The following is a 288,358-nucleotide window of genomic DNA, read 5'->3' on the forward strand; positions in this document are numbered from 1 at the left end:
AACTAGTTATTTTTAATTGTAGGAACATCTTTAGAATTAAAGTGCAATAACAAAAAAGTTAATAAAATAAAAAGCTTTTTTAAACTAAGAAACATTTATGGAATTATTTAATGATTTTACATGTGAGTTATGCACTTTTGAAGGTGGTCAGCAGCTTGTAAATACAATCACTATAGTAAGGTTGTAATTGATGTATTGCTGGTAACATACATTATTTTATTAAACTATATATCTAGTTTAAATGAGCATATAATTAGATGAGTGCCATGTCATACTTTTGACACGTTTATTGTCTTCTAGCGTCCCTGACCTGGGTACCTGATGTCAGACCTTTATTCTCTCTCTTTCTCTCTCTCTGCAATGACTAATGAGCTGCGCATTTTCGAGGACGTTCTGAAGTTGTGTTTGACTTGACGCGAAGCTGCTAGACTGCGATGGATAATGCGCATTGTATTAAAAACGCGTCGTGCAAATGAGCATTAAACCCCGGTCTGCAATTTCGTACTCGAGAGCATGAATCCTACCTTTCATAGGAATGAAACACTCGCTTCGCGTCAGTGGAAAGTGGTCGCTTAAATATGACCAGGGGTTTCTTTCATAAGATTTGAACTGAGGCGGGTCTGCATTAGTGCGCGCCTGTCTCGTCCGTCTCCATGGTTCTTTTTGCGCGTTCCCCCGCCCATCAATCATCCGTTGCGCGTCTTTATCACCTTGCTTTAAAAAAAAAAAACTCTGTAACGGATATGATTTAAAATGTAGCGAAGTACAATACTTCAAACAAAACATACTTAAGTAAAAGTACAGATTTTAAAAACTACACAAAAAACTACTCATTTACAGTAACGTGAGTAAATGTAATTTGTTTCTTTCCACCTCTGCTAATATTTGATCACGTTGATGGTGCAGGCTTGAAAGAAGTGCTGCTGTTTGCCATCTTTGATCTTTCTGTTTTGATATAGCGCGTCTTGTACAAGGCTGAATGCTCTCACTAGAGTGTTGCCCACAGCGCCGCCACTGGCCGGGGGGGGGGCTGAATCGATTCATAGTATTTGATGAATCGATATTGAATTGAGAAACAAATAATTGCAATGCATTGATGAATCGATATTTTTACCCAGCCCTACTGAGAAGGTGAACAAGGTGTCTCCATTGCCATACTTCCTGCATCCCTGTAATGCCGTCTTTGGCAATATTTCAGATAGCGATATACTTCCTGGCTCCTGCGTCACCCTGTCTTTGTTGTTAAGCCTCACCATTGGTTGAATTTGATATATACATATGCACTTATCCTTGGAGGCGTCCCCAAAGTTTCATCGCAGTGACGAAGTGTGAGTTGCCTGGAAAGGGAACTGTTACAATGTATCTTTAAAGGTAACACAATGTAACCTTGCTCTCACTTGAAATGTGTCCCCACATTTAGTCCTTCAATTTGAGGGTATTGCACCTGGAAAGTCCTTAACTCTTTCACCGCCAGCGTTTTTTAAAAAAGTTGCCAGCCAGCGCCAGCGTTTTTCATGATTTTCACAAAAGTTTAATGCCTTCCAGAAAATGTTCTTCTTCAAATATATAAACATACAATATACCAAATGAAAGAACAGACCCTCTGCTTTCAAAAAAAACAAAAAAAAAACGTTTCATCCTACCTTCAGTAGATCTTTTGTAATCAGCTTTTGAAAATGGGTAGGTTTCTGCAAAAACACCACATTTTGAGCAAAAACGGAGCAGACACGGACATGCAGCAGCTTGCCATAGGGCAATACTTCCGGTTTTAAAAAGTTGCCTGGTGGATAATAGCGGTATTGCGGAAAGACGGAAATACTCGTCATTGGCGGGGAAATGTTTTCTTTTGATTGACGAGATATCTCGTCAATGGCGGGGAAAGAGTTAAAAAGGTCCTTGTATTTGAAGTTAACTACGGTGTGTGGGAACCATGTAGTTGGCTAACGATGCTTTTGGGAAAAGCATTCCAGGTAACTTACTTTTTTAAGTTGAACTTTTTTTACTTTGTTTCATTTATTTCTTAATTTATTTCATTTTATGTATTTCTGGGCTATGGTTAGACATCTATTCAATTTCCATGGAAAATTTTGCCTTTTATCTGGGCTGTGCTTGGACGTCTACATCTTTCAAATGCAAAATTGCTTGCTGGGTTCTGGCGTACACCAGACAGGTCAAACAGTTGGCATCTATTGTCTTGTCCAGATGTAAAAATGTTGTTATGGTTATCCACAAAACCATATCATCATCACTAATTATCACACGTTCATTAGGATTCAATACAGAAATTATCATTTAGGAAATTCACAGTTTATCTAAATGCAATCATTATGTGCAAAAATAACAAAAGCTCAAAATTGCCAGTTTTTATATATCAGTTCTCTGAATAAGAATTAATTGTGCCAAATACCCAAAATGCTTATTAACTACAGAAGTGTCAAACACCCCTTTAAAAAGAATTTCAGATGCAGACATCTTTAGAGACATCAAACTAGCAAATGTGCTGGAATAACTTTAAGCCCCAGTGTAAGTACTTTTCAGATAGAGCCGTACAAAGACTTTTGGAATCTATTAAGCTCTTATCAACTTTCTATGCATTTTTTACAGTCACAAAAAAGTTTGTGTTACAACCATGGTCAGTTTAATGATATTTTAAAACCCAGCGCATACACGCAGTTTAGTAACTCCTTGCTACAGTATATGGCAGCTCAGTGTGTTGTTTTAAAAAGATTACCCGTGTGAGGCTTTCACAATTGCAGTGCAACATTGGTATCTGGCTGGTGGGGTGCTGGTGACAGGGAGCGCACAATGCCTGTGATTAAGGATCAGCTGATTAGGCCCTAGCTGTGTAATCTTGAAGAAAGTCTATGAAATCACTTGCTTTACAGCTGTGAAGTGATTTCCCTCACAATGGGCTACCTGCCACTAATCAGCTCTCTGCCACCGGAAAGCACCAAATGTTTTTGGCCTTTTAACTCGGGATAATGATGGCATGATGATTCTTCTCTCTCCTCTCTCTATCTTTCTCTCCTCTTAAATGTGTACTTTATGCACAGCCTAAAATGAAAACATCATCATGAGTAAAAAAAGAAGAAAAAAAACAATGTTAAAATGTAAGGTGCAGGTGGATTTTTATTATTATTATTATTAATTTTAGTTTATTAAAATAGGAACATAGGCTGGTAGGTAAAGAAGGACCCCAGTAGACTACTGGGTAATTGGGCAGCTGGATAAACAGGTGATTGCTGTCAAATGGTTCTGGTTGACCAATCAGATGGCCTGTCTGCCTGGTTTGAAAACCTGAGGGCCCCTGGGAATAACTAAAGGTGTAAGCTTGAAAAAGACTTTTGGATACACTGTTATATCAGGCAAAAAGTCATATTTTAGTACATATAGGATATATAGAAAATTCTTTCCACTTTGTTTGACATAAAATGCCAGAAACACAGGATATACTTTATAGTTTAGATTTTTTTTCAAAACCTAGTAACAAATATATTCATATACTGGTAATAATAAACTACAATGGCATGGTTTTCTATCACATTCTTCATCAAGATTAAATGTATTTGTAACTACCATTATATTGTACAGTCTAATACACTACCTACCAATACAGAAAACATGAGGATGTGTTTTGTAACTCTTATATTTAACAAAAATACACAAATATCCAGTTATATGCAAATCTGCCTTGATAAGCACATCATTTTTGACAGTGCATGGCTCATTGTGCATTTAGACAAAAAAATTTGCTGCTGTCGTTATGTTGTCATGATGTGAGATTTATCTTCCACTAATCCATAACACAGTGTGGCATATGACTGACATATTTAAAGCATCACGATGAAAAACACTACTTTAGATTTTTAGAAATGTGGAAAGTAAATACTTTACAGTAGCAAGTATGTTTCACACGAGAGGAGCAGGTTTCGGTTGAAGCCGCTGACAGCTAAAAGGACAAAGCCTTCTCAAAACGCATAGAAGAATTTCTGAATAAACAAAGAAAAAAAGAGGCTTTCGAAGATACTTCAGGTGGTGACAGCATCTTGCCATGGTCTGTCCAGAAGTGAAAAACAGGAAAGGAAAAATGTCAGGACTACTTCACTTTAGTGAAAAAGAAAGGTATCGGTTACACAGAGAATGCTTCTGAGCCACTACGATCATCCAGGCAATGCTTGACCTTCACAGCTGAGAACTTTTCATGTTATGGGGATTAAGAACCTTGTTTGGCTCCTCTGAACTTTACATTCATGATTTCTTCAGCCAGTCCTTCTAGATGTCTCTAGGAGCATTGACTGTATAACACTTTGCAGCCCTCAACTATTTTTAAAGAAAGTTTGGAAACAAGTGTGGGCCCCCAGAATCATTGGAGCATTCAACTTCTAGCTTTCCAGCATTCAACTTTCAATGTCCAGCATTCACTCAGTAGTGGGTTTTGTTGCTTTACCACGGTATCAAGGTGAAAATCAAGATGTTTTTCACACCCTTTCAATGCAACCATCTTCAACCTGCAGTCCACAATGACAAATACTCATATATGAAAGAAACTGGACATAACTTAAAAACTACTTGCTTAGCTTATAAAATGTTTAGCGTACAACATTTATAGTACCCTTTGCTTTTAATTCCCATGTTTGATGTGCATGAATTATAGATTATTAATGCTGAATGTATAGAAATGTAAGGGTAAATATAGTAATAATGATAAAGGCTGCAAAAAATCATCATCAAAACAACACCCAAAAATTAATTAATTTCTTTGTTCTGATGAACACAAAGGAAAATATGAAGAGTTTGGTTCCAAAATGCAATAAATCCATTTTGACTAAATTGGGTAAACATGTGTTTTCTATACCATGAAAGTGACAAGAAAGAATCCATAATTTGATTTTCAAAAATTGAATATAAAATCTTATGTTTTTCATAAGATCAATGTCATAAGGTCAATGTGTTAGCATGACAGAAGCTTGATGCTGTCGTGTGTGAACAAGCAACAGCCGGCATTTTTCCTTCGCCCGAGTGCCTCTCACATAAATGATTTGAATTTGATGGCTTACGTTTCTTCCCCACCACATAAAACCACCACATCCATGCCATCAAAATTACTATTTTGTTTTTGTTTGTTTGTTGATCACAAAGTAGATGAGGAAAACTAGGATTCAAAGTGGCGACATTATTGTTTGCAATGCATTGAATGGCGCGCTTTGATTGGTTAAGCAGATTTATTGCATTCTGCAGAGAAGGTGGACTGGCTCTAGTCGTGGTTTGGGGAAAAAATGAGAAAAGATGACAGAATAACATGGCAGGTATTGGATTTTGTGTAAAATGAAGAACTGACTTTTTAATACTGACCTGATACAATACTGATTTTGGCGGTAACTCGTTTTTTTATGCCATTTATCGCGTTTTGGAACCAAACTCTATATATTTTAAGGAATGTTTGTAACCAAAATGATCAAAGGTCGATTCACTTCCATAGTATTATTTTTTCCTACAATGGAAGTCAATGGATCGGTTTGGTTACAAACATTCCTCAAAATATCTTCCTTTGTGTTCTTCAGAACAAAGAATATTATACAGGTTTGTAACAACAAGATAGTAAATGATGACATAATTTTCTTTTTTGGGTAAACTATCCGTATAAGCTATACATATTAGTTTCATTTCAGTGTATTCGGTATAATCTTTACTGAAAATCTAGACCGTTAAATTTTACCAACCTGGTTTAGTTTAGAGGACAGAACTGTTAAGAAGCAGTAATCGTAATACACGTTTCGTATTACTTTTAAACAAAAGTATGTTCTCTGTTTAAAGGTCACATTCTTTCTGATCCCATTTTTAAACCCTAGTTGTAGTGTAATGTTGCTATAATAGCATAAATAATACCTGTAAAATGATAAAGCTCAAAGTTCACTGCCAGGCGATATATTTTCTTTAACAGAATTCCCCTTTCAAAGCCTACAGCGAACGGTCGGTTTGGACTACATCCCTCTACTTCCTGCTTTAATGACATCACTAGAACAGTTTTTTGATTAAACTCCGCCCACAGGAATACGTCAGTCACCAGCCAAGCTAACGGCAAGCTATGCTGCTATCGAACCACAACACACTAAACACTACTAAACACTTTTACTCATGATGACTAACTACACAATCTGAACTCGTTACGTATTTTTGAAGGAGGGACTTCATAGAATAAGGAAGACATCAGCCCGTTTTGAGGACCCTGAAAACAGCAGTATACAGATAAGTAAATTGTGCGAAAAATACTGTGTTTTTTTACATGTGAAACATGATCACGTGTTATATTGCGCACTGTAAACACAATCACAGCTTAAAAAACACAGAAAGAACAGGACCTTTAAAGGACATACTGTAAATAGAAACACGCATCACTGCTTACCGTGCTACCACCTCTTCGTGTTTTTAAACCGATCTCACTCAAGACTCCTGTGTAACATCTCCACTCCTATGACTCTGGTCCAAGAGAGAAAGTGTGACATCAGCCATGTTAGAACCAGAGTTGAAATCCATCACTTTGGACATGCCTCATTGGCTCTCACCTCGTCCGGGACAAACTCCCAGACAAACAGGGCCAAGTAAAAATTACAGGGGAGTTCAGAACTATGGCAGTCACCCGAGGCAGCCATGTAGGATAACTAACGACAGCCAGGCCGACTCTCACTTTGTTTTGCCTTTGAACAGCTAAGCTCTTCTCTATTCTTAGCCTGAGGCCGTTTGGAGGCAAGCAAGTGGAGTCTGGGTCTTTGCCCTTGCCATTGTTAGGAAAGAAACACAGGATTTCTGATGACAGTCTTTTTGTAAACAAATGGTCACAGATCTGACAAAATAGCCTGTCACACAACGCAAGTGTAAACAAATATAATGAGAGTTAGTTGTGATATCAAAGCGTAAAAAGTTTGAAAACAAGAAATGTGTGTCTTTGTAGAATTTTAAATGTATGCATGTTAGGTGCAGCATTCCCTTGGGTGTACATGTTGTGTTGGTTTGTGAGTCTTACTGAGACAGTACAAGAGCTTAGCGATGCTATATAAATCATCCTCAGGCAATTCTTGTGCTAATCGGTTTGCAAGTGCAGTAAGAGGGATTCTAGCATAGATGTGCCAACTGTAAAACACAACAGATCGAGGATGTATTCTCTGGGCAGCACATTTTGTTATTTATGAGCATTGAATCAATATTTATTGGACATAAAGGAGCAATATTCCCATTCTGAATGTCTAAACATCAAAGGAACAGCATAAAAAAAATCATACATACACAAACTGTAGACGGAACAGATTATCACATTCTTATTTAAGGTGAAATTACATATTGCATTACGGTTGCTGCCTTTGTTGATGTTTACAAAATGGAGGGTTATTATTCTAGTAGCACATTTTAAATTCACAGCAGGTTTCCCACAGAATGTAGATTTTAAATATTGCATCGCACCTTATGGAGTAGAAGCAGAAAAGATGCATTGCCGGAACTCTGAATGAAAAAAGCCCAATTCTTTCTCAATCAGGTCCATTGCATTTTATTTATTTATTTATTTTCTACCAATCCAGCTTAATTACTGTATTCGTTTGATAATTGCTCCCATCTGTTTCATTTCTTTTCCAAGATGGACATCCTTTGTATGAAATGGTCTTCCGCAAACAAATAATGAAGTCCAGAGTTAATGGAATGATATTGTCTTTGTCTCTTCCTGGCATTGCCCAAATGTCACCAACCCTCAGGGAGACAGATGCGCAATTCATCCATTAGCGAAATACCCCCCCCCCCCCTTTCATCTCTGTTAGCACAACAGTGTGAAAAAATGGCATATAAGCATATTAATGTGCGGTTCTTTTATTGTGGTATTGATCAGGGATTACTGAAAGCAGCCACTCACATCTACGCTGTGGCTTCCTCTCTATTTTATCTCATTACACGCTGTGTCATAAATCAGTTTTGGCTGTCAAAACTTCTACATCTTGTTTTTAGATCTACCTCGGGTGATACGATCTCAAGTGGACAGCAGGAAAACAAGTGCATATTCACTCTTTGATGTGCCTGATATCAATATGAAGCATTCGTTATTTTTAATCCTTTAACCTAGCATTCCGCAATTTGTTTTATATTTATACTAGGGCTGTCAATAGATTAAAAAAATTAATCTAGATTAATCGCATGATTTCATGAGTTAACTGCGATTAATCGCAAATTAATCGCACATTTTTATCCATTCTAAATTTACCCTAATTTAACACTTTTCAGGTTTTTAATATTCTAATCATATATACATATATAGATGCTTTATGCAAATGTATGTTAACAACAGCCTGTTTACATTTTAACAGAATCACCAGCCATTGTTTTGTATATGAATTTTCCTTTCAGAATATTTTTCTTTCTCCATTTTTGTTTGCTGCTGCATCATTTGTGACATGTGCTGGCAAATTGAGTCGGAATTAGCAAATTAAAAAAAAAAAAAAAAAGTTGTTCATATTTTGACATTCTCTATTAAAACATAGAACAATGCATGATTTGTTGAAATATAACAAAATATGACAGAACTACACCTGTTTGAAGTTGAAAGAGTCAAATTACCACAAACATTTCCACATCCATACATTATATTACCACATCAATACCTTAAAATCACTGGTAAAACTAATAGATTTAGCACACACAAAGCAAAAACATCATCAATGTACGTATGTTCAACTTTTTTTCCTTTTGTTTGATTGACATTGAGACAGACTGCTTAAAATCTAAGTGATCTAATATAATGTTATACATCAGATATTTTTACCCAACAGTTAACCAAACATTTACTTAAAACATAACAGATTATAGAACCTACCTGCGTGAATTCTTATCAAAACAGATATTTGTAAAACTGTAATTTTGTGTAGATGTCTATATATCCGGGTCGCGCACTCGCGCGTCTGTGTGCACGCGCTTCAGATATCAGTCAGTCAGCGTGAGGGGATCGCTTTTGAGTCTTGTCGCTCTTTATAACTCTTTAACATTAATCAGGTACCGAACTTTATCTCTCTTAATGACTATTTTAACATCAAGCAAGTCCTGCAGTCTATTTTATAAGTCATGCATAAAAGCGAAACCAAAATGAATTGAGACGCATTTTTGTATTAGATTAAGCATTAGGAGGACGGGAACGTTACACCTCTCAGACGTATAAATAAAGATCATATCAGATGTCCAACGAGCATTTAGAGCATTGGATTTGGTAGACGATTTGCTTAATGTTCTTATTTCTATGAAAACCTTTTACTCATTTAGAGAGAGTCACATTTGTCTGCGTCTCTGTTCATTCAACTATGGGCTGGACCAAGGGTCAAACAGAAATTGCGCGTTGCGTTAATCTCCGTTAATAAAATTAGTGGCGTTAAAATGAATTTGCGTTAACGCGTTATTAACGCGTTAATTTTGACAGCCCTAATTTATACACATTAATGCGCAAAAGTGATGTAATGGGTAGATGGGGTTTGTACAGTTTTTGCTTTCTATGACCCATTAGATTAGATTAAAACATAAAAATATAAGGTGTGATATGAGATTTTTTTGGGCGGGCCTAAAATTATGACTCAATTATGCCCCGGAGCCACCAATCATGCCCACCCAACACAATCGTGAGCATCTAATCCAGTGGCGGCCGGTAACTTCTTTTTTTGAGGGTGCTCCATGCGAAGTTCGTCACAAACATGTATGTAGCTCGTCGTGTGTGATTCCTTTTTTCAAAATATGTGTTCTGCGCATCGAGTGATCCTATGTGCATCTCTTCACTGTAAAAAAAATCAGTAGAAATTGCAGATGGGTTGCCGGTAACTTACCGTAGATTTAAATGTATGTTATTTACGGGCAAAATTTTGTTCAAAGTTATGAACTTTAAACATTTACAAGTCTTTGTCTTTACAGAATAAAACTAGAAAAACAGCATCAAGCAAAACATTCTGGGAAACAAAATCTGAAGCAAAAAACAGACAAAGTTTGATGATGATTTCTGGTTCCCAGAATGCTTTGCATGAGGCTTTTATTGTATTGTTTTATTCTGTAAAGATAAAGACTTGTTAATATTTAAAATGTATTCAACTTTGAACAAACTCTTGCCAGTAAATAACATCAATTTAAATCTATGGTAATTTACCGGCAACCCAGCTGCAATAACATTGTAATTTTTTTTTACAGTGAATCAGAGTTTACTGTTAAGGGAGGGTCTTGCGTTTATTTTGTGAATGCGAGCGTCTCTTTTATCAAAAACGGTTTTGAAGCATGTGCAGCAGGCACTTATTTTGAAAAAAAAAACAAGATGCACATGGTTTACATGACGCAACAAACACATATATTGAAAACACAAGCAACACACGACACTCCGAACACTTATTTTGAATTAGCGTCCCTCGGATAAGCAGTCACGAGCCGCCACTGATCTGTTCACGTTGTAGTGGTATTTGAAAGTTCAGAGAGATGTTTGCTTTTTCCGCAAGTTAGCATGGTTTTAACACCGACAGCGTTTGAGATAACACAGTCTCACCCCATGTCGTCAATATTTGACGACACTTGACCATTCGTAAATATGTGACGCGGAGGGTATACCTTTCGTGTCATTTTTTTGACGAACTGGGGACTTCAATACTATTACATCCGTTGCATTCTCTTCTCCTATTTTCTTACCATTTTCGCGTCGGTTTAGGGTTAGATTACGCAAAATTAAACATTGTACGCGAAATTAAACAGTTGTCACCTGGCGTTGGGGTTAGAAACAGTTGTCACCTGGCGTTGGGGTTAGAGTTAGGTTTGGGTAGGGATGTCATTATGTAAATCTAACCCTAAACCGACGCGAAAATGGCGGACGTAATAGTATTGAAGTCCCCAGTTCGTCAAAAAATGACGCGAAAGGTATACCCTCCGCGTCACATATTGACGAATGGTCAAGTGTCGTCAAATATTGACGACATGGGGTGAGACTGGGTTGTTTGAGAGCAGGAAAAATCCCTGCCTATTTTCCAGGATTTGGACAAATATTTTATTTACTTGGGTTTTTTCATCATTCAAATTTGGCTATTAGATTTTTTTCTGTGGTGTGACAAACTGAGAACACATTTAATATCAGACTTAACTTTAAGATATTAATTGGACAAAATTGGCAAAAAAGGCAAACCACAGCACAGTAGGGAATCTGGTTTTCACTCGAGTATTCAAAAAATGCATAGAGAAATGAAAAGCTCAAAGGTAATAAGCAAATATTGACGGCAATTTCATCTGTTATTAATATTTGTTGATCCTCCTTTGTGGTAATATTTTGTAGTCATTATCCTGGGTTATGTCTTTATAAATTTTGCCAATGCTATCTCATGGCAATCCAAGTGTATTTTATGAGGTGGCTAATTCATGTTAATTCGTACGAGCACATGCATACTTTATCTTGATTTGCTTTTGTCCCAATGATGTTATGGTTAGGAGTGGGGTTGGGGTTTCGTTATTGTTATTGTTTTTTTTTATAATTGTATGTTTTTATATGAATTAATACCTAAGAATTCTCACGAGATCAGGCTCATTTTGCACATATGTTTTTTTTGCCAAGCATCTTTCAATTATTCTCAAAGTTGAGCATTGATTTATACTCTAAACACACAATGCAACATGCATACACTATTTTTAATGCATATTTAATAACATATTTAGATTAAGAGCAAATGTGTCAATTATTTAAAGATGGACATCACTTTAGGCCACTGCTGTATATAGCTATACATTTTAGAGAACCGTGCATGCAGTAATAATGTCATATGTATGTATTCAAAATCAACCCTCCTCCATCCATCACAAGTGGTTACAGTGGAACATTAATACTACTGCCAGGTGTAAACATTGATCTGTCTGTCCAACCACTTGTGATCTTCCATAATTATGGATGTTAATGCCATAACAAGATTTTCCAAAATCCTGACCAATTTAATTAAAACAGCTGGTTCCCAGACTTGTGGTTTGAGCAGAACATACAACACAATTTTTCACAACAATAACGCAGGGAAGATAAATTGGGCTTTACTGAAACATTTTTCTTAAATTCGTATCTCCTGATGACATGTTTGTGTGTGTATGCTTGCTCTCATGCTCACATATGTGTCTCCAAAGAAATCCAGTAATGGGGCAATCATCTAGAAGCCAACCCTCATGCCAATTATCTGTCAGATTATGAAAAGTATGGTTTGCGGTTTTAATCTTACGGAATGCCATTCAGCAATTTCCCTGTGCACAACAAGGGGAAGATAAATTAATCAAAGAGATAGAAAATCAATTTGGCTCCCCAACTGTCATTTCGGATCACCTCGTAAAGCTCTTTTCTCCCAACACACAGTGATGCTGATGCAAAGGGTAAAGCCCCTGCAACTCTAACCCCACCCCTCGGAGATGCTTAATGCTGGGATTGCAGCCTAACAGCCTTTGTGTGAATAGGACCGGAGGAGTCAGTTAAGGTTTGGGAGGATAAAGCTTCTGTGGCTTCCAACTTGCATTTCATGCATGACCCACAGCACTCTGAAAATAACCACATTACATCGCAGAGCTGGCACTGTGGTGCACTGCCAAAATGAATTGAAACTGGGGAGGAAAGACACAGAGAGAACGAAAGACCTCAACAAATGAGAGCAAAGCTAAAAGCTAGAAAAGTATCTGGTTTTCTTGAGTAAAACACTCAAAAGAAAACATCTAGGTACCAACAAAACATCACTTTAAGGCTGCATTCAACATGTTTTGAATGATCAAACTTGAATTTACTCACACTGTTTTAGTTCAAAAGTGTAGGATTTTGTTACACCTTTTTGTGCTCTATGGAGCAAAATATATATTTTAAGAAATATCTGAGCCACAGTACAGTACATAAATATAACAAAAGCTTCATAAAAGTAGTATATTTTAGCTCTTCCATTTAAAACCTGCCGCCCCAGACCCCTCGAGCTGGATTGACATTAGCAGTGTCAATATGCCATTGTGTTTTCTCAAACTTAAAGTTTGTATGTAACTTTTAATGTGATATATATTTGAGGGTAAGTGAACTACAAATTCATTGCCAACTTGGGATCTAATATTTAATTCATGGTAATTGTGGAGTTGCTGTTTAGTGACTGACATACAGTATATCGATGAAGCTCATTATTTGTGTTTCGTCAAATTAAGGTGAGAGCCAGTTTATAAAAAACTTTGGATGAGATGCTCAGCAGACAACTTCTGAAGACTTTTAATCATATTGCTACTTAAGGTAGCAACCACAGCTTCTGCTTCATTTGTGCTCACTCAAGTTTTGCTCTTGACAGTCAATAAGTACAAAAAATACCCTGCTATGAAATAAAAGGAAATGAGGAGGCATTTTAGTGACGCACACCATGCTTAGATGACGCCAATAGAAGAAGCCATGCAGAGTTTCCATCACAATTTTTGCACTGCACATACACAAGTGTACTAAATATAAAAATGTGGTGTTTGCAGTATGACTTTTTATCAGTCCCTTTAGATAACTAGTTGGCGATGTTCGCAACACCTCCAGACCTATAAGCATCCTATGTGCTTGAAAGATGCGTTAAAATCTAAAGTAAAACACAATTTTCTGAGGTCGTTTCAGCTACTGCGCATGCCCAAAGGTTGGCAAGAATCACACATGACTGTATAAAGTCTCTATGAACTAGAGAATCATCAGTCTTTATTAATTGATGATGATTGATTAATTTTACTTAAAGGCACGACTTCAATCGCCAAGTTGGCTATATTGAACATTTCAATGTCCCCTATTCATAGTAATAGGAGCCTGGAAATTACAACCCGACCCGGCAGGTGGCTTTTAAAGCCCGGACCCGATGTAACCCGACACATCAACATGAATTATCTGCCCGAACCCGGCCCTCTGCCCACCGCCGCCCGTTGAGAACTCTAATAGGATTGCTTATTATTCAATATATTTGCTTTTTACACTGACAAATGTAATATTGTAATATGTTACCCTACCCTTAAACTCAACACAAACAGAAACATATACTGAATACTAGTGTTGTAGTTCTCGAGACCGGTCTCAAGACCACTTTTTTAAGGTCTTGGTCTCGTCTTGGACTTCTCGGTCTCAGACAAAGAGGACTCTGAATTTTATTTCAAGACCAGTCAAGACCACAATTAATGCCACATTTATTTTTTATCATTAATTGTATGCAGTTTATTCAGGTTTGGTATATGATGTTGGCATTGTTTAAGCATTGTTTAAGTCTCTCCCAATGACAATATTTCTAATTTTATAACTAAAAACACCTGCATTGTGTTAAATGGATGGCAAGCCATGGAAAGACAGTTCAGAATAAATTGTTAAGTTGATTTCACCTCTTTAGTGTTTTTTTTTTCACTTTTATTTGCTTATAGAAAAAGATAAATTCCCACATATCTGCAATGCCTTTGATTATTTTATCAACTTCTCTGATGGCATACACACACACGCACGCGCACACACTCACACACACAGACAAGAAGTACACTTTTATCATAAGTGTTTTAATGCAGTGACTTGTAATGGTCTTAGTCTTGACTTGGTCTCGGCCAATACACTGTTTAGGTCAGTCCAAATGATGTGTCGATCCGAGTACAGTTCGTTTGGGTCAGTGTGAACACAAGAGTCGCACTCTGGTGGACACTAAACGACCAGGTGGTCTCGAAGCGGCTGTCGCCAAATTCTGGTGCGTCCCATCTGTGTTGTGAACACTGCTCGACCTCGTGCCGAACCAAATACAGGAAGTTCTCCACATGTTTGAGTCATTAGGCTTCCTTTTTGACGTGAGCCGATTGTTAAATTGTGGGTAAACAACAAATAAAGCAATCTTTGTCTGTTGTAGATATTCGCTGTCTTCTGGTGGTGTAAGCTAATGATTTCATAAATGCATAGCTGTCCTCCACACACAAAAATAGTGACACTTTCATTATTTTTAGCAAACGACTCCGTGAGACGGGCTTTAACGGAGTAGTTGTGCAATTTTACATTAAACAAAGAAACTTTGCAAAGACGTGCATCGTTTATTTCCATATCTTGCTAGCTTCACTCTTTCTGTCAGGCTGGTTGTCGTGGAAACGTGGGGTGTGGTCATGGGGCTAAGCGCTGTCAGAGACCAATGATAGCACTGACCGTTGTCACATGGTGTACGATGCGGCGTTTCGAGTATGGTAAAAACAACATATGTGAACAGGAACCGCGCTAACTGAAAAATGATACAATGTAATTTGTTATGCACCAACATGTGTAAAAACACCCTAAAAGTCACATACAGCTCCTTTAAATTAAAAAAAAGCTTGCAGTCTGTGTTTATTCACCTCTCACTGACCATAAACCACATCTATTGTTTGGTTCATGGACCTTCCCAACGATAGATATGTATACTGTTGTGTTTGTGCAGTCTGAGTACCCTTGAATTTTACAGCAGGTTAAGGTGTTTGTGGAATGGTGCAGAAAAATTAACCACACATACGCACAGGGTTTAAGAAAACATAATCGTACTTATCTGTCTTCTTCTGCATACAACAACAACAACAGAGCTTCTATGCAATCCCAGAATGCATAGCGATCAGCTCAGCAAAAAAGAGATACAAGAATGCAGAAAACGAAACATTCAAAATAAACTTATTTCTAAAAAAACGGAAAGTATTGATAAAGTTTTGCTAATATTTACCCTGATATTTATGAATAGCAACATTGTAATATTTAATGAAAGCAGAGCTGCTTCCTATGTAGCCTTCCAGATTTGTCAGTTTCGAGTTCCCATGCTGGTTAAGATTCTGTCTTAGAAGACTGCTTACTAGGTTTTGGAATAGAGCACAAATACACAAACACACACATGCCAATGTCCATCAGGGGCTGGGAAAGAACGGATGCACATCCAGCACAGATTTGGCTTTCTTGGACAACCATATGGTAAGGGAGAAGTGTACTAAAATAAACAAACCAACAAAAAACCATCCATGCCTGTCCAAGGAGAAAGCACCACCAGATACAGTAGACAATAAACAAATGCTCTTGCAAATTTGTCACCTATTAGAGAGAATTTCAAAACCTCCAAATTTTCTTGCCGACGCAAGCCAGTAGGCATTGAATGAGAGATAATTATCTAATTAACTGGTGCTAAAATGTCAGTTTATTTGAACAGCATAACAAATAACTTACAGGTTGGCTGGAGACATCAATAGGTCAATGATAACTTATTGCTAAAAAATCTTTAAAAATTGATGTAATGCATATTTTTGAGCCAGTAACAATGTGTTTCATTTCAGTAAATTTAAATGATTTTTCAACATTATTTTTGATATCCCCATTAAAAAATATCTGGTGGTATAACCAATCATTGTGTATTTGCCAGATAAGTTTTAGTGCGCTCCCGTGTCATGCTGATTGTATAATCCTGAAAGTGTTAAATAACTTTACTATAAAACTAACATTTGAGAACTATAAATTTAAGAACAATAATTTGTAAAAAGTATAATGAAAATTAAAGACAGACTTAATTTGCACAAAAATACCTAAATTATTAGCTTATAAAATATTATGTTGACATTTTTTTTATATCTTAGGGGCATTTATAGCAGTTTCACTCTTAGACATTCTGGTTGCACCACCTGAAAGTGAAAATAAAGTGCCTAACGGGTGTTTATTAAAAAATAAAAGTCCTATTGTGTAGGTTTAGCATCCATTTAATCATTTTAATACATATATTAATTTACACTCTATGTTATTTCTGCATCCTATTAAAGTACATTATGATGTGCAAATAGTATCTTCTATCAAATATAGATAGCATCTAGCTACTATTTATACTTATTGCAAAGATATTTTCTCATATTATAAATAGCATGCAGAACTATTGCCACTCCGTGTAAATATGCTTACACATACTGCTGGATTAATCATTACAGGAACATGAAAATGATTTTGGTCATCTTACATTTGGTGATGGTCTAATAGATTTGTTATACTATACAGTCCAGCTAAATACTTGTTTTTAGGCTGCTCTTATGTCTTATAGAGAATTTGCTCATTTGACCCTTGTATCAAACACTTTATACACTACCGTTCAAAAGTTTTAGAACACTTACTCATTCTTTAGTTATATTTTGGCAAATAATAGTAAGGTCAGAGGCTTTATAAGCAGTGCTAAGTGAATTACCATCTATTCTAAGCTCTTATTGAACACTTTTTCCTTAATGTTCACTGTGAATCATATTTTTTGGGGACGTTCTTAAATCTGGATATATTAGGGTAAAGAGCAAAAGTCAGAAAAAAAGCTGAAAAATGAAACGTGCTGTTAAGACCAGATTTTATGATGCAAAGAAAATTCTTTAGATGCTAAATCGTGTTACTGGCTACATACTAAAGAGCCTCTCAAGGACAGCAGGTTTGAGGCTGAGGATTAGCATTTTGTTGCTATCATTATTTTTCCAGCACAGTCATAGTCACAAATATACATACTGTAAGCACTGAAAGCACGGAAAATGAAAGAGTAAAAAACAAGGTCAATTAAGGCATAGACAAGTTCTTTGCCTTTTATGCACTTATCTTTAACCAGTAAACACAGTACACATATTCTAACTAATCCATAACTGTACATACACACATGCTTGTTTTGGTATCTGGCTATCCATTGACTTAATTTTTATAGATATTTGCTATCCTCGGGGGCGTTTCTAGGTTTAAAAACATCAGAAGCTGAGCTCAAAACAACAAGGGCTACGGGTTGGCAAAAGCATTTTATATATTACTTTATACAACAGTTCTTTCTGGTTCTCGAATCTGATTGGCTAAGAGCTATACGATATTGTACTGATAACGGCACTGTAACCGCTTCACCTTTCGTATTATTCCGCCACCTAGTGAATGGAGGTCCTAAGCAGGCTCATCTCTGAATGAAAAAACCCAGACGCGCTGTGTGAATCACTCTCCGTGTGTGTGTGTCTCATTAGTTTACTAGCTCATAAATCAGTCTGTGAATCCCCAATTGGAAGTTATTATTCCGTCAAAGATCAGCGCTATTGGATGTTACGTTACAGTTAATGGGAGAAATGTCTTGTCACATCGTGTGGACGATTAACACTTGGAAAGAGGAATATAAACACTCGTTTTTTTCTGGAGCTATATCTTTTATCAGAACGCGAAAACACCGTGGAACTGCAGGTAAGCCCCGCAGCTTTTAAATGTGGACATTGATCATTTACTTTATCGTCACGTGACTATTAAAACATATTATGAGATATCGCCACTGGTATATTTATAAGCAGCATGCAAAAACATCTCTCTAACACTTATAAAAAACCGTTTTGTATAGTACTGACAAGAACAAAGTTTAATAATAATAATCGAGTGCTCGTATCGCGTTAAGAATACATGAGAAAGCAATAGTAACGTTTCACAAGTATAGTTTTATTAACTTTTACCTCGCGCCAAAACAATAACAACACAAAAGACACTAAATATGAATAAAAAAAGAAGTACAAGTTTGATCATGACACCAAATACTGCTGATTTGATCTCATTTTGACGATCATAAACAAACAAGGCCAACATGAGAGCCAGGGAATCCCTTTCAGAAATGTAGCCCAGAGAGGGCGGTGGTCAGCGGGGCGAGTGAACACTGATGTCCGCTCATGCTTTGGTTCTCATTTGTACCGAATCTCACTAAGCAAACGTTCAAACAGGCGCTATCTTTACTAATTGACTGCAGATTTAAATATAATACAGATACATTCTCGACTGAACTAATCTTAAAACTACACTTTGTGACCAAGAAACGGTAATATAAAGTAACGGCTTTTCCGTCCATTGAGTTGTTATGAGCTTCAAAGCAGCCGAAAGTTTTAGCTGTCATTCTGGCCGCCCTCAAATCCGTGGCGGAAGAAGTAGTTCTCAAACAAAGAGGCTTTTAAAATAACTCCGTTGTTGTTTTCTAGTTTTAGTTTTTCAAACGTGTGCCGTCGAACTGTTGTATAAAAGCAATATCGCTCTCGGAGTCGTGTGATATAGCTCTATATCATCACGGCTGTGATTGCCTCCGGCACTCGGCCTGCGGCCTCGTGATCACAGCCGTGATGATATAGAGCTATATCACACTCCTACTCGAGCGATATTGCTTAAGTAAAAAAATTAACTGTAATTATGCAGCTGGTTGCCGGTAACTTACTGTAGAAGACAAAGACTGAAAATGTTTCATGTTCATTTAACTAGGGTGACCATACGTGCCATTCTTCCTGGATGCTTCCTAGCCAGGGTTTCGGGTGCGTCTTCCGGAAGTCGTATTTGTCACTGCATATGTCATAAAAAATATTATTATTATTACAGAAAAGCGACAATTACATTTTAAGGTAAGAATGAAAATATGATTGCATGTCTTTTATTTTTAACAGAATGGCGTATGCGGTCAACAAATACGACTTCCGGAAGACGCACTGAAATCCAGTCCAGGACGCGTCTGGGAAGAATGGCACATATGGTCACCCTAATTTAATTTTGAACAAACTGTTGCCAGTAAATAACATAAATGTAAAATCTACAGTAAGTTACTGGCAACCAGCTGCAGTAATACTGTAATTTCTACAGAAATGTTTTACAGTGATATATATAAGGATATATGAAATGTTTCGTTGCAAAACGAGATAAATCCATTTTTTAACATTTTTGTCAAAACATGTTTTTTATTATTATGTTATCATGTTATTATTTTGTTTTATGGTGCTACTTAGCTGTATTTTTTAAGTTATGAAGGTTAAATCAAAACAAACCAACTGCAGTTGCATTGAAATTAATTGGAATGCACAACCAAAAAACGAGATTTCTGAACAATTAAAAAAATGGTGGTTATCTCGTTTTGCAACGAAACTCTTCATATACAGTATAAGGATAACCGATTGCATTATCTGTTTAGTTAATTTTTTACCAATACTGTCTGGTTGATTTTGTCTTAAAAATGTTAAATAGCATTTGATTTTTTATTGGTGCTATACAAAACAAAACAAAGCTCTTAAGATTAAAAGTGATTACTTTTCAAAAACAGCCTGTTTTAGTGAAGGCTAATATGAGAGGCGTATTTTTGTGAAGACTAAGGGTAAACAAATGAATCGATTTTCTTCACATCAATTATTTCAAGAGAACAGCCGGTGAGCATCTTTGATCTTTTTATATCAAAAAGATGAGTTAGTCGCACTCACAAACACATGCGATTTCTCACCATAGTAAAACCACAAGAAGATAGCTTAGGGCTATTGTCTAAACAAACTTTTTTTTACTTCACACACAATTTTCCTTTACAAAAACCAAAGAGAAGTGTATCTGTCCTGTTTGACTAGGCAAGTTTAGATCAAACACATATCTGATATTCTTTACTTGTTATTCATTTACTATACAGTAGTACGATTACATATTGGCATACAACATTACAATTCCACCTGCACTTTTTCACAGTGGTCTACACCAGTACACATGTGTTTAAAGATAAAAAAAAGCTAATTTAGGTCCTCTTGACCTGCCAAGTTTCCGTCAGCACGAATAGATTTAAATCATTTCTATGCACACATTGCCCCGCGTATGCGGTAAATCTAAGATGACTCCACTCATTTGGATCATTTAGGGTCGAAGTGAATTTTTATTGGCAGGTAGCCTTTGATGCAGGGTCTTTAATCAGATGCCATTTAGCTATTTGCTACAACGGCTCATGGGGGAGAGAAACACAGCACAACACACTGCATCTTCATTAGGCAGAGGGACAGTGTAATCTTACACATTTAGAATGGCATTCAAGCTTCTACGGGAGGGCGTGTAGCTCCATCACATTTTAAAATGGAAATCATTTGAGGTTGTAAATGCAATGAACTACCTTACCTTTGAATCCAGGATTAAAGTTGTTTTGTTTACAGGCTCATTGCTCATAGATTGAGTAAGTTCAGGGAGAAGTGAGGGAGGTGAGACTGTTCAATATTACATCTCACTGGACGTCAGCATTATTGAAGTCCAATTAATCAAATATAACCTTATGTCTAATATCATAATTAGAACAAAAATCAGTACTCTGAATTTTTTTAAGTAATGCAATAAGCATCTTACATAAACAATGTTTCCAAACAGTTACATAAAGTAGGAAAATTTAATACAGCTTATTTTTTAAACTGCAGACTGCTCTATTGTGTGCATTTTTGCGGCACACTTGACTGTATTTTTGGTTTGATGGAGGTCACCTTGTATAAAGAAGAGAACAATAGTCTCATGTCGTAGGCAACTCCCAACGTGCCCATTGTTATCTGTTTGGAGAGGCTCTCACTGAGGTTGATGAATACGATCTGAATGCTATGGTGTGAAAGATGAGAGAGAGCGTGTTTGAGGATGAGAGAGAGAGAAATAGAGAACTGATGATGCAAGTATAAGGCAAGATGCTAAATACCTTGGGCGAAATATAAAGCAAGACACATGCAAGTTTGCTTGAAGTGGATTTGAAGCATTGTGAAAGATTGAGAGGGTTAGCTCAGACATTAACATGCACCTTAACAGGTAGTGACGAAGTGGAAACGTCTCTAGTCACACTGCGCTAATCCAGACTGTCCCGAAAAAAGGCGTTGCATCATTACTGCACAGAAGGGAACTCTCTTTGTTTTTCACTGGGATGATTGCGGTTTCATTTCGGAAAGGAAAACGTACGAAAGTCGGCATCTGACGCATTATAAGTTCTAGGCACGTATATGCGGGAGTCCATGAAAACCTCACTTGAGCACCAAAATGTCTGGACATAAAATGCAGAGCAGAATCTCTCTCTTGATATCTATCATTACAGATATATGGACTCATTACAGTGGCCTGTGTTTTACCATCCTACTTTTCCTAACAGATACAGACCAAAAACCTTAAACATATCATTTTGTCTTCCATACCCTTCATGTCCACAGACGGCTCCTTTTACTGGAAATGCCATCAGAGAAAGGGCTTTAATAATGAAGCAAGGGACAGCTACATCAGTATAAACAAAACAACAGCCCCCAGGGCTCACCCCAGCCCAGCGACAGGGAAAATGGATGTGGACCTTTTGGAATGGAATAGAGATGGCCTCCTCTCTGGGTTATTATTCAACCCTAATCTCCCATCAGGACTGGCTGTGTGAAGTGAACAAATGGGCTGACTATGGAGACGTCGGTGGCATTAGAAAGGGTAATTGGCGAGGCAGGTTTGCCCGGTAATGCTAACCAGGAGCGACTGGTTTGTATGTCCACGTACTCTTGCACTTTATGTAGAGAAGCATATGATTAAGCAAAACTGAATCGCCGTTATTGTCATTGTATAGCTTTATATACAATGGATTTTGGAGTGTGGCTCATGACTGGTATTAAAAAAAAAACTATAACAATAGACATTAGTAAGACTATATAAATAAAGTATACATACAAAACCGCTGCGTTACGGCTCCGCACTCCGCCGTCCCCCAATACCCACCAGTTCCATATTTGTTGCAGAGCGGCTGCGTGCCGAAGTGACGAGGACCCATGAGGTCTTGCAAATTCACGTGATGATCGCGCGATATCTAGTTCTGTCTCCGCCCATTATGACATTAAATTATGACGTTTTGCTGGACCAGCCCAGATCACAACACGAGATCTCGCGAATTCAGATATGTTCACGCGATATAGTCATGGCTCCGCCCTGCGGAGCTGTCCGGCATCTGTCCAAAATAGGAGCTCTGCGTATTTGTTCCGGAGGGCTGCGGATGGCCGGAGCTGTGACGGATTCGGAACGCAGTCAGTGGAAATACACACATTGACTTGAATGGAAACCGATTGACTGGATTGACGGATCCGCAGCCGTTCTGCAGTCGGTGGAAATCCGGGGTTACACTTAGCAAAAACAGCAACAGAAGTACATATTAAAATGCAGTACTGTAAGCGACTGAAATACAAAAAGGTTACAAAATGCATTAAACTAAAAACATCAGAAACAGTAAGGCATATAAGATTTGTAAGGCATATAAGATTTGTTTCTTTTCAAGGCACAAAAATCGAAATCAACTGAAATGAGACCACGATTTGGTAGCACACACTGAGCAAATACTTATTAACTTTTGTAAACATAGATATTAAATGTGTTTTAGCTTTTCATGGGTGTAATTTGCTGCACTGACAGGATACAGATGACAGAATCAGGGAAATACATTAGTGTGGAGCCATACTACTGCAATGACTAAAACCCCAGTAATTAACTCTTTCCTTCATGCATGGGGTAAACAGGAATGAGGAGGAACCCAAGCAGAGATGAGGGGATTTTATTTTAATGATTTGATCCACTGATCCTTTAAATTTCTGTCCCTGAAGGGGGATGAGACAGGCACACACATACAATTCCCTCTTAATTTATTGTCATATTGTCACTCTCGTGGTAAACTGGCGATAAAATGCACAAACATGACCTGTTTTCCTTTTGGCCATTTCAATTTGGCACATCAGTAGCCTACATACAAATAAGCAGGTGGAAGAGCTCTGCATATTTTCAGTTTAATGAGTTTTGCAGTGTAATTATTTAAAAGTTATTTAACAAGTATATATATATTAATCATTTACTAAGTTTAAATTATTTAAAAAATCATATAAATATCGCATACTTTCTGTTATATGCTACTGCATTTAATTAAGTACTTCGGCCATAGTGAGTGTAGCTACTTGCTGACATCCGCCATTCACAGGCTGTCATGTGACCTGTATGTTCGTTTACCTAATATAATTCAAGAAAATGTAATGAATCACATCGTACAGTACCTATGTCACTTGACCATCCATCCATGTAATAGAAAACATCTGAAGAAAACATCTCTCAGGATGATTTTTGCGTAGTAGGCACATTCGGATGGATTAAGATTTGTAAGATGATACAAGGTCTCATCGCTGGTTACAAGGACCAACCACACACGTTTGTGATTAGCTTACTTCAAAGATACTTTATACAAGTTTCAATGTACTTTTGATAATAATGCGTTCCAGTCAATCACACATCGCGCCATTAAAGAGCGCCAATGTGGTATTTATTGTTTAAAATTCGTAATAAAACTGACAGAAGATACTCTCATACCCGTGACAAATCGGATGTCAGACTTGAGTGCCCGGATAGAAGAAAGGCATCTTGCAACATTTTTTTTAAACCTCAAACCTTTAGCTTGAACTTCAGAGAAATTTAATATAATACAATGCTTTTTAGGATCTTTCTGGATCTTGATAATTACTCTCTTTATCGTGTGGAGCAAGACAGCTTGCCAACTGAAGCTAAGCAGGGCTGAGCCTGGTCAGTATTTGGATGGGAGACCACCTGGTAAAACCAGGTTGCTGCTGGTAGTGGTGTTAGTGAGACCAGCAGGGGATGCTCACCATGTGGTCTGTGTGGGTCCTAACACCCCAGTGTAGTGATGGGGACACTATACTGTCAAAAAAGCACCGTCCTTAGGATGAGACTTTAAACTGAGGTCCTGACTCTCTGTGGTCATTAAAAATCCCAGGATGTCCTTCAAAAAGAGTAGGGGTGTGCCCCGGCATCCTCGCCAAACTTGCCCATTGGCCTACTAATCATCCCTCATACTAATTGGCTATATCACTCTATCTCCTCTCCACTAATAAGCTGGTGTGTGGTGGGCGTTCTGGCACAATATGGCTGCCGTCGCATTATCCAGGTGGATGCTGCATATTGGTGGTGGTTGAGGAGATTCCCCCGTTCATATGTAAAGCGCTTTGAGTACTGAGAAAAGCGCTATAGAAATGTAAGGAATTATTATTAGTATTATTAATCCACAACAGGTTTTGGGGCAGCATAAGAGCGAGTGCATCATGATAAAATTGGATTCTCTTATTATATTTTGTTGTGTAGTGCAGGTGTGCCATCAGCCCATAAAATTAACCAAACGTGTAACCCTGATTTTCTGGTGTATTAATTACCATTTCTAACTTCTAAATCCATAGTTTCTCTAAAAAATATTATTACAATATTGCTACTGTGTCAAAACCATGGTTTATTGTGGTATAGGATATAGGAACCATGTTTTTTATTTCATTTGTAAAACCGTAGTTCATAAATCAGGGGTGGGCATTCCTGGTCCTGGAGGGCCACTGTCCTGCAAAGTTTAGCTCCGACTAGGGATGTACCAAAAGGAAAATTATTGGCCGAAGCTGAATAAAATGAAAGCCGAAGGCCGAATATCAAACAACTTGTTTATTATAAGCTCTGGGACTTACACCTGACTCCTCCCTTTCTTCATTTGTTTGGACTTTGTTGTTTGTTCCCTCCCTCCCACCTCTTCTGTGTTTTAGTTACGGGATGCACCTTGGGGGGGGGGGTACTGTGAGGACCGTCAATGGCCGTTTCTCAATGTCAATGATACTTCCTTGGCAGGACTAGTCCTTGCAAGTCACTTCCTTCAGAGACTAGGCGAGGCTCCTCTTAAGCATTCGGAGAACACGTTAAATGGAACAGGCTAGCAAGTGCACCACATTGCGTCATTGCGTCAATGAACGGTGTGCTTTCGGTGCTGTGCGCATAGGATTGTGGGTGATTTCAGATACACATATGCATCCTTTCCTGTATATGGGATATTTCTCGAAAGAAGGACTCAGTCCTTGGCTGAAATTCCGAGGATCCTCGACATTGGAACAGTCCTTCGACGGACACCGATGACATAGCATCCTCGAAATTCTGGCTTCCAATGATCCTTCCTTGACATTGAGAAATGGCTATTGTCTTGTGTTTAGTTTTCATCGTGTATAGTGTTTTCACCTGTGTGTAATCATCACCCCATTACCTTGATTGTCTCCGCCTGTAGCCCTGTGTATTTATTCCCCTAATGAGTTGCAGGCTTGGTCCGGTATTGTCTATTGTGAGCACGTTCATGTATGTTCCTGAGTTTCATTAAAGTTATATGTCCTTTTGTAATTTGTCTTCAGTGTCTTCATCCCGTGCGTGACACATACGCTGCATGGTGTTCAGGATTTCTTGATTTTAAATGATAAATGAAACTTATAGTGCTTTATGTTTTTGCGTCTTTCTTGAACACTCTAAAAATGGCTGGGTTATTTTTGACTCATAATGGGTAAATATTTGACAGAACACATGCTGGGTTAAAAAAAACGCAATGTTGGGTTATGGTTATGCAACCATGGGGTATAATAACCCAGCAGTTGGGTTAAAACAACCCAGCATTGGGTCGATTTTAACCCAGCAGTGTGTTCTGTCCAATATTTACCTATAAATAACCCAACCATTTTTACAGTTTATTTGATTGCGTCATCAAAGACCTCATTATTTTGTAAAATTTATTCTGCCTTTTCACTTGTTCGGCCAAACACCGAAAATTAGTTTTTCGGTTGCCGAACATTTGATGCATCCCTAGCTCCAACCCTAATCAAACACACCTGAATGCCATTTCCAAGTTACTGTATCCTGCAGTTTATGTTTGTTTTATGTTGTGACATCAGTGCATATGCTCTATTCCTCACTGGCCTGTTATTTTAGTTGTGTGAGACTGTGCCCTCATCTTATGTCTTGTCAATTTTCAAATATTTGCTCCTGTGTATGTGTTCAAATAGTCAAAATAATAATAATAATAATAATAATAATAATAATAATTAGGGATGCACGATAAGAGAAAATTTGACCGATACCGATAACCGATAATTAAGTCATCTTAATAGCCGATACCGATACAGATACCGATAACCAGTAAGTGCAATTTTTTACATTATAATGTTCGAAATAACTTTCAGATTGTGCTCCTACGAGAATAAAAAATTCCAAGATGAAAGCACTGATGAAACTGATATTTTAGTGTTCTGGCACAACTATAACAGCAAACATTAGTACTCCTTGACTCTTCCACTTTTTATTTTTTGTGCAATACACCACAATACTTAGTAACAGAAAGGGTTTAACAGTACTATGGCTTATCTGCAATTAAATTACTTTAAGTTGAAGTTTTTGTATAACAAACAAGAAATTAATATATCCCACCTTTAGTGCATGAGGATGAGGTAGGTATATATGTCTTTAAACATAAAATAAAATTCATTAACATTTGTCAACCTTAAATACATCTTAAAAACAAAAGTGCACTGATAAAACTGATATTTTTGCAGCACTGGCCTTAACAGCAAACATCAGGCCTTACTTATCAAATGTTATTGTGTGTAAGGCACCACAATACTGTGTGACAGAAAGGGTTTAACAGAACCTGTCATGGAACTCTGGTCTGCAATTAACAACTTATTAGTCATTAACATAAGTATTTCACACATAACAAACAAGAAATGCATCTATTCTACCTTTAGTGCATGAGGGTGAGGTAGGTATCCTTTTTAAACTAAAAAATAAATACAATTCATTAACATTTGTCAACCTTAAATACATCTTAAAAACAAAAGTGCACTAATAAAACTGATATTTTAGCAGCTCTGGCCTTAACAGCAAACATCAGGCCTGACTTATCAAATGTTATTGTGTGTAAGGCACCACAATACTGTGTGACAGAAAGGGTTTAACAAAACCTGTCATGGAACTCTGGTCTGCAATTAACAACTCATTAGTCATTAACATAAGTATTTCACGCATAACAAACAAGAAATGCATCTATTCTACCGCATGAGGGTGACATGTTTTTCAAATATAAAAAATAAAAATAATTAAATAAATAAAATGCATTGACATATGTCAACCTTGTAAAAAACAGAAGTGCATGCTTAACAAAAATGAAGTGCATCGGGCATAGAAATGATATAGTTTAACATAAAAAATATAAACAATAATAATTTGATTTCCAATTTGCACTACTCAACCTGTCTCAACCTTTTTTCACTTCTCTGTTTAATGTCCATCATCTTTTCTATTTGTTACATTAGGCATTAGTGGCAGATTTTTTTTGATAAACAAAAGCATCTCTGCCTTCTCACATCCAATTCGGTTTCTTTTTTCATCCATAACATTTGCAGCAGCAGAAAATAAGCGTTCACTGTCAATGCTGGTGCAAGGGGCTGACAGGTATTTCCTTGCAAGTGAAGCAAGGTCTGGGAACTGGGATTTGTTGCGTTTCCAGTATTCCAAAGGGCTCTCTGATCTAGGAATTGGGGGCTCCGAGAGGTACATGTTTATCTAAAGTAGACAATGAACAAAGAAAAAATTAGGCTGTTACATTTTGGTCTATTTTTAGAGACAAATAAACCTAACTTAGATAAACAATTTAATTACCTGCCCCTCTGTTCGGCTTTGGGTCATCTCTTTCGTGACATCATAGTTTTCTTGAAGGATTTCTTCATACATTGCCAGCAAGGAAACATTGCCACCATCTGTCTTGGTCTTTTTAACTTTTGGTTCATCCACATTCTCTGATGCACAGCTCATCATGGTCTGCAATTTTTCTGTTACTTCTCTTTTCATTGGTTGGTCAAAATAGCAGTCCTTATACCTGGGGTCCAAGATTGTAGCAAGATAAAACAGGGGCTCTCCATAGATATGACTGAATCGCTGTTCTATGGCTTGCAGTAGAGTGGTCTTTGAAGTTTTAACTCCATGATCTGTTGCAACAGTCTTGTTTAACAGACGTTTTAATGCTACAATGGAGGGGATCACATCAGCTACTGTGGCTGTAGATGAGCTGATGTCTCTTGTCAGCTGTTCACATGGGTCAAGAATGGTCATCATGTTTTCAATTAATGTCCATTGTTGTATGCTCAAAAAAGCAGGTAATTGAAAATCTACCGCATATGCTGCAAGGGCTCGCCTCTGATCCAACAAACTTCTCAGCATATAGAACGTGCTGTTCCATCTCGTGGGCACGTCTTGTTGAAGCCTCATCTCTTTCATGCCCAGTTGTTTTTGCAAGTCTTGCAGACGGGAGGTGGCAACTTGTGAATGTTTGAAGTGACCTACCATCTTTCTGCAGATCGAAATACAGTCTGTTATGCTTCTCTGGCTCAGCACAGCCTCGTTTACCGCGAGCTGTAAGGTGTGTGCCATACACCCCAAGCTTGCAAGCTCACAGTCCTGCATGGCCTTGATGATATTGCGTGCATTATCCCGAAGGACAACATGCACTCTGTCTTTTGTTATACTCCACCGTTCTAACATTGCTTCAAAAGCTTCGCATATCATTGCCCCGGTATGCGATCCGGAGCACTCCTGTGCGTGCAGCAGAACTTTCTGCATGTTAAAATGTTCATCAAACCACTGAGCCGTTAAACTAAGCATACTCACCGGACTAACATCAGATGTCCAGATGTCCGTGGTGAAACTTATGTGTAGTCCATTTTTGTCGATCAAATTATGAATGTGTGTGGCGACTGACTCATACAAAGCAGGGAGGGAAACATCAGAGAAGAAGCGGCGGCTTGGAAGGGTGTAACGTGGCTCCAAATGCTGTACTAATCCGCGAAAACCCAGATCCTCTACTACGGAGAAAGGTTGGTCGTCGAGGACTATAAACTCGATCACTTTATCGTTTATAGCTTTTGCCTTTTCGCTGTCTCTGGAAAACTTTTTAGCATTTTCAAATGCTCGCTGAATGGGTACAATGACGCTCGGTGTTTTAGCCTTCGCGCTCTTAACTTTAGCTGCAGCTGCCGCGGCTTCGTATTCTTTCAGTACATCTTCGCCGCGATGACGACCTCTCAAGTGCGATATAAGATTGGATGTGTTGAAAGAGGACGAATTTTTTCCTCCTCTCGGAACCCTTGCTGAACATTTTTTGCAAATAGCAAAAGCATTGTCCTCCACTGCCACCGAGAAAAACTTCCAGACCGGCGAAGACATGTTTGTTTACAGATGATGACGTGGTAAGCGCGACAGTTGAGCGCGTAATGAGCGCATAATGAGCGCGACAGTTTGAGGTGTAGTCAGTTCCGGAAAGAGGATAAAGCAGACAGATTTATTGATTTACCAGCAATCGTACTGTATCGGATGTAGTTATCGGATTTCAGTTGTTTATCGGATCGATAAAAATGACGTCAGTCCCGCCCATATCGGCCGATAATTTATCTGTCCGATAAATATCGTGCATCCCTAATAATAATAATAATATGTAGAGAGAAAAAGAGAAACTTTTTTTTGCATAAAATTGGAAAAGATGTAAGCTGCAGTACTGTTTTAATGTTACTGCCCTTCTATATTTAGAACATACCAACAAATTGTGCTTATGTAGATGTCTGCTTTGTCCACTAATCTTCAAACACGGTGGGAATTTGTTGTTTTTAGAGAATACAGTTAATCCGTTTGTGGCCATTTAAAAAAAAACGTGTTATTTTTCACACTATTTGCTTATCTGTTTTTACTGTCCTAAAAACGGGCTGATGTCTTCCTGCTTAGCTTGCCGTTAGCTTAGCTGGCGACTGACGTATTCCTGTGTGCGGAGTTTAGTCAAAAAACTGTTCTACTGACGTCCTTAAAGCAGGAAGTAGAGGACTGTAGTCCAAAACGGTGGTATTTATGCTATTATTAATGTTATTATAGCAACATTACACACTAAGTAGGGTTTAAAAAATAGGATCAGGAAAAACGTGACCTTTAAAAGAGAAAAAGAGAGAAATAAATCCTGTTTCTACATATAATATTCAGTCGATTGAACATAAGTGACGAAGAAGCAGAAAAGGGCAAATATATATATTTTTACCACAGGTAAATGCAGCCTCCTAAATCCATTTATTAACAGTATGGACAAGTCTTACATTTTACACAGAAGAAACTGCTGAATGGGTCAGCCAAAAATTAAACGTTTGCTGTTACGCCAACACATCCAGTGCAGCCAGAGTCAAGCAACAAATTGTTCAGTTCCGCCTTCTTGTACTCTATATCTGAGGTCTATTATGAGCATGGTGCTCATTGATTTGACCTTCAGCTTATCCTGTTTGTCAATTTTACACTCTATACTTTACCGAGACCTTCTCCCAACAATAGTAAATAATTTACAGTTGCTCAGGTGTGCGTTCCAGCTCACAAACATTTATCACAGTTGCACTACAGTATAAAACATTTAACTGGGACCAATGGATTGCATTTATGGATTGAAATACATGAAACCGTGCAGAGATATTTACATTTCAGCAGTGGTGTCCAGAACAAATAAAATGGGGTTAAAGATATTTAAAAGTTATGAAGCATTCCATGTGCATGGAAAAACTTTCAAAGGTCATACACTGGAAAAAAAATTCCTGTTGGTGGATTTACATCCCTATCTGTGGCTTATGTTGAACAGACATGCACCAGCTAAAGACAGAGCTAGCAGTTTTATACTTCACGGTTGATTTGACATGACATTAATTATTTTCTTCAGTCAGCTTTTCCAGGCTGTGTTTTCAGTCTCGCTTACAGTAATTCTTGCCTTAAAGGGACGCTGTTCTCATGATACCCGTGTCATCAGCTTCTGTTGTGCGTGTCGTGAAATTTTTTGACAGGTGCGATACATGTATTGTTTCAATGGTGGGTACGTATGATGCCTGTAATAGCCTACATAATAGGTAAATGGTTCATAAATCATACAACACTGATCATGGCATCAGTATCTGAGCATATGTTTGCGAATCTTGTGCATCCAAGCGGGACTCTGCATCCCTGATGCCCCCCGAGCATTTTGACAAACCTCAACCATTGACTTTGATGTGCCATGACTGTACCTGCACTAACAGTGGTGAGAGCATTGGTTACAGCAGAGAATCCCGACGCACAATCATTATCGATTATAAGTCAGATCATATCACCGCAGACAGCCCGAGTCTGATAGCACATCAAACGAAAACACCGGATTGATTTCTCTTCCACGTTCTTTTCCTAATTATCTCAGTGCTTATCCATCTCCCCTTAAAAAAAGAGTTGCGCCTCTGTGCTTAACCCCATTCAGAGCTCTCTTTTTTTCTCTTGTAAATCCGAAATGTCCCAGATTCACCATGTTGCCATGAGATTGAATTGTATAATTGGGCTGTTGATTACATGTTTTAATTCGGATTAAAATCTTGTGGGTTTGCGTGCCTGATTAGCGAGAGGTTAATGACTGCATTAATGCTAATAGCTCACAAATACTACAGGAAGCATTTAATATATGTTTATTGACTTTGGTTAACAATATAATCAACAAAGGATTAGTTGATTTGTACTTATTCACTTTTTATTATTCGAATCACTGTAACACACGTACTTTAAATGCACACTGCATGTCTTATCTCTCTATTTATCTGCTTGATCTATTTATTTGCTCTGTATTCATTTCTTATTGTTTGAGCTACTGTTCATTATACTGGTAGGATGATATGAGAAGGCAAGACTAATGGATGGGTAGTAAATGGGGGGGGGGGTTCGCTCTCAATATACATAGCCTAATTCCCAATTACCCAATGTAACAGGAGCCATTAGATTCTTGACAAGTATACCAAACTTTCTTTATTAAAGAGTTGAGGCCTCTAACTGGGATAGGTGTCTTGAGCCTTTGTGTTTCGTCTTGACAGACTGACGTGACGCTTCTTTAATTGCTTGTACCTCAGCAGGTCAAGGGGTAATCTACTCTCCTCTTCATACAGCCGTCCCAGAGAAGAGATATCTGAATTCATTTAGCAAATTAAGCTTGGAGAGTTGAGTGAAATCATTAACTTCCAGAGAACGATGAGAGTCCTCATCCTCTGAAACAAACCAGATGGGACAAAGCCACCAGAACCCCCTCATCAATTTCTCTCTGTTCCTTTATCTCTTGCATATACTCTCTCCCTCACACACACACATTTGTATTAATTCAAAATATAGGCTACTCTCAGAGGCGTCATGCCCATTCAAACTAAGGGGGCACGTGCCCCCTTGGTTTTTTTGAGCCAATGGATTTTGCATCCAACCTCAAAATCAAATAAATCAAAATCCATTAATCTGTTATTTGACTTTTAATCTAATTAATATGCTCACTATTATACATTCTGTGCTGCATCCTTGTCACTTTTCGGAGATTTTCGCCGTTTTGATAGTGTTTTGATCATGTTACATTACTTTTATTCTGGCGGCAGCTGGTGCTGCAGTCAACGCAGTCGCAGACGTCATCAGCGTCTGGGCGCGCTCACGAGCTCTCTCCTGTTGCTGGTTTGCTGCTGCATTTGGCTATCTGAGGAATTAAAACGTGTTAGAAACGCTCACAACATTTCCAAACCCCAGTACGGTAATGTGCAGTTAACCTCCTTTGTGTAGAAAATGTATGGTTTTAAATGTGACCGTCTCAACGTTATATATTAGTAGAGATTCATCTTCTTGGCACAACGCCAAAGTTCGCCAGAGTTCACGCGGGCGCGGAATCTCACATGCTCACATATGAGGTAAAATTTAATGCAAAAATTTAATCCGTTCCTCTAATAATTTTATCTAAACATATTTTTTAAAATCATTATTGAACATTAAAATCAATCACGTGGCTATAGCTTATGTCATTTTCGTTGTTTACTTTATGGATTTAAAATTACATTAATTTTATATGATAATGCAGTTGTTGTGCAAAATGCATTAATGACACAATTAAACAAGCCATTAAGACTTAAATAAATAAAACATGCCGTTTCAGATGTAAATATGATGCAAATGTGCCATTATTCCGATTGAATAGTATTTGATATGAAAGTTAGTCATTACTTTTATTTTGGAGGTTTTTGCATGAAAGCAGGGGTTTTCAGATTGTTAGATATGTAAGTGCCATGGAAAAGACTGAAAACTCTATAATATTTCGTTTGATGTCTGTGTATGCACAAATTTCTGTGAGCTGTTGACACTGTGCCCCCTTAAAAAAAATTGGTGCATGACGCCCCTGGCTACTCTGTGTAATCTATTGCTATCTCATGGCAATTCATACGTATTTTACAAGGTGGCTATTTCATTTTAATTCGTAGGACCACTGTGATGTTGGGGTTAGTGGTAGGGTTTTGTTTTTGTTTTTTATGATAATAGTATGTAAAATATGTAAAAATTCTCGTAAGATCAGGTTGTGTAATCTTATATTTCTCCACACATGGGCAGAGTATGTGGCATTTTATGTAAGCGGTGGGGTTGGAATTGTTGATAGTGTAATCTGGACGACACAAATTAATTGTCAAAGTCGTCAGCTAGCCAGGCAGACCCCGGCAAGTTAGGTCTTGAAGTCTGAAGGATGATTTAAATATTCTGGTGGATTTGCCATCTACCAGAGATGTCACATCTGATTTGACAGTCCCTAATGGCTGGAGACAGTGAGGATTCATGTAAAGTTTAAATGAAGGTTAAAAATTGAAATCTTCTTTGATGTATGCCTCTCTGAACTGGCTCAGATTTAACTTTGATGTTGACTTATATTTTGCTTAGAAATTTTAGGGCTGTGACCACCACACCACAATGCCATCGCGGTGGTGAAGTGCGACCCGCGGCGGTGTGCACGTCACAAACTATGAAAATATATAAAGGACAATCTCGCCCAGCGTGATGTCTTCAAGTTTGTGTGAACGCAAATGGCCAACAGACTCAGAGTTGCGCTGTTTGTAAGGGGAGACAACTGATAACTGTTTCCATCACCATGATTTCATGGGGATTTTGAGGTATCGGATCAAAAACGAGTAATGGAAACGCCAAATTTTTTATAAAAATCCCTTAATTCGCAAAAAAGTTTTCTGCTCACTTGAGTTGGTTTTTATCTTATGCGAATAATAGGAACTAGAAAAGTATTTGCCGCATAAATTCTGATGTAGGTAACATTAACTCTTTCCCCGCCAACGTTTTTTAAAAAGAGTTGCCAGCATTTTTCATGATTTTCAGAAAAGTTTAATGCCTTTCAAATGAAAGAACAGACCCTTTGTTTCCCAAAAGAAACCCTGTTTCATCATACGTTCATTAGTTCTCTTTTTATTACCTCTCAAATATGGGTATGTTTCTTTAAAATCACCAAACCTGAGATAATTCCATTTTTGTGAAGGACTTTTGATAGAGATCAGATTCATAGCGATCCTCAAAACTTACACGGACATACAGCTGTTCGCCCTAGGGCGATACTTCCGGGTTTTATAAGTTGCGGAATAGCGGTACTGTGGAAAGCTGGAAATGCTCATTATTGGAAGGAAAGCGTTTTCTCTCAATTGACGAGTTAAACCCATGCGACTGACCATCTAGCTGTTTCCGCTGTTGTTGTCTTTACCATATATGGGGCTCGACGTCGCAATGCCCTTGCTGCATTTCTTCTTCTGACCATCATTCGCTTAAACCAGTGGTTTTCAAACTGGGTGCCGGGGCCCCCAGGGGGGCCGTGAGATGGTGCCAGGAGGGCCCCAGTTTTATGACATTTTATAAAATACAATAATTTATCATGAATTCTGTGTAATTAAGCCTAAAAAAAGATAAGGCTACTAACCAAAAGCACTACTTTTTTGTATAATTTAATGGTTTTTTTGTATTAAAATTTTGAGTATTAGAACAGTTTTTTGTCACAAATTTTCTTTGGGGGGCCGTGAAGGAATGCACCGTACAAAAGGGGGGCCGCACGCTGAAAAAGTTTGGGAACCACTGTCTTAAACAACTTGATGGAAATGCACCTACACTCTTAGAAAGTAGAGCTGCGTGATTTTGTATAAAATGAGAATCACGATTCTTTTGCTTAAAATAAAGATCACGATTCTCAAGAACTTTGTTAATTTTAAAGATGTACAACCCCTGAACATTAGTTTAATATTAGTTTTTACAGGTGCAAAGATTTATGCTTCTGAAAGTTTCAGATAAGTGTAGATAATCTTTAAATTCAGTTCATGTTAATTGTAGAGTGATATGTATTCATTTTATTTAAAGAAAAAAATTAAAATATACATACGAATGCGTTTTGGTGCAAATTGCAGCCACATGGATTGACATTACTTTATTGTAATGAGCTATGACGCGGTGATCGGCGGCAATAAACCGGAAGGCGGAAACCTCCACTTAAGAGGATTCCAGAGAATGCATTCGAGCGTCAAAGTGTTTTTTGATGCTCTCGCTGGCGGTGTGAACGTCCATCGGGTAAATAAATCTACATGCACGCATAATCTTCAAGCCCACTAGAACACAATAAATGTGACGTCAAGACGTCATTGTGGCCGGTGTGATTGTGTGTTGTCAAGAAAACTGATGAGACTGTGTCTTTCCTCCTTGAAAATATAATAACCTGAATCATTGAAATGCTGGATTAAGATCGTTTGGGGGGTTGAATCAAGATAATGATCTTTTAACGATTAATCATGCAGCTCTATTAAAATAGATGTATAAATTTTTTACATATCTTTTTGTATTAAGCTTTTAACACATTATGTTTCATTTTGTGTTAATTTGTGTTAAAATAAAACACAAAATGTGTTGTTTCAATAATAACACAGAGATGGGTGGATTCTGTGACAATGCATTTAATGTTGTTTTTAACACATCCGGGGCCCGTTTCAGAAAGGTGGTTAAGTGCCAACTCTGAGTTTGTTAACCCTGAAATAAGGGAAACTCTGAGTTTTCCGTTTCAAAAAGGGAGGTAGGTTAAACCTGAGACAGCGGGGTAAGTCAAGCCTGTTTCAGAAGGAGAGGTAACTTATACTCAGAGTCTGTTTCCGGAGTAACATACTCTCTGAACCTAACCTGGTCGGGAGCAGGTTTTATCCTGTAAACTCTGAGTTTCTTGTGGTCTCCTCCCCATTTTTAAAGGAGTAGCGGTGTTTAATCTTGTTAGTTGCTTTAGTACATTCATTCATTGTGCACATTTTTATCATGTACAATGTAAAAAAAAATTTAGCTGCCTTTAAGTTATAATTAAATTGCCAGTGCAAACCATTTTAACTTACTACTTTATATATTTATATATTACACTAAACTTTCAACAAAAAAAAAATTAAAACAGTAAATTGAAATGACTTGTAAAGCTATGATATACTTGGGTGCATAGATCATCTTAGTGACTAAAATGTCATGTACTTTTATAGAGAATCTTGTAGATGATGATGTTGCATTATTTGTAGAAATTAAATTTAACTTATGTCCCGAGAGGATTTTGAGACCCCGAGTGTTTTTTGTCATATCCGCTTACATTTATGTGAGCGCAATTATTATTTTTTGCAGTCATTTAAGATATATAAATATCATTATATGACTAATATCAGTCTTTGTGGTGCTCTTACATTTATACAGTTGCCTTGACATTTCTTACGTATCTACTCATCATTAACGCTGGTCTAGTGGGTAGTGCTGTGTGTAGTAGTTGGGCCAGACGTACCATCGGCGATCGGAGTTCGAATCCCGGCTGGGTGATTTTTTGTTTTATTCATGACAAACATTTGTAAAGTTCGTAGCCTTATATGACAAAGTATTATGCTTAATTTCATTTTTAGCTGAGCTGCTGTCATCTTTTTGTCCATGGGATTGCATCTGCATGTAAATTAATATAATAATGTCCAGTCCTCAGTTTATTTACTTCGGATATTTTAAATTAAATGTACGCATTTACTAGAGTAGCAATTTACAAAAACAACTCTTTTCTTTAAAATATATGCTCGTAGTTGCTGTACACTTGCAGTAACACTTTCAGTTTTAGTAGTAAAAATGATTAAGACCTCTTTGTCATTTGCTGTTGCCATGGTAACTAAATCGTACTATCTGAGCTCCATTGATGATGGCTTTTCATTGTGGTTATGCACGCGCTTAACTCAGAGTTAACCTACGATAAGTCGATTGAACTATCTCAGATCAGCGATTCTGTAACCGAAAACTCGGAGTTTACTATCTCAGAGTAAATCAACTCAGAGTTCAAGTTTAAACTCGGAGTTGGTTGAACCTCCTTATTGAAACGGGCCCCCGTTCTAAGAGTGTAGTTCGCATTTCTTTGTTTTTCTTTTTTGTAAATTTTGGAAAGATTCAGATTTAGATAGAAACCCAGCTAGCGATGACCCGCTGGCTTGGGGGCAGAACAATAATACAAAATATTCTCTCTTGATCACTCAAGGTTGCAAAAAAGTATCAATCTGCGCTACCAGTCTCAGAATGCGTTTTTTAGTGCGACTAGAAACATTATAACCCCAATAAGGTTCCTCACTTGAAATGTGTGTTTCACCGAAATGGACAAGCACATATGCTCACAGGTAAATATAGACAAACAATATTTTTCTTAGGTCTTACTTTCTATTTTGTCTGGGTTGAAATTATTTGTTTGCTCATATTTAGTCTTTTCTTCCTATTTCACACTGTAGTACATAAAGTAAAGTGACACACGGAGCCTACATGAATTACATCAGTGAACCTAGCCTACTGGAAAAAGAGTAAATTAACTGTTAAAAACACACATGTGAGCCTAAAAAAGGGAGAGTTGGAGAAAAGAGAACCTAATCTACTTTGGAAGTCATGTCTGGCCTGTACTCACAGTGAATTTCCTGGTGTAAATGGAAGCTAATGGGGGAAAGGTCTGTGTAATTCTCTGTCCATTAGCCACTCTGCCTAGCCTAATTGCTTAGCCGAGCCTGAACAATTTTGTTAGACATTGCTAGGGTAATTATTGCTGCTTTGGCTAAAAATAACAAACCTCACACCAAACTAGAATGCATGGCCGCTTTCTATTCTGATTTTTTCCCCTTTGTATTTTCTGCAAGCCATGTTGTTGCGATAGATGTTAAGCTGCAAGCATTAGCGAGCAAAGAAGTTACTTTGAAATTAAATGAAGGGCTTAAGTAATATCATTTTAAATATTAAATGGGAGCTTGATCATTATTTAAGTTCTCTTTATACACATTATAAAAGATCCCTCCTGAAAAATCCAGCCAAGACCAGGATAAGCTGGTAGCTGGTTTTAGTTGGTTTAAGATGGCAGTTGCTGGTCCTCCCAGCCTGGCAAAGCTGGTTAAGCTGGTGGGGCAGCTGGTCTTCCAGCCTGACCAGCTAAGTCCAGCGCAGTGGCGGCTGCTGACTTCTTTTTTTGAAGCTCACGATGCGAAGTTCATCACAACATGTATGTAGCTTGTCATGTGTGTGGTTCGTCATTTCAAAATATGTGTTCTGCGCTTTGAGAGACCGTGTGTGCATCACGTGTCATGCCAAAATAAGTGCCTGCTGCCTTGAACTTGAACTTGAAAGGAGACGCACGCGTGTGCCAGATATTCGCACAATCTCATGCGTAATCAGAGTATACTGTAAAGTGAGTGTGTTGCGTGTATTTAGGGAACGCGAGCGTCTCTTTTATCATAAACGGTTTTGACGCGTCTCCAGCAGGCACTTATTTTGACAAAACACGTGATGCACACAGGATCTCTCCACACCCATGACACATATTTTGGAAAAGGGAACCACACACGTGACAATCTGAACATTTATTATGAATTAGCGCATCCTCGGAAGTGCAGTCACGAGCCGCCACTGGTCCAGCGAGACCTGCTTAGAAAGGGACCAAAACACAGCTAGACCAGCTTAAAAAGTGACCAAAACACAGCTAGACTAGCTTTCTACACCAGCAATACTAGCTAAAACCAAGCCGAGAGACGAGCTAAAACCAGCTCAACAGCTTATGCTGGATTTTTCAGTAGGGATATTACACTTGACAACTTAACAACAATTCCACTTGCATTTCTCCATATCCTTTTGTCTAAAATACTGATCTCACGAATTTCCATGGGATAGTCACGGAATTCTTTGCTCATTTTTCCGTGGCATTCTCACGGATTGGTTACTCAACTGTTTTGTCCTATTTTCTTTACATTGTCGCTTCGGTTTAGGTTTACATTTACATGAAATGACATCCTTACCCAAACCCAACTCTAATCCCAACGACAGGCGACAATTGTTTAAAGTTTAGAAAATATATAAGAATAAATTTTAGAAAAAATAGTATAAACCAATAGTTAAAGTGACATACTAACGCAAACATCAAATCTTACCCTAAACCGAAGCGCAAATGGTTTGAAATAGGAAAAAGCAGTTGAGTAACCAATCCGGGAGAATGGCATGGAAAAAGACAGTCCGTGGCAGGGCCACAGAAAAATGTGGAGATCCGTGAGAATGCCACGGAAAAATTAGCAAAAAAATCTGTGACTATCCCACGGAACTTTGTGAGATCATGTTGAAAATACTTCACCATAAAGTGACAAATTCAAACAGGGCATTTCACTCGAGCAGTGTGGCTTTGGGCAAAACATGATCCTTAAATTCACTGCCCACCATAATTAATCCTTGTCATAAATTATACTGTGCATTTAATTATGTGGTTTGTGCCTAAGTATGTCTGAGTCAGTCCTATTTCCTGGTCTAGCCTCTCTTGAAATCTCCCGTTCATATATTCCCATTCTCACTTTCTGCTGGCCTGGCACTTGTGTTTATGTTGTGCAGTGATTGGTGATTTATATTTTGACAGCACACATCTGCGTATTTTGCTGATGCATCATTTTAGGGTGTATGTGTGTGCCAGTCACTATTGACTTTTTAAAACCTTGGTCCTTGCTGGAATTTATGAGCCGGAGATGTTGGTAGGTGTCTAGCATTTTCCCCCATCATCCATTGAAACACGTTTTTTTCCCATCTCTTGCATTTGATGGAATCTGCACAGCGGGAGAAATATTCCTGCCATTGTACGGCATAGATTTTGCAACATTGTCATGTGACGCATGTCTTGAGCTGAAACGCGATGGGATAATGTATCCTATGTCTCGAGAGAGGATGACAAATACAGATATGACCTCCAGCAGATGGAAGTCTTAATTTGCAGCAGCAAGTTTATTAAGACAAATGGACACAGGCACTCACAGCAGACGGGCAAGCCTGGAAGTACAAACAAACAATACATCAAATGGATGTGTTCATTCGTACAACGTGAGTGTATATTTTTTCAGCCTGGACCCATGCACACAACAGATTCTCTAAATAAAACAAGTATGGACATTTCTGGCCCGAGAGAGCAAAGCAGATGAAATAGTCTGTGTTTAGTAAGCTTGCCCAATATAAAATGACAGAGACTGATTAGTATCCTTTAAATTGGGCTTTAGTCACTGTTTCATGAGATATTTACTGTGGTTTTATAAAAGTGTGTTTCTCTGAACGTGTACTTGACAAGATCTAAAATTAGTTTTATTTATTTTTCTCTCTGTTCCCATTTTACTGGAAAAAGAGGTAGGGAGATGGAGTGTGTTTGGTGTACATAACAATAATGACAAGGCTAATGCAAAATGCTGTTAGTGTCTGGTTCATTTGTTGTAAGTAGCAAGGAGTGTAATGTAGTCCATTAACATTTGGTTACCTCAGTCATACTAATTGCAATGTTCCTTCATTCAATTTTGGAGATCAAAGATTGTTTGCCATCTTGCAATAATAGCTGGGTCACATTTCTTACAAAATACTAGCTGTGAGAGTTTGATAAACAGAATGCTATTTTAATTCATCACACTGTGTACTAAGCAAGCAGTATTTTTGTTTTGTTTTCCAAAATTGCATTTAAGGACATGTTTTCTTACAATCTAAAAAATGTTGTGTTGTTTTTAACCCAGGGCTGGGTAACTATTGGACAGAACACATTTCTGGGTTAAAAATGACCCAAATAATGGGTTGTTTTTACCCAACTGCTGGGTTATTGTTAATCAACCATGTTAAAACAACCCAGTAGTTAAACCCTGGGTTAAAAACAACCCAATATTTTTTAGAGTGTACATTTCGTTTATTTTTTTCTTACATTACTGGTAGAATATATATATATATATATACATCCCAGGTGTACAAAATATCGGAGCGGACGTTCTGTCGAGGCAGACGTTGAGCCCGGGGGAATGGAGACTCCACCCGGACGTGGTGGAGCAGATTTGGCTCAGGTTCGGCCAAGCGAAAGCCGACCTGTTTGCAACTCAGGAGAACTCACATTGTCCTCTCTGGTTTTCTCTCATTCATCCAGCCCCGCTCGGCCTGGATGCCATGGTACAGGACTGGCCCGAGGGCCTCCTGTATGCCTTTCCCCCAATCGCTCTGCTCCCGGGAGTTCTGGAGAGGGTCCGCCAACAGAAGGCCCAGCTGTTGCTTGTAGCCCCGTGTTGGCCGGCCCGAGTATGGTTTTCGAACTTGGTCTCTCTTCTAGACGGCTCCCCATTTCAGGTGCCGATCAGGAGGGATCTGTTGTCTCAGGCGAGGGGCACTGTGTTTCACCCCTGCCCAGAGCGAATGAGTTTGTGGGTCTGGCCTCTGAGGGGGACAGACTCATAGAAGCAGGCCTCTCAGCTGATGTTGTGCAGACTATTTTGCATTCCAGAGCTCCCTCCACCAGGAAATTATACGCATTTAAGTGGAAACTCTTTGTTACATGGTGCAGAAAGCACTTATATGATCCAGTTAACTGCCCAGTAGGTTCAGTTCTGGAATTCTTACAGGAACGGTTCGCAACAGGGCTGTCTCCTTCTACCATTAAGGTTTATGTGGCAGCTATATCTGCTTTCCACGCCTTAGTGGATGGTCACTCATTAGATAAAGACCAACTTGTTATGCATTTCCTGCATGCCACTTGGAGGCTGAGGCCAGCGAGTCATTCTAGGATCCCTGCATGGGATCTGTCTGTGGTGCTGGAGGGTTTATCTGGGGCACCTTTTGAGCCGTTGGATACAGTGTCTGAGAAATTCCTTACACTAAAAACTATTTTTCTCCTAGCTATTACCTCCCTTAAGAGGGTAGGAGATTTAGAGGCTCTCTCAGTTTCGCCAACCTGTCTCGAGTTCGCTCCAGGCATGGTAAAGGCTTTTCTATACCCTAGGTCGGGTTATGTTCCGAAAGTTTTGAGCAACATACCACGCCCCATAGTCTTGCAGGCGTTCTGCCCTCCACCATTTAAGGACGCGAGCCAAAGAAAGCTTAACTTACTCTGTCCAGTACGAGCGCTGGACATGTATGTGCTCAGAACAGCGGAGTTCAGGAAAGCAGAGCAGTTATTTTTGTGCTTTGGTTCGGGCCGGAAAGGTTTCCCGGCCGCAAAGCAAACTTTGAGTAAATGGATAGTCGAGGCTATCTCTTTTGCTTATGAAGCCTCTGGACGGCCCTCTCCTTTAACCGTCAGAGCGCATTCAACTAGAGGTATGGCAGCATCTAAAGCCCTGTGGGCAGGTGCCTCTGTTCAGGATGTCTGTGATGCGGCAGGCTGGTCCTCACCGCTCACTTTTGTACAGTTCTATGAGTTGGATCTTACTCCTACTCCTGGATCTTTGGTGCTTAGGTCTTAGTTGTGCTTTTTACACACAGACAGGCACTCGTAGTCTGGCGGATTGGGTATAGCGTTCCCAAAGCGTCTCTATGGCGACGCAGCGCGAGTTCCCTCGAAAGGGAACGTCTCGGGTTACGTATGTAACCCTTGTTCCCTGAGAAGGGAACGAGACCCTGCGTCTCCTTTGCCATACTTCCTGCGTACCTGTAAGCCGTCTTCGGCAATATTTCGGATAGTGGGGGCGTGGTTGTACGTCGCCTTTTATGCTTTCCGGCTCCTGCGTCACCCCGCCGGTGACGTCACGCCCCACCATTGGTTGGATTTGACATACACATTCAGACGCACTCACACCTGAAGGCGTTCCCAAAGCGTCTCTATGGCGACGCAGCGTCTCGTTCCCTTCTCAGGGAACAAGGGTTACATACGTAACCCGAGACGTTTTTTTCTAAGATTACTTGCAGAATACTTTTTTTTAGATTTAAGCATTGGCCAAACAAATTTGTACAAACTTTCTGCTTGAAAACAAGAACATCTAATTGCCAGTATAGGTACAAAATGTATTCAGTTTAAAGTAAATATGAAATATATTTAGTTATCATGATTATTATATAATTAACTTAAAATTGCATATAAAGACTTGTTTTCAAGTCTTACATTAGTTAAAGGATAATTCCGGTATTTAACACTTTGAGTCTCATTTCTGGTTTGTTTTGGATGAACTACAGTGATGGACACTGAAATTTTGACAATGGGCCATGTCTTGACTTTTTGACTCGTTTAAAAGCACCTCTTGACTGCTTCAGAATGGAAGTCAGGGGCCATGAACAAACATGTCATTAAAACATCACTTAGCGTTCATTTTTAAAACTGTACTACTCACCGAGTGGTTCATGGTGTTCGTTGATGATTAAAAACAAATATATTGGCGCAATGTATGAATTCAATCCGTGTTATTTGCTATAGTGGAACTATTTGTTTAGATACCTCACAACCGCGTATATACTTCCGCTCTATATTTGAGTCTGACGCGTTAGCACACTCCCGACCACTTGATGGCGACAACTACTTTGCCGTACAAGGACGCTGAATGGATCTCGGTGTCTAGCGTATAGACAGTCACAATCAAGCTCAACTTCAAACCTAAGGCTGGTCACTGAGCCATCAAATATGGGAACATTTCGGAGAAACCGAGTGAAAAAATTACAACCACATGTAAACAGACCCCTTTTCCGTTTCCGGCGGCGGAGTGATATATCAGCGAGCAATGAGTATTCCAAGAGAAGTTAATGGAATTTTACAAAATGCCAAATAAAACATGATAGAAACTGTATTTCGCTACTTGTTTTTAATCATCAACAAACACCACGAAAATGAACGTTAAGTGTTGTTTTAATGACATGTTTGTGCATGGCCCTTGACTTCCATTCTGAAGCAGTCAAGAGACGCTTCTAAATGAGTCAAAAAGTCAAGACACGATCCATTGTCAAAATTTCAGTGTCCATCACTGTAGTTCCCTTTCAGTCGGTCACTACGACGTCACGTCGTGACCGACGAATTGGGAACCGCTTCGCGGGTGACCTATCTGCTTCGAGAAACCTTTAAAACGCCAATGAACTTGGCATGCAGATAATTGCATCTGCCGGCGCCGCCCCGCCGCATAGGTATTTAATGAGCGGCAGGTGCAGTTATCAAATCAGCTTTTTAGCTTCGAAAGCTGGCAGACTAAACTGCTCACGAGAAGCTGCTTATCTCTCTATCTGGAATAGATCTCTGCGTGCTAGTTGGTTGGGCGAAGGCACCACAGCGGGGCTTGCATAGTGTTTCCACCATCTTTTGATCTTCGTGATCACTTTCACTCTCTTTAGTTGAGTGTGTGCGTTCTCCTCCCTGTGTGCTTCATCAACTACACATCTGAAAGAGTGATTTCCCTAAAAGAGCTGCAGTTGAACTTGCGTCTTTTTAAAGACAGCCGTTCACTGCTCACGGGCGTTAAGCGTCTTTTTAAAGATGTCTTTCCGTCCGTGTTCGACTCCTGGATGCGGCAAATATATGGGTCCTCGTGATGGACACGATCGTTGTCTCTCGTGTCTGGGTCTCCAGCACGCTGAGGCGGCTTTCGTGGGAGGGACATGCTCCGCTTGCGAGAGTTTGACTCTTGCGGATCTGCGGGGTCGTGTGGCGTTTCTCCGGGAACGCCGCCCTCCGTTGCTGATCACCCCTAAGAAGGCGGCTGTGAAGCTACGGAGAGACGACCTCCGCCTTACGGTGCTGAATCGGCAAGCTGGTTCGTCCAGCGGCTCTCAGCCACCGGATCCGCAACCATCCGAGGTTCCGATGGAGACGGAGAGCGCGCGTTCTGCGTCGCTTTCTACCTCTGTCGGACCTCCCGAGGATTCGTTATCTGTCGTAACATCGGAGGGGGGGGCCGTCATTTTCGGACGTTGATCCGGATCCTCTCCCTCCTTCGGGAAGGGTTGCGGTTCCTGATCTCGACCCGGAGATGACGGCTATGCTCGCTCGGGCTGCGGAGACGGTCGGGTTGGAGTGGAGAGCTCCTCCCCCTCCCGTACCGTCCCGCCTAGATGATTGGTACTTTGGGGCTGCACGGACTTCACAGTCTTCCCCACCGGTGCCTTTCTTTCCCGAGGTGCATGATGAGCTGACTCGGACGTGGAAAACCCCGTTTTCCTCCCGGAACCGTCCGTATCAGCCGTCACCCCTCACCTCCCTCGATGGCGGGGCTGCTAAAGGGTATGCCGGTATCCCGACAGTGGAGCGTTCGGTAGCGATGCAGTTGTGTCCTGCCGGCGTTTCCTACTGGAAGGACCGTCCTACCCTTCCCTCACAAGCCTGCAGACATTCGTCAGCCCTGACAGAGTCTGCGTACCGGGCTTGTGGGGAGGCAGCTTCAGCCATACATGCCATGGCTTTGTTGCAGGTTCATCAGGCTAAGGCTCTGAAGGACCTGCACGAGGGTGGTCACGATTCGGCGGTCTTTAAAGATCTGCGTGCGGCTACGGATCTGGCGCTACGTGCGACCAAGACCACCGCGCAAGCCGTCGGACGTGCTATGTCCACTTTGGTGGTCCAGGAGCGCCACCTCTGGCTGTGCCTGGCGGACATGAGAGATGCCGATAAAACCCGGCTCTTGAATGCTCCGGTCTCCCAGACCGGCCTGTTCGGCGAGGCAGTAGAGGACTTTGCACAGCAGGTCTCAGCCACCCAGAAGCAGACTGAGGCTCTTGCCAACATCATGCCACGTCGGAAGAAACCAACACCTGCCCCGTCGACGTCGGCACCTCAGTCTGCCCCTCGCCGAGGGCGTCCTGCAGCGGCGGCCGCCTCCGTTCCTCATCGGGGCCGTCCTAGGAAGCGAGGAACCGGCCGTCAGCAGCCCGCCCCGCCCGCTCAGCCCGCTAAGCCTGGTGGAAAGCATAAATCTAAGCGGCCCTGAGATGGGCGACCTGGAGGTGGAGGGGATCGCTCTTCGGGAGATGGTGAACGCACCACTCCCCCCCCCCGGAGGAGGACCGGGTGGGGAATCTTTGGTTTTCTTTAATTTCCGTTCCGCCGGCTTTTCAGCCGGCACCCACAAAACCACAAAAAGAGCGAATTCCTCTTCCTCCTCCAGGTCATCAGAGGCAGTCGGGTGTGACGGATGGGCTCATAACCCTACGTTCTCCCCCTCCTCTCTCGCCAACGGATGTGTTAAGCGCACCGAGATATCTTCATCAGAGTCTTCCCCGCGCAGCCATCCATCAGCGGAGTCAGGTGAGTGCTCATTCTCACAATACACATGTCAACGCAGCCCAAGAGAGCGCGTCATCGAGCACCGCCGTTCCGCTCGCCGCGGGTACTACGATTGTGCCGTTAATTCCCCTCGCCCGGTATCTGGAAGCTTGGCAGCAACTTCCCAGTCCGTCGCGCTGGCTTTTACGCACGATCCGTCTTGGCTATGCGATACAATTCGCCCGGCGACCTCCCAAATTTACAGGCATCCGTTTCACTATAGTGAAACCCGCCGATGCGCACGTACTACGTGCGGAGATTGCTGTCTTATTGGCGAAAGACGCGATTCAGCCGGTTCCTCCAGCCGAGATGAGGTCAGGGTTTTACAGCCCTTACTTTATTGTACCCAAGAAAAGCGGCGGGTTGCGACCGATCCTGGATCTGCGCGTTCTGAATCGAGCACTTCACAAGATGCCGTTCAAAATGCTTACGCAGAAAACCATATTTCAATGCATTCGCCCACAGGATTGGTTTGCAGCCATCGACCTGAAGGACGCGTACTTTCATGTCTCAATCCTTCCCCGGCACAGGCCGTTTCTCCGCTTTGCGTTCGAGGGAAAAGCATATCAGTACAAAGTCTTACCGTTCGGGCTCTCTCTCTCTCCCCGCGTCTTCACAAAAGTGGCAGAGGGTGCTTTAAAACCTCTCAGAGAGAGCGGTGTTCGCATCTTGGCATATCTCGACGATTGGCTCATTATAGCACAGTCGTGTCAAATGCTTTGCACTCATCTAGATCGGGTGCTCAAACACCTCGCCCGTCTCGGTCTTCAGGTCAACCGAGAGAAGAGCAAACTGTGCCCGACACAGAAGATCTCTTTTCTCGGCATGGAATTGGATTCGGTCAATCTTACAGCACGCCTCACGGAGGCGCGCGTTCAGTCGATTCTGGCTTGCTTGAATACGTTTTCGGGCAAGACTGCGGTCCCTCTGAAACAATTTCAGAAATTACTGGGGCATATGGCTGCAGCCGCGGCTGTAACGCCGCTCGGTTTGCTGCATATGAGACCGCTTCAGCATTGGCTTCACGACCGAGTCCCGAGGAGAGCGTGGCTAACCGGATTTCACCGTGTCACGATCACACCGAAATGCCGTCTCACTTTCACCCCGTGGTCAGACCCAGCGTTTCTCAGGGCGGGGGTGCCACTGAGACAGGTCTCCAGACATGCAATAGTATGCACAGATGCCTCCAACACGGGGTGGGGAGCCACGTATGGCGAGCTTGCAGCTTCAGGAGTATGGACATCACCCCAGCTGCATTGGCACATAAATTGCCGAGAACTGTGGGCTGTATATCTTGCGCTCGTCCGCTTCAGCAGCGAGTTGAGAGGCAAAGATGTATTAGTTCGCACAGACAACATTGCGACTGTTGCGTATATCAATCGCCAAGGCGGAGTGCGCTCTCGTCACATGTCGCATCTCGCCCGCCATCTCCTCTTTTGGAGTCAGAAGAATCTGAGGTCTCTTCGTGCCATTCACATCCCGGGGTCGCTCAACGCAGCGGCAGACGCGCTTTCCCGAGCAGCGCGCCCCGGCGAATGGCGACTCCACCCTCAATCGGTCCAGCTGATTTGGAGACGTTTCGGCAGAGCGCAGATAGATCTGTTTGCATCTCCAGAAACAACCCACTGTCGCCTATTTTATTCACTGAACGAGGGATCACTCGGCGTGGATGCATTGGCGCACAGCTGGCCGAGAGGTCTTCGCAAATACGCATTTCCCCCAGTGCGCCTCATTGCACAGACATTGTGCAAAGTCAGGGAGGACGAGGAGAAAATTCTTTTAGTTGCTCCATATTGGGCCACCAGGAGTTGGTTTCCAGAGCTCACTCTCCTCGCGACAGCCCCTCCCTGGAGGATTCCCCTGAGGAGGGACCTTCTGTCTCAAGAAGGGGGCACATTATGGCCCGTCCCGATCTGTGGAACCTCCATGTGTGGTCTCTGGACGGGGCGCGGAGGTTGTAGGTGATTTACCCCCGGCGGTATCTAACACCATCGCTGCAGCGCGAGCGCCGTCTACGAGACAGGCGTATACGCTGAAATGGAACCTGTTTGTTGTTTGGTGTACTTCTCAACGAGAGGACCCCCGAGAATGCCCGATCAGTATTGTGCTTTCATATCTCCAGCACCGCTTGGAGAAGAGGCTGTCACCGTCTACTATTAAAGTAGATATCGCGGCAATATCCGCGCATCACGCACCCATAGACGGTAGATCTGTGGGTCAGCACGATCTGGTCATTAGGTTTTTAAGAGGTGCACGGAGGCTCAATCCTTCGCGTCCTCCCTCTATTCCTCCTTGGGACCTGTCCATGGTGCTGAACGCTCTCAGGGACTGCCCGTTCGAGCCTCTGCAGACGGTGAGTGTCAAGTTTCTCACTATGAAAACTTTGATGCTCCTCGCACTGGCTTCTATTAAGAGGATAGGGGATCTTCATGCATTTTCGGTCAACGATTCGTGCCTTCAGTTCGGGCCGGCTGAATCCAGCGTTACACTGAGACCCCGGCCGGGCTACGTGCCTAAAGTTCCCACCACTCCCTTTAGGGATCAAGTGGTGAACTTACAAGCTCTGCCTTTGGAAGAGGCAGACCCAGCTATGGCTTTGTTATGTCCTGTACGTGCACTACGTGTGTATGTGAATCGCACTCAAAGCTTTCGGACCTCAGAGCAGCTCTTTGTCTGTTACGGTGGTCAGCAGAAAGGGAGAGCTGTCACTAAACAGAGGATGTCTCACTGGATTGTAGACACAATCGCCCTGGCTTATGAGAAACAGGGCATTCCCTCCCCTTTTGGGTTGAGAGCCCATTCAACCAGAAGCGTGGCTTCATCTTGGGCTTTGGCTCGTGGTTCCTCGCTTTCAGATATTTGTAGAGCTGCTGGCTGAGCGACACCTAATACGTTCACTAGATTCTACAGTGTTCGTGTTGAGCCGGTATCCTCTCGAGTTCTCTCGTCAGATCAGTGAGAACATCGAGGAACGGCTCCTGTGTCGGTTTGGAGCCTTTCTTTTTGGCTGCGCAGAAACCGCACCATTATGGAAGGCCATTAAGGCAAAAACGTTACAAAAGATGTTTTTTGTCTTTTTCCACCGCTTGGCGGTCGATGTTGCGGAGCATCGGCTGCCAGCCTCTCACTGGATGTATTCTTGACTATCTGGGTGAGGCTAGCGCCCACATTGCGCCCCCTAGTGGTTTCTTTGTGAGTATTTCCGTGGAAAGTTTATGATTTACCACGTTTCCCTTAGCGGAGTTCGTTCCGCGCCTCTCTAGTGTTGCTAAGAGAGTGTATTTTTTATAGACCTCGTGTCTTTTTATCCATCACCTTAGTGGTAGACCCCTAGAGGGTTTTTCTTCCGCAGCGATCTTAGTCCCGCCTGACGAGTTCGCTTCCCAGTTCGCCTAGTCACTATCGTGGGTTAAGGAACAAGTAGTGACCGGCCTCTGCTTCAACCCCATTTCCGTTCCCTTAAAGAGGAGAGTTGGAGGGTTTATGCAGGCACTGGAAGGGTCAGCTTCAGTGGCGCTTTGGTAGGGATTCCCAATTCGTCGGTCACGACGTGACGTCGTAGTGACCGACTGAAAGGGAACGTCTCGGTTACATATGTAACCCTCGTTCCCTGAAGGAAGGGAACGGAGACGTCACGTCCCGTCGCCACAGTTTGCTGTTCCACTGCTGATATCGGCCGGACCCTTTCCTTCTGTCCAGCTTTCTCAGCAAAAAATAGCTGATTTGATAACTGCACCTGCCGCTCATTAAATACCTATGCGGCGGGGCGGCGCCGGCAGATGCAATTATCTGCATGCCAAGTTCATTGGCGTTTTAAAGGTTTCTCGAAGCAGATAGGTCACCCGCGAAGCGGTTCCCAATTCGTCGGTCACGACGTGACGTCTCCGTTCCCTTCCTTCAGGGAACGAGGGTTACATATGTAACCGAGACGTTCATCCAAAACAAACCAGAAATGAGACTCAAAGTGTTAAATACCGGAATTATCCTTTAATTATTTTCTTACATTACTGCAGGAATATTTTGTTTAGATTTAAGCATTAGCCAAACACATTTGTTTAAGCTTTCAACTTAAAACAAGAAGATCTAATTGCCAGTGTGGTAAACAAAATTCAGCTTAAAGTATTCATATAGTAAACATTTTTTTATCAGGATTATTCTATTATTCTTATGGAAAATGATACAAAATACTTATTAAGAAATTATTTTTTGTAGTGTGACATACAGTGTTGTTTATAAGTAGAAATGCAAAAATATAAAGTCTATAAAGAAACAGTGAGTGAAGACATCTGAGGCCTGTATAGTTTACGTCATTCAAACTAGAACACATGATTTGGTTTGTGAACAATCTCAGAACTAAATATAGCTTGGGGAACTCCTCTCTCATGTCATCAGTTGGAAGGCTTTGTGATGGAGGGTCTGGCTGTCATGTTGACTTAGCTTAGTTTGGTGGGCGACTCTCCCTCCCTTCTCTCTTTCCCTATCTCACTTAGTCACGTACCCATTGATCTTGTGAAAATGACAAAATGGGGGAATAATATGAGTCGACTGGCGACATGCTACTTTGTCCCCACTCTCATACGGCTTGCATCTTCAACATCACTGCCAACAGCTGTGGGCCACTGGGCATAACAGGCAGGTGTGTTTGTGTGTGTCTGTATTTTTACAAAGGCAGTCACTTGAATGTGTGTTTGTTGAAAATGGATAAACTACTGTAAGCTTAACATTTTCAATTAAACAGGGTTTTTTTCTGGCTGAAAATGATGTGGAGGTGGTGCCATCCTGATCCTCACATGCATGTGTATCGTGAATCAACAACACACTTTAGAAGCAACATATTTTTAGTGTTTTAATAATTAAAGGATTAAAGAAAATGACAATATTTTTATTTTATAAAATATTAAATTAATTAAACACAACATACTGTAGCAGCTAATGCATTCGTTTCCAGTAACAAACTGCAAAGTATGTTTTAAAATAATATTTTCTCTCTCTTTTTAATTGTTTTAGTTTTTCTATAACCAAATTGAATTAAACTAGTAGCTGGCTTGTATTATTGTTTTAATATGAATGTATTTCCTCTTGTAGATAATGAACTAAATATTAACTTGCAACTTGTCAAAAATGTGTCAATAATTTGCATTATTTGGGCTAAGTTCTATAAATAAGTCTTATTAAATGCAGAGAAAAGCTCGTTCACATCCTTCACTCACTGATCTCTGATTGATTCACTGAGCTCTGATTGATTCACTGAGCTCCGATTAATTTACTTGATGACTAAGGGCCAGATTTACAAACATCTACCACCAGCGCAAATCCATAATTTTGACCTTAAAGGCGGAGTGCACAATATCTGGAAAACGCTTATAGCCAATCAGCAGTAAGGGGTGTGTCTACTAACTGACATCGTTGCCTGGGTTGCGTATGTGTGGGGTGGGTCTATTAACAGAAAGTCTAGATAATTTTAGGTGTGTTTGTTTAGGTGGTTTCAAATGTCAACATTGGCTTACAGAGATCATGCATTTAAATAACAACTATTAGGATTTACTAAAGTTGATAATTATCGCTGAAAAGGTGTGGTCTAGTTATTTTGTGACTGACCGTATTGCATTTTTAGGAGTATCTTTTGAGACGCAAAATTTATAAGAGAATTTACTGGTATTTAATGCTGAATAAAAGCGTGTTCTAAGCAACTTTGCACATGAAATGGCTGCAATTGTTGCTGATAGGAGGAGGCATAGCAGAGATCAGAGAGCGCATGGTAGAAGGGAGAGGATTTTTCTCACAGATCTATTTTTGTTTTAATGCCAGAGTAACATATTATTCAAAAATAGTGTTTGCCAAGACACATTATTTTTAATTTGCTGGAGGAAATTAAAAAGGAGTCACTAAAAGAAGTCACAAAAGACCAGGGGCCCTATCTTGCACCCAGCACAATTGACTTTGTCAGTGACGCATGTATCATTTCGTATTTTGCACCGGCGCACAGCGGGTTTTTCCCTCCACAGACGCACATCGGCAAACTAGGGAATGAACTTGCGCTGCCTGGGCGGTTCAGCGCAAAAAAGGAGGCGTGTTCCGGCGCAAATTATCTCTTATGCTATTTTGCAGTTTCAAAAAACAATTGCGCTACTAACAAAAAAAAACTAGTCTAAAGTCAGTGGGACGTTGCGCGTAGTTCATTATGCTATTTTAAGGGCGCATGCTTGACCATATAGCGTGCACAACGCGCATTGCTTATCTAATCTACACAGATGCAACAGTTATTTTTGCAAATCATAAATTGTTACAATAAAAAATATTAACACATGAGATAAGGGAAACCATTGTGGTGAGCATTGGTGATAGTTTTTATTTATTGTGTGGCTGCGTTAAAAATTCTCATGCAAATAACGATTAAAATATTTTCATAAGTTTGTTGTGTGGCTGTATTCCGTTTATTTTATGTCAATCAGAATTAAACTGTTTTCATAAGAAATCTTAATGTATATGAACTTGATTTGTAAGTGTACTTTGGGGTTGGACCTTTCTTGCGTTTCCGATTTCAAAGCCCCCAAACCCTTTCAGCTGTGAGGGTGGACGCAGCGATGTCCTCTGCTGGCGTCAGGTCCTGTGTAGAGACAGATCCACCTCCCGTTACACGGCGTGCCCGATTTATGCTGGCAAGCTTGGGATTCCCCCGTCTCCTGATATCATTGTAGCGGATGCCAGCTGATGAGACAATTGTGGCTATTTCCTCTCACGCCTGTTTAAACGACGCTGATTTGTGCGGGTTTCTCCCAAGTCCCATCCCCATACAAAACAACATCTCTGTCTTTGACTGCTCTTACAAGAACGTCTGTCTCCTCGGCTGTGAACCACTGGCGTGCGCCTGGTAAATGCGTCATTATAATAGCAACCCGCCATGGAACTTGCACCCTTGCGTTTAAAGGGAATGTTGGATAGCGTTCTGATTGGTTTATTTGACGTTACGCCCAAACCACACCTATGAATAATGAACCTACTTCAGACCAACCCCTTATTAATTTGCGCCTCGCGCAAGAGTCATTTCTCCCGCCGGGAAAATAGCAACAGCGCCCAAGATCCGCCCACAAAGTCACTTGCGCTTTGTGCTTCGCACTTGCATTTCAGATCGTTAAAATTGGGCCCCAGGTCTTTCAAAACCCTGTTCTTTTCAGTGTACTATGGCTTTGTGAGCTGGGATTTTACATCTTGAATTTTCAGAAGCGGTGTCCGTGGTGCTGAACTCAAGGGCATCAGGCATAAGATCACTTGCACCTGAGGACCATCAGCTTTTCTTATTTGCAACCGCGCACTTATTTGCGCTGCTCTTAGTATATTGCGTTGGTCATGTGTTATTTAATTTGCACGCTTTTAGTAAATTACCCGCAGATATTTCATTTTTGGAATTTGCCCCGTTTAGTAAATCTGGCCCTAAATTGTTTCAACCATTCATTAAAACGAATTGTTTTAAAATAATCATCAATGTTCAAGTCATTACTCATCACATTGTGTGTTGTATGAGAGAGTGAACGCAATTACAATGTGTAACCCTGCTATTTCACCACCTCACTGTGCTGCAGAAACAGCGCCACCATAGTGCCGTAATGCCACAACTACAGTTACAAATGGCAATCCAAAGACGGAATATAACAACTGATTATGTTTTTATGAAGACCAATTACAAAGACACCTGTGAAAATGCAAAAACAAACCCTGTTAAGAAATGGGTACAAAATGTTAAGAAACTATGGAAAGTTCAATGAAATAATTGTGTGGCAGAAATGGGTTGAAGGAAGCACACACAACAGAATTATGAAGAAAATGGAGAATGCATTTCCCAAAGGAGTAAGTCACACTCCTGGGAAGAGTCTGTTTTTGTTAAATTAAAATGATGAAGGGCATGCTTTATGCGTGACGGTCAAAACTCGATGCATGTTAGTTTGACTTTGACTGAAGTGTCTTGATTAAAGAGACAGTCATTGCATAACATTTGCAATAATATCGTCATCCTATTATTAGCGGTGAAACCGTTAATATTGTTCTAGTCACTCACCACATTGTTTCTGCTACAAACAGCAATGATGCCTTAAATCATGCTGCTTGCAAATAAGAGGTGTTATTACTTTCCCAAGGAAACTCATATGATAAAACAGAAAAAATAGACTATAGACTTGCATCTAGGGAGGGACAAGAGCCATATCTAGAGACCAGAATATTATAGAGATGTGGACTCCTTTGATTTGGCCAGCAAACAACTTAGCTTTCAACCAAAACACTCGTACAAAAGCATGGCAACAAACTAGCATCCGTATACCAACATAGCAACCACATAGCAAATAGAGTAAGAAATGGCTTATCTAATTTCTACACTCACCTAAAGGATTATTAGGAACACCATACTAATACTGTGTTTGACCCCCTTTTGCCTTCAGAACTGCCTTAATTCTACGTGGCATTGATTCAACAAGGTGCTGAAAGCATTCTTTAGAAATGTTGGCCCATATTGATAGGATAGCATCTTGAAGTTGATGGAGATTTGTGGGTTGCACATCCAGGGCACAAAGCTTCCGTTCCACCACATCCCAAAGATGCTCTATTGGGTTGAGGTCTGGTCACTGTGAGGGCCATTTTAGTACAGTGAACCCATTCATGTTCAAGAAATCAATTTGAAATGATTCGAGCTTTGTGACATGGTGCATTATCCTGCTGGAAGTAGCCATCAGAGGATGTGTACATGGTGGTCATAAAGAGATGGACATGGTCCGAAACAATGCTCAGGTAGGCCGTGGCATTTAAATGATGCCCAATTGGCACTAAGGGGCCTAAAGCCTGCACAGTGGTAACAAGGCATTATGGATCCATGTTTTTATTCTGTTTACGCCACATTCTGACTCTACCATCTGAATGTCTCAACAAAATGGAGACTCATCAGACCAGGCAACATTTTTCCAGTCTTCAACTGTCCAATTTTGGTGAGCTCATGCAAATTGTAGCCTCTTTTTACCATTTGTAGTGGAGATGAGTGGTACCCGGTGGGGACTTCTGCTGTTGTAGCCCATCCGCCTCAAGGTTGTGCGTGTTGTGGCTTCACAAATGCTTTGCTGCATACCTCGGTTGTAACGAGTGGTTATTTCAGTCAAAGTTGCTCTTCTATCAGCTTGAATCAGTCGGCCCATTCTCCTCTGTCCTCTACTATCAACAAGGTATTTTCGCCCACATGACTGCCGCATACTGGATATTTTTCCCTTTTCACACCATTCTTTGTAAACCCTAGACATGGTTGTGTGTGAAAATCCCAGTAACTGAGCAGATTGTGAAATACTCAGACCAGCCCGTCTGGCACCAACAACCATGCCATGCTAAAAATTGCTTAAATCACCTTTCTTTCCCATTCTGACATTCAGTTTGGAGTTCAGAAGATTGTCTTGACCAGGACCACACCCCTAAATGCATTGAAGCAACTGCCATGTGATTTGTTGATTAGATAATTGCATTAATGAGAAATTAAAAAGGTGTTCCTAATAATCCTTTAGGTGAGTGTATATCTAATACAAGACATTAAATGCCTGCATCATGCAAAATGTTGCTAGTAAATGTTTTCATGCCTGCCTCTTCTCAATGGGTTTCGCTAACCTATTTTCATTTACATTGTCATAATTTATTCATATGTCAAACCCATCATCATATATTTAACCCATGTCAAAAAAGTGCAAGTTATAAAAAAAAAAAATCAAGTACAATTACAATATTCAGACCCTCGATGCGAAATGCTGACGTTGTCTGTAAAATACAGTAAATTCTGAGGAAACGGAGAGTTATTCCATCTGAGACATGATGGCATTTGTTTTGTTGCTGCGTCTCCATTATTAAAGCAGAATGTCACTGCAGATGTGATGTATATTCAGCCGTGGAGCCGGAGGTGCAGTAGTGTGTCTTGCTTTGGCTGGTTGCATGCCCTGTCAGATCTGGCTCCACTTTCATATCAGACGTCTCAGCTGCAGCTCTAGAGACGAAGCTTTGCGCTGAGGCTACGTGAGGGGGAAGAGTCCTCAGGGCGAGAGGTCTGGAGTGTTTAGATCACTGTGCGTTTGTTCACTGCCTCTGTCTGGTTTCCTTTTATGATAGCAAACAGCACAGCACAGTGGACGTGTGTGCAAATGTTAGTACTGATCAGTTCCCTAAGGTATGTGGACGCATGGACGTACACGCACACACACACACATGCATACGCGTGCACACACACACACACACACACACAAACTGTTTTCATACTGTACTTTAGTTAATCAGCACCTCTTTGTAAAGCCGTCCTTCAGCGAAATGTTATATGGCACCTGTCACAACATCTTGATGTATGACAAATGACCAACTCTTACAGTACTGTACCTAAAGTGTTTTTTATGCTTTACTAAATCCAGGGATTTGTGACACAAGCAAAATATTTCTCATCATTTATATTTGTCTAGATTCATGATATGTTGTTTCCATCTTGTCATATTTGAGGGATGTATCAAATCTGTTTTATGCTTGTGCACATGATTGCATGTTGCTTATTCATTTGTAATTCATATTATTTTACTACTATTGTCCACGCACATGGAAATCTCTGTAGTTCTGTGTAATCTCTTAGGGATACAGAGAGCTTTTGACTTTTTGCAAGTGATCTCAGGAAAGCAAAAACCCTGTGGTCTAAAGATGTCCCCATCCTGCAGTTATCTCCATTTGAAGAAATCACAGATGCTGTTCTAAGTTTAGCTTTATCTATGTGAGACTTTATTGAGACTGAAGCCCAGCCCTTGTGTTTGTGCATTGGTGGGAGACATAGCTTGCACATTTTTGGCAAAAATATGCATCGCATACTTTGATTGGGTTATTTCTCTGTTGTTGCTTGAGGCTCAGCGATCCATCAGAAAGAACCAGGTTTCATCCCCAATATAGAGAAAATAATTTGAGGCACAGTTATACACTGAGAAGTGAACATTTTTAAATTATTTAGAGCTGATTCACGCAGAACTGAAATTACTGTAATGAAAAACGTGTTTTAGCAATACACAGATCTTCATGTCTATACCTCTAATGTAAAGAACTTAACACTAGAGTTAAACTGTGGAAGCATAGTCGCTTTTAGTCGCTTTGGCGAAATTCGGCGATATGAATCAAAATATGTCATTTATGTGAATCGTGTAGATCAGAAGTTTTTTTTGGGGGGGTCAGTCGGTCAGTCAGTCAGAAATTGTAAGATCAGACTAAAGTGAGACCATCTGCATCTTAATCATCCTTGCGTCTTTTGTCCAATCAGCATTCAAAAGCAAGATAAGGTCATCCTCTTACATGGACAACGTTTTGCGGCACCATCTCGGTTGCTCAAAAAAATAAAAATATTTTTATTCTGTATAAATATGAATCACAACAACATACATACATATAGAGTCTAGCATGCCGCTGCGCAATAATGCTGTATTTAGTATACCATGATGCCTTACAATTTGAGTATTTGCGCTAAAACTGTGCAGATTTGACTTGCATGAGCTTTACAAAGAAATTAACGATTGAGCATAATTGAAATAATTGAACCCGCCAAACTGGCTAGTGATTTGATAACGTTACCCGCCACAGCTGATTTTTACCCGAATTCGGCAGGTTGGCGGGTGTTAATTTCAAACCCTGCTTATACTGTATTTGTTAGAGGCAAATATTGCTGTCACTGGCATCCTGTTTTGATCTCTCACCATCACATACAGAGAAACAAATAAAACAAAGTTATACAATCTGCATCTTTAGTTAAATAAGCTTCTTGGAGATGTTTTGCTCACTAATCTATTTAAAATAATGTAATGCAAACCTGCATTGTTGTATTATTTAGGGATGCACCGAATCCAGTATTCGGATTCGGCCGAATATTGGGCTTTTTGACGGGGTTCGGGTTCGGCCGAATCTTAGATTTTTTTTCCACCGAACCGAATCCTAGGCTTGCGCTTCGCTGGTCGACATCACGCGGCCGTTAATTACACACATCGGATGCTGACGGAGATAAAAAAAAAATTCGGTGAGCCTTAGGGGCGGTTCACATTTCGTGGACGCACCTGGAAAAAAACTAGTGCATCACACCGCTGTTGACTGCTTTCATTATGCATAGGCTTATGGTAATTGTCAAAATAGTTTTTCCCACTTGTAATCCTGGCATAATGTTGCCTATCCTTTTTTTTAACAATAAAATGAAAAATACACTGCTGTGGTCGTTGTTTACTTCATTAATGTGTTTTACTGTGTTAATGGAATAAGGTTGCGAGTAGGATTCGGTATTCGGCCGAACCCAAAAAATCTGGATTCGGTGCATCCCTAGTATTATTATACACAGGCAGCGCGTTTTAACAGTAGGAAAAATAGGCAATTTTAAGCCTTTTGTGCTATTTTTATCTTCCAGGGTCAAAATTTTTCTTTCTGTTCAGCAGAACAAAGAAATTTATACAGGTTTGTAACAACTTTAGGGTGAGTAAATGATGACAGGATTTTCATTTTTAAGTGAACTACCACTTTAAATATAAAATAACTAAAATAAATAAAAATATGCGATTGAAAATAAGGATCATGTATAGTCTCACACATATATAGTATGGAGGGATTGTAGTGCACATTTGTTGTAAAACTACTCTGAAAAATATGTATTAAAATAATTATTAAAGCGTTACATAAAATATGTCGAAAAAGGTAAAGTGTTTTTTTACTTGTTTAGGTGAGATAGTTATAATAATTTGAAGGTCTTTTTTAAAGTTTTACCCCTCCCATTCATAATCTCCCTATATTAGTCACTTAAAATGGACAATTCTGGCCAGATAAACGATAGACTAATTCACTGTTGTAAACCACTTGAAAGTTTTAGTGCACTGTGTCTTTAGGGCTTGTGAAGTTGCATCATGGGCGGCTATGGATTAAATTTGGATGTTTCTTGTGTCATCCCTTATATTTTATTCCATTACCAAGTTTAAGCTAGACAAAATGCCTCACAGTGGGCAACCAGCCAGATCTTTGAGGTTTGGAAACTGAAAGATTTACCACAATGACATTTTCTTTCCCATAACATCATAACATAGAATCCAGGAAAATGGAATTAGTCATATGATCCAACTATTGTGATTCGATTTCATTGATGGAGAGTGTGAGGAGCACAAAGTTAATGATTTTTTGTGTGTGTCAGATTAATAACTAGCACAGATTATGGTAACATAGTAATTAATGAGATTTTTCAGTTAACATTCTTGCATTCATTGAATTAATTCTCTCAACTGCCCTTATTATATTAAATCTGGATTAGAAATGGAAAGATTATTATTTTTTTGCTGCAAATTGGTTTTCACACCACTATTTCTTTTTTTTAGACGTATTCGCAAACCTTAAAATGTTTGAATCATCAAAAACATCAAAGTGCTTTTCCTGTAATGCATTTAACTATACGAATTTTCCACATTCATTGGATGCATAGTGACACCCTTACACCCACTAAATGGAGAGTTAGGGGGTGAAATTTATTTCTACCTGACGGGACAACAATTTTATGTGGCCTATTGTGTGCGAAGGGCTGTGAAAGAGACCATTTGCATGCAAATGCAAAGGGGAAATGATTTCTCTGAATCACCAGGAACACCACTCTTCACTGCATCTTCTGCATAGGCCTATTCTGAAATGGGATGATGCTAGTTTATGCTTTATGCTAAAGCATCATATCGTGGGGAAAATTTCAATGCTCGGTTAGGTCTAGGCACACCTATTTCTTTCACAGATACTCTCATGTAAAAAAGTAATGTGGCCTAGTGGATATAGATCAAGACTGACTGAAAGGTTGCCTAAAAAGAGAAGCGGTCGCAGCTGTTTCAACCCCAGGTTACTGCACCTGAATCATGCCTGGAATATGTTCACATGCAGGGCAACTGCATATGCGAACACGTACCTTATTCAAATGGTGTGCCCAAAAGCTATCTGCCCACTTAATGGATTAAATGTGTAGAACTTAAACCGTTTGAAAATCTACAGTAATGATACAATATGAATAAATAGTTTGTTGAATGAAAAGTGTTGTTATAATATGTTTATTACTACTGTTGTATTATATTGTTTTGTACAATTGTATAGCAGTTAGGGTTGTATCGGTAGTGCCACCAATACCACAAAATATTTTGACATCAGCAAGTACTTGAACCCATACCGATCCGATACCACTTTCTTAAACTAGACCTAGCTTTGCTAAACTAATTTCTTCTTCGCTGCACAGAATGTAAACACAGTTTACCACAAGCAACCACTGTTTAGAAGAAATAAAAACGTGCCAGCTGCTGTTTGGCAGTATTTTAGACTAGTAAAACGACAACATGTCTCATATGCCATGCTGCAATTTCAAGGGGTGGCACAAGTATAAGCAACTTATTAAAGCATTTGTAGATGTGTCACCCCGAAGAACACAATGGTTACATAAAGGCTAGGGCAGTGAAGAATGAGCTCTGCTCTATTACTCATATCTCTTATTTCACTATATTGTGGCTGCACTTTATAATTCAATTTAATCAATTCATACAGGGATAGTAGTATATACTGTAGCTGTATATACAGACACACACCCAGGTATCAGATCAGTACACGGTATCAGCCAAAACCCTAAGCCCAGGTTTCGGAATCGCTATCAGGGAGAGAAAAAGTGTATAGGAACATTTCTAAGGGGCGGGACACACAAAAGCTTTTTAACGCCTGGAGAATGCCGAATGCCAGCTGTTTTTTTCAGCTGAGCGCTTTGGTAGCTGTGATACTTGAGCTATGAACTAGGTGGTTGTTGTGATGGTTGTCCCGCCCCTCCTCCACTGTGATTGGACGGATGTTTGACAACTGACATTGACAAGCGGAGCTTTTCACCCAAAGTTGAATCTCTTTCAACTAGGAATGCACCGAATCCAGATTTTTTGGGTTTGGCCGAATACCGAATGCACTGTTTAAGATTTGGCCGAAACCGAATACCGAATCCTACTCGCATCCTTATTCCATTACAGGGCTCGCAAAATTTCTAAATCAAATTTTGCCAATACAAAACGAATAGGGCCTCTAACCACAATGCTTAATCTGCTATTCTTGTTGTTGTTTTGATGCTGTTGTTTTTTTAACAAACAAAAAAACTGGATTTCCATGTAAACCAACTGTTCCTGCTCATCCCCACACCAGATATACTCACCATTTCAAAGTGGTTCAGTGGGTCACAAAACTCACAGTTTGGATCATCCAGTTACAGATTGGACCATTTTTTCGATCAGAAAAACAGGGGCTACTGTCGCTTTAAGAGCGATTCTGCACAGAGTCACTCTCTTCACTGAGAGTGGCTTTTTGACGGGGTTCGGCCGAATCTTAGATTTTTTTCCACCGAACCAAACCCTAAGCTTGCGCTACGCTGCCGTTGATTACACACATCAGGTGCTGACGTCGAGATAAGCATTTTTTTCCCGGTGAGCCTTAGGGGCATTTCACATTTCGTGGACGCACCTGGTTAAACTAGCACTTTTAATGGGTGACGTCATGCATTGCCGACCTGAATTGTGGATCCTTCGGCGCCATGTCAATGCCGTTGCTCGCAGCAGAAGTTGAAGATTTCTCAACTTTTTAAGCGGCAAAGTGTGCGTCAGCCAATCAAATTGCCTTATGCAAATAACCTAGCCAGAGCCAGCCAATTACGTTTATGGAAGACCGGAGCATATGCTGCGGCCACTTTGATTGGCTGTTGGCCATGCTTCAAACAAGCCCTTCGTCAAGCGTTAACGCTTTCGCCCCGTGTGAATGTAGCGTTAGCCGAGCGCCGGCTTTCAGTGCGGATAAAATCCGCCAGCTGCTGGCTGTTTTGAAAAACAATTGAAAACATGCGCTGGCCGCGGCCGTAAACGCTTTTGTGTGCACACCCCCTAATAGCAGTAAATCATTCATTTACCAACATACTAGCAGCCTGCAGTTGCAGATTTGCTAAATGTATTTTACGTATTTTTGCTGTGGACAATTTTATACTCAAACCTTTTTGAAAGTCTCATTCGGTTAAAAACACAGAAACAATGCATAAAAGATTTGACAAGTTGGAATTTCATTTTGTTAGCATGTGATATAATGAGTGGCAATGTTGAAACAGGAATTTGATTTGAAATGGTTTGCTGTGTGTTCACATCATTGGCAGTGGCAGATCCTAATATAGACCAGCAATATTCTGGCCAACGCACCTCTAGTTTGCAGTTTACAAAATCAAATGAAATTCCCCCGCTTGCTACTCATACATATTACTATACTTAACATGCACACACACACATGCACATACAAATATATACATTTGTTTCTGATTTTATTGGTCTCGTTGTAACACAACATCTTTTTTTTACAAATGTACATCACAGTTTTTATTATTTTAATTTACAAGCCTCAAACCAATGCAGATTATATCCCGACACAATGCAGGATTGTCCTTGCTTAAAATTCAATTCCTTTCTAAAACCCTGCTTCAGGGTTCCTTATCATAATCCAAATCCTTCACTAGAAGGTCACAGTGTTTGACAGGTCTCTGTTGAAACGCCAGGGCAATTTTTAATTACGTCCCAATTACATGCCTTGTGAGCAAAATGGTCTCATCAAAGATTTCCTGTAACTGTGGTTTTAGCCAATTAGAACAAGACTGCGGCGGATTATTTGATGGACAGTTTTTAATTTGATACGTAAAAGGGTAAAAGTAATCCCACCCCATTTCCATACACACACTCACATCTTTGAAAACTGCGTAGGGAGCAAATTAGTTTGTAATTACCAAATATTCCACATTCTTTGTCGCATTAATTCATTCTAATAGCAAAAATATTACATCCTAATCCACTGCAAATTCCTACCTGTCACAGCAGTATGATTTAAACGTGTGAGAGATGACAGCAAGAGGCAGGCGCTTTGTCACTGTGATTATGTAGACCTGCATAAAGCACAGCACAAGTCGACACATGCCGACTGTTAAAATAAGCACAATAACGTGAAATGCTTGGATTGTTGTTGTTTTAAATTAGCATATGCATGAAAAGGTTTATGTGTGGCACTAGTGTGAGTGCAGGCCATATATGGAAACCAAAAAAATATTTCCCTTAAGTTAAGTCACATATCCAAACTTTAAGTACTTCAAGAGAACAGACCCTTTAAAGCACAAATGAAACGAAGAACACAGTGAGCATATTGTACTGTAGAAAAAAATACAGACACTCAAGCCTAAGAGCAAATCTCCCTGGTACGAGAAGAAATGAGCATTATGCTTTTTACACTTATTAAACTATATTAAAGCATTAACAATGTAAATGTGAAATATACAAATAATTGAAAGTAATCTAAAACAATAACCACAGGAGGCTGTGCACTACTATGGCAATTCTTATTTTTAAACATAACTCATGACATTGATGTAGGATGTGTGATCACGTGTGCATTTATAAGCATTTGTCAGAATTTCAATCAATATTATTAATGAAAATTCATTTATATAAAGAATATGACAGACTAATGGGCGTAGGAAAGAAACAATGTGAGTGGGTCTGATCTCACAGAAAGTCGTGTTATATTCACGCAAAATTTAATACATTTGTGTCCATGACACGAAATTCAGCTTTTTTACGTGCCTTGACCACAAATTCCTTTTTCAAGACACTTGCACAAATTTCTATAAAGTGTTTCTCGTTTACGTGGCACGACTTTCTTTTTCGTTTTATTTTATGTATTGTTTTTTCATAGTTTTTTTCCCTATTTTCTTACCATTGTCGCTTGGGGTTGGGGTTAGATTCACTTTCTGTTACATTTTTAGACATCCTAACCCAAACCCCAACTCTTAACCCAACTCCAGATAAGAACAGTTTTAAAAGCAGAAGAAAAACATGTAGAAACCAATACATAAAAGTATGTCCTAACCCAAACCCCTAATTTAACCCAAACCCCAAATTAAACCCTAACCCCAAGCGACAATGATTTAAAAATGGGGGGGGAGGCTGGAAGTCTAGGCTGTAGCTAAAATGTGAAACAGAGTTTAATTTATTAGGGCATTCCTCTATTGGAAATGGTTTGAATAAAAAAAGTAGAGAAAAGTGAGTGGGTCCAATATCATCTTAAAAAGTGGGTGGGTCTTGTCCCACCCATATATAATGCCTTCGACGCCCATTGAGAAACTAGATTATGGATTGAATATAATATTTCACAATTCATTACTTTATATAAATTATAATATGTAATGCAGGTTTAAAGAAAATAATGAATGTAACATTTAAACAATTTGTATCTTTGCTGTGTGGAAGCAACCTCAAATGAACAATGCTCACCCCTTTGCCCTTTTGCAATGAGCCAGACACACAATGACCCTTAGATAAGATATATACACACAAATAATGATTGGCTTCATAAACCAGTTATTAAAGTAAACCTTCAGGTCCTTCACTTTTTCGGGAAGAACCATTAATCAAAAATAATGAGAAAACGTGGTTGTAAAGGTTATTATTTTTGCTTTTGTACAGAAAACATTCCTAAAAACGACCACACAATGTTCTTACACGTGGTCTTTTATTAAGTACTAGAAGGCTTGTGTTGTGGTATTGATTTTCTGCTGTTACATCATTGGGATATTAAATAACAAATGTTACATTTGTGAATGTAGCAACATGGCAATCACAACAACAAGGAGCGCCTCCTAACAAATCTACATCGACACTTAAGTCTGTTGGTTTCAAATAAATTACAAGGCGGTTTGGTTTTATTGTGCATCCTATTTAAACTTTATTGACACCCACTAATGATACAGCAAAAGCTATACTTACAGTAGACTGTCTTTTGGTCTGTCCATCATTTTGGCCTTTTTTAACACAATGGCTGTTTTTGTAGCTCAGTTGATAGTGAAATGTGTTAGCAGCTTAAAGGTTATTGGTTCAATTTCAAGGAAACACACATACTGATAAACATTTACCTTCAATGCACTGCAAGTTGCTTTGGAGACAAGTGTCTGCAAGTGTGTAAGGGCGCACTCACATTATCCAAACCAAACCAAACCAAACCATGCCCCAGCGCGATTGTCACCCCTCCCTACTCCCCCAGGTGCACGCACTCACACTGTACTTTTTATCGATCCGAGTCCGGGCGAGCTTTCGTCATTAAGATGCAATTGTTTTGAAAAAGGCAGGAAGTAAAACGCTCTCTTAACAGTGGAACCCACTGGAATGATAAGTATGTGTTTTTATTCGGAGTTGTTTTGGTGCGCAATTACAGATAGCCCTCTCACATGTCATCATATTGCTTAGTTGATCAGTCACGTGTGCAGTTGGACATTCACGTAACCCCGCTGCTCACATCAAAAGATTTTTACGGAGGCAGATAAGGGTGAGTGGTCACGCAACTGATGTCTTCACCTTTTGAATCGCGCTCAGGCGCGATTGCGCTCACACCACAGCTTTCCGCGCCTGAGCACAAGTGAACCGTGTTCCGGGCGCGGAACATAGCGATCACACTAGTCAAACGAACCAGGCTTTGGGGGTCAAACGCGCCCGAGCGCAGATTGGTTTGGATGGTGTGAGTGCGCCCTAAATGAAGAGCTCAGATGCAAAACTCTCTAGTACTGGGTGCTAATGCGACAACGATAATTTTCACAATATAATCATTATGCTCTCATTTTGTCCACGCAACGACAGCTCAAACAGGCCACAAAATACTGTGCGTCTATCATGCAGTCAGACTTAAAATCAGCAAATAGGGAAAACAGTACAACTCATGACTTACATTGTATCCAGCTAGTCAACTCTGTTTGCCATAAGAAGTGGTGGACCACCAGACAGCAAACATTTGACTCCGTTGGACGATCTGGTCCAAGCTTTTTAATCCATTATTTATTCTTCAACTAAACACCTTCTAAAGGGTGATTTTGTAGGGATAAAATCAGATTTTGCTTCATCTCAAGATATTTCACTTGCTTCCACTGATCAGTACTGTAGCTATCAATTAAACGACAATCTGCAATGCGGTTTTGAGACTCTGAAAACAATCCAATCAGATGAGGTCAAAAATAAAAAAACAACAACATTAGTTCGCTTACAACATAAAGGGGAGGGTTTGGGGCGCACAGTCATGCGCCCCAAGGCGGATCTGAAACCAGCCAATTAGATTCAAGTCACATGCTTTTACCACATTTACTGACCTACATAGACAATAATGTGGGCCCCAGACACACAAACATTAAGTTTTTTTTACTAAATGATAACATGACTAACAGTGAAACAGTACAGCTGATTTTTTTTTTTTTTTTGCACTATGTATTTAACTTTTTTGTAACATGGTAAAGAAGCTTTTCTCTCTGGCCAACTTTAAGGGGGCCCACATGGTCAGTCGCTTACTTCTGCAACAAAATCAGGCCTAACAATTTTAAACCAATATAAAAGAAATGTTATAAGGTGCAGTAGCAAGCCACTGGAGAACTGGGCTGTTGGGCCAAGACAGGGTTTCTCACAAGTTTTTTTTTCCACAAGTGGAGTCTTTGTTTTTAACTCATTTATTGACTGACTTTTTATGACTTGCATTTATAAACAAATTTATGTATAATATACGCAGAATGAAAGTTTCAGTAATGCCTCAGGCAGATCTGTCGCCAGAGAACTTGTATCAAACAGCGGTAAAGTCTCATCAATAGAGTGAACAGGTGATGTCTTATCACAGCCGGAGAGCCAGCCATGTGGATTAGACTCCAAAAATGACTGCTGCTGTATTTTAACAAATGCTTTCATACAATAAGCCTTCCCTTGTGTGATCACTCTTTCAGGTTTCAGATCAGTTTGAGGGACAGAGAGACAGAAAAGACACTTGCATAATGCCCACACACGCAAACTAACTTTAAGCACACGTGTGCATACGCTTATAAAGTATTCTGATTGCGTCTGCCTCGCACATCAGTCACGCACCACTGCTAATCCTTTACGCTCACCCTAAAAAAGAAAGAGCGAGTGGGAGAAACGGTGAAAAACCCAGAGTTAAAGAGATGTGAGAAGGGGATTTGCATTCAGAAGGGCAATCCGTCAGTTCAAGGGTTGAATACTCATGGAGCCCTGCTATTACCGATGGGTGCATTCGCACATTAAACCATCAGCCTGCTCCACTGTTATGTTAAGCTGCAGATGTGAGCGGTCATTGGAGCCCATTAAAAGTGCAGAGATCATTTAAAGCTTCTGTCTCAGCAAGCTCATAAAGTTGAAGAGTGCCTGTTTGCCCGGTCCAAGTTTAGGTGGACTTCACACAAACAGTGTACATTGGCTCAGCCTTCTGATCAATTAGGAAAGAGCTGAGAAAGCTGAATTGTTTTACTTTAATTTATTACAGGATCAAGAGGTTTTTGACAATTCTAAACCTCATTGACCTAACCTGTCCATGTTGGCAAATTCAACAATCATTTGATACATTAGCAGCACACAAAGCACGTCAGCTTTGCCAAACAGTATCGCAGCAATAATGATTGTTATTGGTTGAATCCAAAGGTTGAATCAATGTTGCTGTTTTGAAAGAAAAAAATTTGCTTAGTTTCCTCTGCATATAAATCAGGAATTAATAGTATCTGACTATTTGATGTAACGCAATAATTCATTATATATAGAGGCGGTTTCCAGGACAGGGCTTAGATTAATCCAGAACTAGGCCTTAGATATATTAGAAAATTTAAGTAGTTTTTACAAAAAATCTTACAAAAAACAATACTGATGTGCATCTTGAGACATTACAATGGCAATTATATGTTTTAAAGAGCACCTATTTCATTGCTAAAAACAACGTTTTTTGTGTATTTGGTATAATACAATGTGTTTGTGTGGTTTGTGATAAAAACACATTATTTTCCACGTACCATAAATTTTTGTACCTGAAACGCACGGATTTGTGTCCCTGATTGGCGAGCTAATCTGCACTGTTGTGATTGGCCTGAATACCTCTGACATTAGTAGGAAACGTGACGCTTCTTACCATGTTTGAAAGATTCGGTTGCTAACTGGAGTTAACTTAAAGGTTGTGAGTCAAAGTGGGAGGAATCATGATAATGTCGGTCTTGTCTACATCACCAATCCCAGGAAGTAAACTGTTCCCTGCAATCCGTGTGTTTGTTGTAGTACAAGAAAAGAAATTTACGTTGGAAATGATAACTCACGTCATCGTTTACATTGGAGTTTGTACCTATTGCACATCGTTAACATGTGCTAATACACACCTACACACCAAAGGAAATCTAAAAACGCGAATCGGACAATAGGTGCTCTTTAAGATATATCAGTGTATTTTTAATGAATGCATTTTAGTCTGGGACTACCATAAGCCCTGTCAGGGAAACCGCCCTATACTGTATTAACATCATAAATAAAATACTCCCATAATGACACTTTTATTTACTACTTGCGAATGTAACAATGCAGAATTCTTTTGTGTGTGTGTGTGTGTGTGTGTGTGTGACCTGGTAATTATCACGTTGTGGGGACCAATTGTGCCCACAAAGATAGGAATACCAGTATTTTTGTGACCTTGTGGGGACATTTTGATGTCCCCATGAGGAAACATGCTTATAAATCAAACAAATTGATGTTTCTTGAAAATTTGAAGTAGCAGAAGGGTTTTGTGATGGTTGGGGTTAGGGAATGGGGTAGGTAAGGGGAATAGAATATACAGTTTGTGCAGTATAAAATGCATTACGTCTATGGAATGTCCCCACAAAACATGGAAACCTGTGTGTGTGTGTGTGTGTGTGTGTGTGTGTGTGTGTGTGTTATCATTTGTCAGCAGTATCACTGTATCCCACACTGCAAAAAAATGACTTTCTTACTTAGTATTTTTGTCTTGTTTTCAGTAGAAATATCTAAAAATTCTTAAATTAAGATGCTAGAAAATAAGTCTAGTTTTTAAAGAAAAAATAGACAATTTAAGTGAATTTGTGCTTAAAACAAGCAAAAATATCTGCCAATGGGGTGAGATAAAAATCTTGAAATAAGTTTTCATTTTTCTTAAACACTTAATTCAAGAAAAAAAATTCTCACCCTACTGGCAGATATATTTGCTTGTTTTAAGCACAAATTTACTTAAATTGTATATGTTTTGTCTAAAAACTAAACTTATTTTCTTAGGTCATTTTGCTCATCAAGAAAATACTTTTTGATTTAAGAATTTTTAGATATTTGTTCCGAAAACAAGACAAAAATACTAAGTAAGAAAGTCATTTTTTGAAGTGCACATACTTTTTTTTAAAGTAAGGTTTCTGTCCACGGAGCATTTGAGTTTATAGGAGAGATATGATTAAGTTTCTCATTAAAAGAATAGTACTAGGTAGTATCATTACATTATTCTGTCTATTCCAAGTCTCTGAAATCCAAGTATATAGTGCGGCAAACTACCATTTTCTTCATTTAGATCACTGTTACCGCATTGGCAGTGGTGAAAACGCTGACCGTGGTTTCTCCAGAGTCCATCAAAGAAATGGAAAGAACATGACAGAGTGAAGTTTTAGTGTTCTTGATAGACAGACCAATCCAAAATGAGCAAAGTGTGGCTAACAGCACTTCACGGCCTCACATCTGATACACATCTAGCCCATCTGACGTTCCATTATGCTGGTTGTGTTCATTCACTTTCCTGCTGATTTTTCAGATGTGGGCTGTCAGTTTGCTCAAGTTAAAATAAACTGAGCAAGGGCTTTATCGAGGTGAAATTTGAGTGAACGAGGTGAAGAAAACACAACTACAACAGTTTGCTTTTAGTCTTCACTATGACAACAATTATATGAGCAAGAAGCCAAAAAGGAAAATGATGCCATGATATGGCACAAGTATGGACAGGTACTAGAAAATAAAGACACTAATAAGTGTCCTTGAAGTGAGAAGGTGACTTCTTAGGTTTAGGTGGTAAAAGGCAGGGCGGTTGTCATCAGACATCCGTCGTGTCCCTGCTGTCAAGGCCTGACAGGGGAGTATGTTTGCTTGAAGGCGACCCTGACCTCCTTCCACTACAACATGATAGGATGAACAGAACAGGATACGGCTCAATGTCAGTTTACACACTCCTTGTGTCACGTCTGTCGGGACCAGCCGTACAGCGAGTTATTTCAAATCAGAAAACAGTGTAATGCTCTTTTAGAAGTCGTTTTCTAATCCTACCCCTCCCATCTCAGTCTCTCTCTCTTAAAACTGTCACAAAATCACTCGTCGTTTCGAGTTCTATGGTAAATTATTGCATATGATGAGGTGTAATTGCAGGAGTAGTCATAATTTCATGTGAGGTGTGAAGGACGTAACAAATAAGTGTCAGGGGCCTTTTTTGAATCGCTCTGTTGGCTTATGCTAGCGCTGCTGCGACATCAAATCTCTGTTTCCATTTTATTTGAGGTGATGTGATTTTAACGATGGCCATTTAGTTACATTTGTACAGAATATATTTAAAATGTACACCTGAGGTTCCTTCGCACATTTAATACAGTCTAAATAGGTATTAATTAACTGTTACTTGGTGTCTCATTACACTAAGTGATCATAGCCCTTAATGTAGCAAGTTCTATTAACATCATTTTAGCAAAAAAAAAACATGCGAAAGAAAAACTCCACAGGCAAAGGCGTACAGAATTATTAATTTTTTAATCTGTTCTTAACTGTTGAATTAAATGGCATGTTAAATAAACATTTCAGTCATAAATTAGAGATAATGTTAATATAATTATTATAATTATTATTAGTAGTAGCAGTAACATTTAATACTAACAACAACAATAATTTACAGTTTTTTTCTATTATGAAGAATTGTTATTTACTATTATTTGTTTGGTAACCTTTCAAAAAATACAAAAAGGATGTATTTGTTAAGAATTAATTAATGCATTAGCTAACATGAACTAACAATGAACAATACTTCTACAGCATTTTTTAATCTTTGTTTATGTTGATTCTGTCATTAACTAATACATTTATAAAATGAAATGTTGAAAGTGTTAACATTAATTAATGCACCATGAACTCTGAAGTCACATTAACTAACATTAACAAGAATAATTCATGCTGGAAAACTATACTGATCATTGTTCGTTCATGTTAGTTAATGCATTTACTAATGTATACTAATACAAACTTATTGTAAAGTGTTACTATTAGTTTTTAGGTATTTATTGTTATTTGGGTAACACTTTACAATAAGGTTCATTAGTTAACATAAGTATACTACATTAGTTAACATGAACTAATAAGGAACTGCACTTATACAACATTTATTAATCTTTGTTAATGTTAATTTCATCAATTACTAATACTTTATAAAAATCTTGTTAACGTAGTTAAAACACTCTGAACTAACATGAACAAACAATTAAAAGCTTTATTTCTATTAACTAGCATTAACATAGATTAATACTATAGCAAATGCATTGCTCATGGTTTGTTCATGTTAGTTAATGCATGTTGCTATACTATAATGTTAACTAATGAACCTTATTGTAAAGTGTTACCATTATTTGTATTATTACCATCAGTGTTGTGTCATTGTATAGGCTACAAAAACTATGTGCTAACAGTAGCAAAAAAACGTTTAGTAGAGTACATTCCTTATTATTCACGACCAGTGATGGGAGTAACGTGTTACAAAGTAACGTGTTACTGTAATTCCACTACTTTTAGCAGTAATGAGCATGTAACAAAGTATTTTTTTAAATCAAGTAACGCAATTACAATTACTGAAATTTAAATGAGTTTGTTACTCGTGTTACTCTATTTTGTAAAAATAACACTTGCAGAGAAGATATTTCTGATCTAACGTCGCAGGACCGTGGTAGGCAGTGCAATGAATCATTAAACTTCATCATGGCTGACAGTGCAAATAAAATGAACATGACAAATCTAAATGGGACAATATATCTTTGTTTAAATTGTGCGCAAGTCATAATCCATCCGTTTTGTAAAGTATCTTTGCCAAGCAGTTTCAGTATGACATCAACTTGCATTTGTAATCCACAAAAGCAATAAATCTGAGACATGTTAATATATTCTTAGATGTGTACATCGGCCTCCATGGAAGAGAACGATCCGCAATTGTTGTTTCCAGTAAAATATTCACACTACGCTGTACAACTGTTTAAACGTGTTAAAACTCCATAGTATGAGAGTACGCATTTAGTTTCAGTTTTGGTTTCACTCGCTCCGTATCCAACAAAACAACCCACTCGCTCTGTGTCCGTCCGACAAAACAATCCACGTACTCCGTTTTCTGATTTAATATCTTCTTTTAATATTGTGTATCATTTAAATCAAACATAAAAAATATACAAACAATATATGACCAAAGTGTGCACTACCCGCCGCAAGCTTCACAAGCTGTGTCCCAATTCAAGGGCTGCGACCTGCTAAGCATGCAACCTTAAAAGGTGAGCACTCTGTCTTTCAAGGTGGAAGCCTCAGAAGTCCGCAAAGAGAACTGAAATGAGACGATCTAACCTTCGGAGGACCCATAATTTGCGTCAGCTGCTGCACGCGCACACCGCGCCTGTCAGCAGGACACAACGGAGACATTTCTGGCTTATTAAAATAATTATGGAATCAGAAAAATATATAATTCATTTTAGAAAATATGACACGTTGACACAATTGTCTCCAAATTCTTAAAGAGATAGTACACAATTTTAACACATTATATATTTTCATTGTAAACATACAGAATATTTGTCTAAATGGTCTAAATGATATACATAAATAAACTTAGCTTACATATTAAAATAATTTCTAACAAAAATATTAAAAAGCTGAATCTAAAGCAAAATAGGCTCCTACAGAATGTAAAATAGCCCATCCAAATCATTTTATTGTTTGACTGTTCAGTACTGTTCATATTTACATTTAAAAAGCAGACATAAAAGTTACTTAAAAGTTACTTTCCCTAGTAACTAATTAATTTTGATATACAGTAATTGGTAGAGTAATTCAATTACTTTTAAAAGAAGTAACTAGTAGTAACTTTTCAGTAACGTGCCCAACACTGTTCACGACTCTTCAGTTGCTCTCCGTCATTTTGAAAAGTTCAAAGGTTATGTCATCTCGGCTCTTCGTGCATCAAAATATTCTACGAATTACCCAGTGGAAAATACCACATGAGGGGGTGTTCATGTGCATTTTCCACGTCGGCTTTTGGTATTTACCATAATTACCATAGCACGTGAAAGCAGCATTAATCGGCTGATGATGCTTGCTATGCTTCTACATCCAAAAGCCAGAGGGCGCTCTCATGCAGAAACTCAATATGCGCTGCAGACGAAGAACCGTTACACACACAGCTCCAGGAAATGTTCTTCAAACATTTTCAGGTATTTTTATGATAATAAGAATATGTATAATGTTGCTTTTTCAAATGCATGTTATAAATGACTCAAACTAACAGTTATTTCAGATCGATAAGGACTAACTGATCAAAAGCCATAGTACATGAAATAGCTGTGCATAACATCAACTAATTCAGAATAGTTATCGGCCAGGTATTATTAGTGTATATCGGCATTTAGCATTCACACATATACATATGCACCTTAAATGTAAAACAGATAAAAAATCTGCCAAATGCATAAAATGTAAAATATATAGCATGAACATTGTCATGCATAATAGTCTCCCAAGTGTAACCATGATCATCATAATTTTTAATCATTTTTGTGCCGACATATTTCATTTTAGAAGTAAGGGTTTCGATAATTCCACACAATTACCATTGGCTTGCAGGTGTAGTATATGCCTAATATCTCTTTCTCTCTTTTGATGGTGTGTGTGCAGCCTGACATTCTGTTGGCACCTCAGATTAATCAGATTTTGAGTAATTGTAGCTCCTGTCATGAATGGAATGAAGGTGCTTCTCCGGCTCACACTCATGCAGTCAGTCTTTTCAAGTAATCCACAGAGTGTCCAAAAGAAGGTAATGAAAGTCTACCGCCGTCAGTGTCAGGAGAATTAATACCCTGATCACTACAGTTATTCATATTCCGGACCTATTTTTGCTATGTTGTTTTCAGTAGTTAAAGACATAAAAAATAAATAAAAGGAAGGAAAATACTGCAAATATAAGAGGGAGTGCACATAAGAACCATCAGGTCTATTCAGACACCATAATTCAAGAGTAAGTGAAAATAGCAGCAGATGAAGGAAACATAATTTCTCTCATTATGTGCCCCCCTCTCTTTCTGTTAAAGTGAATCAGAGCTAGATTAGGATGGGTCTGCTTTTTCGACATTGATAATTGTGTGCCGTCATTTGCCGGAGAAGAGTACATTACCTAAATGTCTCACAGTCCTTTATGCCTGTCTGTTTCAGTTGGTACATTTTGAGGGACGATTTACTTCATAAAATCCATTAGCTTCCCCCTCTTTTCTGCTAAACATAGGTCTAACACCGCAGACTAAAGAACAGAGCTGTCTCTTTGCTCGTGTACTTAAAAGAATGAACGTCAAGAGAGGTTTGAAGAGCGAAAGGTGGCCAGCGTCGTCAGCTATAGAGGAAGCCAAATAAAGGTTAATGTACCACAAGCATGGCACAGCAACATTTGGGATCTCAGAGTGAATTGGCCACACCTACAGGGTTTTGAATTGGAGTTAAAGTAACAAGCTTGAATTTAATGAACTGCAATGCAAAGAAATTAAACAGTCACACAACAGATGAATTTCTCTAGACCAGCATGCAAAATCAACTTTAATGATTGGTGATTTACTTTCAACAGTTTTAGCCCTTAATGTCCACGTGTTTACAGAAGTATCACTCCTTTAGAGTCTTAAAAACAGTTGCGGTCTGACAAACTACTTCAGTATTTACCTACTGTACATGTGTGTCTTACAGCAGATCCATCACCTTTCATCCACTACGCTGTACTATATAGCTTTGGCAAGGTCAGACATTTGAAGAGCAGTGGAGAATTTCTTCACGGTCGACCTTGACAGGCAGCATGTAATGCGAATATAATTACACTGTGAGTGCAGAAATAATGGACCCCATAAATTCACTAAACAACAAATACCCTGACATCACCTTTGCTGATGACACGTTTTTTTTTTGACAGGACACAGTAATACAGTGTTCTCAAGAGACTGGCAGGAAACAGTCAATTTGCCTGAACTAAATGTCAAAGCAGTCAGGCATGCCAACGGGAAAATAAAGTGCTAAAGTTACACTTACAAAAAACAGGAACCTTAAAAACAACATGCATCCTGGTGTTAATAAACAAGCCGAGTCTTTTCATCTTTGTCTAATTGGGAATTGGTGAGCTATCACTGCAGGGTATTGATGAGGATAAGGCAGTGACCCAGAATCCTTACTGTTTGTCTACTATATGGAGGCGGTATAGTGTCAGCATTAATGAGTGTATAGCATGATTAAAAATGACAAACTGAAAATGTACATGCGGTTTTGCGGTTATGATGTAAATAATAGATAACACATATGAACACATATAATGCTTTTAACATCATAACTGTAAATGCACACGAATTGTTAAAAAGTTTAGAGAAATTGTATTGTTATTATAAGCAGTCCTTCCAGAAAAACGCGTAGTTTTTTTGTGATAGTTGCGGACAAAAATACTTGATCTTGCGGCTCGTTTTCTTAAAGCGTTGGAATATGTGGGATATTTATGCAATTTTCTGCGATCTAATTGCGGGAACTTGCAAAAACTTTTTGCAGCTTTTGCAGCTTTTCATTGATGTTCACGTCACATAATCACGTCACTTCATAACGTTCCCATGGCAACAGGGAACATGGCTGTGCTTGTTCGAAGTAAATGCAATATTTTTCAACTTTCTGGTATGAAAATGCAGGGATTATGAAATTGTGCAAGCCCCGCATATTTTGCGCACGAAAATCTGATATTTATGCTGCGAAAGTGCGGCGTATTTGAAAAAATGCGGCCCCGCATAAATATGCGGACTTCGGCTGATTATGTGTTGAATCATGCAATCGCATAATCACAATACATTTTTCTGAAGGGCTGCAAGGTATAGACAGTGTTAAAAAATAGAGACCCAAATCTAAAGCATTGATTTATTATTGAACCCTACAGTTCCCAGTAAGACAATACCAAAAAACTTAATTTATTTAAACGGGTTAAAATCTATCCAAAACCAAATTGGCGATAACCTGCCATTATACTTATTAAAATTCTGAAACATCTGTTTCTATTGCTCATGAAAAGAGGCATTTTATTGGACTTGAAATAATAGTACATGCATGTGTCATAGTTTTTTTTTTTTTACAGTTTACTGCAGGTTATTGTGGAATATTGATCAGAGTGTAGCTATAATAGTACAGTGTGATTTATTTTACACAAAGGAAGAAACAAATATTGTGAAAAGAGCTGAATCGTGATATTGCTTTTGAAATTGCTTTACTGTGTCTTCCTCCTCCTTGTTGTACACTGCTGTCAAACTATATTTCACCACACTCACTGAGGACTGGACTAGCAGGACATTATTGGGATAATTGCATGTCCACCCAAGGGATGCAAATGGTGCCGTTATGTGATCAGTGTAACTTTTTGACAGGGAGAACGAGTGAGGTGGCGCAGCGGAGGGCAGATGAGAAGCTTGAGTTGGTTATTAGGTGTAATTATTCGGTCAAATAATGCTGACAGGCCTCTGTCCAGTGAGCTGGGAGGAATTATGTATATGTGAGTGCTCAGACTTCTCCGCAAAGTTTTAAACATGAAGATTAGTCATGGCCAGATGGATCATACACTATAGGCAGGTACCATCAATGTTACCATCATTTTAGTGCTTTATTTTCTTCCAGGTTGAACTCTGTGTGACCCGATGGCTGCTTTCTGACCCAAACCTGTCCAATGGTTGCCCTTTGCCTCCAAGCCTCAGAAAGTCTGACCTCGAATGACAAGTCCAACCATGACATCTGATTTTTCTTGATTAGCTTTAATCTAAAATCCTGTCTCTGACCCTGTCCTTTTGTACAGAGCTTCCTCTTGAGCTTGGCTGATGTGGAACGTCCATCTACAGCGGCTAGGATTTTAATCCCAGGGTAAATTGAAGTCGAGTGCCCACTGGGTACATCAGAACAGAGAGCTTTGGCCCCGGGGATGCAGGCTTTAATTTGAGTGAGGCGATGTTGGTGGCCTCTAAATGAGCCCAGACAATAAGGAGGGTTTAATGAGGGAGGCTAAGAGTGGAAGAGAAGCTTAAAGTGGAGAGAATGTGCTCATAAGCCCAAGGGCATGTCTGCACACACAGAGATTCAGAGGTCGGGCGCAGCATCAATGATTGTGGTGCTTGTAGAAGGGCTACATTGGTTTAGTCTGAGTGCTTGGCTAGGATGGCTGATTTGGCAAAAACAACAAAAGAGACAAAGTATATGTTTATTGGTTTGTGTACCTCAAGGAGTCAAAGTTTGGCAGTTTTTTCTTTCTTTCTTTGTTAAAGGCCAGTTAAAAGTAGGCATGAGTTCTCACAAAATACTACCCTTTTGTACAAAAATCTAACAATTAAAAAAGGTTAAAGTCAGTTAAACACAATGCCCAATGGGCAACCTTCCAATCTCTCTGATGAAGCCAAAATGGAACTGACTTAAACTGCAATTGATCGACTGGCCGCTTGAGGTTGGGAGTCAATTCCCATAGCCCTCCATGTTAAAATGCCTTATTAGTCCTGTTCATTGATTTTAGTCGTTTTTTTGACATTTGGATATGAAGTGTTTCAATACTAAAATATATGGTGTAAAAACGTCTGAGTGCTGCCCTCTTCAGGTTAAACGGTGGCTACTGCAGTTGAATTTTCCTATTGGATGTTGGGTCCAAAAAATAACTCGTGACGTAAGCAGGTTCAATCTCACCACGCCCTTGTTACGATCTAACCACACACTTGGTACGAGCTTAGTTCGTCTCCTCTATCTCCGTTGGGATCTGCCCACTTTTCTTGCATTTTTCAAATATTGCCAGTGGGTGGAGTCAGGCTCTGGCCAGGGGTTTAGTTACGCTTTAACAATAGAAAATAATATGTTAACAGCCTAGTAAAAAAAGTGTTTTGGTCTATATAGCTAATTTTACCCTTCAGTGAATTGAAGGGTAAAAACTCATCCGTTTAAATTATACTAAGCCTTAAAGTTCTGCATAATTAAGGGTGTGGCCACTTGAGTGATGGGTGAACTGCTACTGCTGTCACTAGAATCGAGCTAAGTGGGTGTGGTTTCAGCAACCAGCCACCTTAGCTTCACCCATGCCCAGACTCTTTATCCATTTTCGGTTATGCGTGAGGGATGTGCGGTTGCGCGGCCAAGATGGCGATAGCAGGCAGCGCCTACTTTAAGCTTCAAAAATCAGTGAAGCACCTGTGTAGAACCATATAGGGGCCATATAGCACAACTATAGCACCACATATGGTTCTACAAAGCACTATATGGTTCTACACAGGTGCTTTACTGGTGCTTCACCGGTGCTATATGGCACTAAAAACGGTTCTTCTATGATTACGAGCAAAGAACCACTTTTGGTGCTATATAGCACCGTTTGTTTTTAGAGTGTAGGTCAATGACAATGCCATGCTAATTTGTAACTATTTAACGAAGTTACGATTTCATTTGTTCACTTTAGTATGATTTGCTTTTGCCTCATTGATATTAGGTTTAAGGTTTAGGCCCCTAATCTTGCTTTCTTCTAATATCATACATTTTTGTAATTTCCCATAAAATTCAAGTTCAATTCAATTTTCAATTCAATTTTATTTATATAGCGCTTTCACAATTGGTAATTGTTTCAAAGCTGCTTTACATCAAAAGAAGCAGGGGAAAACACAGAAAAATCAACAGACAACATAAGTAGCAAAATACAGCGACTATGAATAAACTTTTCAAGCGAGCATGTTAATGATGTAACCTGTAGAAGAGGGTGCTAAGTTAAGCCAATGTTGGCTGACTCCCCGGGGTTAAAAACCCCCTAGGACAGTGGTTCTCAAACTTTTTCAGCGTGCTGCCCCCCTTGTGTATGGCGCATTTCTTTGTGGCTCCCCCCAAAGAAAATTAATGACAAATGATTGAGAACCACTGCCCTAGGAGAAAAAACTCCCGCATTTTGTAACCATGGGAAAAAGTCCTAGGAGGAAAAAACCCTTGCAAGTAAAATTGTATTGTAAGAATACATTTATTCCTTATTGGGGTTATGACAAAAATCAAAATTGGCGATTATTCACCTTGAATTGCGATTATTGATGTTGATTTGAATAGATTTTTACATAGAAGTTTTGAAATGTTTTATAACACTGTATGGTAAATTCTTAACATCCAAAACTAAATAATACAATGTAAATAACAAACTTTTATGGGAGTTATGTTGTTAAAAATAATCCAAAACAAATGTGCGCTTGTCCCTGGCATACAAAGCATATACCTTGCCACTTCTAGACTGCTACCGTCTCTAATTCAGACATTAAAACCTTTGTCACAATCAATAATACGCAAACAACTTTTAAGAATTGATAGAGATTATATTTGACAGTTATTGTTCATCAGCAAAAATTTTATCTGAAACTGATCCCAAAGAAATTGTACATTTGTGTCTTTATCATTATACTGTAGTTGTATATTGGTTCGAACTCTGCTATTCTCTTAAATTTCTAAAGATTTATTTTATATGTCATTGCATCAAGGAAATTACAAATGCTATATAAATGGCAAGATAATTGTCCTTGCTGTGTGTGTCTTTGGCATGTAAGACGATTATGAAGAATTAAAAGAGCTCCATTTCACAGTGAATAAAGCTAAGCGTTTAGTTTGCGCTAAAGGGCATGGTAAATTAAAAATTTCTCTGGTCTACGGAGACACGATACCTGTCAAAAACATTCCACATCTAGACACAGGATTCTCATTCCCCCAACTTCATCCTTTAGGTCTTTTTTCCAGCCATTTCTCATCATCTCCAGCTCTGTAACACTGTACCTGAGATGGTCTGTCACTGTCATTCCAGTTCTCATCTCAGTCTGTTCTCTGTTTTCTCTCGTCCTCCTCAGATAATGTCTTAAGCTGCAGACATTGGTGGGATCTTCAGACAGATCTTGAGAGACTTCTCCCTGTGATATATCTTCTTTTTAAGACCTTCACACTCCTCAGAGGTACGTGCACATGTTTGTATAGCTGTCGTGAATGTGTGGCTGTGCATGAGAGGTGTGTTCTTACCCACAGTAAGTTTCTATGATGGGCTTGGGGCCAGAAACAAAGGCAGTAGTAATACAAAAACACGAAAACTTTAAAGGTGCATTCGATCACATTTTTGGTTTATGTTGCTCTGGCTGTTATTTGAGGTATCCTGAAATTTTATAGGCTTTCATTTCTTGTGTTTGGTGCTGGTTTTTATCCGCACATGGTGAGTGTTTATTTTAGACCTTGCATGCATAATTTAGAGAAAAGATGTTGGAGTCGATATAGTACAGGTGTGTTTCATGGTTTATGCCATCATTAAAACGCAATGCAGTGGAGTATTACAACAGACCTTACTTGCTAGTTTCCTTGCTCTTGTTCTTTATCTTTCTTCTGCCCACCCATAAACAGTTGAAACATGTGTATATTTGTCTTTAATAATATATAGGTACAGTGCAGAGTTTCTTCACTTCATATTTCACTAAAAAGATTCATTATGCAAAAGGGTGTGTTGGATGTTGTGGTCTGTAAATAAACTGAAGAGCATTTTGAAACATAAACATTGATGGAGTCTTGTCATTTTGGCAGGCACATTTTATCTGAAGAGACTTGCAGTGCAATAATTGTATGAACAAATTCCCTTGAGTAACATTGAAATGTCTTTCTAGAGACGATACTTACAGAGCAAGTGGGTAATATACAGTACTAGTAGTTCTTAAGACAATCAGAGATCGACAGGTCTGAACCTATCCCAGATCCAACTAACATACACTTTTTTAGGTTGTACAGTTTTTGATAACATTATTTATTATAATTATTATATTTAATCTATATATAGGCTTTCGGGAGTCTAATGTGTTGTTAAGATAAAAATTCAAACACAAACTTATGGATAATTCATGATTTATGTTGCCTTGCAAAACGTGTGCGTGAATTTAGTCAGCCATTTTGTTTTTTTTCCCATGTATTATGTACATAAAAACCTTATATGCCATAGCCATTAGTCCCTTTCACACATACAGTCTTTACTGGTAATTTACTGGTAAATTGCGGTTAACATGTCATGTGTGAACAGAACCTTTCCGGTAAATCAGTGCTCCCAATTTACCAGTAAGGCAGGTTGTAAGATTACCAGTAATTTACCGGTAAGCGCTATGTGCGAACGAAAAATATAAGATTACCGGCATTTAGAACGGACGACGTCAGACCGCGCTGACAGATCGGGCCAATCAGAGAGTTTTTTATACAGGTGACGCGTTTACCCCCAAAGTGTTTACGGACGTTTCCACACACATGCTGCTTAAAAGTCGAGCATACCTGAAGTTAACATCCACATTTCTTCACCAAAGTTGTTTAAAACAGCTAACCGTCTATTTGCCATATTGCCGACGTCCTTATCACAACTTCTGTGAAGCCTAATGTGCAAACGCAGGTTGACGCCGCCTCACGCAATTTGTTTGCTCACGAGCAACTTCGCGACCGTTTGCCACAGATGTGAAAACAACAAAATACGGACCGTGGATATTAAGTCATAACCCGCCGTTGTTTACAAATACGACACGGAGCTCGCCGGCCGCGGGGCACAGGTAACTTCTGCTTTCTCTCCGAGTTTACCGGTATTTTGATACTGATGTGTGAATGATGTCTTACTGGTAAAAAGACGGAACGTCATTGCATGTGTGAACAGCACATTTTTATATTTATTGATAAATTCATTCTGGTAAATTCATGGTAATTTAACAGAATTACTGTGTGAAAGAGGCTATTGTTCCTACTACAAAATGTACTGTATAATACTGTATAAAAATTATACTTTTGTGACTGCTATAAAACCTGAGAAACTGAAATACTCTGCTTCTTTTAATGACCACAGAGACATCAAATATGGAGGTGAAGGAGCTGAAGCATGAAGGTACTTCAAGTGTTTTGAACCGTTATTAGGGAGGTCATTTCAGTTGTTTCATGGTGAATTGCTCTACAAAATATTTTTGGTTCACAAATGAGTATGTCTCTATGATGACACAATTTCAGCTGGTGTTAATAATAGCCCTAAAACATAACATGTAATTTAATAACATGTAATGTAATAAGTAAGCATGTTTAGTAGTTTAATAACTGTTGTAGCCAGTGTCTCATCATGCCCAAGATATCTTAATGAACCCAGACCTTTCTTGTAAGCCTTAGGGACGGTGTTGAAATATAATTTATTCACTTTAGTGATTTAGTATTTAGTGGTTAACTATTCTTCATATTTACTTGCATTCTTTGAAACCTTTTAAGTTCAGATATAAGAAACTGAGTTTTTTCTCTTGTCCATCAGGTACTTCATATTAAAAGTATTGGTGGCATTACTTTTGTGTCAAAAGAAGATAAGGTGCAATAAACAAGCCCTGCGTAATTAGCGTTAGCCTGTTAATCTGACCTAGTTTGATGATGTGGCCAAAATGAAGATGGAGATAGAGACTTTAACGCTTTGAGCTTATTTAGGAAACCATTTCCCTTGAGACTTTCTACCTTCTGTTTTGATGTTTTGATCATCTTCACATGCAGCAATAAGAAAAGTGTTCTTACTTACCCAAGGACACTTTGTACTTTAATTAAATCCATCAGGCCATATTTGGAGCATGATTATTTTAATCATATTATAATCATATTTATGTAGTCTGGTAAAATGCTGGTTTGTCAAGCAATAAAAAAATTATGTTCATTAGTTCGTATATGACGTCCATTGTGTTAGCATTATTATAATCTTTATATTGGAATAATTGATGACGGGCCTTTGAATTATAAGAAAATAATGCACACGCAATGTGGTAATGCACCGCAGATGTGCATTATTATTTCGCTTATACCATGGTTACCACGAACATTGCTCTGGTTCCTATTTTTAAGGCATTTGACAGGTTTACAGAAAAGTAATCATCACCCATATGACATTTCTCAGCCAATCAAAACACAGCATTCAACAGCCCCGTGGTATAAAGATTAAAGAGTCCTAAATTTCAATAGCAACTGTTACTGTTGCCAACGACACTGATTATTGTAAGCAATTTAACACAACTATTCAGAAATATGAAATTTAAAAAAGGTTGAAGTAATGGGGTTACCAAATGTTCCAACTCCTGGGTGATCATGTATGTAATTTGAGTTCAAAATGAGCCAAATCAACATCCTTCCTTTTACATGTACTGTATATCTGTTCGAACACAGGGATTGTTAAAACTGATACTACATTGAGTTGTGTCAATACTGCATGTGTTGCACAGAAGTTACTTACATGAGTTTCAAGGCAGTGGAAAATGTCGCACTTATTGAGCAGTATTCTTTAATCAGGCTGATATTACCTTTTAAACAATGAAGCCTTTAAAGTCTCATGTGTTTCAATTCTCAGGTGGACTCATTACGGTGTCTGTCATTCATTAGTAACCAGTTTGAATCCCTTCACACCGAGCAGGGAAGTAAGGAGACATTGGGGTTGTCACTGTACTTAGTCAGCCAGCATTCCTATATTGTAGCCAACACAATGTCATGGCAATCCATAAGTATTTTACAAGGTGGCTAATTTGTATGACCACATTTGTACGTAAGGGTTAGGGGTGTGGTTAAATTTTTTTATAATAATTGTAAATATTTGTACAATTCACTTAGTACAAATTCATACGAATTATTCAACTAGTAGATAATCCGGCAGATTTTAGCACAAACCTATGGCAGTTTGTAACAATTTTATAAGGTGGCTAATTCGTATTAATTTGTACGACTACATTCGTACATTTTTATGATTTGCTTGTGTCTCATTTGTACATTTAAGTACGTTCTTGTATTGCCCCAGTGATGGAAGATTTAAGATTTATGATACTTTCACAAACTATAAGTAACTTTGCAACGTTGTGTCAGTTGTCAGTCATTAGAGTCTCTGCTTTATATAGAGTATGGTTCCAAAACGCAATAAATCCATTTAGACTAATTTGGGTAAAAAATATGTTTTCAATACCAAGAATGTGACAATATGAAAACCACTATTTACTGTTACAAACTTTCACATAGCATCTTTAGGTTATAATAACATTAAAAATTCAAATCCATGATTTGATTTTTAAAGATTTATTATAAAAACGGATTAGTTTTTATTATATTATTATTTGTTTTTTATTAAGTTATTTTTTTTTTCAAAATGCTATAATCTATTGAATCAATATATAAATGTGCATTCGTCTTTGCCATGTTATATTCACTTAGTTGACTAGTGGTATACACTTGATTAATGTCATTAAAGTTTTTTTTATTAAATTTATTAAATATTTATTTAATAAAAGATTTTTTATTTGTTTCTAAAAGATTTTTTTTTATCAAAACACTTACTTTGTCATATTAACAACACTGTCATTGGTGCTGACATCCTTGGGACGATGTCGCTAAACGTTTTGGTCCTGCTCGATTTTCGTTGACTTCTTGTAAAATAATGGAAAGTATTTCATAAGATACCCTGGGGTTAGTGTGTTAGCATGACAGAAGTTTGATGCTGTCGGGAGAACAAGCAACAGCCAGCATTTTTCCTTCATCCGAGGGCATCTCACGTAAATTATTCGATTTTAATGGCCTATTTTTTTCTCCGCCTCAGAAAACCACCACAGGTTTATTAATGCCATCAAAATTACTATTTTGTTTTTGTTTGTTGATGACAAAGTACAAAGTAGATGAGGAAAACTAGGATGTATTCAAAGCACCACCATTATTGTATACAATGCGTGGAATGTTGCGCTGCGATTGGATAAGTGGATTTATTGCATTCTGCAGAGAAGCTGGACTGGCGTTTGTCGCAGTTTAGAAAAAAAGGAGAAAGATGACAAAATAACACAGCGGATATTGGATTTCACGTAAAATGAAGAATTGACTTTTTAAATCATTATTGAACATTAAAATAAATCACGTGGCTATAGCTTATGTCATTTTCGTTGTTTATATACTTTATGGATTTAAAATTACATTAATTTTATATGATAATGCAGTTGTTGTGCAAAATGTGTACTAAGTAACTTTAAAACTATGTGTATGTCAACTTATTTTACTAAACCTGACTCCATTCCTAACCCTACACCTTACAATCTAGTAATACTCTAATGAGAATTAGGTGACGTGGTTGAAAATGAACGAGATTTAGTTTATGTGTAGTTGCGGAGTTAGCAGAATATCTAAATTGGACTATCAAAATAAAGCGCAACCCTTAGTACGATTCACATCATATAAATTCATACATATTAGCCACCTCATTGAATAGTTATGATTTCCAGTGAGATGAGGCTGAATATTTATAACCACAAAGAATATATCAGGACACTGTTTTCTTTTTTGCCATACATGATTTCTACTATTAATGTAGAAACAGAAAGCTGCTTTATCTCAAAGTTGAGTAAATGCCTTTTAGGAATGATTTATACAAATGTTTGCTGTTGTCATATTGGACTGTGCTATCTTTTAAGTCCCTAAATCGAAAATGGCACCCATCATCACATTTAGCCAAACGCCTTTTTTATTTCATCTATCATCTAGGTTTGGTTTAAAACAGTCGCCTTTCAAAGTCATTCTTCTTCGAGACGCTATCTGCTTTCAGAAGAGCTTGTGTGCTGCTGTTTGTTTGTTTGTTTGCTAATTAAAGACTTTCTTGACACCTGTGCTAACTTTGCCCTCCCAAGAGTTCTTAAATGCACAGAACTGTGCACGCAATCACACAGCGTCACTCATCAAGATAAACAGGAAAGAATGCACACGTACGCGCTCTCACACACACGCGGTCCCTTGTGTGCAATTACTTCCCAGTTATTTACCTCTCTCCGCGCGCTTGCTGTTTGATGGGCTGCAGGTAAACAACCGCGTTCACATCATACAAGACGGATACGATGCCCCTGCCAATGAGATGGCACACGATGCGTGACCCCGTCTGCTTCGCAAATCTTTCGACCACCCTCACACTTCGCCAGGCATCTCTGCACCCAAGTGCTTTTCCCATCCCTTAGCTCCAAGCAACCTTATTATGAGTATCAGAGAGCTGTATCTGCTGTTACTGCTTGCGTGTGTTATTTGTTATTGCTGGCTGATAGAGGGTGAAATGCCTATCACACCACCCTCCCACCGTCAAATGCAGATGGTAGTGTAGCTGATATTGGGAATAAGGGGGCTTTGTGTCTGAAGTCATCCCAGTGGTGGCCCTCACGGCGTCTGTTGGTGCAGCAAACTGAGTGATTGCTCGAACTAAAACATATGGATGTATACCTAGCAAGGGATGTAATGGCTTACTGTTGCAGTGGGAGTTTAAATACAAGATAAGAGTGTGATTCTACATCTGCTCAAATAGAAAAGGTCCTATCACCTTGCTAAAGACACAGGAATTAACCAGTTTAAATTTCCATTATGCTTTAGACTAGTTTGGCTCTGGATGGTGGACCAGCATTGTGATGCTCTTTACCAGTGAAACTTGAAGACTGAAGTTTGGTGAACACTTAGTTTTGTCGGTTTTTAAGAAGCCTGACAGAGACACCTGCATACTAGTATTCCATGTTGGATACCAGTCTATAAAACTCATTCTTTTAACCCTTACAAATGAATCATGGTCTTGTTATAGTTAAAGTGCAGTAACAGTCTGTATTGATGGTGTACACTCTAAAAAATGCTGGGTTATTTTAATTCAGCATTGCGTTAAAAAGGGACAAGGCCAGCCATTGGGTTAAAGGAGACATTTCACAAGACTTTTTAAGATGTAAAATATAAATCTTTGGTGTCCCCAGAGTATGTATGTAAAGTTTTATCTCAAAATACCATAAAGATAATTTATCTAAATTGCCACTTTGTAGGTGTGAGCAAATATGTGCAGTTTGTCCTTTTAAATGCAAATAAGCTGATGAAATGCAAACACTGATCGCCATAATGGTGGTTTGTTGAAATTGAAACTGTCAATGTGCTGTCAATTATTTTCTCTCTCTGTCTCTGCACTAAATAGCAGTGCAGTGGTTGGATAGTGCAGATTAAGGGGCGGTATTATCCCCTTCTGACATCACAAGGGGAGCCAAATCTCAATTACCTATTTTTTCGCCTGCTAGCAGACAATTGTTTAGAAAATCTAAGTTACTAGGTTGTTCTTTTACACATTTTCTAGTTTGATAGAAACACTGGGGAACCATATATAGCACTTACACATGGAAAAAGTCTGATTTTCATGATATGTTAAATTACCACAGAACCATGGTTACCTTTCTATAGGTATCTCATACTGCAAAAAAATATTTATTTTTCAAATATAATTTTAAATATATTTCAAAATATAAAAAATGGTCAAAAATATATGTGTACAAAAATATTTTTTCACCGATATCTTTTTTTGGCCTTTTTTTGTGCATTTTGATTTTTTAGCATTTATTTCTATGTGGCATTGAAAGAAAAATATTATAAAAATATAGAAAAAAATATATGTTCAACTGCAAAAATAAATCATATATTTTATACACCCTTTACAAACTGTAGTATTTTTTTTTTTGCCTTATAGGTTGTAAAATTTGAAATGTATTTGTTGCCCCTGAAAAACTTTTGAAATATGTTAATATATGATGGGTAAAACTAAATATATTTTAAAATTCAAAAATATATTTAATTAGGCTTTAATTTTTACTAAATGTATTTGATATTTAAAACATTTTTTGGCCAAAGGAGTGACCACCATAAAATGTATGGTCCATACACCAGATCAGCATAGGAATGATGTAAGCCAGCAAAAAGAGAAGAGAATGGGGTGGCAGCAGTATGATTTGATTGAAGAAGGTGAAATGAGACTGGTTAAGAATAAATGAGTTTGAGAGATGGAGTTTGGCTCGATATGATGTGCAGAGATGTCAGCAGTTGAGGTCACATGGTGTGGTTTGAATAGAGACAGTGATGCACGGTAACCATTCAGCATGTCCAGTCCGGCTAATCGACCCTAGATGGGCTTCACACACCCATTTGGGCTCACAACAACCCTCTAATTGTCTTTGCTGATTTTGTTCTGATAGAATTACTTTCGTCCGTGAAGGTCATTATTCTCTGACTCAAACTCTCTGCTTTTCCTCTTCCCTCTTTCTTCCTTATCAGGCTAATAGGCATATCATTTGAGAGCTTTCTCCTTCTTTTTCATTAAGACCATGTGTGGGTGAGAAGATCAAGTTAATGGGGGATGTTATTTCTTACGGATTAAGTAAAATGAAGCATCTTTAGAAAACCTAGGCACATTAAAACAGAAGTTTATTTATTTGAAAAGTTAAATGAGAGTCCTATAAGTTGACACTCATTGCTAATAGGATATCTCCCTTACAAAAAAGTCCTGTTGTGGTGCTACAGTACCATGGTACTGTGATTGGATCAAATGGCAAGTTGTGGAAGGAAATATAACATGTTTCTGACATGACAGCCAGACTTTGAGTATACTCAGAAAGATTTTAGGCCTGTATGAGTCTGACTCTTGAAGAAAAGGTCTATGCATAAAAAAATATGATTTTCTTTTAATAGGAAATATATGATTTATATAGCTCAGATGCAAAAGCCGCAAAATACCACCTACATCAAAAATTAGATAGTGATATTAACTGAATCCTCTCGGCACATACTATCTGTTCATTATACTTCCGCCTCAAACCTACGTAATCCTGGCCTCAGGCCATTCAGAAATACTGCACTTTAAATTTTGCTGGGTTATTTTTAACCCAACGCTGGACAGAACACATGTTGTATGGGTGCATCCCTATTATACACATCCATTCATAATTTTGAATATACAGTGGCAAGAAAAAGTATGTAAACCTTTTTGGAATTTCAAGGTTTTCTGAATAAATTCAAGTCAAGGGTATTGACATACATAATGCGTCTAAAATCCTCCAGTGACCATGTTTCCCTCCATCATTTCCCCCTGAAAGGAGAGATATCTGCATTTTGGTTCTGCAAAAAAGTCCTCCGATGATGCAAAAATCTGACTTCACATACTTTTCCCACAAACACTATGATTTTTTTTCTCAGTAAAGACATGAAAGATCAGATTTTTTGTGTTATTATTTTTAGACACATTATGTTTGTCAATACCATTGACTTAGGGGAAGATCAGATCACATTTTAGGACAAATTTATTCAGAAAACTATGAAATTCAGGGTTTCTACAGATACAAAGCTGAATGCTAAATCGGTGAAGTATCCCTTTAACTAGGTTGTCCAAAAAATAATAATTCGCTGCACAAAAGGCTGTCAAGTGCATCTCGGAGAATAGCGTGTACGCCCATCACATCGCGAGCGGGGTCGTGACAAAGACGTGGTCCGGACCGTCACTGTCTGGAGGATAACTAGCCAGTTGATAAAACATCTCGGAGAATAGTGCAGACGCGCTTCACACCGCGAGCGTGCATGCGCACCACACGGCCAAAATGAGATAAGACGTGGTCTGTCATGTCTGGAGGATAACAAGTTGATAAAACTCGTGTCCGTGAGAACTGTAAGTGGACTTATGTTTTGTGGTTATTTAACCCAGCCTGTTATTGTATTAGTCTATCTATAGTTTTTGCAAAAAAGTAAGTTAGCTGGTGATTTTGTTGTTTGAGCAACCTGCTAGTATTCCACGTGCCAGTTGATTAGATATAATTGTTGAGCGCTCTTGCTCACTTTATTTATGTGCATTATTTACTTACTACAGTAGTTACACTCCTTTAATATAATGTAATTAATAGTGGGAAATAATCAGTTTTTACAATTTTTCCGCTATATATCATCGTTCGCCAGACGTTCTACAACATCTGCTTTAGTTTGTGTTTATTAACCCTTTAGTTTCAATTCATCAAGCAGCTATTCCCGTTGCAACATGATCTCACAAAGTTCCGTGGGATAGTGGGATAGATATTTTTCGGTGGCATTCTCACGGATCTCACGGATTGGTTACTCAACTGCTTTTTCCTATTTTCAAACTATTGTCGCTTCGGTTTAGGGTTAGATTTGGTGTTTGCGTTAGTATGTCACTGTAAGTATTGGTTTATACTATTTTTTCTGATGTATTCTTCAATATTTTCTAAACTTTAATCAATTGTCGCCTGGCGTTGGGGTTAGAGTTGGGTTTGGGTAGGGATGTCATTTTATATAAATCTAAACCAAAGCGACAATGGTAAAGAAATGGGACAAAGCAGTTGAGTAACCAATCCGTGAGAATGCCAGGGAAAAGAAAGTCCGTGGCAGGGCCACGGAAATATGCGGAGAGATCAGGTTGTCCCGTTAGAGGTAAAAACATTTAATTCATTAATAATCTAGTAAGGTTCACATACTTTTTCTTGCCACTGTATTAGTAAAACATTGAAACAAATTTATAATGGATATTGTATTTTAATAATTCATTGTGCATTATTCCACATTTCATGTGGAACACAAAACATTGTGAAATGTTTGATATACAAAAACCATTTAACTGCACACTGCAACCAATTTTTAAATGTTTTTAAATCTAGTAAAACTTTATAGCTCTTTACAACTTACAGTAAAGTATGCCTATTTTTATTTGTACTTTTAATTTCTACAAAATAAAAGTTCAAGAGAAACCTCTGAGACTAAGTTGATGCTTTCCAACAAAACTATGAACTAAGCTATGGTATGAAAGTGCAGCCTCGTAGCAATAAAAGTTTTTTTTACACAGATCAGAGAGACAATAATGTTTGGTTTAAGGAAACTCTAGGGGAGAGGAGGGAAAGTTTAGTTTAATGATTATAGTCTAACTTTGGAGTTGAAAACACATCATTGTAGAAGGACTTGTTAGAGATCACTGCATGTATGGTACAATATATTGACTGAGGCCTCGCCAAAACACCCTGCTGGTAGGACTTTGTTCTTTTCTGCTTTGCTTAGTTATTTTTTCTCCCAGATGCACCTAACCCAAGGCTTTAACAGGCATAAATAGTTGATGACAAAAGAACAACAATAGTTACTTAAGGTCTTCATACAATATTCAGTATACACATAGCACACTGCATAGTCTTGAGAGAGGCAGAGGAATATTGTCAGCTTATCCACAACTAACTGCCAAGGGAAAGCGTACAGTAATGAACTCTTTTCTCTGGTAGGGAGGGGACGGTTAGCTTTAGCAAGTAGTTCTTATCTGCTCTCAATCTCCAAGAATTTAATTGGAACCTCAGAGAGATCAAACTTTATTAATATGAACTTAATGTCAGGATGAAGTGAGCTAACACATCAACAACCATTTTCCTGTAACAGAACAATCAACTCCACTTATAACACTGCGAGATTGGAATTGATGCCACCTTAACTCCTACTGTACGTCCAGTGGGCTGAGAGAGCATTATGCATGTGCACCGAATGATAAAAAGCAGAAATGTTTAATAGATTACAGATATATCAGCTAGTATTGAAGAGGCATTGTGAAAATGTCAGTATACACAAAGCCAGGCTCACATTTCAGCCACAGTTTAATTTCTTCTTCCAACCTCTCCCGCCGTCCCTGTCTCCCAAACCATCCCGAAACCCAATTACTCAAACAACATTACAAGTAAGCAGTGCATGAATACCAAATGCAGTATAATTGATCACTTAATTTATGAAAGGACCAGTGATTTTTTTTAATGCCTGTTATTTATTGCGCAAATGTTTACCCAATTCGGTTGATATATGAGGCTTCCGTTGAGGGTCAAACTCGATACACATTTTTGAAACGGCACACAGTTTAAGCCCAGGAAATACTAAAGCGCAGGCTGAGAAATATTTTTATTTTTTTAAATGGCAATATAACAAAATTCTAACTTTATATCTTATTTATTCATATTGCTTTAAAGAAATAGCAGAGGAGTTGTATCAGTTAGACATGGCTGCAATGGATTTTTCTTCTGTGGTTATGACATTAAAGATGTAGCAGTGATATGCTTCTTGTTACTATCCAGTGAACAAGATGTTAAAGTGAAATGACAGAGCGACTCTACGGGGAGTTTGCCATCATTGCATTCTGATGTAAACCTCGGGGAGTGCCTGGGAAATGCAAATAAAATACATTTGTATCCGAGCAATCTTGAGAGGACATTTCAGTGAGGAGGGTGAATATGTAATGGAACCATCTACCAGGGGTCGGTTGCATAAATTGTCTTGACTCACCGGTTAAGTTTATGCAACCAGCCCCAGATGTCTTCCACTGAGGCACGTGGGTGTTTAGCTGCTGGCCGGCAGACTCGACCTCTCTTGACCTTGGACTACTGCCTATTTCAAAGCTATGCCAGCTTTAATTTGCAGCGTTGTGCTCCTCTTATTCCTACCCATAATCCTTTTGCAGAGCAGGGCCCAGCCAAAAGAATCGGTCCGACGGCTTCACTTATATCACCGGACCAGCATGTGATCTCCTCTGACATTCCATCATTCGTAGCAGAAAATGACTCTAGGATATTTTTCTTTCACCCCCATTAGCATGATTTGAGTCTGATCGAAAGCATGCCAGAGATGAGGGCGGTGGTATCTTGGTCCCACCACAGGCTTATTTATATATGTAACACTTAAAGAAAAAACAAGCTAAATGGACCTGGCAAACAAATAGGAAGATGTAAATAATATACTGTACATTTTGTCAGAGTGACTATCAATAGTCTGTTCTGTATTTATATATTTGATTTGATTTTGTTTGTTGTACATTCAATAAAAGGGTTGAGGAGGTGCTGATACTATGGGTGATGAAATATTTTTGTAAATTTTAATACAACGATACTTTTTGTGCACATATTTTTTAAGTTATGTGTTTTGTAGTGGTCTTAGAATCCCTGTAGTTAAATAAATTGTAATCGCAAATAAACCTATACTATATCTATATATAACTATACTTTTTCAAAAGGGTATGACCCCAGTGACTGCTGGGTTAAATATTTTGACAATTGTTTTCTGACATTGTGCTTAAAGGGATAGTTCACCCAAAAATGAAAATAATGTAATTAATGACTCACCTTCATGTCGTTCCAAACTCGCAAGACCTCCGTTCATCCTCAGAACACAGTTTATGATGTTTTAGATTTAGTACGAGAGCTTGTTGACCCTTCATTGAAGATCTATGTACGGTGTGCTGTCCATGTCCAGGAGGGTACTGGAAGCATCATCGGGGTGGTCCATGTGACATCAGTGGGTCGGTTGGAATGTGTTGGGGCATCGAAAATACATTTTGGTCCAAAAATAACAAAAATTACGACTTTGTTCAGCATTGTCTTCTCTTCCGCGTCTGTTTTGAAGTGCATGCGCAAGATTAAAGTCACGTGACTGCAGTGAAGCGGATGACGTGTTATCCTCAGACATGTTTGCAAAGTTTTTTTTCAAACTTACAGCGTGCGTCTCCCCTGTAAACGAAGCCTGGGCGCACAGAAAAAAAAACAGCTGGGGCGCACCAAATAACACGTAAGCCGCGTCGTACGTCATCTGCGTCATTGCAGTCACGTGACTTTAGTCTCGCGCATGCACTTCACAACAGATGCAGAAGAGAAGACAATGCTGAATAAAGTCATAATTTTTGTTATTTTGGACCAAAATGTATTTTCGATGTTTGAACACATTCTAACTGACCCACCGATGTCACATGGACTACTTTGATGATGTTTTTATTACCTTTCTGATCATGTACAGTAAACTGTACGTAGATTTTCAATGAACAAGCTCTCGTACTAAATCTAAAACATCTTAAACTGTGTTCTGAAGATGAACGGAGGTCTTACGAGTTTGGAACGACATGAAGGTGAGTCATTTATGACATTATTTTCATTTTTGGGTGAACTATCTCTTTAACAGATCACTTCTGTGACAGTCTAAGTGCTCTGATATTCTGAAATCCCCACTGTTAGTGCCATTCTAAGTATATTCCCTGTATGTGTCATTTTCATTTAGGGCTTATTTGAGGTCAAGCCTCTGTTGAAGACTGATCATCTTGTTACGTGCCCTCTAAATGTCACAGTTAGACCTCAGTAAGTAACTGAGGTCTCTTCCTCAGCCCAATGCATTATTTTCTTCCTCAGCTGACAACTTTAGTAGCCAGACATTACCATTTAATCACAGCATCTTTAGGGGTTTTAGAAGGTTTAAGATCAGGCCCAAATCTAATGCTCTTCAATGTTGCTTTGCTCAGCTCTTCTCAGAAACTTTAAGGGAAAATAAGCATGCAGCACTTTTCTTTAGGATCAATGGTTAGTTATAGATGGATATGAGCATTAATTGAAATTATGTCTGTAGGTGGCTTGATGTCTTTGGGAGATGCAGCAGAGATAGTTATTAAATTAATATATAAAATATTCACAGCTGCAAATGTGAAATGGCTAACAAAGATAGCCAGATTTATATGGACATTAAAAGCTTTTAAGATTCTGAGTATATGGTATGGGTAAAATAGACTTAATTTACTAATATTAAAAAGTAGAGGTTGTAAGAAGAAAGCCAGTGAACTTTTTGCAATGTGCAGCACTGTTAATTGAGAATCTAGGATTGGACAATCTTGTACCTTATTAACTCTTTCGCCGCCATTGACGAGATATCTCGTCAATTAAGAGAAAACGCTTCCCCGCCAATGACGAGATTTTCCGTCTTTTCGCAATACTGCTATTATCCACCAGGTGGCGCACTTCCGCAACTTATACAACCCGGAAGTAGCGCCTCATGTGAAAGAGAAAGAACTCTTTGTATGTTTTAAAGATCGCTCTGCGATCTATCAAAAGTCCTTCACAAAAATGGAATTATCTATATAAAATTGGGTGATTTGAAGAAACCTACCCATGTTTGAGAGGTGATTGCAAGAGAACCAATGAAGGTAGGATGAAACTTTTTTTTTTTTTTTTTAAACAGAGGGTCTGTTCTTTCATCTGATATATTGTTTGTTTATATATTTAAAGAAGAACATTTTCTGGAAGGCATTAAACTTTTGTGAAAATCATGAAAAATGCTGGCGCTGGCTGGCAACTTTTTTTAAAAACACTGGCGGGGAAAGAGTTAAACAAATCATATTTATTTGTGGCAGTAAAAATATTTTCTTATTTTATTACTGCAGGTTTAACCTTATTTGATGAAAGAATACATTTATTATGTACAATTGGTTTGCTAGAGCGTTTAGTCACTTATGTTTACAGTACATGTAATCATTAACAGAAGCTTTTATACAAAGCGGCTTACAAATGAGGAATAGCACAAACAATTCATCATAAAGGAGCCAAAAATGTTAGCAGGACCTGATAACAAGAGTTAAACATGGAGAGCGGGGCACAAAGAGGGTTTGTTGTAACACCTGCTAGAAATATTAGTTGAACACAAATAATTCAATAAAATTCTGTCTGTATACTAAATGTGGATATTGTTGATTCATTCAGCCATGATCCTTCGTCTAACCATCCTTGTATTATGCATCAATGCATATAAATAGATTTTTGACATGGCTGCACAATTAAGACAAAAATAATTGAAGAAGTTATTTCACCTGATATTGTATTAACAGTTATCATTTTGATTAGTTTTTACATTGTTTTCATTTCATTATAGTTGTATACCTGAGGCTTAATTGTAACACTGTGTTGCAACTAACCTCGCTGTGTAAAATGTTTTCAATCAGTTATTAGTTACTAGGAGTTGCTGATATGTTTTAGGTAACAAGACAGTGATTCAAATAATATAAGGTTGGATTTGGTGACTTGCACACCAATTTCAGAAAAAAACAAAAAACAAAAACAAAGAAATTTACTTCCATGCCTCCAAAACACTTTTTGTTCAATATCTTGAACAAAACACATCAAAACTTTTCACAAATTAACAGGATATCATCTTCTAACAGTAAGAGAAACAGACCAAAAGCACAGATTGCTGGGCCCTTTATAAAATTGTAAGGTTGCCATGTTACGAACCCTGTGTTAGTTTGTGCCTTGCTCACCCCTACCACAAAACCTGAGATTTATATTGCATCCTATTAAAAGATAGTCTGACTGTGCGTTCACACATCACCACGACGAGTAGGGGCACGGCGGGTCTTGGACGGTGTGAGCATCGAGGAGTTGAAATCAACTAAATTTTATGGTAATGAGCTAAGACGCGGTTCGGCGGCATCCAATCGAAAGGCGCAAAAACGTTTGGAGGCAACCACTCGAAATGCGAAAAAGGATTCCAAAAGAATGTATTCGAGCATCAGAGCATCCACTACTCTTTTCTAAGCATTGTTGGCAGGGCAGCCAGAGTTTTTCGATGCTTTCGCCGGTGGCGGTGTGAACGTATAGTTAGATATTTTGAAAAGACATGCTTGCTGAAATTGTGGTATAGACCACCATCTGATGCAGCATCATCTGTGCCATGAACAGGCCTGGTGATTTGAATTTAGTTCTCATCTGCCACAGGGTTGCCATGATTTACAGCAGGGTGGTCTCTACGGAGCATCTGCTTTCGAATCCAGATACAGTAGATTGTTTGGTTTTGTTTGTTCTCTGAAAGCAGAGAGCTGAAAATGGAAAAGTCTCTTTAGAAAGTTTCTGACAGGAATGACAGAGAAAGACATAATCTACAGTTTATAGTATAATAAAAAATATACAATAAAAATAAATGTTCATGAAAATTATGCAGATAATAGAAAAGCAGCAGTCAGAGAGAATGTTGCATACAAAACGCAATAAATCTATTTTGATTAAAGTCTTCAAATGGTTCTACACAGGTTTTGCAAGGTAATGGTTGGCACGAAAAATGGTTCCCATGTGATTATGAGCCAGTTAACCACTTTTAGTGCTAGTTAGCACTATTTGTTTTGAAAGTGTAAGTGACCTTTGTCTTATGTCAGGTTTTAAACATTGCAGGGGCATGCATAAAAGATGTGCAATTACACCATTGATTTTAGATGGTGAATAAATTAGAAATTAAGCACTGCCACATTGCTTCAAAGTTCTAGGATATGGCTGATTTGACAGTAACTTTCTGTCTCTCTTGTGAAAGATGTTTGCCAGTGTGTGTGTATATATATATATATATATATATATATTTTTTTTTTTTTTAACAGCCTGCATAACACTAAATCAACCTGGAATCAAAATGCTACTTTTCTCACCTACTGTACAGACCATGGGCTCTACAAGCTCCCTGGGGAAACTTGCGTGAAAGTTAGCAATTATTGTATCACCCAGTTTTGTGTTAGACAGGTCTTACAATAACTTAATCAAAAGGTGTTCAGACATCTAACCTCCCCTGAACATTTTCCATAAATATTCCCATTAACATACTTTACTGAAGTGGCACTTAAGGACCCTAATTAGTTTCAAATTAACACCAGCATGCCCATCTAAATATAATGGGTAGGGGAGGAGGAGAAATTAGATATCAGTTACACCAGCAGCAGGTTTAAGACTCAGTATCTTATTACTGTAATTTTAGTCAATTTTATATTGCAAATTGCAATTGGATTCAATAAGTATTGCACCACAAAACCAGTGTTATGAAATATGAAGCCTTTTGTAAGAAAAACACAGACATTGATCTGGAATATTAATTATTTAAAACAAAATCTGAATTATAAAATAGCTCTGCTCATCTTGAAAGTGAGCATTAGTGCAATAACATAAAATTTTTATTTAAATACGTTTTTTTATGATCTCCATTTCAAGTTTTCTGTATTTCAGATTCTATGCTAGTAGCTTGACTTTAACGAACTAAAAATGAAACAAAACATAATAGCTGTGTGAAAGTTATATAAATTTTACATTACACCACAAACTGCATACTGTAGCTGTATACATAAAGTTAATGAGATAACGCCTCTGCATACTGTATGGATGAGCCAAAAATAAACGTTTGACACAAAGAACCAGCGAACTGTCAATTAAGTTTCCTTTTATTCCGAATATTATCTGCTTGAGCATCTACAAAATATCTCACACATCCCGCTGAGACAGACATCAATTTTGTTGGAGGAGTTCTCATAGAGTAGTTTCTTGCATGAATAAAAGTGCCATTAAATTAAATACTAGGACTGAACCAGAGAGACACATTATAGGATAGATAATGCCACATCACTGTTGATAAACTACAACCATTACTACAACTGACATTTCCTCTAGTCAATTGATCAAACTTTTAGCTGTAAGATTCAAAATAGTGAGCTCGCCTTTTGGCCTTCATTTAAGCACACTCGTGCATCCCTTCAGTTAGTAAAGTAAATGATGTGAACACCATGTGTTGTTTTGTTATGCATTAACATTAATCTATGTTGCGGTATCACACTGTGAAATCTTCCACAACTGGAATGATCAATTGGACAACACTAGAATGTTAAGTGAAATGCAGTACACACCATGATATGAACCCTCTCAGCGGGCTTTCAGGCAAAGTTAAGTGATGTTTTGATCTGTGTTACAGTACACACAAAATAAAGATGAGAACTCCTTGACATCTGGCTTATAAAGCCTTGTGTCTAGAGGCAATGTACAGTATGATTTTGCATGTTTATGTGATAATTGTTTACTGCTAATAACACTAAATCAATGAGAGCAAGCATATATGGATAATGAATGTAAATTGTAAAACATGAGAAGAATCACTGCACTCGTGTTACGCTTTACATACTGACAGATGTTCAAAGCAATATTATGCAAAATGTTTTGCATTTATATAATGAAGTTTCTAAATGTCAATAAAGATGAGAAGATTCTGTTTATTTATTTGTATATTTTGTAATTTTAATAATACATAAATGTGCTTGTGTTAATATCAAGGTGACAAATATTTTTTTTAAAGGAATAGTCAATTTTCTTAAAAAAAAAAATCCAGATAATTTAATCACCATCATGTCATCCAAAATGTTGATGTCTTTCTTTGTTCAGTCGAGAAGAAATTATGGTTTTTTTTTTGGAAAACATTGCAGGATTTTTCTCATTTTAATTGACTTTAATAGAGCCCAACACTTAATATTTAACTCAACACTTAATAGTTTTTTTTAATGGAGTTTCAAAGGACTATAAACGATCCCAAACTAGGCATAAGGGTCTTATCTAGCGAAACGATAGTCATTTTTGACAAGAAAAATAAAAAATATGCACTTTTAAACCACAACTTCTCGTCTAGGTCCGATCGTGATGCGCCAGCGTGACCCCAATCTCTACGTCATGACGTCAAGAGGTCACAGAGGACGAACGCGATCTTACGCCCCAGTGTTAAGAAAGAGGATCGTTCCAACATTGTTGTATGTGGAATGGTACTAATTAATGTCTTTGTGTTAGTTTATTGTTTACAATGGTCTGCAAATGTGCGTTTTATAAATGTAACACGTGACCTCTCTACGTCACTATGCATTTACGTTACGTTCACGCGGCGTATCACAGGACTGGAGATAGATGAGAAGTTGTGGTTTAAAAGTGCATATTTTTTATTTTTCTTGTCAAAAATGACAATCGTTTTTCTATTAAGACCCTTATGCCTCGTTTGGGATCGTTTATAGTACTTTGAAACTTTGTTAAAAAAAAATTAAGTGTTGAGTTAACTATTAAATGTTGGGCTCTATTAAAGTACATTAAAATTAGAAAAATCCTGCAATGTTTTCCTCAAAAAACATAATTTCGTCTCGACTGAACAAAGAAAGACATCAACATTTTGGATGACATGGTGGTGAGTAAGTTATCTGAATTTTACTTTAAAGAAAATGGACTATTCCTTTAAATAAACACAAACACAAAATATTTCTACATTTCATTATTGCAAACTAGCTCAAATTGTATAAACAGATTTATTGTATTATATGTTAAGCACTAAAGTTTTCAAAAGAAAACTTCAATAACAACTTCAAAGCATCAGCCATGAAGCTACTGTATGCATGCAGCACTTACAACTAAGCAACGATTAGCATTACAACATTGTTTAGAGTCGCTGCCTTTTCCCAACGCGCAGCCGAGAGTCGTTCCAATCCCAAACAACCAGCGTAAGCAAATCCCATCTATCACACGCAACACTGTTTACAAACTATCAGATCACCATATCAGCAGGTATATACACACAACGTTCATTCAAGCTTTGTAAGCAAATGCATTCTGGGAGACAGAAGTCATTAATTCGCTTCTGCCAAAGCTCTTTGCGGCTTTTATAAGCCCAACCTTGGTGAGATGAGAATGTTAAATGAAAAAAAAAAACTTGTCCCTTTGCTGTAGATCAGCGATGGGAGATAATTAGTCTCCATAGCTGGGCTGTTGTGACTGGCTACACATGTTCCAGCTGTCACAGGTGTATTCCGGGAGACGGAGGCACTGACAGCCATGACGGGACCATCTGGGCCTGTTCTCATCACGGGAGGATGCCTTGCCAATGACAGTCTCCATTCTGCATGAGAAAGAGCGATTGTGTAAGCGCTTGTGTGTGTGTATCCATATTGATTGACTCTACGTACGTCCCATAGGACACTATGTCAAGGGATTCCAGACTGACTCAGACTTTGGTAAAGTAGTCTTTGTGGATCATACACTGATCTCTGTGGGCCAGCAGTTGTGCAGGCTGCCGTGTGTGTATGAGAGCATATCAGCGTGTAAATATGCCAATATGTCCAGTCAAAGTGCAGTACTGTGTGGGCGTTAATGTGCGTGTGTTGTGTATTTGTGTGTCTTACTGTGTGCTGCTAGTCTCTTTCAATGAGGATGTTACGTTTTCAAATTATGGTTGTCCTAGTAACAACTATAAACAAATGTGTAACCATTCTCTCATTAAGGGACGGGACACGCCAAAAGCTTTTTTACACAGCTGTAAAAGCATGGAGGACACCGAATGCCAGCTGTTTTCTTCAGTCGAGCGCTTTGGTAGCTGTGATACTTTAGCTGGGAGCCGGTTGTTTGTTGTTATCGTTGCTGCCCGATGAAACTCACGTATGTCCAAAACGGTTACTTTTCAGGAAGTGAAAAAACACTGTATTTCAAAAGCAGTTGAATGTAACGTTGTCATGCTTGGTACGGCATCTTTACATGTAACAATACTCTTGCCAGTTTAATGATATAATGCACATTTGACCAAAATTGAGTTTAAATGGACATACGTGCATATATTACAGTAACGGTGGTCGATACGCGTTCTTCCGATAATTAATTATAATTGCCAAGTCGTGTTTCATATTGACAGATGAATACGCTCAGTTTATTAAATAGCCTACGTCTTAGTTTATTAAATACGCTTAGTTTATTTAATACTAATTATACATGTATTATATGTCTCTTGCAAACTATAAAGGGACAATGAATCAATACACTGAAATGGTAATGCTAAACAGATCCTTTGTTTGCACAGTCCTACTGTAATTTTGTCACTCCTAGAAGTACGTCTGGCGTCGGGGGAAACGTTTACCTCGATGAAGGAAAGTCATTGTCTCACCAGGCTATGTTTATTCAGTTATCCAGTGCTGAGCTTCGATGAAACTTCACGAGACTGGCGAGATGCTTCCACAGGGCGGGAGATACACGGCATGATTGACAGCTTTGACACCAAATGGATATACGTGAAAATCAGATGACATGATTTCACAACTTTTCATTGGCCATTTAGATATGTGAAGCATACTGTATACGGAAATAAACCTGGACATTCAATCCGTCTAAAAATCTTAAAATTGGCAAAATGGACATACGTGGTTTTCATCAGACCGTGACGTTATACTTGTCCTGCCCCTCCTCCACTGTGATTGGACGGGCATCTGAGAACTGACATTGACGAGCGGAGCTTTTTACCTAAGGTTGCATCTCTTTCAACTTAAACGCTAGCTGCTGGCTTATTTAAAAAACGCAGAGCTTCCATTGAAAACAATTGAAAACATACGCCGACTACGGGTATTAAAGCTTTATTGTGCACGCCCCCTAAATGATGAAAGACGAATGATGTGAACTCCACTGCTTCATTCTCATTGGTTGTTGCTTCTAAACGTCGCTCGTCATTTGCATAAAGTTAACCTGTTCTAAACTTTAGACACGCCCACTTCTGTTGCCAACGGTCACTTGTTTAGCTGGAAATCGCCCAGCTTCCATTAAATTTAATGAGATTGTGTCGCTCTGCCGTTGCTAGTCGCTTCCGGTGTGTCATTCAGCTGTGGGTTAACAAATCAGAGCCTTTAGAATATTTATTTTTGTGTATTTTACAAGGATGATTTGATCCTTTATACAGTTATGAAAACCAACATACTAAATTCATACTCTAACTATTGTAAATGTTTAATTCTGTTTATACTTTGCGTGTGTATTCTCTCACAAAAATATTCGCCATTGAATTGCACTTTGCTATCAAGACATGGGTATAGATTTAGGTATGTATGGTACATTGAGGTATGTTTGGTAGATTTGGGTATCCATGGTCCATTCAGAATAAAGATAATATACCTTAAGAGTTGAAGTCTGGGATGCAAACAGCACAAGATGTGCCTCGCCGAGAAGTGTAAATGCATCTGGTTGTCCATGTACATAAACTTTATTCCTCCCAAATGTATCTGTTTCAGCAATATAAATAACCGGAGCCCTGCAATTCAGGCACAGTTTTTCATACACTATGCTTTCAGTTACACTAATCCTCAAAACAAATTTGAGAAAACCGAATATATCTAGACAGCTCTAAACTTCATTAAGGTACATTTTAAATCGTTTTACCCTATAAAAGAACTGTACAACGTTTTAATTGAAATAATCAAACTCCAATGTCTTATTGTCTGGACGTTTTTATTCAGGGTACAAACCATAGCATCTATATAAATACACCTGTGTAGGCGAAAACATCTGTTTAGTTTAGATTGTGAAAAGTCCCTTCCAATGTTAAAGCTAAATCTACGCCTTTGGATTGTAGCATATATCAAGCAATGCGCAATACGAGGTGATAGGTCATTTATTTCCTAGCATTGCCTTTGTAAAATTGATGAGTATTGAACAGTAAGATAATTTGCACAGCATCGAGACAATACTGAGCAGGCAGTACAACATGCTGTACATAAACCGCTAGTGATTTCCATCTCTAAGTACTTTTGTAAATCAAAGTGGACAGTGTGATTTGCGTTTGAATTAAACTCAAGGAGTTTCTGTTTCCCTCTTCACATGCTAAATAGCTAGTAGCTCCCACAGGTTATAATTCCGACCCTCATCCGTCTCTCTCTCCATCTGTATTTTCCTCTCTCATTCTTGCTGCATCACCTTTCTCCCTAAGTAGATGTTAGGTGTTAGGAGACTGCTAATCAAAGACCTTCACTAAGATTTCACACAGTTCGCTCATTTCAGGAATAAACATTGCTGGACCTCCAATTTGCTTACTGCCTTTTTTAGCCACGGAGAGCCTTTTGAGAGAAGAGTCATTTTTCAACACGAATGCACTATGATTTGCATCCGTTTCTGTATTTTATTATCCATGCTTTGTTTTGAGAATTAAACCTGTGTCCACTTTGCTTTCAGTATTTGGTGGTAATAAGGCACACAATGTCAGTCAAGTAAATGTGTGTGTGTGTGTGTGTGTGTGTGCGTATATATATATATATATATATATATATATATATATATGCGTATATATATATATATATATATATATATATATATATATATATATAAAGAGTTTGGTTTCAAAATGCAATAAATCCATTTTGACTAATTTTGGTAAAAATGTAAAGAAAGTGAAAAGATGAAAACCACTATTTTCTATTACAATCTTTCACGTAGCATCTTTAGGTTATAATGATTCAAATCCATAATTTGATTTTCAAAAATTTATGATAAAAACTGATTATTTTTTCAGCAAAATGCAATAAATCCAAGTTTTTTTTTTCAAAATGCTATAAATCTATTGAATCAATATATAAATGTGCATTCATCTTTGCCATGTTATATTCATTCAGTTGACTAGCGGTATACACTGATAAAAAAACATTAATGCCATTAAATTAAAACACTTTTTTTTCATATTAAGAACACTGTCATCTGTCGCTGAACTTTTTCGGCAGCAATCAGCTGTAAAATGTTTTGGTTCTGTTCGATTTTTGTTGACTTCACATAAAATTATGAAAATTTTTCATAAGATCCCCTGGGGTCGATTTGTTAGCATGACAGAAGCTTGAGAGAACAAGCAACAGCCGGCATTTTTCCTTTGCCCGAGTGCCTTTCACGTAAATGATTAGATTTTGATGGCTTACGTTTCTTCTCTGCCACAGAAAACCACAACAGGTTTATCAATGCCATCAAAATTACTATTTTGTTTTTGTTTGTTTGTTGATCACGAAGTACAAAGTAGATGAGGAAAACTAGGATTCTGTGTGTATATTCAAAGTGCCGGCCTTATTGTTTACAATGCGTGGAATGGTGCGCTGTGATTGGTTAAGCAGATTTATTGCATTCTGCAGAGAAGGAGGAATGGCGTTAATTGTGTTTGGGAAAAAAGGGAGAAAAGATGACAGAATAACATGGCGGATATCGTATTTTGCGTAAAATGAAGAATATACTTTTTAAAACTGACCTGATACAATTCTTATTTTGGCTGTAACTATTTTTTATGGCGTTTATCACGTTTTGGAACCAAACTCTTCATATATAGTAAAAGGTAGGCATCACTTAGAGATGTCAGAACCCTTTGGTATCCATTAGGGATGATATTGGCTCTCAAAAGTGGTGAAATCTAGTTTTGCATAGCCCGACCTTGAGTTCAGCAAAAGGTTTGGTGATTTTTGCAGCTCAAGCTGTCCAAGAAAAGCCCACTTAGACGGGAATAAATGTCTAATCAATCAGAATCTGCACCCACAACTGTGTCCCCTTATTAAAGTTTTGTTAAGTTTTCCGTGTGCTAGATTTTCTTTTTTAGTTTTGTGTGCAATATGCTTGAGGCTTTTAGCGTTCTACAATGCCAGTTGCCAAAACAATGCCTAGTTTGAAATCTGCAATAATGCAGAAATGGTTGTTTCAGTGGAAGAGCAAATTATTGCCTTTTAATAAAGATTTTAATTTTGTTTGTTGGTTCGGAATGAATTGCTCAGATTAATTATTTGCAATAAGACCCCAAAAATGCCTTAAGAAACACAATTAATTTTGAATTCCTGTTTACTAAGAACTGGACAGTCGTTACATTACGTTTCCAGCATTTTCTTTACTCGTAAATAGTCTGCATCTTAGGCTATGTTTACTCAACAACAATGTACAGTAGTAAAAAACTGAAAGTATTTTATTGTGTTTTTGAAAAAATGTACATACACACGACAACGCTGCTAAAAAGATCCATGTTTACACGGATCCGCAGTGAAGACCAAGAATGCTGCATTTGACGTGCCAGTACAGTAGTTGGTGATGTTACTTTGTAAAGAAACACTTAAAGCTAGCGCACATACGCATTTTTCTACAGAATAATAAATACAAACAATTAAGATGGCAAAAGCATTTAAAAGTTTTGTTTGACATTAAGTTTTTATTACCCTGGACTGGTCACTTCTTCAATTTTGTTGAAAAAGCATTAACTCTTTCCCCGTCAGCATTTTTAAAAATGTTTTTATGATTTTCACAAAAGATTAATGCCTTCCAGAAAATGTTCTTCTTTGAATATATAAACATACAATATATCAAATCAATGAACAGATCATCTGCTTAAAAAAAAACATCCCACTGAAAAAAATGATTCATTCAATTTACTCATTTTTTTTAAGGTAAGTGGTTTCACTCAATTTATTTAAGTTACATTTAAACAAACAAATAAATAAATAAAAAAATAGAAATACAAAACAAACCAAAAAACTTTTGTTTAAATGTAGCGTAAATAAAATGATTAAATTGAATGAATTTTTTTTAGTGTTGTCAGGATCCCGGATGTTATTAAGTGTATTTAGTCTTGTTTCTGGTGCCGGGATCCTGACACCCCCGTATGCGTGTTCTGTGTTTGTGTGGAGAGTCACGTGACCTTTGTGTTATGTTTGGCACGTGCTCTCCTGTCTTTAGTCTTAGGTTCTGTTTACACGTACATGGTTATTTTTAAAAACTGAGAGATTTACCTTCGTTTATGCCCCTCGTTTACACGCAAACGGAGAACTCGCCTCTGAAACCGATTGTTTCTAAAAACTCCGGCCAGAGTGGAGATCTTGAAAATCTTCGGTTGCACGGTTGCATGTAAAGTGAGACAAACGGATGTTTAAGCAGGCAACGTCACAGAGTATGCGCCAGAGCTCGCACCTACGTCAAAAGTGCGACCCATGTTTACATGTGACTGCTACTCTGAACGCTTTCAAGATCACATTTATGTTCGTGCAAACTCGTTTCGTGTGTTTGTATTTGCAAATACAGCTGCTCCATTATGTCGAGGAGCAGAGACGAGTGCTCGGAGATCAGCAATTTTACGCGTGTTTGACTTCATGCGGCGCTGCAAGAACCGACAGACGGATGATGTCAAAGTACCGCGAGAGCGATTCGAAATTAGACATCTACGTGTGATTCCTCAACTCGCTCTCGCGGTACGTTGACGTCATCAATCACCTACTGCAACAACTCCTCCCTCCAACATGAAGAACCAGTTCACGTCACCACCAGCGCGGCCGGTGATTGGCTTACGTGGGCTTGAGCGTCTCTTGACGGCAAATATGCACGGGTACGTGTAAATAAACACTTTTTTGAAAACTGACATGTGTGCACGATATTATTTTTGAAACCGGAGAGGTTGAAATGTCCGTTTATGAAAATAGCCGTCCACGTGTAAACATAGCCATAACCTTACCCTCCTGTTTCCTTATTATGTATGATTAGTTTCCTCACCTGTTATTGTCCCCTTATTAGTTCCCCTATTTATATGCCATTGTGTGTCTTGTCTTTGTCGGATCATTGTATTTGTGTGACCACCTGGTGGATAATTGAGGAAATTTGGATTGCCGTAAAAACTCATCATTGGCTTGGAAGCATTTTCTCCATCAATGGCGGGGAAAGAGTTAATAAACTAAGCAGCACAAGCACAGTCCAGATTGTTGATCTTATACTTGCGTATGCCTATAGACTGAACTAACATGCGTAACTAACAAGCTTTTACTGATTTGCGATTACGTAGTTTACACAGAGACAAAGGCGTTGTTTTAAAAAACTTGCACTTTGAAACCCATCACGCAAAGTTGGCATTTTCAAGACCCCAAACTATATAAAATTTTTACTGTTTATGGGGGAAATCATTGTTGTGTAAACGCCCTTTAGATTCATTTGTAAATTTGGGCCACCATAAGTACAATATGTAAATTAGGGGTGTGACGAGAAACTTGCTCCACGAGACATGAGATTGGGTATATGATAACGAAATTCACACTTTTTAAGAAATCCTCAATAAAAAAATTATGAATGAAAACTTGGAGACATCATGGAGACTTTATACAAGTTCGCAAACAAACTTTATTGGAAGCCCAAACAAAAAAAGTGCACGTTGTTAAAGACAGAATAACTGTAAAAGGTTTTGCCACAACCTCAACTTTATGCTGATATCACGAGAAAGCTTTTTACCTCAATGAGAAATCTTGTGAAGAGATCTCGTCGCCCCCCAAATGTAAATATAGGGAAGGAGCACCTTTCCACAGTCGACTTCTCAGCTTGTTGGTCTGTGACTCAGCGGATTTAGCTTGCTTTTAATCACATACGTCCCCAGAGCCGCTGTCTCAGAGAAGCAGCTCTCATTTAAAGACATAACACTTAAAATAGTGCAACAGCAGGAAGCTCATTTAAGCAGTCACTGTGAGGAAGTGCAGAAAAGCCTTCACATATCTACTGTGCTGCAAAAACACTTTCAAAAAACAATTTTTTTTTGTTCTTTTTTGTTGTTTGTGTGTATAATGAGTACATTTCGGAGTTTCAGAAATATGCGCTGGTTAGAAATGTATGGGAAAGTTACTGTTTGTAATTTAAACTCATTAAACAAATGTTATTATCTATCTAACAGCTTAACGCACAGGTTACGGTATTGTTGGATATTGTTCTTATTAAGAATAAATTCTGGTGTTTTACCAGCCTGATCTCACAAGAATTCGTACATATTTTACGAGTTTGCTTGCTTATGTGTATGAATTCATACAAAGTTAATCGTGCAAAAATGTACGATTATCATTAAAAAAAAATAAAAAATCAACGTCACAAGGGTCAAGGCAAATCGTACAAAATCTATGCATTTGGTCATATGAATTCATACGAATTAGCCACCTCGTAAACTATGTACGAATTGCCATGAGATAGCGTTGGTTTTCTACTGTTTGCTCAGAGTACAACATTTGGTAAATACATCCAGGCAGCTGAGTTTAGACTTAGTTTGATCTTTTGTACCTTGATGGTGAGATTAAATATGAATAACCCCCTCTATTTATATATTTGTATTCAAGTGTGTGTGTGTGTGTGTGTGTGTGTGTGTGTGTGTGTTACAGTGGTTCCCCCTGCAGTGCACCCTCAGGAGAGATGCTTATTAAAGCAAGCTGTCAGTCAGCTTTTCAGGGTGCAGGAGGACCTGATTGAGCCATCCATTATTTACTCAGCCACTCCAGTGGACAAACAATCAATTATTTCAATGGGAATTATCCATAAGCCCCTTTGAATGCAAAATATCCGAATGTATGCGCCAGGGAGAGGGAAAATGAAAATAGACCCTTTTCGGTGAAATGAGGGTGGTTTCGGCCAAAGCCCCTCCACACACTCGGGCACGTACAAACACACTCATTTTCTTTCTTTCAGCAATAAACAACAGCACATTGAGCGTATGGTAATGGCTGACACGCTGAGACATGGCTTGGGGTGCTTCATTATTCATATTTCGGGGCGATGAATAATCAGTTTCTGACTGATGAATGGTTTGAATAAATCATGAGATTGTGATTAGTTGGAATGGGACTGGGGGTGGGCACAGTGATGGGGACACCGCGGGTGGCAGGGGTCACCTGTCTGTCACCCAGGTACACCCATTCACATCCACTACATATGAAAGTGTACAGTATTTGGATTTGTGTGTGTGTTTGTTTGAGTGTGCTTCACGGGCGCTCACATGAAAGCTTTCGAAAATGCTTTTATCTCAGCTTAAGCCAATCTGTATTGTTTTTGCTCACCATTTAAAAAGCTGTCTGAATTTATACTCCACACTAGCTGAATTAATGGGCCATTATTGCAATAATTGAATGCTTTCTGTTTTCGTTGATATAGTGAGGCTTTGTGGAGATGGTCAGCTTTTTAGACTATTCCCTTATAAGCATCCTAGATTATTTAAAGCAAGAGACTTCATCTTGAACTTAAATGAAGCGCACTATAACTAATTATTGTGTTCATTTCTTCTCCTTTGGCCTGTTTATTTCTAACATCGTGTCACTGTTGAAGGGAAATCTCATGCATCTTTTAATCTTCAACACCACCTGACAGCGTTGTGGACCGCTTTCATTTTACCGTGCAGAGCTGATTCACTCTTCACAGATTCCTGAGGGACATTTAGCGCCATATGGACCTGATTTTCAGAATTGTATTTGACGTACATGAACGATTACGCTTGCTGCCACTGCTTTGTGCCTGGAATGTGGGTCTTAATTGGTGCGCATTCATGTGTGTATACGCATTTGCATGTGTTTACTTTTATGGGTTTCGGTTGATCAGTGTCCTACTGGTCAAATGAAAACAGAGAGTCTGTATTTGGCTCCGAATCAGAGACAACAGCTTTAGTTCAATGATCTGATTCATGGGTGAGGTGGGGCCGACTGGATAGAAAAAGGTTTGATCTAATCTCATTTGCTTAGCTTTCCAGCTCAGGCTCTCTGTTGGCAAATACCATGAAAAACTACACAAGCTTTCAGTCCCGGTTATGGAGCCCTGGCACAAGAAATATGCAAATAGAGATTTTAGATTATGTAAATATGCAAGCATGCAAATGAAGACTGAAAATGTAATCCCTATTCGGGTACACATGTCTGAAAATGTAAAAGACTGCAAATATCGATAGAGTTTAACACTTTTTTTATGTGTGTTGTTTTTTATGCATCAAGGACTTTTTTTCTTGTAATGGCACATATTTTGAGCAGTGAGCGTAACACTTTTCCCTTCATTTGTTTAGAAAATCATTCAAAAATTTTAATGATACAAAAGCTGTAGCATGTAATTTCTGCACCACTAACGGCATTAAAAGCTAATGCAATTAACTGTTTACAAGCACTTTTAATGTCCTCCACTGTTAATACAAGATGGTTTTCCCACCTACTGCTCACGTCATCGTTTGAATTCAAGCAAACTTTATGCTGATATCACGGGAAAGCTTTTTACCTCAATGAGAAATCTTGTGAAGTTTTAATATCGCGGCACGAGATCTCGTCGCACCCCACATGTAAATATTGGAAGGAGCACCTTTCCACAGTCGACTTCTAAGCTTGTTGGTCTGTGACTCAGGGGATTTGACAAAATCCTCTGTCTGTGACAAACAGAGAATTTTTTTTTAGAGTTAGATTGATTTTCAACATGGTTTGTCTGTAATAATAATTTTCAGAAAGTGTTTTAATATAAAAAAATTACACATTCTTAAAACATGAGCAGAAATGTTTGTTATTTTTTAAAAATCTTTCTTAAATTTATTTATTAATTGGGTAACACATCTGGTTGTATTTGTTAACATTAACAGTAGCTGACATTAACTTACAATGCATTGTATGAACTATATTTACTAATACATTTTTAAAATCATATGTTGTAATTGTTAACATTAGTTAACGCACAATAAACTATTATGAACAATTGTTCTGGCATTAACTAACATTGTCAAAGATTAATAAATGCAAATAAACTATACTCATTATTAGTTCATATTCGTTTATGCATACAAAAACAACAATACTTGTTTGTAATGTTACCATATCTTTAGCGGTTGCTTTTATCCAAAGCAACAAATGAGGAGGCATTCAAGATTTTGTCGCCTTCTAATTTCTATTATAAATTATATAAATTGCTCTTTTTAACTTAAAGGGGACATATGAAGAAAATCTGACTTTTTCATGTTTAAGTGCTAAAATTGGGTCCCCAGTGCTTCTATCAACATGGAAATGTGAAAAAGATCAACCCCCCATTAACTTAGTTTTGGTAAACCATTCTCCACAAGCATGTGAAAAATGGGTCATTGAAATTTGGCTCCCCCTGTGATGTCAATACGTCCCTTAATCTGTTCTATCCAACCACAGCACTGCAATTAAGTGCAGAAATCAGTCCATTTGCATTCAAAAGGACACACCCAAAATGGCACATTTTTGCTCAAACCTACAAAGAGGCAATTTTCACATGCTTTAATAAATTATCTAAATGGTATTTTGAGCTAGAACTTATATGTTCCCTGTCTTGTGAAATGTCCCCTTTAACAATAGGGCCAGTCAGCCCATTAGCTTTAAAAAAAGTACAGAAATGTTTATATACATTAACAGACATCATACTGGCATATTGGTTTTCCTATTGAGAATAATACATACAGCTCTTTACTTCAATCAGGTAACAATCAGGCTTTGACGAGTCTTGGCCTCACTCACATGCCTTAAGGGCCCTTCATTCAGTTTGAACCACATTGTTTGACAATAGCAGAAAATAGCCTGTAGCAAGGTTTGTAGTACTGAAGACATACACAATGCATTTTTGCATGAAAAATATATGATTTGAAAATGATTTTCCTAGAAACTATTGATATTGATAGTTCTAGTTGGATGAATCTGGTTGAAGGTAACATACAAAGACATGAATCTATACTTCACATTATTTGCCAAAACTTTTTTATTAGTTTTAAAGAAATGTAGCAAGGTTTGTAGTACCAAATACATACATAATGCATTTTTGCATAAAAATATATGATTTGAAAATGATTTTCCTAGAAACTATTGATATTGATAGTTCTAGTTGGATGAATCTGGTTGAAGGTAACATACAAAAGACAAGAATGTCTATACTTCACATTATTTGCCGAAGCTTTTTTATTCGTTTAAAAAAAATGATACTTCATTGCATATTAAAGGAGACATTTAACAGATGTGTTTTAGCAGATTTAATATCTCATCTCATCAAAGCCCAAGGCAGGTTGGCAATACATATACACCCTCTGGTTATGTAAAGGGGGGAAATTATAATTGAATTTCCTTCAGTTTAATGCTTTCCTTCTCCTTGAGGGTAAAATAAATTGAAATAATCTTGCACAAAAAAATGATTAGCAGTGAGAACCCTTGAGACACGATAATCAAATTAAAGTTCCCCTGCCACTAACCTCATCTTATGGATGACAATGTATTCACATCAGTAACGTTAGCTGTATTAACCGCAACTGGGAAAAAAACACATTATTGATGTTGAGGAATGATTTGACATCTACATCCCAAAGGGTCATAGGTACGTTATTGTGTACGTTTTGGACATTAAAATAATTTACCTGTATGGTTGCGTTTAGAGATTCTTTCATTTAAACAATTTGCAGTGATGCAAACCAGATTTCAGCTAAGGTCATTTTTCATTCTTTCTTACATGAATTCATCTTACATAATGTAAAAAAACACATATATATACATAGTGTGTGTGCGTGCATGTGTGTGTGTGCAGGTTTATTCACTGAATAGGGTAATGTCATTGTTTGAAATCATATTGAAATCAATGATTGAAATTGAACTTTAAAGGGGACGTACCATAAAAATCTAACTTTTCCAAGTGCTATAATTGGGTCCCCAGTGCTTCTATCAGCCTAGAAAACGTGAAAAAGAACAACCTAGTAACTTTGTTTTGGTAAACCATTCTCTGCATACACATAAAAAATAGATCATTGAAATTTGGCTTCCCTTAAAATAATATCGCCTCTTAATCTGCAATATCCAACCACAGCACTGGCATTTAGTGCAGCGAGAGAAAGAGAGAAATATATTTGACAGCACAATTGAGTTTCAGTTTCAACAAACCACCATTATGGCGATCAGTGTTTGCATCAGCTCATTTGCATTTAAAAGACACAGACAAATGGCACATTTTTGCTCACACAAAGATTTATAAAATGTCCCATTTAAAGCTCCTAATCTGATAATTAGATAATGACACTTTAACATTGATTTCGCAGAGGGGTCACATACTGCATAATCTAAAAAGAACATGCAACATAATTCATTGATTTATTAATTTTTCTTTATCCTTCCAGATGCATTGATTGTACTTGACTGATGTGACAGCTTTTGTCCTACACTTGCTTATTTAATAGCATGTCATCAGCAGGAAAACATGAGCTCAGTCTCATTATTTTGTATGTCGTGACATTGATGGAGTCACGTATGATGGATAGAGCACTCAAGGACAGTAAATATTGTGTAGATGTTTAATACGAGGTCACAGTCAGGTGACGTGACTGAAATGTGGAGTTGACCTAATTGTGATGTCACTATGCCAAATTTCTTATATTGTGGCATATTGATTGGTTGGCTGATAAAATACACTGTGTCACTGCATGAAGATGGAAACATCATTTAAATGTCAACAACTCACATAAAACAAAGTGTAACCATTCATTTGATATACTGACCCCATAGGAACCCTTAGCTGTTTCATGTATTGGGTTATTAAATTATTTTTAGGCCAATGCAGCATTGTTTTAATATATATATATATATATATATATATATATATATATATATATATATATATATATATATATATATATATATATATATAAACTTTATTATTACAGTAATCAGATTTTGGTAAAAATAATGATTTTTTGTGCTGATAAAATAGACATATCAGTGCTATTGTTTTTACTTTTACGTTCAGCACAAAAACATATTTTATAGCTGACTCATGTTTCAAACTGAATCATCTTGCTTAATATTCTGCCTTTTTGGCAACCAACCATTTTTTTAAATGCATCAGACTTCATTCCAATCCGCAAGCGCAGGCTAAATTAGAATTTAACTACCTCCCCTTCTTTTTTAGGCTGTAAGGCATTATGCTAATTGGTCCAGTGGTTGTGACAGATGTGCTATGTTTTAATTAAAACTCTTAATTCACCGATCTGCAAGGTCTGTACCCCAAAGCACTCTGCGTTCACAGACACTCTTCTTAAGGTGCTTGTGATATAGACCTACATTATAAAGAGTCAGGAAACACACAGCACTATTTACTAGTTCTGCTGCCCTCGCTCTGTTTAATAGGCTCAGGTAATTTTTCTTGACAGTTCCGTCGCATAAATACCAGTCACGGGCGATTGTGGTTTGGTATCCATCTATCAAAGTTAGTCAAGGTGTGACACCCGGCAAATATTGGTGTAATGAATCTCCACTCCATTAATCTGGAAAGAGCATGCCACAGTGGAGTGCGAAGTAGCTGGGGATGTTGGTGGGCAGCATGCTAGGCAGATATATGTCGTGATTGTCACCTGTATGAATCATGCACATGGTTGATTAGAGCCGAGCGTGAGGCGCAGTGTGATGAGGAATCAGCGAGGGGAAAACTGCAGGTGGCTGACCTTTTTCCACCATCTCCATCTGTCTTCATTTCTCCACAAATGTTCTTCTTTCCTGCTACTAAATCCCAAATCTTTTACTCTTTTGAACAAACAAGCACCCTGTTGGGCTTAAAACGTGGCTGGGCACGAAGTTATCCGTGCTCGGCACTATACATACAGCTATGAGCTTTTTCGTAATATCTGAATTCTTAAAAAAATATTCAATATTATAGGCAAGCAAGGCAAGTTTATTTGTATAGCACATTTCATACACAGAGGTCATTCAAAGTGCTTTACATAGAAATGAGAAAACAATATATAAAAGAGAAAAAAAGAAAATGTAAAAATAATAGATAGACAATAAAATCACAATAAAAACAAAGATACATGAGAATTTAAAATAACAATTAAAAAAAATAAATGTGTAAAAATGCTTAAAATGTTAAAAATAATAAAACAGATGTAAAAGTGACTTGAGTTAAAAGAGCAGTCACTTTTATAATATTATGTTGTTAAGTGTTAAAAATAAAATATTTTGTTAAATCTTGAGTTGATGGCCATTCACACAGGACACGTTAATGCACACGTCTATGCTAGATCAACATCTTTGACTATTGAAGCATTTACATTTTACATTTGATAGATTCTGTTTTGCTGCGTTCACACCAGCTGCGGTAGAGGCGTCAAGCGCGAGTGATTTCAATGTTAAGTCAACGTGAAGATGCGTGCGTCTGGGGTCTCGCTGCGCGAATTAGGCATTTAGCGTGGCGCGAGTTGAGCGTCTGATGTGATGCGCGCAAATGGTGCTTTTTGTGCATTTTGCATTTGACGCGAATTTGCGTCTGACACCCGAGTTGAAAAATTAGCAGATTTTTGCGCCATGTTAACCAATCAGGAGCCTGCTTGCTACTGTGGCCACAGCCCCGCCCGGAGTCACTCATTCAACATGGAAGAACGCTTGATATTGTCCACACTGTAAAACATTTCAAGCAGGTTAAACATAGAAACAAAAGTTAATCTGCTGCCTTTCAAATGTGAGGTAAATATACTTGAAGATATGCTTTGTTTCAACTCACAAGTAGTATACTTTTAACTTTTTGGAAACTTACAAACATGAGTTTAATATTTAAAACTTTCCATGATTGAATTAAATAGAAAGAGTAAGTACACATAACTTAATAAGGGGCCAGTCACACCAAAAGCGTTTATGGCAGTTGCAGGCGCATTTTTTGTATGATATTCTATGGGCAGGGCGCGTTTGCGCGCTGTTTATGCGCGCCGAGCGCCTTGCGGTTTTCTGCCGCCTGCCGCGCACGCGTTTTTGAAGGAGCGCTGAGAGCGGAGAAGCGCCGGACGTCATTCGCGTCTTCCATTGTCCAATCGAATGAGGGGAGAGGCGGGCCTTACGTTGTGGTGAGGGAAGTTTACAGTTGCTTTGAAGAACCGGACTCCACTCGCTCACTCTCTCCTGCGTGTTTGTGCACCTCTCACCCTCAAACAAGGTCAGAGCAAGCGTCCTCTTTTTAAAGTTTCTGCTAATATGACAGTTAACAGCAAAAGAGCGCTCACGCTTCAATATTTGATTGACAAGACAGCTGACTCGGTGGTTGCTTAGCAATATGAAAAGCCGCGGCGCACTGCTCTTTTTTAAAAAAAGGCAGTGCGTCGCGCCTTGCGTTTGCAAGCGTTTAAAGCGCTTTTGGTGTGACTGCGCCCTTACAGTGCAGGAGCAGTCACCCAGAGCTATACGACACACGTTTTTATTTCTATAGAAACAGGAATAAAAAGTACCTCGCTTGGAAGAGTGTCCGTGAGGACATTGGACAAGCTGGCAAGTTGTAAATACACATTTCACTTTTGAGTCACGTGACGTTTATCGACCCGTTGCATTCCCGCAGTACTATTTTTCCCCTATAGTAATGTGACCAAATACAAAACAGTAACTCTCTTAATGAATGCACGATCAACATCAGCCATCTTGCAAACAGACAACCGTATAGCACTTGCCCCTCCCACAAGAAGCGGATTTCGCCTCTGAGGCACGACAAATGCTTGCTTCGTTCTAGATGCGTGAATGCATTCAAAATGTTCAAGCGGCAAACTACACGCGATTTTGACTCCTGAAATGCGGCTGCTGTGAACCCATGGTTATACATACAGTGCATATGGACGGCAGTGGCTCAGTGGTTCATGTTGGTGGTTGGTGGCTCAATCCCCGGCTCCACCAGACCAAGTGTCGAGGTGTCCTTAAGCAAGACACCTAACCCCAGCTTCTCCCGACGTGTTTGATGTTGCCTTGCATTGCTGACACCATCGTCGGTGTATGAATGGGTGAATGTGAGGCAACTTGTAAAGTGCTTTGGATGGTCATAGGTCTGTTAAAAGCGCTATATAAATGCAGTCCATTTACCATTACCATATTGTTTAATCCATGTCTGTGGCTGGACTCAAACCCAAAATTTTGCATTGTTAACATAATGCTCTAACAACTGACCTACGGCAACACTAACAGGAGAAGCATCTCTATTTTTCTTTGTGTCATCTACCATGAGTTTTAGAATGGATTGAGTCTAGCTGCTTGTGAATGTGCTGCTTTCTCTCTTTTTTACAGTACTTTATCTTCCTTGGCTCTTTGAGGCTGTTGTAATATAATACAAATGATTATTATTATTTGGCTAGAATGGGTAAGATCAGTGGGCAATGGTCCGAAATGTCAGGAAATAGACTTTATGCTAACCACTTGGAAAAACAGTGGGAAATAATATATTTCGGATCAGCAACCCAAGTCCAGATAGCTTGATATCTTGTTTAATGGACTCTTTCTCCAGCCAAAAACAAATGGGCATGCTTATGTGTTCAAAAGAAGAGGCATTAGATATTCCGGCTTGTGAATTTCTCCTTAAAATAGTGCACAATTTGCAAAAGTCGTTTCCTCACTGGGGTTTTAATAGCTCAATAGTGCACCGAGTTACAAGAAAAATAGCTCCATTAGCTCGGCCAGTGTATTAAACTGAGTGTGTATTTGCTTGCTACAGTGGTGCAGGGCGCTTTGACATATTGTTCGACAGACTTAAGAAAACAGCAATAATGCACTGCTGTTTGTTTGCTTTTTAATAAGTACATGCCGACTTTAGGGGAACACAATAAAGCAGACATGGATTATGTGACGGAGATAATTCAAGCTACCCCTCGCTAGCGTATTAACTCCATATGTCTTATCGTGCTGCTCCCTCTGCTTCCTGTTCTCTCTCCTCCCCCTGAGGCTCATGTCTCAAACGTGATCATTCCCATCACTTCCTCTCTTCACAGGCTCATTCTGCAAGTGAAATAAGATGATGAGTCTTTTATGTGCTTGTATCTGTTTGTGAATGTTTTGCTTGTCTAATACGCCCTATTTCATGATGTGTTCCTGAAGAGGCTTTAGTATACCTACATCATCCCTCGTACCATGAAAAGCTGTTGGATGTGGAACCAAACGCCATTTTAATGGGATAATTTCTAAAACATTACAAACATTTTCATTCCCCCCCCCTGCATTTCTTAAGGTTAAATTGGATTTTAATTTGGTTATTGTTTAAGCAAAATATACCAACTAAGAATTGAACGACATGCAGGAAATTTCCCATGCCAAAGGCAATAAACACTTAAATGTGCGTCACTGAGCGCAGAATACTGGGCAAAATTAAATGTTTTTTTAATTTTATTATGGTAATAAAAGCATTCACAGTAGTTCCACCAGAAACACTTGGCTTAGTACTAAGATAGTGACATCATTTATTCATTAATTCCTCATCCAATCTAATAAAGCTTCTATTTTAAAGTCTTCCTGTAGTCAATCATTTTATCAGTTAAAACTCATCTTTGAACATCATAATAGCATATATAAAAGTTTTACCTGTCAGTCATTTCATCATGCTTTAAAACAACTTGAATCTAACTGTACATTGCCTCATTTAGAAAACGTGGATCTATGAATATGCAAATTAGTCCCCACATCTACACAATAACACAGCTCGGACCATAGATATGAATATGCACAATTTTCAAATTAACCCCCCATCTCCACTCTTTCGCACCACCTCAGACCATAGATATACATGTAAATAGATGCAGCATTCGGCAGTTTCAGACATATAACGCTAAAATGGGTTTCACACAATGCATAAGTGAACTGCACATTTGCAGCACTAATATATTAATCTTTTGAGCAGCACATGCATCACAGAAGCAGAGGGTAAGCAGCTGAAGTCTATGCGTCATCCAAACATAATATCTACAGTTTGACTCGACTACTCATGGCTTCCCAAATTTCACAATCCATGGTAGCCCTTCGGGCAGGCACTCTTCCGTTTTTGGAAGCCCAAAATGAATGCAAGTAGCCCAAATAAAAAAATATATTTTTAATGTAGTATATTGAGACATTTATCAAAACACAGATAACACATATAAAATAAACAAATTACAATCATCAATAAAAATATCTGCTTCTAACTGAACTAAGATTTTGACGTTGAGGGCATAGCACATGGTTCCTCTATTCATTTTCAGAACGGGCCAAATTTTGCTACTACAAAGTCTATAGGGCCAATGACCACAATATTTGCTATTCTTGTTGTTGTTTTGTTGCTGTTGTTTTTTAACAAACAAAAAAGCCAACTGTTCCTGCTCATCTCCACACTGGATATACTCACCATTTAATGGTGGTTTAATGGGTCACTCACAGTTTGGATCCTATAATGTTTTTTCAGTTACAGATAGGATATTTTTTTCCTACAGTATCAGAAAAATAGGGGCTACTGTCGCTTTAAGAGCTTTAAGAGAAATTTTGCGCAATTGTCAATGACAAATCAGTACTGCCCTTGTACAGAGTTTGTGATATGTAAAGTGAAAGTAAATGCGAGTGCACATTTAAAGGTGATTTAAATACTGATGCCTGAATTATATACACCTGTGAGAGACTGCAAAAGCATTTCAATACTATACGTTTCATGACCCGGCAAACTATGAAAACCGTGTGACTTGTAGTCCGGAAAATCCGGTACATGTTTGTGAAGTTGAAAACCAAGGCGATTTTAAACCACTTGAATGAGACTGTCTTCGATTTTATTAAGAAAATACTCATCAATGGTGTTGAATGATGTATTTAAACATGGCTTGTCTTAAAGCATATAAAAATACACCACATAGACATATAAACAACAATAAAAATTTGATGTTCACAACAGTGGGATTTTAAAGATCCTCTATTCACTGCCTTTGCTGTGATGTTGTTTGCATTTATCCTTTGCTACTCTACCAAGAGAAGTTTGGACTGCTGTCCAGCTCAGCAGGGTACTCATTGCCCCTGCTGTCTTCCTTAGCAGAAACTGAGAGTTTAAGCAAAAACTAGTCAGCAGCCAATCAGACGGGCCTATACCAAGCTGCAGTATCACTTAATAAAACTCAAGTTTACAAGTCTTTCTGGTAGAACTTTCATGATGATTTAAATATTTGTAAATAGTTTAAAATGTCTGTGCACTTATTCCTGCGTATGGTTCTGACGCATACAGTATGCTCACAGATTAAAGCACTCTTCTGGAACAGGTATTGGATCTAACCTTAACCCATTGGACAGAGAGAAATGCTGCATGGCAAGCCAGATTACTGTCAGAAGGGCAAGCAAAACAGCACTTTTCTTTCAGTGCTAAAGACGGGCTAAATAGCAACAAGGGCAAAAATGTAAGAAAATCTGTCGTCCGCTTATAGGCCTCAGCCCATCGGCCCTAAACAGACAGCCGTGGTTAAGCCATTTTCCAGCTCTAATCTCTTAATAAGATTATAAAAAAGTGGAAATATGTTTACGCATTAGCGCTCATAATTACATGTCTTGTCATATTCAAGAAACTGATAAATATGCCCTGAGTCTACAATCTTACATATTAACTTGAGTTTGTGCTAAATGCGCATAATGAATTGTCTGGCGTGTTAAATTGAAAAGAGAAAAAATACAGAGACATTTCTGTATTTTCCTGTCCGCATTGCGGATACTCTAAAGTGATACAGTATATGGAAGATTTTGTTAGGTGGAGTTTATTTTGTTAGCAGACCTCATAGTCTGATAGTCAAATGTCCGTCAACATTGTTCTTGGTAAACTCTTTTACAAAGCAAGAAGCAGATGCAGAGAAATGTGCAAGGAGGTAGGAGATTAACAAAATTTGAGTTTATTGAATTATCTTACACTGAAAAAATGATTAATTGAATTTAATCAATTTTTTTAAGGAAAGTGGTTGCAATCAATTTATTTAAGCTACATTTAAACAAAAAAGATTAGTAAAGTAAAACAAAATATAAAACTTTTGTTTAAATGTAGCTTAAATAAATTGATTGCAACCACTTACCTTAAAAAAATTGATTAAATTCAATGAATCATTTTTTTCAGTGTACTGTGTAGTTTTTAATGTGCAAATCAAATGAAATGGTCCCACTGTTATGTCTAATGGTATTGAAGGACTTAACCTTTTACCTTGTCAAGATGAATGAACAGTCAGCTATACCTTGCACAAATGAATGATGCTTAAACAGCAGTTTCTTGTGAACATTGTGAAATTATAAAACAATAGCAAAAAACAGCATGTCAGTCCTAAAACAAATATGCAAATAAAAAATGATTATCCTGTAAACAATATTGTAAGGTTCCTGCATCAATGTAAATTTCCTTATAATATCTTTTTCCTAATCCACTTTTTTATCCTTAACCCAAATTGTAAATATTTTTATGTTTATTCAATTTAATTTAAATTTTAAATATTTTACAGTTAAAGTTGCAAGTAGGTAAATAGTGCATGTGCTCTTGTCTTGAAAGCAGTTTACAGGTGTCACGCAAACTGCAACATTGTATGACTCTCCAACAAATTAGCAATGGTAAGTGGATAAAAAGTAAAAAAAAAAAATCCACAACCAGGCACTCACAAAGTTATGAAGATAAAAAAACTTTATTTTAAGACAGGGCTAAGTAAAAACACCAACGCGTTTCAGCTTAAACAGGCAACTACCTTTTGATACGGTAGTAAAGCCAATAGTATCTCCTGGCTTTCACTATTGCGTTGGAAGCTCATCTTTCAAACATACTGTAGTTAGGAGCATAACATTTCTGTTTACATGATTATAAGGTATTCGGCCAATCACAACGCACTGTATAGCTGGCCAATCGGATCACACCACGCTTTCTTAGAACGATGAGTTTTGTACAAATCTACTCGTTACAGAAGGGCGGGACTTAGAGGAGCTACAATCAGGGTTTAAATTGGGCTGGGGCTGTCTGGGACTAACCCCCGGCACATAGGCTGACGGTCTCGCTCTGCTCCGGGCCAGTGTACCCCCTGCGCTGGTGCGTGTGCATTGACGCGAAGCGGAAAATACATGAAACGCGAGTTCAACGATTTGCGCAAGTAGATTACATACAAGAGAGAAACAAAGTATTAAAGTATGTATAGCCATGTTACTCATCTCATTATAATATGTTAACTAGATAACACTGGATATATTGTATTGTTTATTTAAATAATGTATTTTGATTATACAAATCAATTACAACCTAAGTATATTGTTAGCTTTATAGCTGCTGACCAGCATAGGGAATCTCTATGGCTAATTTATAAGATATGTTGGTGATACAGTACTGTACCTGTTCTTGTTTATGGAGTCTTTTTTGAGTATTTGTGCATATTGACACGTGCAACAAATGCATATAGGGTGTCAGACTCATAGATTTGCATCATTTAAAGTTCAGACCCTCTTTTTAAAATGTTTGGGGTCAACCTCTGAAGGTCAGAGGTCCAGAAGGTCATTGAAACACACCAGTGGCTTTGCTGTCATCAGGATTAAACATGTGACCCCTTGAAGTACTCCTCGCCACAGAGCCCCCCATATAACAAATCCCAATTTAACCTCTGGCTACAATAATGTACGATATGTGGAAAATAACTATTGTATTACACAAATATGCACAAAGTAATGTGCTTTTTAGCCATGAAATATGGGCCCTTTAAAAAAGCTTTTATTGACGTGTGGAACACAAAAAACATAAGTCAGCATTGCTATTACTTTTATATGCAAATAGGTTAGGCCATCAGAGAATTCTTACATTAAAGTCTTAAAGGGATATTAGCAAAAGAAACCACAATAATTTGACATTTTTTGTAATGAAGCATCTTAAAACAGTTTTCAAGATTTGTTCACCATCATGCTGTCCCTTATTGCCTTCTGTGTTTTAAGGAACATAAAGAAAGATATATGAAAAAGTTACTGTTTTATTCTGCTCTTTTAAAATCGACAGTGAATAGGGACGTGTGCTATTGAGCTTCAGAAGTTATAAAAACGCTTCATAAAAGTGGTCCTCATAATGTGTGTGCTACTGTTTATTTAGGTTTTATTACTGTGAAGTCTTATGAAGCCATCACTGAAAATGGTCCCCTCTATTGTTGCTCCCAAAACACAATTGTACATTTGTGTACTCAAACTTGGCAAGACAATAAGTATGACATGTGAGAACCAGATATCACAGATTGAGAGCTATACTGACAGAAAGTAACTAAACCTTTTAGATACAATTTAGCAATTCTGGCATTATGGATGTGACAAATAAGGACACAAGTTTTTGGTACAATATACTTTGCAGGAATTCTGTAAATTAAAAGCCACAAACCGAAAGCAATAATACCCAACAAATGGAGGAGGGACGACTCTTCAAAGAACATTTAATATTTATTAGAATTTTTTATACACATTAATGAGTAAGAAACAGCTTTAAGAAACATTTTTTCGTTATGGATGACACAATTATATAACTTGCCCTTACTTAACTATGGATAAAATGTTTTAAAAACTTTAATAGAGACTTTGCATAGGTATTAAAACCACTAAATATTGACATCTGAAATATCATTATGGTTAAAAACTTTACTTTTCATTGCAAGGTTGACATTTGCATGCAATTGCCCAGTGTCATTTAATTAGTTATAATTCTTTTAAACACACATTTTGATTTAGCACACACATATACACACATACACTCTTCTATGGATTTCTCACTTGTGTTTCATTATTTATTGCTGTTCAGGGAGATAGGTGGGTGGGTGTCTGTTGGGAAAGAGGGGATTTGGTGCGATCATAAAACATGTCAGGATAAATACGTAAATACATTCACATTGCAAATGAGGGAGTCTGTGCTAATGTTTACTCTGCCACAGTGATTTATGACAAAGACATTCAGAGACTATCATTAGTTTAATATGAGTAAAAAGCCCTGCCTTGTGCGCTCATATTTTGACCATCGCAACCTTCCTGTAAATAAAGCAAAGTAGCGATGTCACTTCACTGCAGATAACATCATTCAGTATGCAGAAGGGGGCAACTATTTCTCTCAACTATATAGGAGTACTGTCTTCTCCTGCATGGATTTTAAGATATGAAAATGTATGTGTCAATGAATGTAGACACACAAACTGCTTGCCAGGCATTTTATTTTATTATTCCTATGTAAGGCAGCAGTGTTATAATCTGATCTCATGTGTGTCATCTGACACATACAACATTATCAGCGTCAGAAACCATTTGAAGCATAGGTCTTTAACTTAGGTTTAACAGGGGAAAACGTGAGATGATTAGAAATGTCTGTTACTTTGTTTTACTGCTGGCAGTTTAGAAAAATATAATCTCTGTCTCTGAGCACAATGCAATTCTGGACATATTGCCCATATGCTATCAACAATATATCAGCATGGATCATGATCCTGTCCAACGTGATCTCATGAGAATACTTGTGTATTTGTATGTAAAGTGTGGTTGTACAACAAGTTTTCATACACACTGAAATGTATTGTATGTTTAGAGCCTTGAACAACATTTGTTCTTGCACGTTGGAAGCAGTTGCTGCCATTAGATCAAAGAGAATCAAGGAAAAAACGCAAGCACCATGGTATAAACATCATACCACAGTTTTTAAAAATGGAGCGTAATTGGAGTAGCACAATATTAGAGGTATGGCGCGCTGCATGGAAAGAGATATATAAATATATAATATAAGTATAATATAATATTTCATATTAATTGTATTATTATTATTATTATTATTATTCCTGTTTATCCTCTATAGAATCAGCTATGTCTGCCTCTCTCTCAAGGGGCTTTTTTTCTACCTAGGACTTTTTTCCCACAGAGTTTTTTCTCCTTGGAGTTTTTGGTTTAACTTAGAACTCTCTTCTATACATTACATTATTACTATATTTTTTCTGTTTTCTCCTGCTTTTTAATATAAAGGTTTTTTACTTACTTAAGACAGTTTATTTATTTACCTAATAAAATATTCATAATATTAAACAAGACTACACTTAAAAATGAATAACATTTCTGTAATTTAACAATTTTGCAATATTTAGTTTAACAATTTTGCAATTTAACAATTTTGCAATTATTATAAGTGTAGTGCCTGTGCTTATAAACAATAACAATAGCTCAGTTTCTTCACACTTCCATACACATGAGTCACATTGTCTCTTTCTGTGACTTGTGAACAAAAAAATGTGTAACTAAGCTAAAAAAAAAAGTAATTTTAAGTGTAATATAAATAAATAAAAATAAATTATAGACTTGGATTAATTGTAATTTAGAAATATTATTTACTTAAAATTTTAAAGTTGGTTCATTTAAATGTTTTTTATGTAATCGTTTTTTCAAAAATTTTGAGTATTGTGAACTTGTTTTATTTACAGTGCACAGGTTTTACAGTGCGCAGTATCCTTTTAAAAGTTAATTTTTGTATATTAGTAAAGGTACATACTAATCTCAAAGATACATATCTGTACACAAATGGTGCATATTAGGACCTTTTTAAAAGGTACCATCCCAGTGACATCTGTTGTACCTTTATTTCTGTACTACTTTATATAACAAAGCCAAAATTGTATTTAAAAGATGAGAAAGTAGAAAATATAAGCCCACCAAACATGAGAACTCCCTTGATACTATTTTAATAGCATTTCAGGTTAAAACCTCAAGAAGTGCATCAGTGTACATACTGTACATTTGGAAATAAATACTTTAGTTGATAGGGAACCTAAGGTGTTTATTATTTCCAGACTAAAAGAGATCTAGCAACATTGTCAAAATCCAGAGATGTCTAATTATTCATGTAGTTTTACAGCAGAACGGTGAAATGGGGCCACCGGGGGATTTTTAAATGTGTGCAGCACAGGTACTTTTTCAAGATCAAGTGTGTTAAAAGTCTCAAGGGATGGAAGTACTGTAGGCTGTGAACAAGAAAAACTTTTACCCTCTTCTGGAAGCCTCTTTTCATATAGGTTTTTGTCGTTTGTCTTTATCTTGGCTATATTAAAATGACCACGTATGACATAAAATATTAAGAAGTGAAGGGGGAATGGGAAATATGCATATTTCATAGGAACTGACCATTAATTCATTGTATTCTTTTTACAAATGCAAATAGTGCATAAAGTTAAGACTTAAGTGGAGATTTTCATTTATTGCTTCTTGGCCTTGCTGACCTGGACCAACAGAAGAAAATTAATCTTTAAAAATGATCTGAACTTCGGAGCGAAATTTTATGTAAATAGTTAGTCATACCAAAATAGTAAAACGTTTTTAAAAAAGACCACAGCACAAAGTTCTACAACAGAATGTGTTTAAGTTATACTTATTTCTCTTTGCAAACATTGATTAACATTTTTTAATGTAAAAACATACTTGCTTTAGAAAATGTTGATTTTAAACCACAAACGGATTATAGTCTTTTTTTGTGCACACACACAAAATATAATCACTATCTCTCATGCATACACTGGCACATTTTAAAAAGGGCAGAAAGAAGATGAATTCCCTCATTAAGAGTGTTTTTAATGCATGGAGAAATAATTTATTCATGAAAATTAACAAATGATTCATTCCACTCCAAAGTTCTTCCAGTCACTGAGAACAGAGATATCTTGTTATTATTCTAGCTTGACTTCTCCCCTTAACACTTATTGAGGTGATGTTATTCACACTTGACTGATTGAAGGTATTTTGATCACCTTTGAGAAGCATCGTATTAGGTCGTTCTAATGACTGCTTTGTGGGCGATGCTATTTTTAACTGTGCAATAACTACACTTTGAATACTTCAAGCTAGTTTCCTTTAACTCAAGAGATGATATATTGTATTATACTGAATAAAATCTCTGCATCTTCAGTTTGATTTTCAATGAACTGCTGAGGACTTTTAACCTTCATAAGCCCCTATTTTCTTATATACGTTAGAGTTCCTTGGGGTAAAAATGACCCCAGAAATTAAAAGAGTGATTACAAGAAATATATACATTTTTAATTGTATTTAATTTTATTGATACAAATAATATATATTTTTTTTACTTCCCATCTATTCATTAGTGCTGTGTTTTGGGAGATATGAAGTACTTTTATACCTGTTTACCACTCAATTCCACATCATTAGCTTGCCTGTAAAATATCAAATTTTTATAAAAAATGTACATAAATTTTTATCTAAATTTGATTTAAACTGTTTAAGATATTGATCTAGATGTTATGTGTTGAATTCGACCATTTGGTGTTTAGAAAAAAAACATAAAAGAACTACAGTTTAAAAAAAATTGACCAGCAGATGCCCATCGAGACCCATTCATTTTACTGGATTTGGCCAACTGCTCAGCATCACTACTTTAGTGATACATTTTGTGAATTTATGTATATAAACATTAGAAAGGACATTAAAAATAAATATTATTTCAAATAGTAGTTTTTTTTTGTAGTTTTTGATGCATTTTGAAATTTCTATTCTTACAAAATGCCACAGAAACGCGCATGCGTGTTTGTGACTTTGTCTTTTTGTGTGTGTCTGTGTCTTTATGTGTGTATATGTTTTACTGTGTCTTTGTGTGTGTTTCTGTGTTTGTGTGTGTGTATGTGAGCATTTTACATCTTTGTTTTGCATCTGTTGCTGTCTTTTTGCCAAATTCTATAAAAAATGCTCTCCGTGGCAGTCATACATTTGTGTGTTTGTGTGTGTCTGTTTGTGTATGTGTGTGATTGAGCATGTCTTTTCTATATTGCATTTGTGCTCTAGTACCAGGCTTACCTTTCTGGGTTAAAATTTTCCAATTTATTCTGGATGCATTGATTTTTCTTTTATTTATTTATTTATTTTTTTGATGAATATTTTTTTTGCATTTCCCATTCATTTCAATTGGGGTCATTTTTTACCCCCAAAGGGCCTTTTTTTGGTATTTTTTTTACACCTCTTTAGAACGATCAAATCAAGCCCAGTTTTTTATATGAATCTTGACAGATAATCTGGAAAAGTCGCAAAAATCTTATTCCATTGATATGAAGGGAACCATGTTTTTAAACTAAAGAAAAGTTGCTTGGGGTAGGATTGACCCCAAGGGACTTATTAGGGTTAAATTGGTAAAATTGTTAATTTATTTATTGGTCCCTTTAACTGTTTCTAAGTTATTTTAAGCTTTTTTGTAAAACAAACAATTGAAATTTAAAAACGTTGCTGTTCATTTCACCACAATACATCAAATACTGTAAATATCACTTATCAAATGGACGAAGGGCTGGAATGACAAATTTTATATATATATATATATATATATATATATATAGTATTTTTTGTTTGTTTTCTGGGGTTGCAGAAAACAGTCCGACAGCTTAGTGTCTTGGTGTAAAAAAGGCAGTTTTTCGGTCATGGACATTTAGTTTTGAGAAACCAGAGAGGCTTAATGCAACATAATTCAAAGGCACCGGGAATGATGGGGAAGTCAGACCTGCTCTTTCCTGCCTCTGACTACAGTAATCTTCATAGCGTCTTGAAAAAAAATCCTGGCTGTTTTTTTTTTCTTTTTCACTTGCAGGTTAGGAAGGATGTCACCCATGTCTTGGCTCAGGAGAATAAAACTGGAAAGACACATATTGATGCAACCCCTGCTTGTTTCGTTGCTCACACACACACACACTTTTTCACTCTTTCACCCTCCAGTTCTGTATGTGAAAATGTGTGTAACAAGGTGTGAAGGAAAGTGAGATTGACAGAGAGGAATAGAGAGAGGAAGCAAGTGATGATAATGAGCATTGGAATCACACAATGAACAGAAGACGAGTGCACAGGCTGAAGGATGAGTCTGGAATAAAGAGTGGACCGCTCTTTAGTAGCCTTGGTCAAGTTGGTGGAGCTGGAGTGGATACCGGTCGATAGTGTCGGATGCGGTATGGGAAAGACATTCAGAAACGTTTCTCTCTCACACATGAATTCGTGCCCTGTATCCTTGCCATGCTCTAATAAAAACACCTGAGACCCGAACCCATGCCAGTGTTAGTGTTGAGTATGAGAAACCCAGTGAAGCAGCCATCTGTGCAGTATGTAGTTCACTTTGTTGAAAACCCGTTATTGGGCTGTCATATTTTAGATAAATCGGTCTTGTACCGAAGCAACGTAATGGATGGATAATATATCCATAGGGAACATATGCACTGGTATTATGGTGGAATAAATGTGGAAAAAGTTTGTGCTCAAAGGAAAAACATATATTAGCTATGCACACATTTATATACACCAGGCAATGTTTCTCTCAGTGGCCCATAACCTCTCACAACCTGGGGCTCTGTTGCTGCCGTTGCTCATTTGTCAGGCGGATCAGGTTATGATATTGCTGAGCTCATGAGGTTTGCAAATGAATCTTGCAAATCACATTCCGGCCCTGATTCAGCACTAGCCGGAGACTTGGGCTGATTCCTGACCCTGTTTGCCTGAGGCGGCCATGATGGTTTTGTCTGCTTGTTTGCTGTGAATCTGCTTTGACAGCCTGTTCAAGGATTCTGCATCTTTAAGACGGTTAAACTTTTGTTGAATGGAGCTGTATGAATGAAGTTATAAACCGCCATCTCTGCCTACTTTATTTTTTGGCTGTTTAAGCAAACCGGTGACATTGAATGAAACTGCAGTAATTCACAGTATGCATTAGCAACAGTACAGAATGGGAGCTCATTACCGATATGGGTTTGTTGAATAATTCCTTAAGCAGTATACTGTATGGGGTCTAGGAAAAATGTAAAATTAGACTGTTAGGAAATGCTACAATAAAGAGACAGATGATGTGTCCAGGTAAGGAGCATGGACTACGGTTCAGTTGGGACGTCTATGTCTGTTAATTAGCGCTCACCATATGGAAAGCAGCGTAACGCACTTGGGAAGGTCTCCGTTGAGAGGAGACTGTATTTATTACATTATATATTTGCAGACTCAGTGGTATTGCCAACTCCCAAATGACAGCAAACCACATGGGATAACAGTAGGAATTCCACCCGACCCGTGCAAAGCAAGAATGTACTCCAACACCAACTCATATACTTTAAACATTTTTGGAATGAGCGTTCCCATCATCACTTCCTGATTTCATCAGAGTAATGCTCTCCAGAGTGGCAGGTGGGTATCGGAGTTGCATATCACTTTTGGAGAACGTTCTCCTAGGATAAGAGTTTATTCAAGCTGCTTTGCATGCAACCATCTGTTAAAGTTCTTATATTTCCTTCATTCCTAGTCTGGAGAGACAGGAATGCACACCCTGGCCTCCTTATTTACAGAACCCTCGATAGCAACAGCTGCTTATTTACTTCTGTCCTCATTCGACTAGAGGCCAAGAAAACACACAACATCTCCCAAGAATACCTATCGCTTCTTAAAATCACTGTCTTGGCATCCCTGAGGCTGTACTGCAGTTGCTTCGTCTGTTTTCTTCATGTTTTGTTGTCCTACTCTCAGCACTGTCTTTAAAAGAGTCCAATTCAACACTTTTAAAGCATGACTTTATTTTGATGGTCCTTTTGACATTCTGTTGACTATAAGGAACATTGCACCTACACTGTCAAAAATAAAAGTACAAAGCTGTTACTGGGGCAGTACCCTTTAAAAAAGGTCCTAATATGTACCATTTAGGTACAAATATGTATCTTTGAACTGCCAATATGTACCTTTGAAGTACTAATATGCACTCTTTAAGTATAAAGGTGTTTCTTTTTGAAAGGGTACTGTCCCAGTGACAAATGTTGTACCTTTATTTCTGAGAGTGTACATGTAAACTAACTCTAATTAGTGTATTAACAGATTTCATTGTGTATATATGTTTTTTGTAGACATTTTGACTTACAGCGCATTACAAGGTATAAATTTCTTTTATTAGTATGTGATTTCTCGGGGGGTTACCCCTTGACATTGTGCACTGTTAACACAGTGCTGAACACTCTCAGAAAAAAGGTACAAGAAGGTACAAGAAAGTACAAAATATGTCACTGGGGCGGTATCTTTAAAGTACAGACATTGGTACATTAAAAGGTATATACTGGTTCCTCAAAGTTACATATCTGTTCCAAAATGTCATACCGTCCCAGTGAAAACTTTTGAACCATTTTGTCTGAAATTGTACTGCATTTTATTGTGATAATGCACCAATACACATTCTATGTACTATAAATAAACTACAAAAAATAAATTGATACAAAAAAGTTGCTGAGCCGATGGTGTAGTGAACAAGTCTCCGACGCAGTGGCGGTTCTACACGGAGGCCAAGGGTGGCCCGTGCCTCTGTAGACATGTCCCTGGCCACCCCTGTGGCCACCCCGTGCTGACCAAATAAAAAAGTATACATTTATTTAGATTTTACACGCGAGCGCCAAAAGCGGAACTAATGTGACGCAACGTCTACACGGGCAAATTAGAGCTGCGCACCCAATCACTGTAGCCGGCTGCGGGTGATGTTCGGCGAATTTGTTCCCAATCTCCCGATGTTGTGAATGTGTATGCAGGTTTGGGCACTGGTAAGGACTCTAGCTGACTTGACATTGGGACACTTTTCAATTTTTCTCCTGTGACGTGGCTGCTTAAGCGCAGTGATCATTCACAGCTGTTACTCATCAACAACCGGTAAAACCAACATCTCCCTAACTTTTTTATGTTTACACATTGTAAAAAGCGCTGTAATTATGCTCTTACATATACATGCATACAATTGGAGGAATTTAATTAAATGTTACATATAAAATTTTTTACAATTTAAAATAAATATTATTTTAAATACTGATTAGATTGTGGTCCCTAACTGTCTAGCAATGTGTGTTTATGTAAACTAAAACAAACGTTTGTCATTATAAAAGTTTGCATTTCATAAAGTTTATTGAGTAGGCTCGCATGATTATCGGTTGGGGGGGCTTTAGAAAAGAGCCCAGCTCCCCTTTTGCACATGCACTCACTCTTGTATTAAATAAAAATGTATATGATTGTAAAGTAAAATAAAGTTTACGGGGCAGTTTCCCGGAAAGAGATTAAACTAGTCCTAGACTAAAATAAATGTAAGAGCTGTCCAAACTGAAAACAACTTGCAATGCCATATCTTAAAATACACCAGTGCCTTTTGTTTTGCTTCAAAATGCACACAAGTAATGTATTTAGTAAGGCATGTTTGTTAAAACTACTTATATTTCCTAATTAAACTATAAGGCCTAGTCCTGTCTTAAACTAATTCCTGTAACCACCCCTATTATCTTTAAATATAATTTCTTGCCATTTTTTGTGTGCCCCTCTGGTAAAACACTGGCCCCTCCTTGGCCCCCCTAGTGAAATTTGTCTAGAACCGCCACTGCTCCGACGTATTTTGCAGACGCACTTCCAGTGACCCAAGTTTGAATCCCGGCTTCAGGTCCTTTACCGATCCCAAACCCCTCTTTCTCCCCTGTACTTTCCTGTCGTCTCCTTAATTATAGTGCTTATAATAAAAAAATCACAAAAAGCAACCCTTAACAATCAACCAATACTAAACTAATACTCCAATTTAAGTTTGTTGACACGTTCTGTAGGTGCAGTGTTACTTATAATCATAGATGTCATGGGACCATCTAAATGAATGTAATTATATCAGACCTGGCACATTTTCTGCACCTTTTTAAAAATTAATTTGTACAGGGTTTTTTTCAAGTGTTTTTATTTTCAAATAATTTGAATTTGATGTCATCCATTAACTTTTAGTTGCTCACCCCAGAATACCATCCTAGTAATCCCACTCTGGATAAATCATTGGAGCCTTGGAGCAAAATAAAAATTATTTGCATGATAGGATCTTTAGTTAAATTTTTGTATTTATCACAATAGTCGTTTCGGTTGTTTGATAGGCAAATTTGTAGTGTTAGAGGCGACATCTCTTATTACAAGAGATAATGGCTGGACTAATCAATGTACTCACCACAGTGGGTTGATAAGATTTGATTAACGGACAAGTACTGATTACAAAAATGAAAGAGGAACAACAGGGCCGGAAGACCAGATGATACGACGTCATGCTGAAGTTTAAGCTTGTGGCGTGACATAAAGTGGCCCGTGGTTTCTTGCAGCATCTGAAAAAGCGGCACATACAGTAATCACTGATGGCCATTTTGTCAGAACACGTCGCCTGACTGTCAGCATGTAATTATTATTTTGCATAATTGCCTGAGCAGCCAGGTTCTCCTCTCTTTCTCTAGGGTTTAATTGCCTTAATTGACAGACGAAGAGAGGTTTGAGACGCTCTAGCATGCATTACAAAGAATAACAGTGCGTTGGCTGTGAACCCTATTTCTGACCTCATCAGCTCTGTGCTACACACGGTCCACACCCCTCTTAATTACCAAGCAACCAGCTGGAAAAAAGAGGAGGAGAAGGATGAGGAGGAAGGAGAAAGGAAGGTAAAGGAGAGCATCTTCAGTAGAGAGCCCTTAGTCCCCAGGGTCTTTCAACACCATATGTTTTCACTTAGTCAATCATGTAGACACATCTCCCAATCTGCTTGAGGAGACCTGAGTCTGCCTCGCTTCGTCGCTTGATTCTGTTTTTCGACCTCCTTGTAAACAAGGTCTTGTTCACCCGAATGTCTGAACATGCAGTGATTTAGGTACATGTGGGCTCCCCACTACACTCTCTAATGGCATTTTTCCATTGCATAGTGCCCCACAGGTAAGGTTGTGTCAGCTCACTGTACTTTGACTCGGGTAGCTTTTCAATTGAGTTTAGTACCACTTTAGAGCGGGAGGGATTATAGGTGTGTCGATATTTTTGCGCTGCCTCCTGCTGTGACATGATACAAAAATTTTAATGCAGTGTTTCCCATACATTCATTTATTTGTCAGTCCGCCCCGAAATCAAAATTGACCACCACAAATAGATTGCACATCATGTTTAACACTACCCCTTAGGGCTGTGACAATGCATCGTGTTCCCCATTAAAAATAGCTACCTGAAATTGATTCTGAATCGCAAGGATCCGATTCAAGCTTGTGCATGTACAACGGCTTTGTGATCAGAAGGAAGTTCTTATAAATCAAAAATCACTATGAGTTTGAGTCGTTTATAACGTGCATTTAAAAAACCAACACTCGTCAAACACAGTCATTGAAAATATTATTTATTATCATGAAAATACCTGAAACAATCTGAAGAACAGCGATATAAATTGAAGGTATGCAACAATGCCACTTTTCCACGTGACCACACCGGAGCTCGCCCTGTTAAGTGGCAAAACATTCAACAAAATGGCCGGTTTTCATAGCAGCTACTGCGAAAAATGCCAGTAAAACTGACTATTATCAGCTTAAATTGAATTTAGTTGGCCTTAACAGTGACCCTAACAAATTTTCCAAACAACCAGTAGTCTGTGGACATTGGCATATGGCCAGACATTGCTTTTCCTGACATATATGTTTGTCTTGCCTAACACTATTAAACCACCCCACCTTTGTAGAACACAAGGCTCATCATAATAATAGATGTGTTTTTATTTTATGAAGGCTCACTGACAAAACTTTGCAATTACCAAAAAGAAAAAGAGTATTCATTTGTGTATTTTTATAGGATTTTTTATCCCAAAATCGTACATACCTGACATATGGCTACTCCTGCTGATTTACTTCTCCTTTGAGTGTTTTTTGCAGTCTGGAAAAAGACCGCTTCAAAATTTTGTGAAATCTGTTAGCACAGTCGATCACACAATTACTTTTCCCATTTTAGACGCGTTTTTCACGCTATGCTAATGCTGTTGCTCAGACTTTTTGCCACTCAGTGGGCATAACCGCAGTCACTTTCGCCAAAGGTGACATCATGTGCATACCCTCTACATGCCTCTAGACATTTCCTGGAATAGCTTTGTAACGGTACTTCTTCTGTGGCATGAATGGCATTTCTGCACGAGAGCGCTCTCTAGCTTTTGGATGTGGCGGCATTTCACCTTAATTCATTAAAATTCATTCATTGAGAAAACGCGCATTTGCACAATTAATCGTCACAGCCCTACTACCTCTGTCTCACATGACATGAGGTGCCACCAAAAACTGCGAGTACCTGATTCTCAGCCTGTGGATGTTTTTCACCACTAAAAATGAGTTTGAGAACTCACAACAAAGCACAGATGACAACAGGTTTGCTTGAGAAAGCACAAAGGTAAATCTAATCTTGCATGGCAATGCCGCTGGTAGTGACGATTCTTTCAGACCATTCAGTGATCTCAGTGTTTTCACATCATGTTTTTAGTATAAGCTCAGCTCACTTGGAACCCCAACCAGGTGGTACTAAAAAAAGTATTGGGTACTACGTACTATACTCAGTGGAAAACCCCCCAAACGTGAGCTGACCTGACACGACCCTTGTGGTACTACCCTTATGCAACAAAAATATATTTCTTAATATATTACATGACAATATATTTCATGTGTCTCCATATATTGTGAAATTTACATAGTAATATATATCATGATATATTATATAAGAATATATTTAATATATGTAAGTGATATATTGCAATATATTATACAATACTGCAATTATTGCCGTTTTCATATATTGAGTAAATACATCTCATTATACTATTTAATATATCCCATGATATATTGGAAATATATGTAGTAATATGTTGATACATATATTCTAAATGTATGTAATATATTGATACACATATTCTAAATGTATGCAATATATTGATACATATATTCTAAATGTATGTATTATATTGCAGTATATATTGGTAATATATGGAGTAATATGTTGATACATATATTCTAAATGTATGTAATATATTGCAGTATATATTGCCAATATATGGAGTAATATGTTGATACATATATTCTTAATGTATGTAATATATTGATACATATATTCTTAATGTATGTAATATATTGATACATATATTCTAAATTTATGTAATATATTACAGAATATATTGGCAATATATGAAGTAATATGTTGATAAATATATTCTAAATGTATGTAATATATTGCAGTATATATTGGCAATATATGGAGTAATATGTTGATACATATATTCTAAATGTATGTAATATATTGCAGTATATATTGGTAATATATGGAGTAATATGTTGATACATATATTCTAAATGCATGTAATATATTGCAGTATATATTGGCAATATATGGAGTAATATGTTGATACATATATTCTAAATGCATGTAATATATTGCAGTATATATTGGTAATATATGGAGTAATATGTTGATACATATATTCTAAATGCATGTAATATATTGCAGTATATATTGCCAATATATGGAGTAATATGTTGATACATATATTCTAAATGCATGTAATATATTGCAGTATATATTGGCAATATATGGAGTAATATGTTGATACATATATTCTAAATGTATGTAATATATTGCAGTATATATTGGCAATATATGGAGTAATATGTTGATACATATATTCTAAATGTATGTAATATATTGCAGAATATATTGGCAATATATGGAGTAATATGTTGATAAATATATTCTAAATGTATGTAATATATTGCAGTATATATTGGCAATATATGGAGTAATATGTTGATACATATATGCTAAATGTATGCAATATATTGCAGTATATTGTAAAATACATGAGTAATATGTTTATATATATATTCTAAATATATGTAATTTATTGGAGTATATTGATAAATATAAATAATTGTTGCTTTTAATATATGGTACGTGAATATAATATATGTGTTTATATATATATCTCTCAAAATATATGCAATATTATATTCATAAATATCCGCCATATTGTATTCCGATTGATATGCAAAAATGTATTAACAATATATGTACAGATATAGTGGCACATGTATGTTTACTATATGGTAGAATGTATTTTAAGTAACATGTAAAATTATATAGAAATATATACATAAAAATATGTACACACATTTATACCACATATTAACACAGACTAATGGATAATCTATCAAAAGCCACCTTTATTTTCTTTTAATCAGGCACACATACTAAAACCAATTTGAGGTAGAAAGCCAAACAGGCCTATTACAACCACAAGAGGTTTTGCACATGGTCAGACAATGTGATTTGCTTTACATTACATAAATGTCTTGCATTACATTTACATAAATTACATGTTAAAAGAGTGACATTAAACAGAAAATATACAAAATATAAATTAAAGCAATTTAAATGACCAATGTCTATTTATTTCAAACTTCAGCAGTGCCGTTATACAGTTAAAAATACAATATCAACAAAATGCACAGACAAAAATAGATAAATAAATAATAAACAAACTTTCAAGGAGCTTTGGCAACATGGAAAACCAAAGAAATAAATTGACAAAAGAACAGGCCTTTATCCTGATTAGGAGTCCATCTTAGCTCTTCACTGATTTAAATGACTTATATACCCATGCTTTTGCACTTCACCTGGTGTCTTAGCTCGCATATTCTACTGTTGATGGATTTTCTAACATCAGCTTCGGCCGTGGAAACTGGTTTAAAACAGCATCTGTGGAACAAAACAACAATGATTACTCTCTCGCTTCTCACTCCTTCCCCTCTGGTTCACAAAAATCTCTCCTGGAAGAGATGCAATCAAAACTGGAAAGCACCACCTCTGAAAACTATAAACCTTGTAAAGCTTGAAGTTTTTCCTGGGTTGAGAGCATGCCAACGATCAGTCTCCTTCTCGAGTTTTACTGGTGGTTAGCAAACAACTTTTAGGTGCAGTACTGCCACCTACTGATTAGGAGTATGAGTTAGGACTATAGGTCAGGACCTATCAGCCTCCTTGTTGCTAGTGTCTCTTACGTGTCCTGTCCTCTCCTTGCGCCTGAATCTCAGCTTCCTACTCAAGCATTATGCTCCATCGCCTTTGGCACGCATTCTGGTTGAAGCAGTCGGTGCTGAGTAGAGTACTGACAAACGTAGAAAATGAAAGGAAGGTCTCTGCAGTTTCAATAAAACTGTTATTTGTGTAATGCACATTTTTGTCTTTAGGCTATATCCCATGCACATGCATGCTAAGGTGCAGTTGTTTATTTGGAAAGTATAAATTGTTAAATCATACATACATACATACATACATACATACATACATACATACATACATAGCACATGCATATATTCATGGGCATTGCTAGATATAAAGCTCTACTGGGGCACAGGCCCCCCATTTTTTGCTGACTTTTTTTGAAAGCCTGCTGTGTGCAAGAAGTGTGCAACACTTCTATACAATGTCCTTTGCTTAACCCACTATTCTACAGTTCAACAATTACTGCAAAATTTACATCTTCATTATACCTAACATTTTTACACAATTCTTGAAACTATGCCTCATATTCTCAAAACAGTAAAGACAATTCCATAAAGTCTCACACAATACTCCAAACATCATATTTTCAGATCAAAATGAAGCTCTACACTCAAAACCATTCACTCTTACTCAAATACCAAACTTTTCCCTCAGACAACACACACAAGCTTTCAAAAACACACACACTACAACATAGTATTACACACTGGTGCAATCAATTCAAAACAATATATCCCAAACTGGTAAGTTGCTTGTGGTTCTCCCCCTCAAAAACCTTTTCACATGACCAAAAGACACAATCAATGTATGCATTTGCTAATAAAATGTTTTATTCATTAATGTGCTATACACAGCACAACTGTAATTTTTTTATTATTTCACCTCAACATCCCGTCTTAGTTCTGGGTCAGGCCAGAAAAATCTCATCCACATCACAGACTATATTGGACCTAGCCAAACATCAAGGGTAAAATCCTCTTGCCTGATCCACCCCTTGCATTCATCTACTGATATGTCAATCTGTATGGAAGGCATACATGCATTTCTTTATTCCAGTAGCATAGTCCAACAGTGTATGCACACTAAAGTTACTGTACAGAACAGTCTTACTGTAAGTACATCTATCTGTTTTCTTCCCTGAAGGCTCTGAAGATGGAGGCAACAGTGAAGCGACTCAAATTAGGCTTTACTCGTTTCTCCGCCTCCCTCATAGTCATGGACCAGGACTTGGTCAACTAAAGTGGCTTGAATTTCATCTGAGACTGCTTGTCACCTTGCCCTTCATCTCCCTCCTCCTCTTTCACCACGTCCTCCTCCTCTTCCTCCTCCTTCTCCATGTCCTCTTCCTCCTTCACCATGTCCTCCTCCTTTCCCTCCTCCTATTCCTGTCCCTCCTCCTCCTCGACCTATTTCTTCATCATGTCCCTCCCTCCTCCTTTACCATGTTCTCTTCCTCCTCCTTCACCACGTCCTCCTTCTTTCCCTACTCTTCTGCCTCCTCCTCGGCCTATTTCTTCATCATGTCCTCTCCCTCCTCCTTCACCATGTCCTCCTTCTTTCCCTCCTCTTCTGCCTCCTCCTCTTCGACCTATTTCTTCATCATGTCCTCTCCCTCCTCCTTCACCATGTCCTCTTTCTCCTCCTTCACCACGTCCTTTCCATCCTCCTCTTTCTCCTCCTCAACCTATTCCTTCATTTCTCTGTGGATCTATTGTTCCAAAGCTCAGTGAACAGATTCAGGCCCTTTATCTATCTATTGAAGGATCTGATTGATGTGTGTTCAATTTTGACTTTTTAGTGTTTTCACCTTGGTAATTGTTTGCTAATTGAGCCTAAGCTGTGCTGACTTGAGTGAACAGTATTGAATGCTAGTGCTTTCCATATGACCAGATGGTGTAAGCACTGAGAAATGTAAGGATTTGTGTGTAGAGTTTTGAAGTAACAGTTCACCAAAACTGACTCATGTGTTAACCCAGGTTATTTAATATTCCATAGTGTATTTAAAGTGCTTTATTTTCACACACAAATTTTGTACTTAATATACTAAAAATTCATCCTTAGTACTTCTTAAGATGTTCTTAAGATCATCTAAGTGTACTTCACTGTGCTATTTTGAGACACTAATGAACTAAATATGAACTAAAATGTGCTAAAATGTATTTAAAAACTTTATTTAGGTACCACTTGTAGTACACTTGAACCCATCTCTGTATAAAAGTTGTGTTCAAGTTTAATACAAGTGTTAACTAAATACATTTTTTAATACAGAGATAGTATGTTAAAAGTGCATTTTAGTTCATATTCATGATGCCTCAAAATAGCACAGTGAATAATCTAAGAACATCTTACAGCTGTCTCAGCAACAATGCAATTCTACAGACAAGTCTGTAGAATTGCATTGTTGCTGAGACAGATGTAAGATGTTCTTAAGATTATTAGTTATTAGATTTTCGTTAGATAATAATATTCAAAGATTTTAACACTAATTAACATTAATTCTGCATATAAAAAACTGCATTTTTAAACTAAAACACAGCAAAAAAAAGTGACACCTGAAAATGTGTTCTACAACTAATCAAGACAAGAGGTTTTCCTGAAATTTTTCCTCTAATGTTTCAGACCTGACCGGGTGAGGATGTAGTTTGTCTTACCTCCTTTAAACTCATCATCTCTCTTGTCTGCTTCGCTTTCTCTGCTTTGCACAAAAGATGTTCATCTAAAGAAGCCAATAATGATCGAGTCAAAATAAGATTAACATTATTATTTAGAAACTTTCTTTAGTCTGGTCATGTTTTCATAAGCTAAGTCACTCGCGTGGCGTCACCTTTTGAATGCGGTTGTGCGCAGATGAACGCAAAGATGTGCGTGGTCATGGATTCGTTTGTGCACAAGTCAATGCGACTGCTTCGTCGCTTTTACAAGGGTAAATTGGGTAATTACATTGCATATAGATCCGTTTTTGCCGCGATTATCTTTGTATAGGAATACACTAGTTAACTGCTCAAATTTAAACTTGAGATTTACACCGGGACACAAAAGATTTACACTGGGGCATGTCCCCCAGTAAAAGGGATCTAGCGACGCCCCTGCATATATTGCAGTATATTAAATCATATAAAGACAAACTATTACATGGAAAAACATAGTGCCCTTTTTGGTCTTGGTTACAATATATTTTGTATCAATATATACATGTATGGTCTATTCATATACTGCAATATAATGGAAAATATACATATTAAATCCTATATATGGGAATATACTGCCTAATATATTACATGATATTTTCTATGCATATATTACAATATATTGGGAAATATAAATATTAAATCCAATATATGGGAATATATTGCCTAATATATTACATGATATTTTCCAATATACTGCAGTATATTTTTGTTGCATAAGGGTATGCAATGGAAATGCGCTATAAGGTACCAATGTGTACCTTTGAGGTACCAATATGCACCTTTTAGGTACAAATATATACTTTTTGAAAGGTACTGCCCCAGTGACAGCTTCTGTACCTTCTTGTACCTTTCTTTCTGACCAGTACTTTGTGTGATGTTTAGATTGATAAGGTACGAGCTCTCGTATGTCTCAATCCTAAATATGGTGTTGGTGCTTTAAGGTGGTTCTGGGTAGATAAATTATTCAGTGCTATTTAAGATGCAGTTAAATGACCCCTAAGGCAATGATTAAAGCAAAGGAAATATATGAGAGGGTGAGGAAAAGAAAATCCATACTGCAGTGCTTACATGTGTTTGGCCAATATGCAAGTAAGAAATATTCGTAAGATTTGCTATACACACATTTTAATGGTTATGTACAGTCAATTTATTGTTCAAACAAGTTTCAACTTTAAGATGAGAGCGTTCAACTTTAGCTGTACGTTCAGATTAAACATAATTGGCATACAAATGTTTGATTTGATGTAGATGGATGAGGCTGGCTAAGCTCAGCGTAGTCAGTAAGTGCTTTGTAGAATGGGAGAAGAAATCATGCTAAACAGTTTTTAATAATTAACCATGAAGGCTCCACCTCTTGGAGCCAGTCTGATACATTGTCTGTAGTTTTTTTTTTTTTTTTTTGGTAAATGCCTTTTTTACCCTTATTTTTGCAAGTGGTGGTGTTTTGCTCTATTCCTGTACTCCGTGGACACACTGGCACTTAATTACAGCCTCCTTGCAATTAGGTGGAGTGCATTTGTTTACCCCGAGACTGCCAAAGCTGCTCTTGACTGATGCTTTACTGGTGACTGGGAACATAGGGGCACCTTGAGGAATTGTACAGAGAGAGCAACGGTATGTACTGTAGAGAAAATACTGAATACAACCAGAATATGACCAGAAAATCTATAAGAGATCTGTTGATGAACGCTGTTAGAGGCATCTGCCCAAGGTTAGGATTATCCTATTGAAGTGGTGCTTGTAAATGCCACGGTTTCGGAAATGTTCTTCCGCAGAGTGGAATAACTATCTCGGGTCTATGATGACTAATGATCATGATCCTTTGGAGCATTGCAACAATACAATAATCATTGTTTCTCTGAGCCATCTCTAAATCAAAACATGTTCACTTTAGAAATCCACTCAAGGCACTATTATCATGACTGATTTTAAGCTCTTATCCCCAATCAGATATACAGGACGCTGTCTGCACAAGGGACTTTGTGGGATTGCATTGACAGAAGGTTCTCCAGAGGCCTAATTAATTGGTGTGTAAATCTTTTCGCCCTTTTGTGCATATTATTTAATCAATGGACAGAAAATGTTTAATGACTTTAAAGGGTAAACAAGGCATTTCAAGAAATGTGGGATTGTTTGATATACAGTGTCATATACAGTACAGCATAACATCATGATTCAAAGCAAATAACATTAAATACATCATCAAATGCACTTAATATGTCTGGAAGAAAATCGTTTAAAAATAGTTTTTGCAAGGCTTAGGTAAAAAAATAGGTATAACTATTCTGCTTTTGTCTACTGAATTGATAATTCACCTGTTGACCTGTCAATTCTGTGCATGTGCAAAGTCCCTCTCCCAGAGGATTCCGATTGACGATTGGCTCGTTTTACTGGGAGGCAGGACTAATGTGGCCATTCTGATCGTTGTGATCTCCCCCATTCATATCAATACCAGTAACACATCTTAGTAAATGAGCAAATAAAATATTTCAGATCAATATTTAATGTTCCTTACCTTACTTATGAGGTAAATAGCCATTTAATAATGGGTAATGTATAGGCATAATGTATTTATGCAATAACAACTGCCTGCCTTACATAATATAGAGTAGATGCGTTAATGTATCACATGAAAGTGTGGTTATTTTCCTTAGTAATAACCTTTTCTATTTTTGTATCCTATTTGTAGCTTAAAGAATCAAATAAGAATTAATCTAAATCGGCAATTAAAGAGCACCTATTGTCCGATTCACGTTTTTACATTTCCTTTGGTGTGTAAGTGTTTATTAGCACATGTTAATGATATGCAAAAGGTACAAACCTCAAAGTAAACGATGACGCGAGTTATCTTCTGTAATGTAAATCTCTTTTCTTGGACTACAACAAACACAAGGATTGTAGGCAACAATTTACTTCCTAGGATTGGTGATGTAGAGAAGAACGACATTATCATAATTCCTCCCGCTTGGACTCACAGCCTGTAAGTTAACTCCTGTTAACATTGCATTGTGAGTAAATCTTTCAAACATGGTAAGGGACACAGAGCTTTTCAAATCCGTGCGTTTCAGGAAGAGATGGAAATCTGGAGCTACAAATGTAGGGTAAGTGGAAAATAATGTGTTTTTTAACCATAAACCACGTGAACACATTGTATTATACCAAATACACAAACTATCATTGTTTTTAAGCAATGAAATAGGTGCTCTTTAAATATCTTTGCACATGTCTACAATTATAAAGGAGACTAAATTTATTTATAAAGAGACTAAATTTATTATAAACTTATTTTCTAATACATTTATGTCAATTATCTGCCAGAAATGTAATAAACATCTAATACTATATAATAATAGCTTGAGTTAACATGGAAATTTTGGTGTTATTATTTCAGTAACGCTTTAAATGTCACTGCCTTAAACACAAAATAAAGCTCTGCTCTATTTGAATGAAAGATAATAGACATCAGGCAAGGAAAACAACAATGGAAAGTCTCAATCAATGACTGCTGTGTATAGTAAAGGATAGTTAGGAAGCTAATGAGTGTATACCAGGATGCTGCTCAAAGGTCAACTTTGATCATATGAATAGAAACAATCTCAGCATCGTCGGGCTTCAGTTCCTCAGGTGGTCTAATTGCAAGCCATGTCCCCAAGAAAATGACCCTAGGATTTGGGATCTGAGCTCCCATCTCTGGATGTGTCATTTTGCTAATCTTAATCTTTTAGGTTGAATTTTTGCCTGACAAAATAATCAAATGTGACCAACCTTTATTTGCCGAATACATTAAAATCACAGATTAATGGTGATAAATGGGCCTGATGTTAAAAAAAAGTTTTATGTTTAATTTTACCTAAAATACATAGTGAAAAAAGGTTTTAGTACACAAAACAAAGCCATGAACTTTAAAAAAAAAAACATTAGTTAACTTGGGAGACTTTGCTCAATAATGAAGCATACAATAACAGTAAATCTGCTCATGTATGCAGTTTTATGATATTTTGAGGATGAAAAATAAAGAACAAATGTGTTCATTAATAAATATTTAATTTAACCTTTTCAAAGAATGCATTTTTGAATGTAAGTGTGCTTTGTCTTCTTTAATTGGGAAATTATTTTGTTGTTTTATAGTCTACACACTATACTATACACACAGATTTTTTTATTTTATACTACTTTAATCTCTTTCCTGTCTGCCTAGACAATCAGAAGTCCCGTTGGCTCTACCTCTAGTCCCTCTGGCTAGTAAAAGGCACTGCCAAACTCCATTACTTCCTTTATCCATAACCATTTCAATGTGATGGTCCTACTCATCTTATCGCTGTATGTGGTACCAAACCCCATACTGTTTAATACCTCAATCCATCTTTCTGATTATTGTAATACCGATGTGCCATTACAGTATATCTTTGAGTCAGCCCAATGTTAAAGCACTTGTAAAAGGCCTCCGCAGTTGTAAACTGTGCTGTTTGAATTTATTTAATGTTGGGAATATCAAAAATTCTCCACAGAATCATTTTAGTCTATGAGCAGTCCTTGATTTGAGCCGTGTGTCACTTTTAGTTTAAGGAACAGGCAGGCAAAGGGCATGAAACACTGCAGATAGGTGTCCAGGCACAGTTCCTTTTGAGTGGCACGATGGGATTTTATCACAGAGAAGCAGCCCGCTACACCTTTTCTTCGCCCACGGCGAGCACAGCCAAAGTGGGCCCAGTGTCACATTTTAATAAGGAACCATTTCTCACACTATCAAAATCTCAAGGCCCAAAGGCAATCTTACATATGATTTTGAGGATTTAAGTGCATATTCACATCCACCTTGACCTTACAAAGGCCATCCAAAGATTCTTTTAACCATTTCATTGCATGCTATATGCTACAATATGCAGTGCACTGTCTGTTTTGTTCAGATGATTGGATTAAGAATTTCTTGAATGTGTTCTCTTGTTTCCTGAAAGACTTATAAAGAAGTATAGACAGAGTTAGACAGAGTTCAACTATAATATCTATCAATGTTATTTTACAATACAGTTTTTAAGGACTTTTTAATCTAAACAACATAGCGAAAGCAATAATACACTAGCTGTGTTTTGTGCTCAATTAGGTCCAGTACACATTGCATATTAATATGGTTCTCACTTCACCTTTTATTGCTTAATCCTGTTTTGTACACATACAGTTCAGTAATTTACGGGACTGACAACAGCATTGTACAACCGCATTAACTCCCGCAAAATGCAGGTAGTGACAACCGCATTTACAGAAACTCTGCATAGTGTGTACCTAACTGAACTATCAACTAGTAGTTAATAAAGTGTTTAAACATACATCATGGACATGACAGGTCTCTCTTCTAAAATAAATGCCTAGAAAGGGAAAAAGTCTTCCGTATGCACGGTGCAGAAAATGACGGATGCACGAGCGTTTGCTTACTTGTGTTGCCAGATCTTGCACAAAAAATCCAATAATAAACCAAAATAAATCCAAATGCTTTACTTCAAAGATCAATATATTGGGACTGGCATCTTTAGACCTTAATAACACCAAAAACGTGATCGCTTCATGAGCCAAATGCCATAAACGGTTAACACTGCAAGACATTCACTCCCGCATTTAAATGAGATTGTCACTCCCGAAAGTTTGCAGTGTGTACGAGGCCTTATAGTAATCAAATATCATTTGGATGCTGTTTTACGATAATTATCATCTTCTGTAACAAATGTTATGTTGAATGTTATAAACAGTGGCAAAGCAGTCCTAGAACAAAATACTTAAAGACATTCAATGTAAAGGAGAATTACAACTTTAAGCAAATGTTATGTATGTGTGGCCATGTGTGTTTGAATGAGTAACTCCTTCTTGTTGGTGAATCTCTTAAAGTGAATGAATGGTTGATACTGTGGTGTTTCGTAAGCAGATTGCTTATCAGAATGGTCCACGGAAAAGTGCTGGAGCCCAAATTTCCCATTTAGAATTATCATATTTATTACTCTACCCCAGCTAAAGAAACATTCGATTGAAACTTACTGGTTAGATGAGAGTGTCATAGCCTTTCCCTGCACTGAATCAGAAACTAAATGAATTACCTGTTTCTCAATAGTATAGCAATTGATTTTTCTGAGTATATTCATTTCTGATATAGCTGATAAAATAGATGCTTAAATTTTTTTATGATTGATTGATTGATTGATTGATTTTACTCTTGTTGATACAGCATAGGCATGTGTTGGTGTCTTGGTGGAAAACATTTTGTACAAACCTGAAGTATAAAAGGAAACTAACATCCAAACAAACAAGCTGTGGGCTATAACCAACACAGCAATTGGAGAGGAAACGTTCCCCACCAAAAGTAATGAATTTTTAATGGCTTAGACATTTACATTTTGTCATTTCCAATCTTTAATATTTAGTTACATTCTTGGAATGTAGTCACTTAGCAAACACATTTACCTAAAGTGAATTACTGTTCACTTATTACAAGGACAGTCTCTCTAGAAACTGTGGTTAAGTGCCCGGCTCAAAGTCTCAGTGGTGATACAGAAGCTTATGTCTTGCTCCTTTAAAAGGTACCCTGACTTGTATGGCTTAATGGATTAACACTGAGATTGTCTATATAAATCTGAGAAAAAACTGGAGTAACTGTCAGATGTTTTATACAGTTTGAAAAAATGTTTTACTCTACAGTGTATTTTAATATATTTTTCTCCGAAATACATGATGTCAAATGGTTACAGTCCAAACCCATTCTCATAACGCTACAGTCCCCGCAGCAATGTCCAACAAATCATCACATGCCTAAAGTCTAGTGTGTCCTCGGCTTTTCACAATAAACTCAATTCTCTGGTTTGGCTACATTATATTGCATAAATGCATAAGAGACTTATAAGTTACGTGCCTATGAATAAATTAATAATTTAAGCTGTGTCCACCAAAGCGTTTGAAGCAAGCTGAAGTAATACCTGGTAATATACTAAAAAAAAGACCAGCACGATTGTTCTTGGCAGCGCTTTGGACATGCACAACATGTTACTACGTTCTTATTTTGAACAATATTACTGAATATAAAAATGCAATACCAAGTAATATTAACTTCATTGTTGAGTTGTAAAAGTATGATTGTGGTCAATTAAGTGTTTTTCCCACCCCTCCTCTACTCTGATTGGACGGCTGTGTAAAAAAGGACAGTGACGAGCTCTGTAGTTGTGTCCAAAACCACTCCCTATCCACTACATAGTGCACTATATTGAGTGTCGGCCATTTAGTAGTGGTGTCCGAAACCTGAGTGAACAACTTCATTTCTTACATTCGTTCATTACTTTTTACCCACAATGGGAGGGCCTTCGGACGCAGCTTGTGTTTTTCCCAAAGTTAAAGAGTAAAACTTTAATAAAGACGGCAGCACAAAATAACTTGTCATTATGATACATAGTTCATCAAAATGTCTAATTAGTTTGTTTAAAAGAATACAGAACGTTTTTATGTCTTAGGCACCATTTACAAAGGGTGGGAAGCAGGTGTAAATTTCTTTCATACCAACTAACATTTTGAAAATACGAATATTTTCATGAATCTTTACGCCAGAACGACTTTACAAAGATTTACACAAAAATGCATTCTGCTTGTGTTTCATAAATGAGACCCAGTCTTTTTTTAACAATAGTACAGTTTTTGCCTTTACTGTATTCTAATTCTCAGTGAAGAATAATATTAGCACATCACCATACTACAGGTCTGTTCATCTGATAAATATTTAGGGCTCTGTACTATCGAGTGGTCAAGCAGAAAACTGAAACTTCCAGATAATTCAATAGTAAATAATTTCTTCCTCTAGAATAGCAGTAGGTAATTGAATTTAAAAATGGGCTTTGACACCCGAAACTCTTCCTAAATAACTCATGATACCTCTGCTCAGATACCATCTATCTATCACACACAAACCATTTCCAAAGCAACTTTTCCTCCCCTGGTTGCAACAAACACATTTTGGCCTTTTTCAAAGCAGTTTGTGCAGCGCATGAAATATTTAGCACTTCATCATTGTTTTTTTTTTTTTTTCGTTTTTTTTGTCCCAATTTTGATTGGTCCTGCGGGTTTGTCAGCATTATGTGTATGCATAATTCATCAAAGCCACCAGGTGTTGATGGCAGGTGCCTTAAATGTATATTTAGTTGCATAAGCAGGATTTTTCCATATATAGCAGCAGTGTGTTTGCGTATGCGACGATTGGGGATAGGAGAGGGTGTGTCTGAGCGTACGTGCTCATTTGCGAGATGGTGAGTGAGAGCCACAGAAGAGCCGCCGCTACATTAAGACTGGCCTCATTCATCACCGACCTCTCTGCATTCAAAGCGTATGGCTCAGCTTAAATGCCAGCTAAGCAGAACAGGGCCCAGAACAATGAGAGAAAAGCAAATTAAAAACATTTATTTATAGTTACTATCCCAGGCTAAGTCATGCTGACTGAGTAATGAAGACGCTTCCTGCATCTCCTCTCTGCTGCATTGCTATTTGTCTCTGCTCTTTACTCTAATACGCAGTTTGGGAGGCAACAGCTGTTAATCTTAACCAGCTTTTCTACAGCGCTGTCTCTGTATCTCACTAACCAGCCTGCGTTTGTGTTTCATCTTTACTGCCACGTCAGAGAAACTTTCTTCAAAGCATTTATTATACACAGACATGATGACTTTTTACATAGTAAATTTCAGTTACTGGTCGTGACTACTAAAATAGCCAACGCAGGTACGTTGGAGGAGATGGAGAGTTATTTGCGGGCACATTGTTTACCGTTTGTTAGTACCCTCTAGTGTATATTGATACATAAGAAGTAGTTTGGATCAGCCTATTGCTTCCAAATCGGGTACTAAAGGTGTTTAAGTAAGGGACAATATATTGGCAGCAGGTTGTTATCACAGAAATACGTCCCTTGACAGTGTAATCAGACTTATATCATGCTGAGGGGGCTTATTTCGCAATAACAATCGTCAGACTGTACACTATCCCACTTATTACACAGCTATTTACGTCATAAGTAAGGTAAGGAACACTTAAGGATTAGTCAATTTTCCTAAAAAAATGCAGATAATTTACTCTTTGTTCAGTCGAGAAGAAATTATGTTTTTTTAGGAAAACATTCCAGGATTTCTCATTTTAATGGACTTTAATGGACCCCAACACTTAACAGTTTTAATGCAGTTTAAAATTGCAGTTTCAAAGGACTCTAAACGATTTCAAATAAGGCATAAGGGTCTTATCTAGCGAAACGATTGTCATTTTCGGCTGTGTGACGAGCCAGCGCGACCTCGCGTAATTGCGTAATGATGTCGAAAGGTCATGTGTTACATATATGAAACGCACATTTGCGGACCATTTTAAACAATAAACTGACACAAAGACATTAATTAGTATCATTCCACATACAACACTGTTGGAACGGTCCTCTTTCTCCACACTTGTAAATACTGGTGCATAGTTTCACATACGTCATCCGTGACCTCTTGACGTGATGACGTATTACGTGAGGTCACGCTGGCTTGTGACTGGAGGAAAACGAGAAGATGTGGTTTAAAAGTGGATATTTTGTATTTTTCTTGCCAAAAATGACAATCATTTAGCTAGATAAGACCCTTATGCCTCGTTTGAGATCATTTAGAGTCCTTTGAAACTGCAATTCCAAACTGCATCAAAACCGCAAAGTGTTGGGGTCCATTAAAGTCCACTAAAATGAGAAAAATCCTGGAATGTTTTCTTCAAAAACATAATTTCTTCTCGACTGAACAAAGAAAGACATCAACAGTCTGGACGACATGGTGGCAAGCAAACCATCTGGATTTTTAAAAAAATGGACTAATCCTTTAAATATTGATTTGAAATATTTAATATGCTTATTTTTAAGTAATGCATACCTTCCGCAAGGAAAACCTGTTTACTTTCGGTTTTAAAATAAGACAATTTTATTGGTTTGCTAATTTGTAAATATAATGTCATATACACGATGTTATTAACAGACATATTTATATATATTTTTTTGTGTAATATTAAACTGTGCCCGTCAAACTGGTTTGCAGCATTCGGGTTATCATGTTGTTCGTTTTTAGCGATTGTTATCTGTGAATAACAAACCTGCAAATGTTGCGATTGGCCATTCAGAATCAAGCATTCAATGAGCCTTCTAATAATATAAATTATTGCCTTACTGTGCTCTTTTTCTATCCCAACTGGCTGACAACAGTCTGCTTCATGATATTCTCTCTAAATTTTAGTGCTGATAAGGGCATTTTGCGCTCAGACGCCGGACAGATGAGCACAGGGCGCTTCGCTCTGAAGAGCAATGTACGCCGAGGTGTCATTTGGAAGATGTCGAGTCTGCAAATGTCAAGGGTCAAAATGTGTTGTGACAGCACGGTTTGAAGACATCTGGCCCAATTAAGAGAAGGTCGGGCTCATCAGTACACCTGCACAGGGTTTCTAAAACAGAGCTGTGGGAACATCGCACTTCTCTAAGGTAAAGGAAGATGATCTAATGAGAACGTATTGGAAATTATTTAAAACTCTATTTAAAGTTGCTATAATTTGTCTTTAGTTTTGTACATGTCGTCAGTGATGTTGAAAAATGGCTTCCTTTAAAGCAAGATACCAGATACCAGAGTTTGCATTATGCCACTCAAATCAAACTTAAACCCATTATAGTTTGTGCTATGTTTTTAGAAAATTAAACTTTAAATCTCAGCCAGATAAAAAACCTATTTACTTTAAAGTCACATTTTTCCTGATCCTATAAACCCTAGTTAGTGTGTAATGTTGCTGTAATAGCATAAATAATGTAAAATGATAAAGCTCACTGCCAGGCGATTTTTTTTTTTTACAAAATTCGCCTTTCAAAGTCTACAGCGAACGGCCGGTTTGGATTACAGCCCTCTACTTCCTGCTTTAATGACGTCACTAGAACAGATTTTTGACTAAACCCCACCCACAGGAATACGTCAGTCGCCAGCTAAGCTAACGGCAAGCTAAGCTGCTATCGAATCACAACACACTAAACAAGCTACACAATCAGAACTTGTAAATTGTGTGAAAAATATGTTTTTTTTTACACGTGAAACATGAACACATGTTATATTGTGCACTGTAAACACAATCAAAGCTCCAAAAACACAGAAAGAACGAGACCTTTTGAGGCACAATGTGTGATTTTTGCTGCTAGAGGTCACTAAACAACAAAAATTGCTGTGATTCTATTAGATAAGATTCAGAAATTATGTTCATGGATAATCCATAAAAATAAAGTTTAATAACTATTACATGTAAGCCCCACAGTATGGCTTAATAGAAGCTACAACAGAACGACATGCTAGACGTTATTACTTCCACATTCTCCATACTTCCACATGCCGTACTGCACATATTGATTGGCATCAAATTATCGAAAAGTACTGCTTTCGATTTGCTCTCTTGATAATATGATGTCATTGACTGATCGCTTTGCGCATAAAGTCAAACACACCTTATGGCAGCAAAAAAAGGTGTGGATGCTTTGAAAATGGGACTCTTCTGAGTTCAAAACATTTTGAAAATATTTTGAAAAACCACTAGCAAATGTGAAAAAATAACACTGTGCTAGTAGTTTTGTGATAGGGGAGAACTGGGGCAAAAGTAAAGCAGGACGAAAGTAACAAAGCGATTTTATCTGAGCCCTTATAACATTTGCATCCCAAACTTTGACAGCATCTTAGGCACACAACCCCTGACATAGCTTACAAATATTGCATTATTTACCCACCGTTTTCCGTGTGTAGATCCAGAAAGGTGTTTTCAACCATAATAAGTAAATTCTTAAAGCGGTAATTTTGTTCTTATAGCGCATTGTGTTTCTGGTTTCATGTGTTAAGGTACTGATCAATCTACAGGTTATTTAGTGCTCCAACACATCCTGAAGTTTGATCTCTCTGAGTTTTTCAAAATAAAAGTAAATCAGGTTTAAATGTAAAGAGATCCTGTCAGGTCGAAAGTAACACTTTTGTCTCACTGCTAATACTGTTGTATATGTTGAAAATTTATATTATTCTAATTTGATTTAATTTCATTTTCATCGTGTTCAAACAATTTAAGTTTGTACTGTTTGTTGCTTTTGAAACATTTTATAAAACTGAAATTTAAAAATATGTTTGCAGTTACATATTAACGATGTCATAAGGTGTGTTCCACTTCATGCGGCGGCTGACTTGAAGCAGTGCATTCCGGTTAGTATTTTTTTCCGATTTCAGCTGGCGCTGCAGGCACGTGACTGTGTCATATGGTTTTTAAGTACCGCGAGAGCTGCCCGGAGTTGTGATGACGTAACAGCTTTACGTGATTGGTCGCCTCATTGATGACAACGATCACGTGTGTTTCAAGTTTAATCCAACCTTTAGTTCCACTAATAAACATTATGAATTCATGTTTTAAAACAGGAAAAACACTTTAATATGATTAAATATGTTATATTGTGTTGTGTAATAAAATAAAAATGAAAATAACAAACTCTATTGGTATTTTAATAATATAGGCTTGTTTCCCGTTATTTTCGGGTATACAGTATAAGCAGCAATTAAAATATTCAATACAAAATGTTTCTGGTTGCAACTTTTTATTAAAAGGTTTGTTTTTATTAAATTCAGCATCTAATTCACTTCATTTGCGATTAAAAACAAGGAAACACGCGCACACGTCACTACGGCAAGCAGCAGGTGTCCGGCTTGACGGCTCCGTCTTCAGTTCCTCCCTTGACTGCAAGCGGCAAACCTCGCCGATCGGTTTGCGCAGCGCCGGATGATCTCGAACACACCTTTTGTCATGTATAGACGGTTTCATCTGACGCACGTGATACACGTCTGGATCCGAACTTTACTTCTGGATTGTTTTTTTTAATGGTCTGACTAGTTGCTAAACTGATCTCTTGAACAAATGCCTCGTCGAAAATAACTGATGTTTTGGTTTCCTATATAATCTATGTGTTGTTTCTTTTGCTTGTTATATAAATAAACTACGTTTAAAGAACTTTGTTGTTATTTATTCTTAGCTGCGTTTACCGAAAGTTAAGTGCGGACAGCGATAGCCGCTTGTTTATTTTGTTACTGCTGAAACGGTCTATATTTAGTTAAAACAAGTGTAACACAAAAAAATCTATCTTGTTTTGTTGTGTTACTTTCGTCCCTGCCGGTGGGGTCAAAAGTAACAATTTACTACTTATGTTTAAAGTAAAATTATACGGAAGTCATTTTACATTTTTACAAAATTCCACCTGGTATTGATAGACCACACTTGTGAGTTATTGACCACAGGAAAAATATATCTCTGTCTTATCTTTTAAAATTAAGTGTTTCTGAAAAATTGTACTTTCACCCCTGCTCTCCCCTACTTTAACCCCTTCAGACCCTGTGTACACTGAAATGGACATCACATGTTTTGTGGTTAAAACCAATAAAAATGCTGATCAAAATACGGCACACTGATTAAACACCTAAAAAATCAGGTGTGAAAGGTTAATTCAAAAATCTTACATATTGTGCCTTTAATTCATGTTTCAGTTTTATTGTGAACAATGCACAGGGCATCATTTCAAATATTTTCTTTTGAAATGGTCTCTGATGCTCCTGAACTGCACAGGCGATTAGATAATGTTACCCAATAGTGCCAATCTTAATCATCCAATCAAATGCCAACCAGTAGACTGGAACTTTTTTATAAATCATGTATTTCTTTTCAGATAATTCAGTCTGAGCTGAAATCAACAAACACATCGAAGCACATGGCTGTTCATGTTGCTGTGGCAGTAGGCACAGCTGGAATAGCAGACTACATGCGGATTGTGAGTTCAGCACCATGGTGAGCACCATCAGAGAGACTGTCTAAAGTTCAACACATGCTCTCTTATTGTGTAGCGTCTCTCTCTCGGTTGCACCCAACTGCACAGGCACATGTAAAAACCGTAGTTTTGTTTTCACCTGCTTTCAGAGCACACGAGTGTGCGGCAACCTTCCTCGCAGTGCCTGTGTTGTTCCTCTGAAGCGTGATGAATTATTTAGAGCCGCGCTCTCAATGCCTCCCATTAACGGCAGTGTCCCGCAGCTCTGCTCTGTTCTGTCTTGCCGGAGCCGGGCGACGAGCACTGAACGCTGTGGCATGCTGAGAACAGCGCCGCTGCCGTCATAGTGCTCGCGCACAGAGCGAAATGCATCGACGGGTCACGCAATCTCTTGCTTTGTATTTTAATTAGTCTGACTGGAACAAAAGCAAGCGAGAGAGACAGAAATAAAATAGTGACCTTTTGAATCTCATTTGAGTCATCTGGCTGTGGAATTATAAATGATCATTGGTTATGATGCAAGAGACTTTTGCTGTTTTTATCAGGCGAGGCAATAATATAAATTAAGGCTTTTTGCTTCTTGTTAAAAGCGTCAGTTTTTTCTGTGCGATGAGTTGACACAAGCGCAACCCGTACATGCTGCCTGTCTCTATAAATGACAGCCAGAGAGTGGATTTGTTCCTTTTAAAGAGATTCTGTATCCCCATCAAAGCTGTACAACTGAGGAATGGGTTGCTATAGCTCAATGGTTTGACATTTCATTGTCCTTGCTTTGGATGGAGGAGAAAGAGCCTCTCTCAAAGGCTTGCCCCCCTAATGGGGGCCACTCCTGGAACTATCATGACTGATATCTAACCGTTCCATTTGTGGGAAGGTTTTAGGGGTGTGAATTTGCCCCAATGTATTTATTATTGTAAAGGAAATTTGTTTGCGATGTGGTGCAGATGTCACACAAATAGGATCATATCAATGGGGCATATTTGTATCTTATGTGCATGTATTCATCTATTGCTTGCATGCACAGTGTTACAGTCATTATTCTGTAATTGTATGCTTTAATTGGCATTACAGCGTAATGAGTGAAAAATAACAAAGGCAGATGTTAAAAGACCATTCGCAGTGACATTTATTAAAAGAGCAAAAATCTTTCTAAAAATGTTAATTTGATGTTACAAGCTGATTTGTCTGGCGCCGACAGGGTCTAATTTAGATCACTACACATTTGTTGAGAGTCACTAACCTTGTTTTCCATCTCTAAGCCCTGCTTTGTCTTACTTTTTAATATCTGTCAGGAATTTAGTCATTTAGACATTGATATGATGAAATGTGATTGTCTAAGGTTAAAAGCAGAAATGCTCTTTTGGTTGCATTTGGCAGCGAGGTTCTTAATCTGGCTTAGTGTTGTTGTTTTCGTTCTTGCTCTGGATTTCTTGCATTGGGTTAAACAGGAGGCCACTTAATTCTTCTGACATAAAGAGGAGGCTTTTATGTACCCGTGCCTCCATGTGCTCCTTGGGTGCCTGATTATTCTGAGAGGAAGAAAATGAGGGCTCAAGTTGTCGTCTGCATGAACGAACAGATCCCACCTTTAATTCCATGGCACGGTGATATTTGCATGAAACGTTGACCAATTATTTTTTTCACATGGCACAAAGTGGGGGGAGAATGTCAGAATTTACAGCCCGGTAAGAGGTTAGCTTGTTTACACAGCTGTCATTTAAGGTTACTGTTTGAAGGTGAAAACCGTGATTGGTATATGTACTGATTTTAGGTTAAATGTCATTGACGAGGTTCAGTGGTTGTTAAATGGCCTTTAATTTACCAGCAATGATTTTCAACAGTATTACGCTATCAGAAATGTATGTGCTTATGGGTCAAGTACTGTATGAGGAATAATTCCTTTGACATTTACAAAAACTTGGATCTGGAAATACTTCTCTTCCTCATTTAACATATATCCACAATTAAGATGATCTGGTTATACAATAACACTGTCATTTTCCAAGATCTGCACAAAGTCATCTTTTTCCACGAGGTTCATAAAAGACACATCTTTTAGATCTAATTAAGGTCATGGGATGGTAATTTTCTCATTCCATTTCTGTATATCCTCTGTATGCAAAAGTTTGCACACCCCTTACAATTTCAATGATTTTCTCTTTTTTTAAATATTCGGGTGTTTGGATCAGCAATTTCATTTTGATCTATCAAATAACTGAAGGACACAGTAATGTTTCAGTAGTGAAATGAGGTTTATTGGATTAACAGAAAATGTGAAATATGCATCGAAACGAAATTGAACAGGTGCATAAATTTGGGCACCATTGTCATTTTGTTGATTTGAATACCAGTTACTACTTAGCACTGATTAATAGACCCCCTTGCGGTTCACGTCACAGGCGGTTCCCACTGCGCATGTCGGGGTCAGAAAAGTAATTACAGCAGATTGGTTTGCGTATTATTCGGTATCGTCAAAAATGCCTACTTACGTCGTGGGCTTTGAAAATCGCACCAGGTCTGCCGTTAAGTTTTCGCGATTCATGCAGAATCTCAAAAACGAAAAAATACAACATCTGCGGCCGCAAGCAATTAACGTGCAGACTGGAACAATGCAAAGATCAAAGAGGCTTGTGTTTGTAGTGCTCACTTCATTTCAGGTAAGTCATAATTTTCAGCCCTGTTAGATTAAATTATAAAGCCTGGATGGTATGAACAGTTTGACCTCATGCTGCGCGCGCACTCGATAGTCATTCAAAGTTTACCCTGCTGAAAAAAACAGCATACCAGCAAGACCAGCATATGTTATGTTTTGGTGCTGGTTTGCTATAGTGAACACCAGCACCAGCATTACCACCAGCTAAACCAGCAACAAACCAGCATTAGCACCAGCTAAACCAGCACCAAACCAGCATTAGCACCAGCATCCCATGCTGGTCATACCAGCAAGACCAGCATATGTTGTGTTTTGGTGCTGGTTCTCTTTGGCCCTGTCCCAAATGGCACACTCCGGACTTGGGTCCTCCTCAGAGTTCACACTTTGATGACATCATAGAGTGCAGATTTTAGGGACCCTTGATGCAAGTCCACGTGGGTCGTATTTTGGGACAGACTCGAGCGTCATGCCGGAAATTGGAAGAGAAGTTGCCAGTCAGTGTGAACTCCTCCCTTCCGTCGTCCGATTGGTCTGATTGCTCTTTCACAAGGACTTCTGGGTTGGTAATGTGCACGAAGCCTGCTGAAGTGCGAGCTTCACCAGAGACCGCATCGAGTGGCAAAGGGGGCCCTGATGAGCAGACTTCAAAGTGTAAAAATGATAGATGGGACACCCTACGGACTCTTAGACTAAGCGAGCAAGCCCACAAGACCGAAAGTCCACATAAAGTGCGCCATTAGGGCCATAGACTTTTCTCTGGAGAGTGGCAACATGGTGGCCTCAAAACAACTCTCAAATGACTTAAAAAACAAAGATTGTTCAACATTATGGTTTGGAGGAAGGCTACAAAAATTGCTAATCCAAACACCCAAATGTTTGTAAATGAAAGTCATGGAAATGTCAGGGGTGCCCAAACTTTTCCATACTATGTTTCTTAGATGTGTTTATTTTTTAAATATTTTTAGTAAATAACTTGAATTTGCTCTGTGTTCTCATGCTAACTCTTTACTAAATATTCTCTAAGATTCATATTAGATATAACATCTGTTGTCAAAATATAAAAGTTATTTTGAAGAGTTGCAGCAAACCAATGTCACCCATTCAGTGGAACGGCTAATACACTTTCACTCCACGTATTACTGAAAATTAAGGTGAATTACATGTCAGAACCAGAGTGTTCAGGATTTGCGTTTTAGGCTAGATGTGGCTGTCCACTCGGTTTTATAATGGCTAGAAATATGCTGCTGTCTCAACCATCAGTGTCTGGGCACAATGTGTCTTTCTTGACTAAATTACACAAAATTACACAACATAATATATCAGCCATTTAGAGAGTAGAGACATGAGGCATGACAAAAAAGTCTTGAATGGCAATGGCTCTCTTAGTTATTAGCGTCATTATTTAATGTGGTCTCTGCACAGTGTATTAAGGGGGCGTGTACACCACATCATTGATGCTGGCTTATGTATTTTTAACTGTTTTCAATGGAAACACCACACTTTTCAAAAACGCCAGCAGCTGGCATATCACAACAACCAATCGGCATATCGTTCAAAGACTGATAAACAAAACTGAAGTATCATAGCAAAAAAATGCTGGCAAGCTCCCACAGTCGGCATCTGGCTGGCGTTTTCAGATGCGTTTGAACGCTTTGGTGTACACCAAAATGAATAAATCTACAGAAGTATTTATGTTTCACATACCAAAAACTCACTAGTTAATTTATAAGACATAACCTGTGACATTCCCTGTGCACTTTTTATGGAAAGGGACAATTATTGTTCTGTATTCAGAGCACCTGCACTGCATTTGCAAGTAACTGTACAGTGCTTGCAAGTGCAGTTTGCAAGACATATGTGTTGCCATACGGGTTATGCACAATTAGCATTTTCAATTAAATAGAGCCATTTACTAATATGCTGAAGAGTGTTCTCTATCATTAATCATGTTTTGCCCAGTTTCCTAAAGGACGCGATTCTCCATTATTACAATATGAAAGATTTCTAATTGTGCTTCAGCAATTACCTCTAGGCCTTTCTCCTGAGGCCTTAGCACTGGAAATGACTGGCCTCTAATATTGACCCAAATGCATTTAATCAACTGGCTGAGGTTGCTTAGAAGGGTAATCACACTTGCAATTAAAAATGTATTACCATCCCTGGCATTAGCTCTTTAAAAGCTAAAAACAAGGAGTTGTTGGCTAGCTTGATTAGCACCGTGAGCTGACTGAGTCGGGCTTCGGACGCCCGCCTGCCAGCCTTTCACTGTTCACATTGTACTCCACTCCTGTTGAACATGCAAATGTTCAAATCAGCCAATCAAACAATGCATTACATTATGCTCCATTCATTTGGCAGGCACTCTCACCCGGGGTAACTGAAAGTGCTAGTAGGTACGTAGCGCATTTCAATGAGGGAGATTTGAATTGAAAACGATTCCCTGAGCGTAATTTCTGCCATCTTTTACTCTCAGACGCAAAATTATGAGCAGCTAATTTTGACATCCCTTTGGAGGAATTTGACTCATGTATCAAGAAAAGTAATGTTTTTTTTACCTTGGTGAGAGGGATAAAGTAGTTCATTTAGGCTGTAGCCTGCAGGCTTTTGTGTTTTATATACAGTATGTTGAACTACGGTTAGTCAGTTGTGCTAGAAATGGTCCACAGCTGTATATATACAGTTCTAGGTCATTTGAGTAACACAGTCCCCATCATATACAGTATGTATTTTAAAAATTATCACCTTACTGAAATTAATTAAACATGCTTGTTTAGGCACATATGCCAATGTTATATATGTCCCTTTGTACTTTCTATTACATGACAACTTGCAGTTTATAATATCCATAACCAAAAAACATCATTTTGGTGGGAAACAACAGTATACATATGAGTGAAGTGCTTGCTACCGTATATATTTTATAAATTCGGTGATGCTTTAGTATTTGTTGGATTATTCAGTTTGAAAATGTTCAATCCTGTTAGATACTATTGCAGAAATGGTATTATCAAAAGTAAGTTTATACCCTCATGTTAGCAAACTGTCATCAATCAAAGTCCCTTTAGGGAAGTCGCAACACTAGGCGGCCATCTTTAAGACTCCACCAGGCAGTTATTTCAGTCAGGACTAAAGTCCTGTCTACTTGAATGGGAAAAAGACAAATATTTCTAAAATAGTGTGCTAAAATCACAATTAAACCACTTATTTTTTTACCAAAAATGAAACCTGACATCAAAAATGAAATCTGACATCAACTGTGCCATATTCTTTGTTTCTTTCATGCCCACAGGTTGGCAATTGCCTCACTAGACTCTGTATTCATGAATATCAGCTGACGTCACTCACATCTCAAACTTGTCTTCCGCCATTTTGAGTACCTGAAGTGGTCGCTATGCCTTCAATATGTTTTGAGCATCAAAATCGCTATTTTCACAACACTAAAAAGGCTTGACACAACATGATACTTTGCTCGAAGTATCACCTGGGTCCCTACACATGAACTCGAGCATTGAGAATATTGTTTGTGTACACAGAGTTTACTAAAAAGAAAGGTTTTGAACAACTAGCTTTGGTTGTATTGGTGTCTGCTCGCCACCACTTTGCCAGTCAAGAGGTATTGATCTCCAAATGCGACGTAAGGAGAAAGGAGAGTAAAGATGGATAGCTCCTAAAGCATAGTTCCATATAAATGCACGGATAATTCGTTGTTTTGTCGCAAGTGACAAACAATATTGACCTTCTAGAGGTAAAAGGATGCCTCGTATAAGATTCATTCACTCGCATTCGGAGATCGATTCTTTGTGTTTGGCAAAGATGGCGAGCGGACACCTCTTCATGTGTAGAGATCCAGGTGATACTTCGAGCAAAGTTTCATGTTGTGTCGCGCCTTCTTAATGTTGTAAAAATAGTGGTACATCAGTAGCAGCGGACACCAGCTACACATCAGGAATCGACTAGGGATCACAACCTTACAATGATTTTTTTTGACAAGGTGCAAAATGTTGTCTTTCGTAGCCATTAATTGTATCCGTACGAATAATAGACAGTAAAAGATAAGAAATCCGTCAATTGTAGCAAGCTAGCTAATGCTTGTCAGTAGCCTACTGGTACTCTGTACTTGAAAATGGCGGAAAAAGAGCAGATGACATAAAAGGTCACATGACTGATATTCATGAAAAGAGCCACTCCCCCAGAGAATCGCCAGTATTTATTAATTGATGATTGGTTCATTTAACTGGAAGGCGGGACTTCTGTCATCAGAGCAGCCATATTGAGTGTTGCATTGTCCCCCTATTGCAGTGTTCAAACTTGTTCAGACTGATCTCACGGAAAGTCGTGTTATAGTCACAAAAAATGTATTAATTTATTTGTGTCCGTGGCACGAAATTCAGCTTTTTCTCTTGCCATGAGCACAAATGTCTTTGTCGTGTCACTCACAAAAATTTCTTTAAATAGTTTTTCATGTCTGTTGGACGACTTTCTTTTTCGGTTGATTTTATGTACTGTTTTTTTTTTCCTATTTTCTTACCATTGTTGCTTGGGGTTGGGGTTAGAATCACTTTCTGTTACATGTTTAGACATCCTAACCCAAACCCCAACTCTAACCCCACACTCTTACCGTGGGTTCACACCAGCCGCATTTAAGGCGCAAAATCACGTCTACCGCTTCTAGTTTGCTGCTTGAATATTTTGAGTTTACTCGCTTCATTCGCGCTTGAAATTTTAGTCATCTAGAAATTCACGCGAAAATTCCCATCATGGGAGGGCCTTCCATAGGCTTCTGCGACTCCGCTCACTTCCTGTAATCGCGTCACTACTAGAGCAAGCTCCTGATTGGTTAATAGGGAGCGTTTTTCCACCAAAGTTCAAATTTTTCAACTTACATGTTTGCCTCGGCAACGCTCAATTTGCGCCATTCGCGCAAACTAGATGTGCGAATGAGGCGGAATCGCGTCAATTCGAGTGAAACGACAAAGACATTCATGCTCAAGGAATGAAGAAAAGCTGAATTTCGTGCTATGGACACGAATAAATTAATCAAAATGTTTGTGACTATAACATGACTTTCTGTGAGATCATGTTGGTCTTGTTACAGCCAATAATTTCAAATCCACTGACTGAGTAATGAATGCCTTAACATCTCTTTAGATTTTGATAATAATAAACACTGCAATTAATAAAGTTAAGAGCACATCTCTGGTCCTATCATCTACTCTCATTAATTACACAACCGGCCATTTCATTTTTAAATGTTAAAGTGCTTAACAGATTTTACATAACAAAAATGACCCTGCGACATTTCATAATTCTCTCACATGCTCCCGCACCCAACATGTTGCTTAGATTAATTTAATATTGTAGATATGTAATCCAGCACACGTGTACATGTACACTACGCCTTAGAAATGTGACACCAATTACAGCTCTAGAGGTTTTGAAGCTAAATTTAGCTGGTAGGTAATAATTATAGAATATATGATAAATGCCACAATGCAAATCGTTATTATAAATTACATATGTGCAAGGTGAAATAATCTTCATGCTTCAGGGGCGCCCATTGTTTTATAATCATCACACAGTTGGTACATGTGTTTGTGCATAGTTTAAAAAGTGATGCTTTCCTCATCTACCACATTTTATTTCTGTTCACAACACTGAGACGTGTGAAGGCATTAATTGGCTCATTAATGTGTTCACTTTTTTCACAAATTAGCTGTTAATGTTCTTTTTAGAAGCTTTTCAGACTTCTATCTGAATCTATATTCGGGCTGATCTAAGAGAAGCAGCGAGACGAAAGCAGATCAGAGTTTGTTTTCATCGCATGAACACGTGCAGAGTTCTGAACACTCATGTGTTTGTACCATGTCAGATCTGTATCCAGCTAACACCCAGATCCCCCCGTTCCCCCTGCAACCCCTAACTGTGATTGGCAGTTGAGTTCGTCGTGCCGCTATGAAGCAGAAAATATGGGCCGCATTGTGCCAGGAGCAGACGGCCATCTCCTAATCAGTTGTGATAGTCTCGTAATTAATGGGATTTGTTAATTGGGTCTCTCGTCCTCAGGGGTGTCAGCCGTAAATATTCATGGAAGGATCCTGTTAACCTCCTCTTGCAATCAGCCAACCTTCTCAACACTTCAAACATCATTGTATTATTTTCGACTATTTTTTCCACTGTTGCGCTGCTGTCCTCCTCACCATAACAACAAATCTATCAGTGGGCTTCTAATATAAACCTAGCTGGCAGTCACCGCCTTCTACATGTTTAGCATGCCACAATGCCAGTAAATCCCACAATGCTTTTCACCCAGGGGCGAACACCAGCCAACTACTTCCATTTACGCCTTAATGCTGAGGTATCATAATTGCATTCCTGGTTTTAAATGTGCCCGTGAGGTTCCAATCAGGTTACATCGGCCCCCTTAATGCACCACGGAAGGCCAAAAATCCGATGCTTACATTTGGAACGGGTCGTAAACAGTCCATTAAAACTGGGCCAGCGAAAACCATTTTAACGTGATTCTAAAAGCTCCAACCATTTACTTGTTTTTGATCCTCGCGGTTTGTTATTCTTTTGATCAATTTTTGATCTGAGTGAAATATCACGCCATGCTCTCATTCCTAAAGTAGAGAGACAAAATAGTTGTAGCAAAAAACACAAGGAAATTGACTTTTTGCAAAGACTTGCTATACCCGACATCAGACAAAGCACTCCCACTGCACTAAAAATGTAAACATCCACTAAATTCAACGGCTATAAAAATGTACATTTTTTTACATAGATCTGTTAATCAAACCTCAGTACTGATGAAAACTACCAAATCTTCACAAAAATTCAATGATTTTAACTCTTTAATTGCCAAGTTTATAAGTGGTGTTACTGATTTGGGGGAAAATTACAGATTTTCAATATAAAAAGTGATTGTAAACTGGATTTTTTTAAACTTTTTTCACAGTCTTTGGCTTTTATTATGGAGTTATACTCCATATAACTCAATGTACAAGCCAGAAATGAATCTGTTTTTGCACAGGCCTATTAAAGGGTTAATAGTGTCACATGGTGATCAACAGTTAAAATGACAAATTTTAGCAAAAGGAAAAAAAAACAACATTCAAAAATGCATAATAAAAAGGTGTCATAGCTCTGCAATCAAAAAATGTGGTTATAATGGAAGTCAATGGGGCAAAAACAGCCACTAACAGGGCAAAAACAGCCACTAACAATAAATGAGGGAGAAAAAATAAAAACTGATGCTACACAAAAGCTAAAAATGCTTCAAATCCAATGTTTTTACCAATCTTTGACATGTCCAAGACTGTGAAAAAGGTAAATAAAAATCCAGTTTACAATCACTTTTTATATTGAAAATCTGTGATTTTCTGTGTGTTTTTCCCCCTCAAATCAGTGACACCACTCATAAACTTGCCAATTTAAGAGTTAAAATCATGGAATTGTTGTGAAGATTTGGTAGTTTTCATCAGTACTGAGGTTGATTAACAGATTGTTGGAAAAAAATGGAAAAAATATTAATCTGATACATTTTTATTGCCGTTGAATTTAGTGGATGTTTTCATCCACTAACAACACGTAAGCGTAGTAAATTTGCCCACGGTATATATCGTTGAGTTTTTGAAAAATTCCAAAGCATTTTCATAAAATAAATGTAAATATAAGATTTGTCACCAAAATTATTCAATTTGCTAAAACAGAGAGAAAGTTGTGGCCAAATAGAGAGTAAAAAAACCTCTAGTGGATGAAAACATCCCCAACAACACATAAGGGTTAAATGCTCTTTAAATAAAGCAGAACTAGTAAAAGCATACTTGTTTTATACTTCACGTACTTCAATCATATTTCTAATACACTAAAATATACTACTTTTTTACCTGGGTAATTTCTGGAAAAACTATGTGTTAAATTTAACAAGTTAAACTAGTGTGTTAATTTCAGACAAAGGCACACAGAAGTTCAACAACATGCATTTAAAGTATAAATTCAGGATGTAAAATGAAGTAAACAAAATAAAGATTAAAGCTATAACCTACAGGTCATAAAACTAAAAGTGCTGCATCACCTGACTGAGAATCACAACACTGAGGAGCAAAAAGCTGTAAAGCTTGGTAGCTCTCTGTTTACTATAGCCATCATTAAAAAGCAAAATCAGTATGAATATATAATTCAGAAAGTCATCCTATCTGGGGTTACTATAATAGTAGCCTATAATATTCTTGTTGTAACGACATACAATAACGTGTGGCTAGCGCCACTGGTTTCTGTCAGGTGTAGGGAATGGGTAAAACTGTGATCATGACCATTACAATCAAATAGATTTGTTAAGATGAATTCCTGCAGTGTGGCTTATGAGGTAAAACTCTGGATGAGTCTTCTTGTGTAAAGTCTTTGTTGCATAGTGACAACTGAGATCCCACACTGTGACATTGCTTTTAATTGGAATCGTGTTCATACAGTATGATAAGAAGCAAAAACCGCGAAGGACAATTTACAATCGCATAATGTGCAGAAGGCATGGTTTGACTGTCAGACAAAATGGCGAATAGCAACGCACATAACATCTGTGTTATGATTGGTCGAGTCGCCTGTCAATCAAACTCCAGGCAAAGGGTCAATTAATTGTCCTGATACTTTAAAGGTGAACTTAACTGTAATAGGTGATAAAAAGAGAACTAATGAAGGTTGAATGACATAGTGTATGTTTTTATATTTTAACATTTTTGTGAAAATTATGAAAAATGCTGGCTGGCAACCTTTTTAAAAAAACGCTGGGGGGGGGGGTGTTAAATGAGATGTTTTTGCAGAGGTACTGTGTAGTCCAAATTTTGATCCTCATTTAAACTTCTATTCTGAGTTACCTAGAATGTCAGTGTAACAAAAACAGATGCAGAAAATTTCACTCCAGAGACAAATCAACAGTCACTCATGTCAGTGGGGGCAGGACACGGGACTGTTTGATGTCTCATTGCTCCTTCGTGACACAACCTGGCCTGGTGGCAAGCACTAGAGATACAGTCCTTGCCCTCTGGGGCCCTCAAGGACAAAGGAGCGGTGGCCTTGAGCGCACAGGCCAGATTTAGACCAGGGGTAACCTGGTGGAGAAGGACACTGATGGGGCTAGGACAGCCAGGGGTAACCCAGCAAATTCTTTCAGAGCAGAGTAGTGAAGGGTAAACTAATGTTAGGAGCCATTTTTAGCATAGGTTAGTGAAGGACGTGGTACAAACCAGTATTAGAAGTGGCTTTAAAACAGAATGGGGAAGGTTGTGCTGTCTAGAGGAGCACAGTTAAGGGCAACTGTAGGTTAAACCATGAATACGGGGGGATGCAGTTCTGCAATATATTAGTTTCAAACATACGATGATGATGATGACAGCCAACCATTCGTTTTAGCAGCACTGTAGCTTTAATTTTCAAACGGGTATCATTTAAATATGCTTAATATTTAATATTTTAATTTTGTCCTTAATGGTTTTGTTATGTGGTAACCATTTTGAACAGCAATTTGGCTCATATTTTAGTAATTTTGGATCATTTCAGTTAAATAATAAAGCATGACATCATTTGATATTGATTATTCAGAACTTACAAAATTAAGATAAAGTGTCTCTACAAACACAGTTAGACATCTGTGAAGCCTAATATTAGGTAAATATTTTATTAATGTATCAGTTCCTACAGAAATTAGATCTATATACATTGTAATGTCTGCATGTAGCCCATAAAGGTGCATGGATAGAAAATGTGTATCTGACCTAAGCCTCCTCATATGAGAATAACTGTGCCTGCAAGAGGTCTTTACTGTGTATTAGATATTGAAAGTTGTAAAAATAAGAATAAAAGTATAAAAGCTAATAAAGAAAGAATAAATAGGATAAAAGAAATAAAAATAATATAGTCAGCTCATGTAGATTGCAGTCCGTTGATTTACTGAGCTGTTTTCTTGGCTGTTATATTAATTTATTTTTTGGGAAGCAATACCCTACAGCTAGAAAAAATATTAGCTCTTTATTTTATGAAATACTTACATGGGTGACTACTGTAAAACTAGATTTGGCTTGTTCAGAAGCACCACAGAGGCACAAAACAAAATATCCATAAGGGTAGATGACTGTTTGCAGTGATATGTTTGTGTCACTGAACTGAGATAGGTTATTGACATCTGGACAATAAGCATCTGTCTGGATTTGGGATAGAAATGGAGTACTTTTCTTACTGAGAATAGTAGAAGTAGGTAACTGTGTCATGCAATGCCATAATTGGTACTGTCAAAATTGTCACCAGTTTTGTTAAAAAGTCTACAACACTAATCATACTACACTGTCAGAAATGGTACAATTATGTACCCTAGCTGTCACCAGGGCTGTACCCTTTCAAAAATTACAGCTTTGCACCTAGTAAGAGTTCATATTAGTACATCTGAGATACCAAAGGGAGCTTAATAACACCTGAAAGGTACATATTAGTATATCAAAGACACACATTGGTACCAAATGTATACATATCCTACCCAGTCTCCTGAGGATGCGTATAAATAGCACGAAGTGTAAAACTGGTGCAATACATACGCCAAATTCCACTTTGGCGTGCATATGATACGCAAGTCCTTCCCATTCATTTAAACGGGGCATCTTTTTTTGTCATTTTATTTATTGGTTTCTCAATTTTTTTCTGTTTTTAAACCATTTTCGCTTACATATCTGTAAGCTTTGTGACATGGAACATCATCCTGCTGGAAGTAGCCATCAGAGGATGGGTACATGGTCAGAAACAATGCTCAGGTAGGCCGTGGTATTTAAACGATGCCCATTTGGCACTAAGGGGCCTAAATGTGCCAAAAAAAAAAAAAACATCCCCCACACCATTGCATGTAAGTGTATCCATGTACCTGCCTGTTTATTTACAGTAGCTGTTTTGAGTTTTACATTGATAATGTGAGAGAGAAACTTGATAAGAGAGCTGTCCACAAAAGCCGGTTTTACTAAAAAAATGCCTTTTTATCTTAATCAGACATTATTCCCGATCTAAGTCAGGTGACATGCATCATTTTTGTCAAATCAACATATATTTTTATGTTACTTTAAATTAACAAATTTAGTTTATAAATGATATAAATTATAACTTATGTCAACTTACTATTTTAGGTTTTGACTTATAATATGTTGCATTTTTTTTACAGCGGATAGATGATTGAATATGAAAATGGATGTACCTTGTTGCAGGATGTTTTTGTATGTTATTTATTAATGAGTTTATGAAAATGGAGGTGGATCTTTGCTTTAAACACAGTCATGGGAATTCATCTTCCGACTGGAAAAAAGTGAATTATTTAGAAAACCAGGCAAGTAATAAAACTGAGTTCTGCTGAATACATAGCTGCTTGGAGTAAAAATCAAATATTTAAAACTAGTACTTTTTAAGCATGTTCCTCGTGCATTATTGTATACTTTTCTTTGTTACAACTACCCATCTGTCACAAATGGAAGAGACACTACGTGACACTAGTAATCCTACAAGACTACATTCAGCTCTATGATTTAGAAGGAAAACCAACCATTAAAATTTCCAACTTATTTTAAGAAAAGTCAGTTCAATAAACTACAAACCAACAAACGTATTAAACAGATGCATTGGTATTCAGTTAGTAGAAAGTGCCAGATACAACAGCTAGACTGCTAATGAAGTATGGCCATCAGGGATGAATCACACTGGCACCTTTAATGCTTTGATTGCCTGCTGGACAGGAACTTGTAATGGTGGACACTGCATGTGTGATAATGGTGGCCAGATTTGTTTGTCCTGTGTTGGGATCAACATACGCACCAGCATATGCAGCATATGGAACAGAGGGAGTCAGAAAACACCACTGGCAGAAAAACCTGTTGGACAATCGCTTTAGGAAAGACATAGCCAAAAACACCACATGTCTGTCTCTCCTGAGAAAAAACGTGTGTGTGTGTGCATGCGCGTGTATGTGTGTTCTCTGGGAGATAGTATAGGAAAAGATCTTTTGACGAGTCGGTTGTTTTGAAAGTCCTGTCCTTGATTATTCTGCAAAAGGTTTGACAGATGTGCAGTTATGCTGAGTATACTGAATGTGTTGTTGTCATGGCTTTTTTAAAATGCAAAATCAACAATTGAGAATGCTCTAGCATCATTTGAATGATCAAGGGATGCTGAGTTGAGAAAGACATTTTTCGGCTATGTATGCAGAACCCAAGCAAAATTCTACTGCGGTTCCTCAATGCCATCAAAACCCATTGAACGTCACCTTTCTGAAACAGCCTTATGTAATAAAAACATTTTATTTCTTCTTAATGCTGGACTGCTGTCGTCTCATGGCATGGTTCAGCCATTGGATCAATCGTTCACACTACAGTACATCTGAAAACAGACTAGTGACGATAGATTGGAGAGTGGGTGGTCTACAATATTTAAGTAATATTTATGATTTTCATTTTTTTTTTATTTTGTCCCCATCTAGGGAGTTGGCGCTTTACACCGACTTTTTGATCTGCCAGTATATAGCGGTGGCTCTACACTGCTCCCCATGATAGCCGTGTTTCCAGGTGTGCCTGACTCCAGGATCGGGCTAATTAAAGCTGGACTATTACAGACCAGGTGCACAAGATCAATGCAACTCAGAAGCCCTCGTGACAGTCTCTCTCTTTACCTTGCTATTAACTTTCCAATTCACATCATGGAGCTTAACTCAGACACACACACACACACACACATACACCTGCAGCCACTGTCAACATATGCAGTGAGCCACAGAAACACACAAGCTTCCAATTAGTCCTCTCTTGGATGGGAAGAGTGGAATGTGGAAAGATGACAGGGTTGGCCTCTACCCCTCTCGTAATTTGAACAGATTCAACTAAAATGGCTTGTTAAGGAAGGGTACGGCTGCTCTTTTAAAGGTCTCTGTTTTTGCAATACTTCATTCTAGCTGTCAGAGGGATTTTTCTATTTAGTGCCTGGCTAACATTGTCATAACTTCTGGTATCTCGTAGTAGGTTATTGATATCATTTTTTTTTCTTTATTGTGCATCTCATTATCGAAATTTGGTTTCTCATTGAGGGACACATTGGCAATAGAGCACAACTTGAATCAGTTTCCTGGGCAGGGTTTAGGTTAAGCCAGGACTAGGCCTTCATTATATTAGGACATTTAAGTAGTTTTTAAAAAACAAACCTTACAAAAACATCACTGGTGTGCATCTTGAGACAAAACAATGGCACTTAAATATGTTAGAATATGTCGATACACGGTGTTATAAAATTATAGCAAATTAGACTTATGAAGTGTCATTAAATATTTTGATAAAAAATGTAAATGCAAAGTAAGAGTATCAAAATAAGAAGCATTCAGTTACAAACATCTCTTCATGTACTATTTTGCACATGATTTCAAATGACATCATACAAACCATTTTTTTCCACATTTAGGGGAAAAAATTAATTACCACAATGTGTCCATGACTGGATCTGGGTTCTTTGACATGGAAATATTTATAATTTAAAAATCTAAAAAATAAAAAGGTTCAGTGCATGTTATACTATAAACATTTACAGTAAAGAAACATGTGGTATTTGGTGATCATTGGTAAATGTAGAGACAATAATAAGGAATATAAATGTGTTCAAGACCAATTTTCTCATCCTCCGCAACAATTTTTAATTTTTGTTTAAGCCCTCAAAGACCTAACAAAAAAAAAATTGGAAGGGACTTACTTGACTGTGACAGTCAAGATGGCTACCAGGTAAGTTCTTATTTTTTCCCCTCCACATAAAAGTAGAAATTTTGTTTGTCATAGTACCTAGGCAACTTTTTAGTTCTCATTACCGAAACACGTGTTTGTAAATGCATATATTTAATGTAATATCACGTTGCGGTAATGATAATTTTTGATAATGATAATCTAAATAATGTAAATAATTCTATATGAAATATTTTTTAATTCCTTTAAAAAATAATGGTTATAGTAAGTTCAGACCTTAATCTTACATGGGCAAAAAAATGGCTTCGATAGCTTTTTAAACATTCTGATGCTAGACACCTTCTAAATCTGGATTTTGTGAGAATTAAGTCTGGGACTAGGATAAACCCTGTCTGGGAAACTGCCCCTTTGTGTTTGTTTCCCCAACCATTGAAATCAGTGTATAACACAATTCTGAATATATTATAATTTTTGTAATCTAATATAATTAAGCTGATTATTTGATAAAAAAAACATCACAGCTATCATCCACATCACATGTTCCTGTGCTACACAAAGAAACACTGCAGCTGTACCTTGCGTCTCGAAAATAAAGACATGGACCCTTCTCTAAGATCCTCCTGCCAGTTGATGGCAGGAACAAAAAGATGCGTTTTACTGTGATGTGGCAACATGAGTGGCTTGACACAATGCGGTCTGCGTCACAGGCAGAGCTGGGTTGCCAGATCCTGCGTCTATGAGCGTGCATGACAGTGAGCAGCAGAATGACATGTTCTTCCGCTGGTTTCGAATCGACAGGAATAATTTCCACACTGACCTGCCTGTCGCGCACCGACGCCAGCCGGTCCCTGCATGTTTTATTTATGAGTGTCTTATGAATAGATATCCAGTGCGCTCTGTGACACTCGTAAATTGGCCAGGGGTGCTTGCAACAGCCTGCCCTCGCAGCTCCAGACAGGGAAGCTATGAGCGATGCTATTGGAATGAAGTTGCTAGGGTAGATGTTAGTGAGCCTGGAAGTATCTCTTTACTGTTACACACAAGGCAAAGCTGAAAAGAAGTATAATTGAAAGATGTCAACAGGAACCAAAACATACAAAAATGAATGACAGAAAAATGTATGAATATAAACTAATAATAGTACTTTTTTGAAATGTATCTCTTGGTGGTTTGGTTCCTGTTTACATCTGGATTTTCCACAGACTGAATTTCCATTCCACTGAAGACCAATTTAGGGTTGTTTGTTCAGTCATGCTTATGAATCATTCATGGTCTTGTCAATAAATTATACAAGTAAATGATTCATTTTAGCACTAAACACGAGCAAACACTGTTCTTTGCCGTCTAATGTCATGCTGTGAACCTGATCCTTGTGCATGGGTAAAAAGATTGATTTTTTTTATTTTACAGAAGCAAAGTCTTAATGCTCCCATGACCAAAAATCTTATTAGTCTTTTTTGTATGCTAAATAACTTTTTTTTGTTTGCCCTAAAGCCCTTTCAAATTAAGCTCACCTGACAATGTCTGCTGTGAAATAAAAACCTTTTTTTAAGTAAGGTTATAATAGTGCGTTAGAACACATCACAACTCCGTTTTTGCTAAAAGGGTGATGAGGAACAAACTTCTTGGGCCACCGAAGTTGATAAGCAACTCTTTTTAATATTAAAGTGTATGTGGAAAGTACTATTAATCTTTTTATTAAAAGTCAAGCAGATGGCTCTTTATAATTTCTTTGCTTTTTATATAAACGCTGAATTATTTTTGCATTTTAAATACTAATTTTGAATAACATGACCTTACCCAATGAGAAGTGTAAACCGTTTAGTGATTAAATAAATTATAAAATAAACTTTTTATTCCACATTTCTCAACCACTGTTTTATTCTCTCCTAATCGCAAAGTCATCTCTTCATGTTGGAGGCTCTTGAGACCTTCGTCCTTTTGAAGAACAATACAAAAGTTGTTTCAGAAGTTGCCTTCAAGAGCAACTTGTGTGGCGTAGTTAATTATTTTACATCACTTCAATGAAATTTAGTTAAACCAAAAGGCTCTTTGCAGTTTGGAAAGACTTAAATCTCAGCCAGAGACTTTCTGTAATGAATCCTCCTCCTTCAAACGCAAAAAATGTTTTGGCATTTCGGCAAATCGTTAGCAGATCCCTCGTAGGCAAGGACAGCAAAGTACAAGGTGCATGCTGGGAAGTGTGGTGCTATGCGGCTCATCACCGCTAGCAGATTGTTAAGTGTCAGCCACCTGGTGAGCTCAGTCAAGGAGATGGCATCAAAGGCATATGTAGCGCCAGCGTGAGACACACAACACCCATGCCCTGTCAGCAAAAGCCACGCCATGTTAACATCTGGCAAGAAAATTACAAACGAAACAAACAATCATTTATTCTCAGTGCCGCAGTAAAGCAGATGCCATTCGTATTATGTATGATGAGTTTCTGTGAACAAGTGGAAATTACACAAGCCAATTCATCTTTAGTGGCTCGTAAAGAAAACGAATCCAGTTGATTTTCTTTTAGCGATTCACATAAAGAGAGAAAACAAAAGAAATATATTTTCTTCATGGCGTGGAAAGCCAGCCGTAATGTTCCTGATGCTAATCTCAGGAGTATAAACTGCTGTTAAAAGAAGACAACATGAAGAATGAAATGACTTTATGGTGCACTCATGCACAGATATGAGAAACCGCGTGGAGGTTTTTTAAATTGGCAGGAAGGCCAAATTATCATGTTTGGTCAAGCCTGATCTTAGTGTTTGACAGCGAAAGGAAATGAAAGTATGCATTTTCTAATTAGACGGCAACATGGGATCTTCAGCGCAGAAAGCGAAAGACTTCTGTCCACCCACGTGTGCTTGCTTACATTATAACAGGAAAACAATACTTGTCTGTACATTAAGACACCAGCTTAATCAGCTGCTTCATGCCAAGCTCATTTGACTAGAGGACAAATGTGGGCCGTGTGAAAGCGGCTTTCTTTCCAAGAGAGGTGCTTAACGCTAATTCCTTCATTTATTTCGTGTTGGAGGGAGGCTCCGGTAAGCATGGCCTCCACCTGAAGCCACGAGCCAGGAACTAATAAGACATTAAACATTTTGATCTATTGCCTGTGTTCAGAAGAGAAGCTCATTAGGGGAAGTGTGGCCTAAGCATGTCAGGCCTTTGGCACTTTGAGTCTGAATAACCAATGAGGTCCGGACCATTCTTTGAAACTTGTCAAATCGCACATTATTTCTTCCCTTAATGGATTTAAATATTTATTATTCACCTATGTTACTTGGCTAATAGATAGAAAATTTCACTATGTTAACTATAACGGTAATGTGTTAGGCAATTAAAAATATCATTTTTAGGTTAAAGAGGTGCGTTGTTAAACGCATATAAATGCTTTTAATTACACAATAAATTCATATACAAGGTTGAATGGAAATGTGAAGTGGGTTTTGCTTTTGTAAATTAAAAAATGCAAAAGTAAATAAAGCATGCAATTATTCCCATTTCGGAGAAGGGGGTGAGATGATACAAAGGAGACACAAGAGTAAAGATTAAAGGCTTATTAGTGTATCTGTGTATCCTCAGGGTAATGAGGATTATACTGATAACACACATGATCTCTGAGCAAACATCAGCCTTCTGTTTGTGCCTTAATGAGAATGATTGAGAGCTATATTTATGATTTTTTTATTCACATTTTCAGTTCAAGGTAAGCTATGTCAAGGAAGTCTTTTTTTAAAATAACATGTATTTTTTCTGTGCTTTGCTACTTTACATGTGGTAAAATAACACTTTCGGCTTTTTGACGCCCGATGGTTACTGTTGCCTTCACTTTCACTGCCAAACACCAACTTGTGGTACCACTTTCAGTGTTTTGCTTCTTTTCCCTCCACATTCCTTTTCTCTTTGGTCAAGATTTTTGCCGATCAGAATTTTTGCACCCAATACCGATTACCAATTTGTTGTCTTCATGATCGGCCAATACCAATGCAGATATGGATTCTTCAAGCTCATATGCAAGCTCTTTGATGACTGTAACCCTACAGTCACATTAGCTACAAAAGTGAACGACACCGAGCAACACGCACTCGCTTGATGGGCGTTTTTAGGCTAGTTTCTAAAAGCGGTATCAAAAGTCACTTTAGAGGTATTGTTAAGTTACAAGAACGGTGTTTTTGGATTTAAAAGTATTTATTTCTCGATAAAAGTAACCAATAAAATGATAAACTTATCAGATATATACATAAATACGCATTTTCCGCCATCTTGAATTATTTTCTCAGACTCGACCACAGACCTACGTCACGCTGCTCCTTCACTCCGATTGGCAGTCGCTCTGTCGCATCACGCATCATTTGCATAAAATAGCCTTCTTGTCTATTTTGGCCCCGCCTTGCTCAGCGCAGCGGCGAGCTCGGCGCTTGTCGCTGGCAAACGGCCACTCCCATTGAAAATGAATGGTAGGCTGTCGCTCCGTCTCTGTCGCTTGTAGCTAATGTGACTGGGGGGTGACTGTTAACATTTTTTTTCTAGATAAAGTAATAGCACAGATGTTGCCTTTGTTATATTACTTGCAGTAATTAGGAATATTATTGTTTTATTAGATAATCAAATAAATATGCCCAACAAATATTTCTTATGCAAAGGGAAATTTAATATTCCTTTTAAAAAGGTTTGTCTGTTAAAAGTAATGAAAATAAAACACTTTACTGTATGAATTAAATATACACGCATTCGCATTAAAGTACAACAGTTATTCAGTGAAAAGCAGAGAGTGATTTTATTGAGAGATGAATAAGGTTAATGTAGCATTGATGACAGGCGTGCGTCGGGTGTACGTGAACAAGAGCAGCTGCGAGTAAAATGAAAGTTTAAACTGTCAAAACTTTCCTCATGAGTTTGCAATTGTCTGCTATAGATATTTGTTGTATAAGCTGTTTGATGGGGATGGGAAGACACGTTGCGATGTTAGGACCGGAGTGCGTCCTCAAAGAAAATACACATATCTCTGTAAACGCAAAAAGAGAAATCCAAATCTGCATGTCGCACACAAGCAATGGGTTATAAAAATGCTCACACAGCGTAAAAAGGTAAACAGAAAGATCGATTCATTAGATCGGCAAATCGAGTCATTTAATGCCGTTATCGGCCGATGCCGATCCTGCGGCCGATCGATCGAAGCAACCCTACTCTTTGGTTGCAAAATTTTGTCCTTGGATGCCTCTTGTGCGTCTATTTCATTTCTATGCCTTTTAGACAAGATTCATTATCACATTTTCAAAGCATTGCTTTAAATGCTTGACATAGTCAAAGTCAACCAGGCCAGACACGGCGAGTGAAAGTGAAACCAGGAGGAGCTGGAGGCGTGTGGATGAACAGACGGGCTATAATTGTTTTCTGTGGGATTTAGCGTTAGCTGCTGCTGATCCTTCTTGCTGGTTTCCCAGCTCTGCGTTCATTATTCCAACATCTTTCGATGCTGGCACTTGATGTGAGCGTGGCACCACCTCCCTCTTGATTCCTCTAATATATCCCACCTACTTCATTTCTATGTCCATTTTAGCCATTCTCACCCATCCATCCATCCATCCATCCATCTCTCTCTCTCTCTCTCTCTCTCTCTCTCTCTCTCTCTCGGGGAATGAATGAATTGTTGTTACTTGCAGCATCATTTATTTGCACGTGTTTGCTTTATTTTGGCATTTCATTTTGGCATTTGATTTATACAATTTTAGAAAGATACTAGTAAGGTAGTGTTTAGACCAAAAAGTGATTACATTTAAAATCAGTTTAGTGTACTACACTTCATTTCACTTTGCTGTGCAGCACAATTTTAGCATATACTGTAGTTAATCTGAATTTAAATGCATTGGTTTTAGTGCACCTATCTTCTCTTCTTCTGTTATTCCTTAACGGACAAATGGATTTAGTCCGGCAAGGTCGTAAGATGATCAGCATCTCCCTACAGCTTCCACCCCATTAAACATTTCACATAAAAGCTGAGGTTCGATTAACTCCCATCTCACCTCAGAATCACCTGCTTGCCCACAAGTGGGCTCGGTTCTGATGGTGAATTAAAATCCCCTCACTTACTCTGAGTTCTACCCAAACACCCATCTGATTCTGTATGAGGGGTTTCTAATTGTCAGCTAACGCTAAAGATACTCAACCCTTTCCCCCCGTGTGCTGACTCCACCTCTATAGCAGATGTGGTGCGTAATTGGGTTAAGACTGAATCAGATTATCAATTTCTAGGCTAAGTTGAAATGTACAGATTGCAGGCAGAAAGATGGGTGACAGGTTGAGGGCTCGGCCATGGCTCCAGATTGATGGAATGGCTGATTTGGACTGATGGAGGGCCCATTTATACAGCTGTAATTGCTCTTGCGATATTGACACTCCTCCAACACATCCGTAACCTTCCCTCTCATCTGCTCTCTGGTCTGGTAACCTTCAATGGCAGATTGTTTGTGGCATTAATAACACTGAGCTAACCTGGATGCGTGAAAAAGATTAAGTCGAGAAAAAAAGTGAAATTGATCTATTTCAAATCATTTTGATATTTCCAGGCTGTTTAAATGGCACTTTTTTCCAATGAAAAGGTAAACTGTTCTACTCTCTGAGCATTCAGTGGCATACAATAATTTATGTTATAATGAAGGGACTAAACAAATCTATTTAAATAAGTTACCGTCTGTCAGGGGCTCTGTCTTCACTCTGAAGCCATTTCACTGTATATGCACTCTTAAAGGGATAGTTTACCCTAAAATAAAAATTCTGTTACCCGTTCTCATTTAATTTCACATATGTAATTTTTGTTTATCTTCAGATTTTTTTTAATCCAAGAGCGTTTTGACCCCACATGGACAACAACGGCACAACCACTTTTTAAGGCCCAGAATGGTTGTCGTTTAAGTAGTCCATGTGACAACAGTGACAACCGCCTCAAGTTTGTGCGTGTTGTGGCTTCACAAATGCTTTGCCTCATACCTTGTTATAACTAGTGGTTATTTCAGTCAAAGTTGCTCTTCTATCAGCTTGAATCAGTCGGCCCATTATCCTCTAACCTAACTATCAACAAGGCATTTTCGCCCACAGGACTGCCGCATACTGGATGTTTTTCCCTTTTCACACCATTCTTTGTAAACCCTAGACATGGTTGTGAATAAAAATCCAGTTACTAGGAATTTTTGTGAAAAACTCAGACCGGCCCGTCTGCCACCAACAACCATGCTACACTCAAAATTGCTTAAATTAGCTTTCTTTCCCATTCTGACATTCAGTTTGGAGTTCAGGAGATTGTCTTGACCAGGACCACACCCCTAAATGCATTAAAGCAACTGCCATGTGATTGGTTGATGAGATAATTGCATTAATGAGAAATTGAACAGGTGTTCCTATCCTTTAGGTAAGTGTATATTGCATGTAATCAATACAAAAGTGCTCCTTTATATCAAATTCATGGAACACACATACTGAAAAAGTGAACCTGTAAGTAATGCACTGTAAGTAATTTTGGATCAAAAGTGCCTGCCAAATACGTAAAATATGTGAAATGCAATTATATGTGGTACATTTATCTTGAAATGCATTTTTTTTCATTTATGTTCTGTTTCCACCATTCGAGTTTGTTATTTAGTATTTACAGTATTGTTGTGTTGGAAAACCAAACTCCAGCCTTTGGACCCGACAGCTCTCATAACAATGTACTTCAATTACACTTAATAATGAGCAATCTGTGCTGGTTTGTAGAATTACTCCATCGTTAAATAACAAAAGTGATCTCAAGAGCGCCATTTGCTATATTTGGGGAAAACCTGCTTTAGTGCAGCATTCACAGAACATGAAGGCAAAACATACTTTGTCAGCAAAAGCCAAGATTTATTTGATTTCTAAATGCATTTTGTGCCAAACATTTCTCATCACTGTCTCAACGTGTTTTTTGAATATATGACCTTAACAATAACTCCCATGCATCTTCTGTAATATAAAAGACATTATAAAACATTGTTGTGATACAAATTAGCTTTTTAACTTGAGGGCAATTGGTTTCTAATTAGAAAAACAATGCAAGCATTTTCAGTAAGCAGTCTGCACTTTTTAGCCTGTATGAGAAATGCTTTCTACTTTTTATATTCACGGGTATGCTGACATTAGATTGGAAAACTTAAAGAGCAACTATTACGTTGTAAAAAACAACTTTATTTTGTGTATTTGGTGTAATACAATGTGTTTGCGTGGTTTATGGTTCAAAAACACATTATTTTCCACATACGGTACATTATTGTTGCTCCTCCCTGCTGAAAAAAACATCATCAAACCAGCAAGGACCAGCATCGGAATTATGCTGGTCTATCCGGGTTTAGCTGGTGGTCACCAGCATACCAGCACCAAAACACAACATTTTCTGGTCTTGCTGGTATGACCAGCATGGGATGCTGGTGCTAATGCTGGTTTGTTGCTGGTTTAGATGGTGCTAATGCTGGTTTGGTACTGGTTTAGCTGGTGCTAATGCTCTGTCATTAGCCAAAAATGTGACACGCTTACCATGTTTGGAAGATTAGCTCACAATGCAATACTGACATGAGTTAATATCATCTTCACTACCTTATCTAATTGAGATGAATCTGATCCAGAAAATACAGATGTCTAAGCTGAATGATCAACTTTAGCAGTGTGGCTTGAGCAGGACTTAACAGATTGGTAAAGTAAGGATTACTAAAACATTAAAACCATGTCTGCATTTGTGATTGTAGAAACGACAAACAACAAACGCTACTTTAGTCAGTAGTATTTTTTTTTTAAATATGAAAACATAGACTACTTACAGGCTGTATGTCAGAAGCGGGCAGATTTATAAAAATAACCGTTGTGTCCACGTCAATAGGCAGAGGAAGTAAACTGTTGTCTACAATCTGTGTGTTCATTGTAGTCCAAGAAAAGAGATTTATTGGTGTCATTGTTTACTGTGGGATTTGTACCTTGTATGGTTAACATGTACTAATAAATACTTACATGCAAAAGGAATTTGGTAAAATCATTAAAAATTTACTTTAATATTTAAAATAACACACACACACACACACACTTATACTTATTATTCATCGTGTTTTTAACGTGAGTACAGAGATGAGAGTACTGTATGTTTGAGATAGTAGCCTACTGATTTTCTTTTAATTGTTGTCAGTAAAATAACTTTCTAACCTTGATGGAAAAAACTACATTTAGGCTCTCACTATATGCTTTATGTACAGAAATGCATTTTTTCTTTGCAAAGAACAGCTGGAGAAGAGAGAGGAGAAAACAGAAAGAGAGGAAGGGAATTCTCTGTTCCATTTCCAAACTAACCAGTCTAGTTTATCCATTTGGTATTCAGATTCCATGCTGGCTGAACTCTGATGTGATATCACAGTGAGGTGAGCAGGAGATAGGATCTTAAATTAGACCTGCAGAGGAAACGATATGAGCCAACATTAGAAGGCAATCTAAAATAACAAGAATTATTTTTTGTAACCCGTTTATATAACTGATTTTCTCGTACCTTTTATTAAACAGGTGAAACGGTGTGAACGAGTCTCTTTTTTCTTTCCTCTCCTTATCATTTTTCCCGACTTGCTGCCAGTTTTCATTGTTTTTCATTATTCCTCTCCATTATTTCCTAATTTCCGTTCTGTTGGTCTTTGGACACCTCTTTCGCAAGGCAATCAGATTGTCTGTAATGGCTTTGAATGTCCTTTCCTCTGGAGAGGCTCTACAGCTCTCTGCTATGCCTGTATTGAGAGGGCTAACGTTTACAGACTATAATCTTTTTTTTTTTTGATAGTTTTCCCATTGTTACAGCACCAGCAAATATTCTAACATCTATTTGTGTGGTAATAGAATTTCTGATTTAAAAATGTTGATAAAGAAGTTGATAAAATCTCTTATTATTTAAATGTGGATTACAACTCAGATATTTATATAACACATGTTTCCTGTAGAGATATCTTCATTCAGAGCTGATGGTAGGTCTTTTGTGCTCCTCTACAGTAGTTCAACTGGTAAAACATTGGGCCCTATTTTAACGATCTAAGCGCATTGTCTAAAGCGCACAGCGCAACGTCTAAATGGGCATGTCCGATTCTACTTTTGTTAATTTAACGAGGGGAAAAATTGTTTGTGCGCCGAGCGCATGGTCGAAAAGGGTTGGTTCTATTTTTTTAATGATTAATGGGAGTATTTTGGGCGTAACCTGCAATAAACCAATGAGAGTCTCATCTCTCATCCCCTTTAAAAGCCTGTTGCACTGGCGCTATGTCTAATCCCTATTTAGATGACGGACTTTGTAAACTGAAAAACTATGCGGAGAAAGAAGATCCCCAGTTTAAGATTAATGTTAAATAATTGTGTTATTTTTCACTTGTATTGAATTTTTTTTTTTTTATTAAACCTTTAAATATCGTTTTCTTTTAGTCATAAAAAAGCAGGCTTTTAATTGGTTTAAATATATGGCTATCCAATATCATCAAAAAATAATTTACAAGTATGTAAGAAAAGGTTTGGACTGTAAAAATACTTTATTTGTAACAAACAGGAGATAAAGAATTTACAAACAGCTCTCCGAAGGTTACACTTGGACAGCGTCATGAGTTTTTTTAAGCATTACTTAAAAATGTTTCTCATCTCACCATATCCACAGGTACAGAGTCATCATATACAATAAATCCGTGAGGTAGCATTTAAAAACATTTAAAAATAGATGCATTTGTTAAAAGCAACGCATTTATTTACTTGCAGGCTACAAGTGAAGCAGCTCTTTGCGCCTTCTAACATCTCATAATCGGTCCTTATTTATGTCCAAGAGACTTAATAATAATATTTTACATTCAATCCTTTAATCTTTCATATTTAAAAACGTTTTTGTGCTGCTGTGCATTCATGTGTCTGATAAGCAAACCCGCGTTGTCCTGTTTATAGGCGCATATTACTAATGCGCTCTTTTAATAACAAAAAAACATATTGCGCCATTGACTTTAGACTTTAGCGTAGTCTATATTAGTTGCCTCAAAATAGCAAAGCTCCAACAATGCGCCTGAACACACCTCGTTTTCAGACCAGAGCGCCCATGGGCGCAAATGGGGGGGGTGCATTTGCTATTTAAACAATGAGGCGCTAAACATGAAAATTTTAATTGCGCAGGGTGGAAACTAGCAAAAGACACTTGCGTCGTGCACTGCGCTGCGGTGTAAGATAGAGCCCATTGTGTTAGAAGTGCAAAAGGTCATGGTTTGATCCCAGGAACTCAGACACTGATTTATGGCGAGTATGCACAACAAGTTGCTTTGGATAAAACCATACTGTAGGTCAAATATACTGTACATGTTAATGTAAAAAGACCAAAGCAATTTACCAGTGGTCCCTTTGTAATTATAGTGTTCACATTATATTGAACACAAACATTTCTCATCACATTTTTCCAAAACTAAATGATGTGAAATATCATGTTTACATTATTTATTATAAGTGTATTCTTAATATTGTTTTATAGCAAATCTCTTACTATGTCAACAATTGTTATTCTTTCTTCAAAGGAATTTTAAGAGAAACATGCAAAGCAAGTATTTAAACTGACATTTAAAATGAAACTCTATTATATCTGAGTTATGAAAGGGTGACCTCTGAGCAATATAAATATCTTCTGGTTTGTGAGAAACATGCGTACTCAGTCTAAAAAAATGTTTTTAATCCAAGGCTGAGGAAATATTAGACAGAACACATGCTGGGTTCTAAAATAACCTATGCTGGGTTTTGCTAAGTGCTTTTTAGAGTGCTGGTTGTAGGACTTCAACCATATGTTTCAGTCTGGTCCCTAGGTCATGAACTAGTATATTGTGTACACATGTTTGGACACTGGTAAGGACACTGGCTCACTAAACATCAGGACACTAAACATCAGGACACATCAGCGGAAAATGACTTATTTTCCGCTGATGTGACTATTAAAACACGCTGTTAGTCGTCACCACAACAAGCAGAAATGACATCACTTCAATTTCTATTTTTAAAAACTGGTTAAAGTACGATATGAAAAAATATATATTATTTTGTTTCAAGTAGTTCAGACAAGAGCAAAGTCTAGTAATAAAAGACAGTTTTCTAATAGGGGAAAGCAGGGGCGAAAGTATAATTTTTCAGAAATATGTCATTTTAAAAGCTAATGTTTTAGACAGAGATACATTTTTGCTGTGGTCAATAACTCACAAGTGTGGTCTATCAATATCAGGTGGAATTTTAAACAAATGCAAAACGACTTTAGTATAATTTCACTTTGAACATAAGTAGCGCATTGTTACTTTTGACCCTAGCTGAGACGAAAGAAATACACAGGTGGGTCAAAAGTAGCACAACAAAACAAGATAGATTATTGTGTTACACTTGTTTTGATTAAATATACATGACTATGACCTTTTTAATATTTAACTGCAAACATATTTTGTTGGTTATCTTTGCAAAAAAGAATTATATTGCATTTTCATTTAAAATTTCAGTTTCATCAAATGTTTTTAAAGCAACCCGACAGTACAAATTGTTGAGAATAAAAAAAAATTTCAACAGTTTGAACACTGAAAATTAAATTAAATTAAATTAGGATAATATACATTTTCAACATAATGCAACATTATTAGTAGCGGGACAAAAGTAACAAGCATCCTGACAGGAACTCCTCACATTAAAACCCGATTTACTTTTATTTTGAAAAACTATTTAACACGTGAAATGAGAAACACAACTCATTATAAGAAAAAAATGACCACTTTGGGAATTTATTTATCATGGTTGAAAACATCTTTCTGGACCTACACGCGTGAAAGTACCATTTTTCAGAAAAACTTAATTTTTAAAGATAATGTTATAGACAGCAATATATTTTGCTGTGGTCAATAACTCACAAGTGTGGTCTATTAATACCAGGTGGAATTTTTTAAAATGTAAAATGACTTTCGACAGGGATGAAAGTAACACAATAGTGGATAAAAAGATAGATTTTTGTATTTACACGTGTTTTTATTAAATATACATGACTATGACCTCATTAATATGTAACTGCAAACATATTTTGTAATTTATCTTTGTAAAAAATAATGAAATTACATTTTCATTTTAAATTTCAGTTTTATCAAAAAGCAACCTACAGTACAAACTTAAATTGTTGAGAATAAAACATATTTTCAACGGTTTGAACACTATAAAATTAAATCAAATCCAATTATAACAATATACATTTTCAACATATGCAACAGTATTAGCAGCGGGACAAAAGCAACAAGTGTTACTTTCGTCCAGACAGGATCTCCTCACATTTAAACTCGATTTACTTTTATTTTGAAAAACTCTGAGAAGTAATACTTTAGGATGTGTTAGGTCAATAAATAACCTGTAGATTGATCAGTATTGTAACACATGAAACGAAAAACACAACTCGTTATGAGAAAAATTATCGCTTTAGGAATTTACTTGCCATGTCTGTCAAGGGTTTGTGTGCTAAAGATGCTGTCATAGTTTGGGATGCAAATGTTATCAGGGCTCCGAGAAAATCGCTTTGTTACTTTCGTCCCGTGTTACTTTCACCCCGGTTCTCCCCTACATTGTTAAGATTAAATAGAAAATATAAATAGTATAAATATATAAGTTATGGAATTTAACTTTGACCTCTGCCAAAACATTAATGACAAGCAATAGACTTCATATGAATAAAAGAAACCAATAATAGATTCATGAGACCAAAGATCAGATAAATTATAGTAGTGGCTGAAATTAGTCTGTGCTGACCACCCTCTTGTCACGTATATATATATATATATATATTCAGAAAAGGTCACCTGATTTTCGATAAGGAAACATAGGTCGATGCTCCCTGTTTTTTGCGTTGCCTTGTGGGAATTTTTAGGAAACAAACGTTTCAGTGCACTGGAAGGATTTTGCAATTGAAACAGCCCTTAAAATTGCCCACTCCTGATTCATGGGCAATGATAAAAAGGGGTTCTGGTCATACTATTATCCTGTCACAACTCCCCAGTGATTACACCCTGCTGCTGGCCTTACTTGCTCACCAGCGTTGTTAATAAGACTCCAGAGGTGGAGTAATTGGCTCTTAATTACCGCCGTCTTCCGACCAACTGGCGTCCTCAGCAGCTGCACGGAGGAAAGGGAAAGAAGAAACCAGAGAGAAAACTATGGAGGATAAAACATTCAAATGGTTTTGTAGCGTAATTGTCTGAGGAAACAGGAGGAGGGCAATTGTTCCAAACACGGATTCTGATCGGGACGAATTGTAAAAGACCTGAATAATAGATCAGTCTTACCCCCTCCATCTTTCTCTGTTAAAACGGGTGTGACTGTAGTGGCAGAGAAGCTCATAAAATGTTAAGAGGACAGATGGCTGGAAAGTGTGGGGCATGGCTTACAACAGCCGGAGAAACATAGTTTGAGGATTCTGCTGTAGGCATCACTGGTTGAAAATTGAGTCGACCATAATTGCTTCTATGAGCTGTCCGTGAGACCCGAAGCATTGAGATTCTTTTAAAAAAGTTCCCGAAAAACATGAGGCAAACATGTGATATTCAATTTGAAACGTTCTTTGAGAAATAAAGTCAGCCTGGAGGCATTTGAAATGGTGTCTTTAAACGGTTGCAATCATGTAATCCTATGAAATCCCTGAATGGACCTAGAGAGGACACAGTAATTATATGTTAAGAGTTAAAAACGAACTCAAACAAATCTGCAACGAATCCATTGGGGGAGTCTCACATCGCACGTTGCGAAATGAGAAAGACAGAAATAGTAGAAAGGATAAAGATGTCAAAAACGAATTATTTGTCTGAAATGACCTGTTTCCAACCACAGCAGCCTCAGGTGCGCTGATGCTGCTTTTTACTTTATATAAGAGTGGACCCATGGCCACACAAATCACATGCTTTATTGAAGTGATTACACAGCCATGAAGAGCTGCTTTTTTCACCCAATGTCCTCTTCCTTTTCTGATGATGTAACCGGTTGTACAGATAATAGGCTTGACCTCAGTACTGGTGTGATGATGGCAGGGCAGTAGTTTAGTACATTTGATAAAGCCGCATCAGTGCTTTCCACAGGATTCTGAGAGACTGTGGGGCTGATGACATCACACACTAATTAGCATATGTATTACGTCATCACACGTGTTTAGCGTTTGGTCTAGTGTTGGCACTTGAAAATGTCTTTTTCTACTCTCTGATCTGATTGTCACATTATATTGTATAATAATGCAAACAAATGAATGCTATTTCACATTTATCTGTTCTGTTGTCAGACATAAAATTGTGTTTAATCCAACCAGCCACTTTAACTGCTGCTGAAATTTTGATTTATAAACGCAAGCTCATCTGACAAAATCACCATACATTTAAATTGAAGAGCGGATATATGAGGTGATTTTGGCTACATTACGTGCTTGTCTCATGCAGCGCAGAGCCTTTACTGCTGTTGCTCCTCTTGTCAATGTCTTGTTGTTATGAGCGTTTTTTATTTTACATGCGAGTTTTATTGTTGATCGCGTGTAGGGCAGACAATTTAGCACACATCCAAAATATGAGAAAATACAGTGTTGGATACAGAGTAGTGAACACGTGACCGCATCAGGGAAAGAGCTGGCTAAACACTGCTAACCTTTTGTTAAGTCATGATAAGCCGTCTTCTCTGTCAGTAACATTTGTGCCTGTTGATGTTTACGTGAAAAGGCAAGTACACGGAGGAACGCACATAAAAAAACAGCGCCACATTTTAATTATTTCACTCACTATCACGTGAGAGAGGCACTGTTGAGGTGCTACGCGCAACATGACGAAGACGAAACAATTAATTAACTTTTAAATAGTAAAATTAAAATTGTAATCATGAAGTATATTAGTGGCAAAATGTACAATATTAAAAACACTGTGGATTGAGAAAATGCCTCTGGCCTTGACATTACAAGGAATTTAAAAGTCCAAAGACAGTACTTTTACTGAATTTCGAGACTGTCCTCCAAAAATAACAACCTCATAGGTCGTTTGTGCAAGCACCTATTACGACGTAAAGGGACGTATGAAGGGATTAGTGTCCTCTAGCGGGAGTAGCTTATACATCAGATTAGACACATTTAATTGTATGAATTTGTAAATGTAAAAGCAGTTTCATAAACATTTATGGTTTTAAAGATATTTTGGAACATCTAACCCCACCCTCACCCTTACCCTAAACCCAACCACTTCTCAACCATATAAAACACAACACGTAAGTAAAAGTACAGTCACAGATATTTATTGCATAAAACAGTATAAAAGTATTACAAATTCGCGTTGCAAACCTTGCGAACTGAAGCCATGCAATTACTTTATATGAAGACTCTCTGATTAAAACATACATTCAGATCTCATTCAACATAAACCACCATGACGTAGTCGGTCACAAAAGCCAATTGCGCTTCACATTCTTAGTTAACTTAATGATGCAATTGGTCATGAGACAAATGAGAGCCAATGTGTTTGCCTAATCATAGATGACGTATCATCGCTTTTTCTGGCGGCAGTTTTTGAATCGGTGTACACCGGATCTGATATTTACAGCGGATTGTCATTACTTTTGCATCTTTTTTTTTTCAAATAAATTGATCGTTTGAACCAAGCGTGCCGCACAAGCCCTGAAAAGTGAAACCGAAACGTCTTGATCACCCCCCACCAGTGACTGGTCCTATTATAAGTCATAAACCCCACCTCCCCCATGTTATTCAATGGGACTTGAGACCAACTAAACAATTTTATTACACTTAAATTATCTTTTTTCCTACTGTTTTTGTCATTTACTGTAGTTTTTATCACGCTGATGTAAATGTAAGTGTTTGTTTTTTAAAATAAGTTTGTTTTTAGTTATTAATGCTGTAAAAATGGTGGTGTGACATCATGATTGACAGCTGTGATATGTGCATTCTGCGAGAGCGAGGGTAGGGCCATGATTTCGCGGCTTTACTTCCTGCTCACTACTGCGCAAGACGGGTCCCGAAATCGCTACTGCGCAGACTCCAAGATGTCAGCGCCATATTGGGACACTGGCGGCTTCACTTTTCACCAATGGAAGAGAGTGAACAAGCGTTGTCCATCTTTTTTACAGTCTACTTGGTACACTTTTAAGGACATTTTAAGGACATTTTTAAAAAGTTGTTACTGTTTTGTATGAGATGTTTATATTATATAATAAATAAATGGGTATGTTATTTGCCCTAAATGCCTGAATAGTGTAATGTGTAATATAAATAAAATTAATCCTGGCAGTTTAAATTGAAAATCTTATCCCAATAAATGTCATCATAGCAAAATTATACCCAAAAATATAATTTTATACCCTAATATATTAAGTTTTGCCTGCTACCAGTAGAAGCGCTAATTTAGTAAATGCATCTATTGGTCATATTTGGTGAAATAGACAAATTACCAAAGCAATCGTACAGTATGGGTTAGAGAGAATAGGTTGTGGATTTTCCTGGTACGGGAAAATCCACAACCTGTGTTCTTTACATCTGCTTCTTTTCAGCTTTGTTGTGTAATGATGCAGCCCAGTCACACAAAGTTTCGTTATCACGTACATTTTTTATATTTTTTGTGATTTTATCATGAATTTCCAAGTTTTTTTCTTGATTGTATAACAAATTCCTGTTTTCATGTGATTATCAGGTATTGGTTACTCAACTGTTTTGTCCTATTTTCGCCATTGTCGCTTCGGATTAAGGTTAGATATAAAATGACATCCCTACCCAAACCCAACTCTAACCCTAACGCCAGGCGACATATATAAAAAAATAAATAAAAAAATTGTATAAATCAATACATAAAGTGACATTCTAATGCAAGCACCAAATCTAACCCTAACCCTAAACCGAAGCGACAATAGTTTAAAAATGGGAAAAAGCAGTTGAATAACCAATTTGTGATAATCTCACGAAAACAGGAGTTCATTATATAATCACGAAAATAAAGCGGAAATTCATGATAATACATGAAAAAGAATTAAAAAAAAAAAGGTTACACTTTATTTTGATAGTCCACTTTAGACATTCTACTAACTATAAATAACTTTGTAACTACATGTCAACTAACTTTCAATAATTTGCAACTATACGTCAACTAACTGTTATTAGAGTATTAGTAGACTGTAAGGGTTAGGGTTAGGGAAGAGGTTTGGGTTAGTGGATTAAGTTGACATGCACCTGCAAAGATACTTATGATCAGTTGAATGTCTGTTGAGATATCATCACAATAAAGTGTTAGTAGATATTAAGCAGACAGTCTACTAATTATCTAAATATTGGTAGTTGATAAGTAGTTGCAAAGTTACTGATAATTAGTAAAATGTCTAAAGTGGACTATCGAAATAAAGTGTTACCAAAACAATTACGTGACTAAATCATGAAACCTTGTAAGACTGGGTAGAATGATGTTTTTAAATATGGACTTTATGATACCATTATATTTCAAGTTAAATTGTATTATATCTCTATATTCTAAAAACTTTAACAACCAGATAAAGGTGCCAGTGCCATTTTTCTATCAGCACTCTTGAAATGGCACTTGGTGAAGCAAATTAGAGAACCAGAACTAACTGCTGCATACATTGATATATGATCAGTAATGAGATGATGTGACTGATTCTGGCCATGCTTGTCTATGGATGGTTTTCATTGGCGGTGTGGAAAGATTTTTTGTCTCGCTGTGTCCTTTAGCATTAGCTCACTTGTCACATAATGTCTCAGCTGAAACTAATCCCCCTTGTGCTAAACCATATTAGTGTCACAGCTTAATTAGTTGTTCTCTGTTGCTCTCTCGTTTTCTTTCTCTTTCCTTAAATCTTTTTCACTTCTGTTTCTTTTTTCAAACAATAACTATTTAAAAGAAAACAGCTTTTAGGGGAAGGGCAAGCTACGGTAAAGCTGCATCCATAGCAGTTAAATCGATTTCAACATTTTGATGATGCTGCAAAAAACTCTAATTGGGACATTCTCAAAAATTTAGTGACAGACATTTACTGTATATATTTGTGTACATGTTGTGAAAAAGTACTTACAAGGTCAGAGTTCAGACAAAATGACTTTTTCTTTCTTTCTTTCTTTCTTTCTTTCTTTCTTTCTTTCTGTTGAAACAACAACATATATACATATATTTATATAACGTAGGTATAATAGTCTGATTATTGATGTATTTTAAATATATTTGATGCTTTTTTTTAAAACATTTATAGATTTTGTCTAGAAATAATGTCAAGGTGTTAAACAGTACATGCATCAGTTTTTATGGTGAATTTCACATTGTATTAATCAGAAATTCCAATATGTTAAGACTGACCCAATTGATTTTTCTGATGCTATACTCATTTTTCAGTACAGATAAGTGTTCAGGCAGTACAGTACAGAGTTTTGCATGCCTTTGTATAGCAGTTATCTCTCTAATGCGTGATTTAAATCGTGGCCACAAGGTTAAGTTTCTGAGTGTCTTCTGTGCCATGAAAATGGCCACGATTAACACAACTTCTCAAAACCATTGCCCCAATTTCCCAAGCATCTTAGATCAACTCCACAGCACTTAGAGGAATTAAAACCATTAGCAGGATTTATGTCAAACATCTACCATCAAGTTAGTCATCCATCTTACCCCCACCCTCTCTCATTTCCCCGCTTTTGCTCCATCTTCCTTTCAGAAGACATTTGCGCTGAATTTAATTGAGGCTATAGCTTTAGGCCAAGAATAATTATTGAATTGAATACATTCAAATACAGTGTCACATCATTGACTCATTAAAATATGCGTGATGGACGCCGCCTCCGTTTCACAAAACAAATAAAGTCATAAAGTGACCAAAGGGCCGGGAGTCTGCATTGCAGAGGGAATAATATGTGATTGGTGGAGCTGCTCTGCTGGAGGCTGTCATCAAAGGATGAGCAGGCAATTTGACTATAAGTCAACCAGCAGTCACCTCTTCTTTATAACAGTCAGATTTTTGATGGAGAGGGACATGTTCTCATTTATGGATATGTGAGCAGCAAAAAATAGTTGAAAAAGAAATGATATTAACAGGGACCCAGCATCCGAACTCAAAGTACTCATTAAAATTAAAGCTCATTAAAACTAATTGGCAATTTAGGAATACCATCCATCTACCTTCATATTCATTGCATGGTCATGCACTAGCGAACAGGCTCTCTGACGCTGGTCAGTGCTGGACCAACACCATATACAGTAGCCTGGTCTACAGAAATATCCTCACAAAATGCATATTGCATGAGATACGAAAATATCCCAGGTGAAAAAGTAGTACACTTCTATAGTGTACTTAAAGTGCTTTATTTTCACACACTAATTTTGTACTTAATATACTAAACATTCATCTTTAGTACTTTTTAAAAATGTTCTTAAGATCATCTAAGTGTAATTCACCGTGCTATTTTGAGACACCATAAATATGAATGAAAATGTGCTAAAAATGTATTTAGAAAATGTATTTAGGTACCACTTGTAGTAAACTTGAGTATGAAAGTTGAGTTCAAGTTTAATACAAGTGTTAACTAAATATATATTTTTAATACAGAGAAAGTATGTTAAAAGTGCATTTTAATTCATATTCATGGTGTCTCAAAATAGGACAGTAAAGATGATCTTAAGAACATCTTAAGAAGTACTAAATATGAATTTTTAGTATATTAATTCTCGTCAATCAAGAGAAAACGCTTCCCCGCCAATGACAAGTATTTCCGTCTTTCCGCAATACCGCTATTATCCACTAGGTGGCGCCCTTCCGCAACTTTTTAAACCGGAAGTCTTGCCCTATGTCAAGCAGCTGCATGTCCGTGTCTGTTTTAAAGATCACTCTGAATGGGATCTCTATGAAAAGTCTGTCACAAAAATTGAATTATCTCAGATTTTTGCCCAAACTGTGGTTTTTTTGCAGAAACCTACCCATATTCAAAAGCTGATTACAAAAGAACTACTGAAGGTAGGATGAAACGTTTTTTTTTTTTTTTTTGAAAGCAGAGGGTCTGTTCTTTCATTTGGTATATTGTATGTTTATATATTTAAAGAAAAACATTTTCTGGAAGGCATTAAACTTTTGTGAAAATCATGAAAAACGCTGGCGCTGGCTGGCAACTTTTTTAAAAAAATGCTGGCGGTGAAAGAGTTAAAGGCAGAGTAGGCAGGTTTAAGTCTAAAAAAAAGTCTAAAACACTTTTTTTGCAAATTTGTTTAAACTGTCTTTATATACCAATACATAAGTAAAATGTAAGTACTCTGAAAAAGAGAGTATAAAAATCGAGTGTCTGTAGACCTCTCACCACTGTTTTAAACACAGCTCATTTTTTCCATTCACTCCACCCCCTCCCTTCTGGGTTTCTTCTAAAGCCACGCCCCCAAAACACATGAACGTGCGACGCTGAACGACTCTGCTGGGAGAAGGTTTAACTGAGACGAGTGGAGAGGAAGGAGCACGGTGCATGTAGTAACATCATGTCACAATCACAATGTAATAATACACCTAACTTTATATAAACAAATACAATAGCTTTAAGTACTCACTATTAAGCTAGCATATCGATACTGGTAAAGTTTAAAATATATTTTGCTTGATTCGGTAACAAATAAGCTAGTTATATTTATAAGACAAAGCTAAAAACATGTTGCATTCATACAAAGTTTTTTATTACCATCAGTTACACTGTGATGAAGGTGAATTTCGTGGAAGATTCATAACATATACCGTGTTTTGCATGTAAGAGTTTCCGTGATGAAAGCATTGTTGACTCTGATGAGGACTACACTCCAGAGACAATACCGCTACTGCATCGTCGACTCGGGTAAAAGCCACGCGATATTTACTCTTGTTTGATTTCTTCGTTTATTCTTTTTGTTTGCCTTCGCTGACTGCATATGCAGGTACTGTGAGTTCTGAATGCTCTTTCTCTGCCGTACTTTTGCTCTTCCTAGAGTGCCTCGTCCACGTTCAAATCAATCGGGTGTGCGCATGTGTGGGCAGATCCTGTAGCAACAGGGGTGGTAGCCATGGTCGCGAGAGAGAGTGATAGTCGCGCAAGCCGATCATTTGTTTAGTCCCGAATGGAGAGGTCTACAGACACTCGATTTTTCAGAGTACTTACATTTCACCTATGCATTGGCACACAAAGACAGTTCAAACAAATTTGGAAAAAAGTTTTTTAGATAATTTTTAGATAATTCCTGCCTATCCTGCTTTTAAGTACAAAATTAGTGTGCGAAAATAAAGCACTTTAAGTACACTATGGAAGTGTACTACTTTTTCACCTGGGATATGTGACTTTCAAAAATCTGGGATTTATAGGTTTTCGGATATTAAAACTGGTTTCCAAAAAGTTGTATTTCTTGGTATGCGATATTTCCCATTTTTGTTTTAATAACAGTTTGCACTTGAGCTAGCTTGGACTCCACAAATTTAATGATGCATGTAATCCCAGCATGATTTGAGAATGTTTAGTGGTAGCAAGCAGTTCTTTCACACAGGGCCGGCCCTGGCCAATTTGCTGCCCTAGGCAAGATTTCACCTGGTGCCCTTTAGAATCACAATTGTGTTCCAATCATTTTGTTCATAAACTTACACAGAGAAAAAATGCACAGCTTTGTCTAGTTTTTCTTAATTTTTTAAAATATTTTGGAAACACACACAAACACACACGCACGCACACATACATACAATACCCTGTCACTCGGGCATTTGATCTTGACATTGTTACTGAGGCGGCAGTTTAAAATATAAACCCAGAATTCAGCGAACGTCAAGAACAAGAAAACGGAAACATCAATCAGACCGAGACGCGGGATTTAAATTACGTTACACGGACCATGTTTAAATTGAAATGTTTCTGCACAGAATTACCAACTTTGTCTGGTATTAATAAGCTGCACATTGGAGTGCTGGCTGCTCCCCGCGGTGCTGAAGACGCGTGATGGCACTATGCACAGATATCTACGTGCAATATATTGGAAAGCGGAGGAGTCATTATTTGGGTTAGTAAAATAACGAAATTATAGCTTTTAAATAGAAGAAAAAAGTTTTTTTTGTAAAGAGATATATTTTTTTAAGTTTAAAAGTGCACAACTCTTCTAAAGGGGAAGAAAGCTATACTTTCCCCCTCACGTGCAATCTATCGGAAAGCGCAGATGAGTTTGGTTAGTAAAATAATGAAATTATAGATTTAAGTACAAAAAAGTATTTATATAAAGAGAAATATTGAAATAAAAAGTGCAAAACTCTTCTTAAGTGGAAGTAATAAAATAAAATAACGAATAATAATTATATAATAACGAATAATAATTTCCAATAGGTTGCACATAAATATCTGTGCCGCCACCAGTACTCCGTCCGAGCGCGTCTTCAGCACCGCGGCCAGCACTCCAATGCGCAGCTTATTAATACCAAACAAAGTGAACAAGTTGGTATTTCTGTCCAGAAACATTGAAATTTAAACATGGTCTATGTAACATTATGTAAATTCCGCGTCCCTGTCAGATTGTTGTTTCCGTTCTGATCATGTTCTTGACGTTCGCTGAATTCTGGGTTTATATTTTAAACTGCCGCTTCAGTATAGCCACAGAGCTATTTAACAAGCACGATCTTCCGAGATTATATGCTACTAATAATTCATTAATAACTGCTGTTTTCTTGTGCAAAATTAAATATTTATAGTTAAATGTTTATATACATATATTAAAAAAATTATAATTTGGGCGCACGGACGCCCCAAGGGGTCTGCGGCGCCCTTAGCATTTGCCTATTCCGCCTATGCCCAGGGCCGGCCCTGCTTTCACAACACTTAAAATAAATATTGTTAAAACGGTGCTTACATTTAATTCGTATATAATACATTTTGCAGATTTCCCAAACTAACTGTAAATTTCCAGGTTAAAATGGAGAAAATCTCCAGACTTTTAAAGTAGCCTGTGTGATCTACTAATAATCCTCTCCCACCACACAGAAGCCTTGGAGAAACTCACTGCTTAAATAAAAGCGTCTCTTCACTGCATCACAAATGTTTAGCTCTGTACTGTACTTGTAGTCATTTCTGATTATGTAAGTGCCATTTTTGCAGTTCAGGTTGATAAAGTGTTTTTGGGGAGGCTGGGCACCGCTGATCTCCTCTCATCATTCACAGCCATCGCTGGCCCAGCAGTCTCCAGACATCCCACTGACAAGAGCAACAGCAGCTAATGAGCTACAGGCGTTATTAACATGTGTGTTTTGGGCTCTTAATTACTCCAGCTTTACCGTTGGTACACAATTTATAACAAGCCCCGTGCAGGCCCCTGTAGGCACTTACCTTAGTGAGATTTCTTCTAAATTGGACGATTATTCAAGCAGGCGGGCAAACATGACACACAATAATTGCAGCTTGCAGATTTTACTTATTAGTGTGATGTATTGATCCGGTGAGCGGAGGAGAAAGGTGTTGGGTGGAAGAGGGGGGGTGTGGATTTGGACTTGGGTTCAAATCCACCTGTACTCTAGTAATCATGCTCTGTAAAGGTCAGGCACCTGCCATAAGCCATATCTACTGCTTTCATCATATAACACACAGAGGACTATTTACAAGCTTCCTTTTGATGATCAAACACTGAGGATAAGATATGAGACGGGACGAGGGAGCACAGAAGGGATAAAGAGAAAGAGAGAGAGACTGTTATGTTCAGTATTTCAGAAAAAAAATGATCACTGGCGCACCAGTGCTGCCGTATCTGGTATCAATGCAGCATGCATATTGACGTAGGGATATTAGTCATTCTTGTGAGCACAAACATGTAAATTCATCTTTATTTCTAGGTTGTGGTTGTCGCTATTTGTCTAATGCAAGCTTTCAACAGAATTGAATTTGTAAGAGAGATTGACGTAGTAATCGTGGCAGCTGTAATTAATCAAATGATTATCAATTGACGTGCAGTATAGTCAACTGCATATCACATGTGGAATGTCATCTTTGTTTCCTTTTTTGTGCTGTCTGGTTTGGTCATATTACATTCAGCACTGTTCGGCACCTTTAAATTTGGCCCTGATCTTGCCGTAGTGCTGCAAGTGCCACCTGTGCAGGTCATGACAGATTATGCATGAAAGGAAGTTGGTGCCACGTCAAAGGCAGCCGTTTTGATTAAGTGTTAAATGATGAAGTGTCCATACCGGAATGAAAGAGACGGGTTACCTGTCGCCCTCCACCCCCTTTCTCTCTTTCTCTGTCGCCCTACAGTCATTTTCCCAACCTCTTTCCCTCAGCAGTTCTGGCAGAAGGCCTTGTGACAAGCTGATTCATGTTCTCTCTGGCAGGGGCCTTTCAAAACAATTTAAGAATGAAATATTGTCTTTTTCCCCTCTAATATATGACACTTCCACTTCTTTTTCCGGCTGCCTCTTCCATCTCATCTGACCTGTAGGGTTTGTTCAGACCGAAGGGGCTGTGGGGTGACCCGAGGCCCCGAGGAGCATTTGTGTAAGCTATTAGAAGTAAAGCGAGACACAGTGGGAGCTGAACCCGGACCTCTGACCTTACAACGGAGACATGGGGGAATCTCATGATATCTGCTTTCATAACTCATGAACCCACTGTTGTCTTAGCGTACTGGTATGTTTGTTCAAAGTATTGTAGAAAGTTTAAGGAGAGATATTTACTTTGATCAGTTGTTAATTAAGTTTGCTCTTGCAAAACAAGTGTAACATTATGTCGTTTATTATTTACAACAGCTTTTTCGACAGCTTTGCAATCGTAATGTTAACATCAAGAAATCGTTTGGCAGGTTTTAAATTCCCAGCTAAGGGCAAAGCCGCCATTAATACCTCAATACGAATATTTAATAAAGTCTCCAGGGGTCTCATTTAGTCTGGCATATGTTTTCTTCACTTTTTCAACAATCTAATAAACTTGTTCAGTGACACAAAGGATGTGTTACTAAGGCAGTAAAGTATAGAGACACGTAGACATACAGTAAATAATCCATATGATGATCCCTACAGGTTGCTATAGCGTAATTTAATGTAAAACAGAATGTAAAAGTGGTTATGGTTACTCATCATTTGGCTCAAAATAATTTTCTGTCATTCCATTTTGTTCAAAGCATATTAAAATGATTTTGCAGTCATTTGTTTGTGGTAAATAGGAGATCAAAGACTGTAAAATTAATACATTCTGAAAGTGCAGAACTCATACAAGCCTTGATATATTTAGTGCTAGCTACAGTATGTGTTTGTGTGCATGTATTTGAATGTTGTTTAAATAACATTAATTTGAAACATTGTGTGCATTTAAAGAGCACCTATTGTCCTATTCATGTTTTTACATTTCCTTTGGTGTGTATGTCTGTATTAGTACATGGTAATGATATGCAAAAGATACCAAAAGTAAACGACTTTGTTATCGTCTCCAACGTAAATCTCTTTTCTTGGACGACAACAAACACAGGGATTGTAGGCAACAGTTTACTTCCTGGGATTGGTGATGTAAACAAGACCGACATTATCATAATTCCTCCCGCTTCGGACTTACAGGCTGTAAGTTAACTTCTGTTAGCAACCGAATCTTTCAAACATGGTAAGGAGCTTCACGTTTCCTGCTGACATCAGAGGTATTCAGGCCAATCACAACATACAGATTAGCTGGCCAAATTAGGGACACATAGCTTTTCAAATCCATGCGTTTCAGGAAGACAGGATATCTGGAGCTACAAAAATGTACGGTATGTGGAAAATAATGTGTTTTTAACCATAAACCATGTGAACACATTGTATTATACCAAATAACATTGTTTTTAAGCAATGAAATAGGTGCTCTTTAAGGGTCCTAGATATGTATGACTTCTTTCTCAACCCAATACTACAAGCCCTTAGATTTAAAACACATCTTACTCTTATCTGTAGATTACATTAAAATCAAAGAATGAGATGACCTTTGCTACTCATTTAAAAGCCCTGTGCTATTATATGTGCAGTCTGTACCTTTGCAAAGTGAAATGTCATTTCGCAATTTCAAGGTGTTGAGGACCATTTCTGATTTGTTTTGCTCAGAAGTGCTTTGAAGACACAGATACCTCATGCTCAAGGGTAATAACAATATAAAGAACAGTTGTTCCATGATGAGCAAAACCTCTGACAGGGTCTGGAACTAACAGGACTAGATCATGGCTGTGGCCTCAGGATGAGCAAAAGGTCTCTAAGGTATAACTGGAAATCAAACCCTGGAGCCACAGTGCGAGAGCTAGACTCTTTGAAGCAGGATTAGCTCAGGTGAATCAAAAGCAAATGTGCCACACTTTCTCCCACTTGAGCTCCAGTCTCAAACAATTCCCCTGCCTTTCTGGACATTTAGCGCCCCTAAAGTTTGGTCAGAGGTTGGAGCCACAGATATTTCTGTCTGTTCGGATGTGTGTGGTGACTGTAGCATACAGTTATTTCCCTTTTATCATAATATTCTAACTTGATCTATTTCTATTACCTTTTTTTAATGTGCCATGGTTGCATTGCAAATGGCCGGTGACTTCTTTTTTCATGGGCGCTCGATATGAAGTTCATCACAACATGTATGTAGCCCATAATGTGTGTGGTTCGTAATTTCAAAATATGTGTTCTGCGTGTTGAGTGATCCTGTGTGCATAACGTGTCTTGCCAAAATAAGTGCCTGCTGCAGATGCGTCTAAAAGGTTTGCGATAAAAGAGACGCTCGCGTTTGCCAGATACTCACATAATCTCATGCATAATCAGAGTTTACTGTTAAAGGGAGTGTCTTGCGTTTTGTAAACGTGAGTGTCTCTTTTATCATAAACGGTTTTGACGCGTGTGCAGCAGGCCCTTATTTTGACAAAATACGTGATGCACATGCTTCACATGACACTCCGAACACATATTTTGAATTTGCGCCCCTCGGATGGTCAGTCACGAGCCGCCACTGATACAGTATGTTAACATATTTGCTTGGTTTAAGACAAAACATATTAACTCATTCTTTTCCCGCCATTCTTTTTTTGACAAGTTCCCCACCAGCATTTTTTGTGATTTTCACAAACGTTTCACAAAATGCCTTCCAGGAAAATTTTCTTCTTAAACTATATAAACATACAGATATATCAAATGAAAGAACAGACCCTCTGCTTTCAAACAAACAAACAAACGGGAGAAAAAAAACGTTTCATCCTATCTATATTTTTTCTCTTCTTATAAACTAAATATGGGTATTTTTGTTTTTAAAATAATATATATATATATATATATATATATATATATATATATATATATATATATATATATGAAATAATTGAAATAATTGCATTTTTGTGAAGGAATTGGGTTAGAGATCAGATTCAGAGCAATTATTAAAATATATACAGAGTTTAAAATTTGTAAATAACGTTTTGGCTTCAGTTTTTTTCATAAAATTTGGTAAGTGCACCATATCACGGTATTGCAGATTAACATAAAAATTCTTTAGGAACACGTTTTTTATGCAAATGTTTTCTCTAAATTGACGAGATAACTCGTCCATGGCAGGGAAAGAGTTAATTACTGAAATACAACTGAATTATAGGTTTACAAACAAATCCGTTTAAAGGAACAGTATGTAGGATTGTGGCCAAAACTGGTATTGCAATCACAAAACTTGTGGCTAAAACTGGTACTGCAATCACACAACTGGTGGTCAATACACAAAATGACAACATAAACATCAGTTGAGGGCTGCAACTCCGCTTTTTAAATGACAATATCCTGGCCGGACCACTGTTGTCAGTGATATAAGTATTTGAAATGAAAATGATTTCTTAATGTCTAGTGTCATATCAGGGCCATTTTATGATTAATTGATATACATTTCTTACATACTCTTCCTTTAATGTAAACTTATAGACTGTGAGCAATGCAATGCCATACTTTGATTTATTCCAATATTATTACTGTATGCTAGATTAATCAAGATGTTGTAAGTTTACATCAAAAAAAGAAAAAGTTTTAAAAACAATAGTGTTACGCGAGCTATCATAACTTTAAAAATAAAAGCATATTTAGTTTTACTCCATGTCAACAATCATGACTTTTTCTGTTTTTCCGTGCTTTCAATGCAGTTAGTATCCTTCATGCACCACAGACAGACGATTACTTAAAAAAGCATTTATATGTATGTTCAGCATGACATTTATCATGCATATGTTAAAAGCATCCTAATGGAATGAAATGGTGTGATGGCTCTTCATGGTTCTCAGCAGCTAGTGTGGGTTGTGTTCTCACCTACAGTAGAAGGTGGTGTATTTTCATTAGTGGAGATCACAGTTGAAGAGGCTCGCAAAGCCATAGCTCATTTACACAGGCATTAGACGTTAGACTCTAATGCAGTCCTGCGGTGTCATGCACACCCACAGACTGACATGCATACAAAACCTATACACATTTAAATGAGCCTTCTAAACGGCACAAACAATTTATGCTATATGGCATACAAATCTAACTCTTTCACTTGCACAGTTTTGATGATCTCTAATATGCCCGGCGCAATATTCAGTGGGTAATAAACAGTCCTAGCCTATAAGGTACAAGTACATTAAACTCAAGTAACTCACTTCAGCACCATGGATAGCTCCTCTCCGAGAAAACACTGCTATATATACAGCATAGTACATTTCAGACTGAATGCTTGAGAAAATGTTTCATCTCTGCAACATTTATTGCTTATGAAGAAGCAGTTTAACTTTAAATGAGATGGTGCAACTTTGACTCCAGTGCATATTTCTTAATAGTTTGACTTTTACCATGCAGAAAAAAGACAACATGCCCCAGTTGTGAGTAAATTGTCAGAATGGAACTTGTCATAAACTGATGTGCCTAAGTCAGTGGGGTTTATGTTTACTTTTTTACTCAAAAGCGTATACATGCCTTTAAGTAAAGCTGTCTGCTTACAGTAAATCAGTGGTTCTCAAACTTTTACCACACTTTTTTACCATTTTATTAGGGTGCATCCCTTTGCCCCCCACCCCAAAGAAAATTAATGACATAAAATAATCTCAACCAATTTGAACATATTTAATTATACAATATAGTGCTGTTGGTTAATAGCTTTAAAGACGCTAGCTTTAATAGCTGGCACAGAATTTGGGATGGTTTTCCAGACAGGGATTAGCTTAAGCCAGGACTAGGCCTTAGTTTAATTAGGAAATATAATAATTTAGGATCAGTTTCCCGGAGAGGGATCAGGTTATATAAGTCTTAGTTATATAAGGACATTTAAGTAGTTTTTACAAACATACCTTACAAAATAACAATACAGGTGTGCATCTTGAGACAAAAGAATGGCACTAATATATCTTAAGACAGTGGTTCTCAAACTGGGGGCCGCGAGATGGTGCCAGGGGGGCCCCAGTTTTATGACATTTAATAAAAAACATTCATTTATCATGAATTCTGTGTAATTAAACCTAAAAAAAATAAGGCTACTAACCAACCGCACTACTTTGTATAATTTAATTTTTTGTTAAAATTAAAATGTTAAATTTTAGAACAGTTTTTTGTCATAAATTTTCTTTTGGGGGGCCGCGATGGAATGCACCGTACACAAGGGGGGCCCCACGCAGAAAAAGTTTGAGAACCACTGTCTTAAAGCAACACCAAAGAGTTTTTTTTACCTTAGAATAACGTTTCCAAAAAAGTTTCAGTGGTTCATCCACTCAAAACAGGGTGAATGGCACTTTCACATTCGCTTTGCAGCCCTCTATCGGCCAAAACCGCACTTAAGAAGTTTCCAACCGTCGGGTAGGGGTCCTGTAGTTCGAGTGAAAACTACAAAAACTTCCTTTACGCCAGACCTACAATCCAATCAGAGCCAGCTATGCTGCAGTATTTACGACAGTGGTAATGAACAATTACGCTTCTAACCTGTAGGGGGAGCAAAGAGCAAAAACCCTTTAGTGTTGCTTTAAGATATGTAAATGCAAGAGGTTTTTAAATAAAGGCAGCTTAAACATGCATTTTACTCGGATAAGCCCTATCCAGAAAACCGCCCCATTATGATGAATGTATTTTAAAAAAATTTCATAAAACTGAGCATACCATCTTACGCCCTTAATGGGAGCCCGCCCCTAGTTTAAGAACCACTGCTTTAAAGCAACAGTAAGTTGATTGTACATAAGTACCGCAAAATGGTTTGTCTTGTTTTTATTTTTGTTCATTTAGGGATCATAATGGGTATCAGATGAAGCCATTTTCCTGATTTTCTGTTTACATTATAGCATTATGTAATGGCAAATCAATTATCACGTGTAATTGTTCAATAATAGTTTCCTGTATTGTGAAACTTTGCTTGCCCATTACCTTTTTACTGAACCATTCAGAATTACTTTGATTTTCAATTTCAGATTGATTGCATTTACCATACAGCAAATTGTACTCTGTCATTACCCTAATAATGCCTAATTGCATTTTAAATATGCGATAGATTATAAATTCATATAATGAGGTCTGGCAGTTCATTTGCGTCATATATCTTTGTCAAGGTAATTTGTGTTCGTAATAATACTTGAGCTTATGGGCCACTAAATTAAATGAAAATCGATTGGGCCAAAAACATAAATCAATCTAATATATTTTCTAATTACAGGTTGTCACCTTCTGCATTTCAGGTAGCTATTTGTCAAGTGGTTGTTAAAGTCCTGCTATGTGTGTGTGTGAAAATACAGGAACATTTGTGCGATAATCCACGCTTACATACTCAGCCGACATTATGGCTGAAATTATTCAAAAGGGAGCGATTGTGTGGGACCGCGTAGGCCGCTTAGCTTTTTGCGTGCGATACAGGTATGTCGCGCTTGTCCTCTCCGTGAGCCCTGAGCGAATGGATATAAGTGTAAATTGATTTCCCTCTGTTAATTGGTTGAATGTCTAACAGGCCAGAGATGCACTTCCTCTAAAGATCGTGAGATCACTTATCCATTTACACTTCGGGTTGCTCCACTGACCTGCTGTAATGTACAGGATATGCGCTCATGCGAGAGAACTAGAACTCACTCTCTTCACATAATCTGATTTGTGTAGCAGGATTGATTACAATGTAATGTCTGTTTCTCTGGGTTAATGTTTTAATGTAGCCAGCTCTTTGCCTGCGTCAGTCCTAGACAGACACTTGGCTATCGATTTATGCCATTTCTTGCCTAATTACTCGAGCAGAGCGCCGTACAGCAGGCTGTTCGGTAACCTTACCAAAACACACAACGCCAAGCTAGAAAATTACATCTATAATTGCGAGATTCAACTCTTCTCAGTTGTTGTCAGTGTGTGAGCCACGAGCTTTGCAATAATGAGGTTATTGGCTTCAGCAACACTGAGAAAAATTAAGATCAAGATTAAACTGTGTTGCTCTACACTACATCCCTGAGCTTTGTAAACGTGTACACATGTTGCTGTATTGAAAGGATTATGCAATAAAGATTTAAGAACCGTTAAATATTGGTTTGGTTTCTGTTTAGCTTTTTTGCCCATCTTTCAAGCATGTTTTCGAAAAGAAGGGTTTAGCGAGATAGCGGAGACATCTTTCATGCTCTCAATCCAAACTGAGAAACGGACCTAGTGGATTCAGAAAGAAAAGTTAATAGAGTCATTAAAAGATGGCGTGCTCGCATAGCCTTTAATATATTGTTTTCATGTGCTTGTGGTGCAACCTGCATTCTCCCATGCATACAATCTTGTTTAAAAAAAAACCTATCATACCTATCAACACATAAGATTGTCCTTCACATCTGAAGGCTTTTCTTCTGTTAGCTACTGCATAGACAAAAAAGTAACATAAGAAAGAACAAGGCAAAATATATATAGGTAAACTCAGCAACATGATAAGAGCAGCTAAAGAGCCTGACTGCACTGCCATCTAGTGGCCGTAGAAAAAACTGTTCAGAGTCATCTTGTGCACGAGGTCTTTTTTCTTGCTTTTCATATCATTTCCTTCAAACTTGCTTCTTACCTTCAAACTAATTCACATATTGAATGTGGTGTCTGCTGCAAGATGTTTCCTTAATGCACCAACCCTGCCTTTTCCTCTGCAGGACCCCTGTGATTCCCGAAAGCTGCGTGTTTCTTCCAACCCTCCTCATCCAGCTTCCTGTCGAAGGACACTCGAGAATGAAGAACATGGGTTAGAAGATAAAGAAAATACTATAGAGCAAAAAACAAAATGAGAGGGAGATGATTACCAGGTCCGAAACAGACGGTAAGGTGGTATGGTGGTGAAGTGACCGACAGGCTCTTGGTTCTCCTCAGATGCTGATAGATCCCCGAGCCCATGGCAGGCAAGATGCGTGATGCGTGTTTTCTGGCACCGTGTCACCATGGCCTTTTCTCTGTTCCTCTTTGGCAACCCTCAGAATCCTCCAGGATTAATCACAGCCCTGGTTGCGTGGCATCTGTCACCCCCAGCCTGGCCAACTGCACTGCATGACATGATTAAATGTCCCCAGGCATAGAGCTCACTCAGCGGAGAACAGCACTCCAGCCCAACCAACCTCTGATCATTCACTCAAGGCAGGTCTAGGAGATACAGATGTCCATTTCCAGAACCTAAAGAGGAACGAGGAGGAAAGACAGTGTTGGAAAGAAATTTCTGCATGCTGCATATTGTGTTTGAAGAACATACTGTTTTTTTAGTTTCTTAATTTGTGGCTTAAAGGCGGGGTGCATGATCTCTGAAAGCCAATGTTGACGTTTGAAATCACCTAAACAAACACGCCCCTACCCCAATAGAATCTGGACCTTCTTTTGATAGACCCGCCCCAAACATATGGCTACAAGTGTGTTTTGGTACTCGGCACGACTCCCTTTTCCAACTTGTTTTTCAAAAATCATGCACCCTGTCTTTAAAATTTCCTTGTCTTTCATGTTTTACTGTCTTTGCTCGTAATGTTTTCCATTTTGCCTGCATCTACTTAAATAAGTAATTGAATAGAATGCATGACACATCTTCAGAAAGCATTTAACAACTCAGACAAGGAAGTGAAATACGACTGGTAGGGCAACATCAACTGGTGTTAAAACACCTGACCATGCAACCCTCACACAGATTTAATATGGCTTGAAATGAACACTTCAACTGTTACAGAAACATTATTATTATACATTATTTTATGGTTTCAGTTCAAGCGTCTAAATGATGCAATTAGTACTAAATGAATACAAATGGATTTAATATGGTTTAATTATGCACAGTTTTAGTTTGAACTTTTTAGAGCATCTTCGCAAGCACAATAACTAGAAGCTCTGTGCCACCTAGAGCACATATATTCAATCATTCTCCTGCTTATGAGTGCAGAACCAGAGCACATATTAATAATTCAATGAGTTTAAGTTCGGTTAAAATGTGCATTATAATTGGGCCTAAGTGTATGTGCTCAACATTAAGTAGGTCTGCTAGCATTCATTTTCACTTGACATGTTTGATAAACTTGGTCTAGTTTCAGTTGTAAAGTATAAATAGCCACTTTTTTTCTTTAACACTTTATTATACATTCAGAATTAGCTATTAAAGGGAAAGTTACCCAAAATTCTTTCACCGTATACTCACCAGTATACTTCCCAGAACATAACGGAAGATATGTAGAGTGCAAAAACCAGTGCATCTGACCTGTTTTCTTGTAAATGAGCATTTTTATCAAGCTTTTGTGTTTAGGTTCCATCATTTTAATTTAATGGCAATGAAACGGTCAGTAATTAGTCATTCACTGCAAAACCCTCTAAGTGCTTTTTTGGCAATAATCTCTACTTCTAAAAAATAACTTTATTATCAGTGGTGTATAAAGAACTTACATAATGAACTGTATTGTTTTTATTACCTTAGGCCCTGTTTACACAAGAACGCTCGAGGGTGAAAACGTACAAATATTTTATCGGATGTGCCTTTCGTTTACACGGCGACGGCGTTTTTGGGAGCTTAAAAACGCAAAAAAGTGAAACCACCCTCTAGAGTGGAAGGTATAGCGGAGGATTTTCCCGAATTATTTAAAAGAACCGCCCCTCCATATTTTTTTTAAAAATGCACACGCAACACTCTCCCTCCTCCCGAGAGGGAACGCCTGTTAAACGCGTGCACGAGACAGAGAGAGAGCATGCAGGAGCTCGGTTCTTCTCTTTGCTTTGTTTACAAGTTGCTGTCGGCATGTTTACCGTGTCTGTGCGGTTCGTGACTCGTGCCAGGGCTAGCTTCGCTAATCATAGCTTACATCAACTTTTACTAGCAGTGATTTTAAATGGATTTCTCAAAATCGCATGACAAAATGTACCTTTCCAGTAGAAACTTCGCGTGGGAAGCCCAACCTGTCCTTTTAGCTCACGCCAGCGTGTGAAATAGTCTCCCATAAACACTCTGGTCTTGTTTCTTTCTTCATAGTCCTTTCTCTTCTTGTCATACAATTCGTAGACACTTTTTCTCTTGCGACCCTCAGACATTTTGAAAAAAAAAAACACAGTGGGAACGTCAGCTTCAATGAATGGTTGAAACCGTAGCACAACACACATACACGTGAAAGTGCGCATGTGCAGAAAGCGAACCTAGAGGCGAGCACGTACGACGGTTATACATCAACATATAATCAGAATGATTGACATCTGGGATGACCAATAACAGAGGTGATCCACCCGGAAAACGAAAATCTTCCGCTATACCTTTAAGCTCTACTTTCGCGTTCCCATCTAATGGGGAAAACGCAAAAGTCTGCTCACGGTGGCTCTCGTCGCGTACGCGTTTACGTCACAGGCATGCGCCAGTTCAGGAAAATAACAACAAACATGTCAGATTATTTCCATACGTCGGACCTTCAGTTCTGATAAATATAAGAGTCTTTCTAGCAGTTTTACGAAATATTCACAGCTAGTATTACTGATCAGAGATGGTGCATTGATTACCTCTATCAAATTGTTGATGCGCCAATTCGTTGGAGGCAAACCAGACAGCTTTGGACGAGACCTGGGAGAACAAGCAAGAAGGATGTACGCAGGCACGTGGACTTTGTTGTTGTTGTGTGTCAGTGCTTCACATTGCCACCTTTCCGTCTGGAGTGCATACTACATTGAATATCACACACTTTTGCATCACCATATGCACGCAGATCCCCCCCCCCCAAAACTCTTGAATAAACGTGGAATAAAAAGTGATAATGCTATGCCACTTTTGCATTTTCTCTTCAGATCGTTTCCGTGTAAATGTAGCCTTAGAATGAGCCGTTTTATCTCGATACACCACAGGTCCCCTTACATGGAAGCAGCCATTTTCTAAACGGACAAACTGTTCTACAGAGCGAGTTTCATCCTTAAGTTGTCTCAAACAATGACATGTTTGTCCTGTGGCAGCTGTCATAGGCTGCGTCCGAAACTGAATAAGATAAAGTACCTACTTACTTGCCGTTAAAACAGTAGGTACTGTATAGTATTAATCTTGGTAATATGAATGAGATTCGGACGTACTACATCCGCCATGTTGCTACATACGTCATCATCACGTCATGTCATTCCAGCGCGAAAACAGCCGCATGCCTCTTCTTCTTCATTGGATAACTCTTCTGCCAGGGCATCATGGGATAGTGAAGTGTCCATCGTATCCACACTGCAAAATCTAACCGGAAGTAGTAGGTCATCCAGGTACTTTTCGCATACTGTTTTTCGAATACTATGTATTCGGACATACTACTCGCCTCGCCTACTGCTTTTCACGTACTATATAGTATGAAGTAGGTGGTTTCGGATGCAGCAATAGCTTTTCTTACTGCATTTTGAAATCCGCCATCATTCATCCAATTCTTCTTCTGTGCACTTAAAGGACTTTGCAGAAAAATCTATTTGTTGTTTAAAAGATTTTGTCAACAAACTGTTATTTCTCAATGAACCCAGAACCCTGGTAACCAAACAACCGCCCCCCCCGACCCATTGATTTCCAATGCATGGACATGAAGCCAATGAGATTTCTCAAGATATCATATTTTGTGTTTCACAGAAAAAAAGATTCATATACAGGTTTTGAAACACATAAAGGTGAATAAACAAGGACAGAATTTTGGGTAAACTATCCCTTGCATTCATATAGCTTACATCACAATTAAATAAATATATACAATTCGTTATATTTGTATAAAATGTATATTACTAAAGAAAATCCTATTCGGTATGATTCATGTATCTCACAGAACACCTGCAGGACAGTCACGGACCACTGCTTGAAAACCCTGGCACTAGACTGAAGCTGTACTGTGGCAAAACTGATGCTAGACTTTCAGCCAGAACCGGTTAAACGGCAGAACTAGAGAGTGAATAGGTAAGCAAGCCTGATTGTTTAGATACACCATGTTCCAAAGAGAATGAGAGATAATAGATAGGAAAATTGCTGAGCATTTGTGTTTAATGAAGATTGACCAGTATAAAGATTCACTGCAAGGGCAAGTACAGTACATTTGTGTAGCTGTTAGGCTTGGTATTGATCAAAGAGCACAGGGTGACAGGAATAAATAATGTAGATCATTACATGTTCCTCTATTATTATATATCTCACTCTCTAACAACCCCAGTCTTGGTTTGGCACAACTGTAGAGACAGAGCGACACACACAAACATGAATACAAATGTACAAATGTGTTTATGAATGGAAACAGATGTGCATAAATATACTGTGATGACTGAGACACTGTTGCTGGAGGCTTGCTAACACATTTATGTGCCCACATATATGGTTGGCATGGTGAGCGTGGAGTGACTTTTGTGCTGTGATGCAGTCTTTCTGGAGTGGTCCGGAAGCTTTGATCCTTCTGTCATCAGTACATTTTTCTTCTCACGGCTCGCTGAAATAACACATAGCAGGCCGACCACCACGGCAACTGTGCTTTGTTGCCATGGCAATCGCAAGAAACTAATTATTACCTGGCGGGGTGGAGATAAGGCTTACGAAGAGAGAGAGCCCGGTACTTGCGCTTATGTGAGTTTGAGAGCGAGAGAAACGATAGAACGCAAGCGAAAGAAAATGAGGAGATATATAGGCGGCCAAGCAGAGGATGAGAACGGTATACAAAGAATCACTCGTAACAGAAAGGAAAGCCTTTCTTGAAAGATTAAGGCAGCCCCGCCACCTGCAGGGCGAGATGCCTCTGGCCCTCTCTCACCTGCAGAGAAAACACACGAGGAGATCAAGAGGAGCTATAGACTCATGCTAAAAAGATAAACGGAAAAGCACACGTGAAGGGGGTTATGGATTTCCACCGGAGACTTATGAAAAATACATCTGTCTATCAAAGAATGTGGTCAATGTGTTGTTATACAGTAGCAGCTGATCCTGTAAAGTTCATTCTCTGACTTTCATGAATGAATGTTCATTTCACATAGAAGTCTGGCATTTAAGTTGATTTTGCAACACCAACCCTCAAAAAATGTGTTTATATATTGTCGCGTGGGGTGTTGGTGGGTGGTACAAAAGGAGAAAACACTTGCTTAAAAACAGTTACATTTACACTTTTTTTACAGTCCCTGCTTGACATTCTGTGAATGAGTCTGCCTCTTCACCCTCAAAAGCATTTTTGCTGTGTCTTAGTTCATATGTAATCTATCCTAAATAGTATTTGATATTATAATTATTATGTACCAAATTGTAGTGTGCTGAAATGGGTATCCCTGAAGTACCCAGATGGTTTAGCATTTCTTGTGAAAATTCAAGGTGCAGATCGATGTACACTCTAATAAAAATTCACTGCAATAGGGAGGAGTTCAGTGATTACGGTGCCATATAGCACCAAAAGTGGTTATTTGCTCGTAATCAAAGAAGAACCGTTTTTTATGCAACTATTGCATTATTTCTGCATCGTTTCGAGCGTGTAGGTCCAAAAAGCTGTTTTTCGACCATGATAAGTAAATTCTTAAAGCTGTATTTTTTTCTTATAACGCGTTGTGTTTCTCGTTTTATGTTTTACAATACTGATCAATCTACAGGTTATTTAGCACTGTAACACATCCAGAAGTTTGCCTTTTTCAGAATAAAAGTAAATTGAGTTTAAATGTCAGGAGTTCCTGTCAGGAAAATTTTCTTTTTTAAACATTTAATGAAACTGAAATCTAAAATCAAAATGTAATTTAATTATTATTTTTGCAAAGATAAAGGACAAAATATGTTTGCAGTCACGAATTTCCGTGGCATAGTCACGGATTTTTTTGCTCATTTTTCCGTGGCATTCTCACGGATCTCCGCATATTTCCGTGGTCCTGCCACAGACTTTCTTTTCCGTTGCATTCTCACGGATTGGTTACTCAACTGTTTTGTCCTGTTTTCTTACCATTGTCGCTTCGGTTTAGGGTTAGATTTACATAAAATGACATCCCTACCCAAACCCAACTCTAACCCCAACACCAGGCGACAATTGATTCAAGTTTATAAAATATAAAAGAATACATCAGAAAAAAATAGTATACACCAATACTTAAAGTGACATACTAACGCAAACACCAAATCTAACCCTATACCAAAATGACAATGGTTTGAAAATAGGAAAAAGCAGTTGAGTAACCAATCCGTGAGAATGCCACGGAAAAGAAAGTCCATGGCAGGACCACGGAAATATGCGGAGATCCGTAAGAATGCCACGAAATAATGAGCAAAAAAGTCCGTGACTATCCCACGGAACTTTGTGAGATCATGTTGAACGCATTACAAGGAACGTGTATATTACGTAATAATATTTATTTTCTGAAGTAACAAGTAACACATACTTTATAAATGTACACATTAATATTTTAACATATTAACGCAGAAACGAAGATGGCAGGCCAGAGCTTGACATTTTTGCGATCATAAAAAACACCTGCAAGGCCTGAAAGAGATCAAGCCTCGGCCAAGTAAGAAAAATTAACTTAAAAGTAACTTAAAAATAACTTAAAAGTAACGCAAGCATTACTTTCCATGAAAAGTAGCTAAGTAATGCAATTAGTTACTTTTTTGGGGAGTATCTTAATATTGTAATGCATTAATTTGGTATTGATAGACCACATTTGTGAGTTATCGACCACAGTGAAAAAATATATCTCTGTCTAAAATGTCATCTTTTAAAATTAAGTTTTTCTATATACAGTACTATGCAAAGTCTTAGGCCACCATGCCAGAATTAGATTTTGTTTGCAATGTTATAGTGATCATATATAATTGTTTCTCAGTCTCTTTAATAGAATACATCCAGAAAATATAGGAAAAGTGTATGTAGTATTAAAAACTGTATAAAATGTAAACTGATGTGTCAAGTTTTAGGGTAAACTCCACTTTCACTTGAGCAATAGCAGAAAACTGCAGGATCTCTTAAACCTAAATAAAATTAAATCCTAATTTCTAATTTTAAAGAAATGTTTCTTTTTACTTTTTTGCTCAATAACGCTCAAGACGTGTTTAGTGCCAAGAGAGGACTAAACACACAGACGTTTGGGGCTGACCTCAAGAGTACGATTCACACCAGACATCCCAAGAATATTGCTGAACTGAAACACTTTTGTAAAAAGGAATGGTCCAAAATTTCTCCTGACCGTTGTGCAGGTCTGATCTGCAACTCTAGGAAACGTTTGGTTGAGGTTATTGCTGCCAAAGGAGGGTCAACCAGTAATTAAACCCAAAGGTTCACATACTTTTTCCACCCTGCACAATGAATGTTTACATGTTGTGTTCAATAAAAACATGAAAACGTATAATGCTTGTGCGGTATTAGTTTAAGCAGAATGTGATTGTCTATTGTTGTGACTTAGATGAAGATCAGAACACATCTTATGACCAATTTATGAAGAAATCCAAGTAAGCCCAAAGGGTTCACATACTTTTGCTTTCAACTGTATGTTAAAAAATCATTGCTTTCATCATTTGTGGCTCTCCCAGTCATGTAGCAGCCATTTTGTTTCGTTCTTGTAGGCGACAGGCAGTGTGGAGAGTGGCAGCACGGGGCAGGCGGACCTTTAAAGTCTTGACCTGTAATAGAGCAGACCACAGAGCGTGGAGAAAAGAGACTGGCGTCCGTTTTGGGGGGAATTGGGGAGTAATCCGCAGGCACTCAGAACAATAAGCGCCCATGACCGGCATGATGGACTTGATATCCAGTCCTCTGAGCTCATAAGCCCACAGACGCCAGTCCGATGTGCACCAGAGCACAGAGCGAATCTCCCTGAGCATGCAGCCTACTCTCCTACTCACTTTCTCATACTGATACAGGCACAGACGCACAACATCACGTTCTGAAACTTATTCGAACAGCCTCTTAAAACCTAGAAGCCCCCCAAATGTGTAAATAGAAAAATCATGAACACATTTGACAGCTATAGCTATTCAAGTTACGACATGCAGGGAGTTGTGATTCAAACTTGAAAATCAAATGGCATATTAACTCACCCCAACCTTTAATGAGCTGACTGCCTGCCTGGACCTACACGGCACAAATATCAAATGTCAAATCCCACATGGAATGGGTACTATTATTATCAACGTACAGAAAGGATTTAGTGGTATTTCAAAGAAATTACTCCAAAAGGTGTTGGCGACCTTCTGAATATAAATCAACACAGGCAGATCAAACTCTTTTCAAAGAAGTTGGGACATGACTTGATATATAAGAGAAAGAAGACCATTGGAGTAAGATGTTCCCATCCACCAATCTGATTCTTTCACATACACAACCTAGTTCAATAGCATTTAAACAGAGTTTAAACAGCTTTGCACATGAAGAGTTCATATTAGTGTACATACACTCACCTAAAGGATTATTAGGAACACCATACTAATACTGTGTTTGACCCCCTTTCGTCTTCAGAACTGCCTTAATTCTATGTGGCATTGATTCAACAGGATGCTGAAAGCATTCTTTAAAATGTTGGCCCATATTGATAAGATAGCATCTTGCAGTTGATGTTGATTTGTGGGATGCACATCCAGGGCACGAAGCTCCCATTCCACCACATCTCAAATATGCTCTATTGGGTTGAGATCTGGTGACTGTGGGTCCCATTTTAGTACAGTGAACTCATTGTCATGTTCAAGAAATTTGAAATTATTCAAGCTTTGTGACATGGTGCATTATACTGCTGGAAGCAACCATCAGAGGATGGGTACATGGTGGTCATAAAGGGATAGACATGGTCAGAAACAATGCTCAGGTAGGCCGTGGCCCAATCGATGCCAAATTGGCACTAAGGGGCCTAAAGTGTGCCAAGAAAACATCCTCCACACCATTACACCACCACCACCAGCAGCCTGCACAGTGGTAACAAGGCATGATGGATCCATGTTCTCATTCTGTTTACGCCAAATTTTGACTCTACCATCTGAATGTTTCAACAGAAATCGAGACTCATCAGACCAGGCAACGTTTTTCCAGTCTTCAACTGTCTAATTTTGGTGAGCTTGTGCAAATTCTAGCCTCTTTTTCTTATTTGTAGTGGAGATGAGTGGTACCTGGTGGGGTCTTCTGCTGTTGTAGCCCATTCGCCTCAAGGTTGTGCTTGTTGTGGCTTCACAAATGCTTTTCTGCATACCTCGATTGTAATGAGTGGTTATTTCAGTCAAAGTTGCTCTTCTATCAGCTTGAATCAGTCGGCCCATTCTCCTCTGCCCACAGGACTGCGGCATACTGGATGTTTTTTCCTTTCCACACCATTCTTTGTAAACCCTAGAAATGGTTGTGCGTGAAAATCCCAGTAACTGAGCAGATTGTGAAATACTCAGACCGGCCCGTCTGGCACCAACAACCATGCCATGCTCAAAATTGCTTAAATCACCTTTCTTTTCCATTCTGACATTCAGTTTGGAGTTCAGGAGATTGACTTGACCAGGACCACACACCTAAATGCATTGAAGCAACTGCCATGTGATTGGTTAATTAGATAATTGCATTAATGAGAAACTGAACAGGTGTTCCTAATAATCTTTTAGGTGAGTGTATTAGAGTACATATTTGTACCAAATGTATACTTATCTGTATCTAATAATACAAGGTCCTTTTTAAAGGGTTATGCCCCCATAACATTGCATAATAGCTTTGAACATCAAATATGTGAAACATAAGAGATATGATGAAGGATAATTCATCTACCTGCCATCAGAAATGGACCTAAAATTCTTGCGTGAACTAAGATTTTCTTCTTAGCTATGTATATTTTACCATTTCTTATTATATCCTGCATTCCACAGAGAAGGGTGAGCAATCAGCTTTAAGTTTGCACAGTTATTAAACTTTTAAAAAGTCTCCTGCTAAGGATGTTTTATACATGAAGCATTTACAGCTGTAAGCCTTGACCCAAGTATGGCACTTATCAGAGAGCATAAATCACTCATTTCAGATTAAGCAATGTGCTATCTGATACTGATGATCCAGAGAGGCCAGCGTGACAGTTGCTCTCCTTCACCACAGGGCACCTGCTTTCCTTCAAATGCTTTAAGCTGTCTGTAATGACAGGAAAGAAGTGCATTTATTCAGGTAATGTGTCCGGGAAGCGCAGTGATGAAAAGATTTCTCGGCTCGGGGTCTGAAGCCATACAAAAGAACAAGAGGCGGCGAGTAAAGCGGGCACTTTCGCCGGCACTATTTGCCGACCGTATCAAACAGTAGCAGCCGGGTTTAACTCTCTCTGTATAAATTAACCTCCATTGAAAATGAGTTTGCTACTTATGCATGTAGCTATCCAAATTCAATTTTCTGTGGATAATTCTAATGTGGTGCACGCATAGCGAGAATATATTTGCATGCGTACATGAGGAGAGGAGAAAGACCTGAATTGAGAACTCCAGTCGTGCTTATTACCCTCATGCCATGAATGTGCAGGCTAGCAATTAATCATATTTTCGCTTCGGGTTAGAATACAGATTATCATCTTTTTGGGTGCGGTATGGGGACTTCTTTTCTCAAAACAGAAATTCCCTCTGTCAAGATAGTGGCATAAAATGTAGTACCTACCTGCACCTGTACAACTGTCCGCATGGTCTCGTGACTTCAGTTTAAGATAAAGGCTAATTGGCTCGTTGGGAACACAGGCTCATTGGGTGCGTGTGACAAAGGTGTCGTCCGTGAAGACAGCGAGCGTGAAACGATGATGAACTTCTTTTGTTTGTTTGGATGTGTGAATTTTATTCCGGGTATGACGTCTGCACTTATGCGAGACTGTTAGATTTGGGTTGATCTTCCAATAAATAGACATTGTGATAATGACTGTGTCAAGCAGATGGGCTTAGCTTTAATTAAAATGTTCAAATGTTATAAGCATTGTGTTTTAATGAAAACCCAGAGTTTATAAATGATTCTTTCTGGGAGGATCTAATGCATTCACATTAGGTCATAATTGCAATGGGTTTCATGTAATATATGTCATTTTTACACATTTGTGTGTTGGCAGTCTGCTTTACCTACTGTAATTTACTGTGAATTTTATATTTACAATCTCTACTATTTCTGTCAGAATGATTATGGGGAGGTGATTAAGCTAATGGAGTTAATGTATTTGTCATTATGCAATAATTATAACTATATAGTATTTATAGACCTTATATAATACTGTAACATCTATTTATTCTGCAAACCCACTCGTCCTCTAGAGGGTCACAGGGGGGTGGTGCCTAGAAATATCTTTTAAATAAATGTTTATTAATAGATGTAATTATTTGTCTTATGATTCACTTACATTAACTGTTAACTTTTTAATAATGTGTAAGTTTTAAAAGAAGGTTTGCATCCATCTAATATGTACCTGAAGACTAACAAACATGTTGTTATGCCCATCAAGCTCTTTAAAGAATCCGGATAATTTACTCACCGCCATGTCATCCAAAATGTTGATGTCTTTCTTTGTTCAGTCAAGAAATTATGTTTTTTGAGGAAAACATTCCAGGATTTTAATGGACTTTAATGGACCCCAACGCTTATTAGTTTTAATGCAGTTTAAAATTGCAGTTTCAAAGGACTCTTGTCTAGCAAAACGATTGTCATGTTTGGCAAGAAAAATAAAAAATATGCACTTTTTAACCACAACTTCTGGTCTTCCTCCGGTCATGTGACACGCCAAAGAGGTCATGGATGACGTATGCGAAACTATGCCCAGTGTTTACAAGTGTGGAGAAAGAGGACCGTTCCGACGTTGTTGTATGTGGAATGATACTAATTAATGTCTTTGTGTCATTTCATTGTTTAAAATGGTCCGCAAATGTGCGTTTCATATATGTAACATGTGACCTGTCCAAGTCATTACACAAATTACGTGAGGTTGCGCTGGTTCGTCACACAGCGGGAGGAAGACGAGAAGTTGTGGTTTAAAAGTGCATATTGTTCTTGTCAAAAATGACAATCGTTTCGCTAGATAAGACCCTTATGCCTTGTTTTGGATCATTTAGAGTCCTTTGAAACTGCGATTTTAAACTGCATTAAAACTGTTAAGTGTTGGGGTCCATAAAAGTCCATTTAAATGAGAAAAATCCTGGAATGTTTTTCTTAAAAAAAAAAAACAACATAATTTCTTCTCGACTGAACAAAGAAAGACATCAACATTTTGGATGACATGGTGGTGAGTAAATTATCTGGATTTTTTTTAAGAAAATGGACTAATCCTTTAAGAAATCATTTCTCTCTCACGCTCACTGATGCTTTTGAACATTATTTAAACAAAATTCTCTAGGAGCATGCACAATGCATGTTTCTTTATTATTATTATTTTATTTTCACCTCCCCATCACTGCACAACTTTCTCCATATTTCCGCAAGCCTTGTACATTTGATCACAACAGATAGCAGATTGGTTTAAACTTTAGATTTCCCTTTGAAGACTGCTGATATGCACTCTCTACAAGTCAGAGATGAATTATACATGTCTCTGTGCTGTCATAATTAGACTTTAACGCACCTTTCATTTTATCTTTTTGAGTTGAAAAGTTTGGGCTTGCTTTCTTTTTGTCTCTTGGTCTAAGATCTTTTTAGACCATTTTTTGCACTTTTGATTTGGCTTTGTATGCTGTTGTGCCTCCTAGCCAAAAACGATAATAAAAGATAAAATCGTTCTTCGTGTTTTTCACACTCTAAGAAACATTGCGTTAAAAGTAAGTTGTTTTACAAAAAACCATATGGGTCATTTTATGGCAACGTTATGGGTTGACTGCCTAACCTATTTATTTTAACAGCACAAAAACAAAAGCTAATGTGAAGTGGCACAAAAACAAGAAAGTTATTGGCAGAAAAGAGTTTAGCCATCTCAGCAATGTTGTATTTAGCAATGTTGGCCACAACTTAAAACAGAAGATAAACTCATAAGAATGCACGAGACAAACATAAAACACAATATGCATGTCACAATCAAACGACTCGTCATATTAGATGTATTGCCTTGAGCATACGGCACTTTCAAATTTTACAATTTTGTCCACGTTTTCTTGAGCATCGCTGCAGTAGACCTAAATGAAGCTGGCGGTGCCTCTATTAGCGTCTTTTCTCCTTCGCTTGCTGCGCTAAACGGTCCGCGCCACACACACAAACGCACACACCAACACGTGAGGAGGAACTGTGAGGTTGGCAACAGATTTGCATAGCATACTATGAGTTAATTGGACAGGTACTCTCACGTAAACACACGCAGAGCTAATACAGAACCATACATTATAGTTTTATGCGTTGTTTTTTTCACCAAACTATAATAAAAATGCGTGATCGAACCAAACACGGTGCACCATGGTGCACGTGCGTCCTGAACCATGGGAGGATGACGGGACGATTCGATTCTTTACCGAGAATCATTACACCCCTATTCGCTATATAGGGAATTGTAAATGAGTTAACGAGGGAGGGGTTTCAGACACCGCACTAGTGTTTCAGTTGTCCTTGGTCAGTTGTGGTTTGATGTTATGTGGTTCCTGTTCCCTGCTTCTTGTACCTTTTCGGATTTTATATTAAACATATGTTGCATTTGTATCTCTAGCATCTGCCTACCTTTTGTCCACACGTTACTATAGGAAATGTTTGATTCTTGCAATTTAGCTTTTCGGCACATTCTAAAGTTCAAGTTTGGTGAACTCTGACCTATGAATTCATATCACGTAAAGATGTGTGACCAAGCAATTGAGACATGAAAATAACAGTAGCGCACAATCCCATTATTATCTCAATAATGCAATGAAATAACTCAGCTGGCTCAACCCAGCGACTGGATAGGAAAAACAAGTTTTTTTAGAGTGTATTCTCATTAATGAACCATGATATATCATTTTATATCTCGTTCAGAAGAAAGAAAAAAGTTTAATTATACTGATATGAACTGATACTGATATATATTAACAGTGTGAAACAATATAAACCAAAACCAATTTTCTTCTGTTTAGCTTTTACAGTGAATTAATGAGCTAAATCTTTGTGTGGAGACCAGGACTGAATGTACATTGTAAACCAGCACCATTGCCTTAAATCTATTGCTCAAAGTTGTGAAACCTGGTGAGTCAAATATCAAATCGAGAAGTCACCCTCTATGAAATTAGCTTGGAATGAAACTCTTATTGTCCATGACAGGCAATCATGTTTAGCTCTGTGGGAGACTTAGACGGAGATGACTTCAGCTTTGATCGTTTATCGTTTATTTTTTCCCTCTCTTCTTTTTCTTCTACTTTGACTGCATGCAGTATAAAGGCATGCTCTTGCGGGAAGGTGTGGGTGGACAGGTTTTTTATTTTTGAAGGTCTTTGGGAAAAGATCTCACTTTGGTGCTATAACTTAAAAACTTGTCATACTGTATCAAGCTATATCATCAGGGATGGACTGGAATTGAAAAACAGCTGGGGATCTACAGTAACCTGGCCCCTCACAATCCATCATAAGTAATGCTGTAATACATTAGATATCACAGACCCATAATACAAAGTTGCCCGCTGTATTTCAATAGTATGGTTCACTTGAATTTGTGCAAATTTTCAACAGAAATGATAATGTACTGTTTTTTGTACTCCTGTCTCTGAAGACTGTATTATCGTATAATGTAGGAACTAATTGTTAATAATTGATTTCTTCTCTCTTTTCTTTATTTTTACCACATATTTTTACCAACGCATTGTTTTTTTCCAACATTTGAATATCTGTTGTCTTTTGTCTGTTGAATTAAAGGTGCAGTGTGTAAATTTTAGCAGCATCTAGTGGTGAGGTTGCGAATTGCAAACCAACGGCTCAGTCCACTGCTCACCCCTCACTTTTGAAACGCATAGAGAAGCTACGGTAGCTGCCAACGGAAAAACATGTTTGTCCGTTAAGGGCTTCTGTAGAAACATGGCATCACAAAATGGCAACTTCCACGTAAGGGGACCCTCTGTGTATGTAGATCAAAATGTCTCATTCTAAGGAAATAAAAACATAACGTTTCATTATAAAAAGGTCTTTATACACCCTTGATAATATACACTGTAAAAAAATTCTGTAGAAATTACAATGTTATTGCAGCTGGGTTGCCGGTAATTTACCGTAGATTTAAATTTATGTTATTTACTGGCAAGAGTTTGTTCAAAGTTAAATAATTATTTTTATTATTATTTAAATATTAACAAGTCAAGCATTCTGGGAACCAGAAATCATCATCAACCTTTTTCTGTTTTTTGCTCCAGATTTTGTTTCCCAGAATGTTTTGCTTGATGCGGTTTTTTAGTTTTACTCTGTAAAGATAAAGACTTGTAAATGTTTAATGTTCATTTAACTTTGAACAAAATGTTGCCAGTAAAAAACATAAATGTAAATCTACGCGTAAGTTACCGACAACCCAGCTGCAATTTCTACGGATTTTTTTTACAGTGTAGTTTTGCATATTATTTTGCATTCTGTCAAGAGATCCTTCTTAAAATTACACACTGCACCTTTAATAGAGGAGGCTTCATTCTATCTGCCTTTCCTGTTGTTTTTGCAGTTAAAGTTACTTTAAACTCTTTGACTTACTAACTGTACTGAATATCATACATACTGTATGTGTATATCATTTTTATATTTTCCTTTTTAGCATGCAATGTTACATTGCTTTTTAAATTGCTACTGTATATCGATTCCACTTGCTTTCAAATTATTTCCCAACCCATAAGCAATTCTGTCTCATAGCAAGGAGCAAATTCATATGTAATGACTTCTAGCAGCGTTACTTGATTGAATGAAATGGAAACATAACCAGTTGAACCATAACTGTATAAGGAGACATACAGTAGTGACACACACCCAGTTCAGCAACCACACGTTTACAGCATGAGACAGTATTGCAGGTCATCAGACAGTCGAAATCTTATTGGCAAATCTTCCATAACAAAACATACACCCTAATTTTTACAATTTCTATTAATTGACAAGAGCTGAAAGGAAACATTTTTTTTCTAACTGTGATTTGAAATTCATAAGGAAAACAGTATGCTCATTATGTTTATCACCTATTTGAGTCTAACAAATGCATTTCTATCTCTTTCACTGGATGGCATTCAGCTAGCGAGTTTCAAGCCAGGTCCTCATATACTTTTCTCAGCTGAAGTAATGGAGGACTAGAAATTAAGGTTGGATTAGGGTGGTGACTCCTCTGCCAGGGCCCCGAGTGCTTTGATGACACCACGCAATCGTAATGGGCTTTTCACGGTGCGCATACCTAATCATCCATATCAAACCCCTTTCAGAAAGGCAAAATGGAGAGCCAGAGCCTCCCTTATTTATTTGATTTCTTTCACATTAAATTATATGGGATTTAGAAAAGGGATTAAATTTTTACACTTGTAAGAAGCCTTAGCCACTTAATTAAGATGGAAAATAATACTGCAATTATTTTGTGCCTCTACTTCTTTTTTTGTAAGGGGAAAATTCATGCAGCTTTCGAGTGTTTAGCAAATTAGAATAGGGCAAACTTGTACTTTGAATGACAATGGATTTTAATATATCTGTAGAAGCATAATTGCATTCATACATTTATTTGTGCATTGTGTCCTTCATTTCCAATTGATGCAGAACAGTTGCCTTCTAGAAGTTAAGTTTTTAGTATAGAGTTTTTATAGAGTTAACAAATGACATTTTCACGGAAATAAAAGCTGTCAAAAGGTAAATAGGTGTTTTTGGGCATGTGGGAGAACAGGGCTGACCCAACATCTTTCTGCTGGACATGGATGCATCATCCAGATGGACTAGTAAGAGTTTAAATAGATAGATAGATCTCTCCATTTGCTATATTTCCTGCATTAAACCTTTTCATTTTCACTGGCACCTGGCAGAAGGAAACTGAATAGTTCCTGCTGCTGATAATTTACACATACTTTGCCCATCTAAATGTTGCTAATGACATTGATCAAATAGCGTCTGTTGCCTAAAGGGGAGTGTGACAAAAAAATAAAAAGCAACAGAATGTGTGAAAAAAATTAATCCTGCAAAAGCTTTATTTAGTTTCTATTCATAATAATTAAAAGCATCAAAAATCCTTGAAAAGGATTGGATAAAGAGCCCAGTCATACTCCACGCTGATAATTTTAAGGCAAGTATTTAAAAACAAAACAGATTGCTTTTCAAATTCAGTCTCATTCAGTACATTTTTATGACAAGTCATGAAAATGAGGTCAGTTAGTCTGTGCCGTGTGAACAGAACTAGAGTACAGTTTGTCACATCATAATGTAAAATGTAATTGCCACTCATATGCTTTATTTAATAACAATGTGTCAGTTAAAAAGACTTGGAAATTAAGTCACCATATTTAATACTTGATACTAAATTGTTGCAGGTTTGGGCATATGATCACAACTCCAAGTAATAGATTCGGACAGGCTTTATGGGCAGCGTAATACTATTACGTAAAACCCCATTCACACAGACCTTTGGTCCCAGAAAATACCCGTAAAATTGCCAGACAAGCTTCTGTGTGAACGCAAACATGTCCCGTAAATCTTCTGGGATTGTTGCCGGAAAGAGGACCTAGGATACACTGAAAACCCTCTGTGTGAACAGAAAGCCGAAACGATGGCGTAATGGGCGTGTACAAAAGTTATGGTTCAGCTCTTCAAAACGAGAGATTTACATGCAGATCAACATTCACGATGAGAAATGCTGCAAACTAGACTGAAGCAATCAGGGAATAATAAATGAGATGCATAAACAATGCTGGGTGTGCCGTAGTGAGGACATGGCAACATGAAGTTGGTTCAACTCTTTAAAATGAGGGATTTAGATGCAGATCAACATTCACGACGAGAAATGTCAGCAAACTGGACTGTAGAAAAAAGTGCAGGACTTTAAACAGGTCACGTGTCTTATTATTGGCAGTGTAAATGACAAAAAAAATCAAATGAACCTGGAAAAATCCAGGGTGCATTTTTCGTTTATTTTCCGGAATGTCTGTGTGAAAAGGGCTTTAAAGTTAAATTATATATAAAAAGTGTCTTTACAATAACCAATCATATATTTAAAAACTACAACATCAATTTCTCGCTAGAACTGCCATCGAAGGTTATTGAAAGAGAGTATTAAACTTATAAAACTGTGCTCCAACCACTTTCTCGTCCACCAATCACCATCCTCACGCATGCAAACACACAGGATGGAAATCGATCAGATAAATGTATCTCAGGAGATGGGATTTGTGCATGTCTTGATACTTTACCCCTAAAATGCAGAATTTTACACACTGTAAAAAAATTCTGTAGAAATTGCAGCCAGGTTGCCGGTAATTTACCGTAGATTTAAATGTATGTTATTTTCTGGCAACAAAACTAAAAGGTTGATGATGATTTCTGGTTCCCAGAATGCTTTGCATGAGGCTGTTATTGTATAGTTTTATTCTGTAAAGATAAAGACTTGTTAATATTTAAAATTTATTTAACTTTGAACAAACTCTTGCCAGTAAATAACATAAATTTAAATCTACGGTAAATTACCGGCAACCCAGCTGCAATAACATTATAATTTCTACTGAATTTTTTTACAGTGCAGCTTTCGGATGCACCCATGATTGTCAATCTTAAATTCTCATATCTGTGTCCCCAATACTGACAAAAGTAGCCAACCCTGATACTAAGTAGTCAGTAACTAAATAAGTGAGAATGCATCATTAACTTCCATTTACAGTACTGTACCTCTTTCTTCATTTATTTGGTATTTATGCCGTGACCCATGCTCCCAGGTTGTATTCAGCCATAAGGGTACTTCAGACTTTACACAAGTGTACAGTCAGTCTGTCATATAGCCTCACATAAAAGGGAGGAAACAGGTGAAACATGTTCTCCTTAAGAGGATATGAAATGTAAAAGATAAAGGTCAGGCATCTCAGTCCTGACGGCTGGTATTTGCAGCAAAGTTCTCAGCCATGACTTCAATGGCAGAACGATGTACAGCCAACAGTTGAGCTGAAACGCACGAAACATTCAGGAGCCTAAATACAACATAACAGAACCGTTTCAGCGACAATGTCAGCTTCAGAAAAGTTTTTTAATATCCAAGAGGGATTTTCGGTTTCCTGCAAAATTGAGCTGATGATTAAAGTCTGATTGGTTCTTATGCCTGGAATCACATGTGATGTGGAAGTCATTTTTCCATGATTTATTTATTTCAAGACATTGATTTTAGGATGGAAGCATATTTTCATTTCAGTGAACTTAAGGGTTTTCAAGTATTTACTTCAGGCATGATTTACTAGTTAACAGGCTAGACAGCAGACAGTTCTCTGTAATTGACAGATTTAAAACACCGACTTTAATGAGAAACGACTTTAATGGAGAATGTTCAAAGCCATGGATTATTTCACCGTAAGGAGTCATAGATTTTTTTATTGACTGTTAGACTTTATTATAAAAAGTACCTAATGCGAGCTCACGCCGTTAATAAATTATATTAATAATTTTACATTTTAATACACCACACATCGCTCATTTGCACTCTTTTAGTGTAGCTTTCATTCATTGCATATTTGATACAGACTAAAACGAGAAAATCATGCATAAGCATGCTTGTAAATAAAATACTGGGTGGACGATCTAGATCATTAAAATTGTATAATTCTTCTAATATGATCAAATTGCTGTGACATAATAAATTCACACTATATTCATGTTTGTGGTGACCAGACTTCCTGATTCTGTAAGTTATGTCCCACTTCCTGATAGTTACATTTGGATACCATTGCATTCCCTGCTGAAAAAAACAATAAAACCATTACAGAAAATTCGAATGGTTTTATTGGGAATTGTATTGGTTCTAATGGAATATGGCCCAAAACACACTACAGCAGGGGTCTCCAACCTTTTTTCATTGGAGAGCTACTTTCTAAAAAATAAAAGGGGTCGAGAGCTACATGTGTCACGTTGTACCTAAATTAGTGAGTTAATAGACACCGGTCTAATAACTCACTGTGATTTGAACTCTTTCCCGTCAGCATTTTTTTTTTAAAGTTGCCAGCCAGTGCCAGCATTTTTTCATTTTTCACAAAACTGTAATACCTTCCAGAAAATGCTTTTCTTTAAACATAAACATACAATACATCAAATGAAAGAACAGATCCTTTTACAACAACAAAACAAACTTTCATGTTGTCTATATTTATATATACTTTTTATCACCTCTTATATGGGTAGGATTCGTCCAAAAATACCACATTTTAAATAAAAAAAACAATTATTAAAGATCAGATTTATTTACTGCTTTTGGATTCATAATAGGGATGTGCATGTATGTCACATATAGCTCTCTGGTATCTCTTGACATTTGATGTTTAAATATGAGATGATAACCCATTGAACTTGTGACGACGACTGTATTTTCGTTTTATCAAAAATGAATCCGAAAATGACGGCATCCATTTAAACCATAGTGCCTCGACTCCAGATGTGCGCGGATCGTCCGGTTGCCGCGCCGCAGGCCTCACAGCGTTGCGCTGATCGTCGGGTTGCCATGGCACGGGCCTCACATCGTTGCGCGGATCGTCCGGTTGCCGCGGGCGCGGGTTTCACAGCGTTGCGCGGATGGTCCGCCGCGGGTGCGCAAACTTATCTGTTTGTTTTTGAATCATACATGTTAAATTACTGATGTCATATATGATACGCCGGTCTACACAGCTCAACGCGACGTCAAATACGTACCCAGTCTTTACTACCACAGGCGCTTGTAACACTAACCAGACATCCAAATGTGCCATAACCACAGAAAATAAATAAACCCACAAGCGAGCTACCTGCAATTAAGACACGAGCTACCAGTATGGAGACCCCTGCACTACAGTGTATTGGTTTTTGTTTGTCTCTAATAGTATGTATTGGTTCTATTGGTTCTATGTATTGGTTTTAATTGAATATGGCCCTGAAAACACTACAGTGTATTGGTTTTAATGGTAAAAGCTAATGGTTCCTATTGGTATTTTGATGGAAACCATTCGAATTTTCTGTAATGGTTTTATTGTTTTTTCGGGCAGGGTTGATAGTAGCATTGCAGCATTGTTGGTTATTATTGTTTATTAATTTAGTCATCCAAAGATGTCATACGATGACTTCGGTTTTTGTGTTGAATTTTAGAGTCAAATGAGAGTTAGGGTTCAGGTTTAAGTTTACATTGAACTAAACTGCAGTGGCTGCACAATATACGCTATAATAGACTTGCCGCTATAATAGAAAAGTGTGTGAGTATGTACAATGTAATATCCCCTGCTGGCCTGCAGTGGATGTTAAACATTTAAGAGATGGAGCAATAACAGTAAGCCTTACTATGGTGGAAGATTATTTGTTGTGGTTTGTGGTCTTGGTCTTCACTGCTTGACACACTGTAACACCTACTGTAGAGAAGGTTATGGTCTCCCTTGTGTCCTATAATCCATTACAACACGACCAAATTACACAGCGGTCGAGTGACTCGGCCAATGCTTGTGAACGAAAAACACATGTAACTCGAAAGTGCCGTTTGGTGTTTTGATGTACAAATGCTACCTGCTCACCGTGTAAGGGATGTTATCATGTTTTATTTTAACATGAATAATTGTGTCTATTGAATATGTTTTTCTGTCTAAAGGTAAGAAGCTCCAGCCCCTCATGTGATACAACAGCTGTTTGGTGAAATAATCTTTTAATGCTTAAGTGTGAGGCAGACTCATCCTAACTTATTCATTAGTAAGTCGAATGCATAGGGACAGGCATATTTGGCTTGGCAGAAATAAATTGAGTGTGGATCTATTTGTGAGTCAATCTGCCTACTTTTATCTGTATACAGGCTTACCGTGGGATAACCAATAAGTGGCAAACTCAGGTAAACAAGACCAAGAGACAAGGCAATTGCTGACCAGGCTTGCGCTTTAGATCTCTCTCTCCCTCTCTCGCTCTCCGTCTCTGAATGTGTGGTCTGTTTAATGGGTATTTGCTTTACACTGCCTGACCTAATATAAAGCAGTGAGGCGTGGAGGTGTGGACTATGGGTCTGCGGAGCTGAGCTCAGGGAACGGCAGGGATTACTGGCCCACTCTGTGTACACCGCTAGCCTTTAGAGGATTAAAATAAAAAGCTCCAAATCAAGTTTTTACCAACTCACACATAATCAAACATAGTTACATGGGTCATTTTTATTGCCAGCATACAAAATGTTGAAAACAGATTCTGATCCACAGATGAAAACAAACAAATCCACCGCGTCTAATTCAATTTAATGTCCACATATAAAGCCAATATTATGAACGGTTCTCTTGCAATAGGTTAGCACATTTCAGCCTTTATGAAACTTTTATGTACATCCAGCCTTGCAGAAAAAACAGTATAGCTGGTCCCCGGCATAGAAGGCTGTATGTTAGAAGTATGTTAACCAGAATGTCCAGAAGTTTTTCTTACAGATTTTAACTTTGAATTATCCTGAAAATACGTTTTACGTCACATTGCTTTTGATTTCCGACAATTAAAGGATAATTCCGGTATTTAACACTTTGAGTCTCATTTCTGCTTTGTTTTGGATGAACTACAGTGATGGACACGGAAATTTTGACAATGGGTCGTGTCTTGACCTTTTGACTCGTTTAGAAGCGTCTCTTGACTGCTTCAGAATGGTCAGCTTCATGGAAGTCAATTGCCATGCACAAACATGTAATTAAAACAACACTTAACGTTCATTTTCAAAACTGTGCTACCTACTGAGTGGTTTGTGGTGTTCGTTGATGATTATTAACAAGTAGTGTAGCGAAATACAGTTTCTGTCGTGTTTTATTTGGCATTTTGTAAAATTCCATTGACTTCGCTTGGAAGACTCATTGGTCGCTGATATATCACTTCGCCACCAGAAACGGAAAAGGGACTGTTTAAATGTGGTTGTAGTTTTTCGCTCAGATTCTCTCCGAATAATTTTTTCCCATATTTGATGGCTCAGTGATCAGCCTTAGGTTTGAAGTTGAGCTCGATTGTGACTGTCTATACGCTAGACACCGAGTTCCATTCAGCATCCTTGTACGACAAAGTGGTTGTCGCCATCAAGTGGTCGGGAGTGTGATAACGCTTCAGACTCAAATATATAGTGGAAGAATATACGCGGTTGTGAGGTATCTGAAAAAATAGTTCCACTATAGCAAATAACACGGATTGAAATCATACATTGCGCCGATATATTTGTTTTTAATCATCAGCGAACACCACAAACCACTCGGTGAGTAGCACAGTTTTGAAAATAAACGTTAAGTGTTGTTTTAATGACATGTCTGTGCATGGCCCTTGACTTCCAGTCTGAAGCAGTCAAGAGATGCTTCTAAACAAGTCAAAAAGTCAAGACACAACCCATTGTCAAAATTTCAGTGTCCATCACTGTAGTTCATCCAAAACAAACCAGAAATGAGACTCAAAGTGTTAAATAGCGGAATTATCCTTTACGCTACAGCACTTGCAAAGAAGTAAGTGAAACGAGAGGTTTTGTCTCAGATGTGTTGAGTTAAAAATATATATTCATTTAATTAACACTAAAATCTTTGCATGTGTCCTAGTGCATAAAGATGTGTGTGCATTAAACAGAGATCTTTTATCTTTGGCCACTTGGGGCAGTACAAAATATACCAATCTGATCTCACAAAGTTTTGTGAAATAGTCACGCATTATTTTGGTCTGTTTTTTGTGTATTTCCACCATTTTACGTGCCGATGCCATGCATTTCTTTTCCGTGTCAGTTTCACGTATTGGTTACTAAACTGTTTTTCCTATTTTTAAACAATTGTCGCTTCAGTTTGGTGTTAGATTTGCTGTTTGCGTTAGGATGTCACTTTAAGTATTGGTTTACACATTTTTTTTGCATGCTTTTTAAACCATTGGTGTATGACGTTAGGTTTAGAGTTGGGTTTGGGTAAGAAGTCATTTTATGTAACAGAAAGTTATTCTGAACCCCAAACCGAAGCAACAATTGTAAGAAAATAGGGAAAAAAGTTGAGTAACCAATACGTGAAACTGACACGTAAAAGAAATGCGTGGCATGGGCAAGAAAAATGGTGGCAATGCGTGACAATGGCACGAAAAACTGAGCAAAATAATGCGTGACTATTTCACGTATTTTGTGAGATCAGGCTGAAATATACAGACTGTTGTCACTTTTCAGTGAGTATCAGTCTGGTCCCTTATGAAAATTAACCAAATAAACAAACTACAGTTAACCTGATAAGGAACACTGTGCTGTACACGGTACACCCCCTCCCTTGCACGTGAGGCTGCATTACATCATTGTAACTTTGAAGCATTAAATCTTCAAAATATACGGTCCTGCGGCACATCGTTGGAAAGCTTAGACTTTTGGGATTCCATTAAGCGCACACACAAAGCAAAATATAAAACTGTAATCTAGTTGTTAGTTACCTGAACCGGGCGGCGCCGATTTAGGATATTTACTTACCTTCAAAATCTTCCCTTTATCCGCTTCGGTGAAATTGTCCAAAACAAATTGTTCATAAATCCCCAAAAGTCCAAGCAAATTGAATATCCAAGCCTTTTAATCCAAAACTATTTGTTCATCTCACAATCTTGATGTTTCTGACCGAATTACGATATAAATAGTGTATACAATTAGTTCACTAATGGACATTCGTTCGAATCTCACTTTTCATTCACGATTTATAATGAATATATTCGGATGTCACGTTTATTGTGCAACGTCTGAGGAACAAATATGCCCCCTTGTGGAATTTCAGCTGTTCCATAAGAGGCTACAATGTGGTTACCACAAATTAAACATAAGACCATAGTTTTGCAAATGGTAATAATTATGCCAGTTACTAAGCTTCAACTATAATAAAACCATTGGTGTTTTTATAAGAAACCAGCTAGACCAGTATAATACATATTTTATGCTGGTCCATACTTTCAAGAGTGTACTAAAGATTGAAGAGTAAACTGTTTAGTTTTGTTTGTTTTCTCAGTTCTAGTCACTGCTCTGCTCATTTTGCTGTTTGCCTCTTCCTTGCAGTACAACATGTGTATCATTATGTTGAAATACAATTCTAGTGGTCATTATGATGTGCCATTGCAGTGCTGTGCTATAAGCTATTAATGTTTTCCAGACTTATGGAAACTGAATGACTATTACAACTATCTCTCTCACACTCTGTATGTTGTTACAAAAACCCATTTAACAGTGATGATACCTTATACAAAAAGAGAATTTGCTAATGGCTGTGTAATGAAAACATCACAAGGTTGACATAAAAGTTCACCCACTTCTCACGTTATTTCCCATATAAACATGTGTATTCAGGTTTAAAAACTGTTTAATTGTTTAAATCTCCATTTCCATTCCACCCTTTCAAGGCTAAAATGACATTGATATTGAGATTAGTTTCCATTATCATTAAAGAACTGAGAATGTGTACACAAATGGTGAGTGTACACGGCAGAGCAGAAGGTCAAGTGTTTTCTGGTAATGACAAGAATACCAAAGTCCACACAACACACAAAATGTTCTCATGAAAGACCTCCAAAAAAGCACTAACATTGTCTGCTTAGAGTTTCTGCGTGCTTTGGACTCATTAGAGTCAGTTATTGTTCATTTTCCTTGGTCCCGAAAAACATAAAAGTGCCCCCAAATCCTGAGGTTCAAGCACTAACAGTCTAATTTAATTTAATCAGATTCACATTTACCTTTGACACTATCTCTTTGGGCAGAATATGCATACAGTATGTGCTTCTTTTCATTTTGTTGTATTTTAATAAATAAAATCTACCAGTTGAAACTCCGAGGGTACTAATTTCCTGGCCCCTTGTGAAAAAACCCTGCCTTCTTAATTGCAGATTCAAGTAATAAAATCTTCACAGGGCATTTGATTAAAAATTAATTGCAGTTTTAAAACATAAACTGACAGGTTGATTGAACCTGAACTTGAAATGTAATTTCTCATGTCCCCTATTGTATTTTCTCAGTAGCCCATTTCAAACTAATTATGACCTTTTTAAGGCACATTTCACTCCTATTCCTCAGGATCTCTAAAGAACACTAATATGGCTTTATCTGCTTTACCTAATCTTGCTAAACCTTTCATATTATATCAAAAGTGAATTGACTTTAACAAATGTTTTCAGAATAATATAGGAGAGCATTAAAAAAAGGATGATCGCTTTGTATATTATGCTTTATTTGTATTGTTTGTGTAGAGTATATTCCTACTATTGCCATTACTATTTTAACATTTACATGTTTGTTTTTCTAGCTCTTTCATTTTTTTTACTGTAATGACAGCATTATCCACTTTGCTGCTCATATTAGTTCTGGTATATGTAAAGTTTCCATAGGTTTACCAGTACCCATCACAAGACTTTCTTATTTATGATTCATCAGTCTGTTTGCACAAGTTAAGAAATTTTGTTTAAAACCTTTTTCTAGGCCACTGGTGACCACAGGATTACAGGACAAGGTAGTTTCTTTAAAGGTCCCGTTCTTTCTGTGTTTTTGAAGCTTTGATTGTGTTTACAGTGCGCAATATAACACGTGTTCATGTTTCACGTGTAAAAAAATGCAGTAGTTTTCACACAATTTCTATACCGCTGTTTTCACTGTCCTAAAAACGGGCTGATGTCTTCCTTGTTGTATGAAGTCCCTCCTTCAGAAATACATAACGAGTTCTCATTGTGTAGCTTGTTTAGTGTGTTGTGATCTGGTGTGTCTCATAAGTCTTGAAAAGTGAAGCCGCTGGCTCTATGATTGCCCCCTGGTGGCTGGCTGCAGTACAAGTCATAAACCCCGCCCTCTCCATTCAAACGAATGGGACTCTGCTCTAAATAAAAAAATGATTTACACTTCCAATAAAAGTTTCCGAAAGATGGTTTTGGTCCTTTAAAGTAGTTGTTATCACGCTGATATATGTTCAAGTGTTCATTTTTGTGATACGTTTTATTTTAGCTAGTAATTTGATGCTATAGAAACGGGGCGTGTCATATGATTGGCGTGGTTGAATTGGTCGCGTAAGTGTTTGGGCGAAAGTTTTATACCGCGGCTCCGCCTCTGGCTCCACGGATGATTACTTCTGGGCATGCCTTGGCTCCAAACTGACGTTTTTACGTTACATGGCGTTGACCATGGTCGGACATTAGGGACTTTAAGCAACAGCTGGGAATGGAACGGCTATGGCGACCGGAAGTATGCTGTCACACCGCCGTAGCCAGGAACGTAAAAATCACTAAGCAACCATAAACATAACAGCGCAACGCGGCATTAATTCGTTTATTGAGAAACTAAAAAATGTCATTTAAAAAAGCAAGAGAAGTGTTGGTTTCGGCATTAAATGACAATCTTTTGTCAGAAGAGGAGTTTTTACTATTGTATGATGTAAATAAGTCTAAAAACCTAGATTTAAGCAATATCTGAAACAATGAATACTTAAAAATCTTTAAAATTAGCTCAAATTTAAAACATTTTAACACATATTATATAAAAGACTTGTGGTACAATCATAAACTGATGCAATTACAATGTCATATGCCATAAAACATAACATTTATTTACACAATCTCTCACGTTGTAGCGACTACGGCAAATCAGCTGTTCTCCCGTAGTAGACCGTTACAGTAGAACGTCGCAAAGTAGCAGATAAATTTGCGCATGCGCAATACAACGCCAGAATGCCGTTGCCGTTCCACCAGAGGCTGTTGCTTAAAGTCCCTATTTTTGGCTTCAATTCATTACAATGGAGGGAGGCGAAGTCGCGTCTTCTATCTTTTTTTACAGTCTATGGTTGTGATTCGACAGCAGCTTAGCTTAGCAGAGCCATTTGAGCTTAGCTGAAGTATTCCTGTGGGGGGAGTTTAGTCAAAAAACTGTTCTAGTGACGTCATTAAAGCAGGAAGTAGAGGGCTCTAGTCTAAACTGTCCGTCCGCTGCTTTGAAAGGGGACTTCTGTTAAAAAAAATATATCACCTGGCAGTGAACTTTGAGCTTTATCATTTTGCAGGTATTATTTATGCTCTAACAACACACTAACGAAAGTTTGAAAAATGCGATCAGGAAGAACGTGACCTTTAAGTATAAATATATTTAGTGCATAAGTAAGGAGGCCTTATAAGGAAAAGTACTGGTTGTAATTCACAAAGATCATGTGAAACTGAGACCTTCACCCAAAGCAAACCCAAGAAAGAAGGACAGCAATGTTTATCCACAATAAGCATCCACGGCCAAGTACAAATCTGCAAACATCTGCTTTCAAACCAACTCAGAAGAAAGAAGGGACAGTGTGTTTGTATGAACTCTTCCCCTTTTCAACTATAATTGGTATCGCTTTTCATCTCAAGGGACATTTATATCTCCAACATTACCATGGTTACTTATTGAAGATCGTCCCTGTTTTCCATGCATGTGGTGACACTTTCTCCTGACCCGAGTGAAGGATGCTGGGAAATGTGTTTTAGACACATCTTTCCCACACTGTATGGTATATCTACTGTTGCTCAATATTCCCTACTGAACTGAAGGGAACTTTCCCTACAGGGGATTTTTCCCCCTTTTCTTTCTCTATGTGAGCCCCACATGGTTTGGCAGAGAATATATAATTTAAATATTTGGGACTTTATATAGCAGAGAATTGGAAATGTGTATATATCAGATTATTGTGATTCTGTGTGCTATATAAACCGTAACTTCACATTCTCATTTAAATGGTCTCTTCCTGTTTATTACGCTACGCTTAGCCAAAATAAGATATAGTGTGTTTGTGGTAGGCTAATCTGTCTTAATCTTTAATCCTTAAAAGGACCGATTTCTTGGTGAAGATACAGTGTGCAATTCTATGCATACAGTAATATTGCAAGTGTGTGTGTGTGTGTAAGCTCACAGCAACAAGCCCATTTTCTTCTCAGTCATCATTGACTGATCCTCTGACCCTCAGGCCAGTTTCCACACTGCCAACAGTGTGTTCATCTGTTAAATGAGAACATGTCTGCCAACCTGATAAACTGTGAAAAGCATCCACACACACACTTTTAAACTCTCTCTTCCCCTGTGTATCATCCCCTCTGTTTTAATATGCTTATCTAAGATTTAAAATGAGTATTTACCATTTAATTTTTTAAACGGCTGACACACCACTAACATAAATTGTGCCTAAAACACAAAATCACAAGGTTTAATTTACATATTGGGAATTTATGATCGGGAGCGCGCACACACACACACACCAACACCCACACTTTCTTCCATTTTTCAGCCGCTGATGCGATGGTTTCTTCCGCTCTTCGTCTCGCATTTAAAAAGCGCCGACATTAGAGGAATCGCATTAATGATGCCCCTCTTAATGGTGCGCTAATGATAAATATCTAAATGCTTAATGCTACATGATCGCCTGTGACATTAGCAAAGCCGCAGCTAAAAAGATTTGAGCTCAAATGGAGGATCATTGCCCAGCATGGGAGAGTTTCACTGCACCGCACTCGCTCACTCATACATACACTCGCTCCCATGTGAGACAGCATCATCCACTTCCACTCGCATCAACATTAATACGAAAAGCAGATTAGAAACGAATAAAACAGCATGGCGGTCTCATCAAGAAGATTCGTTGTTTTTCCTGCTGCTTTCGTGTTTTGATGCCATGACATACACGTTATCTTCTTGTAATAGGGGGCGTTCAGGTGGGTGTAATGTGGATGAGATAAAACATGACTCTGAACAAAAAAAAAAAAACGCTTTTACTTGGTAACGATGGGATGGTGTAATGATACAATTTTAGTTGCACATCAAATGTGACCCTGGGTCATTTCACCCTGGGGGTGACAAAGAATAGCTTTGACATGTTGATAATAACTCATTTTTTTACATTTGTCAAGAAAGAAGTAAATTGATAATTTTAAGTAAATGATCTGCAGATATACTGTAACAACTTGGTACAGACTAATGATTATTAAATGGGACTTTTTCCATGTTTAAGACTTGCTTCTATCAACCTAGAAAATGTGAACTTAGTTTTGGTAAACCATTCTCTGCAAGCATTTGAAAAAAATAGGCAATTGAAATTTGGCTCCCCCTGTGATGTCAGGAGGGGATAATAGCAACTCTTAATCTGCACTATCCATTTTTGTGATAAGTTTCATTTTAGCTAGTAATTTAATGCTATAGAAATGGGAAGTGTCGTTATGATTGGCATGGTTGAATTGGTCGCACGAGCGTTTGGGCGGAAGTTTGATACCGCGGCTCCTCTGGCTCCACCGACGATACCTTCTGCGAATGCCTTGGCTCCAAACGGACGTTTTTCCTAACATGGCAGCGACCATGGTCGGCCATTTTTGGCTTTAATTCATTACAATAGAGGGAGGCGACATCGCGTCGTCCATCTTTTTTCTCAGTCTATGGTTGTGATTCGACAGCAGCTTAGCTTAGCAGAGCCGTTTGAGCTTAGCTGGCGACTGACGTATTCCTGTGGGCGGAGTTTAGTCAAAAAACTGTTCTAGTGACGTCATTAAAGCAGGAAGTAGAGGGCTCTAGTCCAAACTGTCCATTCACTGTATTTGAAAAAATAGGCAATTGAAATTTGGCTCCCCCTGTGATGTCAGGAGGGGATAATACCAACTCTTAATCTGCACTATCCAACCACAACACTGCCATTAAAATGCAAATGAGCTGATCTTTGCACTAAAAGGACACGCCCAAAACAGAACACTTTTGCTCACACCTACAAAGTGGCAATTTTAACATGCTATAATAAATTATGTTAATGGTATTTAAGGCTAAAACTTCACATACATACTCTGGAAACACCAAAGATTTATTTACATCTTTAAAAAGTCTTATGAAATGTCCCCTTTAATACACCATTATTTTTTATATTTTCTCAACAAAAATATTTTTTCTGTGTAAAACTCCACGCCACACTGCTGGAGGGGTAAAGTCCCCATGAACAGGAAGTCACGATCGACTTCCGTATTATGTAAAACGGAATATTACACAAGGAAAATTGCAGACGTGGCTTTCCACTGTAAATTGATTGGATATAGAAAAGTAGGCGTTTCATTCATAAATGGAGCTTGCAGCAGACAGATGTGTTTTAGCATGTTGTTACTGTATGCTCATGTCCTGAGATTGAACAGATATAATGTTTCCAAGTACATTAATTTTATCGTCATTTTCCGCATATAAGTCACAGTAAGGAGAATTCTGGTTGCCGCGAGGAGAATTATAGGGTTTGAACTAAAGTCAGTGAGTCAGGCATAATGTCTGCTATTTGTGAAAGGCAAGCATCAAATATTTCGTAGATGGCAGTAAAACTGAAATTGTGTCACTCATTATGAATCAAAGTCGGCAGCCGTGTTCCTTTAACTACACTCGGAGGCATCCGTTTATACATTTGTCAATTTTCTCTCGCTAATTACGAAAGAACAGACAGCGAGATTGAACATCGCCGAAAGACACTGAACACGAAACCATTTCCTACTGCCTTTTGCTGGAAGGCCCTTGTGCCTCCCGTGTTTAGATGAAACCCAAACGACTGGGAACTTTGCCCTCCATCTGTGCAGTCTCCGAGCAAACGGGAAACAAAGAAAGGTTCTCTTTCTAATAGGAAAAGCACTTTGTTTTTCTCGGTCGGGAGTGAATCACCACCAAACGACAGAATACTGCATTTTCATCTGTGCATGTCATAAAGTTCACGCTGTGAGGTGCTTATGGGTAATTTTCGGAGCCAGACGCTTTCCTCCTTGACACACAGATGTACACTCACACGCACATGTTCAAACTCCCTGTAGCCTCTGATCGATGCTGTCATTAACCCCACACATTGAAATGAGGACTTCTTCGCTAAAGGCGGTTTGCTAAGCAGCGTGTTGTCTTAAGGGAAAGGAAACCACGAAACAGACACTCTGCCAACAGTGTGTTTGTTGAGAGAAGGCTACAGCGAGAGATTCCCAAAGGGTGCGATGGATCATTAGAGAATGTTTTCGGGCCATCTTTCTGCTCCAGAATTCTTTCTAAGTTTCTTCTTTGCTCATCTCTGCTTTTTCCCATGATTATTCGTAAGTGACGAGTTGACATCTCTGCATAAGTCTACATCTTTGGTCGAAAGTAAACAGAGATGTGTAGTTCAAATCTTTGCATTTTGCTAAAAGAAATAGTTTTACCCACATATGAAAATTCTGCTGGTATTTATGTCATTGTAAACCTGTATATGCACTGCATATGTGCTTTGTGTGAGGAAGTGTAAGTTATTTTCTAAACATCTTGGCAGTTTCACCTTTTGTGATCTACAGAGAAAATGTAAATAATTTAGGGGCAGTTTCCCGGACAAGGTTTAGATTAGTCGAGGACTAGGCCTTAGTTACAGTATATTAGGGCATTTAAGTAGCTTTTATTAACTAACCTCATAAAAAACAATAATGGTGTGCATCTTGAGACCAAACAACGGCTCTAATATATTTAAGATATGGCAGTAAGGTGTTTTTACATTAAGGCTGCTCAAACATACATTTTAGTCTGGGACTACCATAAGCCTTGTCCAGGAAACCGCCCCTTAAAGTTTCCAAAAAAATTAAGTGTTCTGACTTTATAAGAATTAACACTATTCAATTAATAAAACCAACAAAAACTGAAAAAAAACTTGTATGTATTGATTTTAGTTCCTGTGAAATTTTTGAGCTTTGTCTTTGGTTGCACAGAAAGTGTTGCCCAGATCTAGGCCACCTTGTCCCTGTGTCACTTATAAGAAGCAGAATGAAGTTTTCATAATCTTTGACCCCTCCTTCTGTCTGTTCACTGACCTCTGATTGGCTGACAGGCACGCTTACCTGCTCATGTCTACAGGGCCACCTGTACGCACAGATGAGTCCATCACACCACCTGCTCTAGGATTGGACCCAGCTGCCTTATCCCACTAAATCCAGTCACAGTGCTCCATCGGTGGGCAGCTTGAACAGACTGTGAGGGCAACCCCAAACATAAAAGACCTTCTCCTGACATCATCATGGCCCAGCTAAGCGTTCATGCTAAAATCCAATCTTCAATTTGTCCTAATTGGTTGTTGACCCCTTGAAGGCAACGTTTGGAGCATACATAAGCACTGCTCGTATGCGATTAACGTAGCTCACGTCCAAAAATGTTTGTTATGGGTATATGAATATTACAGTGGAAACTTTATGTATGTTTCTAGATGTTTCTGCTTGTTGCATAAAAAAACAGAAACAAGAAAAGAATATTGCAATTACAGTGCCAAGATTAACGAGGGCACAGGTGGACAAGAAGGTGAGTTTGGGAATACACGATACAAAAATGATTGGTCTATCAAAAAGCTTTTTGTCTGGATTGTCTTTAGATGCTACAGTACATACCATAGACTGTAAAAAAAGATGGACGACGCCTGTTCGCTCTCTTCTATTGGTGAACAGTGAAGCCGCCAGTGTCCCGATACGGCACTGACATCTTGGGTCTTGAGTCTGTGCAGTATCGATTTTGGGACCAGTCCTGCACAGTAGTGAGCACGAAGTAAAGCCGCGAAATCAAGACCCCGCCCTCGCTCTCGCAGAATGTGCATATCACAGCTGTCAATCATGACGCATGACGTGACACCACCGTTTTTATTTGATTAAATAACTAACTAATCACAAACTTATTTTAAAAACAAACATTTGAATTTACATCAGCGTGATACAAACTACAGTAAATGACAAACCAGCTTTGGAAAAAAGATAATTGAAGTGTAATTACATTTTTTAGTCCCATTGAATAACATGGGGAGGTGGGGTTTATGACCTATATCGAGACGTTTTGGCTTCACTTTTCAGGGCTTGTGCGACACGCTTGGTACATACTAAATGTGACCCTGGACTATATGGGTCATATGGGTATTTTTTTGAAATTGAGATTTATATATTATCTGAAAGTTGGAGAAATGATTTTTCTATTGAAATATGGTTTGTTAGGACAATATTTGGCCGATATACAACTATTTGAAAATCTGAAATCTGAGGGTGCAAAAAATCTGAAGTCCAGGGTCACAAATATCTTGCAAATCTGACAAACACTCTAGGATTTTGAAAAAGTAAAAAAAAATGGTGGTCGTCATTTTCATTATGGAAAATGATGACATAAGGTGCATTTTGAATTGTCATAAGCCAAAAAAGAGGGTTTGAGTTAGAGACTTCAAAGTTGATATGGCCGCTATTTAGACTCTCCATTTGTGTGCCAAATTTCACAACTTTCGGTTCTATGGACTGCCATTGACTCCCATGGCAGAAGATGAAGAATAAAAACTCTAATGGATACAATTAGGGTCTTCTAATACTACCATTAATATGGCATGTATGTTAATACGACATGAATATTTCATACGACATGTATGTTAATAAAAAACATTTATCTGGAAATTGTCTGCATTTGTAATAATCCGAAATGCATTTATTTTACATAACAAGCAAAATAACCTTGGTTTGCGTATAATGCAGTAGATGTGGGAGCATCTTTACATTTTGCATAAAAAAACCTTTGCCATCCTCTCTGCATCAAAAGCCAAGTGATTACTTTAAAGGTCTCTTGATTACCTATTTACCAGTGCCTTGTGAATGTGCAAACATTTATCTGAGTTTATGAAGCTGTGGGAAAAGGTCAGTGCAAGTGACAATTCGAAAATCTTCATTTATTTATTGCTTACAGTACGACCACCTTTAGTATATTCTTGGTTTCTGTATACCACATCTGAATCACGTATGCGATAACATGTATGCATTAGCTATATATGAAATTCCTGTAGCTCAGCTGATGCAAGCATAGCCAAGGTCAAGCTTTTGATTTTCAAGGAAACACATACAGTACAGTTAAATAAAAAAGTAGCTTGAATGTAATGTAAGTCATATTCAGAATGTGATACAGTATATTTACTACATAACGTCCTCAAAAGAAATAAAGGACTTTAAAATCTAATTTCCCGGATGTGTACTGTACAAGTACTGTAAATAAATAAAGCACAAAGTATTACAGCTTTAACTCTTGAACTTTGATTGAGGAAGTTGGAGAGACAAAAATCTAATATCTAGAAGATGGTCGTATTTTTGCCCTTTGGGTGTTTTAGTGTGTTCTTGTAGTGATGGCTTCAATATTATACACTGTAATTCAGGCAGCGGGGAATAATTGACCTGTCAGATATGGGATAGAAGAAGCCTCATCACTCAGTGGTGACAGCACAGACCTGGCTATTAACCAGCCTCTGGCAAAGGTAATCTTGTTGTGTTTTAAATTGCTACATTTTTCCACAAGAACTATTAAAATGTAAGGCAGGATATTTTTTATTTGTTTGTTTACATTTTTCACTTCAGCTTATGGCAAATACAATACCCATTTTATTAGCAGACCCGTGTGTTTTCTTCCAGTGTATATGGATTCTACATACTATGTTCCATAACATGTCCTCCTGTATATCTGCATTAGCTGCAAAAAATGTCATGAGTTCGAACCCAGGGAACACACATTGTGTAATGCCCTGTAAGCCACTTTATATAAAAGCATCTGCCACATGTAAATGTACACTCTCAGAAATAAAGGTACAAAAGTTATCACTGGGACGGTACCCTTTCAAAAAGCTACACCTCTGTACCCAAACAGTGCATATTAGTACTTCAAATGTACATATTGGCAGTTACATATTTGTACCTACATGGTACATATTAGGACCATTTTTAAAGGGTACTGCCCCAGTGACAGCTTTGTACCTTTATTTTTGACAGTGTATATATCAGTATATCAAATTCCTTTCTACAAAATAAAAATAATTTATAACCTAATTAGACCAAAAATAATATGCTACATACATTACCTTCTTTAACACATTAAAGGATTAGTCCATTATCTTAAAAAAATCCAGATAATTTACTCACCCCCATGTCATCCAAAATGTTGATGTCTTTCTTTGTTCAGTCGAGAAGAAATTATGTTTTTTGAGGAAAACATTCCAGGATTTTTCTCATTTGAATGAACTTTAATGGACCCCAACACTTAACAGTTTTAATGCAGTTTAAAATTGCAGTTTCAAAGGACTCTAAATGATCCAAAACGAGGTTTTATCTAGGGAAGAAAAATAAAAATATGCACTTTTAAACCACAACTTTTCGTCTATCTTTGGTCCTGTGACGCGCCAGCGCAACCTCACATAATTGCGTAATGCCGTGGAAAGGTCACGTGTTACATATATGAAACGCACATTTGCGGACCAATTTTAACAATAAACTGACACAAAGACATTAATTATTATCATTCGACATACAACAACGTTGGAACAGTCCTCTTTCTCCACACTTGTAAACATTGGGGCGTAGTTTCGCATACGTCATCCATGCCCTCTTGACGGGATGACGTTTTGCATGAGGTCGCGAGAAGTTGTGGTTTAAAAGTGCATATTTTTTATTTTTCTTGTCAAAAATGACAATCGTTTCCCTAGATAAGACCCTTATGCCTTGTTTGGGATCGTTTAGAGTCCTTTGAATTTCTTTTAAATTTAAAACTGCATTAGCTGTTAAGTGTTGGGGTCCATTAAGGTCCATTAAAATGAAAAAAAAATCCTGGAATGTTTTCCTCTAAAAAACATAATTTCTTCTCGACTGAACAAGGAAAGACATCAACATTTTGGATGACATGGTGGTGATAAAATTTTCTGGATTTTTTTTTTTTTAAGAAAATTGACAAATCCTTTAATATTGCGTAAATGTAGGCTACAAATATGCATTTACTGTAATTAAATAAAGTCTCGGCAGAAGCATCTGAAATTAATTTCAGTCTCAAGGCTAAAAGGGGTGATCTAGCATTGGTTTCTGTATGAAAAGGTCAATGAACAACATATGTCATTTACTCATGCTTATTGTAAATTTGCTACGGAAAGGAAATAAGGAAGTAGCCGGATGAAAAAAAGGGACAGGTAGCCAACTTGACATTGAGATTATTACACTTTTTAGGCTAGACAAGAACATTCCTTCTTAGTCTCGTTGCCTTTTGTAAGAAATTGATTTTTAGAGTCTCTTTGTTGTATGTAAGTTTATTTTAAAAATCAATGCCAGAAAACACATTGTGTCATACACTTCATAGAATGGTGGAGGCAGGGAACCTTCAGGCTATTGTTGAGCTTTGTTTTGTTTCTTTGTTGTGGTTTGCTTTGGTCTCCTGTCTGCCTGTTCTTCACTCATTCAGAGCACAATGGTGATCGAATGCTTATTAGATATTTATCATGCATCTACTGTATAGGTTGGTGACCAATAGCAGTGGCATAGCCAGCATTTGCATATATATATAAAAAAACATGGGCGAGAATGGTGGTGGCAAGTTGAAGGGGGGGCATGGCGTACGTGTCCCCCGCGTATTCTACACCTATGACCAAAAGTAATTCTACTAGATCCCAGACGTGTTCTGGCCCGTATACACCTCATTTCAATCAAATTATATAACAGCAGAATATAGGCTATTTAGCAAAAGCTGACATGCTTAATGTAGACGCTCACAGTTACAAACACGGTTGAGATAAATGCAGCTCATGTGGGGGTGGAAATAAACAGACCAGGCAGCCACTCGCAACATTTGACCTGACAAATACTAGATAATAAACTTTAAGAAAAATAGCTCTTTAGCTTACAGCAAATCTAATCAAAGTTATATAAATCGAGCTCACCCTGTTGCAATTCACAATGTTCTGCAATATGAATCTCAAATTTCTGCCTGCTGCTTTCAAATGTCATACAATCCAGATCTCAGCAGAGAAAATGCTCTTTGCTAATAATCTTAAATTTGCCACTGCAAAAGCAACTGAAAGTCTATTATGTTGTTATTTTGTTTGTTTGGTGACCCAGAGTTCAAGCTGCGAATCTTTTAAAAGTTTCACATGGTCCAATTACAGTTAAACGATCAGATGAGGACAGTTTTGCCGTTGCTCTTATGTCAATTAATTTTCTTAGTGTTTGGAAAGAACCATTTTTAAGTTTCTTTAATAACATTTGACCCTGCTTATAAAAACTGTTTTCTAAATAAAATCATTCTACATAACGTAAAGAACATTCTGTGTAAATATAACCTTGATATTTTATTATTGATTGAGTAAGGCATGTCAAAGATTGAAATCAATGTGAAATCAACTAATGAAATCAAACTTTAATGCTCATACTTGGATTATGACTTTATTTTACAGGGTCACAAATAATTAAAAGATGCAGATTTACTTTACTGTAAAAAGATGGAGATAGGTCACTATCATACACCTGACAAAATGCAGCGCGATGCAAGTGTTTTTGCTAGTTTAAGCCCAGCGCAGTTATCATTCTCACGTTCAGCGCTACATTGTTTAAATAGCAAATGCATTTGTGCCCATTTGTGCGCCCATGAGCGTTCTGGTCTGAAAACAATGTGTGTTCAGGTGCATTGTTGGCGCATTGCTATTTTGAAGCAACTAAAATAGTTTATGCCATTGACCAACTAAAACCTGGTCTAAAGTCTAAAGTCAATGGCGCAATATTGTTTTTGTTATTTGTGCGCATTAGTAATATGCGCCTATAAACGGAATGAAAACAGACGTTTGCTTATCACACACATGGATGCGCAGCCGTATTTACAGCTGTTGTTAATAAATATTTAAAGTGGTTGTCGAGGGGTTTTGTGTTTATCTTTTCAGTTAATCTTCTACACCCCTGCTCCACTTTTAATATTTTCATTCAAATTTAATCTATTTATGCCTTATGTTTTTCATGCACCTAAATATATGATATGATCTATACTGATATACCTGCTATATACCAGCTAATAAATGTTGTCTTAATTGGGGTGGTCAGACTGCATTTGAAATTCAATCTGCATCTAGCTAAACATTTAGCTGATCATGCAGCTATTCATACATTTACAAAAATTAGCACGTTTTAACGTCAATCTTAAACTGGTGGTCTTCTTCCTCTACTTAGTTTTTAGGTTTACAAATTCCGCCATCTAAACAGGGAATCGGCATAGTGCGAGCACAACTGGCTTTTAAAGTGGATGGGGGATGAAAATCTCATTGGTTTATTGCATGTTACGACCAAAACACACCCATTACTTATTACGAGAATAGGAACAACCCTTTTAGACTGTGCGCTAGGCGCACAAACCATTTATCCTATTGTTTAATTATCAAAAGTGGATCTGGACACACCCTTTTAGACTGTGTGCTTTAGACCATGCGCTTAGATCGTTAAAATTGGGCCCATAATGTTAACAGCTGTAAATATGCTGTAAACATTTTCTCTAAACTAGCTGTAATCCTTTAAAAACAACTTTCTGGGGAAAATGTTTATTGCATTAAAATATAACCAATTTATAAATTTAATAAAACAACTGTACTCACACAACTGTACATGTAATGATATGTAAAACATGTCTTTCATTGAAATGTATTTAAAAAGCTTTCAGTATTTATAGACCAAATTTGTGTATCTCTTGTATTGTGTCTATATGAATGGCTGTGTTCAGAGTCTTGCATGTTCATTCCTGTGTGAAATTCTCTCTACATCATGCTGCTTGCTGTTATCCACCGTAAGTGTTTGTTTCACAACATGTTATTTGAGACTAAAAAGAAATAAATCACTTTCAATGCCCAGAGGGAGACAATAGTAAACCACATATACGCTTATTTCAAAACCCACATTTTGTATCGCAACGCCAGCTATCACGGTGAATTCATATTAAAAAAAATGCTCATGCTGCAGTTTGAAATGTCTGATCATTGCAAGCGATCACATCACAACCCACTACAAACAATCAATCATTGACTAACCAGCACAAAGCAAGCAGCCACCCTCTCATCCACCTACTCTTGAGTTTAAAGGTCAGCCGAGCTCAGTAGAAGACCAGCCAGGCGCTGTCAAACACTTTCACTTTGCCATAATAAGCACAGGAATTAGTATGCTTGCGTTTGTGTAGGTGTATGCATTTCTGCTTCGGTGAATTTGTGTACATGGCACTGATGGTGTATGTGTGGGGGCAGCGGTCTGAAGTTATTGATGCTGGCAGGAAATGATCAAACTCTTCTTCTTGTGCTTCTGTTCCATTGCTTTGGCCTGCCACTTCTGATTACCAGCCAACGATGCCTTTATCAGGACCTCACATACACACATTCACATTGGTCCTCAGCATTAACTATGAGTGACACATGCTGATGAATTCTTTTGTGTTATGGAAACACATGCATGACTAATGCACTTCCACTGTCGGCTGTAAATGACAAATACACGGAGAAGGGAAATTTGTTTAGTGTATTTTGTAATTTGACAGGACGATTGTGTACACTTTTATTGATATGTTAACAGCGGCACGGCACAGATAATATTGCACTCTGTGGATTACGCTGTTTAGTGATCCCTAATAAGTGTTTCCATGACATTCACAAATCAATTTTCCCCATGTGACATAGCTTTGTGTAACTACTGTTATTGTTTTTCTAAGACAATTGCACATTTTAGTATTATTTTCAATCACACCAGTGATATTAGGTTTGGGGGTATGACTTCATTATTGCTTTTTTTTGTAATAATTGGATGCTTTCATAGTGTATGATTCAATTTGTACAAATTGCTACGAATTAGCCACCTTATAAAATAGTTACATTTTATTGATATTTACAATAATTGTGTACATAAAATTACCTTACACAATGTAAAGACATTTTGTTGTCAAAATATAATCTTGATATCTTTAATATTGACTAAGTAAAAGATTAAAATCAATATGAAATTAATCTAACTTTGATGTTCCTAATCTCATAATTAAATTATGAGACTTTAACCTGGACACATATGGGTGTACATGCAAAGTAAGAGTATCAAAATAAGAAGCGTCTCGGTTACGGATGTAACCCTCGTTCCCTGAAGGAGGGAACGGAGACGTCACGTCGTGACCGACGAATTGGGAGCTCGCTTAGAGAGACCAATCTGCTTCGAATACTACTAAAACGCCAATGAACTTGGCATTGAGATATTTGCATAATGCTGGCGCCGCCCCGCCAGGTGCGTATATAAGGCGCACGTGCAAATAGGGAAATCAGCTTCTGTTCGCTGAGAAAGCCGGAAGGTGACCGGCCTAAACAGCAGGTGGCAGCACCTGTGGCGACGGGACGTGACGTCTCCGTTCCCTCCTTCAGGGAACGAGGGTTACATCCGTAACCGAGACGTTCCCTTTCAGTCGGTCACTACGACGTCACGTCGTGACCGACGAATTGGGAAACCCTACTAAAACGCCACTAGGGGCTGACCTCTTCCAGTGTCTGCATAAAGCCCTCCGGTTCCACTTAAGGATAGGAGAATTAGGTTTTAAGGCAGAAGGCCGGGCACTAGATGTTCCTTTAACCCCACAGTAGTGCCAGCGACTGGGAAGCGCCCTATCTGAGCGGTATAGGGACGCTGCGGAAGCCACCGCCCCCTTAAGGGCTAATGGTGGGCGAAAGTCAACCGTAGTTGAGGTAAATGACAGCCGTGGCTGTGTAAGCAAAGCAGTGCTCTGCTAAGGGAAACGTGGGCTGGTAGGATTAACCCCACGGAATAATACTCACAAAGGAACCCGTTGGGACACAATGTGGGGCCCTGGCCAAACACGTAGGTTCGTAAGAATACAGCTAGTGAAAGGCTGACAGCCAATGCTCCGCAACAAAGGCTGTCAAGGCAGTGGAGAGAGCAAATCAAACCATTACGCATTTTTGCTCTGTTAGCCTTCCATACTGAAACTCAATTTGGAGCCTCAGTCGGAGGCTGCAAGCCGACTTGCGAGTCTGCTCTCCGTGTCCTCCCTGGTGAGGACAGAACACGAGAGGATACAGGCTCGATACGAACATTGTAGAATCTAATGAACGTATTAGGTGTCGCCCAACCAGCAGCTCTACAGATGTCTGTTAGCGAGGAACCACGAGCTAATGCCCAAGATGAGGCAACACTCCGAGTGGAGTGCGCTCTCAAATTAAAGGGGCAAGGAATGCCCTGCAAATTGTAAGCTAGGGCGATAGTATCAACTATCCAATGAGACATCCTCTGCTTAGTGACAGCTTTCCCTTTCTGCTGGCCACCATAACAAACAAAGAGCTGGTCTGAGGTCCTGAAGCTTTGTGTGCGGTCCACGTAGAATCGCAGTGCGCGTACGGGGCACAACAAAGCCTCGGTTGGGTTTGCCTGCTCCAAAGGCAATGCTTGCAAGCTCACCACTTGATCTCTAAAGGGAGTAGTGGGAACTTTGGGCAGGTAGCCTGGTCTGGGTCTCAAAGTCACGCTCGAGACAGAAGGACCAAACTGAAGGCACGAATCGTCAACAGAGAATGCATGTAAATCCCCTATTCTCTTCACCGAGGCCAATGCTAGTAGGGTCAGAGCCTTCATTGATAAAAGCTTCAGACTCGCAGACTGCAAAGGCTCGAACGGAGGACTCTGCAGCGCTTTCAGCACCATGGACAAGTCCCAGGGAGGAATAGAAGGGGGGCGCGAGGGGTTTAGCCTGCGAGCGCCTCTCAGGAATCTAATAACCAAATCATGCTGGCCCACTGATCTGCCGTTAATAGGTGAGTGATGCGCAGATATAGCGGCGATATCAACTTTAATAGTGGACGGTGACAGCCTACCATCTAATCTATGTTGAAGATATAAAAGCACAATGTTAATAGGGCATTCTCTGGGGTTCTCGCGTTGCGAAGAGCACCAGGTGACGAAAAGGTTCCATTTTAACGCGTAAGCCCGTCTCGTAGACGGAGCTCGTGCCGCGTCAATAGTGTTAGATACCGCCTGGGGCAAATCACTTAAACCTTGCGCGCGCTCAACGACCAAACGTGGAGATTCCACAGGTCGGGGCGCGGGTGCCATAATGTGCCCCCTCCTTGAGAAAGAAGGTCCTTCCTCAGGGGAATCCGCCAGGGAGGGGCTGTCGCGAGGAGCATTAGTTCCGGAAACCAATTCCTGGTCGTCCAATATGGGGCGATCATTAAAAGGCTCTCCTCGTCCTGCCTGACTTTGCACAGTGTCTGTGCTATTAAACTCACTGGGGGGAACGCATATTTGCGCATGCCCCGCGGCCAGCTGTGTGCCAACGCATCCACGCCGAGGCTGCCCTCGGTTAGTGAATAAAACAGGCGACAATGGGTATTGTCCGGTGACGCAAATAGGTCTATCTGCGCCCGACCGAATTTCCTCCAAATCAGCTGGACCGTCTGGGGGTGGAGTTGCCATTCGCCGGGGCGCGCCGCTCGGGAAAGCGCGTCTGCCGCTGTATTGAACGAGCCCGGAATGTAAATGGCACGAAGGGACCTCAGATGCTTCTGACTCCAAAGGAGGAGATGACGAGCGAGATGCGACAGGTGACGAGAGCGCAAACCGCCTTGACGGTTGATATACGCTACGGTCGCAGTGTTGTCTGAGCGCACTAGTACATCCTTCCCTCGCAGCTCCGTAGCGAAGCGTACGAGTCCCAGATATACTGCCCATAACTCGCGGCAATTGATATGCCAATGCAACTGGGGTGCTGTCCACACCCCCGAAGCCGTGAGCTCGTCGTACGTGGCTCCCCAGCCCGTGTCGGAGGCATCTGTGTGGACAACAGCATGCCGGGAGACCTGTCTCATGGACACGCCGGCCCTGAGAAACGCGGGGTCTGACCACGGGGGGAATGTTAGGCGACACGCAGGTGTAATGGTTACACGATGGATGCCAGCGCGCCACGCTCTCCTCGGGACTCGATCGTGAAGCCAACGCTGAAGCGGTCTCATATGGAGCAGCTTGAGCGGTGTCACGGCCGCTGCTGCTGCCATACGCCCCAGGAGTCTCTGAAATTGTTTCAGAGGGACCGCATTCTTCCCTCGGAATGAACCGAGGCAAGTCAGAATTGATTGGACGCGCTCTTCTGTTAAACGCGCCGATAAATCGATCGAGTCCAGTTCCATACCGAGATCATATAAACCAATTTAGTTTTTTTCAACATTTAAGGGGAATATTTTCATTACCGCAACGTGTCCATGACTGGATTTAGGTTCTTTGACATGGAAATATTTATTATTAAAAAATCTAAAAAATAAAAAGCTTCAGTGCATGTTATACTATAAACATTTACAGTAAAGAAAGTGGTATTTGGTGATCATTGGTAAATGTAGAGACAATAGTAAGGAATATAAATGCGTCCAAGAAATATTTTCTCATCCTCCGTGACAATTTTTATTATTGTTTAAGCCCTCAATGAACTTTTTTTTTTTATTGTTGGAAGGGACATAATTGACTGTAACACTCAAGATGGCTACCAGGTAAGCAGTTCTTATTTTTTCTCTCCAGATAAAAGTTGAAATTTTGTTTGTCATAGTACCTAGATAACTTTTTAGTTCTCATTACCGAAACATGAGTTTGTAAATGCATATATTTAATGTAATATCATGTTGCGGTAATGATAATTTATGATAATGATAATAAAAAATGAAAATAATTCTATAGGAAATATTTTTAAATACTCAAAAAATAATGCTTATAGTAAGTTTATACCTTAATCTTATATGTGCAAAAAAAATTGGCTTCAATGGCTTTTAAAAAAAATCTGATGCTGGACACCTTTTAAATCTGGATTTCTTGAGAATCACCCACATCTGTTACACTTTTGAACCCTAAATCATTTGTTTATTACAGTATATAATCTTTTGCATTGATAAGAAAAAGACCATGTCAAGCCATTCTTTTATAACTAAAATACATATATGCCTCAGCAGTCACCTCCCTTGATGTGATTTGGTTTTGGCACTGTAGACCAGGCAGGGACCATATCTGCTTACCCAGCAGGGTGAACTGGACACTGATGGGAGGCTGTTTATGGTGTGTCTTTAAATAGGACAAGTAAAGAGCTGATGGTAAGCCAGTTTGGCAGACTGTTATGGCAGGGTCTGGTGTCTGGTACCCTTTACTTTGGTGTCCCCAGCGATTGGTCTGGGCTCAGCCATACAGAGATAAAGAGATGTTTTGAAGACATTCAGCTGGAACCACTGACATACCAGTATCTCTCCCATCAGACTAATTAGAGCTTCCTGTCCTTCACCTACACATTTGACACTGTACACATTCACATAAACAAGCTTTGCTTAGAAAACATGTCATAAACATGTCTTTGAGGATGTCAGGGAAATAAAAACATGTTACAAAGCGAAATAGTGTGTTACAAAGAGAATCTTAGTTTCGTGACGCGTGAGCAGTTGATGTACAGGTTATTTCGGAGGCATTTGCACCTGTGCGATATACAAAATGCTCTTCGTTTTGTGTAGAGCCCTGACTTTATTTTTCTAGAGACCATTGCCAAATGGAAATTGAGAAAAGAATGAGGCAATTTGCCATGATGGTGGGAGGGCTGCAAATAAAATCTAATGTGTGTGTGTGTTTATGCATTTCAGTCTCGGAGTATACACACAGCATATTTTGATTTTTTTTAATATATACATATATCCAAACATTCAATTTGAATCATTAATTTCTCTTATGCCTTTCAAAATAAAAAGAATTACATTATTGGCTAATAAAACAAAGTTGCCAGATCAGTTCTTTGTGCAGACGCAATGGGGAGAATCTGTACATTTACTGTAGGCTTTGTTCTTGTCCTCTCTGAAGAGCAAGCATTAATGTTGTAATTGGATCAGTAAAAGCAAAAGAAAAGTTTTTTTTTTCCCACAGCACACACAAAGCCCTGCCCTCATGTAACCTAAATTGTTAATGGAGACAAATGTTTCAGAGCATCCTGCGAGATTTCACTAATGGGGGAAATAACAAGGGTTAAAACAGGAAGCCTTTTCAGCGGAGACTATTCTTTTGGGGCCTAGAGACTGTTGGGTACTCAACACTGGTTCCTTAAGTCCCCATATCCCAATTCCTTTAATACAGTGAGTTAATCTAAGTGACAGTACATCATCAAACTCTTCCTCTTTCTATCTGTCTACTTTTCAAGAGAGCTAAATCAACAGCATAAAGACACCCTTGTACACCACAAGCGTTCTTAAGAATGTCATTTCTGCAAACCTGCACTTCTGCGCACACACACACACACACACACACACACACACACACACATATATCTCAGCAAAACACTGCATCATCTCAGCATGGTATTTACAGTAGGAAGTTCTGGACCGACTTCAGCAAATCTTTTCTAACTCTTAAATGATCACGTCAACAAAACAAGAGTTGTTGTGGATGTTCATGGATGTGTTGTGTCATGCATTTTTATTTTTCTAAAAAAGAATAGATTTCAGATAAAACTTTCTGTGACTAATAAACCTTATATTATGAACTTTTTTAACTTTAAATTTGCAAAAATGTTATTACATTCTAAAAATGCTGGGTTATTTTGCCCCACCCTTAGGTTGTAATTTAACCAGAGGCGGACATTTAAAGGAACAGAATGTAAGAAATTTATATCAATTGATCATAAAATGGCCCTGATATGTCACTAGACCTTTAGAAATCATTTTCATTTCAAATACTTATATCACTGACAACAGTGGTCCGGCCAGGATATTGTCATTTAAAAAGTGGAGTTGCGGCCCTCAACTGATGTTAATGTTGTCATTTTGTGTATTGGCCACCCGTTGTGTGATTGCAGTACCAGTTTTAGCCACAAGGATTGTGATTGCAATACCAGTTTTGGCCACAATCCTACATACTGTTCCTTTAAGTCATACATGGGCAACATACGGCCCGGGGGCCGGATCCGGCCCGCATAGGGCTTCAATCCGGCCCTCGCGATGCACTCGCAATTTCGATGAAAATGTCATGGTTGCAGTGTTTCCATACATTGATTTATCAGTGACAGAATCAACACTGGCTGCCACATAGATTTTTCATGATTCCCATTTACACTTTTTTTTACCATTTAAAACATCTTAATTCATTGCAGCCAGCGCTCAGCGTGCCTCGTCTCTCTCTCTTTCTCTATCTCCTTATTACGTGCAGCGCCTCAACAGCGCGCGCCCCCCACCCCCTCCCCTCTCTCATGTTTCATGCAGCGCAGCTTTCTCACATAACATTAAAAAGTATTTTAACTCCACGTTCCTGCGTGTACTTTCTTTTTCGCGTTATTAACGTCAACAGTCACGGATGTTATAACAGAGGAGACGGATGATCATATTCATCATGACTTAACAAAAGGTTAGCAGTAGTGTTTCCCACATATACCCGTTCTGGTGTGAGTCTGTGTCCGAGCTCCCTACCTATGATGCGGTACGTGCACATGTTCTGTAGTAACAGCAACCGTGTATTCTCTCATATTTTTGAATTTGCAGCAAATTGTCTGCGATATACAATAAAACTACCACTCGTATTTAAAATAAAAAGCGCTCATAACACAACAACACTGATGAGAAGAGCAACATTAGTACAGCCTCAATGTAAATGTATGATGATTTTTTTCAGACGATGTCGCGTTTTTAGCAGCACTTAAAGAAAGAGCTGGTTTGATTAAACAAAGAGTTACTGGGTCCTGTTTAGTCACTATTTTATAGACAACAGAACAGATAATGTAAAAAAATAGCATTAAGTTGTGTTAAAATGCAATATAATGTGACAAATCAAAGAGTAAAACACGACGCAATGATGTCACATATATGCTAATCGGGGTGTGACGTCATCACCGCCACAGTCTCTCAAAATCCTGTGGGAAACACTGTGGTTGTCAATATAAAATATAAAATAAATAATAATAAATCGTGTGTGTGTGTGTGTGTGTGGGTGTGTGTGTGTGTGTCTGTTGCTGTAGTAACCATGGTTTTATTGTGGTAAAAGTGTACTAACCATGGTTTTTTGGTCAATTACTATGAGCAAAACCATGGTTTTACTACAGTAACAATGGTTTTTTGGTCTTAACTGTAGTAAAACCATGGTTCATTTTCGTAAGGACAATATGCAGGGTAGGAAATGAATCCTTGAAATTTAATCCAGTTATTGTAATGTTGGAGTAGCCTAGGTCAGACAGGCCTAGCAAAATTAAATTTCAGGCCATGAAATAGGCTGTCAAAGTAACTGTAGATTAGCCTTAATTAATTAATTTTTACCAATTAGTCATGTAACTATGTCTAATTGCAGTTTTCCCAAGTGTGGCCCTCCGCTTACTTTGGCAAAGTAAATGTGGCCCTCAGTCTAAAACTGTTGCCCACCCCTGCTTTAAGTATTTTTACTTTCTACATAAAAGTACATTTTTAAGTATTCGTATTTTATCAGTGTTTTTCTTTGGAAAACATACATTCCAAAGCATATATCATCATTTTTACTCCACTACATTTCATAATTTCAAGTTTTTGGATTATATTTAATACTTAATATTTAATGGTTTATATTTTAACCTATGCTGGGTTTTTTTTAACCCAGAATGCTATGTTGTTGTAACCCATTGTTGGGTCAAAAATAAAAAAAATAACTAAGAATTGTTGATACATCCCTCTATCATCTGTGTGCGTGTACGTAAGCGCTGGAGCGCGCTGCGACGCTTCGATAGCATTTAGCTTAGCCCCATTCATTCAATGGTACCATTTAGAGATAAAGTTAGAAGTGACCAAACACATCAACGTTTTTCCTATTTAAGATGAGTAGTTATACGAGCAAGTTTGGTGGTACAAAATAAAACGTAGAGCTTTTCTAAGCAGATTTAAAAGATGAACTATAGCCTATTTTATGGCATAATAGCACTTTTGGGAGTACTTCGACTCGCCTGAAAAGTCCGCTCCCCTTCTCACTCTCATAATGGGAGAGGGAGTGTTACTGCGCCGAGTCGAAGTACTCCCAAAAGTGCTATTACGCCATAAAATGTAGTTCCTCTTTTAAATCCGCTTAGAAAAGCGCTACGTTTTATTTTGTACCACCAAACTTGCTCGTATAACTACTCGTCTTAAATAGGAAAAACGTTGATGTGTTTGGTCACTTCTAACTTTATCTCTAAATGGTACCATTGAATGAATGGGGCTAAGCTAAATGCTATCGAAGCGTTGCAGCGCGCTCCAGCGCTTACGTGCACGCACACAGATGATAGAGGGATGTATCAACAATTCTTAGTTAAGGTAATAACATATTTTAATATTGAAAATGAGTAGACTATTCCTTTAAGTCTTTAATATAGTACATTGAACTTATTATGGATCTATATTCTAATAATTCTCATAATTACATATGAAGAGTTTGGTTCCAAATAGCAATAAATCCATTTTGACAAATTTGGTTAAACGTGTGTTTTCTATAACAAGAAAGTGACCAGCTGAAAACCACTATTTTCTGGTACAAACTTTCACATAGCATCTTTAGGTTATAATAACATTTTTAAAGATTTATTATAAAAACTGATATTTTTTCAGCAGAATGCAATAAATCAATGACAATGTTTTTTTTTTCAAAATGATATAAATCTATTGAATTAGTATATAAAAGTGCGTTCATATTTGCCATGTTATATTCATTTAGTTGACTAGTGGTATACACTGATTAAAAAAACATTAATGGCATTAATCAAAACACTTACTTTGTGATATTAAGAACACTGTCATTGCTGCAGTTATACTTGGGACGTTGAACTTTTTTGACAGCAATCAGCTGTAAAATGTTTTGGACCTGCTCGATTTTCGTTGACTTTGAGTAAAATAATGGAAAGTTTTTCATAAGATCCTCTGGGGTCAATGTGTTAGCATGACAGAAGCTTGATGCTGTCAGGAGAAAAGCAATAGCCGAAAATTTTCCTTTGCCAGAGCGCCTCACGTAAATTATTACGACTTTGATGGCTTACATTTCTTCCCCACCACAGAAAACCACCACAGGTTTATCAATGACATCAAAAGTATTATTTTGTTTTTGTTTGTTTGTTGATCACGAAGTACAAAGTAGATGAAGAAAACTAGAATTTCGTGTGTATTCAAAGCACCGCCCTTATTGTTTACAAATGCGTGGAATGGTGCGCTGTGATTTGTTGAGCGGATTTATAACATTCTGAAGAGAAGAAAGACTGGGGTTTGTTGCGGTTTGGAAAAAGTGGAAAAATGATGACAGAATAACACAGCTGATTTTGTGTAAAATTAAGAATTTACTTGGTGGTAACTTATTTTTTTAAAATAAAGTATTTACTAGATATACAAATACAAGTATACTTTTATTATTTTTTCTAAACCCTGTAAGACCCAAATATAGAAAAAAACTTTGACAAATTTTCACCTTTTATATGTTGTAAGAGTCCTCTAATGCAGATATAAATGGGTTTTTACATTTTTTACATTTTAGTAAGTTTTTACATGTTGGTTTATTTAGTCCAGTAAAAATGGTCATGTTCTTCAAGGCGGGTTTGCAGGTTTTGGAAGTTCACGGCCAGGAAAACAAACCTATTTACAAAGTCTACCATTCAAAATCGTTGCACGGTTAAACAATAGGACTTTTTAGTTGTGTAAATGTGGTTTTAAAAAGAAAAAAAAACATGTACAGGTATATTTTATTAGACCTTAAACTGAAGTTGTAATATTACAACTGAAGACTTTACAGGGTTAACACTATAGTATTTTTCTATTCTTCTTATATGATTATTTACTTAATTTGTTTATAAACCAAAAATGATTAAATTAGTCTACCCGAAAATTAGCTTTTTCAGAAAACAATATTTCTCTCATTGATATCAAGCTGAGTGCCTGACTCCAGGAGGCATTGCTCACAAGCACACTCCACTCATTTGTGATTCTCTCTCGCCCTCTCTCTCACTTCAGTTAAATTGAGCATTGTGCTGTTTATATGAAGGGTCAAGTTAGACTTTCTTTTCTATAACATCTGTTAAATGCACAGCTAAATACCAAGGTAAAGTATAATACAGTTACACTGTAAACTCATTTTCAGCTTTCAAGCTTGTTGATGAGCCTTTTGTGAGTAAATGGTTACATACAGTATGTTACATAAATCTTATGCCTATTTTCTCACTTCCTCAGGAGAGCTGCTGAATGTTTTTCATCAGATAGGTGGCGTCTTAATTTCAAAACATCCTCATGACATCACCCATCCCTTCAAACCCCCACGCCGCCAAGTCGTAATATCTCTGCATCAACGGCAATACGACAGGTATTTTATAATCTTCTCAGCAAACGAATGACACACCGTCAGATATATTTAAAGCCCACGGGGATAAAGTTCACGGCTCACCTTGAATGAATAGCACTCTGCATATTGATATTCTCTTTCTTTTCCCCTCTCATTTTCTCTTTCAATCCCTGTTTCTTTTGTCTGCCCTCGGCTAGCAATAAGGGATACAAAGTCAGAAACAACGCAGGGCTACTCTAAGCAGTTCCACATTTCTAATTTAGCTTTGTTCTACCTACAGAATATAACCCTCATTCATAAACCTTTGGCAGCTGTTCTTGCTTCCTTCCTCTATATTAGACAGCTCGAGGTGAAAGCGTAATTACAGCTAACTTTATAAAGACTAAACTTGATAGGGCTGCTTTACAACAGCTTTGATTTGAAAACATTTTAATGTCGGTGTCAGAGATTTAAGTGATGGAGTAAAAAATAACTGTATAATAAAATAAAGCAGAAAGTAAAATAATTCATGTAAAATACATTTTTTTTCAGAAGCCTTCTTATGCTTGGTGTCACATGTGTGTTGGTAAATTTCTCCATTCAGTGCTTGCATGTTCTGCTTTGTTTGTAACATGATGTCATATTTCTCAAGATGCAGGACAGGTGAGAACATCCGTGAAGCGCTAACGCCACGCTGTTTGAGCATTGTCATTGTATTGTAGGATATTGTCAGAACAATGTCATGATTTTGCTGATTGAGTGGTAGGACTCCAAAAACATTCATAATTGAAAATGCGAATAGAGAAGTTTGTAGCCTGTCAGGCGTTCTGATATCTTTTTAATTACATTTTTCCCAGTGTCTAACGGGGATGTGATGGTTATGATGATAGGCACAGCTCAGCTGCAGAAAGCTTCCTTCATTAAAAAGCAGGATCTTCAAGAATATACTGGAAGACTAATTAAAATGGGAAAAGCTGGAGAGGGTGAGGATAAGATGGAAAAAATCTGCTATGTCTACATAATTACTTTTGCCCTTCATTTGAGGTGTTATTTTGCTTGGAAATTCAACCTTGAAATGAAAGCAAAACCCATAAAGACTGGAAAATGTAATGATAAAGGCTGTGAATAGATTGAGTACCTGACCATCTACTGTACTGTACATCTTAAACTCTCATTCTCTTGAAGAGCTATTAAGCAAAAAGTTTTAAATTGGCAGCATAAGGCAGTAGTGCAGTATAATACCACGTAATTGTAAATTAATTTTCTCAGTTCATTTTATGTGGCTAGGTTAAAAAATTAGCCCTTAGCCTTGTGTTGTATTTCACCATGTTGGCTGTGTCCGAAAGCTCTAAAATGCTGCCTTCGGAGGCACATCCAATGTTCGGTTTACTTCCTGTCTCCCGAGATACAGTACCTTAATCGTCTTGTCCCACAATTCTATGCATGGGCGTGCACGGGGAAAAAATAAATTGGTGCCCAAAAAAGCAGTTGGGGCTCAAATGTAGTTTAATAAAGCAATAAACCCCAAGAAGCAGTGGGTTACCAGTGCATTTTATAACAGCTAAGGGGCGTTGTTAGGCACGACGCGAAGCGGAGTGCCTGGACCCCCTTGGCTGTTATAAAGTGCACTGGTGGCCCAACGCTTCGAGGGGTTTATTGCGTTTATAAAACGGTTACTTCATATGCATAACGTTAGCGGGATTTTATAAAATAAAACACAAATAAGTTGTTATTATATTAGTATAAATATTACTCTTCCGCCAAACAAAGTAGTTCCTCAAAATCAAGTGTGACTGAAACAGAGCGCAGTTCACAAACAACAGAGACGCAGCAAAGATACAATGAAAATATGATTAAAGACTGTGGTGTTTATTTTTATATATCAACATTCATCTAATTTATACATTAACATTTATATTGTGCAACTGTTGAAGTGATGATCAAATATGTTTGTAAGCATGCTTAACTTTTTCCCCGTCAGCGTTTTTTTTTTAAGTTGCCACCCAGTTTTAGTTGAATGCCTTACAGAAAAATTATCTTCTTTAAATAAACATAAGATATCAAATGAAAGAACAGTCCATCCGCTTTCCAACAACATCAAAAAACGTTTCATCCTACCTTCATTTGTTGTCTTATCAGTTATCACCTCTCAAATTTTCAGCTAAATGCGGAGATAATTCCATTTTTGTGAGGAACTTAGAGATCAGATTCAGAGCCTGATCAAAACACACGTCACGCTAAATCCACCACAACGCTGTTGTGTCGAGTGAATGCCTCAGTGTTTAAGTTGGGTAAGATTGCCCTCTAGTGGATAATAGCGGAAATATCAATAAGACAAAAAAAAACTTCAGAGAACGTTTTCTCTTTATTGATGAAATGTTTTATTTATTGACATTTATCTGGATATCGCCATAATTGTGCAAAGGTAGAAAAATAAAAAAATGATTAAAGACTGTGGTGTTTATTTTCATAAATCAATACGCAGCAACAGTGGCGCAGTGATACTTGTGATGCGGTCTGAACCGTGGGTTTACCGGGGTATTTTATCACGGCTTAGAACGCGTTTCAACCAATCAGAATGAAGAACCAGAACGAGCCGTTTTATAATAAGGCAATAAGCCCCAAGAAGCAGTGGGTTACCAGTGCATTTTATAACAGCTAAGGGGCGTTGTTAGGCACGACGCTTCGCGGGGGATATTGCTTTTATAAAACGGTTACTTCATATGCATAGAAGGATTTCATAAAATAAAACACAAATAAGTTGTAATTATATTAGTACAAATATTACTCTTCCGCCAAACAAAGTAGTTCCTCAGAATCAAGTGTGGCTGCACCAGAGCGCAGTTCTCAAGCAACACAGACACAGCAAAGACACAATGAAAATACAACCCCAAAACAGAAAAAGTTGGGACACAGTAGAAATTGTGAGTAAAAAAGGAATGGAATAATTTACAAATCTCATAAACTTATATTTTATTCACAGTAGTATATAGATAACATATCAAATGTTAAAAGTGAGATATTTTGAAGTGTCATGCCAAATATTGGCTCATTTGTGATTTGGTGGGAGCTGCGCATTCCAGGGGGGGTTGGGACAGGTAGCAGTGAGAGGCCATAAAAGTTAAATGTACATACAAGGACCAGCTGGAAGAGGACCAATGTTTAGGAATAGGAATGTTGTCCCATTCTTGTCTAAAACAGGCTTCTAGTTGCTCAACTGTCTTAGGTCTTCTTTGTCGCATCTTCCTCTTTATGATGCACCAAATGTTTTCTATGGGTGAAAGATCTGGACTGCAGGCTGGCCATTTCAGTACTCAGATCCTTCTTCTACGCAGCTATGATGTTGTAATTAATGCAGTATGTGGTCTGGGATTGTCATGTTGGAAAATGCAAGCTCTTCCCTGAAAGAGACGACGTCTGAATGGGATCATATGTATCTAGAACTTGGATAAACCTTTCAGCATTGATGATGCCTTTCCAGATGTGTAAGCTGCCCATGACACACGCACTCATGCAACCCTAAACCATCAGAGATGCAGGCTTCTGAACTGAGCGCTAATAACAACTTGGGTTGTCATTGTCCTCTTTAGTCCGGATGAAATGGCATCCCAGTTTTTCAAAAAGAACTTCAAATTTTAATTCGTTGAACCACAGAACAGTTTTCCACTTTGCCAAAGTCCATTTTAAATGAGCCTTGCCCAGGGAAAATACCTTTGCTTCTGGATCATGTTTAGATATGGCTTCTTTTTTGACCTACAGAGTTTTAGCTGGCAACAGCGAATGACACGGTGGATTGTGTTCACTGACAATGTTTTCTGGAAGTATTCCTGAGTCCATGTTGTGATTTCCATTACAGTAGCATTCTTGTATGTGATGCAGTGCTGTCAAAGAGCCTGAAGATCACGGGCATCCAGTATGGTTTTCCGGTCTTGACCCTTACGCACAGAGATTGTTCCAGATTCTCAGAATCTTTGAATGGTATTATGCACTGTAGATGATGATAACTTCAATCTCATTGCAATTTTTCTCGGAGAAACTCAGAAAACTCTTTTTCGCTGCAGCGTTGGGGGAATTGGTGATTCTCTGCCCATCTTGACCTCTGAGAGACACTGTCACTCTGAGAGGCTCTTTTTATACCCAATCATGTTGCCAATTGACCTAATAAGTTGCAAATTGGTCTTTCAACTGTTCCTTATATGTACATTTAAATTTTCTGGCCTCTTATTGCTACCTGTCCCAACTTTTTTTGGAATGTGTAGCTCTCATGAAATCCAAAATGAGGCAATATTTGGCATGACATTTCAAAATATCTTACTTTCAACATTTGATATGTTATCTATATTCTACTGTGAATAAAATATAAGTTTATGAGATTTGTAAATTAGTCCATTCCTTTTTTACTCACAATTTCTACTGTGTCCCAACTTTTTCTGTTTTGGGGTTGTATGATTCAAGACTGTGGTGTGTATTTTCATAAATCAACATTCATCTAATTTAAACATTAACATTTATTAAAGTTGCCACTCAGTTTTAGTTTAACGGCTTCCAGAAAAATGATCTTCTTTAAATAAACATAAAATGAAAAAACAGACACTCATCAAACATTTCATCCTACCTTAATTTGTTCTCTTATCACCTCTCAAATTTTCAGTTAAAGCGGAGATAATTCCATTTTTGCGAAGAACTTTTGTAAGAGATCAGACTCCGAGCCACGATCAGAACTTTACATGCTGTTTTTAGTGTTGAGTGAATGCGTCAGTGTTTAAGTTGGGTAAGATTGCCATCTAGTGGATAATAGCGAAAACATCAATTTAAGATAGAAACAACTCAAGAGAACGTTTTCTCTTTATTGACGAAATGACTCAACAATATTTATTGATATCTGGATATCGCCATAATTGTGCAAATGTAGATTATTAAATGTAGATTGTACATTATTTAAAGCAGTGGTTCTCAAACTGGGGGGCCCCAGTTTTATGACATTTCATAAAACACATTAATTTATCATGAATTCTGTGTAATTAAACCTAAAAAAAATAAGGCTACTAACCAACAGCACTACTTTGTATTCTTTAATATGTTTTGTCTTATTAAAATGTTATGTTTTAGAACAAATTTGTTATAAAAAAAATTGGGGGGGCCGCGAAGGAATGCACCATATACAAGGGGGGCGCACGCTGAAAAAGTTTGAGAACCACTGATTTAAAGTGTATAATGAGAACTTTATCCATAGTGTAGGCTACTATTTTTTTATTGTCACTGCAGTATTATTGGGATCTCACCTCCCCTTCAGCTGCCCACAGCTGTTAAAAAATTACATTTAATAAAAGCTTTTATTATCACTATAACGGTGAAGAAAACTGACAATATATCTTCTTAAATAAGTGACTTATATGGCGCCTATTTCATTGCTAAAGAACAACAATATTTTGTGTATTTGGTATAATACAATTTGTTTGCGTGGTTTATGGTTAAAAAAGCACATTATTTTCCTCATACCGTACATTTTTGTAGCTCCAGATTTCCCTCTCTTCCTGAAATGCACTGATTCATGTACAAAACTCATCGATTTGAAAAGCACTGTTTCCCTGATTGGCCAGCTACTCTGTACATTGTGATTGGCCTGAATACCTCTGAAGGCAGCCGGAAATGTGATGCTCCTTACCATGTTTGAAAGATTTGGTCACAATGCAATGCTAACAGGAGTTAACTTACAAGCTGAGTCCAAAGCGGGAGGAATTTATCATAATGTCGGTCTTGTCTACTTCACCAATCCCAAGAACTAAACTGTTGCCTACAATCCATGTGTTTGTTGTAGTCCAAGAAAAGAGATTTATGTTGGAGACGATAATTTTTGCATATCGTTAACATGTACTAATACACACTTACACACCAAAGGAAATACAAAATCGTGAATCAGATAATTGGTGCTCTTTAAACTGTCCAACTGATGGATCAAGTGAACTGCTAATGGACTTACCATTACATTACCAGTACATACCTGTTAAATGTAATTTAGGTATGATGCCAGGTTTACTGTATATAGATGTCTAAACTGCACAAAAGACCATGATCTGTGTGTTGTACAGTACAACTTCTCATATATACATACTGTACACACAGTGAAAGAAAGAGCTTATGAGTATTAAAGTATGCTTGAGATAGTTGAGTTAAAGTACATAAATGTTAGTGGAATAAATCTAAGAACCAGGCATCTGCCACTAGACATAAGGAGTCTCTGTAGTGTCTCATATTAGTGAGGCACGTGGTTAACGCAGACACCGTGGTATTAGCTGGGCTAAGCCTCAGGTTGCCTGGTGAGTGAGAAACTCGCGTCAGGTGTTGAGGTCAATGTTGGTTCAGCCTCATTGACGTCAGAATACTGAACATCCGGTGATATAAACCTTCTTAACTTTAAACTATGCATACTAATTATATTATTATTTCAGAGAAGAATCTCAGGAATGGATTTCGAGAGGATAAAATAGGTTTACTGTTTGACTAATGAAACGGTTAAGTTTCAGATATCCAATTTGACTGGGAAAATGGCATTTTAGGCATGCTGATATTTGTAATAGATTTCACTGTTTGTATCATGCCACTTGTTTGTGTTGTTTCATACAGACTGTCACTGTGTCCTGCTTTGGCTTCTATTAAACCTGTAATACAAAATATGCAAATAACTGGCATATTGTGTTCTACATTAAAATTACTGAATATTTACTTATAAAAGCTCTGCGGCTTTGTGCCTGTGGTTGAATTTGCATGATACACTTTGAATGAAATGAAGAAATGTCCTTGTGAAATAAGATGCAAAAAAGATGACAGCTACATAATTATTCTACCTTGTATCTTCCAGAACTCAGTGCTTTTGCATGTGTTGAATGTGCAGAGCACCTGCATGGTGAAATATGACTCGTGCAAACACGCACACACATTTTTTTTTCTTGAAATGGATGAGAGGGTGCCATCGCCTTCCCAAAACCCAGCAAGCCAGATGGATTCAATATCACCCCCCTCCCAACACTTGTCAGAAGAGTGCTTACAGTCTTCACAGACCAGTAATCTTGTGAAAGCAAGGCAGGTTACTGCCGGCATCATGTGTCACTTTGGGTAAAGTTGCCGTTGATTTTCACTCATTTTTACTTTCCTCTGTCTAAAGGGGAGGGGGGGTTGCTGTCGCCGCCAGCTGCGGTGACTCAAAACGCCCGGCTGCGTGTCTATGACACATCTCGTCTAATGGCGGAAGATGTTGCTCTCTGAGGCCTGTTATCATCGTCACAAAAAAGCCTAATAACCAAGATTTCATTTATGAGTCTTGTTTCTTTTCAGACGACACAGCGGCATCCCAGAGGAAATACACCCTTATTACTGCACTCATAAATTACATGTATTGAATTATAAAAATGCCTGTATTTTTCTCACTAGATGGGACTTTTTAGATTATTACTCTAATGACTTTGAAATAGTGAGAGTCAGAGATATTTTTCTCCCTGTGAAGCCGCGAATAAGATATTTATTTTTTGCTCACTCTTTAGCGCTGTGAAGAAAACTGTGACCAGGCATTTGCCATTGAGAAATGTATAATGACACGTGGGACATGTGAAATACGATTTCCAGTCACACCAAGAATGAAATGAGGGGCGAGGAGTTCACCATTTCTTAATTAGTTTGCAGTATATGCGTAATTATGACTGAATTTTAAAATGCACTTAAGGCGTTTAGATCTAGTTCAAGCATGTCCTGCAGTTACACTATAAAATCAATCCAATGTTAATCGACTTCCATAATGTAATTACTCCTTGTATCCACACACAATGAATAGCCATTTACAAACCTCAAAGGTTCTGGCGCATTTTCAATGGTATATACTGTAAATGCTGACAAAAGTTAAAAAATAAATATAGTACATGTCAAGGACATATTTGCATTGTGTGCAGACTTTTGTGAAACTAAGGAGGCTTTAACAAAAAATCCTGAACTGAATTTCTCCCTAACCCTTTTCCCTTGTGCCCAAGTTTCAAGCATCTATGAGCAAGTCTTTTTGTGCTTTTTCCCTGGAATGTTATAACAAATAACCAACTTAGAAATATACTCAATAATAGGATTCAATCCAATTTAATGCCTTTGCAGTTCGCTCACAGACTGATGATGTAATCTCTTGCCCACTCTATTGCTAAATCTGCAATAAATAAATAACCTGCCAGGGAGAATTTGGGAATTGTTGTTAGTTAGGCTTGGGTGATTCAGGTGGTTATTGGATGTACGCAAGCGGATCGGTGCATATTTCTCATCCTGGCCTTTGCCAAGAAAAGGGGAAAGGGAGAAATGATGCAATCTGAACAAAAGGAATGTTTTCACTTGCTACTCTAAAGGCACAGTTTACGTAGGACAAAAATTCGGTTATAATTTATTTACCCACAGGTCGGTTCAAATTTGTATGACTTCTTTCTTTCATGGGACACCATAGGGAAGTTTTGAAGAACTGCTCTCTTTTATACATTAAAAGTGAATGAGGGACAAGACTGTCGGGCCAAAAAAGCATCATGAAAGTCCCTACCCAGTCTCACGAAATGTCGTGATAGGCTATAGTCACGTATCTTTTTGATTCTTTTTTCGTGATCTTATCACAAATTTCTGTTTATGTGTTATTGTCACGTATTGGTTACTCAACTGCTTTTTCCTATTTTCAAACCATTGTCGCTTCGGTTTAGGGTTAGATTTGGTTTTTGCATTAGGATGTCACTTTAAGTATTGGTTTATACATTATTCTGATTTATTTAAAGAACCAGTTAGATGCCAATTTTAAGCGTCCTATCACTGTCTGTAAGTCCCGGACAACAGGTTTAAATGCATGCAAGGTCAAAAAAACACTGTCTATAATTTTCTTAAAATATAAATTTAAAATTACCCAATTTCTCAGAGATCCCCAAACAATTTGTGTGAAGCCGTTCAACGATTCAGTCTGCCTAAACCCCACCTTTAAGTAGCCTACTCTGCTCTGATTGGTCAACTGACTACAGACCACAGATCAGTGGCACAGACCAACAATAGTGCAACATGTATTGACCTAGTACTAACATGATTTACTGAGAAGACATTATCGACATCATTTATCATTAATCCAAGCAATAAAAACGACAACAGAAACTAACATTTTACACTCATTTAAGCATTTATGTAAGCTAACCGGGTCATAGCAAAACCGTAAGTAAGCATCCGTTAGCCACTTGCTAACGTGACTCTCTGACAGCATATTAAGAGTTTAAGCAACGACATCATTCATCATTAACCCAAGCAATAAAAACGACGATAGAAACTAACAATTTACACTAATTTAAGCATTTATGTAAGCTAACCGGGTCATAGCAAAACCGTAAGTGAGCATGCGTTACCCGCTTGCTAGCGTGACTCTCTGACAGTATATTAAGAGTTTAAACAACGATATCATTCATCATTAATCCAAGCAATAAAAACGACGATAGAAACTAACATTTTACACTGTTTAAGCAAGTATGTAGCTATAATCATACTTACAGGTTGTGGTTAGGAGACGCATGTTGTTCCAAATAAAGTGGGTACTGAACCATTGTTCATTGTCAAACGTCTAAATCCCTCAGTGAAAAAGTAATTTTAACCACTGATTCTTCACAGCCAAACGTCTAGTAAATCCCTCCATGAAAAAGTAATTTTAACCACTGATTCTTCATAGCCAAACGTTTAGTATATCCCTCCTTGAAAAAGTAATTTTAACCACATCTTCATATATCTACATCCTTTGGTAGTGAAAACAACACAAACTGAAAACACAGCGTGATATGATGTTTACACACTAACTACCTGAAGTCTCTTTGGGCAGGTCATAGTTTTCGTTTCTCCCGGGCAAGGCTGTAGGTGCAGATTATTATGCAAAGTGTTGGTATTACGTGGATAAAGTCAGGCAGGAGATTCAATCCATATGACGACTCGTTTCAGCGATTCAAAGTCGACTCCCTACTTTAGAAGCCAATAACTTTATTAATCATGCACTTTTTGGTTCAACTACTTTGCACATTGTTTACATTGATAGACAGCTACATGACACACTGCAATACAGGTCATTTACGATTTTGTATCTGTGTGGCTCTTTAAACCATTGTCGCCTGGCATTAGAGTTGGGTTTGGGTAAAGATGTCATTTCATGTAAATCTAACCCTTAACCGAAGCGACAATGGTAAGAAAATAGGACAAAACAGTTGAGTAACCAATACCTGATAATGACACATAAACAGAAATTTGTGATACGATCACGAAAAATGTGGAAATTCGTGACAATATCACGAAAAAAAATCCTAAAGTTACGTGACTATAGCACGAAATTTCGTAAGACTGGGATGAAAAGTACATATGACTAATGCACAATATCCTCAGTCTACAGCAGTGGTCTCCAACATGGTGCCCGCACACAGTCTGTGAGTTGCCCGCCAAAGCACATTCTATTAATAGCCTCAATTTTAATATATATTTATTACATGTTTGTGATATAAGCTTGGCTTCTTTTATGTATGTTAACATTTTAAACAATGATAAAACATATCAACAAGTAAAATAAAATAAAATCAAGTCAAACAAAAAATGTTTCAGTAGACTATATCAAAAAAGTAGCCCTCCAGAGTCTCCATTGTTGCCCTTGCTTACAAAAAGGTTGGAGACCCCTGGTCTACAGTATATAGAGTTTGCTGACTGTATGTCATTATTCACTAAAAATCTCACTACGAAAAGAAAAATATTAATGTCATATTTAAAAGATATGAGGGTGAGTGCGTACTGTAATGACAGGATCTTAATTTTAGGTGAGCTATGTTATTAAATAGTCTGAACAAAGTACTATAAGTAAGTTGTAGTATTATAAAAGGTCATGTCTATGCTCTTAACTTTTCTCATTAATTATGTATTAAGTACTGTTGTGTTTTGTTATTTAAAAACAGTGATTAATGAGCCTTATATAAAGTTCAAGGTCCACAACTTTGTTTATATGCCTTTCCTTTAAATGCAATTTCATAGCAAACCCCCAAGGGATGAGAGAAAAGCATCACTGATGTTATAATATTGAGCATGTACTGTCAGCTGTCATGTGTATACAACTGACAGAGAGAATGATGAGATGTGTCTATCGGCATATTAGACGCGTGCCATTTATATCAGACACGATCCAATCTGGAATCCATTCAGATTTTGCCTGAACCACAGTCGGAGATTCGTGTTTTGTTTATTCCTTTTTTTGAAGTCTGTCAAATTTCACAGCAATCTCACAGTCAGTCGGGCTTCATGAGGTGAAGGTATACTAATACACATCTGAATACAGCGCCACATTGGTTCATTTATAATAGCATTGAGAGAGGAAAGTGTACAATACCATGCAGGCTGGCATGACATCATTCACAAATCCTTCACATACTTTTACCTTCTACTAAATTATCTTTGCCAGGCGTCCAAGTAATCAGCGGTTTGGGAATAGAGTCACGTCTCTGGGCATAATTGAAACGCAGGTCATAATTACGGCCCACTACTTACACACTGTGACATCGTGCCAGACTGTGGCACCATCTCACAATTACACAAACATACGCTTGTCTGCTTCTGTTATTATCACTCATTACCTTAGACTCAAATGTCTGCGTTAATTACAGACTGTCCTGGCCTTGCTGTTACGCTGCGTCCATCACTGCGACCCTTTGGGGCCTTATCCACGTAATCCGTGCTAAGACAGAAGCCTGTCTGTGGCTGTCAGAGCTAAAATGACAGCCACATGCCTGTAAGATCCAGCGGGATCCAACGGTTGACAGTTCAGAGTCCACTAAAGAGCTATGACCGTGCCACTCATTTTTCTGACAGGGAGCCTATGGCAGACAGGTGTGGGAATGAATGTATTAAATCAGCATACAGATAACTTTAAATGATGAGAATCTCTTTGACACTTTAATATAAAGTTGTTCTGCAGTTTAGATTGCATACGATGAAAGCAATAACTAAATCATCTATGATTATTATCATCTTAAATATCAAAAGTTTGGAAATACACTTGAAATGATTCTCATGATCTTAATCGGAAGTAAACAAAAATATAGTTGTGCCAAACCTATTAATTTCTTCCTCATAAAAATTACATTTTAATATAAAAATTGTTTTGAAATGCATAACTTAGACTAAATATTGAAGAAAAAGCAACCAATAAGAGCCTATACTTGAACTCCTTTAATATTGTTTAGGATGAGACATCAAGAAGCTTGCTGATAAAATGCAAAAGTATAACTTTGCAAATAATAGGAAAAGTGTGAATGCTGTACAATCCAAATGATAAAATATAACAGAGTTTGAATTTATTATGTCACAACACAATTCCTATATTTACATTTGTGTTATCCCATATTATTGAGTTTATTATTCTATAATGTGAAAAAATATATAAATAAACAATGAATGTTTCCAAACTTTTAAACTGTACTGTAATGGCACTTACTATTGCATAGTACCCCACGGTTTGGTTTGGGTCAGGTAAGCTTACTTTTGGGGGCTTTTCCACTGGGTGCAGTACGTAGTACCCAATACTTTTTTTAGTACCATCTCAGTCAGGGTTCCAAGCAACCCGAGCTGATTCCAAAACATGATGTGAATACGCTGTAGATCACTGATTGGTCTGAGAGAATCATCACTACCAGTGGCACCGCTATAATGTAAAAGATTAGCTTTACCTTTATGCTAGCTTGCGCTGAGTAAACCTGTTGTCATCTGTGCTTTGCTGTAAGTTCCCAAACTCTTTAGCGATGAAAAACATCCACAGGTTGTGAATCAGGAACACCATAATGTTGCGTTTACACCAGCCACGGTAGAGGCGGGAAGACTGGGTGATTTACATGTAAGTCAATGCAAAGACGCAATTAGGCATCCTGCGGCGCGTTCCGCGCAAATTGAGCATTGCAGCGGGAAACGCGCGAGTTGAAAAATCTGAACTTCGGCGGATTTCCGGGCCGTGTTAACCAATCAGGACCTTGCTGTAGTAGTGACGTGATTACAGGAAGCAAGCGGAGTCTCAGCAGAGTCGCAGAAGCACCCCCCATGGCGCGGATTTCCATGTGAATGTCTCGAATGACTAGAATTACAAGAAGCAAGTAAACTCAAGTGTTCAAGCGTCCAACTACGAACCGCGGCTGGTGTAAACGCAGCATACCAGTTTTTTTCTAGACTTGCAGTTTGTGGCGGCACAGTCGCAACGCAAACATCCGCATATATGCTTAAATACAACTTAAATGAGGCTTAGCGGAGCGCGTCGACTGACACCATGGGTGTTTGTACAGAAACTGTCATGTGAAACATCTATTTGTGGTGGTCAATTAAAATTTTGTGGCGGACTGAGAAATAAATGAATGTATGGGAATGTATAACGACACTCTCACTTGTTTGATGTCACAACAGCAGGCAGCGCAAATATAACAACAGGCCTATAATTCCTCCCACTCCGAAGTGTTACTGAACTCGATGGAAAAGCTAACCAAGCCAAAGTAAGGTGAGCTGACCCAACCTGACCCAAACCGTGGGGTACTATAAGATGGAAAAGCGCCATAAGAATTAGCAAGTGTTCCTTATCCAAACAAGACTTCGAGAAAATCACAATCATTACCAAAAGTTATGTTGTGTAAATGTGCTAGAAACTTAAAAACAGTACTGTAATAATCATGCTGTTTGGTTATACAAAATACCCGTCCACTTCTAACCTGAACTTATGTGCTGGACAGTTTAGGACAAGGAGCAAAGCAGAGGTTCCTCCAAGATGTAATTTTTTGTGGTTGCACTTGTCTAGATTGAAAATATTACTTTCATATATTGGGTTATTGGAGATGAGTGGCCATAAGTTGGGGACGGGGGCATGGGGACAAGCCCACAGTGTGCAATACGGTCTCTTCACACTGCGGACAGTTTGCCACTAAATCACTTGATGGTTCTACCTCTATTAGGGTTCATGAATCTGAGGTCTCAGAAGTGCTCACTTAGGAGAACACTGGAGTGGTAGGAGAACGAGAGACCGATGTTGGTTGCACTTTGTCCCATCTCCACATCGCTTCCCTTGACAAATAATGTTTCTACCTCAGTCACATCAGTGGCGGAGAGAAAATCCCATTAACGGGAGGGTGGGGGCAGCAATAGTTTTTATGTTTCGTTTTCCTCTACACTCCCCTGTTCTTTTTCATTTCCTCTTTTGATAGAGGAGCATAAAATAAAAAGCACTTTAGTCTGTGCCACTGGGGTTGGGATAGTACGTTATAATCAAATCATTACTTTTATTAATGTTCAGATGGCTTTTTAATAGATTTGCTTTATTATGTCATTCCTTTCCGTCATCTGTTGGCTGTTCCCTTTTTGGTTATGTTTGTCATTTATTTTTCATATTTTCTGTGGTGTAAGCCCGTAGCATATCTGCCCTAAGGAGAGACGCACAGGGGAAACATTGGTGATATTTCTGTCACCCCCTTCCCATATCCCTCTTCATAATTTGTTTTCAAAACCAATGTTCTGCCCTGCTATACAATCTTGCCAATGCAGTTTCCTTGCTGATGTTTCTGGACTCTCATTTCTCACAATTCTCCTATTCCTTTTGGCTCTTTCGGTAGGCAAAGGTAGAAAAGTACAATATATAGATTTGAGGTAGCTTGTGTTCTAACTGTTTGTAGAAGGCTTCAACGGAAATCTGTCATATAATTCGACAAAGCTGCAGTCACAGATTTTAAACTCTATTATATTGCTCACTTAGAGAAGGTAATGCTTTTCCATTACAGGTCAGCAAAGAGCACTTTCATAGAGGCTTCTAAGCATTTAAAGTGGACAGGTTCATGAAAAGCCTGTCATGAACTTTTTTGCAATTTAAGATTAATATTTCTATAGATAAGAACCATGTTCAGTCATGCAACCTCTGTTTTGAAATGAAACTTTTAATATTGCAATCAATATACAATATACTGAACTTTGTAACTCTAGCAATATCCAAATTCAAAATGAGTACGTAATATCTGAAGGACACAGATTAATACATGCAAGGGCAAGTTTTATACGCTTTTAAGGGGGGCTGCACCCCCCCTGTCCGTCAACTTAGCTGTCATCTTATTCATGTTTTGTTTATTCCCTTTTTTGAAGTCTCTCAAATTTCACAGCAATCTCACAGTCACTCAGGCTTCACGAGGTAAAGGTATAATAATATACGTCTGAATACAGTCCAATACATTGGTTCATTTACTCTGTTGTATTTTATAATTTGCATTGTACAGTATTCACACTTTTCCTACGATGTGCAAGGCATACTTGTCGCATTTTATCAAGAAGCTTCTTGATGTCTCACCCTAAACAATATTAAAAGAGTTCACATCTATTCTGGGCTATTAAACACTCTTAGGGGCTGTTTACACTTGGTATTAAGATGGTTTCATCGATCGGATCACAAGTGGACATCACGTTTACACCTGGTATTTAAATCCGTCTCTTTTGTCCGCTTTTGATCGCTTCTGTCCTGATTACTTTGAGGGGGTGGTCTGTGGGCGAGTCTCTCTGATGAGTTTATATGGACGCAAACTAATATTATTTTGGAATCAAGTGCTTGTGTTTTAAGTAAACATGCTGCACAGTGTTTTGTACATGTATATGCTTTCTCTGATATTTCAGCGCAATTGATGAAATAAGATTGCGCAACTTTCACGCGCTTGCAAAATCAAACTACTTGGAATCAGCCGCTTTAGTTTTATCAATGAGAGGCTAAAAATAGGACTGTACACCGTGTGTTCGCGACAGAAGTCAGAAAAGATGTAAAACATTGTGTTCAGTGCCTCAGATTAGATAAATAGGCGGAGAGAAGGCGGTCTCATCCCGCTCGCGTTTAAATGACAGCTGAGAGACTCGCCCACAGTCTCACAGACCACCCCCTCACAGTATTCAAGACAGAAGCGGTCAAAAGTGAACTAAAAAAGACGGATTTAAATACCAGGTGTAAACGTGATGTGTCTCTCTCGTCCACTTGTGATCCGATCGATGAAAACACATCTTAATACCAAGTGTAAACAGCCCCAATGTGGTTGGAAGTGGTCGAAAGTGGACGAGCTCAAAACGTTTTTAACACTGTTTACACCTGGCATTAACGTCGTCCACTTGTGATCCGATTGATCACTGTAAACAGCCTCTTAGACAGATGTGTTAAAAACAACACATCAGTGTTAGTTTAGGGACAACACACTAAATGCGTTGTCCCAGAATCCACACATCTATGTGTTATTATTGATACAAAACATTTTTTTGTTACTTTTAAAAAAATATTTAACACAAAATCAACACAAAATTACACATAACGTGTTAAAATGACAATGTGTTTAATGTGTTAAAAGCCTAACACAAAAAGTGTACAAAAATTTACAGATCCTTTCTTAGAGAATAATTTATTAAAAAATAGAAATATAACGGCAAAATCATTTTAACGAAAAATAATAACATACATGAGCTGACTTTAATTTGTTTTGCTGTTCTGCGCATGCATGGTTGATGTTTGTACAGTATAAATGTTGACACTTGCCAGTTGAGTAGAGCTATGTTATGATTTCACTGTAAAGTAAAAAATGTAATTTATATAATGTATATTTTTTATACAAATTGACATTATTTCTTGAGTAAACTTTGACTGTACAACTCATGAAAGTTCATGAATAGCTTTCATAACTTTTTGGCTGTTTTGGAGTTTTAGTCACCATTACTAGAAATGTGTACTAATTGTTTAATTTTTTGACTGATTTTTTATGGGAGAGTAACATATGTATATAAATTATATGAATATAATAATACTGGTCCCAATTTACAAAAAGATATCACAATGCTCTCTTCACATGGTCACTGAGGGCTAAGCCCCCCTAAGAATGAACACCTACCACCCTTGATATGCAGATAAAATATAGCTTTGTTACCTGAAATTTAAAGAAATACATCTTTCCTATCAAAGATCTTTTGTGGGTCCAACATCTTGGTTTTGTACAATTTAGCATTTTAATGGTTATATTATTCTCATTACATACCAATCCATTCGTCTTTTGTACCACAGAAATGAAAATTATAATTGGATGTAAGGTTTATTATCACAAACCCAGTTCCTGTTAAAACCTTAAGGGACGTGATTTGAGGAAACAGTGGAAATGATGGATGGCAAAATACCAGTTATATCACAAAACCATGTTTTCTTTAATCTAATGTTCATGTCACATTAGCGGAGAGCGAGTGACCGAGAAACAAAGAAATTAGTTTGTTCTTCTCCATCACAAGAATTATTTCCACCACAGTTCTATTCGGAAAGCTCTTAACAATTCCTTTTTTTTCTCCATACTGAGCAAAAAATACAATCTACTGTACAGTAAAGGTTCCTGACCTTGTTGTCGTTTTCCTAATGAATCCAAATTATACAACATTGTTTAATTGATAATTTTACAACATAAACATTGTATTTGTTAACATTAGTAAATGCATTAGCTAACATAAACGAACAATGAGCAATATAGTTTGTGAGCATGCAATATTAATCTTTGTTAATGTTAATGCCAATACAATTTTTCATGTTCATTGTGCATAAAATAATAAATTAATAACAGATGTTTCGTTTTAAAGACATCTGAAAGTGCATGAAATAAGTATGAGAAATTCTGCAGGATTATAATTTATTGTAGTTTATGTGAACTAAGCTTATTTTACCATTTATTTTCTGTGTGAATTTCTTTCCTGTGAAATGTAAAAGTAATATTATAATTAATATTCACCTTACTTGAATTTATATTCTTAAAAATTATGAATGAAAATATTATTTTATTAAATATAAAAATATTTTTTTGAGGATTATTTATATTATATTTTTAATGTGAGTCATCTAACAGCATGTAAATAACAATGGCTTTCATGTGTAAGGCAAACTCTTTTTCATGTGTATTTCATATGTAGTTTAGATACAGCAGTAGACAAAAGGAAATAATATTGTACAATTACTTTACAATAAATGTGATACATGTATATTTTTATATAAAAAACAGTACATGCAGTTTTGTTTCTTATTGTCAAATCTTGATGTTATTGATGATGATGCCATTTTAGTAGCCTGTGGTGGTGGTGTTGTTATACGCCAAACCTAACCTTTTTTGATATCACACATTCCTTGGAGCTTCCATATCCACCATCACCTTTGAAATGCGCCCATAGAGACCCACTCACTGTGACCTTCTCACAACTAACATCATTTTGAAGCATCTGACAGAATCGTGACATAAAGTGGCAGTCTGACCTCTCAAGCTTGTGAGAATTGTTTCTTTATTTCATTCACTGAGCAAAGTGGAACGACCCAAGGTGGAATTTTATATCTTCTGAACATAAGAACAAAGGCGATTGTGATTGGTTGGCAGGCAAAATATTCTAGTCTTACAGTGGAGCTCTTAGTTCAGCTGTCTGGAAAGCCACATACCAAGACATAATGATTCGAAACTAAGTGGGGTGTCCCTGCGCACGATGACAACCGTAGCAGGAATGGGACATAATGAGATGTAATACATTTCAAACCACCAGGTTTGTTGTTTCAAGACAAGCAACCTGTTTCTACTGCCGAGTGGGTCGAGAGTCCATGTCAAGTGATCCAAAATTGCCTTCTTTCCCCGACCTTATTTTAGAGCGCTTTTAATGACCTGCACAGTGGAAAGGGTGGCCTGTCTCGCTCCGTGACGTTGTTTTCAAATAGGTGTATAATGAGCTGTGTCAACCGTCTGCTGTAAGGGTCTGAAGATGACTGCTTTTGGCTTCCTCTCACTTCAAAACCCGGTAAAATAAGCCACTTCACTGTATAATGAGAGGTCTGATTATCTCGGCATTATTGTTCATGTCGCAGAACTGTCTTTGAAGCGGGATGTCTGCTCCCAACAACTCAAGTTGTCGCCTATGGTGATTAAAATTGGGTTGAGATGGCAGGGTTCGGGAATGTGTCTGCACGATGATAAAAAGCACACATGACTTCTGCAGCACCTCACTGGCACCTTTAGTCTGTTTCCTCCAGGGGGATCATATCTTTGAACTTCTTTGAACGCCTTTTGAAATGCTTGGGAAATTGATTTCCCAAATGCTTTAGGACCATTGCTTATTCAACCGGCGGCTGAGTTTCTAAGTTCACGCTCGCATCGAAAAGAAAAGAACGAATTTCGAAACGCACGATACTTTGTGGTTGTTCAATGATCCATATTGATGCCAAAAACCTAAATGGTCAAATTACCCATGACGGTCTAGGTTCTCGAATCAATTTCTTATGAACTTCTGTAAAGAGACATAACTCTGTATCTATCGACCTTTTATTTCCTTGTAGCAGCTTACAAACAAGCCGGAGCTTTAAATGTATTTTTAAGTGCTCGTATCATAACATCCTGCTCCTGTAGACATAAATCATCACAACTATCCCAGAAAAAAATCTGACACACAGACAAATACAAATACCAGGCTTTGTGAAGAAGGTAATAACCAGCCTGTCATGTCACATACACCGTTCACTAGATTATGAAGTAATTGAATCACAGTTGGCACGGCAGGGACCATTATACCTGTGAGAGATGTGCAATGTGGTTAAGTCATCATATTTATTGCCCCCACTTAATCTCTTTTGCTCTCTTTCCTTCAATAATGGTAACCTCCCTGCCCCCCTTCCACTTCCCCCCCTAACAAGCTTAACCAAAGGCCGGGCGGCATCCTCGGTGCAACCAAACGTCTTCAGTTCCAGTCAAGGCTTCTAATGATTAGCAACCAAGCATCCACCCCTCAAGGCTCAGATCTGCAGCAATAATACGCAAGCAAACCTAATTACCTAAAGAGATCAACCTTCCCCCTCTACACACTCCACGCTCCCATATCAGGTAAATCTAATAGCAAGGTGCAATATCACAGAACAATGACACCATTATTTTTCATCAGTGTTTCTTCCGAAACCAACACCTTCGAGCAGCATTTAGCTGAGAGCCTTTATCTGTGACATATCTAATCATGGGTGCTTGCTCCAGATTTCCTTGTGGTCATGTTGGTGGCAAGGGAATTAAATTGTTGCCTTATGCTTGTGAGTATGAATTATTACATGTATTTTGCTATCAATGCTTTATAAATGCAAAGCAGATAGCTCTGCGCTTTATCTTTGATTTTTAAGCTGTTACAATGCGTCTTCAGAGCTTTAGAGAATTTTAATTGGAATACACAGGTTTACACATGCTCGCTTTTTGCTGAAAGTACCATAATATTAGATTTGTTTCATTTGGTATTGCAATATGAACACAAAATTGATTAATGCAATTGTACATGCATCACTAGTAGGAGAACAAATGAGCAGATATAAACATTATCTTACAGGTTTGTTCACTTTCCTGATTTCCTGTAATCAGTTCAGTCTATTTAAACACAGGCTACATATTTATGTATTTTAAATGCAATAGAAATTGTTCAAATTTATCTTTATTGATTGATGATTGGTTCTTTCAACTGGAAGGAAAGATTTCTGTCGCCAGAGCGGCCATATTGAGCGTCTCTATTCATAGTAATAGCAGTGCTAAATCTTGTTATATCCAATATCTTTGGTATAGATTAGGAATAAAATATAGTCCCTTTGGAACCACAGTGGGACAGGTAACAAGCGAGAAAACATCTCAGTTACTTGTATAACCCTTGTTCCCTGAAGAACTCGCTAGAGAGACCTATCTGCTTCGAGAAACTTAAAAAGAGCCAATGAATGTTGTCATGCAATATTTGCATATGCCGGCGCTGCCCTGCTGCACAGGTATAAACGATTATCCCTGAGAAAGTTGAGCATCTAGTGCCCAGCCGATTCAGCAATAGTACAGCAATCCGTGGGACGGGACGTGACGTCTCCATTCCCTTCCTTTGGGGAACGAGGGTTCCATACATAACCAAGACGTTCCCTTTCAGTTGGTCACTACGATGCCAAGTCGTGACTGACATATTGGGATCCCTTGCAAAGCGCCATGGGCCCTGCCCCTTCCAGTGCCCTGCATAAACCTTCAGTCTCTAGTTTTTAGATTGGGCAGATATGCAGAGAGGCCGGTCATTACTTGTTCCTTAACCCAGTAGAGTAACCTTAGGTAACACTGGGAAGGGTAACCACTTGGGCGGTAGCTGGGAAAGCTGCGGAAGCCACATCCCTCTAAGGTTTCATAAGGTGCCGTATTACAACATGAAATAACTGCAAAGGGTCTCTGGGGTGGCAATTTAATGAGACTACACCTGCAGAGACTGCAGTGGCAACTCAGCTGAGGGAAAAACGTCATCTTAGTTTTTGCTCCAAAGACTTTACACATATGGGATCCCCCTGTAGGGGTCACTCATATGGACGCCAGGCCTTAACACAGATAACGTCGCCGTGACCGACTGAAAGGGAACAGTAAGATTTTCAGTTGACAACAATGCAACCATGTTCTTATTCAATACAGCCAAACTTATGTTTGTTCTTCAAGCCATGTTCGGTACGTAAAGGTAAACTGATACCAAGCAAAAATACCAAGGTCATGGGTTTAAAACTCCAGGAATGTGTATACTGTTAAAACTGTAATAGACTTAAAAGTTATGTAAGGAATAACTGACGACGGGCCCCTGAAATATAAAAAAACACCCACCTTAGGTTGAAAAATGGCCTGACACGAAGGGGAAATCCGTAACACGGCAAGTGTGCGTTATTATCAAATAATTCAAAGGACTGGAGACAATTACTCTGCTTATACCACAGTTACCACAGACATTGCTAAGACATTGCTCTGGTGGATATTTTAAGAAAGTTGATAGGTTATCGAAAAATAATGCAAACTCGTTGAACCTTTTTTTAAACCAATCAGAATAAAGCATTCAACAGCCCCTGGTATAAATTGCTTTAATATACTTTGCTTTAGCAGAAAGTTGTTTATTTATTCATCTTCTTTTGTAACTATAGGACTCAGGTCTTAATAAGCATGTGTTGTAATGTATTGTTACACAGGCCGGATTATATATTTGTAGACAGAGAGTCGGAGTGATGTAAATAAACGTTCACAAGATGTCTCAGGTGATTCTAGCTCAGTAGAAATCACTATTTTGACTAAGCAGCACACAGAAGCAGAGAAGCTTAGTGCAATGTTAAGTCTGTCCTCTGTGAAAGAGTTTATTCTAAGAGAAAGTGACATTGAAAAAAGAGACCTGCCACTTCCTATGCCCACCATAATTGGCAGTAATGCTTGTTTGGCAACTGGGCCACTGTTGCCCAGCAACCATGCTTAAGCTTTCAATTTACAAGCTATCCAGTAAATAGAAATTTTATCATGGATGTTTACAGCCGAGCGGATGAAAAACAGCCAACAGTGTGTTAACTTGTGTTTGATTTTTCATTTAGTTTGCTGACATTAGTTGGACCAGTAAACAAAGAGCCAAAAAGAGGACGGAAGAAAATTGTCCCTCTGTTTCACACCAGCCTGATCTCATGAGAATTGGTACATATTGGGCTAATTCGTATGAATTCATACAAAGTTAATCGTGCAAAAACGTACGATTCTCATGAAAAAAAAATACAAGAACGAAACCCTAACCCTGCATCTAACCCAGCACCTAACCCCAACGTCACAGGGGTCAATGCAAATCATACAAAAACTTACAAGTGTGGTCGTCTTAATTAATACACTAGCCAACTCGTAAAATATGTATGAAGTCTCGTGGGATAGCGTTGGACACACAGCCAATACAGACTGTTACAGCAGGGTTTTCAAACTTTTTTGTCAGCTAATTTTTAAATTGTAAAATTATTTATTCACATTTTATTATTTAATTGTATTTTTTCATAATTTACAAACTCCCTGCAATTTCTGAACCCCAGTTTGAGAAACCTTGTGTTACAGCATAGGGTCCAGAGCTGGCAATGTTGTAGTCTGTGTCCCTTTGATTCCCCCCATCATGAGAAGAGAACAAAATGAACCATGTCAACCAGTAAACTAGGTTTTTGGATAGTGTTTGAGACTCAGATCTGACTTCACTGCACGGCCAAATTGTAAAAAACATCAATTCACTTCAAAAGCTATTGAATATACAATGACTCCAACTTTTCAGACTTTGTCCAACTTTTTAGATATTGTGTATCCCCAAATGCTTTGCTGCCTCTTTAGAACAATGCCAAAAATTATCAAATACATTTTTGCCAAAACAGCCTAGTGCTAGAAAATGCGTATATAGCTTGAAAAAATGAAAAACATTATGCATTATTCATTAAACTGATATGGGGTAGTCATCAGAATGAGAGGCACACTGTTGAATAATGAATATGGAACACATCACTGCATGATTATCATTCAGATTTGACTTTAAGAGGTTAAGTATTTTATTCCCTACTACTGGGTAGAACTGAATATGATTGCATTTTCAGAGTTTTCTGAAATGTGACTTTAATTGGCTTCGTTTTCTGTGGATTAATGATTAAAGAAGTTTTGACTTGTCCATCATGACTTTACGTCCAAAAAAATTAAGCAAGATGGGTCGAGGTGCCAAAGCTGTAGAATAAATCCTTCTGCAGGAATGGTTTTAATATTGATAGTGCAGTTATATTCAATAGGGTTAAAGGCAAAACAGGCAAAAGTTAGACTTAGCAAGTAAACTTTGGGATTTTTTTCTAAAGGAGCAGACATTCTGAAAAAAGACATGCAGTACATGCTGATAAGATTTCTAGGGTCTTAAATTAAATAATGGAACCCCTTTGATGTGTACAGAGTGTCTATTTACACTGTGCAAATAGCGTCACTTGCTGGCAAACGCTGTTTACTGTAGCTCTGCCCACCAATGTCTAGTTGGCCCACTGACGTTTAAAAAAGAAGCACAAAACTCAACGTCTTCAATGGCTTCAGCACTAGTGATCAGGCCCGTAGAACATGATATTCCTTGCTCGAATCCGCCTTTTGCCAACCTTGCTTGCAACCTTTTTCCATTTTCTCTCATATATCACATCAAAAAGACATTCAGTATAACAGAATTGTGATGTTTCACCATTTGTATAACTCCATTCATCTGTCTTTTCTGTATTCTAGACAATGTATGTGAAAGATGGTTTTTCTAACTTCAAGATCGCTTTGAGTGTATCTTTTCTTTGGGTGTTCTTTCACCTATAAGCAGAAAACCTTGAGGGGAGGTATGGAGTCACTTAAGTCACAATGTATTATTCTGTTTAAACACGTTCTGATCCGATGAAATCCAAAGCGTGGTAATCCCTGATCCCTGAAATAAGAATAAAAAATAAAAACCTTGTGACTATAAAATTGCACAATAGCTGTAAATACAAAGCTTGCCACAATTCTCCTGCATACTTTAATACTGTTGTGTCTGCAATCCCTCCACCAGTTCAAAGTCCAGGGCAAGCCCAGAGGTGGCTCTCCAGAGCTCACACCATTCAATGAGTTATTAATACTTGATGCCAGCTGCCCCTGTGCATTATTTAACATAAAATAATAACGGCTGTTCCATTGTAGATTAAAGGAGAAGGGCTGCCTTTTTTAATCGCACATTTTAAATGGCCACAGGAAAAGCCAATCAGAGATACAGTGAAAGAGGAAGTGATGTCAGAAACCATATCTGGCATACTAAACTTACTTGTAAAGAACAGCGACCTTATAACTTAATGCAAGTGACTAGTATTTTGGCTAGTAATAACATTATAAAGTGTTAGAGATTACTCTTCTCGCAAAGGCTTATACAGCTTGCTCTCATCCTGGAGGATCTCACATCCTAACAATACAGGGAAAAGATGTGAGATCAAACAGATCCGAGGTCTCTCTGATCATATGGGCTGTAGTGTTCAAAAGGCAAGAGTGTATTCAATGTAATATTTACAGGTTTATTGCGCTCCTTGAATCCATTCATTGAAGATCATAAGCCATGTAATTAATCAAATTTAACATCAACTAATATGTAATGAATACCTGACGACGGATTGTTGAATTATTGGAAAATAATGCACACCCAAGGTGGTAATAATTAAATTATTTAAAAATAATTCAAGGACCAGAGTCAATTATTCCGCCATGCTTACCACAAACATTGCTCCAGTGTCCACTAGAGGCACTAAAGGTGCTTGTTTTTTCTCTGTTTTGAATTTACAAGTTCATTTATGCTTACAAAGCAGACAATACTGAATCAGTTCATGCTTGTGTGACTGTGGTAGATAAACGTCTGATGTCATTATGCTTAATTGCAAAACCCTGACATGTTTTCTTGTTCTTTTCTTGTTAGCTTCTTTTCCAAGTCATAATGGAGTCTGCAAACAAACTGGTATTTCTGAATAACCTGAGTCTGGGATTAAGCGGATTTGAAGCAAAACTATTTGATGAACAAAAAGTATGTGCCGAGAGCATTCGATTAATATCATTATCTTATTTTTGTCAGAGGTTGCGCTTAGAAGCTTTTGCATCTGAGCTCCTCATATACTGTATTAGGGCTGCATGATGTAAGGAATAATTGACGACGGGCCGTTGAATTATTAGAAAATTAATGCACACCGAGGTGGTGATGCGGCCATGATGCAAAGCGGAATGGCCGTTACACCTTGGGTGTGCATTATTTTTCAATAATTCAACAGCCAGGAGTCAATTATTCCACTTAAAGTACGGTTACCACACCTCAAGACATCGATCAAATGACATATCTAAAGGGATTATTTTGGTTTTTGTACTTAAATCGCTATTGTGAGTAAAACTATTTCTTCCGCGTCTTATCAAATGGCTTGAGTCGTTAATGGCATTCTAATGCAGTTATATATGTAGTGAACAAGGCTACCTCTCTGCGTCTCTAAACAGCGCTGTTATTGCCTCAGAAATCGTCTGTCATGTTGTTTTTGTTAGTCCGTTATTACAGTTAACTACTGTATGCGAGGTGATATGGAACTGTAATGCGGTCAAGAGAGCTGCCTGGAACTACGTTCACCATGCGTTTCCCAGAAAATAATTGCACACCTCAGAACGTTCATCAGCCAATCAGATTCAAGCATTCAATAGACCCGTAGTATAAATTAAAATAAATGTGGGGTACAAGAACTTGCTAAATGCTGCAATTTACGATATGCTGTTATATAATACTATATAATCAGTCTAAATAATTATTACATACATTTATAATTGAAATTATTTAACTAACATACATGTTTCAAATTCTTTTTTAGGAAAAGAATGCATCACTCTATTTATCTTGGCAGTCTTTGTGCTGTCTGCAACAACTGAAAACTTTGACTATACATAACTTTTTTGATAAAATAAAATAATTTATTTACTGCGAACCGTTGCTATATGTGTATTGTGGTGTGAACAATAAACAGCAATATATAAAAGAAATACTATGAGAAAGATAAATGATTACATTTAAAGCTACCAAGTTCAGGATCAAGTTAAAAGTAAGCTTAGAATCTTCAAAGGCATAATAGCTTTGTGTCTTCAGCCAAAATAATACAGTCTAGCATGATATATGTCAGTCAGACCGAAGATTAATTAGAAATGTGTATTGGAAGATTTGAAGGACACATGGGAGGACTTGCAGGCTTATTCTTAGAGTCTTCTGAGAAAGATCCCACAAGCCTGCTTCACCCTTTGTTTGGAGGTAAAGTTCTCCCTATGTTTGCAGAAAAGTCTGTCATTCCCTCTCCATAATGGCCCAGGAGTGATGCCAAGGTATTGCTCGAGAGTGTGTAATTGCTCTTCATGGGAGCATGCTGCTGTTGTAACTGGAGGCTAATGCCGAACTGACCTGTTCCGTTTGCCATTTCAGTATCGCCTCCAAGCCGCGTTTCAGCCCAGAGCTGTGACACATTCGCAGGTCTCTTTGCTGCATTGCTCAGTGAGGAGCGCTCATCTGGGGGCTGTACTGACTCGAAGCTACCAGCTGCCACCTCCTGAGAGACTGTGCGTTTCAAAAACCTCCAAAGGTTTTCAAGAACATTACCCAGTCTATCCATGAGTGATCAGATGACAAATAAAGTACTTTTAAAAACTAAATCTCAGTAAAAGTACAAAAATGACTTTTAAAAGAAAAGTTCACTTACAGAAAAGAAAATTCTTTTATTCGATTTATCATTTACACACCCTTGTGTTGCAGTGACCCTGTGTTATTTTTATCTTTGAGATGTTAGACAAGTGTGTTCTGCAGTAGCTGGAGGAGCACTGAACAATGGCTTAAATGTTGTTGTTTTTTATATAAAGCTTTTATATAAAGTTTTGGAATGCGGTATAAGTTTGTGTTCATGGATTTACCTTCGTTCTCTGGTGGCAAACAATCAGAAACAGTGGGTGCATCCCAATTCAGGGTCTGAATCCTTTTAAAGCCGCAGACTTTGAAGGCAAGCCTCGATATTTGAAGGCGGCAGCCTCTAAAGGCCACAAAGCGAAGCAAACTGAAATGAGATAGTCGAGCCTACGGGAAGGGTTGCGTCACTTGCAGTTGATATTGAAAAGCAACACAATTTAGTGGCACTGTGACAAACTCAGTACAGGCATAATGACAATATGCTATTAATAAATATCACTTAGCATTTATAAGTAAATTCTACTTCGTCTACGACGATGCCTAGCAGGTTGGTCCTATAAAACTCCGTGGCTATCATGTCTTGCCATATCCAAACATCCTTCTTGCATATGAAATTGTTTAACGCCAAAAGTTGCTCTTTTTTTAAACAAACTTGCGTTCAAAACTACTTCGAACACTATCAAAGGCTGCATTAAAAAGTAACTTTGCATCTGCTCCTGCGTTGGATAAACAAAACTGCTTCGGTGTGTGTTGCATAGACGTCGTTCTCGTCTTGCTGCCCCCTCCCCGTTCTGTGATTGATTCCCTATTTTGGGGCAAAAAAGGTCCATAGTTTCCATGCTAGACTTGCAGCGTGAATAAATTTGGGAAACCCAGGCTACATTGATGCAGATTAAACTAACATATTGTCACTGATCCGATGAAAACCACATATCCATTTTGAGATTTGAACGGATTGAATGTCCAGGTTCATTTCCGTATACAGTATGCTTCACATATCTAAATGGCCAATGAAAAGTTGTGAAATCATGTCATCTGATTTTTACGTATATCCCTTTGTTGTCAAAGCTGTCAATCACGCCGCGTATCTCCCACCCTGTGGAAGCATCTCACCGGTCTGGTAAAGTTTCATCGAAGCTCAGCACTGGATAGCCGAATAAATATAGCCTGGTGAGACAATGACTTTCCTTCATCGAGGTAAACGTTTCCCCCCTGACGCCAGACGTACGTCTAGGAGTGACAAAATTACGGTAGGACTGTGCAAACAAAGTATCTGTCTAGCATTACCATGTCAGTGTATTGATTCATTGTCCCTTCATAGTTCGCAAGAGACCTTTAATATTAAATAAACAAAGCGTATTTAATAAACTAAGACGTAGGCTATTTAATAAACTGATCGTATTCATCTGTCAATATGAAACGCGACTTGGCCATTCTAATTAATGATCGGAAGAACACGTATCGACCACCATTACTGTAAAATATGCACGTATGTCCATTTAAACTCAATTTTGGTCAAATGTGGATTATATCATTACACTGGCAAGAATATGGTTACATGTAAAAATGCCGTACCAAGTATGACAACACTACATTCAACTGCTTTTGAAATACGGTGTTTTTTCACTTCCTGAAAAGTAACCGTTTTGGACATGAGTTTCATCTGGCAGCGACGATATGTAAAATTCACCAACCTTAGAAATATACAAAAGCAAAACGCAACACGCACAGTATTGTAGTAATAATTTTAATTCACATCACTAAAACATCATTTATAATTGTAAAACAGCAACAAGGACCTTTAAGTTGCAAAATATACACTTTTATTTAACTACAGATCTGAAAGTTTATTTAAAAATACCCAGACGTCACGGGCGCGCATTGAATCTTGGGAAAGCCAAGGCTGTGACAAGGACATCTATGGATCCTTGGTTTTAGGGGAAAAAAACACTACATTTCGAGGTTTAAATGTGAAGGAGCCTTCGAAATGGGACAGCCTTCGTCGCTGCCCGGTGATGTCATTTGCCTTAAAATACGGCCTTGGAAGCCCGCAGCCCCTGAATTGGGATGCACCAAGTATCAATTTAGAGACCTTAACTCAGAATCTCAGAATCCACACATCTTTTAACATGACTTGTGTTTTGTTTTAACACAAAATCAACACAAAATGACACATAATGTGTTTAAAGCATATCACCAAAAAAATTGTAAATAATGAATGCATCCTTTCTTAGAATTCATGCAAATATGAGCAAAGTATAAATCTGTAGCTTTAAATTGTATAATAATATAGTAACTATAGTGTAGCTAATGAACATACTATTTTTCAAAGACAGTGTCACATTATTTCTGTGTTGTTTTAAAAGAGATTAGGGTTATTTAGTATTAAATATATGTTTAGTACACAAACATTATACTCCACAAGCTAGTCATATTGCATCTATGAAAATATAAAAAACATATGGTACATATATAATATAATAATAATAATCTCTTTTGAAAGTTCATACTGTTCGTCTTGTAAGTAGCAATGTTAAAGTAATAGTGACATTCAACACCTACCGGAAACTAAACAGACACAACAACAGTCGAAAATGCAATCAGTGTCTGTCCTTTATTTTCCTGGTAGAGACTTAGGACAGAATGGCTTGGGGAAAAATATAACAAGAAGGATCTCACAGTAATTATAATAAACAGACAGCGGAGATCCCACTGTCCCATAAGTGCATTTGAAGAAGTGTTAGCAAACCACCTTCCTCCTGCTTTCACCCACTTCCTCACGTCCTCCGCTGAGCTCTAACAAAAATGCCTTTTAAAGAAATGAGTTTTCAGCTTCAAACGAGACTTCCCAAACTCTACTGAGACAATACAGGAAGACATCTAACAAACACATACTGTATATAACGTTATATACAGTAACTTACATGAGCAATGCAAGAAGTGAAAAATACAGTACTATGAAAAACCTAATGTAGCCTTTTCACACGAATACATAATCAGGAATTATGATATTATGATATTGACATAATACAAATTATATTGATTGCAAACCAAAACTGGGCATAAAGCATCTACAGTAGTTATTATAGTAAGATAAGACATACTTTAAAATTATTCATTAATCCAGTAGGTCTATTCTATTGTGGTCTATTGTATTTCATTTTATCATCATCCGATCAAATCTATTTCCTGTCATCGTTCCACAGATGGTAGCTTATACCCTTTAGAGATGTTGATTGAAGTGTCAAAGCACAGTTTGTCACTGCTTTGTGTCTGCGAGCTTTAATGTTTGTTGTGCCTCAGGAGGACATGAGACAATACTGCGACTTTAGCTCGCTGAGAACTTTGGGGCATTCTGTCACCAGTCTTTGTCTCTCTGAAATGGAGATTATTTGATACAATTATAGCACAAAACAACAAGATTATCATCACAGTGGTAATAAAAGGTCTATTGCTTTGAAACAGTTGGACAGATGTGGTGGTTCAGACACCAGCATGTGAACAGGGCCCTCATTACACAAAGAGACAAACAGTGCCTTCAGATAATGGGCTCTCATTTGATCCAGTTCAATTCAATACTGATTGAATCAAACAAAACATTGCCCTTTCATTCTCCCTGAAATTGCATTCCTCAAAATACTGCGGGGGTGAAAGGAAGAGATGAGGGAAGCTGCAAAAGCAAATAAACAAATAGAGAGAATAATTTGTTGTGAAAGATTAAATGGCACTGGCTGGCCCATCAGCCTTGATTGTTGGAATCAGTTCGCTTCATCCACTCCTTCAACTCTGAAGATGAACTACACGGCAACCGTATGGACAATGTGAAATGCGTAATGCACAGCCGTGGGACTTGTTAATACCCTTTGGCTTATCTTGACATTAAAGATCACAAATGTATTTTATGCTTTTCATTTCCACTTGTTTGTTGTTTGTACTTATACGGCTGCAGAGAAAATGTAGTTTTAGTTGTGCATAAATACGTTTTCATTTTTTTTTCCTGGGGTTGTTTATATCGATCAACAGTTTAATTGTGATTGACAGGTGAGGAAATAAATTGCATGTAGGCTAATTCAACACTTTTAAATCTTACAGAAAGTGTCGGCAGGTTTGTTTACAGATGGCTGGGGATGAAAGGAAGAAATTACAAATTGTCTTCATGTTCAGCAAAGGATATAATTAAATGTAGGTGTTAAATAAATGTGACCCTGACTGTGAAAACCAAGCTAAAGTCTCATAATCTAATTATGAGATAATGAGCCTCAAAGTTGGATTTGAACCATTCATTTCACTACGATTTTAATCTCTGACATGACCTTACTCAGTCAATTTTAATAACATCAAGCTTATATTTTCACAGAAGGTTCTTTATGTTATGTAAGATGAATTTATGTAGAAAACAGTAAATCGCAAAAATAATTAGCCTACTTTAACTGGGTTTTCACAGACAGGGTCACAAATGTGTTTGAGGGTCAACAGTTTTGTGCACGTTTCTGTAACGTAGCTTGTCTTAAGATTTGTTTTTCATTTAGTTTCTTTTTCATGAAAGTGTTATTATATTAAGAAATTATCTTTGGGGCGTTGCTGTGATTCTAAAGTGTAGTGACCCTATACACTTAATTGCTGCAGTGTTCTTTAATATTAAAGTAAATTAACAAAATGTATTAATTTATAAACATTTAATGAGAAGATTTACCAGAATTCCCCTGGAACTAAAACTTTATTAAACTCATGTGAGGTGGCCATCTCTAACATATGGACAACTCAAACAGCAATACTTAAAATAAACAGCATGGATCATAGAAAACTAAAATTGACTTCATCAGGGGATAATCTTTAAAGGAATAGTCAATTTTCTTAAAAGAAAAATCCAGATAATTTACTCACCACCATGTCATCCAAAATGTTGATATCTTGCTCTGTTCAGTCAACCCAGTCTCACCCCATGTCGTCAATATTTGACGACACTTGACCATTCGTCAATATGTGACGCGGAGGGTATACCTTTCGCGTCATTTTTTGACGAACTGGGGACTTCAATACTATTACGTCCGTTGCATTCTCTTCTCCTATTTTCTTACCATTTTCGCGTCGGTTTAGGGTTAGATTTACATAATGACATCCCTACCCAAACCTAACTCTAACCCCAACGCCAGGTGACAACTGTTT

The 288,358-nt window shown here is 37.9% G+C and overlaps 1 protein-coding gene and 2 long non-coding RNA genes across 3 annotated transcripts; 1 reads left to right on the forward strand and 2 right to left on the reverse strand.

Moving 5' to 3' along the window:
- Window positions 1-26,648: 26,648 nt before the first annotated feature.
- LOC141350051 (zinc finger BED domain-containing protein 4-like) lies at window positions 26,649-30,077 on the reverse strand. The gene is made up of 2 exons (XM_073854341.1): window positions 28,265-30,077; window positions 26,649-28,168 (listed from the first exon to the last, which is right to left on the reverse strand). The coding sequence occupies exons 1-2, from the start codon at window positions 29,822-29,824 to the stop codon at window positions 27,884-27,886; spliced, it is 1,845 nt and encodes a 614-aa protein (XP_073710442.1). The 5' UTR covers window positions 29,825-30,077; the 3' UTR covers window positions 26,649-27,883.
- Window positions 30,078-56,927: 26,850 nt separating this feature from the next.
- LOC141350124 (uncharacterized) lies at window positions 56,928-205,543 on the forward strand. The gene is made up of 3 exons (XR_012358110.1): window positions 56,928-57,171; window positions 81,022-81,123; window positions 204,755-205,543. It is a non-coding gene; the product is annotated as an uncharacterized lncRNA (long non-coding RNA).
- LOC141350123 (uncharacterized) lies at window positions 137,868-138,890 on the reverse strand. Its single transcript, XR_012358109.1, has 2 exons — window positions 138,546-138,890; window positions 137,868-138,422 (listed from the first exon to the last, which is right to left on the reverse strand). It is a non-coding gene; the product is annotated as an uncharacterized lncRNA (long non-coding RNA).
- Window positions 205,544-288,358: the final 82,815 nt, after the last annotated feature.

This window comes from Misgurnus anguillicaudatus, chromosome 16 (genome assembly GCF_027580225.2).
Source record: "Misgurnus anguillicaudatus chromosome 16, ASM2758022v2, whole genome shotgun sequence".
In the NCBI taxonomy this organism is placed as follows: domain Eukaryota; kingdom Metazoa; phylum Chordata; class Actinopteri; order Cypriniformes; family Cobitidae; genus Misgurnus; species Misgurnus anguillicaudatus.

What these genes read in the sequence shown, in the direction of transcription:
- LOC141350051 (XM_073854341.1), bottom strand. Translation starts at nt 29,824, where the DNA reads ATGTCTTCGCCGGTCTGGAAGTTTTTCTCGGTGGCAGTGGAGGACAAT. An exon ending in AAAGCCGAACAGAGGGGCAG is followed by an intron (nt 28,169 to 28,264) that starts GTAATTAAATTG and finishes TGTCTACTTTAG; the next exon opens with ATAAACATGTACCTCTCGGA.